This window comes from Eurosta solidaginis, chromosome 2 (genome assembly GCF_040869045.1).
Source record: "Eurosta solidaginis isolate ZX-2024a chromosome 2, ASM4086904v1, whole genome shotgun sequence".
Taxonomy (NCBI): domain Eukaryota; kingdom Metazoa; phylum Arthropoda; class Insecta; order Diptera; family Tephritidae; genus Eurosta; species Eurosta solidaginis.
The window spans coordinates 205,775,652-205,981,023 of record NC_090320.1 but is presented as its reverse complement, the minus strand read 5'-3'; the positions used below and the strand labels follow the sequence as shown (position 1 = coordinate 205,981,023).

At 38.5% G+C, this 205,372-nt stretch overlaps 1 protein-coding gene across 1 annotated transcript; it reads left to right on the top strand.

Moving 5' to 3' along the window:
• The first annotated feature begins 11,219 nt into the window (after positions 1-11,219).
• Positions 11,220-137,162, top strand: LOC137242570 (uncharacterized). The gene is made up of 3 exons (XM_067769848.1): positions 11,220-12,726; positions 30,799-30,919; positions 136,890-137,162. The coding sequence occupies exons 1-3, from the start codon at positions 12,653-12,655 to the stop codon at positions 137,091-137,093; spliced, it is 399 nt and encodes a 132-aa protein (XP_067625949.1). The 5' UTR covers positions 11,220-12,652; the 3' UTR covers positions 137,094-137,162.
• Positions 137,163-205,372: the final 68,210 nt, after the last annotated feature.

Genomic DNA, 205,372 nt, shown 5'->3' with positions numbered 1-205,372 from the left:
TTATTATACTCCAAATAGCTTTCAAAAATATTAAAATTAATACACAACTCTGCAAAGTTATGCCAATTCCAATTACTTTTAAAGCTACTTTTTGAAAAACGTAATGAATTTCTAAAACTAAACAAAATTGCATAACATTTAAAAACATTGAAGATTGTCATTGTAATTGCAATGCAAATGTAACAACAACTGTAATATAATGTATGGGAATGATAATTTAACTGTAATCTTAATGTAATATAGCATTATGAAAGAAATAGTCTAGTATTAGGTATTTGATGATAAGTATCTACATACATATGTGGGATGTATGAATGAAATTAAAGTTTTAATTAAAAAAACACTTTAAAATTATATTTTTAAAACAAAAGGTTTAGTAAACCTCTTAAGTATATGATTGTGAGTTGGGTATTTTAATTTAATATTAGGTATCATTTATAACTTATTCGCCACTATCCTATATATTCATTAGTACATAATATTTTTTTGATGAAAATATTAAAGTTTAGAAAAACGAAACGCATCAAAATATTATCTATTACTCTATTATCTTTTAAATTTTTTTTTTTAAATGTAAGAAATTAAGGGCTATTGGTACTTTGAATTCTAGCTAAATAAAGTAAAAGTAGATTATAAATCATTATTACAATCTTTAAAGAGATGATGTACACAAGAGCAACGAAATAAAGGAAAATGCACACCATGTTAAAAAAAAATATATATATATATATATATATATAAAAAAAAAAAAAAAACAAAGACAAATTTTGGTCGTAGTGTTTTTGTTTAGCTATATTTGATTAAAATAATTTGTTAAAAATAAAGGATTGGGAGCACACAAATAAATCTATTTGTACTATGGCACTATTGTGAATATTTGCACTGCATTACAGGCAGTTGCTATCATACGCTAGATGGCAGCGCAAGCTGTAAGTTTTAATTGATCGATAGAATAGCTGATTACTGCTGATATTTGATAAGATACTTTTATATTGGTTGCGCAAGATGCGCACGGCTCGTATATCTAAATATTTGTACTTAATACATTTTATATATACGTAATTAGCTCAACCATTACACATTGTCCGGCCCGAACTTTGGTTTACTTGCAAAATTTTCAAGAATTATCCGTATTTTCTGTATTGGCGGTTAATCCAACACCAGAACAATAGAAAATGGGAAAAATAATTCCACTACTAATGATTGGAAACTGTACTAACGAGTCAGCGGGTCATATCACTGGTTTCGTCGGCGGTCCCTCACTGATCCCTCATTTTAATGCGAGCAAAATGCATAGCACTACCACCGCGCTAATTGTTCAAGGCGTTCCATAACACAATTTCTAGCTTTTCAAACCCAATTCTCAACCTCACCTACTCGTGGCGAATCCTGTTTCTTTAGCAGCTGAGGCTAAGCCTGCTATTTCACTGCTAACTTGCGTCTTGCCAATCATCAGCATGACTTTCGAAAACTACATAGCACTACCACTGAACAGTGCTCGTAGCGCCAGACATGTCAAAACCTTTGATACAGTCAACCACGGAACATTACTGCAAGACTTGGAAGGGTTCTCCCTTCCTCCAAGTCTTAAAAAGGGGACCGCAAGCTATCTGCATGGTCGACAGGCATCGGTGTAATTCAGGAACCTAACATCTAAGCCCAGAAGAATGAAAGAAGGGGTACCACAGAAGCTTCCGATGATGGCTACAGGTCCCGGCTCACCTTAGCCGGCCATCATCATTATATACAACACGGACATGGTAAATGTCGACCATATTGGATATCCACGTCGATGGCATACGGCTACCGACTGTCTTACACCCAAAAGCACTGTGTGCGACGTTCGATTAGGATCTACATTTTGGCAAGAATCCCCACCGGCAAAATCCAGAACCATATTAAGTAAATAAATAAATGTAAGGCGCGATAACCTCCGAAGAGATCTTAGGCCGAGCTTCTCTTCCAATTCGCGTCGTGCTCCTTTTAACTTTTCCTACAAATTGGCTGGACGGGACCTACTTATTTTATGCCGACTCCGAATGGCATCTGCAAGGCAGATGATTTTTCACTGAGAGCTTTTCATGGCAGAAATACACTCGGAGTGCTTGCGAAACACCAACAAAGCCATATTATAAACCTCAAGTCTCCCGCCGACAGCACTTGGGGTAAAGATAAAAAAAAAAACGCTCATTTCCACTTACAAAGCAATGCCTAAAGGTTAACCCCTGGAAGAAAATACAGGCCTGCCAAGACACTGTTCGCAGAATCGCTAAGGGCTGTCTTCTTACGTCCTCAGGGCACCTCCTACAAAGTGAGACGAGAGTACTGCCCATTACGGAGATAAATGAAATGCTGAACCTGGCCATCCCAAGAGAAATCTAATTGAAGAGGCCCCTCCTCACAGGGGCTTAAGAAGTAATCGCCGCAAACATTATAAGGAAATACGGCACCTAAGAACACAACCCTATGAAGAAGAAAAACACAAACAGGTATCACTGAGGATCCCGAAAAAAGCGTCGGAACTCTATTCGAGGAATTGGCCGGCGAACGCCTTTCTTAAAGATAAATACCGTGAACTCGCAGAAGAGGAAAGCAATCTCTTTAGGGAGACGCGCCACTCTAGCGTCGGAACTCTATTCGAGGAATTGGCCGGCGAACGCCTTTCTTAAAGATAAATACCGTGAACTCGCAGAAGAGGAAAGCAATCTCTTTAGGGAGATGCGCGCCACTCTAGCGTCGGAACTCTATTCGAGGAATTGGCCGGCGAACGCCTTTCTTAAAGATAAATACCGTGAACTTGCAGAAGAGGAAAGCAATCTCTTTAGGGAGACGATACTGTATCAGGTTAAACTCTTACCTATCCAGAATCAACTCCGGCATACATAATGTATGTCCTGCTTGCAACGTATCCCCACATGACAGCAACAATATTTTTAATTGCAATGTGGAACCAACGCCTCAACACCTCTCTCACTCTGGTCCACCCCTTTTGAAACTGCAAGTTACCTTGGACTCCCGTTAGAGGATATTGATGACAATTTGTGATCGGTCGCACCTATTGGATGGGACGAAGCACTGCTACAATGACAACAAGTTCTGCGTTGAAAGTTCAATAGGTTCAAATTAAATCGTTACCGAAATGGTCGAGCTTACTCTTTAAAGCTGGTTGTTACTGGAACGTAGATCGTAACGGATCTACATTTATCCGGCAAAGGACCATCAACATACATAACACTCCCGAAAACATTCCGGGATTGTGTTTACAACAACAAGAACCACGCTATACCACATAAAGGCCCAGATAAATTACGGACTATAAACCAGCCAAAACCTCATCATAAAACGGTGCTCGCAGCACTTGACCTGTCAAAAGCTTTTGACACAGTCAAAGTACACTACTTCCCCCTTTTCTAAAAAGATGAACCGCAAATTGTTGGAATGGTCCACAAAGGTCGGTTGAATTTAGAAACGAAACTTTAGAACCTAGGAAAATTAAAATCGGGGTGCCACAGGGTGGTATGCTATCCGTACTCCTTTTTAATTTCTACATATCAAAGCTGCTTTCCTCACCAGAATTATTCCTAATTTCCCAAGCCGACGAATGCACGATAATAGCAACAGAAACTGGGCCTTCAATGGACGAAGTAGTTTCTAAACGAAACAGCTATCTCCCCAGTCTTTCTGGTTTCTTCACCGACCAAATCCCCTGTCACTCTCTTAACGACATGGAAGCAGCAGATAACGCAAACATTGGACGTTCACATCGATGGTGTTAAGCTACCAACTCTCAGTCACCCAAAAATCTTAGGGGTAACGTTCGATAACACTCTCACCCTCAAGACGCATGCATCTGAAATTGTATCTAAAGTACAAAGCTACAACGAAATGCTCAAATCGCTTTCCGGAAGCACTTGAGAAAAAGATAAAGAAACGTTGTTCACGACTTGCAAATAATTGGTCGCCTGGCCTTAAAAGTACATATTGGAAAAGGCTGCAGGTCTGACGAAATACTGTACCCAGAAATGCCACGAGATATCTTTCTGATATCATCTGCATGGTGTCTGTCACAAACCGGGACACGCTAGAAAACAACTGCTTGATCTAGCCCCGCCGCCAAGAGGAATAACGAAACATCTCCGTAAGCGCTATGATGAGATCCGACACCTGCACAAAGCGAGCGCCAGGCATGCGTTGTGTGCGAGATAAATAAACGCATTAAGTATGGGGCTGAAATCCTTACAGATTAATACGTTGTATTTGTCCCATCGAGAAAGCTTTTTTCATTATTCAAACTTTCAGATCTCTGAGTTATCGGGAAGTTCCTTAAAACTCGAAGAAAACTTTCCAAGTCAGAACGTTTTTTAGAATTTTCACGACCTAGCAAAATATTTTCTGCCGCACGTTAAATTGTCACCGTGTTCCGATAGGTGTTCCAAGTTTCAAGACTCTAGCTCTCCGGGAAATTGTATGGAAATTGGCGGAAAACCTCAAACGAAACTAATTTAAAGGAAGTAATAAAAAACTATCTTTAATTTGAGCTTTTTACAATTTCTGGTAAAAGTCTAGATACGCGTCCAAGAAATCGAGAGACGCGTTTTTTGCGTCGTTCAAAACATATTCACGAAAAACTGAAAAATTACCCCGGACCCCCCTGAAACTGGGGATATGATCCATAGTATTTTTGCGCAGAACACCTTTTCACATTGAAGGCTTTTGGTCGCGCTTAAAATAAAATTACCATACCCGTCCACCAATGGTGTGGGATCAAAATTAAATCCTTTTGTACACATTTTCTTTTCTCATATGTACAACAGAATTACAAAGGCCCCTATTATGAGCATTATTCGATCTTCGATCTTCGCTGGCTATCGAAAATCGAATTTGAAATTGGTATTATGACACCTCTCTCTGTCGAAATTTTCGTTGTGTATCTAATTTTCAAGCGAATAGAAATTTGTTGTCGACGCTGTATCGAATAGAAAAAGAATTGTTTAAAATGTAAGTGTTTTGTATTTATATTGTACTTTTTTACTACCTCGTAGTAATTTTAAACTATTTGAATTCATTTTATATAGGTCCAAGGTCGTGAGTACAAAACAACAGCTTGAAAGACTGGTTTCAATTATAGAACAAAATCCCCATATAGCAAAAGGAACTTGCACATTATAGAAATGCAACTTTGCTTGATGCAGCTCAGCCTCCTAATAATTCAATTTTATCCATCTTTCACAAATAAAATTTTCCAAGACATTCAACACCTCTGATAGTACCACAGACACACTCGGCTGGACAAGTGGCAGTGCATTTTCGTTTCCAATGCTCAGTTGGTAGGATCCCTGAGCACAAAATCGGAGAACTGTTGCCAATTTTAGAATATTATGAATAGACTTGACTCCTGTGCATTGCTGCAGCAGTTCATCTGTACTGGATAACAACTTCATGGACGCTTCTTTGGACAGTCTGAAGTTTTGAATAAATCTATAAACAAAACTTATAATTTCAACAATTTAACAAGTTATTTAGAAAGCTACACTTACGTGGTAGAATTCATTTCTCTTATGTAACCAAAGCCCTTTTTACCACATTAGTTAGACCGATACTAGAATACGGATAAATATCTTGCAACCCGCGATATCAAGTGCATGCAGATAGGCTTGAGTCAATACAGAAGCAATTTTTACTTTTTTCTCTAAGGAATTTTCATTGGGACTCTGCGTATAATTTCCACCTTATACTAGTCGGTTAAAGCTTATCAATCTTCCAACTCTCGCTAGTCGTAGAGAAATGCTAGGCGTATTATTCATGACTAAACTACTGAATGGACTGATATCTAGCCCCTTTCTTTTGAACGAAGTAAACTTCAATGTCCCATCACGAGCGTCAAGACATTACAAACCTCTTCTTTTAAAGCAGTGCAGAACTAATTTCGAATTAAATGAACCTTTTCGGTGTTGGTGTCATGATTTTAACTCTTAATTCGAATTCATTTGATATAACGAATTCACTTTTTACTATAAGGAAAACTGGCCTATCCTATCTTAACTCGTAACAAAATAAAAAAAAAATTTAAATATAAAAATAAAATCTTTATATGCTAAAAGCGTTAACTTATTTAAGAATTTACTATATGTATAATTTTCAGCTGTTATGTATATAATACTCAGCTGATGATTTTTATTCTGTAGCTGAGCAGTTTTAGATCTCAGCGCTTAACAAACCTCCGCCTATCAACAACTCGGCAAAACAAAATCCGTGCGTCATGCGGATGCGCCCCTCTTGTCGGTTGGCGGGCTTTGGAGGGTATTAATCCATTGGGTTTATTATTATTATTGTAACGAATTTACTTGCAAATCCTCTTATTTGCAATCCTCTGCTAAGTTCGAATCACTAAACTGTTGAGTAAATAACTCCAATTTTGTAATAACGCAAAATGGTCTTTATTAAAGTACTTCACAATAACACTCAAACTGTGCGACGAATCGCTTGCTTAATAACCAAACTGCTTGACAACTCAAATCAAACTCTACTATTCAAAATAATACTGCTCTTGCTCGCTAGAAAGCGTCTTAGTCGAAACTGCTTGACAACTCAAATCAAACTGAATTCCAGCGCCTCTACAATTGTCGCCTTTTATACTCTTTGAATCCAACCTTCGCATCTTCTAGGCGCTTCCAGCATCTACTAGTCCAGCAGCTCTCAAACTTCTCAGCTGTAACTACAATTGCACAATTTTATAGTTTTTCTCATTGCATACTTATAGGAGTATCTCAGATATATGCATGTGTTTGTGCATTGACTCTCCGCTGCTCAGATACGTACATGGTACATATGTGTAGACGCAACTATTGTTTCGTTTATGTAGATACATAATGATTGATCTATGGATGTGAATTCACGTTACTGCTTAGCATCGGCTTAGATACGATAGCATCGCTCAGTGCTGCTAACATTCGTTACACTGCCCTCCACCTAAGTCTGATCGTCCCCATCAGACAAATCTCTCGAGGTTTCCCAGTGGTTTCTATGCGATAGATGGTATCACTGATATTCTTCACAACTTTGTACGGGCCTTCCCAACTGCACCGAATCTAGGATGGAACACCTTTCCGCCGGTGAGGGTTGTATAACAGTACCAAATCTCCCTCCAAGAAACCTTCCGAATTATTTTCCTTGTCGTACCTGTGTTTCATCTTACTACTCATTATCCTGGATCGTTCCCTCGCACTCTGTTGCTTGGCCAATGAAGAACTACTTCGCAGAGCTTGATCTTGACAGATTGACTTTGCATCATCATTATCGTCTGGACGTTTCACAACAGTAGTGCGCGCTGGCTTGAAACCACCCTTGCATTCTTTCTGAAAATTTCTTTCAGTCGTTTTAGTGCGCCCATTAGGGTTTGTCGATGCTGGTCTTTTTCTCGCAGGTACTCTTAATTTCGCTTTATTTGGCCCATTCGATCCATCAACCTTTGCTCGATCTACTTTCCTTGACTTTCGTGGTCTCTGTCGAATCTCCTCCACCAGCACTCGCTTACTGCTGAACCCTTTCTCCAACTTGAAGTTAAGTGGTATGTCCTGGTTCTTATAGCGCATAATTTTTCTCCGCATATCGATCCTGATGTCATGGTCAACCAAGAAGTCCACTCCCAATATGACTTCATCAACGATCTCCGCCACAACGAATTTGTGTAAAACCATGACCTTCCCAATTAGGACTTCATGGTTATACTCGCCTGTGACCGTACGCAACCTTGCTCCAGGTAATGACTTTACTCTCCTGTAGACCAAATCAAATCGAATCAAGGAATGAGATGCGCCCGTATCTACAGTCAGTACATGTTCTTTGCCCTCCACATTCCCGCTGACGGGAAGCGTGCTTGATTTCGTTCCAATTTGCGACACAGATATTACAGGACATTCAATAGCCGGGGCAAGTTTTCGTTCTTTATATCCGACACGCTCTTGCTCATTTCCGCCAGCTTTGCGTTTACGGCCACCCACATTGTTGGAACTATTAGGACCAAGATCGCAATGACGTGCAATGTGACCTGGGTTGCCGCACTTGAAACATTTAATAACTCCGGCATTCTTCTGTTGAGATCCCTTCAGTGCTTCCAAAATTGTGTCTACCCACTCTGGCCTTTCTACTTCCACACGGAGTGCTTTGAAAACTGGCTTACACAGAAGCGACACTGTTTCCTGAATCAGAGCATGTGATACCGTTTCTGCGAATGTTGGCTTTGGGTTTGCGTATGTAGCTCGCTTTGTTTCGACGTCCCGTTTGCCATTTATAAAGCTCTGAATCTTTACCCTTTCAGTGTATTCCATGGGTGCGTCCGCATTCGCTAAATGTACCAGCCTTTCAACAGCCGAGGCAAACTCCTGCAAAGTCTCGTTCGCTCTTTGGTGACGGTTTTGCAACTCAATTTGGAATATCTGTTTCCTATGCTCGCTTCCATAACGTCGTTCTACAGCAGCCATCAATGCTTCATAACTGTTCCGTTCGTACTCTGGAATCGTCTGTAAGATTTCCGCTGCAGGCCCTTTCAATGCCACGAACAGTGCAGCAACTTTATCTTCCGCATTCCAGTTGTTCACTGCTGCGGTCTTCTCAAACTGTAGCTTGAAGACCTGGAAACGAACAGAACCGTCAAATGATGGTGTTTTTACCTTTGGATTGCTTGCTGAAACAGCTGGGCGGTTTAGTTGTAACTCCTGTATACGACCTCTCAAAGCTTCTATCTCAGCATCAATTTTGTCCTCGAGCTGCACAATTTTTGTACCTGTGCTTCCAGCTTTGATGTTACCCTTGCTTCCTGTGCTTCCAACTGCGAAGACATTTGCGCCACCTGCAATGATAAGCGCTCCTCTTGTGCTTCCATCTTAGATGTTATACGTGTCTCTTGCGACTCCAGTTGGGATGCCATATATGTCTTCTGCTCTTCGAGCTGTGTAGAAATTTGTGTTTCCTGTGCTTTAATCTTCGATGTTATGCGTGTCTCCTGCGATTCCAATTGTGATGTTACTTGCGACGCCATTTCTGAAATGCGTACCTCCTGTGATTCTAGTTGGGATGATATTTGCGACGACATTGATGTTACTGTCGATGTTTGAGCAGCTTTTGCAGCCAATATCATGTTCAAGTCTGTGCTCGTAACTGTCTGCGATGTTTCATTTTTCTCTTCAATTTTTGTTGTTGTCTCGTCCCCATCAGGAAAAAAGACATACTCGTCCACATCAATTCCTTCTGCTTCCATTGCCTCTCGTAGCCGTGCCTGAAGTTCGAGTTTAACGCCGCTTGTATTCATTCCACGGCTCTCCAACTCCTTCAGTTGCTGGATCTTCAATTCACTGAACTTTGCCATGTCCTTGTTGTCCTGCGGAATTTATTCAACAATTCCTCTTCTGACACCAATTGTAACGAATTTACTTGCAAATCCTCTTATTTGCAATCCTCTGCTAAGTTCGAATCACTAAACTGTTGAGTAAATAACTCCAATTTGTAATAATGCAAAATGGCCTTTATTAAAGTACTTCACAATAACACTCAAACTGTGCAACGAATCACTTGCTTAATAACCAAACTGCTTGACAACTCAAATCAAACTCTACTATTCAAAATAATACTGCTCTTGCTCGCTAGATAGCGTCTTAGTCGAAACTGCTTGACAACTCAAATCAAACTGAATTCCAGCGCCTTTACAATTGTCGCCTTTATACTCTTTGATTTCAACCTTCGCATCTTCTAGGCGCTTCCAGAATCTACTAGTCCAGCAGATCTCAAACTTCTCAGCTGTAACTACAATTGCACAATTTTATACATCTTCTAGGCGCTTCCAGAATCTACTAGTCCAGCAGCTCTCAAACTTCTCAGTTGTAACTACAATTGCACAATTTTATAGTTTTTCTCATTGCATACTTATAGGAGTATCTCAGATATATGCATGTGTTTGTGCATTGACTCCGCTGCTCGCATACGTACATGGTACATATGTGTAGACGCAATTATTGTTTCGTTTATGTAGATACATAATGATTGATCTATGGATGTGAATTCACGTCACTGCTTAGAGACGATAGCATCGCTCAGTGCTGCTAACATTCGTTACATTATTATTATTTGAAGCATCCCTCACCCGTCTTCTTCTTCTGGCTAGCTCCAGTAAGCTTTCCTCTTCATCTGACGAATCATGAAACCACAATTCCGTCGTAGTCATACTTTTATTTTTAATATTTGCATTTAATAACTAGTTCTGCTTTTGCTTATTTATTTTATTTTATTTGACAAGGTATTGGAAATGTGCTGTTGTGAAATTTTGAATTTAGCGAAATTCACAATAACGCTTGCCTTCATCGAACGCGCGTCATAATACAGAATGAAAATTCGTTCGATCAACTCTTTCGACCACAGTCGAAGATCGCATTTGTCTCATAATAGCGGCCAAAACCCGCATGAAAATTGCCAACTTTAACTGCATATATTTCCGGACAAAGGTAACATTTTTCTTTTCCGCGTCGATGGACTTCTCTCCCAACATTTTTGGACGCGCATTAACAGTCGACGTCTGTTCTAAACTTTTACTGCATTTCTCAAGCAACTTTTATTTTTAGTCCCTGGATTATAAAAAGGTACATAAATCTATAAGCAATGGCTAGAACTAAAAACTGGAACATCCCTTCATCTGGTCTCCGTATTATTCCTGCCATGTTGCAAGAATTGAACGAATCCAAAAAGTATTCGTACGCTTTGCATTACGCAGTCTGCGCTTCTCGGATCCTGTCCCGACTTATAAAGCTCGTTGCTTATTGATCAACTTAAAATCATTGCAGGACAGGAGGACAATTTTATCGTTGTCGTTCGTTTTCGATTTGTTACGTGGGGTTGTTGATTGCCCTGTGCTCTTGGAGAGGATTTTCATTAATATACCGGCTAGAGCTCTTCGTGCTTCTGAGTTTTTTCATATTGGTGTTCTCAGGGCTCTTTATGCGCGGAATGCTCCAATTACTAGAGCCTTAATTGAGTTCAATAGAATTTCTAAATTTTGTGAGATAGATTTTTCTTGTTCGAAAGATGGCTTTCTGAGTATTTTAAATACTTTTTATAAGTAAGGTAATTTATATTATTATACATTATTAACTACTTTACACTTTTATATTAGCCTATAAGATTCTTTTTTAATTGGCTTAAATAAATAAATAAATAAATAAATAAATAAAAACGCGAGTACTCTATAAATAATGTAAGGAATACTCCTTTGGGAGTATAGGACTGTTCCAAATCTAATCTGTATTCATACAAAAAATGTGCTCCAATTAACATTGAGATGTCCTAGGAGAGGAGTGGGTGATCCCACTCTCGCTTTGTTTGTGAGTATTCCATAGAGTACATACGTGACAGTACTTTCCAAAGTACTTTCACTGTAGTACTCCATGGATCACCTACAGAGGATCATATGCCAAAGTACTAAAGAGGAATTGTGTCGGAAAGAATTATCGAAGTGAATTTAATTTAAAATGAAAGTAAATGAAGAGGGGCAATACAACTTTTATATTTTATACTACAAATATTATTATGTTATTTAGCATTTGCGTGAATAAAGAAACTAATATAATATGTATACATAAAACCAGTGCACTGTTGCATTTTATCAGAGTTGCCAAAGTAAAATTTTATTATTAGTTATTTGCATGCAATATTTTACTTTTGGCAACTCTGTTCGATCGTCATCATGTCGTGATCACTGTCGTTAAAAAACGAGCAATGATCGGCTGATGGTGGTCCGCAAACGCATTGCAAAGGAGTAATGTTAGAGTACTCCAACATGAAGAAAATGGAACACGTAATCCAACAATTTTTGCAGGGATCTTCAGGCGGAATGGCATACATGCTTTGGTTCGAGTGGCTTCGCTTTGACAGCGCCTTAAAGGGCCAATTAAACTTCCTTAGGGGCCAATTAATGGTGGCTTATAACCATAAAACCATAACCAGATAAAACAGCTGGTAGAACCTACCTTATAGAAATCAATGTAATCGATTAATGGTGCCATACCATAACGCTAACGCCTTAACCATATCATAGCCAACCAATTGGTTCTTGGTTTCTCGCCATATCCATAACCTAAAAATATTTGAGTTGGTGAATTTTAATTTTTTGTAGATTTTATTCATTGTTTTGGATAAGTTATGACTAAGAGACTTATTTTTTGTAGAATATGTTTGTAATTTTTTGCGTTTTCTTCATTTTTATGAAATGTTCACGATTTTTATGTTAAGGCACCATTAATCGATCACGTTGGAGATGGTTATGGATATGGGTATGGCGCTAGGGTTAAGGAAGTTTAATTAGCCCTTAAAACTAGAACATCTTAAGGCGGAATGGCATAAATGCTTTGATTCGAGTGGCTTCGCTTTGACAGCGCCTTAAGATAACAAACATACATATACAATTATTTACGTTGAAGCGACCAAAGCGTTTATGTAAAGCCCGATTAACTACCCCTATAACAAAAGAAGTGTTGGCATGTCAACCGACGCTTTGTATGTACGTAAATACATATTTGTTATAATTTAAGTAGTAACAGTGAAATTATACTCATTTCATCATAAATAAATTAAAAAACTAATAAGAAATCCGAATACCCAAGATATCAAAATGGATGTTATTGGCGAAATTAATGAAAAATACTCCGCTTTGGAAGCAGAGATCGATAGCAGGCTAGAAAAAATGTGAGTAACTACATATGTACATAGCTTAACATTCTTTGAATAAAGATTTTAAATGAATTACAACGATTTATTGACATTCAATTAGCAATTGCCTGATAATTTTTGTTGAATGACAAAAATCGACCAGGAAATCTGCAGGTGTAAAGACTCTTTAGGCCTAAAATACGTAAACTGACTTACTTACTTAATTGGCTACTGCATTGGGTTAACTTGCGCCAATATGTAACACCAAGGGAATTTAAATCGCTTTCCACCGGGTCCTTCCAGCGGAGGGGACCGCCCTCTTAAAGCTGGTAGGGGAAACTGGGGTACATTTGACACTTTTTTTTTGAACCCATGGTTCTCGAAGCGTGATTGAACAATAAGAGAAAGAATATTTGCTTTCCACAATGCCATTTTTCAACTTAACAATTTTGGCCGAATTTCTTTCAAGGGACACCGTAGTGCATTTTAATTTAAAAATTTTTGAGAAAAGCCATTTTGTCAAATGTACCCCTGTAACGGGGCACATTTGACTTTAGGAGGGGAAGATTTGACACATATATGCATTTGAAAAATAAAAACGTTTGTGTTGTATTTTATATAAAATAAAATAGTATTTTGTAATTCAGTCTTTTTATTTTTATTGTGCAAAAACAAAATTCAAATATTTCACTTACATGTCCGAAACTAGAAAATATAAATACCAAGAACCAATATATTAAAACTTATTTTATATAATAGTTGGATAAATCCTTCTTAAAAATATATTTTGTACGACAACGTGAAGTAGAAGCAGGATTTTGAGGAATCGGCAGCTTTAGCTCTACCTCACTGCGCATAATTACAGCCAAATCTTCTATTTCTGGTTTAACAAAGACCAAACTTGAAGGTGATGTCTTTCGAAAAAAATTTATGTTAAAAGTGCAGTTGCCAAATGCTTCCATTATTTGACCCACATAGAAGACGGTCTTTTTGATGTTTTCTTGGAATTTAACTAGAACATAATCTCTCACATCCCACTTTTCATCATCAGTTATTTTATGTATTTCCATATCATCTGCCCGAGATTCAAGATAACCTTCATCGTCAGCAGCGAATCCATTAGAATCAATTGTCTCAGCGTAGCTAACATCACTCATACTTTCGTCAGATGATTCCACTTTAATCTGGCGTTTTCTTTTCGGTTGCTTTTTTTTACCTGCGCTGTTTTTTTCTGTGAAAATTTAAGAGTGCGTTTGGCATTATGAAAAGTTTTCTTCATAGTAACCTGCTCAATCCTTCGTTTTTCAGCTGAACACGTTAGGATTCGAGAAGTGGCGTTTCTTGAAGATTTCTTGGACGCATGAAGTTGCGATATAGGCCTGACAGATTCTGGTGTGGCGCATGGCGTAGAATCACTTATGTTGCCCTCTGTGTTCATTATAATATTTTGCGATGAAATAATATCGTCTAACCTTGTAGGAACAACGGGTGCGGCTTGCTCATCTGTAACAGCCTCCAGTGCAAAGGTTTCATCTTGAAAAACCTGGATATTGAGAGGATAAATTCCAGTTGCTTTGAATCCGTTCATTATGTTTTCGGGAGAGAGTGATCTTTGAAATGGTTGTTGGGTTAATGTTGCGATATCGTATATACTGATTTGTTTACCAGGATTTGTGACTAGAAAATCGTAAAGGCTTTGCGACAAAGTTGCTTAAAAGGGCCGAAAACTGATACATCCAGTGGTTGAAGACGATGGGAAGTATGTGGAGGAAAAGAAAGTAATACAATTCCGGCATCTGCGCAATAGTTAATGCTCTCTAAACTGCAATGTGATGCATGATTATCAAGTAGAATTAGAATGGGATTTTCAGTCGAACAATTCGTAAATTTTTGAATGTGTTTCAGCACATTCACAAAGACTTCTGAAATCATCCATCCGGATTTTGTATTCATTGCCAATGAACCCGGCATGCATCCACTTCTGAATCTTTCACTAAAACGTACACGAGGAAATATATAAACTGGAGGCAAACGATTTCCGCAAGCGTTAACTATGCCGACGATTGTTACCAAACTGCCACGTTCAGCGGAAGATGCTTGAGAAACCGAACGTTGTCCCTTTGCAGCATAAATCTGCAGAGATGAAATATAATATTTGCGCAAATTAGCATAATGTTTCCAAATAAACTAAAAATACTCTCAAACGTATAAATACCATAATAATGATTAATTGACGCTTAACCGCCTTAGCGATTTTGGCCGTTACGTACTTATAACTATTTTTTTATCTTAATAGGCTCCATCACCGTAGTTATGCCACTTTCGTCCAAATTATAGATATCCTTTGCTTGGAATGAATATTTTTCATATATCGAAGCAAGGTTTATGAAAAAGCTTTCCACTGCTGATTTAGTAAAGCGACGTAGTCTTGCCAAACTGATCTTTTCAGGTTTACGTAGGGAGATAGAAGGGTTTCTTTTAAGAAATCCGTAAAGCCAATCATCTCCAGCTTCTTTTGATTTCTCCCAAGTAGTGAGAACAATAATATTGACTGCTTTAGCGTAGTCATACGCAAACTTTTTTAAAGTTTGATACGATAAGCCATAAGAATAAAAAGCACATTTCTTGAAGTATTCACAAATATCGATTTCTTGTTGTTTAGTAAATGTCTGATTTGCTGTGCATTTCAATTGGTATTTGAAAGGATCTTCAGAGCTGCTGTCATTTCCAGAATCGGAGATTTCGCCTGAAGGTAATTTTTTTCTCAAACGCATGATTAGGGTTGTTCTTTTTATTCCATATTTGATTGCAGCTGAAGTTTGAGTCTCTCTCCCATTTCTGATATCTCTTATTGCGTTGCTAATATTTTTTTCGTTTATAGCACACCGATTAGTCTTCTTTTTGTAATTACGAACCATATTTCCTAAATATTAACCGAAAACTAGATACCGGTACACTCACTATATACATAATAAGAACTAAGATGGGGTACATTTGACAATAGTCAAAGAATGTCGATGGAAAGGAGCGTGTACTGACTGTAGATACGGGCGCATCTCATTCCTTAATCCGATCTGACTTGGTCAACAGGAGACTAAAACTGTTACCAGGAGCAAGGTTGCGTACGGTCACTGGCGAGTATAACCAAGTGCAGGGAGAAGTGGTATGTGAAGTCTTGATTGGGAAGGTCACAGTTCTACACAAATTCATTGTGGCGGAGATCGTTGGTGAAGTCATATTGGGAGTGGACTTCTTGGTTGACCATGACATCAAGATCGATATGCAGAAAAGGGTGATGCGTTATAAGAACCAGGATATACCACTTAACTTCAGTTTGCAGAAAGGATTCAGTAGTAATCGAGTACTGGTGGAGAAGACTCGACAAAAACCAGGGAAGTCAAAGGCAAAGGTTAATAGATCGAATGGGCCAAATAAAGCAAAATCAAAAGTACCTGCGAGAGAAACACTGGTATTGACAAAACCTAAAAGACGCAGGAAAACGAAGCAACGAATTTCCGAGAAAGAATGCGAGGGTAGTTTCAAGCCGGAGCGCACTGCTGTTGTGAAACGTGGGAACGATACTGATTATGCGAAGCCAATCCGTCAAGCGCAAGCTCTACGAAGTAGTTCATTGGACAAACAACAGAGTGCGAAGGAACGGCCCAGGGTAATGAGTAGTAAGATCAGACACTTGCATGACAAGAACTTTAATTCGGAAGGTTTCTTGGAGGGAGATTTGGTACTGCTATACAACCCTCACCGGCGAAAAGCTGTTCCATCCAAATATCGGTGCAGTTGGGAAGGCCCGTACAGAGTTGTGAAGACGATCAGTGATCTACGGCATACAAGCAATTGGGAAACCAAGAAATAGAAGAGTAGTACATTTGGCAATGCTAGCAGCGTTTAGATCGAGAGATTTGTCTGATCGGGAAGATCAGACTTAGGTGGAAGGCAGTGTGACGAATATGAGTGACACTAAGTGATACTCACATCCCTAGTCTGATGTTAAGTAAATAAAGTAACAACAACAATAAAGCAGACCGTCACTTGTATCTACATAAGCGAGTCAATCATTATGTCTACACATATGTAGGTACACGCAGCTGAAAAGCAAGGCACAACCACATGCATATATCTGAGATACTCCTGAAAGTATGCAATGAGAGAAGCTATAAAATCGTGCAATTGTAGTTACAGCTGAGAAGTTTGAGAGCTGATGGCCAACTAGTAGATTCTGGAAATGGAAGCGCCTAGAAGTTGCGAACGAGGAAATCAGAGAGTATAAAAGCAGCAAATGTAGAGGCGCTGGGATTCAGTTTCATTTGAGCTATCAATCAGTTTGGTTATTAAGCAAGCTATTCGTTGCAAAGTATAAGTGTTATTGTGAAGGACTTTAATAAATGCCATTTTTCCATTATTCAATATTGGAGTTATTTATTCAACAGTTTAGCGATACGAACGTTAGCAGAAGATTGCAAATAAGGGAAATTGCAGTAAATTCGTTACAATATGTTTGATCCCAACATCGGCAGGGACAATGTCCTAGAACGTCACGGCTTATCTGTCCGGTCAGGCGATGCAAACCTAGAAATCATCAACATCTACATCCCTTCTGCCACCTGCTGCCCCAGTGGATACCGCCTTAATATTAGCGCCTTACTCACTGGCGATAATCGCATTATCTTAGGCGATTTCAATGCCCATCACGACCTATGGCATTCAAACTTGCAGGCGGACAGCAGGGGTGAGATGTTGGCTGATCAAGTAGAAGAAACGACGTTCTGCACAATAAAAAGAGACGCCGCCACTCGTATGGTAGGAAGATGTCACCACCTGTCAATACTTATTTCCCTCGAGCGTACCGCCTACTTCATCGTCACCGAAAAACGCACTTTCATAAACTTTAAAAAGGGAAAGTGGGATGAATATAAATCCTTTACAGACAGCCGCTTTGATGCCCTCCCTATCCCGACTGATGCTCGCGATGCGTGCTTTCCGCAAGGTCATTGAATCTGCCTCGGCTCGCTTTATTCCCGCCGGAAGAATTCCCGAAATTCGGCCTCATTTTCCGGCGGAGGCCGCAAATTTGGCGAGAAAACGTTACCTTATAAGACAGCTCGATCCCGGCGACATACAAATATGGGCTATAAACCAACGCATCAGATTGCTTGTGGATGAACACAAGCGGGAGAAATGGGAGGACCATCTAAGTCGTTGTAACCTCTCTGCCAGTGTGGGTAAGCTTTGGTCCACCGCAAAGTCCCTACCGAATCCGTCCAAGCACAACGCCAAAATTTTCATCGCCTTTGGCGATAAAGTGCTGTCGGATGCGGAAAAATGCGCGAGCACTTTTTGCCGACAATATATAACGCATTCTACGGTTGACAAAGTTAGACGGAGGGCCAACAGACACGCACATAAACATAAATTCAGCGCGTCCCCAATTACCATCACCGCCAAAGAGGTTGACGATGCCAACGGTCAAGCTAAGCCATCTAAAGCAGTGGGCCCAGACGGCATAGCCAGGCCGATGCTTAAAAGCCTAGGAAAAGAGGGCTTCAAATATTTAGCACATGTCTTCAACCAGTCTCTGTCCACCTTTGTCATCCCCGATAAATGAAAAATAGCCAAGGTGGTCCCGCTACTGAAGCCTGAGAAACCAGCTAACATAGAGTCATATCGCCCGATATCCCTCCTATCGCCAGTAGCCAAGACGCTTTAAGCCATTTTGTTCCCCTACTTCAAAGCAAATTTGCAGCTAGTCTGTCATCCGCATGGCTTTAGAAAACTCCATAGCGCCACCCCCTCGCTAAATGCCATTAGCACCCAGATAAATTGCGGTTTAAATCAAAGCCTCCACCATAGAACAGTACTCGTTGCGCTAGACCTATCAAACGCTTTTGATACGGTCAACCATGGCACGTTACTGCAAGACCTGGAAGGGTCTACCCTTCCCCCAAGTCTTAAAAGGTGAAGCGCAAATTATCTGGGTGGCCCGCACACATCGGTGGAATTTAGGAACGCAACATCAAAACCAAGAAGAATTAAACAAGAATTATCAAAGCTAACTTCGCCACCATAAGGAGTTACTACCGTTTCCTACGCCGATGACTGCACAATTATGGCCACAGCCCCAGGCCCACAGATCGATGAGCTTTGTAACAAAATAAACGGCTTCCTCCCTGACCTCTCCAGTTTTTTCACCACGCGAAACCTGGCATTATCACCGACTAAATTCTCCGCGACCTTATTCACGTCCCAAATGTCAACCATTTTGAACATCCACGTCGATGACCTGTTGAAACTGCAAGTTTCCTTGGACACCCGTTAGAGCACATTGATGACAATTTGTGGTTGGTCGCACCTATTGGATATGGCGAAGCATTGCTACAACAACAAGAACAACATGGCACTACGCTACCGACTGTCCTACACCCCAAAATCTTGAGTGTGTCGTTTGATCAGGACCTACATTTTGGTGAGCATGCAGCCGCAATTGTATCGAAAATCCAGAGCCGTAATAAAATCCTCAAATCTCTTGCTGGCAGAACTTCGGCAAAAGATAGAGAAACGCTCATTACCACTTACAAAGCATTTGGCCAGCCGATTGCATGCTACGCGTCCCCGATATGGTCGCCAAGCCTAAAGACTACTCACTGGAAGAAGCTACAGGCCTGTCAAAATACTGCCCTCAGAATCGCCACGGGTTGTCTTCTTATGCCCCCAGAACACCATCTACATAATGAGAGGAGAATACTCCCCATCAGGGAGAGAAATGAAATGCTAACCAAACAGTTCCTGCTGAATACCCAGAAATCTGGCAGCCCAACAGGCATCTGATTGATGAGCCAACACCGCCAAGGGTCTTAAGGAGCCATCTCCGTAAGCATTATGACGAAATATGGCACCTGAGAATACAGCCGTGTGAAACCAAAAAACACAAGCAGGTCCTCAGTGAACTCCACAAACAGGCGTCGGACCTCTATGTGAGGAATTGCCCGGTGAATCCTGTACTCAAAGAACAATACCCAAAAACTTGCAGAAGAGGAACGCACACTCCCTAGGGAAATGAGAGTCACTCTAGCTCAACTTTGACCTGGATACTGTAACAGGTTAAACTCTTACCTATCCAGAATCAATCCCACATGATACCAACCATCTATTCAATTGTAGTGTGGAACCAACGCCTCTAACACCACTGCCATTATGGTACAAATAGCAAATTTCCTTGGACTCCCGTTAGAGTATATTGATGACAATTTGTGATCGGTCACACCTATTGGATGGGGCGAAGCACTGCTACAACAACAACAACGACAGGGGATAGTGGCGAGACGTTCGTCCACATGCGATAGTATTTTGCCAGGAAGTCTCTCTACCACAACGAATCCAACGTCGAAACTTCGCTTCTTTACATGGCCACTCCAGTGCCTAAATATCACAACTTTCGATTGCCCTTTTTCTGGAACGAATATTGCAAGTGTATGCCCTAAAATCACTGTCCAGCATACAACCAACTCAGCGGAGATAGAAGTATTACTGGCATGTTTGTATAGCGAGCTGGCGGCTACCGTGGTGTGGCAGTGGCGTGCTCCGCCTACTACACCGAAGATAGTGGGTTCAACTTCCGGTCAAAGCAACATCGATTTTAAATTAGAAAAATGCCTTTCTAGGAGGGGTCACCCCTCGGCAGTTATTTGGCAAACACTCCGAGTATATTTCTGCTATGAAAAACTCAGTGAAAATTCATCTGCCGTTCGGAGTTGGTATAAAACATGTAGGTCCCGTCCCGTCAATTTGTAAAAAAAATGAAAAGGAGCACGACGTAAATTTGAAGAGAAGCTCGGCCTTAGATCTCTTCGGAAGTTATCGTGCCTTTCATTTATTTATTTATTTGTATAGCGAGCCGCTTGATCCAATACAGACACCCGCTGCAGCCGCACCACCTGTGCCGATGGAAATATATAAACGCTTTTGCTTGGAAAGAAAATACTTCAGAATTCTTTTTTTAATTATTTTCTTGTAAGCCAAACTTAAATTGATTTTATTTGGAAGTTTGTTTTTTCTTTTCAACAATTTTTTTTTCTATGAGTTAATCGGGGATTGCCCGTATTGCTTTAAATGTATGAAAACATTTATTTGAAGCAATTTTTAATTTTATAATTTATTTAATAATTTGGGAAAAATCTAAACAACGTGACATCCGGACACATGATTCATGATCAGGACGGACAAGGCGACAGCTGTTTCGATTATACCTTGTAAATCTCTTCTCTTCTGCTAGAACTCGATACATTAAGAGGAGGAGGTGAAAAGGAAGTTTGTTTATTTCTTATTCCTAATTTTCAATCCGATTTGGCAATACACTTCCAAAATCTCAAGATATCTGCAAAAGTATCACAAGTACAAAAATTGCGATTATGAAAACAAAACTAAACATTTTCTACTTAGTGTGTTTAGATGTTTTGAATAGACATTCAAAGTATATTTTTGGACTCGGATTTTATAAAGATGATGGGAAGGAAAGCATGCGGTAATGGTTTTACTATAGGTTTGGTCTACACAGTGATTCAAAGTTAAAATTTAGGGTTTAAGACACGCTACAGTCTTCATTTGTCATCCGATTTTAATAACTTTGGTTTTAAATGAAAACATTTTGAATAGTATTGTTAAGACTAATTTTTGAATTTTTGTTTGTTTATATGTATGTATATGGGGCAACGCTATTCAGCTGAGCGTAGCAAGAAACCAGCAACACTCATTTTATACTTTTTAACATTTTAGTTTTATGAAACCCTTTCATTTTTCCGTTATTCATTCTTCTTATTTTTCACTTGGTAAATTAAACACACGTTTTTTGTAAAACTCTAAAAAGAATTTCTATTTAATCATTGGTACGAGAAATATTGGTAAGACTAAAGTGGTGACCCGGTATAGGATTAACACTCAATATAATGGGAGGAAACAACGACAATGAAAATGCTCAACCACTCCCACTGGCAAACACGCAGCCGGTAAGCAATCAAACACAACCTCAAAATGTTTTGCAAACTACGCCAATGCAAAATACTCTGCCGGAGTTTCACGTGGATGCAGCAGTAGTTCCGCGTATTAATCCACCAAGTATGACAGAAACTAATATTGAATCATATTTCTTATCCCTCGAATTCTGGTTTGCGGCTACCGGAGTTACCAACGATAACAGAAAGTACAATTTAGTTATGGCGCAGGTATCGCCAAATAAATTGACAGAGTTAAAGTCCATAATTGATGCTACACCCCAGCTAAATCGCTATGAGTACATCAAATCTAAACTCATAGCACACTTCGCGGACAGTCAACAACGAAGAGTGCAACGTGTTCTCTCTGATATGCCATTGGGCGATTAAAACCTAGCCAACTTTTCAACGAAATGCGCCGCGTAGCTGGGAGCGCACTTTGTGAAACCGTACTCGTAGACTTGTGGGCATCACGTTTGCCACCACACGCCCAAGCCGCAGTTATCGCCTTTAAAGGTGACATAGCAGATAGGGTTACAATTGCCGATGCTATTGTCGACTCTCTCAATTTTCGACAAATTAATGCGATCGGCGCTTCAAGCACATCTACGCCTCCGGCCGCTCAAAAGAACGAATCCATTGCATTGCAGGAACTACAGCAACAAATAGCCCAACTCACAAAACGATTTGAGTCCATGTCAGATCGTAGACCGAGAAGCCGCAGTCGAAGCAGACGTGATCATCAACGCAACACGCACAAGGAAGCGAACCGTGCAAACGATTTGTGTTGGTATCACCATCGATTCGGTGCAAGTGCACGGAAGTGCAAAGCACCTTGCACGTTCAACAAACGCGAGACGACGCAATGACTATACAAAACAGAGACTGCAACGCACACTCGCGACGTACAACAAGCAGTCATACATCGCCTCAAACTATACGATAATCTTTCAAATTACCAATTTTTAATAGACACTGGAGCAGATGTTTCAGTCATTCCACGGAGCTTACGTACTAGTAAACTCTAACCTTCAACGGTAAAACTTTTCGCTGCTAACGGCACGCCAATAAAAGTCTACGGTGAGGTTCTTCTTAAAATAAATTTAGGCCTACGGCGCGAGTTTCTCTGGAATTTCCTCATCGCCGACGTAACATGTGGAATAATAGGGGCCGATTTTTTAAGCCATTTCGGGCTACTAGTCGACTTAAGGCAAAAGCGCTTAGTTGACAATCTAACATCTCTGATCACACCCGGGAAGCTCGTACATAGCAATGTTTTATCCATCAAAACATTCGACGCACAGTGCGCTTACGCAAGCCTGCTCAAAGAATTCGGAAACCTAACACGGTTGGCTCAGTTAGGAAGCCCTGCAAAATCAACAGTAGTGCATCATATAGAGACCCATGGACCTCCAGTATCCGTACGAGCCAGACGTCTCTGTTCGGATAAGTTAGCAGCAGCAAAGGCAGAATTCGACAATTTGATAAAGTTAGGTATCTGTCGGCCATCAAGTAGCAGTTGGGCTAGTCCTCTCCACATGGTGAGGAAAGCAGATGGTACATGGCGTCCTTGCGGTGATTTTAGAGCTCTAAACAGCAAAACAATCCCTGACAGATACCCTATACCATACCTGCAGGATTTTACCAGCAATTTATGTGGTAAGTCTGTATTTTCTAAAGTCGTCTTGCAAAAAGCCTTTCACCAGGTCCCCGTAAACCCCCCGAGGATGTGCCAAAAACGGCGATCATCACCCCATTTGGCCTCTTCGAATTTATGTTCATGCCATTTGGGCTGCGGAATGCAGCACAAACTCTACAGAGGCTTATTCACGGAGTCCTACGTGGGCTCGACTTTGTCTTTAGGTACATGGACGACATTTGCGTAGCGTCATCGTCCCCTGCCGAACATTTATTGCACCTTCGCCAGCTTTTTGAGCGTTTAGAGAAGCACAACCTAAAAATAAATGCTACGAAATCTGTGTTCGGTAAATCAGAAATCACATTTTGGGGCATACTGTCTCCTCTGACGGCGTCAAGCCACTGCAGCAACGCGTTCAGGCAATTCAAGAGTTTAAGAGACCAACAACCGTAGCAGAGCTTAAGCGTTTCCTTGCTACAATAAACTTTTACAGACGGTTCATCCCACATGCTGTCGAGACGCAATTACCTCTGTTGGCCATGTGCCCCGGGAATGTAAAAAACGACCGTTCAAAGCTCAGATGGACGGATACAGCTATAACTGCCTTCGAAAAATGCAAAACCCAGCTTATGAATGCTGCTCTCTTAGCACACCCATCAAAATACGCAGAAATGTCCTTGTGGGTCGACGCATCGGATAATGCAGCAGGTGCTGTTTTGCATCAGGTTACAGCTAGGAATCTCGAACCACTTGGATATTTCTCGAAAAAGTTCGATAAAACACAGATCCGTTACAGCACATACGACCGAGAACTTACAGCGATGTTCTTAGCAGTGCGTCATTTTAAGTACATGCTGGAAGGGCGAACATGCCACATTTACACCGACCACAAACCACTAATTTATGCATTTCATAAGAACTCGGAGAAGACATCGAGCAGGCAAGCTCGGCAGTTAGACTACATATCCCAGATAACAACCGACATTCGACACGTCGAAGGGAAAAACAATGTAGCAGCTGACATGTTCTCAAGAATCGCAACGCTTAACGCAAGAGGCATAGACTACGACAAGTTAGCAGCTGATCAACAAACACGAAGAGCTACAGCGGCTGCGTCAAGGCAGCGCAAACTCGTCGCTACAGCTTAAGTTATTCAGCGTCCCCGGTAGTAACAAGCAAATAATCTGCGACTGTTCAACAGGTAACATCAGACCATTTATTACCAAAAAATTTCGCGCAGCCGTCTTAAAGACAACACATGGTTTATGTCACCCAGGCACACGTGCTACAGCAAAATTGGTTTCCAGCAGATTCGTTTGGCCAGGTATCCAGCGTGACAGCAAAGCCTTCGCTCGGTCATGTATGCAATGCCAAAAAGCTAAAGTTACTCGGCACACGTTCTCGCCACTCATGCGATATGAATCGGGTCATACGCGGTTTGACCACATCAACGTCGACGTTGTAGGGCCATTTCCTCTTCACAACGGCAATCGTTACGCCTTCACCATCATCGATCGCTTTTCCAGATGGCCAGAGGCAGTTCCAATTCCAGATATGACAGCTACAACTATTGCTAAAGCACACATAACTAATTGGATCGCCAGGTTCGGAGTACCTACCACTATAACTTCGGATCAAGGGCGACAATTTACATCCACGTTATTTAAGGAGCTAACTAAATCACTCGGAATAATGCATTTAAAAACAACAGCCTATCACCCGCAGGCTAACGGGATAGTGGAGAGATGGCACCGAACATTAAAAGCTTCCATCCTCTGCATCGACTCAGAACGCTGGACTGATTTCCTACCGACTATTCTACTAGGTTTACGCACCGTCTACAAAGAGGATCTAGGAGCATCACCTGCTGAATTAACCTATGGTACAGCATTGCGAATCCCATCGGAATTTTTCACACACAACAGTCAAATTAAAACGCAATCCGACTTCGTTACCGAGCTTAGAGAGGTAATGAATTCCATCAGTCCCACCGAAACAGCGTGGCATGGAAAAAAGAAAATGTTTCTCCACCCGGATCTATCAACTTGCGAGCACGTATTTATGCGGAACGATTCAGTACGTCCATCATTTTCAAAACCGTACGAAGGACCTTACAAGGTAATGTCGAAATCAGATAAATACTATAAGATCATCGTAAGAGGTAAACCAGTCTACATTTCCATCGACAGACTGAAGCCAGCGTACTTGCCCACGGAAGACGTATCGCCACAAAGCAAAAGGTGTCGAACCTTGTCGACTGGGTCAGAACCACGGCGGGTAAAATTTGTTCCATACAAACCACAATAAACGGTTCACCCAGTCTAAGGGGGGATACTGTGGCAACGCTATTCAGCTGAGCGTAGCAAGAAACCAGCAACACTCATTTAATACTTTTTAACATTTTAGTTTTATGAAACCCTTTCATTTTTCCGTTATTCATTCTTCTTATTTTTCACATGGTAAATTAAACACACGTTTTTTGTAAAACTCTAAAAAGAATTTCTATTTAATCATTGGTACGAGAAATATTGGTAAGACTAAATATATATTTGTTTTAGTGCGAAGTGCTCGAATCTGGCAAATTTTGAAACTAACTCATACTCCTGCTTATTCTTATGAATTTTATTAAACAAAAACTAGTTCAAAATAATTGTAGAGACAACTCAAAAGTGAAGATGGGCCAGATGAAGTATTTATTCTCATCTAAGAATGGAGGAATGAGAAAAGTAGACCTGGATTTCGATACGATTTTTAATCGATCTTTTTTCGAAGAATGAAGAATCGAAATTTTTTTCTAGAATTGTTCGACTTTTTTAGCGTTCGCAGTTTTGATAATCTTACAGTTATAATAGGAACAATTTAATATTGATTAATCAAAATGGGCAGAAAATATATTTATTGTAATTTTTTATAAAATTTACCTTCACTGGCTCATATTCATAGTCAAAATAAAATAGTTTGGACCGTATTTAGAACCATACACCATGACTATGCGCCATTGTGTTGGTGAATTCTATTAGCGCTCCACCACCTAGACGGTTTTGGCGTTGCATAAAAAATCACGCCAGCATCCCTGTTTCAACATAACCGACACCAAGGGAGATCAAGTATCTTACTGGAGGCCTCCCCCATCGTCGGCTTCCAAATACGGGCGCCGATAGGTATACTATCTGTGCCAGAGCGTCTTCGTGCATTCCCACAACATGACGTAACGGTCGCAATCACGGCGAAGACCATAAATCGTCGCCAGGACTTTTCTCTCGTACACTGGTCCATCCCATTGCTTTCCGACACGGTTCATGATTCCGATCCTTACATTAGAATAGGTACGATGTGAGATTTGTAGAGCATTAATGACAAGAGTTTATCTCTGTTTAATTTCTAAGCTAGCATTGCAGAGAAGGCAGAATTTACTCAAGAAATTTCTGCGTAAAAAATAGAATATCCTAAACAAAAATTGGACATGCTACTTGGTACCTGAAGTTTATTTCTCTACTACTGTTATAAATTAATTTTAAAAAGCACAAAATTAATGATATTTCAGTATGAAAAACTCTAATTAATAATCCCAATCCTATGGGAGGACCAAGTGGAGAACCAGTGGTACCCCTTGATTTGCGAGCTTGCGCCAGAAACTGTCGAACGGTGAAAACCGTGTAACAAATTAAGCAGCAATCAACTTTTTATACTCAGCTGAGCAAAGCTGACGGTAATCCGTAACGGCATAAACTAATCGAGATAGATATAGACTTCTATATATCAAAATGATCTGGGCGAAAAAAGAAATTCATTTAGCCATGTCCGTCCGTCCGTCCGTAAACACGATAACTTGAGTAAATTTTGAGGTATCTTGAGAAAATTTGGTATGTAGGTTCCTGGGCACCCATCTCAGATCGCTATTTAAAATGAACGAAATAGGACCATAACCACGCCCACTTTTTCGATATCGAAAATTTCGGAAAACCGAAAAAGTGCGATAATTAATTACCAAAGACAGCTAAAGCGATGAAACTTGGTAGGTGGGTTGACCTTAGGACATAGAATAGAAAATTAGTTAAATTTTGGCATGGCACCGCCCACTTTTAAAAGAAGGTAATTTCAAAGTTTTGCAAGCTGTAATTTGGCAGTCGTTGAAGATATCATAATGAAATTTGGCAGGAACGTTAATCCTATTACTATATGTGTGCTAAGGAAAAATTAGCAAAATCGGATTACGAACACGCCCACTTTAAAAAAAAATTTTTTTTAAACAATTGTTTTTGTTTTTATCGGCCTATTGATAAATGATTCAAGGTTCGATTCGAGCTCAAGGCCAGAACAATAATTTTTTTCTAATGATAATTATTGTTATTTTTTAATTTTTCTAAATTTGAAAAATTGTATTTTGTTTTTGGAATAGTAAGTAGAAAATTTTTCTCAGACAACCTGCTATAGCTGCGCAGATAGATCCATTTCGAAGGGTGCTAAGCCTTCATCATCAGTACGCTTTAGGCATGCTGCGCTAACCATTTAGCTATACAGCGGTGGTTTGTTTGACTGGCAAATTTCCTACTTCTATTCCTTTTTACCAACTATATTTATTCAGTGTTGCGCCATCTGGTGCAAATCACTGATAATGCTGGATTTTTTGTTTATTGTCAATTACTTTGTTTGACATTCCCAAGTGCTCATGGTTTATTAACAATTGTTTTTGTTTTTATCGGCCTATTGATAAATGATTCAAGGTTCGATTCGAGCTCAAGGCCAGAACAATAATTTTTTCCTAATGATAATTATTATTATTTTTTAATTTTTCTAAATTTGAAAAAAAGAAAATTATTGTTCTGGCCTTGAGCTCGAATCGAACCTTGAATCAATTTTTTTTTAAAGTCAAATTTTAACAAAAAAATTGAATATCTTTACAGTATGTAAGTAAATTATGTCAACATTCAACTCCAGTAATGATATGGTGCAACAAAATACAAAACTAAAAGAAATTTTCAAAATGGGTGTGCCTCCGCCCTTTTTCATTTAATTCGTCTAGAATACTTTTGATGACATAAATCGAACAAATATTACCTTTTGAAATTTCGTAGAGGCATAGATTTTATGACGTTAACTGTTTTCTGTGAAAATGGGCGAAATCGGTTAAAGCCACGCCCAGTTTTTATACACAGTCATTCGTCTGTCCTTCCGCTCGGCCGCTAACACGATAAATTTAGCAAAAATCGACATATCTTTACTAAACTTAGTTCACGTACCTATCTGAACTCACGTTATCTTGGTATAAAAAATGGCAGAAATCCGACTATGACCACGCCCACTTTTTCGATATCGAAAATTACGAAAAATGAAAAAAATTCCATAATTCTATACCAAATACGAAAAAAGAGATGAAACATGGTAATTGGATTGGTTTATTGACGCAAAAATAAGTTTAGAAAAAACTTTGTAAAATGGGTGTGACACCTACCATATTAAGTAGAAGAAAATGACAAAAGTTCTGGAGGGCCAAATCAAAAGCCCTTGGAATCTTGGCAGGAATACTGTTCCTGGTATTACATATATAAAGAAATTAGCGTTACCCGACAGATGATGTTCTGGGTCACTCTGACCCACATTTTGGTCAATATCTCGAAAACGCCTTCGCATATACAACTAAGGGGCACTCCCTTTTAAAACCTTCATTAATACCTTTAATTTGATACCCATATCGTACAAACACATTCTAGAGTCACCCCTGGTCCACCTTTATGGCGATATCTCGAAAAGGCGTCCACCTATAGAACTAAGGCCCACTACGTTTTAAATAATCATTAACACCTTTTATTTGATATCCATATCGTACAAACACATTCTAGAGTCACCCCTGGTCCACCTTTATGGCGATATCTCGAAAAGGCGTCCACCTATAGCACTAAGGCCGACTCCCATGTAAAATACTCATTAACACCTCTCATTTGATACCCATATCGTACAAACACATTCTAGAGTCACCCCTGGTCCACCTTTATGGCGATATCTCGAAAAGGCATCCACCTATAGAACTAAGGCCCACTCTCTTTTAAAATACTCATTAACACCTTTCATTTGATACCCATATCGTACAACCACATTCTAGAGTAACTCCTGGTCCACCTTTATAGCGATATCTCGAAAAGGCGTCCACCTATAGCACTAAGGCCCACTCCCTTTTAAAATACTCATTAACACCTTTCATTTGATACCCATATCGTACAAACACATTCTAGAGTCACCCCTGCTCCACCTTTATGGCGATATCTCGAAACGGCGTCCACCTATAGAACTAAGGCCCACTCCCTTTTAAAATACTCATTAACACCTTTCATTTGATACCCATATCGTACAAACACATTCTAGAGTCACCCCTGGTCTACCTTTATGGCGATATTTCGAAAAGGCGTCCACCTATAGCACTAAGGCCCACTCCCTTTTAAAATACTCATTAACACCTTTCATTTGATACCCATATCGTACAAACACATTCTAGTGTCACCTCTGGTCCACTTTTATGGCGATATCCTGAAATGGCGTCCACCTATAGAACTATGGCTCACTGCGTTTTAAAATATTCCTTAATACCATCCATTTGAAACCGATGTCATACAAACACATTCCAGGGTTACCCTAGGTTAATTTTGCTAAATGGTGATTTTCCTTATTTTGTCTCCAAAGCTCTCAGCTGAGTATGTAATGTTCGGTTACACCCGAACTTAGCCTTCCTTACTTGCTTCGATTCGATTCAATCGATTAAATCGATTTTGTTTGAGAATCGAATCGAAAAAATTGCTTTTTCAAAAAATCGAATCGAATCCAGCTCTACTGAATAGGCAATTAAAAAGTCCTCTCTCCACGAACAAAAAACGGCGTACGACTCGGAATAATGGGCGGTGTAAGAAGTGGAGATGCCACTTGCAGTACTCAATAAAATAGTTCTACTGAATATGTATGATCTTACCCGTGATGACAATGGTGTATATCGCCGAAGCTTTATGGATGGGCCTTTTCGCAGACATGACCGTATCATGAAAATGTAAGAAGACGCTCATGTTCTGAGGATATTCCTATCGGCAAACTTATTTGAAAGCATTGCGTAGGGAGTATTATTATTACTAGGTCTGGAAGCACTGCAACCTTTGTGCAGATCTATTGTGCAATGTGTTGGGAGTAACTGGTAGAGTAAGACTTTAATTGCCTTGGTGCTCCCAATTGGCGTAAGTTTTCAGGAAACAAGGTTCGCTGGCGTGACTTGTTATACAACGGCCGAAAACGTATAGGACCGTTAATCGGCAATCAATGAGAAGATGAATATAACCTCGTGGAAAATTTTAGCGAAAGCGGTTTTTTCGAAGAATTCATTTTAATTTTGACGCTAACGATGTTATTGGGAGGATAAGGTTCTGCATTTTTTGAAAAGCTCATTGAACCCGTCATACATGTTTTTGTATATCAGTCTCTTACTTTTTGCAGAAAAACCGAGGAAAAGAAACTGGAAAAATTGCAAGAACAAAGATCGAATAAAAGCTCTTCGCAAACAAATAAAGTTCTCTCCTATGAAGAATCACTGACGCGAAACACTAATTTACTAAAGGTAACTTCTTTCAGCATTTCTTTTAATATGGGGTTTATGAAATTTTTGAAATTGCTATGACATTTTGGTCTTGAGAAACTTTATAAGGCAGTTCAGAATTTTGTGCATTTGGAAACGTTGCTATAGCAAGTATGTATAAGCTACAGATCGTGGACAGCTTTTTATACTCAGCTGAGCAGAGCTCATAGAGTATATTAATTTTGTTCGCATAACGGTACCCTGTAACGGCATCAACTAATCGAGATAGATATAGACTTCTATATGTATATCAAAATGAATCTGGACGAAAAAAGAAATTCATTTAGCCATGCCCGTCCATCCGTCCGTCCGTAAACACGATAACTTGAGTAAATTTTAAGGTACCTTGATGAAATTTGGTATGTACGTTCCTGGGCACTCATCTCAGATCGCTATTTAAAATGAACGAAATCGCCTACTTTTTCGATATCGATAATTTCGAAAAACCGAATTACCAAGCACGGATAAAGCGATGAAACTTGGTAGGTGGGTTGACTTTATGACGCAGAATAAAAAAATAGTAAAATCTTGGACAATGGGCGTGGCACCGCCCACTTTTAAAAGAAGGTGATTTAATCATAATAGATCACGTTCTAACTGATAAATTAAACTATAATTATTTTCTATCCTTAGAAGATAATCCGATCTCAGATCACAGAATAATTAATTTAGACATAGCCATGAACCAACAATTTTTTAAAGAAAGTAATACTACTTGGTTTGAAGTTTTCGATTATATCGCCTTTGAAGATAGTGCTGTAATCGACGAAATTATACAAAACTCCTCTTTTAATGATTTCTATAGCTCCTTATCCAATAAAATAAATCAGTTTACAAAAAAAGTTAAAAAACCTAGGCATGATTATAGGAACCCTTGGATGAACTCCGAACTTTCAAAAATTATTAGGGAAAAAATAAATACTTCAAAATGAAAACCAAATATAGAAATAATCTGTTCTTCGAAACTGAGTACCATGCCTTGAAAATAAAAGCTCGGAAAATGACTAACTATTTCAAAAAGCGATACTATGGTAATCGCATAACAGAAAATATACATTCAGGAAGCAAAACGAGGTCTATTATGCAAGAAATAATCTATGGAAAAAAGAATGAAAATGTGACTGATATCAGTCAGATAATATATAATGTAATATCTTGGAAAAATCTGCAAACGGCCCGAATGGTATCTCCACAAAGTTTGTCAAAAAATACAAAAATCATCTAGCTTTGCCGATCTGCAATTTTATTAATGATTGTTTTAGATCAGGTCAGTATCCTGATGAGTTAAAGGTAGGGTCCGTGGTACCTGTACATAAAGCCGGAAGTAAAGAGTTATGTTCAAACTACCGGCCAATAACGAAACTCAACACCATTGATAAAATATTTGAAAGCATACTTCTTGATCGACTTACAACATTTCTAGCACAAAATAATATAATTGTAGAATGCTCCAACACCATGGCAGCGTGCATATCGTGTACAGAGTATATCTACGAAAATATTGATAAAAAGAATTATGTGGCTCTCTTGGCAATTGATTTATCAAAAGCTTTTGACTCAGTAAATATAGAGATAATGGTTCGTAAGTTAGCTGAACTAGGTTTGGAAGGCAAAGAACTGAAGATATTTGAAACCTTTTTAACCAACAGAAAACAGTTTGTACAAATAAATAATACAACGAGTTCCAGCTTCGAAATTAAAACAGGCGTACCGCAAGGATCTAAACTAGCGGCAACTCTGTTTATAATATATATTAATAATGTACTAAAATCTAAAGGGTGTTCCCCAGTTTTATGCTGATGGTGGAACCTTCATGTACTCTGCAAGTACGTTGGAAGAATTAATCACCAACATTAGGACAGATTTGGATGAGATAAAAAAATGGTTTGATTGTAATTTATTAAAAATTAATTTAGAAAAAACACATTTCATTATTTTTAAAAACTTCAAACCCATACCGAGCATTACAGATTTTCCTGGTTTCGCATTTGATTACAAAATTATCACGAGGGTTGACAAGTTGAAATACCTGGGAATATGGTTCGACACGAATTTAAATTGGCACGAACATATAACTAGATTGAAACTTAAGTTAATACCGCTAAATTTCACAATATATAGAAGTAGAAATAATATACCCAGAAAACAATTGTGGCTATTATATGATGCGTTCTTTATGTCACGTTTAACGTATTTAAACCCAATCTGGAGCAGATGTGCAGAAAATAAAATAAATTAGTTACAAATACTTCAAAACAAAATGATAAAAAATATCTTGTTACTACCCAGAATAACTCCCACTATCAGGCTTTATGAAAATAGGTTAGACGTTAGAAAGTACAGTATTCTACAGACGGTGCTCATTGTTTTCAAAGTCAAAAACAATCTGATTAAACATAGTCTTGACTTAAATTTCGCAGGAAATGTAAGCTATAACTTTAGAAATACTCTATATATAAAAACTTATTTTTTCCGTACTCAAAGAAGCACAAATTCAATACGTAGCTATGGTGCTAGAATGTTTAATAAATTGCCCGACAATGTTAAAACATGTTCCAATTATTTGCATTTCAAGAGGCAAGTTAAAAGCCTCTTGTTATTAGATTATAACTTTAGCCTGTAAAATACAAATATATGTAATTTTTTCTTATATGTTTTTTATAATAAAAAAAAAAAACAGTAAATAAGTATGTTAAAATAATTCGGCGCCAGTATATTTAAGCTGGCACACCACACTTGTTAGTATGTACTAAAATAATTTAAATGTAAACTAGTGTACTTAACGCGGTTGACAGCGTAGGAAGCAAATATGCATACATGTTAAGCTATCTTCTCATACAAAATGTAGTTTTTTCGAGAAAACATTGTATTATTTTTAAAATACGCCATCAATAAAGAAAAAAGAAAAGTTTTGAAAGCTGTAGCGGCAGTGTTTGGCAAGCGCTCCGGGTGTAATTATGCCATGAAAAGCTCTCAGTGAAAACTCATCTGCCTTGCAGATGCCGTTCGGAGTCGGCATAAAACATGTAGGTCCCGTCCGGCCAATTTGTAGGGAAAATCAAGAGGAGCACGAAGCAAATTGGAAGAGAAGCTTGGCCTTAGATCTCTTCGGAGGTTATCGCGCCTTGTATTTATTTATTTTAATGATATGGTACAAAAAAAGACAAAAATAAAAGAAAATTTCAAAATGGGCGTAGCTCCGCCCCTATTTCATTTAATTTGTCTAGAATACTTTTAATGCCATAAGTGGAACAAAAATTTACCAATCCTTGTGAAATTTTGTAAGGGCATAGTGCAAGGAACAAAAAACACAAGGAAAGCTAGACGTCGAAAAGCTTCAATCACAACAGACTGCCAATGATTTCGCAACTTGACTCTCACACCTGCTCTCTGAGAGCACAACTCATCCTGAAGGAATACAGGAGCAGTGGGAGCATATCTCCAAAGCACTTCGTACTGCCGCCGAGGAAAAAATTGGTTACCGGCGGCCACGAAAAAACAACTGGTACGATGAAGAATCTCGCGTTGCAACCGAAAGAAAAGGAGCTGCCTACAGGGCTACGTTAAAAGCGAGCGCGACGAGCGGAATGTGTGAACGCTATCGTGAGTTGAAAAGGGAAGCGAGATGCCTTTTCAGGAAGAAAAAAAGCAGAAGCAGAAAGGCGTGAGTGCGAGGAGCTTGAGCTGCTAGCCACCAGGAATAACACCCGAAAATTTTACCAAAAAATACGGCAACAGACGGAAGGTTTTAAGACCGGGGAAAACTCCTGTAGGAACGAAAACGGCGACCTTGTAACTGATGTCCAGAGAGTGCTTAGATTATGGAGGGAACACTTCTCTGCTTTCCTAAATGGAGGCAGCAATTCAGCGCGCAGAGATGAAGAACCCAATCTCGCAATCGATGATGATGGAATATATGTCCCCCCGCCCGATTATGACGAAGTTAGAATAGCAATAACCAGATTGAAAAACAACAAGGCCGTGGGTGCTGATGGATTGCCTGCGGAGCTATTCAAGTACGGCGGCGAGGAGTTGGTAAGGCGCATACAGCAGCTTCTTAGCAAAATATGGGCGGACGAGTGCATGCCCGACGGTTATAATCTAAGTGTTCTTTGCCCAGTCCACAAGAAGGGGGATACTGCAAAATGCACCAACTATCGTGGAATCAGCCTTCTTAACATCGCATATAAGGTCCTTTCAAGTGTATTGTGCGAAAGATTGAAGCCCACCGTGAACCGGCTGATTGGACCTTATCAGTGCGGCTTCAGACCTGGTAAACCTACCATCGACCAGATTTTCACAATGCGCCAAATATTGGAAAAAACCCGTGAAAAGAGAATCGACACACATCACCTCTTCGTCGACTTTAAAGCCGCCTTCGACAGCACGAAAAGGAGCTGCCTATATGCCGCTATGTCTGACGGCTATGCAAAATGACGTTGAGCAACACCATCAGCTCAGTCAGAATTGGGAAGGACCTCTCCGAGCCGTTCGAAACTAAACGAGGTTTCAGACAGGGTAACCCCCTATCGTGCGATTTCTTTAATTTGATGCTGAAATTTATACTAGCTGCAGAACTTAACCGCACTGTAACAATATACTATATAAGCGTGCAATTACTGGCATATGCTGATGACATTGATATCATCGGCCTAAACACCCGAGCTGTTAGTTCTGCTTACTCCAAACTGGAAAAAGAAGCGGTAAAGATGGGTTTGATGGTGAATGAGGACAAAACGAAGTACCTTGTGTCATCGAGCAAAGAGTCAGCGCATACGCGCCTTGGCAACCACGCTACTGTTGGCAGCCATAATTTCGAAATAGTAAAGGACTTCGTTTATTTGGGAACCAGCATCAACACGTGCAAACATCAGCATTGAAATCCAGCGAAGAATCAATCTTGCCAATAAATGCTACTTTGCACTAGGTAGGCAATTGAAAAGTAAAGTCCTCTCTCAGCGAACGAAAATCATTCTTTACAAGTCACTTATCGTCCCCGTCCTGCTATATGGGGCAGAAGCATGGACCATGACATCAGCAGATGAAGCGGCTTTGGGAGTGTTCGAGAGAAAAGTTCTTCGAAAGATTTATGGACCTCTACGCGTTGGCGATGGCGAGTACCGAAGAAGATTTAATGATGAGCTGTACGAGCTATACGCAGACATCAACATAGTCTAGCGAATTTAAACGCAGCGGCTGCGCTGGCTAGGCCATGTTATGCGAATGAAAGATGATGTTCCGGCCAACAAAGTGTTTCTATGGGAACCCGCATATGGAAGCAGAGGTAGAGGGCGGCCCCCACTCCGTTGGAAGGACCAGGTGGAAAACGATTTAAACTCCCTTGGTGTGACCAATTGGCGCCGGTTGGCGGAGCGAAGGAGCGACTGGCGCGCCTTGTTGGACGGCCATAACCGTTTAGACGGTTAAGCGCCAATTAAGTAAGTAAGCATATTGTGAAGTTCCATTTTGGAACTTCTGCAAAAAATGTTCTTGTGCGCACACTCCACTCAATGATTGAACACAGTATTTTAATTTAAGCTCGTGTTATTTTATTTAAGTTAGTTTTATAAAGAAAATATATATAGTTTTAAATTTAACTTTTGGGTTTTTTTTTTAATTAATCACTAAGTTAATTTTTAGTTTTTACAATTAAAAAGTTTTAGTTTTCCCCACGTTAGAGTCTCTTTTTTCTTGTCCAAATTTATAATGATGACCGCCTTTCTTTACGAGCCGACCTCCCCGTTTCCAACTTGTTTCAACACCTGTTGTCCATTTACAATAGCCAACAGGGTTGCACCAAGTGGGAAACAGGGTGACATGGTACAATTACCAGGTAGAAGCATTAACGAAAATGCAACCCTCCCGTGTATTTTGTTGTTTCCGATTGTACATAAACTGTCAATCATTCTTTCAGTTTCTTCTGTCAAAAGTGATGGAAGAAGAAAAATGTCACATGTAATTTTCGTAAACAAAGCCAAAAAAAAAAAAACAAAAAAGTTGGTTTGCTGATGAAGCTGGATGAAAAAGGCATTTTAAATGGAAAATAAAGGCAATTAGCTGATTTTTAAATGATATATATTTAATTTATTGTTATTTTTTATTTACATATAGCAGCTGAATCACTTCTTCAACGTTTCCAGCGCATCAACTCTTGGTAATTCTATACGACAGTATGACACTGATAATATGAGTCCATAAATATCGAGAGAGGTGCTAAAAGACGCGCATTGACCTTGACAACAATAATCAGAAGGCGGAGGTAAACTATTTACCAAAAATTCATAAACCGAATTTACCCTTACGTCCCATAGCTTCATCAATGAACGTTCCATGTTATGGTCTTTCAAAGTTCGTTGGTAAAATACTAAACAATTTAATCTCAGAAGAATACAATGTAAAAAACTCGTTTAGACTCAAAGATAAATTGGAAAACATTGAAATATGTAGCGACGACATATTAGTATCCTTCGATGTAGTCTCCCTATTCACCAACATCCCCATATACTTAGCAATAAAGATAATAATGGACAAATTCCAACAACTACAATGTAACATACCAAAAAACAAATTTTTAAAATTACTGAATTTTTGCCTGAAAGATAATAATTATTTTACGTATGATGGGAAAATTTACACCCAAAGCTTTGGTATGCCCATGGGTAACCATCTTTCACCGACAATAGCAGATATCATCATGGATGACTTACTAGACAACACTATTTTGGAATTGAAAAAACTACATAAAATAAATATACAGTTCATAGTTAAGTACGTGGATGATATATTTGCTATTGTAAAACGAGATGACTTAGACATCATACTGAGAACTCTAAATCAGTACCACAATCGGCTACAGTTTACAACAGAAAAAGAGGTAAACTCAAAAATCCCCTTCTTAGATGTGCTCATTCACAGAACTGACAATAGGATTTTACTCAACTGGTACTCTAAATCAGTAACATCAGGAAGAATCATACACTTCCTTTCTGCCCAACCTAAAAAATACAAAATAAACGCTGCAAAAAACATAATAAACAAAATATTCACATTGAGTCACAATCAGTTTTTAAATTCCAACAAGGAAAAAATTTACAAATTGCTTACTGACAACAACTACCCGAGCCAATTAGTAAAGACCCTAATAGAACAGAAATTAAAAGAGACTAACAAAAAGCAACATCATACAACAACCACACAAACACCTACCGAAACAAAACAATACCACAGCATCACCTACATACCAAAGTTCACAGAAAAAGTTCACGCAAACATAAGAGAACAAAAACGAAATATTTCTCTAGCATACAAATCCAACTGCACTCTCTCCACTATATTTACCAAGACAAAAAGCCCAGTAGAACCACACCAACAAAACAATGTAATCTACCAAGTACAATGCAAAGGTGGAGAAAACACACAATGCGACAAAATATACATAGGGACGACGAAAAGAAAATTGGGAGTTCGACTAGCAGAGCACGAAGCGGACATAAACAAAAAGAAAAGCGGCACGGCACTTGCTCAACATATTCTAACACATGGACACACCGCTGATTTACAAAATACAAAAATAATAGACACAGAGAGGAAAGAGAAAAAGCGGTACACACTAGAGAGTCTTCACATACTAAAAAATAGAGAGAAAACAGTAAATAGACGAGAAGATACTGATCAAATTGCGGCAGCATATCTATTATGCTTATGATTTGAAATTAGTTTTGACAAATATACCAAACTAGCATGGTATTATATACTCCTATGAGTTTTGTGATATTTTATTTTAATTATTATTTCATGTGAGTTTCTTTTTTCCGCATTTAATGTTTGTGTCATGATTTAACAATGTTTATGTTCCAACTTGTTTTTACAAATTTGTCTTTGTTATTGTTATTGTTTTTAAATAAAGATGTCCAGCCCCTGAGGATGCCAAGGAGCTTGGCGAAACTTCGGGTTTATAAGTGAAGTTTAATCTTGCACTGTTCAAATATCTGACCATACAAGCCTATAATAATTCTGAATTTAATAAAATCAAATTGGTCAGCAAAAATCGATCACACATTTAATTTATTGTGTTTATTTATTTACATATAGCAGCTGAATCACTTCTTCAACGTTTCCAGCGCATCAGCTCTTGGTAATTCTATACGACAGTATGACACTGATAATATGAGTCCATAAATATCGAGAGAGGTGCTAAAAGACGCGCATTGACCTTGACAACAACAATCAGAAGGCGGAGGTAAACTATTTTGTGTTGGACAAGAGATATTTGCAAAAGAAGTTGAAATTTTTCAATTGAAAATTTTCATGTGCGCGTTGTAATGTTGATGACATTTGGTACCCAAAAAAAAAATTGTGGACATAAGTGTTTTGCGCAGATATAGTTTTGGTCTCCAAACCGGTGTTGGACCCACCCAGATTAATTTTTTATAAGCGCCGCCAAAGGCCGCCCGCGCAAAAATAGTATGGATCCCACCCCGGTCTCGAAGCACTCCGGTGTCATTTTTCGGTTTTTTGGGAATATCTTTTGAACGAGCTAAAATTTTTCTTTTCCGCCTTCGGATTATTGTTATTGGATTTGGTGCTGCATGTTATCTTGCACTCAAAGAAATGGAATATGATAAGAAATTTATAGATTTTCTGTCGAAACGTTTATATGATCGCATCACTTCAAGATTATCATATGCCAAGGTATAGTGGTTCCAGAGCAAAGGTATATTGGTAGCCAGAGCAAAGGTATAGTGGTTTATTAAATTTATCATTACTTATGGCCTTAAAAGATGTGGTGTTGTCTAGTGCCTCAGCGTGTACTTCTGCATCACTGGAACCTACGTGCGATTGGAACTGATGAGGATTTGGCACATAGTTCAATAAGGTATACGAGTTTACCGTACTGTATTGTTTAGTTAATTTGAAAGTAATTTATTGTTAAATTTTTATAGATTTGGTATTGGTTGTTTTACCACCATTGAAGAGGTTGATTATATTACCGATACCTGCATCAAACATGTCGAACGTTTACGTGAAATGTCTCCATTATGGGAAATGGTGCTAGAACCAATTGATTTGAAAAATATCCAATGGTCGCAATATTAATTTTGTTTATGATATATAAATAAGGGACCGTTTTGTATTGTATGCATCTTTTAGTGTATGTATTTATATTCCAAAGCAGTTTAATGTAAAGTGAGATACAAATTTTTTGGAATTATATTGTTCCTACTTTATCTGCCTAAGGTCGTTATTTTGTAGTATTAAAATTATATTGGGAAATGCTATTGCAAAATGTTTTTTGTAGTGGACCTTATTTTCAATACATGTATGTAAAATGCTGAGTTAATAGTATGTTCATGAATAAGTAGATTTATTTTAAAATTTCATGTATTTTGTAAAGTAAAAATTAAGTAATTTAGTAACCTAATAAATATCGAAGATACATATATACATAATAACGTTTAACGTGGAAACTCGTCGTGTCGGTATTTGAGGTGCAGATTTCTTTGAAGTATATGTACTCCATGTCTTTAGATGTAATATTTTTTAATTAAAAAAAGCACGGTTGTGTTGGATACTTGTTCGGATGTAGTACTGACTTCAATTACGGTTCCGGGTTTTCCTTCTGGCTCTAGCCAGGAGGCTTTTGTAGCAATTTCGGCTTTAAGTTGGATCTGGTATCGGTACCTACTACGGTAAAAGTTCGGCTTGGAATATTTCCGTTTTCAACTCCAGTATCGGTTATACTCCAGTTTTTTTTCTTGTCATCATATGGATGATATAAATAATCCAAAAGTAAATCTATAGCATGTAAAACATAATTGTCTAGCAATATTTTCTCTTCGCAAACTGTTTGTGGCCCTGATAAGGGCAGCTTTTCGAAGGTATAATTGTTTAGCATTTAGTATTGTCCGATATTTTGGTAGATAACTGTAGGAACGACCGTTTGGGACGATGAGACAACTTCCGTTTTTTACAAACTCTTGATTAGCACTGCTAAGTCGTACATAAAATTATGTTATATTTTTTATCTTACAACATTCGGGAAACAATATTTACATCAAAGACGGTAAATATAGCGATGGAGTGGAGTTGGGCATCAAATTTACTCTCTGAGCTCCCACAATAAGGTCACAGGCCTGAAAATGGAGCGAAAAAATTAAGCCATTTTAGGGAAGCTAACGCCACAAGCTTTTTCCCAATTTTTCCTCTTCCTTGATCTTGCGGGGTAATTCTTTACTTTAGCTCACAATTGCAAAAACTCGTGCAAAATATCGGGAGGTGTCAAAAAAATTCGTTTTGGACTCAGGACGACGAATCCGAAAGCGAAAATTAAAAATTTTATTTCTGTCAAAAAATATTCCCAAAAAACTGAAAAATGGCACCGGAGCGCTCCGAAACCGCGGGTGGAATCCATAGTATTTTTGCGCAGGTAATAGTCTAGTTGAGGGGTCGACTGCTAATACGCTACCAAAAATATCGAGAGACTCGTCTTGACATCAGTATTAATAATCCGAAGGCGGAAAATAAAAATTTTAATTCGTTCAAAAGATATTAACGAAAAACCAAAAAAAGACTCGCGGGTACCTCCAAAACCGGGGGTGGGATCCATAGTAATTTTGCGCAGAACACCTTTCTGCGTTGGCGGCCCTCGGCCGCGCTTATAAAAAATGACCATGGGAGACCAAATCTATATCCACGCAAAACACTTTTAAAATAAAAAAAAAAAACGCAAAACACTTTTACCCAAGGTTTTTTTTGTGGATACACAACACCATCAAAATTACAACAGCCACATAAAAATTTTGAACTTTGTAAATATATCTGGAAAGAAATAAAATTTTCAATTTCCGTTTTCGGATTCGTGGTTCTGGGTCCAAGGCGCGTCTTTTGACACCTCTCCCGATATTTTTGGACGAGTTTTAGTAGTTGTGAGCTAAAGTAAAAAATTACCTAATAAATTTTCACATCAAAAGTAAATAAACAAAAAATGTTAACATAAACAAAGTTTGACATGTTATTACCACCTTCGAATGAAAAAACATGTAAAATGCAACTCTGATACTTTTACCTGCTTATTGTACCATGCCATGGTGCCTTCGGATTATTAATACTGATGTCAAGACGCGTCGTTTGACACCTCTTTCGATATTTTTGGTAGCACATTATCAGTACTATAGATTCCACCCGCGGTTTCGGAGCGCTCCGGTGCCATTTTTCAGTTTTTTGGGAATATTTTTGACAGAAATAAAATTTTTAATTTTCGCTTTCGCTTTCGCATTCGTCGTCCTGAGTCCAAAACGAATTTTTTTTACACCTCCCGATATTTTTGCACGAGTTTTTGCAATTGTGAGCTAAAGTAAAGAATTACCCCGCAAGATCAAGGAAGAGGAAAAATTGGGAAAAAGCTTGTGGCGTTAGCTTCCCTAATATGGCTTAAGTTTTTCGCTCCATTTTCAGGCCTGTGACCTTATTGTGGGAGCTCAGAGAGTAAATTTGATGCCCAACTCCACTCCATGGCTATATTTACCGTCTTTGATGTAAATATTGTTTCCCGAATGTTGTAAGATAAAAAATATAACATAATTTTATGTACGACTTAGCAGTGCTAATCAAGAGTTTGTAAAAAGACGGAAGTTGTCTCATCGTCCCCAACGGTCGTTCCTACAGTTATCTACCAAAATATCGGACAATACTAAATGCTAAACAATTATACCTACGAAAAGCTGCCCTTATCAGGGCCACAAACAGTTTGCGAAGAGAAAATATTGCTAGACAATTATGTTTTACATGCTATAGATTTACTTTTGGATTATTTATATCATCCATATGATGACAAGAAAAAAACTGGAGTATAACCGATACTGGAGTTGAAAACGGAAATATTCCAAGCCGAACTTTTACCGTAGCAGGTACCGATACCAGATCCAACTTAAAGCCGAAAACCCGGAACCGTAATTGAAGTCAGTACTACAACCGAACTAGTATCCAACGCAACAGTGCTTTTTTTTAATTAAAAAAGATTACATCTAAAGACATGGAGCACATATCCTTCAAAGAAATCTGCACCTCAAATACCGGCACGACGAGTTTCCAACGTTAAACGTTATTATATATATATGTATCTTCGATATTTATTAGGTTACTAAATTACTTAATTTTTACTTTACAAAATACATGAAATTTTAAAATAAATCAGTACTTATTCATGAACATACTATTAACTCAGCATTTTATATACAATCTCATTCCAAATTTTCAACATCTCTTGGAGACAGTAACGTTAGCACTCATACATACATGTATTGAAAATAAGGTCCACTACAAAAAACATTTAGCAACAGCATTTCCCAATATAATTTTAATACTACAAAATAACGAATTTAGGCAGATAAAGTAGGAACAATATAATTTCAAAAAAGTTGTATCTCACTTTACATTAAACTGCTTTGGAATATAAATACATACACTAAAAGATGCATACAATACAAAACGGTCCCTTATTTATATATCATAAACAAAATTAATGTTGCGACCATTGGATATCTTTCAAATCAATTGGTTCTAGCACCATCTCCCATAATGGAGACATTTCACGTAAACGTTCGACATGTTTGATGCAGGTATCGGTAATATAATCAACCTCTTCAATGGTGGTAAAACAACCAATACCAAATCTATAAAAATTTAACAATAAATTACTTTCAAATTAACTAAACAATTCAGTACGGTAAACTCGTATACCTTATTGAACTATGTGCCAAATACTCATCAGTTTCAATCGCACGTAAGTTCCAGTGATGCAGAAGTACACGCTGAGGCACTAGACAACGCCACAACTTTAAGGCCATAAGTAATGATAAATTTAATAAACCACTATGCCTTTGCTCTGGATCACCATTACATATACCATGTGATAATCTTGAAGTGATGCGATCATATAAACGCTTCAAATCCAATAACAATAATCCGAAGGCGGAAAAGAAAAATTTTAGCTCGTTCAAAAGATATTCCCAAAAAACCGAAAAATGACACCGGAGTGCTTCGAGACCGGGGTGGGATCCATACTATTTTTGCGCTGGCGGCCTTTGGCGGCGCTTATAAAAAATTAATCTGGGTGGGTCCAACACCGGTTTGGAGACCAAAACTATATCTGCGCAAAACACTTATGTCCACAATTTTTTTTGTGGGTACCAAATGTCATCAACATTACAACGCGCACATGAAAATTTTCAATTGAAAAATTTCAACTTCTTTTGCAAATATCTCTTGTCCAACACAAAATAGTTTACCTCCGCCTTCTGATTATTGTTGTCAAGGTCAATGCGCGTCTTTTAGCACCTCTCTCGATATTTATGGACTCATATTATCAGTGTCATACTGTCGTATAGAATTACCAAGAGCTGATGCGCTGGAAACGTTGAAGAAGTGATTCAGCTGCTATATGTAAATAAATAAACACAATAAATTAAATGTGTGATCGATTTTTGCTGACCAATTTGATTTTATTAAATTCAGAATTATTATAGGCTTGTATGGTCAGATATTTGAACAGTGCAAGATTAAACTTCACTTATAAACCCGAAGTTTCGCCAAGCTCCTTGGCATCCTCAGGGGCTGGACATCTTTATTTAAAAACAATAACAATAACAAAGACAAATTTGTAAAAACAAGTTGGAACATAAACATTGTTAAATCATGACACAAACATTAAATGCGGAAAAAAGAAACTCACATGAAATAATAATTAAAATAAAATATCACAAAACTCATAGGAGTATATAATACCATGCTAGTTTGGTATATTTGTCAAAACTAATTTCAAATCATAAGCATAATAGATATGCTGCCGCAATTTGATCAGTATCTTCTCGTCTATTTACTGTTTTCTCTCTATTTTTTAGTATGTGAAGACTCTCTAGTGTGTACCGCTTTTTCTCTTTCCTCTCTGTGTCTATTATTTTTGTATTTTGTAAATCAGCGGTGTGTCCATGTGTTAGAATATGTTGAGCAAGTGCCGTGCCGCTTTTCTTTTTGTTTATGTCCGCTTCGTGCTCTGCTAGTCGAACTCCCAATTTTCTTTTCGTCGTCCCTATGTATATTTTGTCGCATTGTGTGTTTTCTCCACCTTTGCATTGTACTTGGTAGATTACATTGTTTTGTTGGTGTGGTTCTACTGGGCTTTTTGTCTTGGTAAATATAGTGGAGAGAGTGCAGTTGGATTTGTATGCTAGAGAAATATTTCGTTTTTGTTCTCTTATGTTTGCGTGAACTTTTTCTGTGAACTTTGGTATGTAGGTGATGCTGTGGTATTGTTTTGTTTCGGTAGGTGTTTGTGTGGTTGTTGTATGATGTTGCTTTTTGTTAGTCTCTTTTAATTTCTGTTCTATTAGGGTCTTTACTAATTGGCTCGGGTAGTTGTTGTCAGTAAGCAATTTGTAAATTTTTTCCTTGTTGGAATTTAAAAACTGATTGTGACTCAATGTGAATATTTTGTTTATTATGTTTTTTGCAGCGTTTATTTTGTATTTTTTAGGTTGGGCAGAAAGGAAGTGTATGATTCTTCCTGATGTTACTGATTTAGAGTACCAGTTGAGTAAAATCCTATTGTCAGTTCTGTGAATGAGCACATCTAAGAAGGGGATTTTTGAGTTTACCTCTTTTTCTGTTGTAAACTGTAGCCGATTGTGGTACTGATTTAGAGTTCTCAGTATGATGTCTAAGTCATCTCGTTTTACAATAGCAAATATATCATCCACGTACTTAACTATGAACTGTATATTTATTTTATGTAGTTTTTTCAATTCCAAAATAGTGTTGTCTAGTAAGTCATCCATGATGATATCTGCTATTGTCGGTGAAAGATGGTTACCCATGGGCATACCAAAGCTTTGGGTGTAAATTTTCCCATCATACGTAAAATAATTATTATCTTTCAGGCAAAAATTCAGTAATTTTAAAAATTTGTTTTTTGGTATGTTACATTGTAGTTGTTGGAATTTGTCCATTATTATCTTTATTGCTAAGTATATGGGGATGTTGGTGAATAGGGAGACTACATCGAAGGATACTAATATGTCGTCGCTACATATTTCAATGTTTTCCAATTTATCTTTGAGTCTAAACGAGTTTTTTACATTGTATTCTTCTGAGATTAAATTGTTTAGTATTTTACCAACGAACTTTGAAAGACCATAACATGGAACGTTCATTGATGAAGCTATGGGACGTAAGGGTAAATTCGGTTTATGAATTTTTGGTAAACCGTATAATCGTGGTGCATTTGCTGCCGTACATGTGAGGTGATGTTTGTCTTTAAGACTAATCAGTTTATCTTTGTACAGTTCGTTGATAAGGTTGTTGTTTTGTTTCTGTAGCGTATCTGTTGGGTCGTTTCTAGCCGTTCTGTATGTGCTTTTGTCCTCAAGTAGTTTGCCCATTTTCTCTTTGTAATCTGTCTTGTACATAACAACTGTCTTGTTGCCTTTGTCTGAATCCGTGACGATGATATCTTTGTGTCTTCTTAGAAGAGCCTTTGCTTTGCTGTAGGTTTCCAGTATAAATTTGTCCGTTGGGCTATGTTTAATTTGCCGTTTGTATTGTGAGATTCTGTTGCTTAATCGGCATCTTTCCATTTCTTTAGCTCTCTCGTTCTCAAATTGCTGTATCACTTGCTCAATCTCTGCTATGATTTTTAAAGGTTTGAATGTGGTGTTTGTTGTAGGAAGTGTAAATTTTTTCCCAAGGGAGAGAAGCCATTTGACTTCTTCAGGAAAATGTATTTTCGTGTAGTTTATGAACCAGTCACTGTTCACTCTTATGCCCAAAGTTCGTAGTTGTTTCTGCTTCAGTTTCTCAAGTTTGGATGTTTGTGTTGTTTTTATTTCGTCTGCCATTCTCTGGCTTAGAATTGTTTGATTATGTTTCACCGACAATAGCAGATATCATCATGGATGACTTACTAGACAACACTATTTTGGAATTGAAAAAACTACATAAAATAAATATTAAGTTCATAGTTAAGTACGTGGATGATATATTTGCTATTGTAAAACGAGATGACTTAGACATCATACTGAGAACTCTAAATCAGTACCACAATCGGCTACAGTTTACAACAGAAAAAGAGGTAAACTCAAAAATCCCCTTCTTAGATGTGCTCATTCACAGAATTGACAATAGGATTTCACTCAACTGGTACTCTAAATCAGTAACATCAGGAAGAATCATAAACTTCCTTTCTGCCCAACCTAAAAAATACAAAATAAACGCTGCAAAAAACATAATAAACAAAATATTCACATTGAGTCACAATCAGTTTTTAAATTCCAACAAGGACAAAAATTTACAAATTGCTTACTGACAACAACTACCCGAGCCAATTAGTGAAGACCCTAATTGAACAGAAATTAAAAGAGACTAACAAAAAGCAACATCATACAACAACCACACAAACACCTACCGAAACAAAGCAATACCACAGCATCACCTACATACCAAAGTTCACAGAAAGAGTTCACGCAAACATAAGAGAACAAAAACGAAATATTTCTCTAGCATACAAATCCAACTGCGCTCTCTCCACTATATTTACCAAGACAAAAAGCCCAGTAGAACCACGCCAACAAAACAATGTAATCTACCAAGTACAATGCAAAGGTGGAGAAAACACACAATGCGACAAAATATACATAGGGACGACGAAAAGAAAATTGGAAGTTCGACTAGCAGAGCACGAAGCGGACATAAACAAAAAGAAAAGCGGCACGGCACTTGCTCAACATATTCTAACACATGGACACACCGCTGATTTACAAAATACAAAAATAATAGACACAGAGAGGAAAGAGAAAAAGCGGTACACACAAGAGAGTCTTCACATACTAAAAAATAGAGAGAAAACAGTAAATAGATGAGAAGATACTGATCAAATTGCGACAGCATATCTATTATGCTTATGATTTGTAATTAGTTTTGACAAATATACCAAACATGCATGGTATTATATACTCCTATGAGTTTTGTGATATTTTATTTTAATTATTATTTCATGTGAGTTTCTTTTTTCCGCATTTAATGTTTGTGTCATGATTTAACAATGTTTATGTTCCAACTTATTTTTACAAATTTGTCTTTGTTATTGTTATTGTTTTTAAATAAAGATGTCCAGCCCCTGAGGATGCCAAGGAGCTTGGCGAAACGTCGGGTTTATAAGTGAAGTTTAATCTTGCACTGTTCAAATATCTGACCATACAAGCCTATAATAATTCTGAATACAATAAATTAAATATATATCATTTAAAAATCAGCTAATTACCTTTATTTTCCATTTAAAATGCCTTTTTCCTCCAGCTTCATCAGGAAACCAACTTTTTTCTTTTTTTGTTTTGGCTTTGTTGACGAAAATTACATGTGACATTTTTCTTCTTCCATCACTTTTGACAGAAGAAACTGAAAGAACGATTGACAGTTTAGTACAATCGGCAACAACAAAATACACGGCAGGGTTGCATTTTCACTAATGCTTCTACCTGGTAATTGTACCATGGTACCATGCAGGGTGATACTATAAGGCTGCTGTTACACCATCCCCCTTTTCGAAAAAAAAAGTTGAAGTCGACAAGTTGATCAGGTTTGTCGGCTTCAACTTTTTTGGGTGGATTTTACATTCATCCCGAATGGAAAAAAATGAGAAGAATTTTGAACTTTTGCGGCAGGCTAACTTGGCTAATTTAACTAATTACATTTATTTGTATTTTAGCCTACATATTAACGTATATACGAAAATTAGTACTTTATATATATTTTTGTTTGTGTTTTTTTGGTAAGCTAGCTTAGTTAATTTAATTAATTACATTGAGGCCTACATATGTATATATATTAATATTAGTAGTTTATATATATTCATTTTTTGTGGATGTTTTTTTTGTTTTTTTTTTTTTTTGTAATTCAAAATTTCATTTTTGTGGGTTTGTTGTGTATTAGCTTATACGTACATTTTCTTTTTATTTGTTTTACTTACATTAAGTATTGTTTTTACAGTTTGACATTTTTTTATTTAAATTTGCTTTTACTTAAATTAAGTATGGTTTTTACAGTATGACATATTTTTATTTACATTTGCTTAAATTTAGTGTAATAAATGATTAAAAATTTGTTTGACCTTCTCAAAATGAAATTGGTTACATCCGATTTTATTTATCTAGGTACTCCCCTTATGCGGTTTTTATGTACCGTTTTGTATTTTTTGTTTTCATTATCAAATATGGTTACATTTACACCGTCTATATTGGTTACTAGGTATGGGACCTGATATATGTTTTTATGTTTCTTTTTGAATTAAAACCATATCGTTTATATTTACTATTATTGGTTGTGCATTTTTGTCGTATACATCTTTATTTCTTATTTTGTGTTTCTCTACTAATTCTTTAGCCAAGGCGTGGCATATTTGCATTCTATATCTTACTTCTTTTGAATAATTTTCGATATTATAAATTGGTTCGATTGTTTCGTTCTTTAATTCAGATAGCACAATGGCCTTTTTGCCGAAAACTAGTTCAAAAGGAGTAAGTTTATTGTCGAATACCGTATTTGGCGTTGTGTTATGCCAAAACGTAAAATATTTCAAATATGTATCCCAATCATCAAAAGAACCATTTAAGTACGCACGTAGGTACTCGGTTTCATGATGGTATGGGGTAGAAAAGTTATGATTGATATTTAGTAAGCTGGTTAAAATAACAAAAATTTCGTTTTTAAATTCAGTACCTAAATCTGATTTGATAGATTTCATGGCACCGTATATTAAAATTAAGCTTTCGAAAAGTGCTGACGCGATGGTTTTTGCACTTTTATCCGGTGTTGATATTGTAACTAAGTATTTTGCCAGATCGCAAATTATGGTAAGCGCGAACTTATTACTATATCTCGATTCTGGCAATGGGCCTATGGTATCAATTACAACAATGTCAAAAGGTTTGTTAGGAGTAGGAGTTAGAACGAGTTCTTGTTTAATTTCCTATTTTGACTTTGTTCAAAAGACATTTTTCGCATTTCCTAACATAACTAGCTATGTCCTTTTGTCATATTTTTCCAGTAAAATTTGTTTCGTAATTTGGCATATAGTTTTTTGGTTCCACAGTGAGCTCCAGTGATGGGATAATTGTGATAAATTGCTAATAATTTTGATTTTTGTTCCTGGTCAGTGATTGTTTCAATTGGATCTATTAAAATAATTTTTAAAAATTGTAAAAGCTTATTTCCTCTTTCTTTAAAATTTGTAATTGTAATGTATTTGAAATATAAATCGTCTTTTGGCCATTATATTTCCTTAATATTAAGTTTTCTGGCTTCTTTTTCTAGCCTCGAAAGTAAAGTATCGAAATTCTTTATTTCGTTAGAAAATTTAAAATCAAGTAAAATTGTTCTTTTATGCTTTATATGCGCGCATATTCTTAAAATTTTTTTGTTTTTATCATAAAATATTTCGGATCTAATACGAGGAATTTTTTTTGAAAAGTTATGAGTAAATTTATCATAAACGTTTAATGTTTGTATATTTTCACATAAGTCTATATTTTCGATAGAACTACATTTATCTTTTTTCTTACTCATAGCCCTAGTCTGAACCGCAAATATATTTTTGGACGATTCTTTTATTTCGCTAATGGTGATACGAGAAAGTGCATCAGCTCCTACATTCGATTTTCCCTTTATGTATTCTATTGTAAAATCGTATTCTGCCAACTCAAGTCTAATTCTAGAAAGTTTTGAAAATGGATCTTTCATAGTAAATAAATAGCCTAAAGGCCTGTGATCTGATTTTACAATAAAGTGATTTCCATAAACGTATGGTCTTAATTGTTTAATGGCAAAATAAATGGCTAATAATTCCAACTCAATGATGGCTTTCTTTTGTTCTGCATCGTTAAAAGATTTTGACTCATAACATATAGGTAAATCGCTGCCTTGATGTTCTTGGCTGAGTATTGCTCCACACCCCGTTTTAGATGCTTCTAACGTAATGGTAAACTGTTTGGAAAAATCTGGGTATTGTAATATCTTTGGTGATATTAGGGATGCTCCTAGTGCATCAAAAGCTTTATCACATGCTTCGTCCCAGTTAAATTCTACTCTTTTTCTATTCAGTCTATTCAGAGGTGCTGCCAGAGATGCAAAGTTTGGAATAAAGCGTCTGTAATAGTAAGCAAAAGCTACAAACCGTCTTACGGCATCTTTGTCTGTTGGCTTAGTATAGTTACGAATTGCATCTATTTTCGAATAGTCTGGTGACAGACCTTCAGCTGAGCATTTGTGTCCTAGGAATGTTACTTCTGGTCTTAGAAAAATACATTTATTTGGATTGAGTTTAAGGTTGCATGATCTACAAGTATTGAATACTTTAGACACATTTTTAATGTGATGAGATTCGCTACAACCGATGACTATAATGTCATCTACATAAAGTAAAGTTACGTTAGGTGGTATTCCTGAAAATGCGATGGTCATCACCCTAGAAAACGAATTTGGTGTAATGTTCAAACCAAATGGCAATACCTTCCATCGATACGCTCCGCGATCAGTAGAAAATGAGGTTATATCGCGTGAATCTACGTGTAGTGGTATTTGGTGAAATCCAGAAAAAAGGTCTAAAGTTGAGAAAAATTTGGCTCTGCCAAGATTGTCTAAGATATCATCTATTCGTGCTAATGGAAATTTATCTGCTATTAGCTTCTTGTTAACTGGGCGAAAATCAACGCACATTCTTACGCTGTAAAGATATTTGAATCCGGGGTAGCTACAGTCGGGTTTGCTTGCTTGCAATCAAGTCAATTTTTATTTCAAACCCTGAATATCTCATTTACAATTTAACAAAACAATATTAGATTTTAAAAGTATTTCATGAAATAGCAGAACAAGTGTAATTATGTGAAAGTATTTCACATTTCCCCCCTTCTTCCGGAAACAAAAGCTTTTAATTGCGATAAATGGCCAGTCCGAAATTTCGACTCAGTTTCCTTCTTCAATTTCACAATTACAGGTGAAACAAACCCAGTTACTGTAAACGGGCCATCATACTTAGGTGCAAGCTTGGCGGAAAAATTCTCTACTGCATTCGAAATATGATGCTGCCGAAGTAATACTTGATCTCCAATTTTTGGTTTCCATTCACGATGTCGAAAGTTATATGATTTGACTTGCGTTTCTGCTGCCTGTTCCAAATTTCTACAAACAATTTGGAATATCTCTTTAAGTCGAGTTACTTTTTCATTAATTGCTTCTATATAAGACGGAAACGGCTGTACGTTTTGATCATAAATAGAGGCTGGCAGTCGTGGCTCTCTACCTTGAACAATAAACGCAGGACTATATCCTGTGGAGTTTGGAACCGCAGTATTGATGGCCAACATAAATTCGGGAAGAAGTTCATCCCAAGTCTTATGTACACCGTGAGTAAATTGCGCAATCATTGTCTTGATTGTTCTATTAGCCCTCTCTGTTGGATTTTCTTGGGGCATATATGGAGCTGTATACCGTTGACGAACGTCTAGTTCCACTAAAAATTGCTTGAATTTATGACTAGCGAATTGAGTACCACGCTTTTATAGTATACTATAAAAGCGTGCAATTACTGGCATATGCTGATGACATTGATGTCATCGGCCTAAACACCCACGCTGTTAGTTCTGCTTACTCTAAACTGGAAAAAGAAGCGGTAAAGATGGGTTTGATGGTGAATGAGGACAAAACGAAGTACCTGCTGTCATCGAGCAAAGAGTCCGTGCATATGCGCCTTGGCAACCACGCTATTGTTGGCAGCCATAATTTCGAAATAGTAAAAGACTTCGTTTATTTGGGAACCAGCATCAACACTAGAAACAACATCAGCACTGAAATCCAGCGAAGAATCAATCTTGCCAATAAATGCTACTTTGGACTAGGTAGGCAATTGGAAAGTAAAGTCCTCTCTCGGCGAACGAAAATCATACTCTACAAGTCACTTATGGTACCCGTCCTGCTATATGGGACAGAAGCGTGGACCATGACAACAGCAGATGAAGCGGCTTTGGGAGTGTTCGAGAGAAAAGTTCTTCGAAATATTTATAGACCTCTACGCGTTGGCGATGGCGAGTACCGAAGAAGATTTAATGATGAGCTGTACGAGCTATACGCAGACATCAACATAGTCCAGCGAATTAAAACGCGGCGGCTGCGCTGGCTAGGCCATGTTATGCGAATGAAAGATGATGCTTCGGCCAAGAAAGTGTTTCAATCGGAACCCGCCTATAGAAGCAGAGGTAGAGGGCGGCCCCCACTCTGTTGGAAGGACCAGGTGGAAAACGATTTAAACTCCCTTGGTGTGACCAATTGGCGCCGGTTGGCGGAGCGAAGGAGCGACTGGCGCGCCTTGTTGGACGGCCATAACCGTTTAGACGGTTAAGCGCCAATTAAGTAAGTAAGAATTGAGTACCATTGTCGGATAAAAAAGTTTTTGGAACTCCAAATCGTGAAAGTATATGTTCTCGAAATGCCTTACACAAGTTGCTTGTGGTTGGAGAACGTAAAGGAACCAATTCTACCCATTTCGAAAATTTGTCAAAAAATACCAATAGTGTCGAATTACCATGTTTAGATCGGGGTAAGGGACCGATAAAGTCAGCACATAATACTTCCCATGGTTCTTTAGGTATCTCCGAATGCATCATTCCCGCAGGACGTTGTTGTGATATTTTATATTTTTGACATGATTCACATTGCTGAACATAACGCTTTATATCACGATGCATACCTGGCCAATAATATCGATTTTTGAGTCGAATAATTGTTTCCCTTATTCCCAAGTGACCTGCTGTAGGATTGTCGTGATTTTCCTTTAGAACTCGAATCCGATCAGGTTTATCAACGCAAAATTTCTATGGAATGCAATCGTCATCATCTGTCCGAGCAGAGAAACGTCGATAAAGTTTTCCATCTTCGATACAAAATCCCTGATTGGCTTGCCCATTTTCACGAACTTCTTTCATTTTCTTCTTCAACCAACTACACTGTTGATCATCAGATGTTAAACACAAATCTTCTATTGGTTGCCGTGACAACGCGTCAGCGACTGTATTTAGCTTACCTCGCCTATAATGCACATCAAATTGATACTGCTGTAACTCTAAGCCCCAACGTGCAACTCGGCTGGAAGGACTTTGAAAAGAGTTCAACCATTTTAATGCTAAATGGTCCATTAGAACTATAAAGCGGTATCCTTCAAGATAATGCCTCATTTACCTGATAGCCCATATAATAGCCAAGCATTCCTTCTCCGTTGCAGAAAACTTTAATTCAACGTTGCTCAAATGTCGACTGGCGTATGCAATAACTTGTTCTTGTCCATCAATGTTCTGTGTTAAAACAGCTCCTAAACCATAGTCGCTGGCATCAGTTTACAGAATGAATTTCTGAGTGAAGTCAGGACATGCCAAAACTGGTGCTTCTGTGAGTTTGTTTTTAAGGTCAAAGCCTTTTGATGTTCCTCCTTCCATTCCCACTTTGACTCTTTCCGCAATAAATGATTAAGGGGGTGAGCAATTTTAGCATAATCTGGTACAAATCTTCGATACCATGAAGTGATACCAATAAACCGATGTAATTCTCGAATATTTTCCGGTACGTTCAAGTTTGTTATAGCATCAATCTTTCAGGATCCGTATGAACTCCATCTTCACTAATCATATGACCAAGATGTTTAGTTTTCCTAGTGAAAAATAAACATTTGTCGACGTTAATTCTCAAATTAGCTGCTCGTAGCCTGCGAAATACTTCCACCAACATAGCTTTATGCTCTTCGAACGTTTTACCAGTGACAATGATATCGTCCAAGTAAGCGAAAACAAAAGGCTCAAGATCAGCACCGATGACTTTGTCCAATGCTCGCTGAAAGGTGGCCGGAGCTGAATGTAAACCAAATGGCATTACACGCCACTGAAAAAGTCCACGACCAGGTACAGTAAATGCAGTAAAGTGTTTACTATTTTCATCCATCGGTATTTACCAGTATCCATCCTTAAGATCAATGCTACTAAAGTATTTTGCATTACGCAGTCGATCAAGGATGTGCTGAATTCGTGGTAAAGGGTATGCATCTGGAATAGACTTTGCATTAAGCTGTCTATAATCGATACACATTCGCCATTGTCCGTTGTTTTTTTAACCAACACAATGGGTGCACTAAATGGGCTCTGCGAAGGTTCTATACAACACTTTTCAAGTAATTCGCCCACTTTTCCGTTAATTATACTTTGCATTGCAGGATTTATTGGAAAATATCGCTGCTTTATTGGCCGATCATCTTTCATAACAATTTTTTTGGGTTGTAACACTCGATGGTCCCTGTACTTTTTCAAACTTTATTAACTCGTATTGCAAAAAATCTTTAATCAATGCCTCTTCTGAAATATCATCTGTCAATGTACACTGTTGATATTTCATTTGCTTACTTATCGTATCAAATGAAGATAGTTGTAGTTTGGCATTACCAATGCATATGTAAGTGTCCATTCTTTTCAAAAAATCCATACCAAGGACGATGTCATCTATAACCGAATCCATAACCATCAAATGAAAATTTCGTACCATTTTATTACATTGCAAATCCGCATCTAAAACAAATTTTATTTGTTCAGTAATACCATTAGCCATCCGAATTTTTATATTGAATGGTTTAAGTTTGTGATTTAAATTAAAGCGAGTAATAAACCGTTGACTGATAAAACTTCGTGAAGATCCTGTATCAACAGTGGCATCAGTTTTAATTTGCTCAACTTGAATAATAATTGTTATTTTTTTGTTACTATATTGGAGAGTGCCTATTGCTGTATGTGGGACTCCGATTCCCCTCCATTCAATCGAAGTCTGACATGGTTTCCCGAATCTTTTCTGCAACAATCCATGGTTTTTATGTTACGACGACCACAATCCCAACAGAAATATATTTGTGGTTGCCTACAATCCTTTGCATAATGGCCTTGACCACCACAGCGATGACATACGTTCGGCAAAAAAGTTGGTTGATGTTGTAAAGTATTAACAGGTTCCTTTACGAATTCGAATTGATTAGTTTTTATAACTCGCCGATGTTGATTAATCATTATTTCTTCAAAGTCTTCAGCCAAAGATGTAAGTTGCGTTAGAGAACCAAAGTCGCTTCTCTTGATAAAGAGTTGATAATCAAGCTTACAATTGCGATAGATCCGTTCCAATTTTCTGTCCTCAGGAATGCCCGCATGTCGCATCAAATCACTTAAACTTAACATATAATCCTTAAAAAGCTCATTTGGGTTTTGACGACGAGTTCTAATTTGTTCATCTAAAGTCTCAAAATAACGTGGTGGAAGAAAGGATTTCAAGAAATCGTCCTTAAAATTTTCCCAAAATAGCCAGTTTCGCTTGCAATTACGATACCAGAGCAAACCCTTATCTTTGAGTAGTTCCGGCATCGTCTTTTCACCACCATATCCTGTGGCAGTGCATAAACTTCAATCAGTCCCTCAACTCGTTCAATAAAAGAGATATGATCCTTCGCACCATCAAACTTGATTGACCATTTGCGTACTTGGTCAATAACTGATAAATATGGAATATGTCTGTTAGCAATTAAGTTGATTTTCTCCGCTTCGACAGAGATCGCAGATGCATTTTCACGTTGTCGATGTTCCTCGTTCGATAATTCCTCTAAATGTTGTTGCTCCACTTCGATGTCTCTGGCTGGAATTGAAATTAGATCCTCTGCAATTTGTTGTTCGTGAAAAGTTCCTTCTGAATATTGTCTCTGAAATTCTTTCAATTGCCGTCGAGTTTCATCAGTATGTTCATAGTCGGTGACAAATGCCGATAAATGCTTGCGCATTTTGGCAACGCTACCACAATCTTGAATTGCAAAATTTTGTAGGATACCCACAATTTAGTCCCTATATAAATTATAAATCCAGCCAGTCCTTAGCCCCACGTTGGGCGCCATTTGTAAAGATATTTGAATCCGGGGTAGCTACAGTCGGGTTTTCTTGCTTACAATCAACTCAATTTTTATTTCAAACCCTGAATATCTCATTTACAATTTAACAAAAGAATATTAGATATTAAAAGCAGCAGTTAAGGCAATAATCTCGCATACCACAGCATCTAAATGCGTGTTAGAGTGTAAGCAGCCCCTGGAGAGAATCGGGACAGGGAGAACCATAAATCTATATTGGGTCCCAGGGCACATGGGAATAGATGGGAATGAAGCTTGGTCCGTAGACGTCCCAATTAGACTGGGCGAAATTAGGCGAATTAAGGCGAGAGGTGCACATGATCGACCAAGCAGGAAAGGCGTGGGTTCAAGCGCGGGACTGTAAAGTGTCGAAGATTATGTGCAGGTCTTACAACCTTAGACTAACAAAGTTGCTTCTATCATTAAAAACAGAGAACTGTAGACTCATGACGGGTATTCTGACTGGACACTGCCTTCTGACCACACATGCCTTTAAATTAGGCTTGGTCAGTGATAGCAGATGTGGGAAGTGCGGGCTGGAGGAGGAAACGGTCGGGCACGTTCTGTGCTCTTGCCCTGCGCTTGCCAGGCTACGACTCCAGCTATTAGGAGTTATACAGCTGTCAGATCTAGAAGTAGTAAGTGGCTTAAATCCTAGGAAGCTTTTAGTATTTGCCAAGAGGACGGAGTTATTTTATAACATAGGTCCTGGTTTTTGATAGGGTTTTTCAGTTTGGTCGTTAAAACAAACTTCTGGTAACACTACAGACTTATTCAGTCTATGTGAGGTCTTCATGGACCGGTCAATTCAACCTAACCTAACCTAGGAAATAGGATAAGAGGACTGTTGTAGTTAGAATAGCATTCTTTTATTAAATCATTTTCTAGTAATTTTGTATCCTGTTTGTTAATTTTTCCCGTTGAGAATAGGGTAGACGATAATTCTTTATATACACTGGTTCGTTCTCAGTTAACCGCAATTTCTGCTCATAAAAATTTTTTAACGTCATTTTGTCGTTGTCAAGCGCGAATATGTCAGCATATTGTATGCAGAGATATACAAGTTCAGATGATGCATCTTTGGGAATTTGATTTTTTAAAGTCGAAGTTATTTCGTTAATTCGCTTCTCATCTGACTTAGTTTTGTCGAATACATAGACGTGATAATTTGATAAGTTTTCTGCTTTAATAGAATTTTATGTACGAATTGTACATCACTTTTGGTATTGATTAATTTTATGGCTAGGTTATTGGAGTTTGTAATGGATCTTGCGGTAAATACGCCTTTTTGTTATTCTTGAGATTCAACAAAATGCGGAGTTGTTGATTTGGTGGCATAATACACATATGTCTTTCCGTTCCGTGTAGGACTGGCATAATGACTTATCCTTATTTGTCCAGAATGAGATGCTACTATTTGAATAATTTATTAAACATTTGTTATAATGAAGAAAATCTTTGCCCAGTATACCGTCTGATGGAATATTGAAATTATCGTTTACCACATGTAAGCTACATATGTTCGACTGGATTATTAGAAAAATGTAGGTCTATGTTTATTTTACCCAAAGTAGGAACTGAGTTTGATGTTACACCAGTGATATTAACTACATCGTCAGAATTAATTGGAATTTGCTTATTGAAGATTGAAATTTTAATCAGAGAAATATCAGCTTGTGTATCTAGTAAAAATGTACATAATGTGTTAGATCCGGTTATATAAATTTCAATAAAATCTGAGTAATTTAATCTAACCTATTTTGACTGTTGCTAGTGTTACGCAAATTACTATTGATTCGATTTTCGTTGGTTTGCCTTTTTTGGTTGTTATTTTTGTATCTGCCGTTATTATTGTTGTTGTACCTATTGAAATTATTGTTGTTATTGAACCTATTGAAATTACTATTGTTGTTGTATCTATTAGTGTTGTTATAGTAGTTATTTCCTCTATTGTTGTTGCGGAAATTATTTTGATTGTTAAACCTTGATCGAAAAGCTAATACCTGTCTTTCTGTGACTTGATTGTTATGTTCGACTATCATTTTTGCTACGACGTCTTTTGCGTCACTAAACGAGGTTGATGCCATAATTGCTTTGACTAAGTCTGAGCGCGTATTTAGCCTACAAACGTTTACTGACTGTTCGACTGCCATCTCGTGCGCTTTGGTCTTTGACATGCCCTCAATAATTAAAGACCGCTCTAAAGCATCAGACAATTCTTCTACGCGTTTAGCAAATTCGGTTAAATTATTGTTGGTAACTTTTAGTGAAGCTATTTTTCCTGCAACGACTTTTGAATTGTCAGGCTTTATTCGACTTCTAAGCGCATCCCTAATTTCTTGAATAGATGTTATATTTGTCGGAATCGCCTCTCTTGCTTTCCCTTCGAGCTTCGATTTAACAAATGAAATAAAATTTGGTGTAAGGTCTGGGTCTGTTAAGCCTTCTACTAGCTCAATTTTATCTATGAAGGACTCTAGCGCTAATGGGTCACCGTTATAGGTTTCCCTGAATATGGGAGCACACATCCCAACAAAATGTTTCTTTTGCTCTGTGGTAGCCATTATTGTTGATTGTAGAAAATTATTACGAATTTGGTTGGAATTAGAAAAAGTTGTTGAAAGTCCTAAAGAATTGTTTGATGTAACGACTGGGTTATCGAAACCACAGAAGTTTTCTTGTAATGAAATATTTTTAGTATGAGGTAAAGAACAACTTTGTTCACCGATACGACTATGGAGTGTTTCCGGCTTTGCTGGTTCAGGGAATTCTTCTTCTTCCTCATAATTGATTTTGTATGCGTCGAAGGATTCTCTTTCTTCCCGACCAGTATCTGATATAAAAATGTTATCTTGGGCTAAGTCGCTGTAGTTAGTTGGTACTTTAACTGTGCAGTTGAGTTTTGTAAAACATTTAATTAATTCTTCCCTACAAGGTGATAAACTTTTATTCACAGCAACTGGCCTAGGTCGGTTTTCAAAATGACCATTTACCTCTACTGGAATGTTATTATATGGCTCAATTAAAGAATTTTATATTCATCTAACTTCTCTTGCCTTGTCGGTAAAGAACGACCTGTATGTAAAACGCGTTTTTTAATTTTAAAGAAATTTTCTCTCAATTCTTTGAATTTTGTTTCGAAATTTGGCATTAGCAGAAGAAAAAGGTGTGAGAGCTTTGGATGTTTGTGTATTAACAAATTTGAATGAAAAAGTTGAAATGATTTTGTAACCTAAATTGAATTAAGAAAAAGTTGCAGATTTGAGTTATGAATTTGAATGGAAAGGAATTTTGAAATGGTTTTATCACCTAAGTTGAATTAGAGGAAGTGGCAAGTTTGTGTTATGAGTATGAAAAAAAATTTTAATGGAATAGAAATTTTAAATGATTTTATAATCTAATTCGCTTTACTTGAACTGTGTATTGAATTTTGGCATACATTTGTCAGAATTATTTGAAATTAGAATTACTTTAAAGTGGATTGAATTGCATTTCAGATGAACCATCAATTAAGTTTTGACTTTTGAAAAAAAAATTTTTTTTTTGTTTTGTACCGGGTGTGCTACCATATACGACCTACAAGGGAAGACTGATCTATTTTTTCCAATTTTCGCAAGACGATATTAATTTTAAACGGGATATGTTTATTGCAATTTAGTATTTATTACAATTACAATATTGTTTAACGTGACGGCCGCACCGTTGCACAAAAAAATCATTAAATTTTACGTGACGGCCGCACCGTTGCACTAAAAAGCATTAATTTTAGAATTTTTACGGACGCACCGTTTTCATCAAAAATATATATTCATTGTTTAACATGTCGGCCGCACCGTTTCACAGCAAAATGTTCAGTAAATGAAAAAAATGTATTAAATTTTCATTATTTAATGTGTCGGCCGCACCGTTTCACAGCAAGATGTTTTTTTTTCTGTTTTTGGTATTTTAAAGTATTTCAAAAGTATAGAATGTAGTAAGAATTTAATAAAGTTTTTAATGTAGTAAATTTTTAAAGTGTTTTAAAAGTATTAAATGTATTCAAAAGTAATTAAATTTTCACAGTGTCAATGTATATGCATATACCTACCCACTTTATAAAAATTTATAATGTTGCAAATATAGACGTTGTATATTATGTTATATTTTGTTATGCATTAATGCAAATGATTTTTTTTTGGAAAATATAAATTTTGGGGTTATATGTATGACCAATTTCACTTTTCACATTGTCTCGGGAATTTTATTTTATATTTTTTGTAAATTTTATTGGATAATTTTAATTGATGTAAAAAAAGTTCCAAAATTCAATTCAAATTTAAAAAAAATGTAAATGTTTTATATAATACTAGCCTTTACCCGCGGCCCCGTCCGCAAGGAGAAAATGAAATATGTGGGCTATTCACGTTAGCCTGCTTATAAAGTTATCTGTTTAAAATTTTTTCTAATGCATTTTATTTTTGTAATTGAGTAAAAAAAAGAACTTTATGAGCTGATAACCTGATAGGATCCCAAAATGATAACGAAATTATCCAGAAAAAGCCACGAAATGACCCCGACGCTATCGCGGACGGATCCCGAAAACCATCCAGAAACGCCCCGGAAGTGTTTCCAAAAGTTCCCGAAGTAGTCCCAAAAAAACCCGAAATGACAACGACACGATTCTAGACTTATCCAGATAACCACACAGAAATGATGCCTGAAGGGTACCAAATTGATCCCGAAATAGTCCCGAAAAAGTTCCGAAATTACCCTGACGGGCTCCCAGACGGATCTCAGAAACCATCCGGAAAATATCCAGGAAGGGTCCCTAAATTATCCCGACTAACTCCAGAAAAAGTTCCGAAATGGCTCCGAGGGGATCCACGATGGATGGCGAAAACCATACAGAAATGATTCCGGAAGGATTCCAAAATGATCCCGAAATAGTCCGGAATTGACCCAGATGGGATCCCGCACAGATCCAGAAATGATCCCGGAAGGGTGCAAAAACTATCCCGGAAAAGTAACAAAAAATCCCGAAATGGCTCCTACGGCATCCCGGACGGATCCAGAAATGATCTCGGAAGGGTCCCCAAATGATCCCAAAATGGTCCCGAAATGACCCTGATGGATCCGGCAAACCATCAAGAAATTATGCCGAAAGGGTCCCAAAATGATCCCGAAATAATACAGAAAAAGTCACGAAACGACCCCTAGAGGATCCCCAAATGATCCCGTATTAGCCCCGAAAAGGTCCCGAAATAACCCCGACGGGATCCCGGACAAATCCCGAAAACCATCCAGAAATGATGCCGGAAGGAATCCCAAATGATTCCGTAAAAGTCCCGCATTGATTCCGACGGGATCCCGAACGGATACCGAAAATCATCCAGAAGTGACGCCGGAAAGGTCCTCAAATGATCACCTAATAGTCCCGAAATGACCCTTAAGGGGTCATGGACGGATCCCATAAACCATCCAGAAATGATCCCGATATATTCCCGAAGAAGTCCCGAAATGACCCTGACGGGATCTCGAACGCACCCCTAAATGACCCTGACGGTATCCCGGACAGATCCCGAAATCCATCCAGAAATGATCTTGGGAGGGACCCCAAATGATCCCGAAAAAGTCCCGCAATGATTCCGAGGGGATCCTGAACGGATACCGATAACCATCCAGAAGTGATGCCGGAAAGTTCCTCAAATGATCACCTAATACCAAAATGACCCTGACGGCATCCCGGACTGATCCCAAAATCCATCCAGAAATGATCTTGGGAAGGTCCCAAAATTATCCCGAAATAGTCTCGGAAAAGTTCAGAAATTACCCTGACGGGTTCCCGGACGAATCCTGAAAACCATCTCTAAATGATCCCGAAAAAGTCCCGAAATGACCCTGACTGGACCCCGAAAGGATCCCGAAAACTATCCAGAAATGATGCCGGAAATGTCCTCAAATGATCACCTAATAGTTCCGAAAAGACCCTGACAGGATCCCGAACGGATCCCGACAACTATCTAGAAATGATGCCGAAAGGGCCCGCAAATGATCCCGTATTAGTCGAGAAAAAGTCCCGAAATGAACCCGACGGGATGCCGGACGAATCCCAAAAACCAGCCAGAAATGTTGCCGGAAGGGACACCAAATGATCCCGAAAAGACCCTGACGGCATCCCGGACAGATCCCGAAATCCATCCAGAAATGATCTTGGGATGGTCCCAAAATTATCCCGAAATAGTCTGGGAAAAGTCCAGGAATTACCCTGACGGATACCGGACGAATCTTGAAAACCAATCTTAAATGATGCCGAAAAAGTCCCGAAATGATCCTGATGGGACCCGGAAAGGATCCCGAAAACTAACCAGAAATGATGCCGGAAAGGTCCTCAAATGATCTCCCAATAGTTCCGAAAAGACCCTGACGGGATCTCGAACGGATCCCGACAACTATCCAGAAATGATACCAAAAGGGCCCGCAAATGATCCCGTATTAGTCGAGAAAAAGTCCCGAAATGACCCCGACGGGATGCCGGACGAATCCCAAAAACCATCCAGAAATGATTTTGGAAGGGACCCCAATGATCCCGAAAAAGTCCCGCAATTATTCCGACGGGAATCTGAACGGATACCGAAAACCATCCAGAAGTGATGCCGGAACGTTCCTCAAATGCTCACCTAATAGTCCCAAAATGACCCTGAGGGCATCCCGGACAAATCCCGAAATCCATCCAGAAATGATCTTGGGAAGGTCCCAAAATGATCCCGAAATAGTCTCGGAAAAGTCCAGAAATTACCCTGACGGGTTCCCGGACGAATCCTGGAAGCCATCCTTAAATGATCCCGAAAAAGCCCCGAAATGACCCTGACGGGATCCCGAAAGGATTCCAAAAACTATCCAGAAATGATGCCGGAAAGGTCCTCAAATGATCCCCTAATAGTTCCGAAATGACCGTGACGGGATCCCGAACGGATCCCGACAACTATCCAGAAATTATGCCGAAAGGGTCCGCAAATGATCCCGTATTAGTCGAGAAAAAGTCCCGAAATGACCGTGACGGGATCCCGGACGAATCCCAAAAACCATCCAGAAATGATGCCGGTAGGTATCCCAAATGATCCCGAAATAATCCCGAAATGACCTCGTCGGCATCCCGGACGGATACCGAAAATTATTCAGAAATGATGCCGGAAAGGTCCACAAATGATCCCCTAATAGTCCCGAAATTACCCTGATGGGATCCCGGACGGATCCCGAAAACCATCCAGAAATGATGCCGGAAGAGCCCCCAAATGATCCCGAAAAAGTCCCCAAATGACCCCGACGAGATCCCGGACGGATCCCGAAAACCATCCAGAAATGATGCTGGAAGAGCCCCAAATGATCCCGAAAAAGTCCCCAAATGACCCCGACATACTCCAGAAAAGGTTCCGAAATGGCTCCGAGGGAATCAACGACGGATCGCGAAAACCATACAGAAATGATTCCGGAAGGATCCCAAAATGATCCCGAAATAGTCCGGAAATGACCCAGATGGAATCCCGAACAGATCCAGAAATGATCCCGGAAGGGTCCAAAAACTATCCCGGAAAAGTAACAAAAAATCCCGAAATGGCTCCTACGGCATCCCGGACGGATCCAGAAATGATCTCGGAAGGGTCCCCAAATGATCCCAAAATGGTCCCGAAATGACCTTGATGGATCCGGCAAACCATCAAGAAATTATGCCGGAAGGGTCCCCAAATGATCCCGAAATAAAACAGAAAAAGTCACGAAACGACCCCTAGAGGATCCCCAAATGATCCCGTATTAGCCCCAAAAAAGTCCCAAAATGACCCTGACGGGATCCCGAAAGGATTCCGAAAACAATACAGAAATGATGCCGGAAAGGTCCTCAAATGATCCCCTAATAGTCCCGAAATGACCGTGACGGGATCCCGACCACTATCCAGAAATGATGCCGAAAGGGTCCGCAAATGATCCCGTATTAGTCGAAAAAAAGTCCCGAAAGGACCACGACGGGATCCCGGACAAATCCCAAAAACCATCCAGAAATGATGCCGGTAGGTATCCCAAATGATCCCGAAATAGTCCCGAAATGACCTCGTCGGCATCCCGGACGGATCCCGAAAATTATCCAGAAATGATGCCGGAAAGGTTCCCAAATGATCCCCTAATAGTCCCGAAATTACCCTAATGGGATCCCGGACGGATCCCGAAAACCATCCAGAAATGATGCCGAAAGGGTTCCCAAATGATCCCGTATTAGTCGCGAAAAAGTACCGAAATGACCCTGACGGGATTCCGGACGGATCCCAAAGACCATCCAGAAATGATGCCGGATGAGCCCCAAAATGATCCCGAAAAAGTCCCCAAATGACCCCGACGAGATCCCGGACGGATCCCGAAAACCATCCAGAAATGATGCCGGAAGAGCCCCCAAATGATCCCGAAAAAGTCCCCAAATGACCCCGACGATATCCCGGACGGATCCCGAAAACCATCCAGAAATGATGCCGGAAGAGCCCCCAAATGATCCCGAAAAAGTCCCCATATGACCCCGACGAGATTCCGCACGGATCCCGAAAACCATCCAGAAATGATGCCGGAAGGGTCCCCAAATGATCGCGAAATAGTCCCGAAATGATTCCGGAATAGTCCCGAAAATGTTCCAAAATAACCCCGACGGGATCCCGGACGGATCCCGTAAACTATACAGAAATGATCCCGGAAGGGTCCCAAAATGATCCCGAAATTACCCCGGCGTAATCCCGGACCGATCCCGAAAACCATCCAGAAATGATCCCGGAAGGGTCTCGATATGACCCTTACGGGATTACAAATAAGGTGAAGCTAATTATAAAACCATGTTAATAAGGCAGCAGGCGCATTGGAGCGAATAAAAAGTTAGATAGAAACATACAGGTAAAGCTAATAAAAGCGTGCTAATAAAAACAATTGATGGAGGGCGGATGGCGGGAGTAGAGGAGAGGACCACTGATCGTTCCTCCAAAATTGTCTAGATCTCGTTCTGTATGTACCAGATACCAAAAACTATTGATTTAGGAGAAAATTTAGATTGAGTTATAACAATTTATGGATTTTACACCAGAGGGGGAGATAAAGGGGGCGGGCGGAGGGTGTCACTGCTTACTTTGTAAGCCCTCGACTTATTTGACCCCTTGAGTCTGTGATATTGGTGAAGGCCAGTATACGTAAAGTTATAAAAAAAAAAAAAATAAATGTAAGGCGCGATAACCTCCGAAGAGATCTAAGGCCGAGCTTCTCTTCCAATTTTCGTCGTGCTCCTCTTGATTTTCCCTACAAATTGGCCGGACGGGACCTACATGTTTTATGCCGACTCCGAACGGCATCTGCAAAGCAGATGAGTTTTCACTGAGAGCTTTTCATGGCAGAAATACACCCGGAGTGCTTGCCAAACACTGCCGAGGGGCGACCCCGCTTGGAAAAATTTTCTTCTAATTGAAAAATCTTATTTCTAAAATTTTGATGTTGCTTTGTCCGGGAGTTGAACCCAGGGCATACGGTGTGATAGGCGGAGCACGCTACCATCACACCACGGTGGCCGCCGACGTAAAGTTATAATGTGTAAAAATTATGAAAAATAATTTCTCGAAGGGTCGTGGGACCCCCACCCCTCTTTCCATGTTCGAAAAAAATTTCGCTAGTAGACTACTGTCTGTGTCCCAAATTTCATCAAAATCCGTGTAGCCATTCTGGCGTGATTCAGTCGCAAAGACGAAAAAATATAATAATTACATTATAACTGTTCCTAGGGGGCGGGGACCACGCCCCTTTTGAAAAATATATAGCTAGTAGATCCTTCTAGACTATTGGCTATATGTGTGCAAAATTTCATCCAAATCGGTCTAGCCGTTCTTGCGTTATTGAGTCACAAAGACAAACGTCTGGACAAACATCCAAACATCCAAACATCCAAACATCTAAACATCCAAACATCCAAACATCTTAACATCCTAACTTTCCCATTTATAATATACTAGCCTTTACCCGCGGCCCCGTCCGCAAGGAAAATTTTAAATATATGGGCTATTCGCGTTAGCCTGCTTATTATCTGTTTAAAATTTTGTTTTCTGTCTAATGCATTTTATTTTTGTAATTGAGTAAAAAAAAGAACTAAATGAGCTGATAACCTGATAGGATCCCAAATGATCCCGAAATTATCCAGAAAAAGCTACGAAATGACCCCAACGCTATCGCGGACGGATCCCGAAAACCACCCAGAAATGCCCCGAAAGGGTCTCCAAAAGTTCCCCGAATAGTCCCAAAAAAACACGAAATGAGAGCGACACGATTCTAGACGTATCCAGAGAACCACACAGGAATGATCCCAGAACGTGTTCCAAAATGATCCCGAAAATATCCAGGAAGGGTCCCTAAATTATCCCGACTAACTCCAGAAAAAGTTCCGAAATGGCTCCGAGGGGATCCACGATGGATCGCGAAAACCATACAGAAATGATTCCGGAAGGATTCCAAAATGATCCCGAAATAGTCCGGGATTGACCCAGATGGGATCCCGCACAGATCCAGAAATGATCCCGGAAGGGTGCAAAAACTATCCCGTAAAAGTAACATAAAATCCCGAAATGGTTCCTACGGCATCCCGGACGGATCCAGAAATGATCTCGGAAGGGTCCCCAAATGATCCCAAAATGGTCCCGAAATGACCCTGATGGATCCGGCAAACCATCAAGAAATTATGCCGAAAGGTTCCCAAAATGATCCCGAAATAATACTGAAAAAGTCAAGAAACGACCCCTAGAGGATCCCCAAATGATCCCGTATTAGCCCCGAAAAGGTCCCGAAATAACCCCGACGGGATCCCGGACAAATCCCGAAAACCATCCAGAAATGATGCCGGAAGGAATCCCAAATGTTTCCGTAAAAGTCCCGCATTGATTCCGACGGGATCCCGAACGGATACCGAATATCATTCGGAAGTGATGCCGGAAAGGTCCTCAAATGATCACCTAATAGTCCCGAAATTACCCTTAAGGGGTCATGGACGGATCCCATAAACCATCCAGAAATGATCCCGATATAGTCCCGAAGAAGTCCCGAAATGACCCTAACGGGATCTCGAACGCACCCCTAAATGACCCTGACGGGATCCCGGACAGATCCCGAAATCCATCCAGAAATGATCTTGGGAGGGACCCCAAATGATCCCGAAAAAGTCCCGCAATGATTCCGAGGGGATCCTGATCGGATACCGAAAACCTTCCAGAAGTGATGCCGGAAAGGTCCTCAAATGATCACCTAATACCAAAATGATCCTGACGGCATCCCGGACTGATCCCAAAATCCATCCAGAAATGATCTTGGGAAGGTCCCGAAATTATCCCGAAATAGTCTCGGAAAAGTTCAGAAATTACCATGACGGGTTCCCGGACGAATCCTGAAAGCCATCTCTAAATGATCCCGAAAAAGTCCCGAAATGACCCTGACTGGACCCCGAAAGGATCCCGAAAATTATCCAGAAATGATGCCGGAAATGTCCTCAAATCATCACCTAATAGTCCCAAAATGACCCTGACGGCATCCCGGACAGATCCCGAAATCCATCCAGAAATGATCTTGGGAGGGTCCCAAAATTATCCCGAAATAGTCTGGGAAAAGTCCAGAAATTACCCTGACGGATCCCGGACGAATCCTGAAAACCAATCTTAAATGATGCCGAAAAAGTCCCGAAATGACCCTGATGGGACCCGGAAAGGATCCCGAAAACTTACCAGAAATGATGCCGGAAAGGTCCTCAAATGATCTCCCAATAGTTCCGAAAAGACCCTGACGGGATCCCGAACGGATCCCGACAACTATCCAGAAATGATACCGAAAGGGCCCGCAAATGATCCCGTATTAGTCGAGAAAAAGTCCCGAAATGACCCCGACGGGATGCCGGACGAATCCCAAAAACCATCCAGAAATGATGTCGGAAGGGACCCCAATGATCCCGAAAAAGACCCGCAATTATTCCGACGGGAATCTGAACGGATACCGAAAACCATCCAGAAGTGATGCTGGAACGGTCATGAAATGCTCACCTAATAGTCCCAAAATGACCCTGAGGGCATCCCGGACAAATCCCGAAATCCATCCAGAAATGATCTTGGGAAGGTCCCAAAATGATACCGAAATAGTATCGGAAAAGTCCAGAAATTACCCTGACGGGTTCCCGGACGAATCCTGAAAGCCATCCTTAAATGATCCCGAAAAAGCCCCGAAATGACCCTGACGGGATCCCGAAAGGATTCCAAAAACTATCCAGAAATGATGCCGGAAATGTCCTCAAATGATCACCTAATAGTTCCGAAAAGACCCTAACGGGATCCCGAACGGATCCCGACAACTATCCAGAAATTATGCCGAAAGGGTCCGCAAATGACTCCGTATTAGTCGAGAAAAAGTCCCGAAATGACCCCGACGGGATCCCGGACGAATCCCAAAAACCATCCAGAAATGATGCCGGTAGGTATCCCAAATGATCCCGAAATAATCCCGAAATGACCTCGTCGGCATCCCGGACGGATACCGAAAATTATCCAGAAATGATGCCGGAAAGGTCCACAAATGATCCCCTAATAGTCCCGAAATTACCCTGATAGGATCCCGGACGGATCCCGAAAATCATCCAGAAATGATGGCGGAAAAGCCCCCAAATGATCCCGAAAAAGTCCCCAAATGACCCCGACGATATCCCGGACGGATCCCGAAAACCATCCAGAAATGATGCCGGAAGAGCCCCAAATGTCCCGAAAAGGTCCCCAAATGACCCCGACGAGATCCCGGACGGATACCGAACACCATCCAGAAATTATGCCGGTAGGTACCCCAAATGATCCCGAAATAGTCCCGAAATGACCCCGTCCGGATCCCGGACGGATACCGAAAACTATCCAGAAATGATGTCGAAAGGGTCCCCAAATGATCCCGTATTAGTCGAGGAAAAGTCCCGAAATGACCCCGACGGGATCCCGAAAACCATCCAGAAATGATGCCGGAAGAGCCCCCAAATGATCCCGAAAAAGTCCCCAAATGACCCCGACGAGATCCCGCACGGATCCCGAAAACCATTCAGAAATGATGCCGGAAGAGCCCCAAATGATCCCGAAAAAGTCCCCAAATGACCCCGACATACTCCAGAAAAGGTTCCGAAATGGCTCCGAGGGAATCAACGACGGATCGGGAAAACCATACAGAAATGATTCCGGAAGGATCCCAAAATGATCCCGAAATAGTCCGGAAATGACCCAGATGGGATCCCGCACAGATCCAGAAATGATCCCGGAAGGGTCCAAAAACTACCCCGGAAAAGTAACAAAAAATCCCGAAATGGCTCCTACGGCATCCCGGACGGATCCAGAAATGATCTCGCAAGGGTCCCCAAATGATCCCAAAATGGTCCCGAAATGACCCTGATGGATCCGGCAAACCATCAAGAAATTATGCCGGAAGGGTCCCCAAATGATCCCGAAATAAAACAGAAAAAGTCACGAAACGACCCCTAGAGGATCCCCAAATGATCCCGTATTAGCCCCGAAAAAGTCCCAAAATGACCCTGACGGGATCCCGAAAGGATTCCGAAAACAATACAGAAATGATGCCGGAAAGGTCCTCAAATGATCCCCTAATAGTCCCGAAATGACCGTGACGGGATCCCGACAACTATCCAGAAATGATGCCGAAAGGGTCCGCAAATGATCCCGTATTAGTCGAAAAAAAGTCCCGAAAGGACCACGACGGGATCCCGGACGAATCCCAAAAACCATCCAGAAATGATGCCGGTAGGTATCCCAAATGATCCCGAAATAGTCCCGAAATGACCTCGTCGGCATCCCGGACGGATCCCGAAAATTATCCAGAAATGATGCCGGAAAGGTTCCCAAATGATCCCCTAATAGTCCCGAAATTACCCTAATGGGATCCCGGACGGATCCCGAAAACCATCCAGAAATGATGCCGAAAGGGTTCCCAAATGATCCCGTATTAGTTGTGAAAAAGTTCCGAAATGACCCCGACGGGATCCCGGACGGATCCCGAAAACCATCCAGAAATGATGCCGAAAGGGTTCCCAAATGATCCCGTATTAGCCGCGAAAAAGTCCCGAAATGACCCCGACGGGATCCCGGACGGATCCCGAAAACCATCCAGAAATGATGCCGGATGAGCCCCAAAATGATCCCGAAAAAGTCCCCAAATGACCCCGACGAGATCCCGGACGGATCCCGAAAACCATCCAGAAATGATGCCGGAAGAGCCCCCAAATGATCCCGAAAAAGTCCCCAAATGACCCCGACGATATCCCGGACGGATCCCGAAAACCATCCAGAAATGATGCCGGAAGAGCCCCCAAATGATCCCGAAAAAGTCCCCATATGACCCCGACGATATCCCGCACGGATCCCGAAAACCATCCAGAAATGATGCCGGAAGGGTCCCCAAATGATCGCGAAATAGTCCCAAAATGATTCCGGAATAGTCCCGAAAATGTTCCAAAATAATCCCGACGGGATCCCGGACGGATCCCGTAAACTATACAGAAATGATCCCGGAAGGGTCCCAAAATGATCCCGAAATAGTCCCAAAATTACCCCGGCGTAATCCCGGACCGATCCCGAAAACCATCCAGAAATTATCCCGGAAGGGTCTCGATATGACCCTTACGGGATTACAAATAAGGTGAAGCTAATTATAAAACCATGTTAATAAGGCAGCAGGCGCATTGGAGCGAATAAAAAGTTAGATAGAAACATACAGGTAAAGCTAATAAAAGCGTGCTAATAAAAACAATTGATGGAGGGCGGATGGCGGGAGTAGAGGAGAGGACCACTGATCGTTCCTCCAAAATTGTCTAGATATCGTTCGGTATGTACCAGATACCAAAAACTATTGATTTAGGAGAAAATTTAGATTGAGTTATAACAATTTATGGATTTTACACCAGAGGGGCGATAAAGGGGGGCGGGCGGAGGGTGTCACTGCTTACTTTGTAAGCCCTCGACTTATTTGACCCCTTGAGTCTGTGATATTGGTGAAGGCCAGTATACGTAAAGTTATAATGTGTAAAAATTATGAAAAATAATTTCTCGAAGGGGTCGTGGGACCGCCACCCCTCTTTCCATGTTCGAAAAAAATTTCGCTAGTAGACTACTGTCTGTGTCCCAAATTTCATCAAAATCCGTGTAGCCATTCTGGCATGATTCAGTCGCAAAGACGAAAAAATATAATAATTAAATTATATCTGTTCCTAGGGGGCGGGGACCACGCCGCTTTTGAAAAATATATAGCTAGTAGATCCTTCTAGACTATTGGCTATATGTGTGCAAAATTTCATCCAAATCGGTCCAGCCGTTCTTGCGTTATTGAGTCACAAAGACAAACGTCTGGACAAACATCCAAACATCCAAACATCCAAACATCCAAACATCTTAACATCCAAACTTTGCCATTTATAATATATATTAGATGTAATGTGTTATGCGGACGCACCGCGTTTAATCAAAAAAATTTTAGAGTTAAGTGTACATATGTATATATATTAGAATCCCTATGGAAAAGTAATGCGGCAGTTACCCACGAACGTACGTAGAAAAAACGTGTCAGCTGACACGACCTATCTTATGAGTGTGCAATGTAAACGAAAACTCACCGACGTGCAACGCCCGTACGTACGTAGCCCGGAACGTAGAAATCAAAACAATTTTGATTTTTTCCGTATGAACGTGTCAGCTGATCGCTCTCTCACTAGACAGAGTTGCCTAGTAAACTTTTGTGCGCTAATTTTTGACCGGTTGCAGTTTTATGCAAAAACACCTAATTAAAGTTTGAAAAATTGTGAAAATAATTCGAAATAATTATGTAAAAGTGCTGATTATAAATATGTAATCTATTTATACTTATTTAATATGTATTCCGGCCTTTTACAATATCAAAAATTAAATTGGAAAAAGTTGATGTTTCCATAAGCATACATGCAAAATGGTCAATGGCAACAGTGCTTATCTGTAAACAATACACACACAAATATGTTATGTACATGTACACAGACGCACACATTGATTTCTACGGGCTTGAGAGTTCGGTCAAACGTGCTTCGTACGACAAACGTCCGTACGTACGGCACACGTCGGTGGGTAACTGCCGCATAATTTATTAAATACATACATACCTATATTTTTTTTTGCCGCTACATCTGCTGCCGTTGGTGGCCGGTATTTATTGCTGCTGCTGCTGATGCCCATTGGAGCTGGTCGTGCTGCTGCTGCTGATGTTCATTGGAGCTGGTTGGGCTTTTACATGCCGTTATGGCGTGGTACAGTTTTTTGATGTTATATGTTGGATTTTTTGTAGTGTGAAAATTTGTAAAGAATTTTGTAGATTTCTGTGCCGTTATATGTATATTATACTCAGTTGAGCAGAGCTCACAGAGTATATTAAGTTTGATTGGATAACGGTTGGTTGTACATATATAAAGGAATCGAGATAGATATAGACTTCCATATATCAAAATAATCAGGATCGAAAAAAAATTTGATTGGGCCATACCCATCCGTCCGTCCGTCCGTCCGTCCGTTAACACGATAACTTGAGTAAATTTTGAGGTATCTTGATGAAATTTGGTATGTAGGTTCCTGAGCACTCATCTCAGATCGCTATTTAAAATGAACGATATCGGACTATAACCACGCCCACTTTTTCGATATCGAAAATTTCGAAAAACCGAAAAAGTGCGATAATTCATTACAGAAGACAGCTAAAGCTACGAAACTTGGTAGATGAGTTGAACTTATGACGCAGAATACAAAATTAGTAAAATTTTGGACAATGGGCGTGGCACCGCCCACTTTTAAAAGAAGGTAATTTAAAATTTTTGCAAGCTGTAATTTGGCAGTCGTTGAAGATATCATGATGAAATTTGGCAGGAACGTTACTCCTATCACTATATGTACGCTTAAAAAAATTAGCAAAATCGGAGAAGGACCACGCCCACTTTTAAAAAAAAATTTTTTTTAAAGTAAAATTTTAACAAAAAATTTAATATCTTTACAGTATATAAGTAAATTATGTCAACATTCAACTCCAATAATGATATGGTGCAACAAAATACAAAAATAAAAGAAAATTTCAAAATGGGCGTGGGTCCGCCCTTTTTCATTTAATTTGTCTAGGATACTTTTAACGCCATAAGTCGAACAAAAATTAACCAATCCTTTTGAAATTTGGTAGGGGCATAGATTTTATGACGTTAACTGTTTTCTGTGAAAATGGGCGAAATTGGTTGATGCCACGCCCAGTTTTTATACACAGTCGTCCGTCTGTCCTTCCGCATGGCCGTTAACACGATAACTTGAGCAAAAATCGACATATCTTTAATGAACTTAGTTCACGTGTTTACTTGAACTCACTTTATCTTGGTATGAAAAATGAACGAAATCCGACTATGACCACGCCCACTTTTTCGATATCGAAAATTACGAAAAATTAAAAAAATGCCATAATTCTATACCAAATACGAAAAAAGGGATGAAACATGGTAAGGTAATTGGATTGTTTTATTGACGCGAAATATAACTTTAGAGAAAACTTTATAAAATGGTTGTGACACCTACCATATTAAGTAGAAGAAAATGAAAAAGTTCTGCAGGGCGAAATAAAAAACCCTTAAAATCTTGACAGGTATTACATATATAAATAAATTAGCGGTATCCAACAGATGATGTTCTGGGTCACCCTGGTCCACATTTTGGTCGATATCTGGAAAACGCCTTCACACCACTCCCTTTTAAAACTCTCATTAACACCTTTCATTTGATACCCATATTGTACAAACAAATTCTAGGGTCACCCCTGGTCCACCTTTATGGCGATATCTCGAAAATGCGACCACCTATACAACAACCACCACTCCCTTTTAAAACCCTCATTAATACCTTTAATTTGATACCCATATCGTACAAACACATTCTAGAGTCACCCCTGGTCCACCTATATGGCGCTATTTTGGAACCGGCATCCACCTATAGAACTAAGGCCCACTCCCTTTTAAAATACTCATTAACACCATTCGTTTGATGCCCATATTGTACAAACAAATTCTAGGGTCGCCCCTGGTCCACCTTTGTGGCGATATCTCGAAACGGCGTCCACCTATGGAACTAAGGATTACTCCCTTTTAAAATACTCATTAACACCTTTCATTTGATACCCATATCGTACAAACGCATTCTAGAGTCAACCCTGATCCACCTTTATGGCTATATCCCTAAATGGCGTCCACCTATAGAACTATGGCCCACTCCCTCATAAAATACTCTTTAATGCCTTTCATTTGATACACATATCATACAAACACATTCCAGGGTTTCCCTCGGTTCATTTTCCTACATGGTTATTTTCCCTTATGTTGTCACCATAGCTCTCAACTGAGTATGTAATGTTCGGTTACACCCGAACTTAACCTTCCTTACTTGTTTTTGTGTAGATTTTTGTTTTATATATTGTAGTTTTTTGTTTTAGCAAAAATTAAAATTTTTCTGCATTCACAATTAATGGCCTTTTCTAGGTGGCCTGGTTCTCCATTCTGCATCCGGTTTGGCAAGCTGCCTCACGGTCGCCATGTGAAGTTACATTTTGGAACATCAGCAAATAATGTTCTTGTGCGCTTTGCATGCACACTCCACACAATGATTGAACACAGTATTTTAATTTAAACTCTTGTTCTTTTATTTAAGTTAGTTTTATAAAGAAAATATATATAGTTTTAAATTTAACTTTTGGTTTTTTTTTTTATTAATCACTAAGTTAATTTTTAGTTTTTACAATTAAAAATGTCAGCAAGCTGGTAACCCTACTCACGAAAAAGGCAATGAACAACAAGATGGCTGTCAGTCAGTCGATTGCGAGAACTAAAATAGAAAGCGTCCGAACTGCAGAGCCAGCGTGGAATTTATAAAATTTATACAAAAACTCTGTACAAATAAACTTTTTATTAACGTTAAATATCTTTATTGAAATTATTTCATTGGAACTCAAGAGGTCTCCTGACAGCCTCAGAAGTTGGATGAAATCCACCCATAAAAACGTAAAACTCGAAATACAGCATATAATTGAATAAGTGCAAGTGTGTGTGCAAAAACATTCAATTGTGAAAATATGTGTTTTAACGAGTAAAAATACATATTATCGAGTTTAAAAAAAAGGTGTTCGCCATTAAATTAAATTAACATATCTTTTATCTAACGCATAAAAGAAGTTGAGACTCCGCTGAATCAATTCGTGGTAAACGGGGCTCCTCTGCACTTACGTTTTAGTATTGTATTCGTCGTTAATTTAAAATTTGCGAGTCCATACGAAAAAGAATTTTCTCAACACAAAAGTTCGAGTGAAATTCGGTAACAACGCTATTCGTCTTTACTTGCTTGTGAAACATATTCTCTCTCAGCACGACCAGCCTGAAGAGAATTCACCAGCAACGTCATTCGTTTCAACTTTAATATTTTTCTCTCAGTACGAAAAGCTGAAAGAAACTCGTCAAAACGCTGTTCATTATTTTCTCGTGGAACGCATTCTTCTTCAGCATGCCTAGCCTGGAAAGAATTCACCAAGAAAATAAAACGTCATTCGCTTCGTATCGTGGAACGTATTCTTCTTTCAGCACGAATAGCCTGAAAAGAATTAACCAAAATAAAACGTCATTCGCTTCGTATTCTGGTATATCATCTCGTTTTATGTTATGTTTATTTTGTTTCATTTGCATACATGGTAAACAACTTGATGATCATTGAACGCACACGCAAGGTTTATAGGTATTGGTAGCAATAGTAATGCAACCAAAGCGACAATAACAACAAATTGTCTGTTACGTTCATTTGTACTCGCAGTACTCGCTACAAAATCGTTCAGTTGTGTTTGGTATTCGTTTTACCATTCGTATTTATATTTTAACTCAACTCTACTCGTTGAATATCACTAGCAAAACAAAACGTGAAAAATGGAAAACGTTCGTTCCGCAAACGTCGTTGAGCTAAGACAAATGTGTAAAGATGCAGGACTTCCAACTAGTGGTAACAAAAACACTTTAATAAAACGTTTAGAAACACATATCCGTACTGAAGAACATTATTTAAGTACAAGTTCCATATTGTCACAGCGTGTGGCAGATTTAAAAAAAACTATTCGTGAAATGGAAATACGGCAAAGTGATGTTGTAATGTCTAGCAATTTCGAACCGCAGTGTATCTCTTCACCACTAGATACACAAGCAGTGCCGTTGTCTACAAACGTACATACAGTGCAATCGGTTGTGCCACCATTGCAGACGGCGATCCCGCATCCGTGTCCACCACCTTCAACACAAACATTTCCAATTTCTGTTAGTAGTGCCTTCCCTAATGCGCAGGGTGCACCCGTATCGTACTCAATACCGGTTTCCGGCGGTTATGCTCAGCCGATTTTTCAACCTAGTATTAACTACACGTACCTTCCAAGTTACACTGCACGACCCGTCCAAGCCAATATTCCGTACATTTCCCAATAGCCGGTTTGGCAATCGCGCCCTATGTATAATGTTCGTGAAATAATAGAGCTATTGCCAACATTTGACCCACTTTCAAGTGTATCTTTAAATGCAACCCAATTCATACACCGCGTCGAAATGGTACGAAATGCATACGGCATCGATGATAGTATTTTACTGTGTGCGGTGCAACAGAAAATGCAGGGACCCGCTAAACAATGGATCGACTCCCTGCAAGTCGTATATACGTCGTGGTCAGAATTTTCTAATCGATTAGTGTGCGACTTCCCATGTCTACAAAGTGTCGCGGATGTGCACAAAAAAGTGTTCCAAATGAAAAGAAATACGAATGAATCACCACAAGAATTTTATTATCGTATGGTTGCGTATGGTATGAAAAGAGGCATTCCAGAAAACGATATCACTATACATATTGTGAACGGTATAAATTATGCGGACCTTAAACGAAAAATATCTAATTATTACTCGCGATGTATTGATTTGTTGCGTGATATCAATAACTACAATATATTTAACGAGGTTAAGACGAATTCACAAACAAGGCCAAAACCAATGTTCCTAACAAATGCTACGTCCGGTTCGCGAGATATTGCTACAAAATCCAACGAAAATGTAAAGTGCTACAACTGTTTGAAGTTTGGGCATTATTCAATAAAATGTCCAGAACCGCAGAAAAAAACCCGTTGTTAAAAATGTCAACGCACTAATCGCACAATCGAAACTTGCCCGGAAAAATCAAATAATACAGTAAGACTAATTAATCAATCCGTTCAACCAACGAATGAAATTATTGACGTAAACATCAAGGAGATTAAAGTGAACGGACTTTTAACAAATTCTTTCGTAGATCCTGGCAGTAGTCGTACTCTTGTAAGAGGCAGCTTTGCCAGGAAGCTTGGCAGCTGTACACCGTGTTTAATAACATTGAATGGGTTTGGTGGCGGTAAATTCGTATGTAATGAGAAAATAAACTTGATAATAGAAATTGACTGTGAGAAAATTGAAATCAACCCGTCACGATAGTAGAAGATAATTTGATAAGTGAAAATGTTTTGCTTGGGACTGATAGTTTGTGCAGAAACGGAAGTCGGTTGGTTATCGATAATGAAGGTTGTCGTATTGAAAATGTTTTAAACATTCGTGAACGTACTACTCTCGTTAATAAAGATTTTGACAAACTCGAACAATTACTCTCCTCATTCCGCGGTGTTTTCTCGGAAAAGGTTTCAGAACTCGGTAGATGTAACATCATGAAAATGAAAATCGAATTAAACTCCAATATACCGGTAAATATGAAGCCATATCGTCTGCCATTCTCAAAGCGGCCGATTGTGGCAGACATAATCAAAGACTTACTCGACAACGAAATCATACGTTTATCAGAATCCTCATATGCCTCACCAATTGTACTGGTCGAGAAGCAAAATGGTGAGCATCGCCTCTGTGTGGATTACAGGTGCCTAAACAAAATCACGAACAAAACCTCATATCCGATGACAGTTATGGATGAACATTTCGCTCAGCTAGCAGGTAATAAATATTTTTCAATATTAGACCTAAGAATGGGGTATTATCAAATAGAGCTCGAAGAACAATCAAAACATTTCACAGCATTTGTTACCAACGAAGGGCATTACGAATTCAATAGAATGCCGTTTGGTTTAGTCAACGCTCCGGCCGTGTTCCAAACGGTAATGAATAGGTTAGTATCCAAGATGAAACCTGGGGAAGTTTTGGCATATTTGGATGATGTCATAATACCAAGCCGCACCATTGATGAAGGATTACAACGTCTTAAAAAGTTCTTATGTATCTTGGGCGATAGTGGGTTGACATTGGGTATAGACAAATGTAAATTTTTAGAAACACGAATCGAATACCTCGGTCACGTGATTACCGAGAACGGTATAACCCCTGGAAATCGCAAAGTATCAGCTATTAAAAATTTCCAAGTGCCTACGAATGTCGCCTAATTAAGACGGTTCTTGGGTCTCACGGGCTTCTTCAGGCAGTTCGTTCCTGATTACTCGATAATAACTAAGCCCTTGACCACGCTTCTACGCAAATCTGAACAAAACTCGTTCTGCTGGACTGATCTTCAACAGACCTCGTTTAAACGAATCATCGAACTTTTGACAACCACTCCGGTACTGGCCCTATACGATCAAACCGCGCTGCACGAGGTACATACTGATGCCAGCAGTGTTGGTCTAGCTGGTGTGCTGATGCAGTCACACGATAACAAGACGTGGCAGCCTACAATGTACTTCAGTCGACACTGCACAGATCCGGAAAGTCGCTACCATTCATATGAATTGGAAGCCCTCGCCGTTGTTGAGGTACTAGAACGATTCCGCATTTACTTGTTGGGCAAAAAGTTTCGTTTGGTGACTGATTGCTGAGCCGTGGCCAAGGTGCGAGATAACAAGGAACTAAAGCCTTAAATCGCGCGTTGGTGGTTGAAGATATCGGAGTTCGACGTTGAAGCAGTACATCGTTCAGGAAGCAGACTTGCGCACGTAGACGCAATGAGCCGAGCGCCTGACCAGCCCCTTGAAAACGTAGATCCGGCTGGATCTATATTTGAAATAAACTCCGACGTTAATGATTGTCTTTATACGATGCAAATACAAGACCCGAAACTTCGTGAAATCATCGCCATTTTGCAAGGCCACGTAAAATCTCAGCGAGCTCCAGAGATCAAGAAATATTTTCGTATCCAAAATTATCGCCTTTATCGTCAAGAAGAAGATGGACTGAAATTTGTTGTCCCTAACTCCGTACGTTGGCGCATTGCTCAACTTTGCCACGACAAGATGGGTCACCATGCTTTGGAGAAAACCATTGATCGAATTCGCAAAACCTTTTGGTTCGCACAAATGCGGAAATACATTAAAAATTATATCGCCGCTTGCACGGAGTGCTGTTATCGTAAGGCCAAATTCGGTAAGGCTGAAGGTACTTTGCATTTCGATCCGGTAGATCCGATTCCGTTCCGCGTTATTCATATCGATCATCTCGGGCCGTTTATTCGTAGTAAGAAAGGGAATTCGTACGTCATAGCGATTTCAGACTCGTTTTCCAAATACCTCATTGTTAGACCGGTTCGTGATACAAAAACGACGCACGTAATAAATTTGTTAAATGATGTAACGAGCTATTTCGGGCTGCCTCTTAAAATTATTACGGACCGTGGAACCGCTTACACATCGAAGGCATTTCCCACGTATTGCGAGCTGAACGGTATAAAAGCACGTAAAAACAGCGGTACGTACTCCGCGAGCAAACGGGCAAGTCGAGCGGGCAAACCAGATGATTTTAAATTACTTACGAACCTCGGTTGATAACCCCAAGGAATGGGACTTGTTGCTACGAAATTTGCAATTTAAAGTCAACTCGCAACCGAATAAAACCACCGGATATAGCCCAAACGAGCTAATATTCGACTTTAACTTGCGCGATATCGTACACAATTTGTTAGTTGCCGCCGTGCATGATGGCGTCGACCAAACCGTAGAGAAGATTCCGATAGACGAAAAACGTATACAAGCTACGGAGAATATCGAACGCGAACGACAAAAATGGAAAAAATGGTTTGACGAAAAACATACAATCCCTCGAGTTTATCGCGAAGATGATTTAGTTGTCATTGAGAACGAAACCGCCGCTACCGGTGAATCGAGAAAATTAGAGTCAAAATATCGTGGTCCGTATCGTATAGCCAAAGTCTTAAACAATGACCGGTATTTAATCGAAGACATTCCGGGTATGTCAATAAAGTCGCGAAACTACTCTTCTGTTTTCGAATCTAGCAAACTGAAACCTTGGTGTAGAAACTGTCCCGAACTCGATGAGAACGAAACAAGCTATAGCGACCTAGAAGACAACGAAATCGGGGTCGATTCCATATCAGGAAAGGCCGACTGTCAGCAAGCTGTTAACCCTACTCACGAAAAAGGAAATGAACAACAAGATGGCTGTCAGTCAGTCGATTGCGAGAACTAAAATAGAAAGCGTCCGAACTGCAGAGCCAGCGTGGAATTTATAAAATTTATACAAAAACTCTGTACAAATAAACTTTTTATTAACGTTAAATATCTTTATTGAAATAATTTCATTGGAACTCAAGAGGTCTCCTGACAAAAAGATTTAGTTTTCCCCACGTTCGTGTCTCTGTGTCTCTTTTTTCTTGTCCAAATTTATAATGATGGCCGCCTTTTTTTACGAGCCGACCTCCCCGTTTCCAACTTGTTTCAACACCTGTTGTCCATTCAAAATAGACAACAGGGTTGCACCAAGTGGGAAACAGGGTGAGAATACAAGGCTGCTGTTAAAATAGCTTCTATGACGGTAACTGTTTTCTGTGAAAATGGGCGAAATCGGTTGAAGCCCCGCCCAGTTTTTATACACAGTCCACCGTCTATCCTTCCGCTCGGCCGTTACGATAACTTGAGCAAAAGTCGATATATCTTTACTAAACGTAGTTCACGTACTTATCTGAACTCATTTTATCTTGGTATAAAAAATGGTCGAAATCCGACTATGACCACGCCCACTTTTTCGATATCGAAAATTACGAAAAATTAAAAAATGCCATAATTCTAAACCAAATATGAAAAAAGAGATGAAACAGGGTAGTTGGATTGGTTTATTGACGCAAAATATAACTTTAGAAAAAGCTTTGTAAAATGGGTGTGACACCACCTACCATAGATTAACAGAAGAAAATGAAAAAATTCTGCAGGGCGAAATCAAAAGCCTATGGAATCTTGGCAGGAACACTGTTCGTGGTATTACATATATAAATAAATTAGCGGTACCCGACAGATGATGTTCTAGGTCACCCTGGTCCACATTTTGGTCGATATCTTGAAAACGCCTTTACATATACAACTAAGGGCCACTCCCTTTTAAAACCCTCATTAATAACTTTAATTTGATACCCATATCGTACAAACACATTACAGAGTCATCCCTGGTCCACCTTTATGGCGATATCTCGAAAAGGCGTCCACCTATAGAACTAAGGCCTACTCCCTTTTAAATAATCATAAACACCTTTCATTTGATACCCATATCGTACAAACACATTCTAGAGTCACCCCTGGTCAACCTTTATGGCGATATCTCGAAAATGCGTCCACCTATAGATTAAGGTCCACTCCCTTTTAAAAACCTCGTTAACACCTTTCATTTCATACCCATATCGTAAAAACGCATCCTTAAGTCACCCCTGGTCCACCTTTATGGCGATATCTGGAAAAGGCGTCCACCTATAGAACTAAGGCCCACTCCCTTTTAAAATACACATTAACACCTTTCATTTGATTCCCATATCGTACAAACACATTCTAGAGTTATCCTAGTTTAATTTTCCTACATGGAAGATTTTCCCTTATTTTGTATCCAAAGCCCTCAGCTGAGCCTTCCTTACTTGTTTTTTTTTTTTTAAACGTACTGTTATATGTACGACATATACATATACCATAAGGACGCCACCATTTCTAGATATGCATTGAGTGTGAGAATTTTATGAAATTTAGAGCTTACGATTTCTTCTCGAACACAAGCGAGATTTTCGAGACCCGAGAAATCGAGAACTCGACTTCTCGCGAGATTCTCGTGTCTCGAAGTCCTCGTAAATCTCCCGAGCTTCTCGACATTCTTACTTAATCGCTGTATGCACGGTATTTATACACTTGTTTTTTTTTACTTGTAACTTTTTTGTTGATTATATTGCTTCAATGACATTTAACTCAAAACATATTTATCTATATATATAAAAATAAGTGCACATTTTTGGTGTTACTTTTTAACTTGAGACCGGCTCCACCAAATTCAACCAAATTTCTACGGTACACTTGGGCTATCATGTAGATGGTTTATGTAAAGTTTGATTGAATTTGGTCTAGCGGTTCATGAGATATGTATATCACAGCAAGCTACGGCTATGTTTCATACCAATAGATGGTGCTTATTTGCATATTTGCGTTATTTCATGAAATGGAATAGGTGGTGCTTATTTCCATTTTGCATTATTCAATGGAATTGACGTTTCTAGAATTATAATTTGACGTTCGGCATTTCTCAAGTGAAAACCAAACGAAAAACAGAAGTCAAATTTTTTTTTTTTTTTTTTTTTCATAAAAACTGTGAAAAAAATAAATGAACTGGATTTAGGTAAATTCCGTATATTCTGTGGCTTCAATTTGGTGAGTAATGTCCCACTAAATTTATTAAGTGTGATTTTGTTGTGTCAACCATGAATACTGCATTCTGATGAAGATGTCATACATTTCGCATCGGCAAATTCATTTTTGGCTGGGATTTTGGCAACAAGAATTCACGAATACGACGAAGGGCTGATGCATTATTTCAGTCAATATTTTAGATTTCTCGAAATCAAAAGCCGACATTCCGCAAAATTCAACTGATTCTTTTCAAATGGTCGCTTCCTTACTGAAAATTTACAATATCTCTTCATTACACAACTGTCCCAACAAACAACGGTTCGGCGCAACGTGTTCAATCTTCTTTCACGACGAGAAATCACTTATTGGGAAAACGAATATACAGAATCGTTGACTGTTGCCATTCAACTTTCAAATTTACGACTTCCAAATCTGATAGCCATAAGATTTACATATACAATGTTTCTTCGAAATACGGATCAAGTCAACCTGTTTTCGAATCAATATCGCTACAACTATTTGGTAACCTAACTCATGGATTCCTCGAGTTCAACGAATATATTCACCAGCGTCCCGAAAATTGTTGTTCCTACACACTTACTAACTTTTTTCTCTGATGCCTTAAGAATAAAAAAATTAAAAAAAAAGTAGTGAAGAAATGTATTTATGATGTGTTGTACTGATTCATCTGCATCTGATTGAGTTTTTTTAAACAAGAGTATGAACAATAAACATGGCTGCCATTTTGGCAATAGGGATTTTTCAGATACAATGGAAAGAGATACACCACAACAGAACATATCTGTCACATTGTACTTTCGGTGTATATTGACATTAGGTCTTTTTGTTATGAACTATGGAGAATCAACACGTGTGTTCAATATTTATGTGCTTTGGTGCTACAAAAATTATAAGAGACAATTTTATGCCGACATTTAAGGTGATTACTTCATGTGGAATATCTAATTGTTCTGTGGATCTAAGTAACAGTTTCTACAATGTTTTTAAGGATTCTGATCCAACATCAAATTACATTGCATACACATTACCGATTCAAAGTCAGATTTATCATCAAGCGGGTGCATTGTTACCATTTCCTGACGCTAACCATCAATTTTTGCAAATATATTTTATCGGAGATGAAAATCGTGAGTTGGATGAACGTTGCACAATTGGTTTACATACAAAACGAGTGATTATTTGCGATCTCAAAAGATTTTTTCAGCAGAACAATGAATTGGTGAAATTGTTCAAACCCGCTTTCGATCGTATGCCATCTGATAATCACAAAATCATAATCAGAGCGGATGAAACGCCTTTTGGTGAGCATGCCAGAAGATTTAATGTACCGACGATTGATGAAGTGGCAATTGTAATTGTTGGCGATCAGTTTCAATCCCGCGAAATTGTATCTCATCGTAATGAATAATTGCAGCGTGTTTCGGAGCTTCATCGCAGTTACGACACATTGCAATATCCAAGTCTACATTGGAAAGGTGAAGATGGTTATCACATTAATATACCAATAATAGATCCAAGACGGCCACAGTGGTGTGATGGTAGCGTGCTCCGCCTATCACACCGTATGCCCTGGGTTCAACTCCCGGGCAAAGCAACATCAAAATTTTAGAAATAAGATTTTTCAATTAGAAGAAAATTTTTCTAAGCGGGGTCGCCCCTCGGCAGTGTCTGGCAAGCCCTCCGATTGTATTTCTGCCATGAAAAGCTCTCAGTGAAAACTCATCTGCCTTGCAGATGCCGTTCGGAGTCGGCATAAACATGTAGGTCCCGTCCGGCCAATTTGTAGGGAAAAATCAAGAGGAGCACGACGCAAATTGGAAGAGAAGCTCGGCCTTAGATCTCTTCGGAGGTTATCGCGCCTTACATTTATTATTTTTTTTATTTAATAGATCCAAGAACTGGTAAATAATACACTAATTATATTAATGAGATATTAAATAAAAACTATAATTTAAAATAGAATGAACATATTTTTTAGAGGTCGAGATGTTCAAAAGAAAGTTAGTGCGATGAATTATTATTCTTATCGATTGATGATTCGTGCACAAGAATAAAATTACATTCTGAGATGTGGTAAACTTTTTCACCAATACATTGTAGACATGTATGCATAAATTGAAACTGAACGTCTCAATTTCATCCGATTCAATCAAGCCAAATTGCGATCTGAAGAGTACATACATTTGCAAGATGAAATAGCGGCTGATGCAAATGTGAATGATATCGGACGTTTGACGATATTACCAGCTTCTTATATTGGTAGTCCACGCCACATGCACGAATATGCACAAGATGCTATGTCATATATTTGAAAATACGGCCGACCAGATCTTTTCATCACTTTTATGTGTAATCCGATGTGGAACGATATAAAAAATAATTTGTTCGACGGTCAGTCACCAACAGATCGACACGATGTTACAGCACGTGTATTTCGGCAAAAATTGAAGGCACTGATGGATTTAATTGTGAAATTAAGCGTTTTTTGGAAAGGTACAATGTTGGATGTACTCGATTGAATAGCAAAAAAGAGGTTTGCCACACGCACACATATTGATATGGCTGGTACGTAAAATAACACCAGACGAGATTGATAGCGTCATATCAGCCGAAATACCAGATTAAACCATCGATCCAGAATTATTTGATGTGGTAACAAAAAACATGATTCACAGTCCATGTGGTGATATAAATATGAATTCACCATGTATGATCGATGGGAAATGTTCAAAGCGGTATCCGAGAGCATTTTAATTTCGGATACCATAACAGGCAATGACGGATATCCATTGTATCGACGTCGATCATTTGGATAATGGTAAAACAGCGATAATAAGAGTGCGCAATCAAGACATCGAAGTTGACAATCGTTGGGTCGTGCCATATTCACCGATACTGTCAAAAGTTTTTCAGGCTCACATATATGTTGAGTACTGTAACTCAGTAAGGTCTATCAAATACATTTGTAAATATGTGAATAAAGGAAGTGATACGGCTGTTTTTAGAGTAGATGTTGAAAATAGAAATGATGAAATCACTCAATATCAAATGGGGCGATACATAAGCAGTAATGAAGCAGTTTGGCGTATCTTTTCGTTTCCTTTGCACGAAATACATCCTGTTGTTGTGCATTTGGCAGTTCATCGGGAGAATGGTCAACGAGTTTATTTCACTACTGAGAATGTACAGCAGAGAGCAGCACAACCACCAGCAACTACTTTAACTGATTTTTTTCAATTGTGTGAAATCGACACATTTGCCAGAAATTTGATATATGTTGATATACCGCAATATTACACCTAGAAAAAATTTCAACGGCGTATACAAGAAACACCAGTTGACGGTCATCCAGGTATTTTCCAAACAGATTCCTTGGGCAGGATGTATACGGTACATTCCAACAATGTTGAATGTTTCTATTTGCGAATGTTGTTGGTAAACGTTCGAGGACCAAAATCATTTCAGAATTTAAGAACAGTTCACGGTCATTTTTGTTAGACATATCGCGAATCATGTCAGCTGTTGTATTTGTAAGAAGATTACACTCATTGGGACGGGACGCAACACTTCATGATGCATCGATTTCATCTCATCCACAGCAAATACGAATGCTATTTTCGATTATAATATCAACATGCATGCCATCGAATCCAATTGAATTGTGGAATAATTATAAAGATTACATGACTGAAGATATTTTAATTCGGATGCGTCGTAGAGCAACGGATCCTGATTTGCTGATTACATTGGAAATGTACAATGAAGCTTTGATAATAATTGAAGATATGTGTCTTGCGATTGCCAACAAAGCATTGGGGCAGTTAGCTTTGATTTCATCAAATCTGCCAATGCATGATTTATTTGATCGAGAGTTGCAGCGTAAACAACAATTCGATTGTGACGATTTACGTACATTTGTTCAATCCAACATCATCAAATTGAACAATCAACAAAAGGATATACATATATGACAAAATCATGCAAGCTGTTTCTGATAACACTGGTTGATTTTATTTTTTGTATGCACCTGGCGACACCGGAAAAACATTTGTGATTTCATTGATTTTAGCAACTATTCGATCGCAACAGAAAATTGCTTTCGCACTCGCTTCTTCTGGAATTGCTGCAACTTTATTGGATGGAGGACGAACAGCTCATTCAGCTTTAAAATTGCCATTGAATACAAAAAAATAAATGTAAGGCGCGATAACCTCCGAAGAGATCTAAGGCCGAGCTTCTCTTCCAATTTACGTCGTGCTCCTTTGCTTTTCCCTACAAATTGGCCGGACGGGACCTACATGTTTATGCCGACTCCGAACGGCATCTGCAAGGCAGATGAGTTTTCACTGAGAGCTTTTCATAGCAGAAATACAACCGGAGCGCTTGCCAAACACTGCCGAGGGGCGACCCCGCTTAGAAAAATTTTCTTCTAATTGAAAAACCTTATTTCTAAAATTTTGATGTTGCTTTGCCCGGGGTGTGAACCCAGGGTATACGGTGTGGTAGGCGGAGCACGCTACCATCACACCACGGTGGCCGCCAATGAATATACAGGTGGTTAAAACTCCAACCTGTAACATATCTAAAAATTCAGCGATGGCAAAATTTTTACAACAAACAGCAGTCATTCTATGGGATGAGTGTACAATGGCAAACAAAAAATCATTGAAAGCATTAAATCGAACGATGCAAGATTTACGTGGAAACCGAAGGCTTTTTGGTGGTGCTTTAATTTTATTACATTGCCGGATATTCCACTATCAACAGATCAATGCATGTTTGAAGTCTTCCCTTTTGTGGCGATACGTGAAAAAATTAACATTACACATAAAAATGCGTGTTCAGTTGAACATTGATCAGTCTGGAGAGCAGTTCTCGAAGCAATTGTTAGAGATCGGAAATGGCAAAATTCCAATCGACAAAAGAAATGGTTTGATTACATTGCCAAACAATTTTTGTACAATTATCCAATCAAAAGAAGAATTAATTGAACGAGTGTTTCGAAATATTGTTCAAAATTACATGAATCGCGATTGGTTGAGAGAACGCGCAATACTGGCACCAAAAAATGTACATGTCAATGAAATTAATCATCACATTTTGAAAAAATTGCCAGGTGTGGTGACAACATACAAGTCAGTGGATAGCGTAATGAATCCAGATGACGCAGTGAATTATCCAGTTGAATTTTTGAATTCATTGGAACCGACTGGTATACCACCGCATTGTTTAAATTTGAAGGTTGGCTCATCAGTTATTTTATTACGGAATTTAAATGCACCAAAATTGTGTAATGGAACAAGACTGAATGTAAAAAAGTTGATGACGAATTTAATTAAAGCAACAATACTGACCGGCAAAGCGAAAGGTGAAATTGTGCTTATACCGCAAATCCCACTGATACCAACAGACATGCCATTTGAATTCAAGCGTTTGCAGTTTCCAGTGCGCCTGTCATTTGCTATGTCAGTGAACAAGGCGCAAGGACAAACGCTTCGAGTATGCGGATTTAATTTGGAGGAACCGTGCTTTTTGCACGGATAGCGATACGTTGCGTGTTCCAGAGTAGCCATTCCAAATTGTTTTTCATATCCCAGATGGAAAAACGGAAAATGTAGTGTATCCAAATGTTTTGGATTAAGAATTGAAATAAAGATTAAAAAAATTCTATGATATTTTATTCTTTTTCCAATATCTCTATTGGTGTAGCGAAGCACACCGGGGTCCCGCTAGTTATACATATAATTTTGTTCGCAATATTTTATTTTTCAACGAGACATCAAGAACACGGCTTCTCGCGATATTCTCGAATCTCGAATTTCTCGTAAGGCTCGCGAGATTCTCGAATCTCGAATTACTCTTAATAAACGCAATATTCTCGACTTTCAATTCAGTTGCTGCATTGGCAATATTCTATACATTTCGGGGAATTTTACTTGTGGTTTTGCGGACATTTTAGCTTGTGCTCCAGAAGAAATCGTAAGCTCTATATAAAACAGCAATGAATCGATTAAGTTGAATGTGAAGAAGCTTGCGAGCCTTATGAGTAATTTGAGATTCGAGAATCTCACGAGCCTTACGAGTAATTCAAGATTCGAGAATCTCGCGAGTCTTACGAGTAATTCGAGATTCGAGAATCTCGCGAGTCTTACGAGTAATTCGAGATTCTCGAATCTCGCGAGAAGGCGAGACTCCTCGAGAAATCTCTTCTCGAACATGTTCGCGAAATCGTAAGCTCTAATGAAGTTCGGCTTAAAATCAACCTCGGTTTAGATACCTAGTAGAACTAAATAGTAACTCTACCAGATAATCAATGTAAAATTATTCTTTCAGTGCAGCAACTTATTTATTCCTTCAATGGTAAGCGTAACAACAATTCTTTATGGTGTCAGCGAGTTATACCTACTCCTAAAAGTTAACAAGCAGCTGTCTTTAGTTATAATACTTCGAAAAAAACTTAATAGAAAGGAGATGGCTTACGCAATGTAAAACGTCTTAAATTAACATTGCTTCGAAATATATGTATTTCATAGAAGCAAAAGCTTGTATAAGTAGTGGATTCTTTATTTATTTATTTATTTATTTATTTGTTAGTCTACAAATTTTACAATTAATCAGACTAAATATGAATGAATGAATGGATATAAATGCGGATTACAATGTAAAATTAACAATCATACATAGTGAGCAAGATTATATTATAAAATATGTATATACATATATTATTGAATCCGTTGTCGGGATGGACTGTGATGCCGAGCAACGGAATTGATTATCAGTGCTGTCGGAATGGACGTGATTTCGAGCAGCTGATGTATATTTAACACACAATTAGTAGGGCTGCGATGTGTGGTAGGTTGGAAAGACGTGATTCCAAGCCACCCGCCCAAAGTAATTATTGATTATTAGTGCTGTCGGAATGGACGTGATTTCCAGCAGCTGATGTATATTTAACACACAATGAGTAGGGCTGTGATGTGTGGGATGTTGGAAAGGACGTGATTCCAAGCCACCCGCCCAAAGTATTTATTGATTATTAGTGCTGTCGGAATGGACGTGATTTCGATCAGCTGATGTATATTTAACACACAATGAGTAGGGCTGCAATGTGTGGGAGGTTGGAAAGGACGTGATTCCAAGCCACCCGCCCAAAGTAACTGGAGCAGGTAACATATTTAGTTTAACATATGATTTTGAAACAGTTATGAGTTCAAGGCAGTGAGTATATATTTTTTTATACTGTAAAGTGTGTCGCAAGTATCAATATTATTACAGTGATTATTGAAATCTTGACACAGACAACGAAGAGGTTCATGCATTTGAAAATTCGATCTACATGTATTTAAATATAGCGGTTGGAAATACCGAGAGGGTCTAAAAGGGACATTAAACATCACCTCGCCAAGCAGAAATGGACTGTTTATCATCCCCCTTAATAGTTTTACCATAAATAAAACGCCAAGCATCTCCCTACGGCTCTGTAGTGAAGGCAGCTGTAAAAGTTTTAACCGGCTGCAATAGGGCGGTAGGTTCCTTGATGGATCCCAGGGCAAATGATTTAAAGCAAAGAGCAAAACTTGCTTCTGGACCGATTCCAATTTATCGCTATGAACCTGATAACGCGGGTTCCAGATAATGGAAGCAAATTCCAATATAGGTCTTACTAATGATAAAAAAAGAGTTTTAGTGACATAGGGGTAATTGAATTCCTTTGACCACCTTTTTTCGAAAGCCAAAGTGCCTCTAGCCCTATTCACACACGATTCGATATGTAATTTGAAGTCCAGTTTAGGGTCCATTATAACGCCAAGATCAGTAAAGTTTGTGACTTGCTTAATCATATAATCGCCTATCATGTACTGATAGGTTTTAAAAGATAAATATCAAATAGTTGTTTTTTTGAAGACCATTCTGGCAAAAGATTTTTTGTTCGTTGTTGCACGGCAGTAATGTGATTCCATGGTCGGTAGAGAATCGAAAAATTAATTAAGATTTTGACGTGCAATGCTACAATTTTTTTGTGGTGCGTTCTGTGTAGTGTTTATTGAAATCGTTGTCTGTTTGACCCAATTTAGCACCATACGTTTGCCAATGCTAAGAGTGTTCAAAAAGAATGTTTGGCAAACTTTAAAATTTTTTTGCTGTACCCTTACATGGTATTGTAATGTTCGACCCCTTCTTGTCTGGTTTTTATCTTTACGATTTCGCATTCTTGCAGGTGTTGTTACTTGAATCAATGTATTTACGTAAGTTTGTTTCTCTTTCCAATCCATTTTCCAGAACTGTTTAAAGATTACTTGTCTTTGGTCTTCAGTGACTTCTGCACAGTGGAGGGTAGCAGACCCAGTGGCTTGTTTACACCTATATCGTTCTCCAATAACTCTTGCATTTCTAACTCTACGATGATTCCACACGCCATTATCTTTTTTTCCCAAGTAAAGTTTGCCATTTTTTACCTTTAAATAATAAATAAATTAAAATGAGCAAAGAATTTTGCTTGAGTACAAAAAACAGCACACAGCACTATATGTAGAAATCACTTCAGACTAGTCAGAATCAGTCAGAAACAGTCAGAGACAGTCATGGACTGCTAGAACGTGTTCCGGTATGCGGTTCTCTGACTGGTATTATATATGATTTTTATGTTTGACATTTGTACTAGGTTTGGTCAGTAAAAGTACCGGAACAAAACTATTGTCAAGTGGACTTAGCGCGTGCGTTTTGTCATATGTGTGCATGTCACTTTTGCACACCGCTGCTTAGATCACTTTAAAATAAGAGTCGACAAGGTTTTTTTTAACATAGTATGTATTTTCAAATTATCTACCTAACTGCGTCAGAATTTAATTTTTGGCAAAAAGTGGACTTAGCACCTATGCACGTTAAGCCGACGCCTTGGAATCTTGGTAGGAATACTGTTCGTGGTATTACATATATAAATAAATTAGCGGTACCCGACAGATGATGTTCTGGGTCACCCTGGCCCACATTTTGGTCGATATCTCGAAAACGCTTTCACATATACAACTAAGGGTCACTCCATTTTAAAACCCTTATTAATACCTTTAAGTTGATACCCATATCGCACAAACACATTATAGAGTCACCCCTGGCCCACCTTTATGGCGATATCTCGAAAAGCCGTCCACCTATAGAACAAAGGCCCACTGCCTTTTAAAATACTCATTAACACTTTTCATTTGATACCCATATCGTACAAAATCATTCTAGAGTCACCCCTGGTCCAGCTTTATAGCGATATCTCGAAAAGGCGTCCACCTATGGAACTATGGCCCACTCCATTTTAAAATACTATTTAATACCTTCCATTTGATACCCATGTCATACAAACACATTCCAGGGTTACCTAGGTTCATTTTCCTACATGGTGATTTTTCCTTATTTTGTCTCCAAAGCTCTCAGCTGAGTACACCCGAACTTAGCCTTCCTTACTTGTTTCTACTAGAGGTCATGGAAAAAATTTTGGATCAGCACATTAGGGTGGCTTACCTAAACAAACTGCCTCTTTGTAAGAATCGATTTGGCTATCAGTGAGGAAAATCGAACAAGCTATGATTGGCAATGGTATAAGCCCAATTAATATTCGCTGGTGCTATCCATGATAAAGAGAAGAAAAATCAGCCTGCAGTTGACCTTCGTCATAGATGACCTCCTTTAGCAACTGAAATCCAATGGATTTGATGCACAAGGGTATGCAGATGACTTAGTAATCTGCATGACAGGGATACATGAGTGTGCCTAGTGCCTTTTAACCGGAACAGAAAACTATCCATGTTCGCTAGGTCGCAACAAAATCCGATTTTCAATGCAAGCAAAATGTCTGGAATGCAAGTCTAGATGCTATCTTAAACGAAGCAACAAGAGCTTTCTTCCCCCGCACTCGTATCTTTGGCAAAACAGCCCGCTGATGCACTTAGTGTCTTAGTAGGAAAAACCTTCATTCTCTATTTTCATAGAGACAGAGAATATTTCTGAACTTCATAAGAAACATGACATTGCATATGAAGGTTATAAGAAAATTAATAGGAAATCCCCTTTTGCAACTATGTGAAGCAACGGCCCCTACGCTCAGAATCTTACGTAACTTTGAGGTGTCTATTGTGGACATAACTCTTTGGAAAACAGGGAGTCCACAAATTTTCGGAAAAAAGCGGCTGCATATTTTTTCAGGTCCGACAGAACTTTGTCGTCAAAAGCGATTGAAATTTCGTTGTTTTTTTCTTTGGGTCTGACAAGGACTTCACGGTTGCTGGTCGCAAGCCGTATGATCTCCGAACTGAGCTCCTTTATTTGAAGGTCTTGTTGGGTTATTTTTCGCGCAAATACATCTATGGGGGATTGGAGGGCAGGCCCGTGACGCTTTAGGGGGTGAAGAGTAAGAAGAGGATATAAACATTTTAAAGGATTCGCATGTTCGTGGAATATTGGGTGTGGTTGTCATTGAAATTCCGAAAACAAAAATCCCTAATGAAAAACCCCAATTTACCACTCCTTCACTTAAAGAAAACAATCTTAAGACGAATTAACTCCGGCTTCGGGATCGACAAAATTTCTTCTCCGCTGCGATAATTTTGTGAAGTTTGCTTCACACTATTTTTAGGACATGCAAGTAGCGCTACAAAGCAGATACTTAAAGCTGTAGAGAATCGCCAACGACTGACAGCAATAGAAATTGTCAAACTGGTGGTAGGTAATTCACCACATTACCTACTTGAAGATTAGCAAAAAACGCGGTGTTTTCATTGAAATTTCCCAAAAAGGTAATTGAAAACATTAAAAATAGTTAAATTGTGGTTTTTAGGTATATCAAAATAATATTTTTCTAGCGTTGGAATAACGAATTTCATGCACCTCCATCGGGTTGGGGGGTTAGAGTATCCCCGCGGTAGGTATGCCTGTTGTAAGAGGCGACTAAAATACCGGATTCAAGGGGTTTGTGTAGCGCAGCCCTTTAAGGTTTCCAGCGAATACATGGCTTCTCCAAACCCAATTGTCAACCTCACCTATTCGTGGCGAATCGAGGCTCTGGCGACCCCTCATGGATGTAGGTAGTGGGAGGGCGGGATGGCCTAGAAGGTCGCATGTGGTCATAACAAATCGTTCCCGAGATGGTCAGGCTTGGTACCGGAACGTACCGGATCTTTATCCAAATACGAGCCAAATCGGACCACAAATACGATTTTTTTAATATCTCGATTCTTGTGCCACCTGACGGCGATATTTTTCATATTTCGCTTTCTATTAATGTATGCAATATGTGTTGCAAATATGAGCTTAATCGGAGAACAAATGCGATTTTTTTAATATCTCGATACCTGCGCCACCTAGCGGCGATTTTTTTATAAGACACTTTCTATTCATGTATTTATTATGTGTTCCAAATATGAGCCAACTCGGACCACAAATACGATTTTTGGAAATATTTCGATCCATGCGCCACCTTTCAAACAATACAGTACCCGAAATAGTAAGAGTCAGTCGGAAAAGGCCACGATCCCCTTTACTTGACCAAGAAGAAGGAGGTCCATCTATTACTTTAGGCCCAGGTGGTTTACAGTACACTCGTGTACCTTCATGCACGTGGTATTTATTCGCTAGGTAAAGTTCGTGCAAATAGATTGCCTAATTGCAAGTTACCGTTAGATAGAGATTTGGAAGTTACAAAAGCAACTAGAGGTTATTCCACTGAGTACGTTGGCATAGCATATGACATATATTTATCAACAGTGCTTTGTAAATATACAAGATGCGTTCGGTTAGTATCTAGATACGTAGAAATCACTCCATTTTCAAGAAGCCCTGGAGTGCCAGAGACTGCGAAAATTTTAAGATACAATAGACAGGGAAAAGTATGTTGGAGTTGATTGTCCACAGATTATCAGTGAGTATAATGCGCACATGTGCGGTGTTGCCGTGATGGATGAATTAATGGGTAGATATAAGATAACATTGAAATCTCGTGATGTTATGACTCGTATTTTTTTCCTCTTGTTGATATATCAAAAAGATCCATCACGTCCAAAAGCAGAAGCGCACTTACTATCGCTGCCTGAGTTTCTTATAGATTTGGCTGCAGCTCTTTGTGCATATATCAAAAAAAGACCTGTTGGTAGGCCATCTACTGTACAAGAGGACCCAGAGCAGTCAAGTACCTTGGGGAAACGACCTCAGCATCCACTAGCAGATGTGCGTTTTGATGGGTTATACCATATGCCTAAATGGTTGTCTAAACCAGAGGGTAAAAGAAAATGCATGTGTTGCAAAATATCACAAACCCAATGTGTTTGTAGTAAATGCCAATTACATTTATGCTGCAGTGTAGCTAAGAACTGTGTCGACTTACATATATCACACTAAACAATAGCTTTCATTTATCTACTATTATTACATACATTTTTTGTATTATATTTAACAATAAATAAAAATAGTTTTCTTAAATACTTGTGTAATGTATTGAATTTTTGTATACCTATTCGCTCAGGGATGCCCTCAGGCCTCCTACATTGGACCTCATCTGGTGGCTAAACTATTATATACTAGCTATACCCGGCCTACGTTGTAAAGCCCGATATCGAATGAATGTTGCGTTATTTTTTCTGTTTTGTTTGTTGATAATTTAGTTTATTGTTCTGTAAATTGAATTCAATTTTGTACGCATATTTGCCGAAATTTTCGTTTAGAACATTTTATTATTGTATCTTATTGTAATGCATGTGGGTACACAATATTTTTGGTTTTTTCGTTCGGTGCAAAGATAAACAAATTTTTTGGCGTTCCAACTCTAGAGCAAGCAACACATAGCTAGCCTTGGGAAAAGCACAGACTCTCTAAATGTAATCCTGAAACAGTAAGCGATTGTCCTTGTGCTTTGTTGATTGTAATTGCAAATGCAGGGAAAACTGTACAGGAAATTCTAAGAGCTTAAAATTGAATGGCAAAACTGTAGGAATCATTGGGATGCGTGGAGTGAGCACATTTTCATCTTCGCTTTTACCGCTGATGGTTGTTGCTTCGATTACATTCGGCATTAATTTCTTAACGCAAAGTCTGGTTCCATTGCACAATTTTGGTGGGTCTAAATTCCGAAAAAGCATGACTGGTGAGCCAATTTTCAAAGTTAATATATGCGCAGGCATTCCAGGTGGTTCTAAAGAGTTTAGAAATTCAACTGGATAATTGAAAATTTGATTTTCATCTGTCGATCGATTTATATTTCGCCACTTCGCCAGGAATTTGGTTTTGATGCGATCATTGATTTTGTCAACATGACCTCATATAACTCCTTACTGAATTTCAATATTCTGGCATGTATACCCTCAGAGTTATGCAGTACCAAAGATTCCATTTGCATGGGAGGTGCCACGCCCCTTTTATATATCCGAATTATTTTTAGCCTAAAACCTTGCCGTTGATCGAAGGAACCTATAGCCAAAATTTGGTCATGATTGAAGTGTGGGAAATACGTTTCCATAGGTAATACACACACAGAATTTGATTTTTATATATATAGATATCGCAAATCTGACAACAGATTCGTCTTTCTCGAGCCAAAGTTACCCCAGAAAAAAATTATGGCCACGTAGGCCGCAACGGTTTCGGAGTCTGCATTTGAGGGTTTAGTAATGATACGCATTTGAAGGAAAATATATTGAATAAAACATTACAAGTACATATACTTATGTACGTTTTCGAACACCAAACTTATTATGGAATAAAAGCACAAGTTAGATATGCTATTTTTCCGCTGTTTGTCTTTTCTTAATATCCCGTTAACTATTGGAGTGATCTTCACAAAATTTGTACACAATAGGGGGACTCATGTAACCGTATAAATGCCTTATAAAGTGTGTAAACGTATAAATTTATCTAGTTTACGCACGAGCTGTCAAATTTTGTATGAAAAATCATTTACACAATTTGTATAAATTTACGCGCACATTTCATTGTGTAAACGCGGTAAACTCAAAGGAATGCAACCTTGCAGACATTACAGCCGGCATTTTCATCAGAAATCTCGAACATCAGCAAGTAAAGGCGTTTTAGTTTTGATTTTTCACTTAATCTTGGTATTTTTTAATTTGTATAACAATCAAAAAATTTTTCTTGGCAATAATACAGCTGAAAACCATCAAGTTTATCAAGAGTATTACTAGGTGCGTTCATATAACCTCGTGTGTAAATGGATATAATTTTACACCTTATAAGTTTATATGCTATCATGAGTCCCCCTAATATGAAATCGAATAAGGAGGATTCAACCATGATAATAACACAATTTTGCCAAAAATGGACTTGTGGTGTTAAGCCTTGTGACCACAGAAATATTGATCACTTGTAATCATTTCGTTCGGGCTACATATTTATTTTTGTTTAAAAAATAACACTTTTGCTATGATAAAATTAATTCGCTATGAGCACAGCTTACACAAATTACAAACAAATTTTAATAAGAAAATTCCTGAAAAAACACATTTAGGGCTGCCATGAAAAATTATAAAAAATTAATATTCAGTCAATTTGTCTTTACGATCAGCATACAAATTAGCATAAAAAATATATTGGAGAATTAAGACTCCTTAGTACACGGACATTAGCATATATGTACATACAAATATAACAAAAAATAGAACTTTTGTTTACAATTTGTAACGAAAAAGAGTATTTTTCAATAGATGTATGCATCTTAACCATTTACATATATACATATGTCAAACTGATATGAAATGAAAGTTAAATAACGCATCGAATGCCATGTACGTATTATAGCTCCGACACATAAGCAGTTTTTCATATATGTAGATGAGTTTAACACATGCCTATGCATTAGAGTAGATTTCACGTATTTTTATGGAGAATGGTAGAATGAGCGACACTGGCGCCATCTGAGCAAGTATTTTTGTTGTATAGGGAGAATGTTTACAACATTGCTTCGCGAAATTTTGTATGTGAATGGGCAAGGCGTAATATATTTCAATTGCCAAGTCTGGAAGTGAGGCATAAAGCGACACTTATTTAGGCCGTGACACATTGACATTTTTCATATAGATGCGTTTAACACAAGCTTCTGCATTCCAATAACATCGCCACAATCAACCAAGATGTTGCGTTTATAAATATGAAGGAACTTCAGACTTTGCAATTGAAGTTTATTACGCCTTGCCCATTCACATACAAAATTTCGCGAAGCACTGTTATAAACATTCTTCGCATACAACAAAAATACTTGCTAACATATTTTGTGTCGTATTCATTTGTTTTATCGCAGTTTTTAATTGTGAAAAATGTTAGAAAATTTACCAAGCAGTGGGAAAATAGTTTCACTTGTAAAGTGTGCCAACAACCTTAGCCAAAGCAAATGTCAAATTCTTCTTCGTATGATTTGCTTGGAACAAAATTGGGGAGTTGGCTACTTTTCAATATCAGATGGCGCCAGTATCGCTGATTCTACCATTCTCCATAAAAATACGTGAAATCTACTCATAATGCATAAGCATGTGTTAAACTCATCTAACTGAAAACCTGTTTATGTGTCGGAGCTATCAAAAGCAATTTTCGCGCACAGTTGACAGCGAACAACCACACGCACTACATTGTTTGGTAAAAATGTTACTTTTGTTTAAGCAATTTTGCTGATATAAGAAAGGAATCAAGTATTTTTTTACGCAAAACGAAGGTAAATATTTAAAAGTTTTATTGCAAAGAAGAAATATTCCAATCGATCCATTCGTTTTGAATTTATAGCTGTGTAAACAAAAATTTTATGATTTTTTACTACAAAAGTGGAGTTTTAGACTTTTTTAAGCAATTTTTAGAATTTTTTTCTCCGTATGAACAAACCTTGTACCTCAAGGAATATTCTGGAAAAAGAATTAGCTAAATCGGTCCAACCGTTCTCGAGATTCGCGCTCATTTCACAATTCAGCGACTTATTTTTATATTATAGACTAGCAGACCCGTCAGACGTTGTTCTGCCTTAAATTTGGCCTATCTCCATACATTTTAATAGGCTTTTTCCGCCTAACTCTTTTAAATTACTTTAAACCTCTCAGCAACAACTTTCATTTGATATCCATATTACACACACATTCCAGGGGTATCCGAGTCAAGGTTTTGCCCATATCTTGAGACCCTAGTCACCCAGCGGTATAAAAATTACTCTGTACTAAAGCATTCATCAACAGCTTCAATTTGATACCCATAATGTAAAAACACATCCTAGTGTTAACCTGATGCACGTTGTATCCTATATCTCGAGACCCTTCACACATATCAGTTTCAGTGACTGTTGATGCGTACAGACGTGTTCTCTTGTGCTACTTAAGCTTTTATAATTTCTACTTAGTTTGCTAAATTCATTCGCCTTTTTGGGGAGAAAAATGGATAACTGCTTTAAATGCAATAATCAAGGTTTACCGAATGACTCTATAATATGTGGCATTTGTTCTAACAAAGTTCATGTGAATTGCTCTAATATTATGGGTAATGCAATTAATTTGCTCAAAAACAACAAAAATATTGTGTATAAATGTGACAAGTGTGTTGCTTTATTTTCGCGCGCCAAAATATTCAAAGCTCTCAAAAGTGTTGATATGCTACAAGATTTCTTTAAAATTCTCACAGCAAGTGAGAGGCAATCTGAGCTTAAGCTCCCATTACTGATACTTAGCATAGACTTGTTATAATTATACTTCCTTATATTGTACCCGTTCATACGGATTCGGTAGGGGCTCAAAGCGCTCGTGCATGCTTGCTCTATCCAGGCTTAGTCACTCGGATTGTCGGGGTTCTTGCTCCTTACGCCCTACCATAATACTTATATATAACAACATTATTTCATGCACTTAGTTGGTCGAAACCAAAGGTGGAACTACACCTACAGCAAAATAAATAACTTTTTCACTCAGCCTTTTTCATATATCTACGGACGGACAGACTAGTGTTGCATAAAACTAAAACAAAACGGACCGACTAATGAAATTTAATAATTACGATATTGTTGAATATCATCAATGCCAAAATGACATAAGCTCTATGCAGATGCAGATGGAATACAAATGCATAAACAAATAAAACAAAACAATATTTTGTCGAATGGTGGCTAACGATGGTGTTTCGCCTCCTTGTCATTTCTCCTTCCCTACCCTACCATTGCACTGAGAGTCAACTATGCTCTCCCGTACCCAACCGAAAAAAATAAACCAACAACTACATTTGACTCACAAGACTTTCATTGATCTCTTAGACTTTATTCATATTAAATACTAACATCAACATTACTCATTCATAGAAAGCTGAGAAAATAAAACTTTAGGTACATCTATTACAATCATAACATATGATACCTAGGTAATGACTTTGTCTTTTCATAGACAAGGGATAGTAGATCAAAAAAACCAATTGTACATATGTATGTTTGTAATAACGAGCTACAATTCAAATCTGCACTACCTGCTTATATGCAGGAACAATATTGCCTTACTTACAGCATTTAATACTTTAATATTTTAAGTATTCATTGATAACTTAAATGTTTTCTCTTAAAAAAAATTGTCTTTTTTTTTTCTTTGTTTTTTTTTTGGTTTTTACATGATAAAATTTTATTTTACATGGATGCAAATTTCCTTAAGCGGAATTAATAGGGGGGCCAAAAAACTGCACATAAGTAACCTCAAAGAGCAAATTCATTCAGTTTTGTTTTTTTTTTTTTTTTTGTTTTCGAGTCTAACTTGATAGTTCATGTATATGATACTTAAATAAATAAATATTGATTAAGAATTTTAACTTACATTTTGATGAGCTCCTCCAGCGATGTTTGCGCAAACAGCAACCAGGTATAGCTTTACATGTTTTTGTTTGTTTTTTTTTTCTTATTTAATGTAAAGGGGGTTTTTTTTTTGTATGACTATGTATTAACTTTAAAATACGTATGACTGCTCAAATTTTTGGTGCTCGCTCTATACAACTTTATTTAGATGTTTTCTCCTCTTTTTTTCTATTCCCTTCAATAAAATTCATTTATCATTTAAAACTAAAACGAATTATCGATGTAAACGATATTTAATAGAATGTTAATGAAATTCTAAAACAACTTTTGCATATTTAAAGTTGGAACATTCCATACGGAAAAATTTAGAGTTTCTCGAACATATTGAAACCAAGTTTTGATAGTAGCGCTAAAATCAATTAAAATTTCTTACTGTATATTTTTTAATTTTTGTTCATGTTATATTAGACATTGTTTATTCTTTAATGAAAGCTTAGCTGGGCAATTCATAGGAGCATAGGGCATGTGGCTTCCTTCGCTCACGAAATGAAACCGGTTGCCTTTAACAATTTGGCAAAATTTGTACTGCTGCTACGAGAATTTTTCGTAGTTTCAGAATTTTCTCGGGATCACACTTTTTATCCAACTTGTGATGCAGATGCTGCTCGCAATAGTTGAAGTTCCCTTATGGATTATCAAATGCTCGATGCACGTGTGCAGTCTTAGGATCATCAGCTCAGAATTTTATTTACAGTCGAATAATTTTAAAGACCGTGAAAATATATGTATTGCGACAAAGCAATAACTTTACTAAAAACTCTTACTTTTAACAAATGTACGCACTACGCAAGATTTTTATAAAAACTTGAGATTTTAAAAATTATATAGTTGATCGTGAGCCTAGCTCCAAAAAAATACTTCTGCTCCCAGCGGATACTCAATCGAAAAAAAAGGCAGAGGAAATTCACTCGACGTAGTTTGACAGCTTCATAAGCACTCTCTCGCCCATTTTCTTCAACCAGTGTTGGGTAGTGGTGACAATATATTCTTATAGATATAAAAAAAATTCTAAGCTATGTGACAGACTACAACCGTAATTAGCTTCAGGCTTTATGAACAACGGGAAATAAAAGGATTACCCATCACAGGGCAGGTTTGAAAATGTAGTACACCTATCGGTTTTCAAACCTGAATAATGGCGTAGAAAAAAAATTATACCTTTTGGATATCTTTAGCGTGATATGTTCCCAAGAGTTTTCCGTTCATATCTTCAAGTATGTAACACGAATTCCCAACTTTGTCTCGAGTTCGCGCTTTAGCAAACGTTTTAGCCAATTTGCTACTGTACTGTTTTGCCGCATCACTTAGCGTAAAATTCCTCCTTAAAACCTCTTGTCCAATTTGATAGCTAACAGGTCTCGATCGCAAGTTGTATCGTCGTGAGCTTTCTTCGTAGGCTTTTTGAATATTTTTCCGAACAGAATCTCTTACCTTTTCTACTATATCCTGTCGGTTGAGGGGACTCTCCACTCGCCCATCTCTTATCATTCCCAAATTACGAAGAAGCTTATAATCTTGACCATGTAACAGCATGAGCTGACCAAATACAGCAAAATAAGGGGTCTGCTTTATGGTTTGGTGAAAAGAATTCCTAAGGGCGCAGTTTATACTGCTCAAGTGCACGTTCCATTCCCTCTGATCGGTCTTTATATAGGCGCGTAGGGCCGCATTAATAGATCGGTTTACTCGCTCTGAGCTATTACTCTGGGGCGAATATAGGGCTGTGTATATATGTTTGACCCCAAATTTCTCCAGGAAACTTTCGAAATCACGAGATTTAAATTGACTGCCGTTGTCACTAACAACAAATTCGGGTACGCCAAAGGTATCAAAAACATGCTGTTTTAAAAAGTTAACTATTGGAGAAGTTGTGAATTTCTTCAATGGACATAAAAATGTAAATTTTGACATTTGGTCAAGTACAATTAATATGCCGATGTGACCTTGTTTTGATCGCGTAAACGGTCCAATGATATCAATATAAAGTCTCTGGAAAATTCTTTCGGTAGGAGTGAGATTACCCATGGGAGGTCTTAAAACTTTTGTCGAGTGTTTGGTCGTTTTGCAAGTTTCACATCGTGATACGTATTCTACAACTGAGCCATAAAGGCCAGGCCAGTAAAAATATCTTCGTACTCTTTCAACGGTTTTGGAAATTACACCGTGAGCAGCTGTATCAGCGTCATGGCAATTACCTATAACTTGGCTTCGCAATGCTTTTGGAACCAAAAGCTTCCATGCTGACTCTTGTTGCTCTTCGTTACCGCTATAGAATTCCGTACGATGATAAATATACTTTCCGGATATGCTAAAATCTGGAAGTGATTCGCCCTTACGAGAAAGTTTTTCTCTTAGATCCCCGTACTCCGCGCTATCGAATTCTGGCGAAAGCAGGTCGATATGAGGCACATTCTCGTAAGTTACTTTTAATTCCTCATTACTGTTATCAACGCGAGAAAGAGCGTCTGGTACCACATTGGCTGATCCCTTTCAATGCTCGATAGTAAACGTAAACACCTGCAGCTTCAATGCCCAGCGCGCTAAACGCCCACTTAGATCTGTTTGTCGCATCAGCCACTGTATGCTTGCATGGTCCGTTATAATTCTAAACTCCTGTCCTTCAATATAAGGTCGAAACTTTTTCACAGCCAACACTGCTGCAAGGCACTCTTGCTCGGTTACGGAGTAGTTCCGCTGTGCCTTGTTAAGTTTTTGGCTCATGTACGCAATAGGGATCTCATCTCCGTTTTCATTTTCTTGAGCAAGCACTGCACCTACTCCGCTCTGGCTCGCATCACATTGCACAATGGAAGGCCTACTAAAATCTGGGTTAGCTAAGATAGGAGCTGATGTTAAACGCTGCTTCAGCAAATCAAAGGCGTTTTGTGTATTCTCATTCCATTCAAACTTATTCCCTTTCTTTAGCAAATCAGTTAAAGGGTTTGTAATGGCAGCAAAATTTGCTATAAAACGCCTATACCATCCCGCCATTCCTAAAAATCTCCGTAGTTGTTTGACAGTTTTGGGAGGTGGATATTCACTGATCGCAGAAACCTTATCTGGATCTGTTTGAAGGTTGCCGTAACCAACAACATATCCAAGATATCGAACTTGTTTTAAGCAAAATTTACTTTTTGCGATATTGATAGTAAGTCCAGCTTTCTGTATCAGCAACGCTACTTCTTGTAAGAGGTTAATGTGGGAGTCAAAGTCCTCGGAAACCAGGAGGAGGTCATCTAAGTAAACGAAGACGCGTTCTTTGAGATGGTAAGGAATAACCTTATCCATTAACCGGCACATAGTTTGAGGAGCATTACATAAGCCGAATGGCATTACTTTAAACTGATACAGCGGCCTATTTGGTATAGTAAATGCCGTTTTCTCTCGAGAGGTCATTTCCAGTGGGATCTGCCAGAAGGCGTCCTTCAAATCCAAACTGGAAATGAACTCTGCGCGAGGTAATCTGCTCAATATGCGGTAATGGATAGGCATCCTTCACCGTCAAAGAGTTAACTTTGCGACTGTCTAGACATAATCGTACTTTACCTGGCTTCCTAACCAACACAACAGGGGAAGACCAGGAACTATTCGACTCCTCTATAACTCCTAAAGAAATCATGCGGTCAATATCTTCGCCCATCAGCTTTTCCACAGCTGGCGATATAGGATAATGACGTTGTTTGATCGGTTTAGAGTCACCAACATCTATCAAGTGTTGAACGAGCTTTGTTTTGCCTAAGCCTTTTTCCTCGAATGAAGGAAAGCATCGAACAGCTGCGTTAAGCTTCTCCTTTTGAAGAGTTGATAATAAGTGGACATTTTTTTCATCTTCATGAAGGTTGATTTCGCTAAGTATATCGGGTGCAATTTGAAATTTCTTCCAGAAATTTACCCCTAAATACACATCTTGACTAAGACTGGGAACGATGTAAAAGTCAATTGGATAAGATTTGTCTTGGTACTGAACATCTAGAGTTGCTAAACCTATTACTGTTTGTTTAGTGCCATCTGCTGTGCATAGGTTTGAGTCGAGTTTTTTCATCTTTAGTTTTCTTTCCATAACCTCCGATGCCCATTTTGAGCCTAGACAACTAATTGAGGCACCTGAGTCAAGCAAACCTAAAACACTTTTGCCTAAAATTTTTACGGTGGCATATGGTCGGATGTCACCTGGTTTACATATAGTTGTAGCAGACAAACGTACATTTTTCTCCTTTACGTTGGACCAATAGTCTCTAGCTCTTGTTGTCGAACGTGGTTTTGAGAATATCCCCGCCCGCTTAGCTGCGTACTCTTGCAACCGCACGTGCAAAGGACGAAACGGATATTTTGGCAAATCTGGTGAATTAATCCTGTTTGTCCTAGTCAAAATTTGTAATGGAGTTGTTATTTTGATGTTGGGTTGGGATGTCTGCCGGTGTTGTTGAAGACACCCCTCTGCCTGTTTTCCGAACCCTTGCAATTGGGGCAATTCGGTAAAAAGAACGCGAGTAACCCACAACCATAGCAAAACACACGACGAGGTTTCACACATTGTTTATAGTTGTGGCCAGTTTCGTCGCAATTCCAGCATTTCTTTTCTATGGCATCTATTCCTAAGGCTTCGTCAGACTCCCGAGTTACTATACAGTCTTTCTGGTGTTCGTTTCCCACTTCCGCTAACTGTCGCTTTTGTGGCATAACTGGTCTAGGTAAGGTAGTTTTGACGGTTTCAAAAAAGTTTTCCCGACGCCTACAAGCTCTTCTAAGAGCAGAAATGGAAGTTATATCCAAATGGAGTAATTCCAGTCGAATATCTGGAAGTATATTGCGAATAAGTGTTTCGACTAACTCCTGCTCAGACATAGGTGATCGGAGGCTATCACACAATGTCATGACAACTTCAAAAAATTGCTCAAATGTTTCTCCGTTTTTCTGTTTTCTGTTACGGATTCTTTCTTTAAGGTCATAATCTGTGCGCACGTCTTTAAAATTGCCTTTCAAGGCATCGCACAAATCGAACCAATCAAGCACTCGAACTGAGTGGTGGTATCTCCAATACCAGTTCTTCGCTTTTCCTTCGAACAGAATGTGCGCATTCTGGCAAAGTGCACTAAAGTTCCCTCGCAAAGACGTTATTGTCAATGCATTTACCCTATAAATAAATTCATCAACTGAAACGTTGTCTATCGATCCGTCGAAAGTCAGCTTCCAGTTGACAATAATTTTTGAAATTGCTTCTTGGGATAAGCAACGTACATTTCCCGTAGTATTGGGATCAGGATTGATGTTGTTGTTGGGTGTGTTAAGATTTCTGACTATGCCTTGGTTGTGTATGGCCTGAGCAGCCGGAACCTGTCTGTCACTAATATCATGTAAGTCTGGTAAAATCGGTTGCACATTTCTATTTGGTCTACTACTACGTTCGTTATGTTGACTCGCTATGGTAAGGTTTTGGAAATGTGACGCAAGTGATTGGGATACAACTTGGCTAACTATGTCTGTAATTTCACGCGTCATATTTAGTCGCTGTTGCTGCGTTGTATCTTCAACTATTTGTTGAATTCTCTGTATATCAAAATTTTGTTCACGGTGTTCCCCTCGATTTTGCCTATGCACTCGCCCTCGACGTGCGTTTCCAGGAGATCGATTTCCACCGTGATTGGATACATTCAGTAAATTAGTGTTTGCAGTTCTTGAACGCGTTGCAGGGCCAGTATTGGAATTGGAGTTTCCTCGGAACTGCACCTTGAGCACCTTGAAATTCTGTATTATCAATACCGGAAGCTAAATCCTGTTCATTAAAACTTCTTAACGATTGGGTATCAATTATTCCTCGACATAATGGATATGAGTCATGGTCAGTAAGCCAAATCGTTAGACATGACCGATGAAAACCGTGCATACATGGGGTAGACACAAAATTAAAATTCGTTGTTTCATCATTACAAATAGAGCAGATGTTACCGGGAGTGGCGAGATTAGCCAAATGCTCTTCGCTATGCCGTACTGACATCTTGTTCAATTAACGACTAATACGTTTTTAAAAATTTAGTTCCAGTTAGATGTTGTTTTTTTTGTAATTTTTCGTGTGGTTAATCGAAAATAAGTACTTTCAAGTCTTGTGAGTTTAGGTAATCGTTGGTTCATATAAAGAGAGTTTATTTTATACATTTATTGTTTATGCATTTCGAAATGGTCACATGATAGCTGGAGCAAAAAAAAATAGGTGGTTATGCTATTTTACCAATAAGCATTTCCTTGAAACGCGTTCAACTTGATAAAAAGGGCATAAACCAATTTTACAAATATTTCAATTTAACTACTGGTAAGTTATACCAAGCCTAGTATAAAACTTAATTCCAAGCAGTCAAAGAGATGAAGATATTCATAAATTACTCATGCATGACTTATGCTAGTTGGTTAGGTGGACGACCTATCGCATCCAAACTAATTCCGACACTAGTAAGATCAAGCATTTTGAAATAAGTACGGCCTGAGAAAACGTATTTAAAACACCTTATTCTTCCAGGGCCCCACGCGTTGGGCGCCATTTATTGTTATAATTATACTTCCTTATATTGTACCCGTTCATACGGATTCGGTAGGGGCTCAAAGCGCTCGTGCATGCTTGCTCTATCCAGGCTTAGTCACTCGGATTGTCGGGGTTCTTGCTCCTTACGCCCTACCATAATACTTATATATAACAACATTATTTCATGCACTTAGTTGGTCGAAACCAAAGGTGGAACTACACCTACAGCAAAATAAATAACTTTTTCACTCAGCCTTTTTCATATATCTACGGACGGACAGACTAGTGTTGCATAAAACTAAAACAAAACGGACCGACTAATGAAATTTAATAATTACGATATTGTTGAATATCATCAATGCCAAAATGACATAAGCTCTATGCAGATGCAGATGGAATACAAATGCATAAACAAATAAAACAAAACAATATTTTGTCGAATGGTGGCTAACGATGGTGTTTCGCCTCCTTGTCATTTCTCCTTCCCTACCCTACCATTGCACTGAGAGTCAACTATGCTCTCCCGTACCCAACCGAAAAAAATAAACCAACAACTACATTTGACTCACAAGACTTTCATTGATCTCTTAGACTTTATTCATATTAAATACTAACATCAACATTACTCATTCATAGAAAGCTGAGAAAATAAAACTTTAGGTACATCTATTACAATCATAACATATGATACCTAGGTAATGACTTTGTCTTTTCATAGACAAGGGATAGTAGATCAAAAAAACCAATTGTACATATGTATGTTTGTAATAACGAGCTACAATTCAAATCTGCACTACCTGCTTATATGCAGGAACAATATTGCCTTACTTACAGCATTTAATACTTTAATATTTTAAGTATTCATTGATAACTTAAATGTTTTCTCTTAAAAAAAATTGTCTTTTTTTTTTCTTTGTTTTTTTTTTTGGTTTTTACATGATAAAATTTTATTTTACATGGATGCAAATTTCCTTAAGCGGAATTAATAGGGGGGCCAAAAAACTGCACATAAGTAACCTCAAAGAGCAAATTCATTCAGTTTTGTTTTTTTTTTTTTTTTTGTTTTCGAGTCTAACTTGATAGTTCATGTATATGATACTTAAATAAATAAATATTGATTAAGAATTTTAACTTACATTTTGATGAGCTCCTCCAGCGATGTTTGCGCAAACAGCAACCAGGTATAGCTTTACATGTTTTTGTTTGTTTTTTTTTCTTATTTAATGTAAAGGGGTTTTTTTTTTTGTATGACTATGTATTAACTTTAAAATACGTATGACTGCTCAAATTTTTGGTGCTCGCTCTATACAACTTTATTTAGATGTTTTCTCCTCTTTTTTTCTATTCCCTTCAATAAAATTCATTTATCATTTAAAACTAAAACGAATTATCGATGTAAACGATATTTAATAGAATGTTAATGAAATTCTAAAACAACTTTTGCATATTTAAAGTTGGAACATTCCATACGGAAAAATTTAGAGTTTCTCGAACATATTGAAACCAAGTTTTGATAGTAGCGCTAAAATCAATTAAAATTTCTTACTGTATATTTTTAATATTTTTGTTCATGTTATATTAGATATTGTTTATTCCTTAATGAAAGCTTAGCTGGGCAATTCATAGGAGCATAGAGCATGTGGCTTCCTTCACTCACGAAATGAACCGGTTGCCTTTAACAATTTGGCAAAATTTGTACTGCTGCTACGAGAATTTTTCGTAGTTTCAGAATTTTCACGGGATCACACTTTTTATCCAACTTGTGATGCAGATGCTGCTCGCAATAGTTGAAGTTCCCTTATGGATTATCACATGCTCGATGCACGTGTGCAGTCTTAGGATCATCAGCTCAGAATTTTATTTACAGTCGAATAATTTTAAAGACCGTGAAAATATATGTATTGCGACAAAGCAATAACTTTACTAAAAACTCTTACTTTTAACAAATGTACGCACTACGCAAGATTTTTATAAAAACTTGAGATTTTAAAAATTATATAGTTGATCGTGAGCCTAGCTCCAAAAAAATACTTCTGCTCCCAGCGGATACTCAATCGAAAAAAAAGGCAGAGGAAATTCACTCGACGTAGTTTGACAGCTTCATAAGCACTCTCTCGCCCATTTTCTTCAACCAGTGTTGGGTAGTGGTGACAATATATTCTTATAGATATAAAAAAAATTCTAAGCTATGTGACAGACTACAACCGTAATTAGCTTCAGGCTTTATGAACAACGGGAAATAAAAGGATTACCCATCACAGACTTGACTTGACTTGGCGTAAACTTGGCAACTTAGCCACGATTATACTCCACTTGGCGCATACAACCTGGCATCATAATCAGCGTTGAAATTTACTTTTAAATAAATGTCAATTTGTATGACAAAATGTCAAAATGAAATGGAAACAAACAAATGGCATCTCAAAATGTAAACGTCACTTAGAACTTACATAGAAAATCAAAATTCAACAGACTTCTAAGTCAAGTTAAGTTTTGAGTAATCAGTAACATGCAATGTTAATTTAACAGAACTGTAAGTGACAGTTCGTAAGCCAAGTCAAGTCTATGCTAAGTATCAGTAATGGAGCCTTTACTGTCGATTCCAACAATGCAATCCGTACGCGCTCACAAACTAAGGTTGGCGCACCTAAGTCAATGCAAAAACAATCATCTCCTCTGCCATCGCCTGCTGCTCAGCTTGTGCATTCTGCTGACAGCGCTGAGAGAAGTTCACTATCTACTCTACCTGTGGGTGTCAATTATAATATTAATTGTATGACTGAAGATTGCCACTCATATCTTCGTACTCTATTTCTGGCTCTGTCCACAGTTCTAGTTACAAAATCAAAGACATTGGGGTTGTTTTTGACTCGAATTTCACATTTATTGATCACTTGAATTACATTATACCTAAAGCATATTCTTCTCTAGCTTTCATTAGACGGAATAGTTCTGAATTTAAGGATCCTTATACTAAAAAATTGCTGTTTAGTACATTTGTAAGGTCCAAATTGGAATATGCTTCTATAATCTGGAATCCGTTTTATGATGTGCATTCCAATAGACTTGAACGTATACAAAAAAAGTTTCTAAAATTTGCATTATCCAGTATTAGGTTTAATATGCCTATTACATCTTATGTTCTTCGGTGCAGACTGATCAGTCTGCATACTCTTGCCAGTAGGCGATTGATATCTGGCTTAGTTTTTATTCGTGATGTTCTCAATGGGACTATTGATTGTCCGTTTTTATTGCGTTGTATTAAACTCAATGTTCCAGCCAGAAACTTACGACATCATGATTTATTTGCTATTGACCTCTGCAAAACCAGGTATGCTCAAAATGAACCAATTATCAGACTGCTATCGGAATTTAATTTGTTATGTAGAGAAATAAATTTAGATATATTTGTAAATCGCAATGAATTTAAAGAAAAACTTTGTACGTACTATTTTCAATATAATTAATAATCTATGTACGTTTTAGTCTGTAAGGTTTCTAAACCATAGACTTAATAAATAAATCTAAATCTAAATCTAAATAGGTATGAAAACTACCCTGTACTAAAGAACTCATCAACAGCTTTCATTTGTTATCCATATTGTATAAACACTTTCTAGGGGTACCCGGGTCCACGTTTTGGCCTCAATTTCGAGACCCTAGTCACCAATAGGTATGAAAACTACCCTGTACTAAAGCACTCATCAACAGCTTTCATTCGTTATCCATATTCTATAAACACATTCTAGGGGTACCCGCGCCCACGTTTTCGCTTATATCTCGAGACCCTAGTTACCCGCGGGTACGAAAAATACCCCGTATCAAAGTACTCATAAACAGCTTACATTGGATACCCATATTGTACAAACATATCCCAGGATTAGCCAGGTCCACGTTTTGATCTCAAGACCCTATCCAGAACGGGAAAAAATTTTAGCCTATGTCTGTCTCCTGGTTCTAAGCTACCCCTCCACCAATTTTCAGCCAAATATGTTCATCCGTTACTTCCTCTTCAATCACTCTTTATCTATTAAAAAAAGCGCATCAAAATCCGTTGAGTATTTTTAAAGATTTAAGCATTCAAAGGGACATAGGGACAGAAAAAGTGACTTTGTTTTATACTATGTAGTGATGTACATCCATATATACCTATAAAACTACGCCCGAAGTTAAATAACGCAGCGAATGCTATATATGTACGTATGTATGTGTCGCATCAAGCCTCACTCAAAAGTAATTAACGCGGACAGTTCACAGCGAACAAACACACATACGAATTTTTTGATAAAAATGTTACTTTTGTTTAAACAATTTGGCTGATGTAAGAAAGAAATCAAGTATTTTTTTGATGCAGATCGAAGGTAAATATTTCAAAGTTTTACTGAAAAGTAGAATTTTTTAAAACCATCCATCCGTTTATGAGTTAAAGCTGTGTAAACAAAAATTTTATGATTTTTTACTACATTTTGGCAATGCCACGCCCTTATAATATATACCTTCAAATTATATTAACTGTACCATCTCACGTAGCTAAGCTTTCAAATGCAGAAAACCGTTTTAAAATCAGAGCATTCTGTGTGAAGTTATGTGCATACATGTCATTTAGTAACTTTATTTTATAAGATTTATAGATATTAAGATGGTAAGTTTGCCAGGATTTTAAAATACTTATTCAGCAATTTTCTTTTGTTCTCATGATCTATTCATACATGTGGGAACTTTAAAGTGTAAGATGTTTGTAGGTATGCGTAACAAATTTATTGCACATAACCAAAAATTAAATCGCAATCACAAATAAGTATTTATTAATAGATAATGCAAAAATGAATATTGTCATTACGATTGCTGAGTGGAACACCACCCTATGTCAGCTGCCATTTAGATTACGCCCTACCTGAGCATAAATTCAATATGCTTTGACGACTTAGCAGTCGATTTATAACAGCACATTAAAAATTCTTCACTTTGTTTACAAACTTTAGAACTTTATCATTAGTTATATTTGTATATACACCTGGATATACGGGGCTTGCACAAACGGGTCCAAATGATACCACCGCACAAAGTTGTCCTCCCACAACGCCTGGTGCTCCAGAATCACCATAACATGCATCACTCCCATCAAGTCCAGCACAAATCATTGTTTCTGTTAAAGGTGCTTTTCCCGCCGCATAAATAGCCGCACAATCTGGCGTCGCTACTATGTGCACGACAGCAGTTCTGAGTTCATCTACATGATCCTCACATTCTTCACTTATTGCGCCCCATCCACTAATTTGCATTTGTGTGTTTGGTGTTAATTCAGTACTGCAAAGTGGAATTATGCTTACTTGAAGACCCCGGATGAAGGGTGCACTCACTTTAATAGCACCTATATCCATATGTTTTGTTTTGGCTCTATAAGCAGCTGGAATATATGTCTTCTCCACTGTGCGACATTGTCCACTTTCTAGTACTCTATTGGTAACACCAGCTTTAACCATGAGTAATCTTTCTTTTTTGTATTTCAGGCAGTGTGCAGCTGTAAGCACTATTTCCATACTGATTAATGAACCACCGCATTCATGAATTTCTTCATAATATATTGATACGATATAGGGGCTAACCTCTATCCTCGACGATTTGCCATTAACAATGCGAAATCGCGAGTTCGTAAAGCTCAAAAAGCAGCTAAGCCCAGCAAAAAGTAGCTTGAAATAATGGCTTAAATTCATTCTAGTTTGACTTCTACCACCGTTTGTTAGGTATAAATTGAAGGAAGGAACCTCGTGTTGGCTTTATATAAATAAAAACCAAAATAAAAAAATTAAGATAATTAAGATATTCCAGCGAAATGAAATTAGCGCGACTTTGGCAAAATATTTTCTTATTCAATTTCAAAAGAAAGTTTTCTTGTTATTGCTTGTTTTATTTATGTATTGCATAATTGAAATGTGCTATTAACACCGTGACTCTTTTTTTAAACGGTTTTGTTTTGCTTGACTATCTGTACCGAAGAGAATTTTGTTATTAAAATTTAAGTAATTTCCCAATAAGCTAGAAGCTTGAAACTTGGAATATGGTTCAGAGCCCCATGACAATGCAATAATATGAAAAAAAACTCCGATAAGTGGTGCATGAGTCGAAATATTTAAAAAAATCGTATTTGTGGTCCGATTTGGCTCATAATTGGAACACGTAATACACACATGAATAGAAAGCAACATTTGAAAAAATCGCCGCTAGGTGGCGCAGGTATCGAGATATTAAATAAAATCGTATTAGTGCTCCAATGTGGCTCATATTTGGAACACATATTACATTCAGAAATAGAAATCGTTTCCCGCTAGATGCCGCAAGGACCGAGATGTTCAAAAAACTCGTATCTGTGGTCCGATTAGGCTCATTTTTCGAGCAAATATTACATACAGTACGGTAGAAGTAACATCAAAATACTTTGGAGTTCGAGGAGGGACAAGCATACGTGGCACTGAGTCGAGATTTTAAGGAAAACACCGCGTTTTTCAATCTTCAAGTAGGTAATGTGGTGAACTACTTACAACCAGTTTGACAATTTCTCTTACTGTCCGTCGTTGATTATTCTCTATATATAGATTTACCTCTCTGGGAAACACCCTGTTTAATTTACTCTCTAACTATGTACCTCAATTCTTGTAGTTACAATCTACCAATTAAATATGTGTATATGTATTAGAGATATACGCCGCCGCCGACTTTCGTCGTTTTTCGCACGCCGCCGCCGAATGTCAAAAATATCGGCGCCATTTATTGTTCATTTGGAAAATTGGTCAGATATGGTCGAATGGGTATCAACGGATGCGCATCACTGCTAGTTATAAAACTCCAATTGCGAAATTTAACACTTTCTAACTAAGTTATTTGGGAAAACAGGATCTTTCAATGCCAGTTTAATAAGGATTTTGCATCACCGAATTCACTAAGCTATTAAAACAAAACACTAAAAGAAAAGTTATGTAATAAATTTAAATGCTCACTTCGCATATTTTTTTTTTTTTTCAAAAAATTAATAAAGAACAATGCCTTTAAATAAAGTTACCCGAAAAAGGTGCCGATTTTTTTCAGAAATTCTATATCCCGATTGGCTGAAGGAATAAGCGAAATCAGTGATGGAAAACCCTTTATTAGGCACCCCGGGTTTAAATACTCCTTTAAAATGATTCTCAGCTCATACTTAAGTTGAAGATATATGTACGTATAAGAAGGGTTCTAAAAATCACTTGCTCTTATATTCAAATATCTGATTTTTATTTGCGAAACTATAAAATAGCTTCTGAAATGTTTATTTTGATTTTCGCACTTCATCATTCAACACCCGAGTCTCCCGGTTTGACATTTCCTAAAGTTGGCGGACCTATCCCCAACTAGTTTCTTGGAGTGAATCACATTGGATATATCCTATCAACCGTTTTTAGATATCGTCTACACGTTAATGCTCCTGTTACAAATATGAATACGTAGGCACATATTTTAACCAGGTTAGGCTTTATCCTTCGCAAGAACACTCAAAGTGGTAAAGCGAAAGCTATCCCAATACAGTTGAACAAATTACCGGGTGTTCTACTCCCCTAACGTAGGGGATAGTCGTCATGTTCCACAACCTGGCTCAGATTATCTAGAAATGGAGCACCCAGAAAGCGCTCCGCTTAGTGCTGGGCAGTTGCAGATGAGGTGAACCACCGTTTCCTCCTTATCATCCTCTTTACAACTCCTACAGCATCGAAGATAAGGCGCTGCTAAACTTTCTGCATGCCTAACCAGTTAGTGCCCCCACAAGTGTGGAAACCTTCTTAGGTTATACACCTGACGGGATCTTTTAGGATCCTATTTAGGCCAGGTTTTTTCCGATGTTCGACACTCCGGTGTTTGTAGCCATCTTTCGTCGGCTTGACGGTGGATGTGCTCTTTTAGCATAAGCTTGCATGTGGACAGGGGCATACCTAAGCGTTCTTGGCCAGGAAGATCCTGCCGGTTTGTACCCTGCCTAGCGAAATGCAGTTTCCCTCGATGTCCCTCTGTCCAGGGACCCATGTGAGGTGCACATGGTTCTGTTGAGCCATCTCTTGAAGAGATCGGCGACAGTTTAGTGCTAGTTCAGAATTGAACGAGTAGGCCAAGAGATTTTATGGCAGCTTGGATGTCGTTGAAAATAAAAATTTCTTTGCCTACGGTGTGTGTCCCTATCCTAGCTGCGGCTTCCATTATTGCTGCACCTTCTGCCTGGACACACTACATGCACACTATACACTGCAGTAATCGGGTAGTCTGAAGGAGAGCTGGGGGTCAAAGTCCCTTGAGTATACTCCACCTCCAACTCTACCGTTTAGCTTGGAGCCGTCCGTGTATATGGAAATGCTGCTGTCAATAGCAAGGCACCTATCCAACTACGTCCAGTCATCCCTACTGGGCATTTTTATCTTAAAGTTGGTTTCCGCAACTGTTGTGGTCGCACAGCGATCCGTGCTAGGAGGAAGAAATCTGTATTTCTTTAGTATAATTGAGTGTCCTGTAGTCTTGTTGTTCCAACACGACAACTCCCTTAGACGCAGGGCTGACGTTGCAGCCACTCGATAACCAGCTAGATCCAATGGAAGCATGTCCAGAATGATCTGAAGAGCATCGCTAGGCATTATTCTTAGAGACCCGCTAATGCTTATCATGCTGGATCTGTGGACTTTACCCAAAAAGTTTATGTTTGACGCCTTGCTCAAGGCTGGCCACCATACAACTATTCCATTCAGCAGTATGGGTCGGATAATCGCGGTATAAATCCATCTGCATATGTTGGAGGTGAGTCCCCATTTTTTGCCAATGGCTCATTTACACGTATATAATGCAACATACGCTTTCTTTTGTCGCTGAATTGCCCTTCCAGTTCAGCCTTTTGTCTAAAACTACGCCTAGAAATTTGGCCTTATCTGCCAGGCTTACGCTCACCCCCTTTAGTTCTGGTAGGTTTAACGATGGTATTTTTTATCGTTTGATATATAAGACAAGCTCAACTTTATTGGAATTGACGCTGAGTCCACATCGGGAGGCCCCTAGGGAAACCTCTCGCAATGCTTTCTGCATCAAGTCGCATAAAGTTTGAGGGAACTTGCCTCTGTAAGCAATCGCTAGGTCATCAACATATGCCACAACCTTCCCGCTCCCCCAAGTAGTATCTCTTAATAGCGAGTTTACCGTTAGGTTCTATAGTAGAGGGGAAAGGACACCACCCTTGGGTGTGCCCCTTGCGACAAATCGTGATATATCAACCTTCCCCAGTGAGGAAAGTACTTTCCTTCCCTTGAGCAGTTGATCAATCAGTCCCACTAGGGGTCTATTTACGTCCAGACCCATTAAAGCATGTAAACGGCATTTGGATTTATATTGTTGATTGCTCATTCAAAGTCTAGGAAGGCCACAAGGGAATAATTCTTTTCGAGCAAGGATGTTTCGATAGTAGAGACTAAGCTGTGTAGCGCAGTCTCCGCAGATTTCCCTTTGATGTGAGCGTGTTGATAGCCCGAAATGAGGTTCCTATCAATGCTGGTAGTGAGAAGATCGCTAATTATACTCTCAAGGGTCTTGAGTACGAAGGAAAAAAGACTGATAGGTCTGTAGTCCGAATAGTTACTCCCTAACGTTTCAAGATGTTTCTCTGGTGTAGCTCTGCAGTATAGCGTGACAAAAACATCCGTTAGAAAGGCTTCGGAGCTACACCTAGAGCTTCTAGGAAAGTGACATCGACGAATGTATGACTTCGAAGTCGCAGTCCTATAGCTTCTGTGCTGGCATATGGTATAAGGGCCAGGATGCGTGGTAGCGACTGATGGTCGGGATTGCTACTGTTCGCACGTCGGGAATTGTAGCTCTTAGAAGCGGCAAACAAAAAAATGAAGGCGCCCATTGGCGCGATCAACAATAAGCCAGCATTTATGTTAATCTTCAAAAGTGTGCCACAAGAGTCATGACTTAGTAGATAATTGATAGCAACCATATGTCGCCTTTGTACGTGACCAGCATGGAGCCACAAATGATTTAAAGAAATCGTGCCGACGACGAGTATTAGAGTTAGCCCATAACATCTGCTTCGGTGAAACTACGCTACAATAGTGTGAGCATTTTTAAGTATTTCTCCCTCCCTCCGCAAGGAGCTACTTCTGAAATTTTTTGAACAATCCGCGAGATTTTGAGGCAAAAACCCCGGATCTTTCCGAAATCGCCGAAACGTCTATAAATTAAATACATATAAACAAAACCTTCCCATTTTTTATTATACCTTTCATGAAAATGAAATGGTATATTAAATTTGGCACGAATCTCACAATTGTAAGTAAAAAACAAGTAAGGAAGGCTAAGTTCGGGTGTAACCGAACATAACATACTCAGTTGAGAGCTATGGAGACAAAATAAGGAAAATCAATCTGGGGTAACCCTGGAATGTGGTTGTATAACATGTGTATCAAATGAAAGGTATTAAAGAGTATTTTAAGAGAGAATAGGCCATAGTTCTATGGATGAACGCCATTTAGGGATATCGCCATAAAGGTAGACCAGGGCTGACTCTAGAATTTGTTTGTACGATATGGGTATCAAATGAAAGGTGTTACTGAGCATTTTAAGAGGGAGTGGGCCTTAGGTCTATCGGTGGACGCCTTTTCGAGATGTCCCCATTAAGGTGGACCAGGGGTGATTCTATAATGTGTTTGTACGATATGGGTATCAAATGAAAGCTGTTAATGAGTATTTTGAAAAGGAGTGATCCTTAGTTCCATAGGTGGACGCCGTTTCGAGATATCGCCATAAAGGTGGACCAGGGGTGTCTCTAGAATGTGTTTGTACGATATGGGAATCAAATGAAAGGTGTTACTGAGCATTTTAAGAGGGAGTGGGCATTAGGTCTATAGGTGGACGCCTTTTCGAGATATCGCCATTAGGGTGGGCCAGGGGTGACTCTAGAATGTTTGTACGGTATGGGTATCAAACGAAAGGTGTTACTGAGCATTTTAAGAGGGAGTGGGCATGAGGTCTATAGGTGGACGCCTTTTCGAGATATCGGCATTAGGGTGGGCCAGGGGTGACTCTAGAATGTGTTTGTACGATATGTGCATCAAACGAAAGGTGTTACTGAGCATTTTAAGAGGGAGTGGGCATTAGGTCTATAGGTGGACGCCCTTTCGAGATATAGCCATTAGGGTGGGCCAGGGGTGACTCTAGAATGTTTGTACGATATGGGTATCAAACGAAAGGTGTTACTGAGCATTTTAAGAGGGAGTGGGCATTAGGTCTATAGGTGGACGCCTTTTCGAGATATCGCCATTAGGGTGGGCCAGGGGTGACTCTAGAATGTGTTTGTACGATATGGGTATCAAATGAAAGGTGGTAAGGAGTATTTTAAAAGGGAGTAATCCTTAGTTCTATAGGTGGACGCCTTTTCGAGATATCGCCATAAAGGTGGACCAAGGGTGACTCTAGAATGTTTGTACGATATGGGTATCAAACGAAAGGTGTTACTGAGCATTTTAAGAGGGAGTGGGCATTAGGTCTATAGGTGGACGCCTTTTCGAGATATCGCCATTAGGGTGGGTCAGGGTGACTCTAGAATGTGTTTGTACGATATGGGTATCAAATGAAAGGTCGTAATGAGTATTTTAAAAGGGAGTAATCCTTAGTTCTATAGGTGGACGCCTTTTCGAGATGTCGCCATAAAGCTGGACCAAGGGTGACTCTAGAATGTATGTACGGTATGGGTATCAAACGAAAGGTGTTACTGAGCATTTTAAGAGGGAGTGGGCATTAGGTCTATAGGTGGACGCCTTTTCGAGATATCGCCATTAGGGTGGGCCAGGGTGACTCTAGAATGTGTTTGTACGATATGGGTATCAAATGAAAGGTGGTAATGAGTATTTTAAAAGGGAGTAATCCTTAGTTCTATAGGTGGACGCCTTTTCGAGATATCGCCATTAGGGTGGGCCAGGTGTGACTCTAGAATGTTTGTACGATATGGGTATCAAACGAAAGGTGTTACTGAGCATTTTAAGAGGGAGTGGGCATTAGGTCTATAGGTGGACGCCTTTTCGAGATATCGCGATTAGGGTGGGACAGGGGTGACTCTAGAATGTTTGTACGATATGGGTATCAAACGAAAGGTGTTACTGAGCATTTTAAGAGGGAGTGTACATTAGGTCTATAGGTGGACGCCTTTTCGAGATATCGCCATTAGGGTGGGCCAGGGGTGACTCTAGAATGTTTGTAGGATATGGGTATCAAACGAAAGGTGTTACTGAGCATTTTAAGAGGGAGTGGACATTAGGTCTATAGGTGGACGCCTTTTCGAGATATCGCCATTAGGGTGGGCCAGGGTGACTCTAGAATGTGTTTGTACGATATGGGTATCAAATGAAAGGTGGTAATGAGTATTTTAAAAGGGAGTAATCCTTAGTTCTATAGGTGGATGCCTTTTCGAAATATCGCCATTAGGGTGGGCCAGGTGTGACTCTAGAATGTTTGTACGATATGGGTATCAAACGAAAGCTGTTACTGAGCATTTTAAGAGGGAGTGGGCATTAGGTGTATAGGTGGACGCCTTTTCGAGATATTGCCATTAGGGTGGGCCAGGGGTGACTCTAGAATGTTTGTACGATATGGGTATCAAACGAAAGGTGTTACTGAGCATTTTAAGAGGGAGTGGACACTAGGTCTATAGGTGGACGCCTTTTCGAGATATCGCCATTAGGGTGGGCCAGGGGTTACTCTAGAATGTTTGTACGATATGGGTATCAAACGAAAGGTGTTACTAGCATTTTAAGAGAGAGGGGGCATTAGTTCTATAGGTGGACGCCTTTTCGAGATATTGCCATTAGGGTGGGCCAGGGGTGACTCTAGAATGTTTGTACGATATGGGTATCAAACGAAAGGTGTTACTGAGCATTTTAAGAGGGAGTGGACACTAGGTCTATAGGTGGACGCCTTTTCGAGATATCGCCATTAGGGTGGGCCAGGGGTTACTCTAGAATGTTTGTACGATATGGGTATCAAACGAAAGGTGTTACTAGCATTTTAAGAGAGAGGGGGCATTAGTTCTATAGGTGGACGCCTTTTCGAGATATCGCCATTAGGGTGGGACAGGGGTGACTCTGGTATGTTTTTGTACGATATGGATATCAAATTAAAGGTATTAATGAGGGTTTTAAAAGCGAGTGGCCCTTAGATGTATATGTGAAGGCGTTCTCGTGATATCCACCAAAATGTGGACCAGGTGATCCAGAAAATCATCTGTCGGGTACTGCTAATTTATTTATATATGCAATACCACTAACAGTATTCCTGCCAAGATTCCAAGGGCTGTTGATTTCGCCTTGTAGAACTTTTTCATTTTCTTCTACTTAATATGGTAGGTGTCACACCCATTTTACAAAGATTTTTCCAAAGTTATATTTTGCGTCAACAAACCAATCCAGTTACCATGTTTCATCCCTTTTTTCGTATTTGGTATAGAATTATGGCATTTTTTTCATTTTTCGTAATTTTCGATATCGATAAAGTGGGCGTGGTTATGGCCAGATTTCGCCCATTTTTTATACCAAGAAAAAGTGAGCTCAGGTAAGTACGTGGGCTAAGTTTAGTAAAGATATATCGGATTTTGCTCAAGTTATTGTGTTAATGGCCGAGCGGAAGGACAGACGGTGGACTGTGTATAAAAACTGGGCGTGGCTTCCACCGATTTCGCCCATTTTCACAGAGAACAGTTACCGTCATAGAATCTATGCTCCTACCAAATTTGAGAAGGATTGGTAAATTTTTGTTCGACTTATGGAAATAAAAGTATTCTAGACAAACTAAATGAAAATGGGCGGAGCCACGCCCATTTTGAAATTTTCTTTTATTTTTGTATTTTGTTGCATCATATCATTACTGGAGTTGAATTTTGACTTAATTTACTTATATACAGTAAAGATATTAAATTTTTTGTTAAAATTTGAATTAAAAAAATTTTTTTTTTTAAAAAGCGGGCGTGTTCTTAATCCAATTTTGCTAATTTTTATTTAGCACATATAGAGTAATAGTAGTAACGTTCCTGCCAAATTTCATCATGATATCTTCAACGACTGCCAAATTACAGCTTGCAAAACTTTTAAATTACCTTCTTGTAAAAGTGGGCGGGGCCACGCCCATTGTCCAAAATCTTACTAATTTTCTATTCTGCGTCATAGCGTCAACCCATCTACCAAGTTTCGTCGCTTTATCTGTCTTTTGTAATGAGTTATCGCACTTTTTCGGTTTTTCGAAATTTTCGATATCGAAAAAGTGGGCGTGGTTATAGTCCGATATCGTTCATTTTAAATAGCGATCTGCTCAGGAACCTACATACCAAATTTCATCAAGATACCTCAAAATTTACTCAAGTTATCGTGTTAACGGACGGACGGACGGACGGACGGACGGACGGACATGGCTCAATCAAATTTTTTTTCGATCCTGATTATTTTGATATATGGAAGTCTATATCTATCTCGATTCCTTTATATATGTACAACCAACCGTTATCCAATCAAACTTAATATACTCTGTGAGCTCTGCTCAACTGAGTATAATAAATAAATGTAAGGTGCGATAACCTCCGAAGAGATCTAAGGCCGAGCTCTCTTCCAATTTGCGTCGTGCTCCTCTTGATTTTCCCTACAAATTGGCCGGACGGGACCTACATGTTTTATGCCGACTCCGAACGGCATCTGCAAGGCAGATGAGTTTTCGCTGAGAGCTTTTCATGGCAGAAATACACTCGGAGCGCTTGCCAAACACTGCCGAGGGGCGACCCCGCTTAGAAAAATTTGCTTCTAATTGAAAAGCCTTATTTATAAAATTTTGATTTTGCTTTGCCCGGGGTGCGAACCCAGGGCATACGGTGTGGTAGGCGGAGGACGCTACCATCACACTACGGTGGCCGCCACAATTGTAAGTCCTTGAAGGAAAATAGATGTCCGTCTGTCTGTTTGTATGCAAACTAGTCCCTCAATTTTTGAGATATCTTGATAAAATTTGGTGAGCGGGTGTATTTAGGTGTCCTATTAGACATTTGTCGGAACCGACCGGATTAGACCACTATAGCATGTATCCTACATACAACCGATTTTTCAAAAAAAAAGAGGATTTTTTTCATATCTTCCTCAATTTATCAGATTGAAACTTCAAACTTCACCATATGCTTTCATATATTGCACATATTGTTGTGTGAAAAAATGGATGAGATCGGTCGTATATATAGTATATATCACCCAGAACCGATTGTTCAGATAAGAAACTTTTCGTAATTACTGCCCCATTTTAAGAGCTAGAGGCTTCAAGTTTCAACGAATGCTTACGTATATACCATATATTGTTGTCTGAGAAAGTCATAGAGATCGGTGGTATATATTATATATATATATATATATTATATATAAACTGTCATTTTTGCCCCTTTTTTACGGCTACAACCTTCGAATTTTATCAAATACTTACGTTTACGTCATATATTGTTGAAACACGTGATTCGTAGTCAAAGTTTTTACATGCAGACCACAAAAAACGTGAAACTTTGCATCCTCACACAAAGTACCTACCTATTTTTATAATCAGTTGCGCAGAGCTCACAGAGTATATTAACTTTGATTGGATAACGGTTGGTTGTACAGGTATAAAGGAATCGAAATAGATATAGACTTCTGTCAGCCGACATGGCAACTCTAACTAAGTAAAAGACGATTTGATGAGAGAAATGAAATGAGCGAGACGAAGCAGTCTGTCTCGAACCTTCAGAACGAAACGTCGTATTTAACAAAATCATAATTCACTTAAATTACATTAAAGTGTATATTCATTATTTCTAATAATAATACTTTCTTCATTTAACATTAAATAAACTAGCGTGCGTCTAATTAATTATTCGGAACTCTGACAAATGTAAGTAGATATGCCATCGTGATAATATCAGAAGTGTGCGAAACCTATGCCACATAAGGATTGTCGCGTTAATAATAATTCGAGCATATTATAACAAATGTGAAAAATCTTTGCAACAATAAAAAGAAGTGTTGTGTTAATGATAAAATGCATTGAAAAACGAAAGCGTGCATAGTAAATAGTCATATATGTACATATGTACGAGGAAAAAAGTCCAACCGTGTCGAAAAACGTACAACGAAGTAGAAAAATTGCGTCGAAATTGTGAAATTGCAAAACACGAAAAAAATAAAAGAAACGGTAGTATACATACACACATAAATGTACATGCGTCTATATGTACATACGAACGTGCAACGCGTCGAGTTTGCAACGAACGGTCGGTTAAATTGAAAATTCTACGACTTTAGAGTTTCATCATAAAAACGAAAGGGATAGCGAAAATATTCCTATACTAAAACATATATGTGTTTATGTTGTATGCAAGAGCGTCGTTTCAACCATTTTAAAACATCGCAAAACTTCTCAACTCGTAAAAGCTGAACTCGCATTTTCAATTTCTAATTAGACAAAAACATGAACTTTCGTAGTATGACAGTTAATGATCTGCGCAACAGATGTCGCGAGCGCGGAATTGCAAAGACGGGAAAAAAACACACTTTAATCGAACGACTCGAAGAATATGAAAATGTAAACAAAACCGCGAACGCGAACGCAAATGATACATTTATGAGTGCAAATGAAACGATGCTAATGCAAAGAATAAATGAATTAGAAAAAACAATTACCGATTTGCAAGTGAGTGTAACGCAACGTGAGTGTGAAATGCCAACGCAAAGCAAAAGCACTCAAGTAGTATCTGAATTTCGTCCGTCGGTTGGTTCGTCACCACAGTCCGAACAAATTACAAGTTGCATAAATTCGTTTGTTTCGGTACCGCTTACGTGCGTGCCGCCAACTAGTGTATCATATACACACGCACATTCATCGCGAATGAGTACAAATATTCAACCACCGTATATATCAATAGCAAATGACGTGCACCCGTATATGCAAGTCAACGAGCATTCTTATTGGAATAGTGAGAATATTCACAATCTAAATTATATGCCACCCATGTCTGTTTATAATGGGCATGCTCAGTTGTGTTATGACGAAAATTTCACGCAAACGCGATTTTATAATGAACCGAATATAAGAAGCAATATGCAGTCGAATAGTGTTCATGCTCATATGCAACAAAATCATCCATTTTCAAATGTAAATATACGACAAAATCCGTATAGTAATGTGAATGAAGTGATAGCACTTCTACCCGAATTCGACCCGTCAAATGAAACATCACTAAGTGCAAATCAATTTATAAGAAGAATCGAAATGCTACGTACTGCATATCAGTGGAGTGACCAAGTGTTATTATTCGCCGTACAGCAAAAATTAAAAGGGCATGCGAAATATTGGGTTGATTGTCAAAATATTTTTAAATCGTGGTCGGAATTCGTCGCGAAATTTTGTATTGATTTTGCAACCGTTGAAAACGTCGCGGATATACACATAAAATTGGGACGAACGCGTCGCCAACGTAACGAATCTCCGCAAGACTATTATTACAAAATGTTGTCGATGGGTACAAAAGGAGGAATTCCTGAATTTGCTATCGCGCGGTACATAATAAACGGCATTAACTACCATGATCTCCGTAAAAAGATCTCGAACGATTACGAAAATTGCAATAAGTTGCTGCGCGATATTCAAAATTATTCGGTGTACAATAACATAAAATACGAACCGCTGAACTATAAACAGAAAATCGACGAATATACGGCTACGTCCAAAAGCCAAACGAAAAATGTTGGTGAACGTGAAATACCAGCAAACGCTAAAGTAGGTGAACGCGAAACACCTAAATCGGTTAAATGCTATAATTGTTTAAAAACGGGACATATTTCAATAAATTGTTCAGAACCACAACGTGTCGAAAGATGTGAGACTTGTAAACGTACAGGTCATAAAGCAATAAACTGTAAACAAGCGAAAGCAAAACCTAAACCAAATACGACGGTGAATAAAATAAATGATGTAATTCAAGATACAAACTTGACAAAAGTAATCAAAGTAAACGATTTCGAAACAAAAGCTATCATCGACTCTGGTAGTACGTGTTCGCTAATCCGTCATTCTATAGCCGAAAAAGTGTTATAAAAATTAGCAAAATCGGAGAACGACCACGCCCACTGTAAAAAAAAACATTTTTTTAAAGTGAAATTCTTACAAAAAATTTAATATCTTTACAGTATATAAGTAAATTATGTCAATATTCAACTCCAGTAATGATATGGTGCAACAAAATACAAAAACAAAAGAAAGTTTCAAAATGGGCGTGGCTCCGCCCTTTTTCATTGGATTTGTCTAGGATACATTTAATGCCATAAGTCGAACAAATATTTACCAATCCTTGAGAAATTTGGTAGGCGCTTAGATTCTAGGACGGTAACTGTTTTCTGTGAAAAGGGGCGAAATCGGTTGAAGCCACGCCCAGTTTTTATACACAGTAGATCGTCTGTCCTTCCGCTCGGCCGTTAACACGAAAACTTGAGCAAAAATCGATATATCTTTACTAAACTTAGTTCACATAATTACCTGAACACACTTTGTATTGGTATAAAAAATGGCCGAAATCCGACTATGACCACGCCCACTTCTTTGATTTCGAAAATTACGAAAAATGAAAAAAATGCCATAATTCTGTACCAAATACGAAAAAAGGGATGAAACATGGTAATTTCATTGGTTTATTGACGCAAAATATAACTTTAGAAAAAAACTTTGTAAAATGGGTGTGACACCTACCATTATTAAGTAGAAGAAAATGAAAAAGTTCTGCAGGGCGAAATCGAAAGCCCTTGGAATCATGGCAGGAATACTATTCGTGGTATTACATATATAAATAAATTAGCGGTAACCGACAGATGATGTTCTGGGTCACCCTGGTCCACATTTTGGTCGAAATCTCGAAAACGCTTTCACATATACAACTACCACCACTCCCTTTTAAAATTGTTATTAATACCTTTAATTTGACACCCATATTGTACAAACACATTATAGAGTCACCCCTGGTCCACCTTTATGGCGATATATCGAAAAGGCGTCCACCTATAGAACTAAGGCCCACTCCCTTTTAAAATAGTCATTATCACCTTTCGTTTGATACACATAATGTACAAACGCATTCTAGAGTCAACCCTGGTCCACCTTTATAACGATATCCCGAAAAGGCGTCCACCTATAGAACTAAGGTTCACTCCCTTTTAAAATACTCATTAACACCTTTCATTTGATACCCATATCGTACAAACAAATTCTAGAGTCACCCCTGGTCCACCTTTATATCGATATTTCGAAAAGGCGTCCACCCATAGAACTAAGGCCCACTCCCTTTTAAAATACTCATTAACACCTTTCGTTTGATACCCATATTGTATAAACGCATTCTAGAGTCATCCCTGGTCCACATTTATGGCGATATCTCGAAAAGGCGTCCACCTATAAACTAAGACCCACTCCCTTTTAAAATACTCATTAACACCTTTCATTTGATACCCATATCGTACAAACAAATTCTAGAGTCACCCCACGTTTATATCGATATTTCGAAAAGGCGTCCACCCATAGAACCTTTTAAAATACTCATTAACACCTTTCGTTTGATACCCATATTGTATAAACGCATTTTAGAGTCATCCCTGGTCCACCTCTATGGCGATTACTCGAAAAGGCGTCCACCTATAGAACTAAGGCCCACTCCCTTTTAAAATACTCATTTGATACCCATATCGTATAAACAAATTCTAGAGTCACCCCTGGTCCACCTTTATACCGATATTTCGAAAAGGCGTCCACCCATAGGACTAAGGCCCACTCCCTTTTAAAATACTCATTAACACCTTTCATTTGATACCCATATCGTACAAACAAATTCTAGAGTCACCACTGGTCCACCTTTATATCGAACTTACAGTTCTCGAAAGGGGAACTGTTAAAAAATTAAAGTTGCGGTGAACTCACTGTTCACCGACCAAAGGAAATACACAAATTTAGTTAAGTTGATACTGAGCTTGATTTATTGTGCACTCGTTGCACTCACTAATACGACTGATCTAAAACATATTCTTTTGTTACCAACTAACTTTTAAGTCTAACTTACTTATGCCTACGTTGCATATCCCACCACCAACCGACATTTCACAATCGATGAGTTGCGCGTATAGGCCAATACTGCTTATGCTGCACTTCTCACGCCTTATTGGTTGTATTGTGTTACCGATCGCTTGCGCGTGTACTGAGTCAGCGAAAGAGCTATTTGGGGCAATGAAGAAGTCACATGCACGGCAACGTGAGTAAAGGGTGCGCCATTAGTTAGTATTGGGATTACGCGTGTGATAACTTCGATATTTCGAAAAGGCGTCCACCCATAGAACTAAGGCCCTCTCCCTTTTAAAATACTCATTAACACCTTTCGTTTGATACCCATATTGTATAAACGCATTCTAGGGTCATCCCTGGTCCACCTTTATGGCGATATCTCGAAAAGGCGTCCACCTATAAAACTAAGGCCCACTCCCTTTTAAAATACTCATTAACACCTTTCATTTGATATCCATATCGTACAAACAATTTCTAGAGTCACCCCTGGTCCACCTTTATGGCAATATCTCGAAAAGGCATCCACCCATAGAACTAAGGCCCACACCCTTTTAAAACACTCATTAACACCTTTCGTTTGATACCCATATTGTATAAACGCATTTTGGAGTCATCCCCTGTACACCTCTATGGTGATATCTCGAAAAGGCGTCCACCTATAGAACTAAGGCCCACGCCCTTTTAAAATACTCATTAGCACCTTTCATTTGATACCCATATCGTACAAATATATTCTAGAGTCACCCCAGGCCATCTTTATGGCGATATCTCCAAAAAGCGATCACCTATAGAACGAAGACCCACTCCCTTTTAAAAATACTCATTAACACCTTTCATTTGATACCCATATCGTACAAACAAAGTCTAAGTTGCGATACCTCGAAAAGGCTTCCACCTATAGAACTAAGGCCCACTCCCTTTTAAAATACTCATTAACACCTTTCTAGAGTCACCCCTGGTCCACCTTTGTAGCGATATCTCGAAAAGGCGACCACCAATACAACTACCACCACTCCCTTTAAAAACGCTTATTAATACCTTTAATTTTATACCCATATCGTACAAACACATTCTAGAGTCACCCCTGGTCCACCTTTATCGCGATATTTCGAAACGCCTTCCACCTATAGAACTAAGGCCCACTCCCTTTTAAAATACTCATTAGCACCTTTCTTTTGATACCCATATCGTGCAAACAAATTCTAGAGTCAACCCTGATCCACCTTTATGGCGATATCCCTAAATATCGTCCACCTATAGAACTATGGCCCACTTCCTCATAAAATACTCTTTACCCTTTCATTTGATAGACATGTCATACAAACACATTCCAGGGTTTCCCTCGGTTCATTTTCTTACATGGTTATTTTCCCTTATGTTGTCACCATAGCTCTCAACTGAGTATGTAATGTTCGGTTATACCCGAACTTAACCTTCCTTACTTGTTTTTTTTTTAATTTTCGCGTTACAAGCCTCCCAGATACTCATCCGCAACTTTATGATATTGTTCCAGATCGTCAAGCATACCATTGACGTCAGCAGTATGTTTCCATATTTATTAGTTGTGGACAATGTGATACTCTTCAATTTAAAGGTTTACGCCGATAACTTTGTCGGCGCGCCGAAAACAAGTTATCTATAGGTATGCAAACTTGTGTACACCATAATGACTTCACGTGGGTGACCAATGGAAGTGGCCTCGAAGGACTTTTAGTTCGGGTTTATAAAAACATGCGAATACACACTTTCATAGTGATTGCGTTAATTCATTAAAAATAAAAAGGTAAAAATGTTTGATTATTTTAGATAGAAACATAAAATGTAGAATAATACAAATTTTAGTTTAACAAAAAAAGGAAAACTCCTTTTCCTTTCCCACGGCATGGGAAACGGATTATAGTGGCTTAGGAATGTTCATACAAACGCATGTATGAAGGCAAAACATGTGATGGTTTCCTAAGGAGTCTTCTTGATCTGCTTTTTATTTAAGTTTTTCTTGTTTTAAGCGCTAAAAAGTATTAGTAATTGTGAATGCAAGATTTAAAAAAACAAATACGATTGTTAAAAGAAAAAAGAAAAAAGGACTTTAACAAAATAAATTATCTTCTACTAACTAATTCCGTAGACATTTTTTTCTTTCGTAGAACTACAGAAATCCATAAAATTAAATAAACAAAAAGTGTATGAATATACATAAAAGTAAAGATAAAAATATGCAAAACAAGTAAAGGTGTCTAAGTTCGGGTGTGTAACCGAACATTATATACTCAGCGTGAGCTTCAATTGTACATTTCATTTCAGATAATTACTTTTCTATATAACACGTGGGACCGCCCGTTAAAAAAAAAATGTCTCCCCATTTCCTCTTACAATAAAACTTGATAAATGAAATATCATTGATTCAAAACTATTTTTTGCTAAGTTATAGCTTATTATTCTAGTCTACAACCCTTTTAAATATCCTTTATATATAAAAGTGGGCGTGGTCTTTAACCGATCCCGTCCATTTTTGCTAGAAATATTTCCTGCTATAAGGAAAATATGTGTATCTTACTACCATATGTTAATTTTTCTACGAGTACGGCTCTTGAAACATTTTCAAAAATTTAAATGTTTTGCTTTTTCTTGTTATAATTTCACTTGGGGAATGAAACACCATTGATATAAAGCTCTTTTTTGGAAAGGTATAGCTTATTTTATTCGTCCACTACCCTTTTAAAAATCTTTTATATAAAAGTGGGCATTCCTTATAGTAAAGGCAACCTCTGCTGAATTTTGTTACGATAGATTCAACGATTTTTTATTTATGATTAATAATATTTGTAAAAAAATTTTATCACGGGTGGGCGGTGCCACGCCCATTTTAAAAAATATTTCCAAATTTTTATCAAGAGTCTCAATATCAGTCCACATGTCAAATTTCAACATTCAACACCAGGTTTTTTGCGTTTTCCAAAATGTTATATATATAATAAAATTAAAGAAAAAAAAACTTTTTTAAAAATAAGCTTTTATTTTTTGGTTAATAAAATTAACTAAAAAGTAAACAATAAATTGACTCTAAAGAAATATAACACTTTATAAGTTCATTGTAAGCTTAAACGATAATTAGGCTTTTTCGTCTGCGACAAAAAAATTCTATATTGTACATAATTATATATTTTTAACATTAAAACTTTACACCTAAATTATTAAATCTTACAGTTTATATCACAGTCCTAATTGTTCTAATAAAAAACGTGTTAAATTTTGATGGTATAATTAAGGACATTTAGGATCTCCTTTTCTTGCTATCGCAATGTAACACGCTTTTATTAGAACAATTAGGACTGTGATATAAACTGTAAGATTTAATAATTTAGGTGTAAAGTTTTAATGTTAAAAATATATAATTATGTACAATATAGAATTTTTTTGTCGCAGACGAAAAAGCCTAATTATCGTTTAAGCTTACAATGAACTTATAAAGTGTTATATTTCTTTAGAGTCAATTTATTGTTTACTTTTTAGTTAATTTTATTAACCAAAAAATAAAAGCTTATTTTTAAAAAAGTTTTTTTTTCTTTAATTTTATTTTTTACTTTTTAGTTCGTTTTATTAACAAGTAATAGAAGCTTGTTCTTATAAAAGCTTTAAATATAAGTATAGGGGGTGAAACAAAAACACATATATCAGTTACATCTGCGTATAATGCGTATTGGAGTTTATTAGTACACATTTCATGCGCAGCAACTTCAGAGGTGTATTTAAAGTTTAAAGCATTGTAAATATAAGTATTGAAGTCATGAGCCTGGGCATTCGCGCAATTTTAGTGATGTAAATTGCATGGCGCCAGCGCCAATGCGGTGCCAGCTCAATGGTAGCTCATTGACGAAATTACTCCAAGCGAATTTTTGACGCTTCTTAGTAGTGAGTGCGTAGTATATTTTACTTGCGCTATTGAGTGAAACGACTTTTGTGTGTCAGGCACGAGTTTGGTGTTATTGGCGCTACTGGCAGTGATGACACTGAGCTGTTGACGGTAGCGCTGGTAGTTCAGATTTTGAATCAGAGAAAGAATTGATGACCCGTGTGAATTATTATGGCTTTGGCCGTGTAAATTATTATGGTGTATTTGTATATTTTAGATTTAATGCACAATTAATATTTGTGTGTTTGAGCGGTCAAATAATAACAGTAGTATTGCTAAAGTGCTGCTTAGTTGATGGAATGTCGCTAATTTCTTAGCGATGATCAGCAGATTGTCAATATTTCGTTCAACGGACGCGCGAAATTGCCACATCTTCTCAAATTTTCCAAAGATTTTCCATTCTTGATTTAACTTAAGCTGTTATGCCAATATTTTTCAGCCAGCTTTTTTCAAATAGGTAATTTTTCCAAAAGCAATATAAATTACAGAAAAGATTACAGGGTTAAACAGCCTTAAAAATTCAGCTATGTTGGTTATACACAGAAATACAACAGAGGGTTGTGTCCCCGCTTTTCACAAGCGATGAGATTCACCACGCGTGACACGTGATTCACCACGTCCAAATATCACAATCCACGGATAGGTACCGGCGTGTTTGTATGGGACTTAGGCTGTTATGCCAAAGTAAATACAAATCTTTACCGATAACTGTGTTATCGATTAATTTATCGAATTCTAACAAAGTAATATTGCATTGTCATCGGAGTTATACATGTGTGCAAAATTTCAGCTCAATCGGACACCGGGAAGTGTATCAAATTTAACTTGCAAGATTCCATTACAGACAACAAAAGTGAAAGTAAATAAAAGCTTATAAAAAAGTATGCGTGGTTATCATCACATTTCGCTCATCTTCAACACCAATCTATTATGGGTCCAGATAAGCTCGTGTACCAAATTTGGAGAAGATATCTCAAGTTATTTACTCAAGTTATCGGGTTAACGGACGGACGGACATGGCTCAATCAAATTTTTTGTCGATACTGATGATTTATATATATTGAAGTCTATATCTATCCCGATTCCTTTATACCTGTACAACCAACCGTTATCCAATCAAAGTTAATATACTCTGTGCACAAAGCATGCTGAGTATAAAAATAGTGGGTTAAAAAATATAAAAAAAGTTAAACACAAGGGTTAGCTAAATCGGACATTGGTCGGTCGCCCTTCCCAAGTTTTCCTGCAGTTTGGAGTTTTTTCCTTAAGTGGTGGCAAAGAGGATAAAATAATTAATTACGAAAAGCTTCTTATCTGAACAATCGGATGCGGGGTATATCCTATATATACGACGGATCTCATCCATTTTTTCAGACAACAATATTTGGAATATACGAAAGCATATGGTGAAAAAAATCGTGTTTTCTTAAAAATCGGTTGTATGGGGGATATATCCTATATTGGTCCGATCCGGCCGGTTCCGATAAATGTCTAATCGGACACATAAATATACCCACTCACCAAATTTTATCAAGATATCTCGAAAATTGAGGAACTAGTTTGCATACAAACAGACAGACGGACATGGCTAAATCAACTCAGCTGTTCATCCTGATCATTTCGGTATACTTATTGGTGGGTCCATCTATCTTTAAAGACTTACAGTTTTGAGATTCGTGACAAAGTTAATATACCATTTCATTTTCATGAAAGGTATAAAAAGTTTAATATCAAAACCTATATATTTGATTCTAAACGGTATTTTGCTGAGTCGGGTTACATTTATGACTATTTTTTGCTTTGCAAAATAACAAGCAACAATTATTTTGATTTAAGGAAATGTATCATTTTATTATTTTTGTTAGAGTCGGGTCGTTTCGTTCTGAACTTGTTAAATTAACCGGGTTTTTCAACTGAAAAAGTGAACTACATAGATCTTCGATTTCGGTTATATTTATTATTTTAGTTCGTTTTATCTAATGTTATTCTTTTTCTCTTCTCGTTCGCGAACATTGTAAATTCATACATACATACGTAGAAATTCACAGCGAGCACGTTCGTGGTTGTGAGCAGCAGTGAACAAATTTGCTTGAAAATAAAATAATTAAAAAAAATTTTTTAAGTTAAACGGCTTTATTGAAAACAATACTTACACTTTATTTAATTGTCTGATCAACGCCCTAGATTGATAAGGAGTGTGATAACTAGTACCTAGGACATACCTAATTATTTTCTAGCTTTTCGTATTATTATTATTTCATGTAAGTATTGTTTTCAATAAAACCGTTTAACTTAAACATTTTTTTTTAAATTATTTTATTTTCAAGTTTTTAATCTTTAATTAATTGCCTATTATTTCTCATTCTATTTAGTTCATTTAGTGACTCATTATTACAAGGACTCTTTCCTGACAATTTGTTACGACCTACGTCCTCAATACATAATCCTTCCAAAGACTTTACTCGACTCTGCGCCACGTATGCTTGTCCCTCCTCCAACTCCAAAATATTTTGATGTCACTTCTACTGGACTGTATGCAATATTTGTTCCAAATAAGAGTCAAATCGGGCATCATAGGTCGCTTTCTATTCATGTATGTATTATGTGTTCCAAATATGGACCAAATCAAATCGGACCACAAATAGGATTTTTGTGAATATCTTGATCCTTGCGCCACCTAGCGGCGATTTTTTTTGATAGGTCGCTTTCTATTCTTGTATGTATTATGTGTTCCAAGCATGAGCCAAGTCGGACCACAAATATGATTTTTGTGAATATCTCGATCCTTGCGCCACCTAGCGGCGACTTTTTTTTTTCATAAGTCGCTTTTTATTCTTGCATGTATTATGTGTTCCAAATATGAGCCAAATCGGACCACAAATACGATTTTTGTGAATATCTCGATCCATGCGCCACCTAACGGCGATCTTTTTTCACAGGTCGATTTATATTCTTGCATGTATTATGTGTTCCAAATATGAGCCAAGTCGGACCACAAATATGATTTTTGTGAATATCTCAATCCTTGCGCCCCCTAGCTGCGATTTTTTTTCATAAGTCGCTTTTTATTCTTGCATGTATTATGTGTTCCAAATATGAGCCAAATCGGACCACAAATGCGAATTTTGCGAATATCTCGATCCTTGCGCGACCTAGCGGCGATTTTTTTTCACAGGTCGATTTCTATTCTTCCATGTATTATGTGTTCCAAATATGAGCCAAATCGAACCACAAATGAGAATTTTGCGAATATCTCGATCCTTGCGCTACCTAGCGGCGATTTTTTTCTTATTATTGCATTGTCATCGGGTTCTGAACTATATTCCAAGTTTCAAGCTTGTAGCTTATCGGGAAGTTACTTAAATTTCAATTACAAGATTCGTTCACAACGGCCGTGAATGCGGCCGTGCAGCCTGTCAACTCAAGCTAAATAAAACCGTTTAAAAAAGGAACTGATGAACAAAAAGAACAACTTCTTCGTTCATCAGAAAAAGAACGAAAGAGCAGAATCTCTGAAAGGAACGAAAAAGCACAACTCTAATTTTTGTACTTTAAAATTTTATGAGGTGGGTTTTGTCGAAGACTGAGGTAACACTCAGTCAATCCAGGGTCGAGTAGAGGACCCACAAACCCCCATTTTATAAGAACACAGTATTCATGTGCTAATCACGAATACACACACACACGGCTTGAAGGGTTGAGAGCGGAGCAGCTTTCCGTACCAAAAAAGTGGTTGGAGCGAGATGGCTTGACGTAACAGTGCGCGACGGACGGAGTAGGTGAAGAGGAACGAGGTCGGACGTTTTCCTTGGCAGGTAGCTGTTAGGGGATCAGCCAATAGCAGCAGCGGCGAATCGGCACAGCAACAGCCGAACGGCGAGGTGGTAGCAACGGAAACAATCGGGCGACGGAGGGCGTACCAGTGGCGTAGCCAGGGAGAAGTGGCGGTTCGAATGTGGGGAGTTATTACCTTTTTTAGGAGGATAACCAGTGGCGACTTCTTGCAGGCGTATATTGTCCGTTATGGCGGCTTCCTGCAGGCGGACGCTATCTCAATGGCGGCGGCGAGAGAGCCCTGCGAGGAAAGAATAATAGTTAGTGCAGGCTCGCTAACTGCACACCACCGCCTCCATGCCTGCGCGAAGGCAGGAACTTCATTGGCCGATACGTGAGCTGAGTGGAAGCGCACCTTGGCGGCACAGCGGTAGCCCATTAGCTGACGAATCGTATTTTTTTATCGCGTATTATTGTTGTCGCGTAAGCGAAAAAGGGTTACAGTGGGGGTCGTACTATTGTAACGCTACGTTACAATTTCAAACAATTCATTTAACCTTCACCACAGAAGCAATGTTAAACTACATAAGGCGGCAGTATTTCTGTATGTAATTACACAAAGTTTTTGCAGTATTTGAACGGTATATGCTTCACTTTTAAAATTTTAAAAAGCGATACAAATTAGTGCAAGCAAAAAAGTTCTTTTGGGAACTATTAAGTTTAGCATATCCAATTTAAATTCGAATTCGAAAAGAATTGAACCTTCTTTTTAAAGTTTGATTCAGCATAGCAGTTGATTTCATATGGGGACCGACTCACTATATACAGTATATAGAGCTGATAGCCATAGCAGCTAGTGCTCTCCGTTGTTAGTCTTAAAATTCATTTTAAGCTTAAATATATAATAATAATACTAATAATACATAGTATATATGTACATATTTTAATTGTCTTTCCATTATATTTTTTCAGTCGTTGGAAATAGCTAAAGCTCGTTTACGTTCACGTTCCACTTTCTCACCAGTTGAACAAATACTTGAAAAAGCAATAGCAAATTATAAAAGGGACTTGGAAATGGCACAGCAATCGCCGTCACGCTCTGAGAATGTACACATTTATGAGGCGCCAACAAGTCAAGATACTCACAGAAGAGATGATGGGGACCAAAAGAAGTGAAATGCAAAATAGCATATTTGAGATTGCTATATGATTTTTGATATAATATAAAATAAATCTTATAAGTAAATGACCGTAAAAAATTTGGAAACTTGAAAAAAAAACTGAGTTAGTTTTGCGTTTTCATGCGAGAAGAAATGACAAGTCCATCTCAGGTCACTGCAGAAAGAGATGAAGTTAGAGTTAGAAAAATAACATGAAGTTCAAGTAAGATCAATTCGACAAATTTGGTTTAAGAGTTTATTGCAGAGAAACCCTAAACGGACGTCCTGGAGCCTATTTGGCAAGATAGTCAGTGATAGGCTCCATAGAAGTAGGACGGCTATTCAATCTACAGACAGTCTTGACGACCGAGTCCGGTCTCTGGAGAAAAGTTTTCAGGTGGCCTTTAAAGTCGCTTGTCCAATTTCGAGGAGCAAAAAGACCTTCCCACCGTGGTGGGACAAAAATCTCAGCGACCTGAGGTCAAAGCTGAGGAGGGTCTTCAACGACTGTCACTTCAGGAACGATTTCCAGGAGTACAAGACGGCTCTGAGGGAGTATAAGAAAGCCATGCGGGCAGCAAAATCAAGTTCCTGGCGAGAACACTGCGAGTCGATTGAGTCCACGAAGGACTCAGCCAGGCTGGGAAAGATTCTTGCCAAGAGTTATTCAAACAAGACATTTGTCAAGCGCGCCGATGAAACATGGGCAGGATCGGCGGCTGAGACTCTAAACATTCTTGTAGATGCTCACTTCCCGAATGGATCGGGGGAGGGAGTACGCGATACAAAGACGGCACATCAGGAAGTACCTGTTGGCCTCATAAATAGCCTTTTAGCGGAGAAGAAAATTGCCTGGGCAATAGATAGCTTCTCTCCATATAAATCACCGGGCGTGGATGGTATTCTACCTATTATGCTGCAGAAGACTCAGAAGTCTTTGGTTAAGGAACTAAAAGAGATCTTCGAGGCACGCATTCGTCTCAACCACATTCCGGTCTCGTGGACGAAAACAAGGGTGGTTTTCATCCCTAAGGCCGGCAGAAGGGGGCATGAAGTAGCCAAAGACTTCCGGCCAATAAGTCTCACGTCCTTTGTTCCGAAAACATTCGAAAGGCTACTAGATATACATATACGGGAGCTTCTAGGCGAGGCTCCACTTTCCACGGCACAGCACGCGTACCTGAGAGGGAAATCCACAGAAACCGCGCTACATGAGGTAGTTCGAACGGTAGTTCATCACAAGCAGTTCACTCTGACTGCGTTTGTTGATCTGTAAAGCGCGTTTAACAATGTAAGAGCCGAAGCGATTAAGGCTGCCCTCGGTAGGGCTTCGCAACCGCGAAATAACAGCAGAGCTAGGCGGAGCTAGTGTTTGCAAGCAGGTAAGCAGAGGCGCACCACAGGGGGGAAGGGGGTGCTTTCACATCTGCTTTGTTTGATCACCATAAATGAAATCCTAGGAAAACTTAACGCAGGGGGTTAAGATCGTGGCGTATGCCGACGACGTGGCGATCTTGGTCTCTGGTCCTTTCCGCTCCGTAATGAGCGAAATCATGGAAAGGGCCTTGGCTAAACTCAGCAGGTGGGCACAGGGATGTGGCCTTAGGTTAAATCCCGACAAGACGGACCTGCTTCTCTTCACAAGGAAGTACAAGCCACCTGCCTTCAGACTACCATTCTTAAACGGTCAGCAACTAAACCTGTCATCGATTACCAAGTATCTTGGACTAACAATTGACTGCAAGTTTAATTGGAAAGTATGCATCGATATGTTACGGAAGCCCTGCATCGCCTTCTATGCCTGCAAATCAATGTTTGGTAAGAAATGGAGACTCAAGCCAAGCATGGTACTTTGGCTGTACGAGGCGGTGGTGCGACCGGTGCTTACCTATGGTTCCATAGTCTGGTGGGAAGCTCTAAGAAAGAGCCACAATCTCACCAGCCTGCAAAAAGTCCAGCGCACTGCGAGCGTTGGTGCCATTCGGGCCGGACGCACTTGCCCCACAGCTTCTTTAGATCCTATTTTGCACCTGATCCCGATCGACTTGCATATACTTTGTACATCGTCACAAACCGCACTGAGACTCAGCGAGTCTGGGTGTTGGAAGGATACTTAGCAAGGACATAGTAGTATCCTAAAGAAACTTCCGGATGGCACATGTAGTACCGAAACAGATTACTACCCTCGCAAACTGAAGTTTGAGTACGGTTGTAATACCGCCATTCCAAGCAGGAACGAGAGGAAGAGAAACCCGGGCATAAGGGTCGAAGACATCCAAATCTACACTGACGGCTCCAAGATGGAATCGGGAGTGGGGGCCGGAGTCTTCTCTGAGTCTCTAGATTTGTCTGCATCATTCAGCCTCCCACCGCACTGCAGCGTGTTTCAAGCAGAAATCCTCGCGATTTGGCAAGCCTGCAAATCAATGGAGGGATTGAATGTAGCTGGTAAAGTTTGCATCCTGTCAGATAGCCAAGCAGCGATAAAAGCGCTGTCCTCGCTACACATTAACTCAAAATTAGTGTGGGCTTGTAAGCGACTCATATCCCAGTTATCCACCTATCTAGAACTACGCGTTATATGGGTCCCGGGTCATAGGGGGATAGCGGGTAACGATAAGGCCGACGAGCTAGCACGCAGGAGCTCAGCGGAGATGAACGAGGAAATAATCCGTGTCGAAGTAGGCATACCCTTTAGAGATATACGCCGCCGATAAACGCCGCCGCCGTTTTTCGCACGCCGCCGCCGAATGTAAAAAATATCGGCGCGGCGGCGCGGCGTCCGGCGCGTTACTATATTTTCTACTCGTTTAAGGCTGTTTAGGTCATTTATTGTTCATGTCGAAAATTGGTCGGATATGGTCGAAAGTGGTATCAACGGATGCGCATCACTGCCAGTTATAAGAAACTAATTGCGAAATTTAACTCTTTATAACTATTCAAAAGTTATTTAAAATAACAGGCGCTTTCGATGTCAGCTTAACACGGACTTTGCATCACCCAATTCAGCAAGTTATTAAAACAAAACACTAAAAGACAAGTTATATAATAAATTTATATGCTCACTTTGCATTTTTGAAAAAATTAATAATGAACAATTAATTCAAATAAAATCACCCAAGGCGAACATGTTTTTAAATTGTCCTCAAGAATAAGCGAAATCAGCGATGCAAAATCCTTTGGTAGGTTCTAGAGGCATAAACACTCCTTTGAAATTATTCTTACCTCATACTTAAGTTGAGGATATATTTACTTATGAGAAGGGTTTGAAAAATCACAAAGTCTTGCATTCAAACATCTGTTGTTTATTTGCGAAACTATACAATAGCGTCTGAAATGTTAATTTTGATTTTCACACTTCATCCTTCAACACCCAAGTCTCCCGGTTTGACATTTCCTAAAGTTGGCGGCCCTATCCAAAACTAGTCCCTTGGAGTGAATCACATTGATTATAGCCTATCAACCAAGTTTAAATATCACCTACACGTTACGGCTCCTTTTACAAATGTGAATACGTAGGCACATATATCTACCAGGTGAGGCTTTGTCCTTCGCAAGAACACTCAAAGTGGTGAAGCAAAAGCTTTCCCAAGACAGTGGAACTAATGACCGTGTGTGATACTACCCTAACGTAGTGGACAGTCGAATTTGTCTGAAAACTGAAGCTACGCGGTCATCCATAATGAGCTCCTATATCGTAAGGCCGGAGAACAGTAGTTAACAACTTTCAACTTAAAATCCGTCGACTTTCATTCTAAATTTAATTTAACGAAGACTATTGAAATCAATGTTGTGAACACAAACGTCTGCAATCTTTGGTCTACATTTTAAAAATTTTATCCAGGGTCCTTGTAAAATTTTAATTATGTAGATGCGCCGAGGATTATACGATTTTCACCCATGTCACAATGACATCCACTTAGACTGCTTATGATTTCGAGGGCGGCATCCTTGGCCAAATAGTCACTCCCTAACGTTTCAAGGTGTTTCTCTGGTGTACCTCTGCAGCATAGCGCGACAAAAGCATCCGTTGGAAAGTCTTCGGAGCTACACCTAGAGCTTCTAGGAAAGTGACGTCGACGAAGACATGAGTTCGAAGCCGCAGTCCTATAGCTTTTGTACTGGCATATGGTGTGAGGCTCAGGAGGCGTGGTAGCGACTGGTGGTGGGATTCCTACTGTTCGCACATCGGGAATTGTAGCTCTTAAAAACAGCCGAAAAAACTGGAGGCGCTTTGTGTCACGAGAGACATGAGTATTAATAGACCATTAATAGCAACCCTAAGTCGCCTTTATACATGACCGCCAAGGAGCGACAAATGATATAAAGAAATTGTGTTCGCGACGATTATTAGGAGTTAACCCTAGGTGAAACTACGCTTTGCACGAAATATACAGGCAAAAGTGTGAATATTTTATGTATCTCTATTTCTTTTCAGCAGACGCAGCAGTACCAATTCCAAAGACCGGGGTTAGGTTCGAAGCCTCTCTGGAGCAGGCGAACGAGGGACAATCCCTTCGCAAGGAGCTACTCCTGAAAATGTTTGAACGGTCTGCGAGATTTTGATGCAAAACCCCCGGATCTTTCCGAAATGGCCAACACGTTGATTTCCTTAAATACATATAAACAAAACCTTTCCTAAATTTTATTTTTTTAAATAGAAAAATTAAGCTTTTAAAATAAGAACACCGGCGTACGCCGGCGCGCCGCCTACGCCGCCGCCGCCGGTATATAATAGAGCCTCGCCACCGCCGCCGATAAAGTGATCGGCGTAAACCTCTAATACCCTTAGCAGTAGCCAAGGGGAATATCCAAAGCTTCTACTTGAAGAAAGCACAACAAAGTGGAATAACATCACCACCTGTGCAATATCAAAATCCATTTGGACAAACTATGATGGAAAGAGGACGAGAAGTCTTCTGAACAAATCCGAGGCTAACACACGCACACTGATAGCAGTCTTCACCGGTCATTGGGCAGTAGGTACGCATGCGGAAAAGTTGGGCATTCCGTATAACGACTACTGCAGAAGCTGCAAAGATCCAAATGCCAGGGAGACAGGAGTAGAACACTTTATGTATAAATGCCCGCCTCTAGCTAGAGCCCGGCTAAGGTTCCTTGGAACCCCGTTTATAAAAGACCTCAGAGGGTTTTGTGATAGCAATCCCGAATACTCTTAATTTTATCAAAAACGCTGGCTGGTTGTAATACATTGACCGTAACATTCCGTAGGTATTTAGACGAGTTACATGGCATCAAAACGGCTTTAAATAGCTACTTGGGCGACCAGGGTCGCAGCGATTTCACCTACCTTATTGCAGTAAGCAGCGACCAACTACTAAGCCGTTTTATGGTTGGTTGCTTTGCCTCAATGTTAAAAGCCCAGAAAGTGGATATCTCCACTGAGCTTGACGAAGTAGAAGGAGGAAAATATGAGCTCCCTTGATGTCCCATTTTGTAGTCAACGCAGTCTCGTCTAGCCAGGGTGACGATAACTAAGTACAAAAGTAAGTGTATACAACAGGAGAAATTCATCCATTTTTATTATAAGAAACCGGGGAGAACTCCTTCACAACGCTCTGGCCATTTATTCAATTAGTGACATATGTACTTCTCCTTAGACCACAGATATATTAATTTTTGTATATCACAATGAGGCCGTAATTTGAACTGTCCGATCTGTAAGAACTGAGAGACAAGCTTCTACTGTTATCTGATATTTATTCGAAACGTTTAGCTAAGAAGGTCGTGTGTCAACTTACTCCCAAAAGTTTATTGACGAGTTTATAGGATCCAGGAGATCTACTTTCAGGTGAAATGGCCGATCATCGAAGATCTAAGAAAAGCGCAATGTCACGAACAATAGCTAGGTGGCAAGAACAGTGGGAAGAATTGAAAAAAGGCGCTGGACCTTCATGCTAGTTCGGAATATAGCGGAATGGTACGATCGAAAACACTAAATTACCACCTCACACAGATATTGAGCGGGCACGGCAGCTTCAAGGAATATCTACATAAGCGTGGGATATTGGAGGATCCTTTCTGTCCGCACTGTCCCTCCGAATGGGAAAGCGCAGAACATTTAATGTTTCACTGTCCTCGTTTTCACGGCGGAAGACTCTCTGTACACAGAGAGAAGCCTTCCATTAGGTTTTTAGTTCCCCGAATGTGCAGACAAATAGATTGTTGGACTGCTGTGAGCAAAATGGCTTTTATAGTTATGACGCAATTGATGCATGCTGAAAGGGAGCGCAGAGAAATTCGCATACGAAGTAGTGGCGACTAAATCGCCTTTCTCCCATGACGTTATGCCTAACGGCGGTCCCATGGGGTGCGGATATATGAACAGGATTAGCCTGGTTTCATTGGGCCACTTGAGGGTAGTGCGCTACTCCAATAAAAAAAGAAAAAAAAGGATCATTGAAAAATGATAAAGGAGATGGTCAAAAAACATCGTGGGCTCCTTTCAAAACTAGTCCACTTACAAATTTAACAAGTAAGGAAGGCTAAGATCGGGTGTAACCGAACATTACATACTCAGCTGAGAGCTTTGGAGACAAAATAAGGGAAAATCACCATTTAGCAAAATGAACCTAGGGTAACCCTGGAATGTGTTTGTATGACATGTGTATCAAATGAAAGGTGTTAATGGTTATTTAAAACGTAGTGGGCCTTAGTTCTATAGGTGGACGCCTTTTCGAGATATCGCAATAAGGGTGGACAAGGGGTGATTCTAGAATGTGTTTGTACGATATGGGTATCAAATTAAAAGTATTAATGAGGGATTTAAAAGGGAGTAGCCTTAGTTGTATATGTGAAGGCGTTTTCCAGATATCGACCAAAATGTGGACCAGGGTGACCCAGAACATCTTCTGTCGGGTACCGCTAATTTATTTATATATATTGTAACGAATTTACTTGCAAATCCTCTTATTTGCAATCCTCTGCTAAGTTCGAATCACTAAACTGTTGAATAAATAACTCCAATATTGAATAATGGAAAAATGGCCTTTATTCAAGTACTTCACAATAACACTTGTACTTTGCAACGAATAGCTTACTTAATAACCAACTGATTGACAGCTCAAATGAAACTTTACTATTCAAAATAATACTGCTATAGCTCGCTAGATAGCGCTTAATCCAAATCTCAAATCAAACTGAATTACTTCTTACTCGCCTGCCACGCTTTTATAGTTTACGCTGCATACTTCTAGGCTCTTCCATTTCCAGAACTTACCAACTATATTCGTGTGTGTATAGTTCTCATATAGTTCCTACTTGTTTACAATTGTCTATTTTTTTAGCGCTTCTCAGATGTACATATGTGAGTTTGTAGTTTACAGTCTCCCGCACACACATAAGCGTATAAGTAAATTCATCTGTGTGTGACATCTCATCTCTCGCTGCCTTGTATGTAAATGTAGCTCGTCGGAATGTGTACATATGTGTAGTCGCAATTATTGATTCGTTTATGTAGATACATAATGATTGAATTATTGATGTGAATTCACGTCACTGCTTAGCATCGGCCTGGAGATGGCAGCACTCCTTAGTTTTGCTAATATTCGTAACAATATCATACCACGAACAGTATTCCTGCCAAGATTCCAAGGGCTTTTGATTTCGCCCTGCAGAACTTTTTCATTTTCTCCTACTTAATATGGTAGGTGTCACACCCGTTTTACAAAGTTTTTTCTAAGTTATAAGTAAATAAACCAATCCAATTACCATGTTTCATATCTTTTTTCATATTTGGTACAGAATTCTGGCATTTTTCGTAATTTTCCATATCGGAAAAGTGGGCGTGGCCATAGTCGGATTTCGGCCATATTTTATACCAAGATAAAGTGAGTTCAGATAAGTACGTGAACTAAGTTTTGTAAAGATAAATCGATTTTTGCTCAAGTTATCGTGTTAACGGCCGAACAGAAGGACAGACGGTAGACTGTGTATAAAAACTGGGCATGGCTTCAACCGATTTCGCCCATTTTCACAAAAAGCAGTCATCGTCGTAGAATCTATGCCTCTACCAAATTTCACAAGGATTGGTAAATTTTTGTTCGGCTTATGGCATTAAAAGTATTCTAGACGAATTAAATGAAAAAGGGCGGAATTACGCCCATTTTGAAATTTTCTTTTATCTTTGTATTTTGTTGCACCATATCATTACTGGAGTCGAATGTTGACAAATTTACTTTTATACTGTAAAGATATTAAATTTTTTGTCAAAATTTGACTTAAAAAAAAAATTTTTTTAAAAGTGGGCGTGTTCGTCATCCGATTTCGCTAATTTTTATTTAGCAGATACATATATAGTAATAGGAGTAACGTGCCTACCGAATTTCATCATGATATCTTCAACGACTGCCAAATTACAGCTTGCAAAACTTTTAAATTACCTTCTTTTAAAAGTGGGCGGTGCCACGCCCATTGTCTAAAATTTTTCTAATTTTCTATTTTGCATCATAAGGTCAACGCATCTACCAAGTTTCATCGCTGTCTCCGTCTTTGGTAAAGAATTATCGCACTTTTTCGGTTTTTCGAAATTTTCGATATCGAAAAAGTGGGCGTGGTTGTAGTCCGATTTCGTTCATTTTAAATAGTGATCTGAGATGAGCGCCCAATGAGTACCTCAAAATTTACTCAAGTTATCGTGTTTACAGACGGACGTACAAACGGACGGACGGACGGACATGGCTAAATGAATTTCTTTTTTCACCCAGATCAGTTTAATAGATAGAAGTCTATATCTATCTCGATTAGTTTATGCCGTTACGGATTACCGTTATGCGAACAAAGTTGATATACTCTGTGAGCTCTGCTCAGCTGAGTTTAAAAAAGCTATGTGTGAGACGAATCGAGCCACTTTAGTCGATTTTGTAGTGAGATTGAATCAACACCTGCCGGCTCCCACTCACTAGAACTCTAACATCACTCAGCAATGTCCAAAAATCGGAAAGAAGTGGGACCGATACCAAAACCTGCTTTTTTATACACACTACTTAGCATTCATGTCCACCACCTGCGGCCCAATTGGTGAAAGAAAAACATAAACGAAGAGAAAGGCTAGACTGGGGCTTATTCACGATTAAACCAGGATTGGGCTGAATTGCAACACCTCGCCGAATTTTTTAAGTTATGGTCAAAAGTTTGTATGTTTTGTTCAATGGCTTTTTTCTTTTTTGGAAATGGTATTGTTTTGTATTACAGAGCACCAGGTAACCTAATTCAATTGTGAGGACAGCTGGACCGCAAAATTTTCCATAAACGAAACGACGTAAGGCTCAATGGGCACCAGTTAGAGGCAATACTGTGTTTTTAAACGGTTTTTTATTACGAAGCCAGGGAAAGCCTTTCAATTCGAACTCAACAAATCAAGGCCACTCAGAAAATTTGTTTCTCACAAAGAAATCTCTCAAAGATTATATGGACAGATCGATTGACCCTTCGTAACAGAAGCGCACATCTCCCCCTTGTGATCAAGTTTCGTCACCTATCCCATTTTCATATTAACTGACGCCAATTTCATGCACCAAGGGATATTACTTTTCTTCCTCTTTTAGCGATACAATCCAAAAAGTAACACAATTAATCCAATCCAAAAAAGCTCTATTATTGCACCTTGCAAGACAAATTTTGTCGTATTTTTGTCGTTAAAAAAATTCGCCTCATCAGTTGAAGCTTCCAATTTTGAATTAATAAAGTCCAAGGAAAGTCATTGGCTGCAGCAGGAGGTATCATCTCATGTAGCCTGATACATTGCTGGCGAAATATTTGATATTTATACTCCAAATAAGATCACAAGGAAATAAGCAAACTGCGTCGACTAGTTGTATTGGAATAACGGGTGCGATGAGAACGTCTGCTGCTGATGCACTTAGTGCCATAGCGGGAATACCACCCTTCCTAATCTAATAGAGAAAGAGGAAATCCCGTATTTCAACTATATGATGCAATGATCCCTACGCTCAGAATCTCACGGAATCTTCAGGTGTCATTTGTCGAGAAAACTCTTTTCGAAACAGGGAATCCATATACTGGCCCTGATTCAGAGTTTTAGTTCAAGAATCAAGAAATCGCTGCCAATGGGATGCTACTTCACTATTTTTCAGAAATCGCTGTAATAGAAGTTTGCGGTAGATACATAATTTTTACGGAGGCAACTACATATATGACGTGGGATACACACTCAGGAAACTGAAGACGTAAATTATTTGTAAATTTAACGTGATTGTCACATTAAGACTGAGTCCAGTAAGGTCTACTGGAAGGTATACTGGAATCAACGATTTGGATATGTTTGTTAAGGGCTGGCGACTGTGACATTCGGAAATCTCAGTACACGGCTCGACACACCGTCGAAAAGACTTTCCGGTTAATGTCCCATTCCTCTCCGTCCCGTTAAAACCTTGGCAGCCCTTGGGGTACGTTCAAAGTCCGTCATCATTAAGTTGGTGTTGCAGGTTCGGTTGAGATCCTCCCGATTATTACTGATCTGGCTCTGAACACAGTCTTCATGAGGGACTGCGTCAACCTTCACGTGGCCTCCCTGCTTTCGCATAGACAACCACGCGATCTACATAGGTAACTGCACACTCGGACCAAGATAGCGGCCTGAAGTGGGGACCCAATTAAACGGATGATGAGCAACAACAATATTAAAATAAAAAACCAAACACAGGAGAAAGAAATGGCGTTCAATCCATTCGTAGGAAGGAAGCTACCTCGCTCTCCAGAAAGGCGTGGCCCATCGGCTGGGGCCTTAACAATACGTCGCAAGTGGAAACGAAACACAAAGGAGCGGAGGCCGAAAGCAAGAAAGGAGCGTCGTCGCCGGCTGCTACACCGAAGCTATGCAAAAAGTGCTCCGACAGCAAGGCTCAAACAGGCACACCAACATTAAGTGAGCTAATTAAGCAGGCGTCAGCTGCGTTAAATCAGCAAAACTCCCTGGAGAAAAAACGATGACTAAGCTAAGCAAGGCGATTGAGGACTTGATGCAGTTATTCATAGGGCGTAATAATATACACACAGAAATCGAGCGCTTGGCCTCCGTAATAAAATGCAAATGGAGTGCAAGCGAAAGTGCCAAGGATAGAAGTCCATCACACCCAGGAAAGCGACCGAGAAACAATTCGTACTCGACCAAGGAGAACAACGTGGTCAAACCCACTACTACACCAAAAGATGTCATGCCAGGGCACGTGGGTAGTAACAAACGACGGCAAGACTGCAAGAGAAGACGAAGTGGAAAGAGAACACTTCAGCCCAAAAGAAGGGAGAGTGGCAGTTAGCTAAAAAGACGAGCAAAAAAAAGTACTTAAGGTTAGGCCGGACGCAATCATCTTTTCCAAGGCGGGAGATGCGACGTACGCCGACATATTGCGTAAAGTGACAAGTTGCGACGAATTAAAATCCCTGGGTGGTGACGTCAAAACGATTAGAAGAACGGCGAAAGGAGAGCTGTTGCTAGAGCTGAAAAAATCGCAAGATGGGAAAACAAGCGCCTATCAAGCAGAAATTGAAGCGGTACTTAAGGACTCTGCTAAAGTTATAACAAAGTCCCAAATGGTTACATTACAGTGCAGAGATATCGATGAGAATATTACGCGAGAGGAGATTTGCGGTACCCTCCACCAGCAATGCAACATCAAACTTCCAGATGTGACTGCCATAAAAAGCATACGCACAGGGTATAGTGGGACGAAGTCGGCACTTATAAGCCTTACAGCTGATTATGTCAAGGCTGTTCTTAGTACACAAAGAGTCCGGGTAGGATGGGCTTCCTGCCGAATTAGAGAGGTCAAGCAACAGAAACGCTGTTATAGGTGCTGGTGCTACGGGCATATAGCTCAGAAATGTAAGGAGACCGTAGATAGTTAGCGTTATGTGGGTACAAGATTCGGCAGGCAGTTTTAAATGCCCACAACGAGAGGGCAGCAAAATGACTGTCACATGATGGTATTGCAGCTCAATTTAAACCATTGCGAGGCAGCTCAAGATATATTATCCCAAACAGTCTATGAAGGAGGATATGACATAGTGGTACTTTCTGAACAATGCAAATATCACCAGGAGCTGGGATGGCACTCAGATTCGGCAGGGAAAGCCGCAATTTGGGCACCAGAGAAATTTATTCCACAGGAAAATATGACGCCAATGGTAGCAGGATTCATGTGGGCAAACATGAACGGTATATACGTCTTCAGTTGCTATGTCCCTCCATGACCATGGCCGAGTTCCAAGACATGATATACGGGATTACCATGGAAGCACGAAGTAAACACCCGTTTTTAGTGTGTGGAGACTTCAATGCATGGTCATATGTCTGAGGAAGTAGACGAACCAACGAAAGCCTTACTTTTTTGAGGCTAGAACTCCTGAATGAACCAGAGATATACACCTTCGATACAGGTACCAGACGATTTATTATAGATCTCACTTTTGCTAGCAGCAAAATCGCAAGACGAGCAAAATTGTCCGTAAGCAACGTCTACACACACAGCGACCATAAAGCTATTAGCGTAGAGCTGCTCGAAACTCCACGAACGGTAGCAGCATAACATCGACAAAATAGGAAATGGAAACAGCACATTATCGATCCACAAATATTTGATATTATCTGGAAGGATGCCATAGTACCAGGATCGCATGCGGAAGACCAGTCGGTTCAAATCACTAAGTCTATGGCACTATGTATGGCATGTGATGCTACCATGCCCAGAAGTCGCGGAAAAGCCCAGCGCACTCCGGTATATTGGTGGAATGACGAAATTGCGGAAGAGCGTAGAAAATGTCACAAAGCACGAAGAATAGCGCAGAGGGAACTATGTTGCACAAAGAGAGGCACTTAAAAATGCCATAAAAAAGAGCAAGAAGTTGTGCTTTAGGGAACTGCTGGATAATGTCGACCTTGATCCTTGGGGATCAGCCTACAGAACTTGATGACCAAAGTTAAAAGACCGATATCACAGCAACCTACGTGCCCGAACTAATGAATACTATTGTTGAAACACTTTTCCCAGCGCAAAAGCGCTGGACTTATCCCAGCGAGGATCTCGAAAGTACGGAAATTCCGCAAATTATAGAGCATGAGGTCCTGGACGCTGCAAAAAGAATTTCTGATAACAAACCCCCAGGACCCGATGGAGTACCAAACATATCCCTTAAAGCCGCGATCACAACTAGGGCTAAATTATTTACTAAATCTTTTTAATGCCTGTATGCAAGAAGGCGTGTTCCCTCGCCCGTGGAAACGATAAAGACTTGTCCTATTGCTGAAACGTGATAAACAACCGGAGCAACCATCCTCATATAGGTCAATTTGTATGCTGGTCCCTGGGAAAGATTTTCGAGAGTATAATTAGCGAGGGCCTACAGCTGACTCTAGAAAGCCCAGGTGTATTATCGAATAATCAATATGGATTTCGCAAATCAAGATCCACCGTAGATGCAATACAAACAGTCGTCAATATAGCTGAGAAGCTATCCCTGGAGGCCAAAATAAAAGTAAGTTCTGTGCACTGATTACGTTGGACATCAAGAATGCTTTTAACACTGCGAACTGGATGCAGATAATGGCAGCGCTGCGAAACTGCGGCACACAAGCTTACTTACGCAGAATAATATGTAGCTATCTTAAAGACAGAGTACTTGTTTTTGATACAGATCAAGGAGCAAAAGAGTACAAAATCACTGGAGGCGTCCCACAGGGATCTGTTCTCGGTCCAATGCTTTGGAATGTAACGTATGATGGGGTACTAAAGATTGATCTACCAGAAAACACGCAAATTGTGGGATATGCTGATGATATTGCAGTGGTAGTAGTGCCCAAGAAACTGGACCTGCTTCAAGCATTATGTAATGACGCCGTAGGAAGAGTGAAGGAATGGCTGGCCAATATTATTTATAAGTATTTATGGAAGCGGAGGATGGAGGAAGATCCTCTTTGTCCAATGTGTACCACGGAGTTTGAAAACGCAGAACCCGTCATGTTCCACTGCCCCCGTTTTCACGAGGAAAGGCTTGCCTTAAATAGAGTTTTTGGGGATGAACCTACCACGAGAAATTTGTGCAACAGGAAAGAGTGCTGCACTTCAGTGAGTAAAATGGCATTTATAATCATGACACGCCTAATGGATGCTGGGAGGGAGCGCAGTGAAATCCGCAGGCGAAGCAGTGGCGATTAAATCGACACTTAGAGCAAATAGCGGGAGCCTGGACGCAGGGACAACAGTAGGCTCTTAAAAATGAGAAATATGGAAGGGCACCCTGAAGTAATGCGAAAGTGGTATCGGGGTGGGCGACGGTTCCAAAACGGGGCTGTTTTGTAGTCTACGGACACACGGTTGCTGCGACGGTAGCAATTATGGTGCATTAGGCATTTTTCAGCCCTACCTAAAAAAAAAAAATAGGGGTATCCTCTCTGTCTACAATCCATAGAAAACGTAGAAACTTTTTTATTTAACTGTAAAAAGTTTTTTACACGCAACAACCATATCCATTTGAGAAAAATGTTCCATGATATCTATGTATATCTATACGTAGGCCGACTCTCTCTGTTTAGGAAGCGTAGAAAACGTAGAAAATATTTTACGTGCTCCAAAAGACAAATAAAAAATTTATATTTCATGCATTCTAAATATTTACAGAACAACTGTATTTAGTTGCTGCGTATTACTTAATTAGCGCTTAACCGTTTAAACGGTTATGTCCCTCCGTCCAACAAAGCGCGCCAGTCACTGTTTCGCTCTGCCAACTGGCGCCAATTGGTAGCGTATAGAAATCTTTCGACAATAAAATGGAAAACTGTCTACGATTTCTATGGTTTCTAGACAGAGAGAATATACCTAATTTATTTGTAAATTGTGGTGGTAGCGTTCTCCGCCTACTACACCGAAGGTCCTGTTCTCAAGTCCCGGGCAAAGCAACATCGAAAATATAGAAGAAAATGTTTTTCTAAGCGGGGTAGCCTCTCGGCAGACTCTCCGAGAGTATTTTTGCCATGAAAAACTTCTCAGTGAAAATATATCTGCCTTGCAGATACCGTTCGGAGTCGGCGTAAAACATGCAGGTCACATCCGGCCAATTTGTAAGAAAAATTAAAAAAGAACATGAAGCAAATTTGAAGAGAACCTCGGCTTAAAATCGCTTCATTATCGCGCCTTGCATTTCTTTATTTATTAAATGAATTCCGGAACTTTTTATGGAACCTTACATCTTTTAGATAATGCAACGTTCTTCAAAGTTCCGCCAAAAACGTTCGAAATTCCCCCACATTTGGGGAATTACCAACATAATGACAACGCTGGTCTCTTGTAGTAACATAATAATAAAATAATAAAAAAAATTTTAAAATTAAACGGTTTTATTGAAAACAATACCTATATTAAGTAATAATAATACTAATAGCTAGAAAATATTTAGGTGGGTCCTAGGTACTAGTCATCGCAGTCCTCATCAATCTAGGGCGTTGATCAGACAAATAAATAAAAGCGTGGGTCGCGTCAAATTTCTATTGATAGTCAACAGCTCATATCTTTGCAAATGATATTTTGATACACTTATGTATAAGCCCAAATGAACCTTAATCACGTTATGCTACGCCTCACGTTTTTAGAAATTTCAAGCGCTCAACCTTTTTATTTATTTGTCTGATCAACGCCCTTGATTGATGAGGAGTGCGATGACTAGTACCTAGGACCTACCTAATTATTTCCTGGATTTTAGTATTATTATAACTTAATGTAAATGTTGTTTTCAATAAAACCGTTTAACTAAATTTTTTTTTTAGTTATTTTATTTTCAAGTTTTTAGTCTTTATTTAATTGCCTATTATTTCTCATTCTATTTAGTTCATTTAGTGACTCATTATTACAAGGACTCCTTCCTGACAATTTCTTACAATCTAAGTCCTCAATACATAATCCTTCCAAAGACTTTACTCGGCTCAGCGTCACGTGTGCTTGTCCCTCCTCGAACTCCAAAGTATTTTGATGTCACTTCTACCGGACTGTATGTAATATTTGTTCGAAATATGAATACGACAGTTCTTGAATATCTCGATCCCTGCGGCACCTAGCGGGAGTTTTCTTTCTCAAATCGATTTCTATTCCCGTAAATTACATACGTTCCAAATATGAGTCAGATCGAACCACAAATACGATTTCTTTTTAATACATCGAGAGAAACTCATGGAAAAGTTTCTGTACGGACATAGAGTGCTCCAGCGAAACAACACAGTTGAAAAAAGTCCTAGGAAATGGAAACATAGTCCAGGGACTAATAAAGAAAGAGAACGGGGAATGGTCACCTAATAGTGAGGAATCCCTTGAGGTGCTTCTCGATACACATTTCCCATCGGGAGACGGTTTAGAAGAGCCAGCAGACATCACTCACACTTCGACCACAGAGCTAGTAGTGCCGGGCTTGGAGACCGATACCAAGATCGAGTGGGCAGTGAAGACGTTTTCTAAGTTTAAATCGCCGGGCCCAAATGGTATATTCCCCGCCATGCTACAAGTCTCAAGTAGGGCGGTCGGTGAAAGGCTTAAAATAACATTCGATGGGTGTATAAGACTGAATCATGTACCGCACTCTTGGAGAACTGCTCGTGTAGCTTTTCTACCAAAGGCGTGGAAGATCGGTCACGTATCCCAAAGACTATAGACCCATAAGGTTAACATAATTTCTGCTCAAAACCTTTGAAAGGCTGATAGATGTGTACATAAAGTCCAACGTGGATGAAAATCTGCTCTCCACAACACAGCATGCGTACACCAAAGGCAAGTCGGTAGACACCGCATTGCATAGAGTGGTAATAAGCATAGAGAAATCCCTGGAATATAAGGAGTATGCTCTAGGAGTCTTCTTGGACATTGTCGGTGCTTTCTATAATGTTGCAAAATGGGCGATTTTGGATGGTCTTAATTACATTAAAGTACATCCTGCCTTAATCAGATGGATCGGCTGCATGTTAAATTGCAGGAAGATTGCATCACAAGGGGGATTGTACGGAGCCACGAAAGTGGACAGGGGCACGCCGCAGGGAAGAGTGATATCACCTCTACTGTGGACGCTGGTCATCAACCAACTGCTCAGGCAATTCGATGAGGGACCCGTAAGACTTACGGCTTACGCAGATGACGTTGCAATTGTCATAAGTGGAAAGTGCCTTCCAACGATTAGTTCTTTGATGGATCGGGCGCTTCGGGATATTCATACCTGGGCATCAAATGTCGGGTTGAAAGTTAATTCGGAGAAACGGATATGGTCTTGTGTACAAAGAGGTACAAGGTCCCAAATTGGACCAGGCCTAAGTTAGGAGGGGTGACCTTTCAGGAGAAACCTTGCACAAAATATCTAGGAATCATCCTAGACAGTAAGCTGTCATGGAAGCTCAACGTGGAGGAGAGGGTCAAGAAGGCCTCAACGGCACTCTATGCATGTAAAAGAATGCTGGGGTGTACGTGGGACCTATCGCCCTCTCTTTCTCATTGGGTTTTTACAGCGATTGTAAGCCCTATTCTATACTATGGAGTTCTTGTTTGGTAGAAAGCCACACAAAAAACAACATACCTCGACAAATTAGAGGGGGTATGCAGACTATCGATGCTTAGCATTACGGGAGCCCTGAAAACAACCCCGACGGCTGCACTGTATGCCATTCTGCACATCCCACCTGTAGACCTGGTAGCAAAGAACAAAGTGTTAACGACCGCAACCAGGATCGGTGCTTCGGGGCAGCTTGAGCGCCGACCATATGGCCATAGTAGTATAGCGTCATCAATTACAAGACGAACAGACTACATGATTCCCTATCTGCGCTTCGAGGGAGATCTTAAGGCCACAATAGAGGTGGACGGTTGGCGCAAGGGTGCGCAAATGGCGGACGAGGCGATACATGTGTACACCGATGGTTCCAAAGTAGTGGAAGGAGTAGGGTCTGCGGTATACTGCGCTGATCCGGAAATAAGCAGATCCTACAGGCTGCCGGTTTACTATAGCGTTTTCCAAGCGGAAATATTAGCCGTAACCAAAGCAGTAGAAACCCTAGAAGAGAATAGCTTAAGCTGCAACCGTGTTAACTTATATATTGACAGTCAAGCAGCAATTAAGGCAATAATCTCGCATAGCACAGGATCTAAATGCGTGTTAGAGTGTAAGCAGCCTCTGGAGAGAATCGAGACAGGGAGGAGCATACATCTATATTGGGTCCCAGGGCATATGGGAATAGATGGGAATGAAAAAGCGGACGAACTAGCTAAAAAGGGCGCATCCCTTGAAGCTTGCTCCGTAGATGTCCCAATTAGATTGGGCGAGATTAAGCGAAGGCGAGAGTTGCACATGATCGACCAAGCGGGAAAGGCGTGGGTTCAAGCGCGGGGCTGTAAAGTGTCGAAGATTATGTGTAGGTCTTACAACCTTAGACTAACACACTTGCTTCTATCATTAAAAAGAGAGGACTGTAGACTCATGACGGGTATTCTGACTGGACACTGCCTTCTGGCGTCACATGCCTTGAAATTAGGCTTGGTCAGTGATAGCAGATGTAGGAAGTGCGGGTTGGAGGAGGAAACGATCGAGCACGTTCTGTGCTCATGCCCTGCACTTGCCAGGCTAAGACTCCAGCTATTAGGAGTGATACAACTGTCAGATCTAGAAGCAGCAAGTGGCTGAAATCCTAGGAAGCTTCTAGTATTTGCCAAGAGGACCGAGTTATTTTATAACATAGGTACTGGTTTTTGATAGGGTTTTCCAGTTTGTTCGTTAAAACAAACTTCTAGTAACACTACGGACTCAATCAGTCTATGTGAGGTCCTCATGGACCGGCCAGTTCAACTTACCTACCTAATACCTCGATCCTTGCAACACCTGGCGGCGATTTTTTCATATGTCGCTTTCTATTCATGTAATTATGTAATATGTGTTCCAAATATGAGCCAAATCGGACCACAAATGCGATTTTTTGAGATATTTCGATCCATGCGCCGTCTATCAGAGTTTTTTTCTTTATATTGCATTGTCATCGGGTTCTTAACTATATTCCAAGTTTCAAGCTTGTAGCTTATCAGGAAGTTACTTAAAATCCAATTACAAAATTCTGTTCGCTATAGAGAGTCATACTAAATAAAACCGTTTAAAAATCAACACCTTTCCTAGGGTATCTACCTATTCAGCGAAATGGGTGATGCAAAATTCAATGGTAGGTTGAGTTTACATGGAAAGCCCCACGAAAACAAAACTTAAATTTAAGCACGCTTGATACAAAAAATTGTTGGTTAAAAAAAATTCTTAGATTAGTTTACACAGCTTGCCTTAAAATAAATACCTATTGCGTCAATATACTAAAAACTATAAACACAATACGTTTGATAATTAGGGTACAAAAGCAACAAAAGTGTGTACACTTTATTAAGCGATATTTGTATTGAGTCAGAGTTTATGCTTAAAGCTGAAATTGTCTCAAAATGCCATTTGATTAAACTCGCAATGAATGCTTTCAATATTACGGCGTCGAATTTGAGCTCAAGGACACAATTATTTTTTTTTGTAATTTGTATTATTGTTATGATATATTTTTTCTTAATTGTATACAATTTTTTAAATAGAAGAACATTTTTTTATACAACTGCCATACCTAAATGAATCAATATTCTCTTCAGTACAACATGCTTACTCCAAAAGATAATCAGTGTTGTTGTTGTTGTTGTTGTATTAACAGTGCTTCGCCCCAGGGGTTACACTGAAATGACAGCCCTTGGTCAGTGAAAAAAACCCCGAGTCGCTCCGATACGAAGAACCGGCTGCCGTGGAGAGCTAGTAAGTCAATACAGCATTGGCCATTAATATAGAGAAACCTTGGAACATCAGAATTATGCCCCAGGTATTTTCATGAACACTGACGGGGCTTTCAACAACTTAGCTTCACGCAAAAACATCCGATTTTTTCGGGAGCCACTATCGAGCATATCGGTGGTATTGACTATCGTTGGTTTTTTTTTTATATCCTTCTTAAGTCAACCGAAAATATCGGTAGTCTCAACCATGATATAAATAAGAGAGTAGTTACACAAAGTTGTGGTGTTTCGAAATGGGACCTTCTTTCAGGATGAAAACACAACGACAATCTAAGACAATTACTATATGCTTTGGCACGATTTATGTATTACATATCTATTGAGAATAAGGTAAAACATGTAATTTTACTTAGAAACAAGTAAGGAAGGCTAAGTTCGGGAGTAACCGAACATTCCATATTCAGTTGAGAGCTATGGAGACAAAATAAGGGAAAATCACCATGTATGAAAATGAACCTAGGGTAACCCTGGAATGTGTTTGTATGACATATGTATCAAATGAAAGGTATTAAAGAGTATTTAAAGAGGGAGTGGGCCATAGTTCTATAGGTGGACGCCATTTAGGGATATGGCCATAAAGGTGGACCAGAGCTGACTCTAGAACTTTTTGTACGATATGAGTATCAAATGAAAGGTGTTAATGAGTATTTTAAAAGGGCGTGGGCCTTAGTTCTGTAGGTGGACGCTTTTTCGAGATATCGCCATAAAGGTGGACCAGGGGCGACTCTAGAATTTGATTGTACGATATGAGTATGAAATGAAAGGTGTTAATGAGTATTTTAAAAAGGGCCTTAGTTCTATAGGTGGACGCCTTTTCGAGATATCGCCATAAAGGTGGACCTGGGGTGACTCTAGAATGCGTTTGTACGATATGGGTATCAAATGAAAGGTGTAAATGAGTATTTTAAAAGGGAGTGGGTTTTAGTTCTATAGGTGGACCGGGGGTGACTCTAGAATGTGTTTTTACTATATGGGTATCAAATTAAAGGAATAAAGGGTTTTAAAAGGCAGTGGTGGTAGTTGAATATGTTAAGGCGTTTTCGAGATATGGACCAAAATGTGGACCAAGGTGACCCAGAACATCATCTGTCGGGTACCGCTAATTTATTTGTATATGTAATAAATACAACGAGTACTATTCCTGCCAAGATTCCAAAGGCATTTGATTTCGTCCTGCTGAAATTTTTCATTTTCTTCTACTTAATATGGTAGGTGTCACACCCATTTTACAAAGTTTTTTCTTAAGTTATATTTTACGTCAATAAACCAATCAAATTACCATGTTTCATCCCTTTTTTCGTATTTGGTATAGAATTATGGCATTTTTTTCATTTTTCGTAATTTCCGATATCGAAAAAGTGGGCGTCGTCATAGTCGGATTTCGGTAATTTTTTATACCAATACAAAGTGAGTTCAGATAAGTACGTGATTTTTTCTCAAGTTATCGTGTTAACGGCCGAGCGCAAGGACAGACGGTCGATTGTGTATAAAAACTGGGCGTGGCTTCAACCGATTTCGCCCTTTGTCACAGAAAACAGTTATCGCTCTAGAATCTAGGCCCCTACCAAATTTCAAAAGGATTGGTTTTTGTTCGACTTATGGCATTAAAAGTATCCTAGACAAATGAAATGAAAAAGGGCGGAGCCACGCCCATTTTGAAATTTTCTTTTATTTTTGTATTTTGTTGCACCATATCATTACTGGAGTTGAATGTTGACATAATTTACTGATATACTGTAAAGATATTAAATTTTTTGTTAAAATTTTACTTAAAAAAAATTGTTTTTTAAAAGTGGGCGTGGTCGTTCTTCGATTTTGCAAATTTTTATTAAGCACACATATAGTAATAGTAGTAACGTTCTTGCCAAATTTCATTATGATATCTTCAACGACTGCCAAATTACAGCTTGCAAAACTTTTAAATTACCTTCTTTTAAAAGTGGGCGGTGCCACGCCCATTTTCCAAAATTTTACTAATTTTCTATTCTTCGTCATAAGTTCAACTCACCTACCAAATTTCATCGCTTTATCCGTCTTTGGGCGTGGTTATAGTCCGATATTGTTCATTTTAAATAGCGATCTGAGATGAGTGCCCATGAACCTACATACCAAATTTCATCAAGATACCTCAAAATTTACCCAAGTTATAGTGTTAAAGGACGGACGGACGGACATGGCTCAATCAAATTTTTTTCGATACTGATGATTTTGATATATGGAAGGCTATATCTATCTCGATTCCTTTATACCTGTACAACCAACCGTTATCCAATCAAAGTTAATATACTCTGTGAGCTCTGACTGAGTATAAAAAATTAATAAAATAATGGAACCTCCACGCATATAACTCATATCATTTATGCCGTTTACTTTCGTTTATGCAGTTACGACGTACCGTTAGACAATAACATTTATATACCCGAACCCTCTTAAAACAAATTTAGAAGCGTACCTTTTGCAACTTTTTACCAATTTTAATGTTTGTCTATATCTATATATAATGGTGTGAAGATGATAGAGCGCGACAACATCGCGAGCTGGCGGTGGCTGGAGGAAGTGGTTCCAAACCTCCAAAGGCAAGACACGAACGCGTGGTTTGAGGTGGTGGATAAAGCGCAAATCCCCACGGTACCAAAAGTTAAGGTATGGATACCATGCGTGATGAAGTCGGAGGATACACTGCGACTTCTGCAGAATCAGAATCCGAACATACCGACACAGGATTGGAAGGTACTTACTGTATCTCGGCCTACCGAGGATGGTCAGTTCTATATCTTCCAAATGAACAAGCAGGCGGAGGATATTTTGTACACTCAGCTTGGCAAAATGTCTTTTGGCACTGGCAAAATTTACATGCGACTCAGGAAAAGAAGTCCCGAGGATAAAAACCCTAACACGCTAGAGGTGGGCGAAGTCGAAAAGGACCTCAAAAGCCTAAGAGAAAAAAGACAGGTGGAGGTCCCCGACGTCACCACGAACGTGCTAAAAGAGGACCAACCGCTAAATGGTGCTGTGAATCGCACAGAGGAACACCCGGCACAGTCACGAGAGGCTGAAGGGGACCTCCAACACAGTAAAGGGCGTCGAGCGAACTCCTCCTAACCCTTGAGGAGCGTTCGTTTGACGTGGCGCTGATCCAGGAGCCGTGGCTCTCATCGGGAGGAAAGGTTTCTGGACTTAGCGCGCGCGGGTTTGGCATTTACTACGCGCAAACGGAAGGACGGGTGCGAGCTGTAGCAATGGTAAGGAAACAGCTGCATTCATATATGCTGCCTAATTACACCACTGAGGATCTCGTAGCGGTGTCTGTTGAGCAAAAGAATAAGCAAAATTTTATCGTGGCGTCCTGCTACATGGCCCATGCTGCGGAGGTTCCACCGATGGAGTGCAAAAGGCTAGTACAGGAGGAAGGGCGCAAAGGGCGGCTGGTAATAGGCGCAGATGCAAATGCGCACCACAATGCGTGGGGCGGAGCAGATACGAACGAGAGAGGCGAATCTCTGTTTTGTTACATCCTGCAAACCAATTTGCAGATAGCCAACAGGGGAAATGTCCCTACATACATTGGTCCAACATCCAGCAATGTTCTGGATATTACATTGAGCTCCGAGCGTGATATATCAAGGTATGATTGGATGGTTCTTGATAGACCATCCTTCTCCGACCATGCGTATATCAGCTTCAGCGTCCCCCTAAAGAGGGTAGAGAAGGGAGGAACCTTAAGAAACCCTAGGTCAACGAACTGGACTAATTTCCAGAAACATGTAGAAACAAAACTGGGACAACGCAAAGAGGTTGCTAATGTAGAGGAACTGGAGGAGTCGAATGAATTCCTAACAAGGACGCTTATGATTGCGTATAACAAAGCTTGCCCTCTAAGAAGATCCAGGGGAAAAGCAAAGCCGCCATGGTAGAGCAATGAGCTGAGTCTTCTAAGAAGACAGGTAAAAGAAATGTTTAATCTCGCAAAGACCGCGGAAAGCGAAGCGTGTCGGGACGAGTACAGGGATCTACTGAGGATCTACAAGCGTGAAATTACCAGGGCGAAGAGAAACTCATAGAACAGTTTTTGTACGGACATAGAGTGCTCCATCGAAACAGCACGGTTGAAAAAAGTCCTAGCAAAGGGAAACATAGTCCAGGGACTAATAAAGAAAGAGAACGGGGAATGGTCACGTAATAGTGAGGAATCCCTTGAGGTGCCAAGATCGTGCAGTGAAGACGTTTTCTAAGTTTAAATCGCCGGGCCCGGTATATTCCCGGCCATGCTACAAGTCTCAAGTAGGGCGGTCGTGGAAAGGCTTAAAATAATATTCGATGGGTGCATAAGACTGAATCATGTACCGCACTCTTGGAGAACTGTTCGTGTAGCTTTTCTACCAAAGGCGGGGAAGATCGGTCACGTGTATCCCAAAGACTATAGACCCATTAGCTTAACATCATTTCTGCTCAAAACCTTTGAGAGGCTGATAGATGTGTACATAAAGTCCAACGTGGATGAAAAGCTGCTCTCCACAACACAGCATGCGTACACCAAAGGCAAGTCGGTAGACACCGCATTGCATAGGGGTGGTAATAAGCATAGAGAAATCCCTGGAATATAAGGAGTATGCTCTAGGAGTCTTCTTGGACATTGCTGGGGCTTTCAATAATGTTGCAAAATGGGCGATTTTGGATGGATCGGCTGCATGTTAAATTGCAGGAAGATTTCATCACAAGGGGGATTGTACGGAGCCACGAAAGTGGACAGGGGCACGCCGCAGGGAAGAGTGCTATCACCTCTACTGTGGACGCTGGTCATCAACCAACTGCTCAGGCAATTCGATGAGGGACCCGTAAGACTTACGGCTAACGCAGATGACGTTGCAATTGTCATAAGTGGAAAGTGCCTTCCAACGATTAGTTCTTTGATGGATCGGGCGCTTCGGGATATTCATACCTGGACATCTAATGTCGGGTTGAAAGTTAATGCGGAGAAGACGGATATAGTCTTGTGTACAAAGAGGTACAAGGTCCCAAATTGGACCAGGCCTAAGTTAGTAGGGGTGACCTTTCAGGAGAAACCTTGCACAAAATATCTAGGAATCATCCTAGACGGTAAGCTGTCATGGAAGCTCAACGTGGAGGAGAGGGTCAAGAAGGCCTCAACGGCACTCTATGCATGTAAAAGAATGCTGGGGTGTACGTGAGACCTATCGCCCTCTCTTTCTCATTGGGTTTTTACAGCGATTGTAAGTCCTGTTCTATACTATGGAGTTCTTGTTTGGTATAAAGCCACACAAAAAACAACACACCTCGAAAAATTAGAGGGAGTATGCAGACTATCGATGCTTAGCATTACGAGAGCCCTAAAAACAACCCCGAGGGCTGCACTGTATGCCATTCTGCACATCCCACCTGTAGACCTGGTAGCAAAGAACAAAGTGTTAACGACCGCAACCAGGCTCGGTGCTTCGGGGCAGCTTGAGCGCCGACCATATGGCCAGAGTAGTATAGCGTCATCAAACACGAGACGAACAGACTACATGATTCCCTATCTGCGCTTCGAGGGAGATCTTAAGGCCACAATAGAGGTGGATGGTTGGCGCAAGGGTGCGCAAATGGCGGACGAAGCGATACATGTGTACACCGATGGTTCCAAAGTAGTGGAAGGAGTAGGGTGTGCGGTATACTGCGCTGATCCGGAAATAAGCAGATCCTACAGGCTGCCGGATTACTGTAGCGTTTTCCAAGCGGAAATATTAGCCGTAACCAAAGCAGTAGAAACCTTAGAAGAGAATAGCTTAAGCTGCAACCGTGTTAACTTTTATATTGACAGTCAAGCAACAATTAAGGCAATAATCTCGCATAGCACAGGATCTAAATGGGTGTTAGAGTGTAAGCAGTCTCTGGAGAGAATCGGGACAGGGAGGAGCATACATCTATATTGGGTCCCAGGGCATATGGGAATAGATGGGAATGAAAAAGCGGACGAACTAGCTAAAAAGGTCGCATCCCTTGAAGCTTGCTCCGTAGATGTCCCAATTAGATTGGGCGATATTAAGCGAAGGCGAGAGGTGCACATGATCGAACAAGCGGGAAAAGCGTGGGTTCAAGCGCGGGGCTGTAAAGTGTCGAAGATTATGTGTAGGTCTTACAACCTTAGACTAACACAGTTGCTCCTATCATTAAAAAGAGAGGACTGTAGACTCATGGCGGGTATTCTGACTGGACACTGCCTTCTGGCGTCACATGCCTTTAAATTAGGCTTGGTCAGTGATAGCTGATGTAGGAAGTGCGGGTTGGAGGAGGAAACGATCGAGCACGTTCTGTGCTCGTGCCCTGCACTTGCCAGGCTAAGACTCCAGCGATTAGGAGTGATACAGCTGTCACATCTAGAAGCAGCAAGTGGCTTAAGTCCCAGGAAGCTTTGCCAAGAGGACGGAGTTATTTTATAACATAGGTCCTGGTTTTTGATAGGGTTTTTCAGTTTGGTCGTTAAAACAAACTTCTGGTAACACTACGGACTCAATCAGTCTATGTGAGGTCCTCATGGACCGGCCAGTTCAACCTACCTACCTATATCCATTCAATTCAATTCAATTTTTAACAATATCGTGTTATGGAATTTTACGACATTATTGTTGCTTTTGAAAGGGATATAATTTGAAATAAAGTTTCTTCAATAAAGTGATTTCGCAATGATTTAATGAGGTGTGGGATATCAGTAAACACAAAAACTTATTTTGAACTGTCAGAAGGATGTTAGGAAAACAAATTCACCAATCTCGATCTATGTACATCGTTCTTGATAAGCTGTGGTTTTCAGGAGAAAGATCACTGATCTCTTTAACAACCATACAGCCGATTGCATCATGTATAATTACATTAAAAGTTTTTGTAGTGATTTTCGTATCAAAATTATAAAATATTGGGTGTTTCCAATTTAATTTCAGTGACCGCAACATAGCTACCTAAATCATTCGCGGAAATTGCGTCATATTTCGGATCAAATGTCCATTCTTCTCGGACTTTCATCTCGCCAAAGGACAAAACACTTGTATTCTAGACTGGCATTTCGTATTAACATATTTCAAATGCAGGTAGCTCATTTTTTTTCTTTTTTATTTAAAGTAACAATGAAAAAAGTTGACTTGTATGCGTTCATATAAAATCCATCAAAATCAGAAAAAAAATCTTGGCATTTTCAGTCTGGTAGCGAGAGTTTTATGAAATTGTCATTGTCACCCGCATATGTAAGTCAAGTGTCTACTTAACACGCTACTACTGTAAAAAAAAACAATTTTTTCAAAATGAAATATAATTCTGGGATACTTCAGTACTTAACGGGATATTTCCGTAATTTATAAAGCTACAATGCTAAACTCATTGCGGATAAGACATGTGTGATTACTTCTGCATAAACGTGAAAATTACAAATAGAATGGATCACCTGATTTTTATTTGACTGTCGCTTTCTCATTCTGTATTTCTTTCTATCACCCGCTGCACTTAGGTAGATTTTAGACATTTATGCGGCCATAATTGAATTTCTGAAAGTTGCCACAATTACAAAAAAAAAACCACTCCCACAGCTTAAGAATAGACAGGGGAATAACAATTCTACCCCTTGCCATCCATCGCATATCTGGCGTTAGCTGTCAAGTAATCGGAATTTTGCTATTTCTGAAACGCGTGTTATGGTTTTTTTTTAACCTATAAGAAATCGCATGTTTTAACCATATATGTAATACTTCTATATCACTACTACTGAACTGTGCAGCCTGTCAAACATTACAGTACAGATATACAACGAAAGAAGGAGACAGAATCTCAAGGCTGTCGTTAAATTTTTGTAAAAAAGGGGCAAAATATATGTATATTTCAACAAGCCGTCTTGCTTTTATCAATATTGTACATTATGCTATTTCGTTCTCCAAATGAAAAAGTAAGCTTTTGTTTTCCATTAGTATTATAAAATGTTTATTGTTTTAAGAACTCCGCAGAATAGCATTACAGATTATGATATTATTTTAACACCAAGTAGCCAGCCCAGTACTCATATTTTGTTTACTTCATCAAAAATTTACTTCATTAAAAAACTCAAAATAAGTCAAATTTTTAAAACTTTTATATATCGTTTGTTCAAGCTAATTCACTTTAAATTATTTTTAAAAACGTTTAAGGCAATGCTTGTTGGGATGTATGTATAAGTACATATATTTTTATACATGTACATATATTTGAATTTTTTTCATTTCAAAAATATGAATTCTTCGCCTTGTTTTTTTTACTATTTATGTAAATAATCTACTTTGTATGGCTGCAGCCCATTGGTTGGGTAAAAGGGATAGCGACCCGTTGTTACCCCCTTAATATTTTTTACACAAGCTACTACAATTCACTAACACTAACAAAGCCCGCGTATGCGCAGAACATACATTTGCACAGTTTCAGCAAATAATGATTGACAGAAAATTTGCACATTAGGAAGATAGGAAGGTATTGATATAGAAGTATTATATATATGGTTTTAACGTGAATGCATGGCGCAACGATACAAGGTGGCAGCATGGAACAGCTGATTATAAACTTTTTTTTATTTTATTTGATACATCAACTTCCGGCGCAGTACGATTTTGACATTTGGCCATCGAATTTACAAAAACAAAGTACATGCAATTTTTATTTATGTTTGTAGGTATGTCACCATGCTGCCACCTTGTATCATTCTGCTATGCGTGAATGTTTTAAGTTTTAAGACAATTGAATTGAGTAATTGTGATGGATTCTGATATTTCAGGTAAAAACTTTGTGATTTTTAAAAGTTATAAATTGATAAAGAACCTATTTTATTTAGGATGTTAAAAAAAAAGCTCCAATAACCACAAACTTAACTAAAAATTGGCCCAAATTAATATATATTTTTTTATTTTTGGTGTTCAAAACCAGTTTTGTTATGTTTCCAAGTGCGTCCAAGTGAAAATTAATTTTGAACATTGTACTTGGGGGTTGGATAGAGGGTTTGATACACCCTTGTTGCTGTACAACATGAAAAATAGCCTCACTGCGCAGGTATTTTTAGTGTTACACAGTGGAATAAATAATCTAATATAACCGATTAGTTATACAAATTATTATAATTTTTCATAAAAACTATGAAAAATGTACCATAGATAAGGATAGAACTAAGTTATTACACTTCTTGCTGTACAACAAGAAAAATAGCCTCACTGCGCAGAAATTTTTTAGTGTTACACAGTGTAATATCTATTTTTTTAATATAACCGATTAATTACACAAATTATTATAATTTTTCATTTATTAAACAGTTTTAAGAAGATATAGGCAATAAAATATTTTTGGCCGCCTAAAACTTGAAAATCTACCAATGTGCGCTGAAGATAGCCGGCCCTATGCGCCGCCGTATTGTACACCCTGTCAAAACGTTTAAAAGTAGCCATATAGAACATCCTGTCAGGCAGTTGGCAGATAAGATAGCACACTTGTTTTATCCATAATGGCTAAAAATTTGTATGAGAAACTTTAGAAGGTTGACTTAAAAACTATATTTAACTATCTTGAAAAAAAAAGCGCGTGGCCTACTAAGGCTGCTCAAATCTTTTAAAAACATTGCATCGACTTCAAACACGGTTGAAGATGTTGTGATTTTATTTATAATCGTCTTTTCTTTTCAAAATAGGCTGTTTACCGCGCCCATTTTCTATTTAAAAATGAAAAATACAAATTCGAAAACTATGTCGAGTATCTACCGCCTTTTCCCATTTATTTGGCTATGAAAAAAAGTACAAAAATTGCTCATAAAAATACATTAGCACAGCCATTTCAGATATTAATTAGGACGATCGACTTCGCTGTTTCCCGAAATGTATATTCAGCTCAAAGTTTAAACATTAAAAGATCCATAACGCCACATCACTGTCAACCGATCGAAAAACACCGCACAGAGTATAGGGAAAATTTAAAATGTTAGCCATTCGACGAAAGACGGAAGCTTTCATGCCCGGGTAAAATTTCTGTCAGAATGAAATGGGCAACCTGGTAACCAATGTTCAGAGAGAGCTTAGATTCTAGAGTGAAGTCGTCAACGTCATCTTAAACAGAGGCTTCTTGAAAGCACCCAGCGAATGTCATAAAATTCCACGCGCGGTTCACAATAATTCCTTCTGGAGCATTTCACGGGACAAATCGAATAAAGTTTTTTTATTTTTAGACCTTAACTTAAGAAAAACTATAACATTTTCAGACAAATTATTAAGTTCATTAGCATTGTGTGGTACATATCTAAATAAAAATAGAAACCTGCTCTAGAAATATTTGAATATGTGTGTGAAAAATTGCAAAAAAGCAACCGTTTGTACGGGACACCAGTCAGTCAGGGGAAACTTTAGCGAACCTATAAATATTAAAAATAATAATTAACATTTAGTTAAAATAACAAAAAAAATTTAAATATGTTTATTCGAAAATTAAATTTTGGTTAAAAAAAAATAAATTGTTTTTACGGGACACGTGTGATTTCCCCTAATACTATATAGCGTACCTTCCTCGGCCTACCACAACGAAAGTCCTGGCTTCAGGTCCCGAGAAAATAATTTCAAAAATTTAGAAACAAGTTTTCTCAATTAGACCACTTTTTCTAAGCGGGTTCGGCGCTCGGCAGTGATTTCGAGTGTATTTCTGTCAAAACAAGATTATCGGTGAAAATTCATCTGCCTTCGTAAATGTCGTTCGGAGTCGTGGATCCGCCACTGCATCAACCAATTGCTTAGGCGGTTCGACAGAATACCAGCCAAACCTAGAAGACTTTTCTGTCATCATAAGTAGCAGAAGTCTGCCAGCAATGTGATTGATTAGGCATGGCATGAAGTATGTGCCGGGGCAACTGGAGCGAACATACTACATGTTTCCATGCTTGAACTTCGAAAGAGATCTTGGGGCCACTAAATAGTCCAGGGATTGGCGCAAGAGTGCGGAAAATGCAGAAACTATTATACATGTGTATACCGATGGTTCCAAATCAACGAAAGGTGTCGGGTCTGCTGTTTACTGCGTCAGTCTAAAAATAAGTGGACCAATTCAGTGTCTTTCAGGTGGAAATTGTAGCCGTGAAGAAAATACCTGAAATCCGGAGGAAGCATTCCTTAAGCTGCGGTCGGAAGGCGGCAGTTAAGACAATAATCTTACACAGTGCTTAGCGAAGAATTGCAGAGACTTTGCTCAGGCTGGGCCACACGGATAGAAGGTAACGGATTAGTTTGCATAAGAGGGTGCAGCACTCGATTATCAACGGCGTACGTCTTTATCCGCTTGGGAAAAATCAAAAGGAGACAGGAGTTGCATATGATCCATCAAGCAAGAAGGGCGTGTGTAGGAGCTGGGGGCTGTAAAATTTTCATGTGCAAATCCTAAGAAGTTAGTATACAAATGTGTTCATATCTTTAAAGAGAGAATACTTACTGGACACTACCTTCTGGCGTCACATGCTTATAAGTAAGGCCTCGTCAGTAATAAGAAAATAAACGTTTGAGCAGGTTCTGTGTTAGTGTTCTGTGCTCGCGAGGTCACGACTCCAACCACTAGAAACGGCAGATAAGCTACCTAAGCAGCATTTAATCCAGGTCCTATAAAATTTCTAGTTTTTGCCAAGAGTTATGTAGTATGTAGCATGGCCTTCATGCACACACATTCAGCTTATACGAGGTCTTTATTGGCCGACCAGTTCAACTTAACTTGAGTGCATTGGTGATAATAGGTGGGATGGTTTACAGATTTTACGGCCTCGCATGCACCCCATTGTGACGTAATCGTTCTGCAGCCTAACATTGTTTCCAACATTGTTTAAACAACTTTTTTTGTTGAAAAAGTGAAAAATTCCATATTCAACGAAATATCAAATTAGAAGGGACTGTGATTACCCTAAGTATGTTTAAGGACACATTTTAACGTGAATTGTTTCATTTCCCAAAGGAAGTGTATGAATGTTATAGCATTTTCAGGTCACATGAAACTTTTTTCAGTTTAAAGGAAACTTTTTTCATATTAAATGAAACATGTTGAGCTTTAGCTGGCTCGAGGTCAATAAAAATACGTTGAATAAAACCACAGGTTTTTTAACTAATTTATTCCAATATATTTCGGTTATTCCGCGATAACCGTTCTCAAGGATCTGTGTATAAATGTGATATAAACAATTTTCTTAATACCAAAAACAAAGTCAAAACATAAACAATATTTGTATATACATACATTTCTTTGCACGTCTTTATAACTTGACGCGGAGCTTAACACTGTCTATTTGATCGTTAAGTGTTAAGCTCCGCGTCAAGTTATAAAGACGTGCCAAGAAATGTATGTATATACAAATATTGTTTATGTTTTGACTTTGTTTTTACTTACTTACTTAATTGGCGCTTAACCGTCTAAACGGTTATGGCCGTCCAACAAGGCGCGCCAGTCGCTCCTTCGCTCCGCCAACCGGCGCCAATTGGTCACACCAAGGGAGTTTAAATCGTTTTCCACCTGGTCCTTCCAACGGAGTGGGGGCCGCCCTCTACCTCTGCTTCCATATGCGGGTTCCCATAGAAACACTTTGTTGGCCGGAGCATCATCTTTCATTCGCATAACATGGCCTAGCCAGCGCAGCCGCTGCGTTTAAATTCGCTAGACTATGTTGATGTCTGCGTATAGCTCGTACAGCTCATCATTAAATCTTCTTCGGTACTCGCCATCGCCAACGCGTAGAGGTCCATAAATCTTTCGAAGAACTTTTCTCTCGAACACTCCCAAAGCCGCTTCTTTGACTTTGTTTTTGGTATTAAGAAAATTGTTTATATCACATTTATACACAGATCCTTGAGAACGGTTATCGCGGAATAACCGAAACATATTGGAATAAATTAGTTAAAAAACCTGTGGTTTTATTCAACGTATTTTTATTGGACTCGAGCCAGCTAAAGTTCAACATATTTACACATAAAAAAGTCGCTAAAAACATTCAGTTTTAAATGAAACTTTTTTCAAGTCAAATGAAACTTTTTTCAAGTCAAATGAAACCATACTACTAAAGTAATTGTCAATATATTTATATCGTACTTTATAACGCTAAGTATTTACAAATTTTTCTTTAAGACAATTATTTCTAATTAGCCACATTGAAGGCAAAATTTTTGCTTAAATTTTCTTTGTGAATTTAAGCTGCAGTTAAGGCCGGCTTAGTTTAGTCTTGCCTTTTGATCGTTTCAATTTTTAATAGATAAAGTAGCAGGGTTTTATGCTAGGCAACTTATATACTACAGTTTTACCACCCACTTAAAATAAGCACCTATATTTTTTACATGTATCTACTCCTCTTATATATAAAGCACATTCTTCTTCTAATAACGTAGGAATAAAGCAACGTAGAGAACAAATAGAAGGAACCAAATAGCATGATGTGAGCGTATTTCCTATGCACTGTCCGGCACCAACTAACACATCGGTTGAATCTTCTGTATTATGCTTTTCCCTTTGACCAACGTCTTACCAAACAACATGGAACGATAGCAAGGTATTGAGAGAAACATTACTTTTACCAAATATATAGTAGAGCATGTGGACTGTGGAGAGATATTTTTTAACTATGCTGAAAAACATAACGGTAAAAAGTGATCTTTTCTACTCTATGGCGTAGTTACATTGCACTTCACTTGTTTGGGCCTTTGAAAACATATAGATGTATTTGTTTTTATTCCATTATTTTTCATTGTATATTGTATTTAAATGTAATACTTATAATATATATATTAGAATGGTTCGGTTTATTAACCGATATCGCACCATCGATTTTTCGATAGGATTTGGGGTCAGGAAAAGAAGTTTCACTACGCATACCCAAACAAATAATTTTCGAGCCTGCGAAATTTAATTTTTTTTTTTTTACTTTTTTGACTTTGATTTTTAAGGGTTTTTTCATGACCTACTAAAAACAATTTCAAACGTCCGACCCAAAAGCGTCCGCTAAAAAATATGGTTGGCCACCGTGGTGTGATGGTAGCGTGCTCCGCCTACCACACCGTATGCCCCAGGTTCACACCCCGGGCAAAGCAACATCAAAATTTTAGAAATAAGGTTTTTCAATTAGAAGAAAATTTTTCTAAGCGGGGTCGCCCCTCGGCAGTGTTTGGCAAGCGCTCCGGGTGTATTTCTGCCATGAAAAGCTCTCAGTGAAAAGTCATCTGCATTGCAGATGCCGTTCGGAGTCGGCATAAAGCATGTAGGTCCCGTCCGGCCAATTTTTAGGGAAAATCAAGAGGAGCACGACGCAAATTGGAAGATAAGCTCGGCCTTAGATCTCTTCGGAGGTTATCGCGCCTTACATTTATTTATTTAAGTATTACATATAAATACAATATACAATGAAAAATAATGGAATAAAAACAAATATATATGTTTTCAAAGGCCCAAACGCGTGAAGTGCAATGTAACTACGCCATAGAGTAGAAAATATCACTTTTTACCGTTAAGTTTTTCAGCATAGTTAAAAAGGATCTCTCCACAGTCCACATGCTCTACTATATAGTTGGTAAAAGTAATGTTTCTCTCAATACCTTGCTATCGTTCCATGTTGTTTGGTAAGACGTTGGTCAAAGGGAAAAGCATAATACAGAGGATTCAACCGATGGCTTAGTTGGTGTCAGACAGTGAATAAGGAATACGCTCACATCATGCTCTTTGGTTCCTCCTGTTTGTTCTCTACGTTGCTTTATTCCTACGTTATTAACGAAGTATATGTAGAAGAAGAATGTGCTTTATATATAAAAGGAGTAGATGCAAGTAAAAAATATAGGTGCTTATTTTAAGTGGGTGGTAAAACTGTAGTATATAAGTTGCCTAGCATATAACCCTGCTACTTTATCTATTAAAAATTGAAACGATCAAAAGGCAAGACTAAACTAAGCCGACCTTAACTGCAGCTTAAATTCACAAAGAAAATTTAAGCAAAAATTTTGCCTTCAATGTGGCTAATTAGAAGTAATTGTCTTAAAGAAAAATTTGATAAATTCTTTGCGTTATAAGGTACGATATAAATATATTGACAATTACTTTAGTAGTATGGTTTCATTTGACTTGAAAAAAGTTTCATTTGACTTGAAAAAGTTTCATTTGAAATGAAAAAAGTTTCATTTGACCTGAAAATGCTATAGCATAGTCTTTGGAAGTGTGCAATATTTTTATAGGAACTGTATGGATTACTAAAGGATGTATCAGCGTGGTGTGTGGTCTTGGTATGTTGTATAATCAAGAATGAGAACGTAAGTGTACTCAAACTGTTACTAAGCTCTTGAAAGTGCGCCTATAGGTTAGGTTAGGTTGAACTGGCTGGTCCATGAGGACCTCACATAGACTGATTGAGTCCGTAGTGTTACCAGAAGTTTGTTTTAACGACCAAACTGAAAAACCATATAAAAACCAGGACCCATGTTATAAAATAACTCCGTCCTCTTGGCAAATACTAGAAGCTCCCTAGGACTTAAGCCACTGGCTGCTTCTAGATCTGACAGCTGTATCACTCCTAATAGCTGGAGTCTTAGCCTGGCAAGTGCAGGGCAAGAGCATAGAACCTGCTCGATCGTTTCCTCCTCCAACCCGCCCTTCCTACATCTGCTATCACTGACCAAGCCTAATTTAAAGGCATGTGACGCCAGAAGGCAGTGTCCAGTCAGAATACCCGTCATGAGTCTACAGTCCTCTCTTTTTAATGATAGAAGCAATTTTGTTAGTCTAAGGTTGTAAGACCTACACATAATCTTCGGGTTCAAGCGCGTGGCTGTAAAGTGTCGAAGTGCGCCTATAAGTATTCCCTACAGTTAGGATTAAAAACATATAGAATTTGTATATACCTAATAGTGTATAAATGAATAGCAACAAACATGCAATACTTAGATACCAATTGCAGCGGGGCATTCATATGACTGAGTGGATCTGCCTTTAAACCAGTATAAAGTATGAATGTTGGAGATTTCGAGTACAATACTCAGCTCCCGAGAGGCTAGGGAATGAAGAAGTGATTTTCAGAAACATGCCCTAGTAACCACCGCCGTTTGTAAACTTTATAATTTTTCTCTAATGTCAATAAAACAAAATGAAATAAAATAAAATGAGCTGAAATTAAATTATATTACAACTAATAAAGTTAAATTTAATTTAATTTAATAGAATTTAAATCGACTAGCTCCATTTGTTTTCGAAAAGTTTTGGATTTATCATAGAATTATAGATATGTTATCAGTATGTTATCAATACAGGAGCAATGGGAGCATAACTCCAAAGCACTTCGAACTCCTGCCGAGGAAAAAATTGGTTATCGGCGGCCACGGAAAAACAACTGGTACGATGAAGAATGCCGCGTTGCAACCGAAATGAAAGGCGCTGCCTTAAGGGCTACCTTAAAAGCGAGCGCAACAAGAGGAGTGCGTGAACGCTACCGCGAGTGAAAAAGGGAAACGAGACGCCTTTTCAGGAAGAAAAAAGCAGATACAGAAAGGCGTGAGTGCGAGGAGCTTCAGCTGCTAGCCACCAGGAATAACGCCCGAAAATTTTACCAAAAAATACGGCGACAGACGGAAGGTTTTAAGACCGGGGCAAACTCCTGTGGGAACTAAAACGGCGACCTTGTAACTGATGTCCAGGGAGTGCTTAGATTATGGAGGGAATACTTCTCTGCTCTCCTAAATGGAGACAACGATTTACCGCACAGAGATGACGAACCCGATCCCGCAATCGATGATGATGGAATAAATGTCCCCCCACCTGATTATGACGAAGTCAGAATAGCAATAACTAGATTGAAAAACAAGAAGGCCGCGGGCGTTGATGGATTGCCTGCGGAGCTATTGAAATACGGCGGCGAGGAGTTGGTAACGCGCATGCACCAGCTTCTTCGCAAAATATGGGCGGACGAGTGCATGCCCGACGATTGGAATTTAAGTGTTCTTTGTCTCGTCCACAATAAGGGGGATACTGCAAACTGCACGAATTACCGCGGAATTAGCCTTCTTAATATCGCATATAAGATCCTGTCAAGTGTATTGTGCGAAAGATTAACGCCCACCGTGAATCAACTGATTGGACCTTATCAGTGCGGTTTCAGACCTGGTAAATCTACCATGGACCAGATTTTCACAATGCGCCAAATCTTGGAAAAACCCGCGAAAAAAGAATCGACACACATCACCTCTTCGTCGATTTTAAAACCGCCTTCGACAGCACGAAAAGGAGCTGCCTATATGCCGCTATGTCTGAATTTGGTTTCCCCGCAAAACTAATACGGCTGTGCAAAATGACGTTGAGCAACACCATGAGCTCAGTCAGAATTGGGAAGGACCTTTCCGAGCCGTACGAAACTAAACGAGGTTTCAGACGAGGTGACCCCCTATCGTACGATTTCTTTAATTTGATGCTGGAGAACATTATAATAGCTGTAGAACTTAACCGCACTGGAACAATATTCTATAAAAGCGTGCAATTACTGGCATATGCTGATAACATTGCTACCAGCGGCCTAAACACCCGCGCTGTTAGTTCTGCTGACTCCAAACTGGAAAAAGAAGCGGTAAAAATGGCTTTGATGGTGAATGAGGACAAAACGAAGTACCTGCTGTCATCGAGCAAAGAGTCAGTGCATACGCGCATTGGCAACCACGCTACTGTTGGCAGCCATAATTTCGAAATAGTAAAATACTTCGTTTATTTGGGAACCAGCATCCATACTAGCAACAACATCAGCTCTGAAATCCAGCGAAGAATCACTCTTGCCAATAAATCCTACTTTGGATTATGTAGGCAATTGAAAAGTAAAGTCCTCTCTTGGCAAACGAAAATCATACTCTACAAGTCACTTAACGTACCCGTCCTGCTGTATGGTGCAGAAGCATGGACCATGGCAACAGCAGATGAAGCGGCTCTGGGAGTGTTCGAGAGAAAAGTTCTTCGAAAGATTTATGGACCTCTACGCGTTGGCGATGGCAGTACCGAAGAAGATTTAATGATGAGCTGTACGAGCTATACGCAGACATCAACATAGTCCAGCGAATTAAAACGCAGCGGCTGCGCTGGCTTGGCCATGTTATGCGAATGAAAGATGACGCTCCTGCCAAGAATGTGTTTCTATCGGAACCCGCCTATGGAAGCAGAGGTACAGGGCGGCCCCCACTCAGTTGGAAGCACCAGGTGGAAAACCATTTAACTCGTTTGGTGTGACCAATTGGCACCGGTTGGCAGAGAGAAGGAGCGACTGGCACGCCTTGTTGGACGGCCATAACCGTTTAAACGGTTAATCGCCAGTTAAGTAAGTAAGTATCAGTATGTTATCGGATTGTTACCAATTTTGGAAAGCTGTCGAGTTTTATCAAAATTTTTTTGATTGCTTACCGAAAAGCTGCTGCCGTGGTGTGATGGTAGCATGCTCCGCCTACGACACCGAAGATCCTGGGTTCACGTTCCAGGCAAAACAACATCTAAATATAGAAACAAGTTTTTTCAATTAGAAACAAATTTTTCTAACCGGGCTCATCCATCGCCTCTGTTTGGCAAACACTCCGAGTGTATTTCTGCCATGGAAACCTTTAAGTGAAAACTCACCTGCCTTGCAGATTCCGTTCGGAGTCGGCATTAAACAATAGGTCCCGTCCCGCCAATTTTTAGGAAAAACCAAAAGGAGCACGTCGCAAGAGAAGAGAAGCTCGGCGTAAAATCTCTTGGGAGGTTATAGCGCCTTATATTTAATAATTTTTTTATTACCGAAAATCTATAGATAGGTTATCAAAATATGGAAATTTGTTTTCAGGAACTTATAGATTTGTTATCGGAGTGTTGCCCACTTGTTATTGGCGTGTCATCCACTTGCTATCGAAATATTATCGTTTCTTATAAAATATTTATCGTTTTTTATCAAATATTTATCGATTTTTTATCGAAAAGTTGTCGATTTCTTATCTTAGTGTTATCAATATTTTTGTTGTATTATTATCGATTTAATAACACCTTACATTTATTTATTTTTTTATTACCGAAAAGCTATCGATATCAAAAATATAGCAATTTGTTTTCAGGAACATATAGATTTGTTATCGGAGTGTTGCCCACTTGTTATTGGCGTGTAATCGATTTGCCATCGAAAAATTATCGTTTTCTTATCAAATATTATCGCTTTTTATCAAATATTTAACGATTTGTTATCGAAAAGTTATCAATTTCTTATCGGAGTGTTATCAATTTTTATTGTATTGTTATCGATTTAATAACGACGACTCCCCGGTTTGTTATGAAACAGATACCGATAAAATTTTTAAATAAAATCAATGACGTGCAACCCATTGATAACAAGCAGCTAAAAAAAATCGATAGAAAGCTGATAATAAATTGAAAACTCGACGATAAAAATTCGCTATCAATAAAAAACCGATAATAAAACAATAACTTGTCGGTATCGGTTGTTACCAATAAACGTTTCCCAAACAGCTCGAAACTTTTCGTTTCACACCTTTGTCGTGCCTTAAATTCAACCTATGGGCAAGCTCTGGTTTACTCAACTGTATGTTTACACATCGAACTTCACGAGTATTTGATTCTCACGCCTATTTTTTATACTCAGTTGAGCAGAGCTCACACAGTATATTGAGTTTGATTGGATAACGGTTGGTTGTACATATATAAAGGAATCGAGATAGATATAGACTTCCATATATCAAAATAATCAGGATCGAAAAAAAATTTGATTGGGCTATGTCCGTCCGTCCGTCTGTCCGTTAACACGATAACTTGAGTAAATTTTGAGGTATCTTGATGAAATTTGGTATGTAGGTTCCTGAGCACTCATCTCAGATCGCTATTTAAAATGAACGATATCGGACTATAACCACGCCCACTTTTTCGATATCGAAAATTTCGAAAAACCGAAAAAGTGCGATAATTCATTACAGAAGACAGCTAAAGCGACGAAACTTGGTAGATGAGTTGAACTTATGACGCAGAATAGAAAATTAGTAAAATTTTGGACAATGGGCGTGGCACCGCCCACTTTTAAAAGAAGGTAATTTAAAATTTTTGCAAGCTGTAATTTGGCAGTCGTTGAACATATCATGATGAAATTTGGCAGGAACGTTACTCCTATCACTATATGTACGCTTAATAAAAATTAGCAAAATCGGAGAAGGACCACGCCCACTTTTTAAAAAAAAAAATTTTTAAAGTAAAATTTTAACAAAAAATTTAATATCTTTACAGTATATAAGTAAATTATGTCAACATTCAACTCCAATAATGATATGGTGCAACAAAATACAAAAATAAAAGAAAATTTCAAAATGGGCGTGGGTCCGCCCTTTTTCATTTAATTTGTCTAGGATACTTTTAACGCCATAAGTCGAACAAAAATTAACCAATCCTTTTGAAATTTGGTAGGGGCATAGATTTTATGACGTTAACTGTTTTCTGTGAAAATGGGCGAAATCGGTTGATGCCACGCCCAGTTTTTATACACAGTCGTCCGTCTGTCCTTCCGCATGGCCGTTAACCCGATAACTTGAGCAAAAATCGACATATCTTTAATGAACTTAGTTTACTTGAACTCACTTTATCTTGGTATGAAAAATGAACGAAATCCGACTATGACCACGTCCACTTTTTCGATATCGAAAATTACGAAAAATTAAAAAAATGCCATATTTCTATACCAAATACGAAAAAAGGGATGAAACATGGTAAGGTAATTGATTGTTTTATTGACGCGAAATATAACTTTAGAAAAAACTTTATAAAATGGTTGTGACACCTACCATATTAAGTAGAAGAAAATGAAAAAGTTCTGCAGGGCGAAATAAAAAACCCTTAAAATCTTGACAGGTATTACATATATAAATAAATTAGCGGTATCCAACAGATGATGTTCTGGGTCACCCTGGTCCACATTTTGGTCGATATCTGTAAAACGCTTTCACACCACTCCCTTTTAAAACTCTCATTAACACCTTTCATTTGATACCCATATTGTACAAACAAATTCTAGAGTCACCCCTGGTCCACCTATATGGCGATATTTCGAAACGGCATCCACCTATAGAACTAAGGCCCACTCCCTTTTAAAATACTCATTAACACCTTTCATTTGATACCCATATCGTACAAACGCATTCTAGAGTCAACCCTGATCCACATTTATGGCTATATCCCTAAATGGCATCCACCTATAGAACTATGGCCCACTCCCTCATAAAATACTCTTTAATGCCTTTCATTTGATAGACATGTCATACAAACACATTCCAGGGTTTCCCTCGGTTCATTTTCCTACATGGTTATTTTCCCTTATGTTGTCACCATAGCTCTCAACTGAGTATGTAATGTTCGGTTACACCCGAACTTAACCTTCCTTACTTGTTTTATATTCTTTTTGTTCTATTTCCTTTACTTGATTTTTAACAAAACAAAAACAAAAATGTAAACCACAAGCTATTCCGATGACAATAAACATAATGCAGCTCTAATGGAAAATATTTGTTGAAAATGTTACTTTAGAACGAAAAATACGACAATATTTTTGCACTGTATATTAAATAAAAGCGTGTCAAGTATAAGAAAAAGATAAAGTTAATAGACATTAAGGAAGTACAATAAACCTAAATTTCTTAATAATGGAATTTTTCAGATTTTACCTACGAACCGGCAAATGTATTGTGTTAATAGCTGCGTTTTTTTTACACGTACATACATCTACATTTGCGGGTAAGAAAACGCTGATCCTCACTTAGATAATGTTTAGGAGAAAATACCTTAAACACATTTGAGCCAAAAGGACCCTATTTTACACAAAAAATCAGACAAAGCTTTGGAGCCTAAACATTAATGCATCTTCTCTTTTGGCTCACATGCTACAGCAAAGATCAAAGACCAATGAAGTACTCTTTCCTGTTTTGTGGAGCCTGATTATAGACTCCACTATGGCTTACCTAACTTAAAGGCCCACCACAGTTTGCAGCGTATGTTTATCATTCGGTGAGGGTGGAATATGAGGATTATTGCGACGAATGGTACCCATGAATGGCTGGCTGATGCAGTCGTGAATGTAAAGGCGTCATAACTCGAAACGCGATGGACGATGTCTTGCGTCATCTACCATATCTAAGCCGAGCTTCTTAAACATAACATTTATCTGCGGGTATACGGATAAAAATGACTTGAAAATCATGCATGGTACTTGTACGTCGGTGTGGGCATGGAAGGGGTATTTGATTCTACAGTCGTAAGATTCTGTCTATGCGATGTAAGATCTCCCAGCGGATATAGGCTGATCGATTTCCATCTGGCCAGAAAAAAAAAGGCATTTTAATATCAGTTTGCAGTATGTATGGCTGTCTCTGTACGTGGGCCAAATATCGGCTACCTTGTGACAACCAAGATACGCCTCTATATAGTCAAGAAAGTGTGCGAAGTAGGTAATTGAAGGAAAATTTGCAGTGGAGAAGCCGCTCAAGAAACAGACAGCTACTAATTCCTCCATTCATTTATACACCTGCTCACTAAAAGCAATATCGATCTGACATTATAAACAATCAATGGGAGCACACTAGGCATCGTTAGGTTGAACTGGCCGGTCAATAAAGAACTCACATATAATGAATGTGTCGATAGTGTTACCGCCCTATTAAACAATATTAGAAGATTTCTAGGACTCAGATTTATTACTGATTCTAGATCTACCGCCACTAGTAGCTGGAGCCTTGATCTCGTGAGTCTGGAATTCAGAGGATTGCGTAGCGAAACTCTTTCAAGTAGAGGCCAGTGCAGCCCAACCAAATTGTCGACGTCACCTACCCGTGACGAATGCTCTTTCTTTAACAAGCGAGGCTTTAGCGAACCCAAGCTAGGCATGGAATTTAAGGGTGCGGGTTGGGATGACCGAGAATATTCAATGTGGTCATATTAAAACGTTCCCGAGTTGCTCGAGGCTTATACTTTATGGTACTTGTTAACGGAACGTACCAGATCTATATCGCAGCAAAAGACCATTAACATGGATAACACTCTCCAAAACCATCGGGGAGTGTCTTCATCACTACAACAACAACAACTCGTGAGCGCAGGACAGGCACACGCTTTTTTATCAACCTATCCGGGACCAAAGTATAAATGTACGCTTCGGTTTGAGTGTAGTCTCTTTAAAGCTTCCTTGCACTCCACGAACTTCTTGATGAAGTGCTGTGTAAAATTATTATCTTTATGTTTGCCTGCTATTAATATATTTATGAAGTGAATGCAGTTTCAGTTTCCTCCAGGATTTCTGCTGCTTTCGTCACGGCTACAGCTTCCGACTGAAATATACTGCAGTGATCTGGCAGCCTCTTGAATCGGCTTAATTCTCGATCGAGACAGTATATAGCTGCCCCTAAATCTCCCTTGAAATTGGAACCATCAGTATATGCGTATATAGTATATTCTTCAAATTCCGCTACCTGGTGCCAATCCCTAATCTTTATTGTGACTACAATATACCTTTGAAACTCAGGCAGTGGTCCTTGTAGTCTGCTCACCCTATATAAAATGACGCAAGTTGGTTGGTTGTTGTTGTAGGATACTCGCCGAAGGTATTGGGGATTGTTATCGATGTTGATGGTCCTACGCAGGATGCAGATCCGGTACGTTCCGGTACGAAGCTCGACCATCTCGGGAACGATTTGTTATGACCACATTCGACCTTCGAGGCCGTACTACCCTCCCACCCCCTAGATCCATGAGGAGTTCGGGGTCGCCAGAGCCTCGGTTGTTAATGTAACAGGATTCGCCACGGATAGGTGAGGTTGACAATTGGGTTTGGAGAAGCTACACATATATTGCGCTGGCAACCTGAAAGGGTTGCACTACACAACCCCTGGAATCTAATTGATATTTTAGTCGCCTCTTACGACAGGCATACCTACCGCGGGTATATTCTAACCTGGTCCTAGACGATTGTTAACGGATCTCCAGAATGGTACGCAATGCTGCTGTCGGGGTATTTTTATACTTAGCTGAGCAGAGATCACAGATTATATTAATTTTGTTCGCATAACGGTACACTATAACGGCATAAACTAATCGAGATATATATAGACTTCTATATATCAAAATTATCGGAGCGAAAAAAGAAATTCATTTAGCCATGTCCGTCCGTCCGTCCGTAAACACGATAACTTAAGTAAATTTTGAGGTATCTTGATGAAATTGGTATGTAAGTTCCTGGGCATTCATCTAAGATCGCTATTTAAAATGAACGAAATCGGACTATAACCACGCCCACTTTTTCGATATCGAAAATTTCGAAAACCGGAAAAAGTGCGATAGTTCATTAACAACGACGAATAAAGCGATGAAACTTGGTAGGCGGGTTGAACTTATGACGCAGAATAGAAAATTAGCAAAATTTTTGACAATGGGCGTGACAACGCCCACTTTTAAAAGAAAGAATTTGAAAGTTTTGCAAGCTGTAATTTCGCAGTCGTTGAAGGTATCGTAATGAAATTTGACAGGAACCTTACAACTATTACTATATATGTGCTAAATCAAAATTAGCAAACTCGGATGAAGACACACCCACTTTTTAAAAAAAAAATTTTTTAAAAGTGAAATTTTAACAAAAAATCTTATATCTTTACAGTATATAAGTAAATTATGTCAATATTCAACTCCAGTAATGATATTGTGCAACAAAATACAAAAATTAAAAGAAAATTTCAAAATGGGCGTGGCTCCGGCCGTTTTCATTTAATTTGTATAGAATTACTTTTAATGCCATAAGTCGAACAAAAATTTACTAATCCTTGTGAAATTTGGTAAGGGCGACATCGGTTGAAGCCACGCCCGTTTGTCTTTCCGCTCGGCCGTTAACACGATAACTTGAGCAAAAATAGATATATCTTTACTAAACTTAGTTCACGTACTTATCTGAACTCACTTTATCTTGGTATTAAAATTGGGCGAATTTCGAAAAATGAAAAAAATGCCATAATTCTGTACCAAATACGAAAAAAGGGATGAAACATGGTGAGTGGATTGGTTTTTTGACGCAAAATATAACTTTAGAAAAAACTTTGTAAAATGTGTGTGACACCTACCTTAAGTAGAAGAAAATGAAAAGGTTCTGAAGGGCGAAATAAAAAGCCCTTGGGATCATGGCAGGAATACTGTTCGTGGTATTACATATATAAATAAATTAGCGATACCCGACAGATGATGTTCTCGGTCACCCTGGTCCACATTTTGGTCGATATCTAGAAAACGCCTTTACATATACAACGGACCCTCCTTAATACCTTTAATTTGATACCCAGATCATACAAACACATTCTAGAGTCACGCCCCCCCGTTCACCCACACCGAAAAGGTGTCCACCTATTCAACTATGGCCCACTCCCTTTTAAAATATTCTTTAATAACTTCCATTTGATACCCATGTCATACAAACACATTCCAGGGGTATCCTAGGTTCATTTTCCTAATTGGTGATTTTCCCTTATCTTGCCTCCAAAGCTCTCAGCGGGGTATGTAATGTTCGGTTACACCCGAACTTAGCTTTCCTTATTTGTTTTAAGCTCCCGGTATGCTTATCATTTATAATCGACATGCACCATATTGTGGCGAATATTAGCATCACTTTGCTGTTAGTAAATAATAGCAACAACAAAACACAGAAAGCGGCAACAGTTATGTACTAGGCAATGAAAAGATATCCCACACACGCACATGTAGTCATCAGCCGAAGTAGTACTCACACATACACACGCATATAGCTATAAGAAAAGCATAAACTACAAATATACATGTATATACCCTGCAGTCAAAAGCGAAAGTAGTCAGAAAACATTCTAGTTCATTGACTAGAATTTTGTCGTGTTATTCATACTAGTTAGTATTTGAAAAATTTATTCGACTAGAATTTCGTCTGTCGGACTCGAGAAAATACGCGAGTGTTTTCTGTAGCCAATTTGCAATGCATACTTCAGTTGGCAATGCCAGATATCGTCCAAGTCAACGGGCACATAAACATAAGCTTGACGAGTCGCACCTCACCTTAACCTCAACATAGGTTAAAGAATCCATTAAAAGGCAACGCCTTCCATATCAATAACCCAGACGGAAAACCTATGCCGATGCCAAAACGCCTTGGCCGTGAGGTCATCATCAGCCTAGCACATGTTTTCTACTTGTCGTTAAAGCCTTTGCCATTCCAGAATAACGGAGAATGGCAAGGATAAACCCACTATCAAAGACCCGAAACCCAGCCACTATTTACCGATATTATCCCTTTAGTTAGTAACGAAAATGTTTAAAGCCGTTATGATTTTCTAATTTAAACGAAATTCTTCGGTTATCCAGCTCTCAGCATGACTTCCGTAAAGTGCATATCATTGCCACCATTCTGAACGCCATTAACACTCATCATAGGACGGTGCTAGTGCAGCTTGGCCTGTTTTGACACAGTCAATCACAACTGGCTCGTTCCTTCTCCGTCCGATAGATCGATAATTTATGGAGGATTGCACTGTGACCATTGGTCTATTGTGTCCTCACCTCCTTCACATCACCTCATCCAAGCCGGCTTTCTTCATGCGCCCTATCAGTTCTTGACTTGAGGGATTTAATATGGGAATGTTCTGGCCATGGTTAGAGATGGGAAAGGGGTAAATACCCAAATGGTAAATACCCGGTAAATTGGTTATATATGGTAAAAATGGGTAAATACCCAAATATTTACCCAAAAGAAGGGTAAAATAATACAGTGCTACAAAAAAAAAAATATCTCAAGAACTTTTTAAGCGACCTAGTGTCCGTTGTAGGTCTTGATGAGTAGATCAAGATGCGGTGTTTCAAAATTTTCTAACACTCTGAAATTTTCAAGTTATTGTTGAAAAACTGTTTTTCTTGTACCTCGCGCATTCAAAAATTCGTCACTCCGTCATTTTTCCATCAATTTTTGATTGCTTAACAGTTTGGGAAAGCTGAAAGATAGGGCTTTAAAAATGTATATATTTGTCTACACTTTTTATAGCAAATTTTTGAGATTTTTTAAAAGTTATCTCAAATTTTCTCGTTTTTTTTTTAATTTTTCATAGTTTGACGGCTTTTTAATGTATCATTTCTGTAATGAATTATTTTTTTTCTTAAAGAGGTTGAGAGAACATTCTATTTCGAGTAAAAAAAGTACTGGTTGATCAAATTCGTTTACGAATTGTTGAAATGACAACACTTTTTGTGAACAAGAAAATTTTGCTCTCATCGTAGAATCGATATCGCGCCATGTCAGGATTGAATGTATGATTTCAGTATATCGCTGCCATCGTATTGAACATACTTATCGTTTCTTTTATTCCACCCATTATTTTTTGTTATAACAAAATTTCAATTATTCACTTTAATTATTTAAACAATTTCGATATTTTTTATTTATCTACATATATCATATCTCGAGTAATTTTATTTCGCTCCTATGTTGGAGAGAAAAAATAAAGAAATAAACAGTTAACAATTTTTGTTGTTATATCGGCCTACTGATTTGTAAGATCTCGGGTTCGAAACAAGTCCAATTTTCACATTCATTCTGCAACAGATGTCGCAGTGTTGTGAATATCAATTGGCAAGAACCTGAATAGAAGTAGGAATAATGAAGACAAACAAAAAACCGCTGTGATGGCTGAATGGTTATAGCAGCGGCGCCTAAACGTTGCCGATGAAGGAATTTAGCAGTTCCCGAAATGGATCTATACAACGAGCTTTGGCAGTTGTCAACATTTTTTCTTTCTTCTATTCTAATTTAAAAATTTTTTCAATTAAGAAAAAATTTATCATAACAATAATAATGATAAAAAATTATTGTTATGCCTTGAGCTCGATTCGAACCCGCGACCTTACAAATCAGTAGGCCGATATAACAACAAAAATTGTTAATACATCCCAGAGCACGGGGAAAAAGTGTCAATAAAATATGACACTATGGCAGCATTGCCATCAAACAAGTCCAATTTTCACATTCATTCTGCAACAGATGTCGCAGTGTTGTGAATATCAATTGGAAAGAACCTGAATAGAAGTAGGAATAATGAAGACAAACAAAAAACCGCTGTGATGGCTGAATGGTTATAGCAGCGGCGCCTAAACGTTGCCGATGAAGGAATTTAGCAGTTCCCGAAATGGATCTATACAACGAGCTTTGGCAGTTGTCAAAATTTTTTCTTTCTTCTATTCTAATTTAAAAATTTTTTCAATTAAGGAAATAAATAGTTGCAAATATATTTACATAAAATTTTGTTTTATATTATGTACTTAATACAAAAAAAAACTTCGAATTTCGATAGCTGTTAAAAATGTTTGCTAGATCTTCTACGTTTATGAGCCACATCGTCAGTATCGCGTTTTAGAGACCAGCAATAATTTGCCAGCATTCTGATCTGACTTTTTCCGACAAAGCGTTTTTCGATCTCTAATAGTTCCTGATGGAACCGTTCTCCCTGTTCGTCACTGAATTGTCCAAGATTTTCAGGGAAGAAATCCAAATGTGAATGCAGAAAATGGACTTTGTGTCGTTGATTTCTAGGCCGTGAGAGTTTTCTTCATCATCAGCTTCTAATGAATTTTGCAGTTCGGAAATTGCATCACGAATGGTCGATATTTTTCCCTTGATTGGATGAGATACAGTTAACACATTAGCATATTGTATACGGTCACGGGTTTTGTAGTGATAACCAACAGTATTTGTTTTGCAGAACTAGCAATCTTCTGGCTTATGGAAAAGTTGACGATGCCATATCATTGGAGTTGAGAATGGTAAAGGTTGTTTGTTGCATTTCCCAGTTTTCCATTTTTTGAGTGCGCTGCAGCACTTCACACAAGCATACTCTGGTTCATACCAAACATTTTTATCACACATTTTTAAAAAAGTACCTTGTAGCAACACGTACAACCACTGACTGATTTGATTCCACCAAAATGACAGTATCCTAACTTTCGTCTTGTCATTTATCTTACAGAGGCAAAGAGGCAAATGTCTCGGAGAGCAATTAAATTACTGTGTATCTCATTTCCACAAACAAGAAAAACCGTTGTCAAAACCGTGGTCATATCAATTTTTCCTAACACATGATTTGATGATAAAAGTAAATAATTTTGTTTATCTTTGTTTCATAATTAAATCATAAAAAAAGGTTAAACGGAGCATAGAGAATGCTCAAAATAACGGCGACGATATACTGAAATCATACATTCAATCCTGACATGGCGCGATATCGATTCTACGATGAGAGCAGAATTTTCTTGTTCACAAAAAGTGTTGTCATTTCAACAATTATCTACCGAATTTGATCAACCACTACTTTTTTTACTCGAAATAGAACGTTCTCTCAACATATTCAAGAAAAATAATAATTCATTAAAGGAAATGATACATTAAAAAGCCGTCAAACTTTGAAAAATTAAAATAAAACGAGAAAAAATTAGATAACTTTTAAAAAATCTCAAAAATTTGCTATAAAAAGTGTAGACAAATATATATATTTTTAAAGCCCTATCCTTTAGCTTTCCAAAACTGTTAAGCAATCAAAAATTGATGGAAAAATGACGGAGTAACGAATTTTTGAATGCGCGAGGTACAAGAAAAACAGTTTTTCAACAATAACTTGAAAATTTCGGGGTGTTAAAAAATTTTGAAACACGTCATCTTGATCTACTCATCAAGACCTACAACGGACACTAGGTCGCTATTAAAGTTCAAAATCAGTGTAGCACAGTGTAATCATTCGAAATATGTGGGAAACAAACACACAAATACAATCCAAAATGTACCCAATTTGTCCTATATTGGTGGGTAGTTAACCATTACGCTATCGGTTGAATTATTTTTAATCTGTAATGCAGCGTTTTTCAAAAATATTTAGCCAATAGTACATGCCGTTGCAAAAATTTAAGTTTACCCAGTAAACATTTTAAGTCAAAAAAGAGTAAAAAAAATATCTACAGTCGGTATGAGCTCATTTGGGAGGCCGAAACCAATGTATTTCCCTTCTTGCAATGGTCGTCCTAGATGAGCCTATTAACCTATACCATTTGAGCCAAAATAAGAGTCCGACATGAATCTTAAAAGGAACTCTTTTCGGTGTCATAATAAACTCTTATTATATGACACCTATTTGGCCTATTTATTAGGCATCGTCAGAGCTTATTGAGGCATATATAGTTCGACACACCAGGACAGTGTGGCAGCTTTGCGGTCACATTAAAAATGTCGAGAAGCGTCCATGAGCGGAAAAACGTCGATGAAGAAATAATAGCAAGGGTAACAATTGTGTACATATGTAATTAATTTTTTATTAATATAAAAAATTTTCGCAACAAATTATCAATATGTGTTCAAAACTTACATACATATATAAATAGTTGAAAATGATAAGTTTTCTAATTTCTGCATTTCCCATTTATTTTGGATTCATTTCGTTCTTAAATTATGAGCATGTTTGAGCGGTATCTTTGTTTGCATAAATATGTGCACCCTATAAACATTCTCGAAGCGCCTACAGTTCTGGAGTTCAATATGGGTCCGAAATATATGAAAAATATCAGCCTGAAAAACAATTTGATAAAATTATGAACAAACGAAAAAAGGAAGGAGGCCTGTATGAGACTCATGTTAGAGGCAAAATATGAGCGTGCTAGAAGTCATATAGCATTCGCTTCAGGTTCCTAAATGAGTACATAACGAGGTGCAAACGATTCAAAGTTTGGACTCCTTTCAGACTAATTGTGGAAAATTTTTTAATTTCAAATTACGTATAGATTTAATTGCTGAATTCTAATTCCAAGCAGCCTCGATTCAAATGATTTTTAAATACCCAAAAAAAGGTAGAAAAAGGAATATTCCAGGTATTTTCTTGGTATTTACCCATACAAATGGTAAATACTCGGTAAAATCCCAACTCTAGCCATGGTGAGCCCATAAACTTAGCCATGCGTCTTCATATTGCGTCACATTCCAGTATGATATGGTGAGCCCTCTCAGCTGATCGATCACAAAATCGGAATGTGTTATTCCGTTACTTTTAAGTTTTTATATATGTACGTATTTTTATTAAAATTTATTACAAAGTATAATTTATTAAAGTGATAAATTTTAAAGTGAAATATGTATATTAGGGTGGGTCAAATTTATTGTTGAAAGGGCACATCCAGTTTCGGAATCTATGGGTCATACTGAGTAATATTGTCCATGGGACCATAGGTCTGAAATGAATGTCGAGCCTCCCTAATTTTGTTAGAAAATGTTATACCCCAATCCGAATAGCGGCTCTCACAAATAAAATACATGAAAATAAATGTCAAATTCGGATTCGGATGGGGATATACAATTTTCTAGCAAAATTAGGGAGGCTCGAGGTTCATTTCATACCTATGGTCCCCATGGACAATATTACTCAGTATGACCCATAGATCCAGAAACTGGATGTGCACCTGAAGTTTATTCCCCATAAGTTATCAATTTTCAAGTAATCTTTCAACCCGACTAGGACTAGGATATTAACTAGTAGGATATGCTGATGCAAATGTCGACTACACCTTTTCCAGTTTAAGTTCAGAAATTTACAATTCATATTCAGAAAATTACAATTCAAGGTCAGAAATTTCCATTTCATATTCAGAATTTCCAATTTAAATTCAGAAATTTACAATTAAAGTTCAGAAAATTACAATTCAATTTAAGTTCAGAAAATTACAATTCAATTTAAGTTCAGAAAATTACAATTCGAGTGCAGAAAATTAAAATTCAAGTTCAGAAAATTACAATTCAAATTCAGAATTTTCAATTTAAGTTCAGAAAATTACAATTCAAGTTAAGAAAATTCCAATTCATATTCAGAATTTCCAATTTGAATTCTGAAAATTACAATTCAAGTTCAGCAATTTACAATTCATATTCAGAATTTCCAATTCAAGTTCAGAAATTTACAATTCAATTTAAGTTCAGAAAATTACAATTCAAGTGCAGAAAATTAAAATTCAAGTTCAGAAAATTACAACTCAAATTCAGAATTTTCAATTTAAGTTCAGAAAATTACAATTCAAGTTCAGAAAATTAAAATTCAAGTTCAAAAATGTCCAATTCATATTCAGAATTTCCAATTTAAATTCAGAAAATTACAATTCAAGTTCAGGAATTTACAATTCATATTCAGAATTTCCAATTCAAGTTCAGAAAATTACAATTCAAGTTCAGAAATTTACAATTCAAGTTCAGAAATTTCCAATTCATTTACAATTCAAGTTCAGAAAATTACAATTCAACTTCAAAAAATTTTACTTAATGCTTTGAAAATTTTTTTCACACATGTTCGTAAAAACAATTGAGTCAAAATTCCTATGATTTTACTTCATTCTGTAAATGTAAATACACGTGCGCGGCCAAGGTAAAAAAAATGTTGAAATTCATACAAAGTATAATATATAAAAAGCGAAGCGTAATGAAATTGAAAGACAATTGTGCGATATGCCTGACAATAATGGCTTATAATTAATTTTAAAGGACCATGCTAATGTACATATGCATGCGTAACTTATGTCCATTCTTTTTGTTATTACCCAATAAACATTTTTGTTGGAAATTGGTTTGAGGTCAAATGGAAATCCAACTCGTTTTCCAAATTCCAATGTTTTATATCCATTGTACCTCCATTGGAGATCCAACTCATTCTCAAACAAAACGGCACATTTTTTATACGTCAATAGTCTTAGTTCTCCACTTGAGAAATTCTTTGATATAAATTTGAACTTCAACATCAATCTCCAATTGGATTCAAATGAAAAAGAAAACTTCAAGAATTTAATTTCCCATCCCAATTGAATAAAAATAACAGCCTTGTATATAAATTTGGTTTCAGTTTAATAGAATAAACATAAATTAAAATAAATGTTTGTAAATAGTAATTCATTTTACATATTTAAAAATAAATTAAAAGTAATTGTAGTTCATTAATTAGATCCTTACAAAATTTTAAAAATTCTTTGCACCAAAGCTGAGATATTTTTTTTTTTTTCAAATTTCAATGCACTTTTCAAGTGTCAAATATACTGTTTACACAACTTCGTCAAAGAACATAACTTAAAATAGCCATAAATTTACGAAAAGATTCGTAATTAAGATCGTAATATCTTAAATTGAAGGGTAAGAGTAGTATTAAATGATTTGATTGGAGAAAGAAATCGCCAAAAAATTGTGTATCCTGTAAAAGGCCTCAAAAGTAGGGAAAAACGCCGTTTTTCGCGTACATAACTACAATTATCTCAGAATTTCTCCGGTTGACCCCCACTTTTTTTACATTTTTCCGTTTCTCGGTGCTTTGAGCACGAAGAGAAATATCTCAGCTTTGGTAGAAAGAATATTTAAAATTTTGTAAGAATCGAATTAATGAATTACAATTAGCTCAATTTTTTTATGATTATCTTAAAATCATTAAATTAATTCAATAAATCAATATCTTATTTTTATTTAACTTCAGTAGCATTCTCTTTCTTTCTGTATTGCATTTTTCCACCAGGCGAATGTTGGCTTGATGAAAGAAGGACATATTAGTCCTTTCAAAGTCCTCATCGGAAGGGTTGGCAAATTTTTGATTGTAAGCCTCTGAAATAAAAAGGATTTCAATTATAAACAAGTAAGGAAGGCTAAGTTCGGGTGTAACCGAACATTACATACTCAGTTGAGAGCTATGGTGACAACATAAGGGAAAATAACCATTTAGGAAAATGAACCGAGGGAACCCTGGAATGTGTATCAAATGAAAGGCATTAAAGAGTATTTTATGAGGGAGTGGGCCATAGTTCTATAGGTGGACGCCATTTAGGGATATAGCCATAAAGGTGGATCAGCGTTGACTCTAGAATACGTTTGTACGATATGGGTATCAAATGAAAGGTGTTAATGAGTATTTTAAAAGGGAGTAATCCTTAGTTCCATAGGTGGACGCCGTTACGAGATATCGCCACAAGGGTGGACCAGGGGTGACCCTAGAATTTGTATGTACAATATGGGCATCAAACGAATGGTGTTAATGAGTATTTTAAAAGGGAGTGGGTCTTAGTTCTATAGGTGGATGCCGTTTCGAAATATCGCCATAAAGGTGGACCAGGGGTGACTCTAGAATGTGTTTGTACGATATGGGTATCAAATTAAAGGTATTAATGAGGGTTTTAAAAGGGAGTGGTGGATGTTGTATAGGTGGTCGCCTTTTCGAGATATCGCCATAAAGGTTGACCAGGGGTGACTCTAGAACGCGTTTGTACGATATGGGTATCAAATGAAAGGTGTTAATGAGTATTTTAAAAGGGAGTAATCCTTAGTTCCATAGGTGGACGCCGTTTCGAGATATCGCCATAAAGGTGGACCAGGGGTGACCCTAGAATTTGTTTGTACAATATGGGTATCAAAAGATAGGTGTTAATGAGCATTTTAAAAGGGAGTAATCCTTAGTTCCATAGGTGGACGCCGTTTCGATATATCGCCATAAAGGTGGACCAGGGGTGACCCTAGCATTTGGTTGTACAATATGGGCATCAAACGAAAGGTGTTAATGAGTATTTTAAAAGGGAGTGGGCCTTAGTTCTATAGGTGGACGCCGTTTCGAAATATCGCCATAAAGGTGGACCAGGGGTGACTCTAGAATGTGTTTGTACGATATGGGTATCAAATTAAAGGTATTAATGAGGGTTTTAAAAGGGAGTAGTGGTTGTTGTATAGGTGGTCGCATTTTCGAGATATCGCAATAAAGGTGGACCAGGGGTGACTCTAGACTTTGTTTGTACGATATGGGTATCAAGCGAAAGGTGTTAATGAGTCATTTTAAAAGGGATAGGGCCTTCGTTCTATAGGTGTTCGCCTTTTCGAGATATCGCCATAAAGGTGGACCAGGGGTGACTTTAGAATATGTTTGTACGATATGGGTATCAAATGAAAGGTATTCATGAGAGTTTTAGAAGGGAGTGGTGTGAAGGCGTTTTCCAGATATCGACCAAAATGTGGACCAGGGTGACCCAGAACATCATCTGTTGGGTACCGCTAATTTATTTATATATGTAAGATTTTAAGGGTTTTTTATTTCGCCCTGCAGACATTTTTCATTTTCTTCTACTTAATATGGTAGGTGTCACAACCATTTTATACAGTTTTTCTAAAGTTATATTTCGCGTCAATAAAACAATCCAATTACCTTACCATGTTTCATCCCTTTTTTCGTATTTGGTATAGAATTATGGCATTTTTTCATTTTTCGTAATTTTCGATATCGAAAAAGTGGGCGTGGTCATAGTCGGCTTTCGTTCATTCGTTCATTCTGAAATTTTCTTTTATTTTTGTATTTTTTTGCACCATATCATTACTGGAGTTGAATGTTGATATAATTTACTTATATACTGTAAAGATATTAAATTTTTTGTTAAAATTTTACTTTAAAAAAAATTTTTTTTAAAGTGGGCGTGGTCCTTCTCCGATTTTGCTAATTTTTATTAAGCGTACATATAGTAATAGGAGTAACATTCCTGCCAAATTTCATCATGATATCTTCAACGACTGCCAAATTACAGCTTGCAAAAATTTTAAATTACCTTCTTTTAAAAGTGGGCGGTGCCACGCCCATTGTCCAAAATTTTACTAATTTTCTATTCTGCGTAATAAGTTCAACTCATCTACCAAGTTTCGTCGCTTTATTTGTCTTTTGTAATGAATTATAGCACTTTTTCGGTTTTTCGAAATTTTCGATATCGAAAAAGTGGACGTGGTTATAGTCCGATATCGTTCATTTTAAATAGCGATCTGAGATGAGTGCTCAGGAACCTATATACCAAATTTCATCAAGATACCTCAAAATTTACTCAAGTTATCGTGTTAACGGACGGACGGACGGACGGACGGACGGACGGACGGACATGGCTCAATCAAATTTTTTTTCGATCCTGATTATTTTGATATATGGAAGTCTATATCTATCTCGATTCCTTTATATATGTACAACCAACCGTTATCCAATCAAACTTAATATACTCTGTGAGCTCTGCTCAACTGAGTATAATTAAAATAATAATGGACATGTAATAGTTACTCTTCAGGTTTCCGTTGTACTGAGCACTCTAATAGCTTTCTTTTTGGGCATACCCTTCCAAGTGCCTGGCAGCTTCATCGCTCACCACTTTTCACCACACCATTTTTATGAAGCGTATGGAATTGCTACAAACTATAGTTTGGAGTTCAACAACCTAGAGAAAAAAGCGAGTACGAAGTATACAGTAGAATAGAATATATAAATAAAATAGTTTATATATTTACCCAATATATTTAAAAGGCTATTGGCAGCTGCATTTGTAATATTGAATTATACTGCCCATTTAGCTAACTCATAATTTAAGTTGGGCAAATCATCAGCAATCTCTTCTGAATCGCTTTCCGAGGAAGTTTCTTCACTTGAAAAGTTTTCCAAAGGAGGATTGTATGTAGCAGTTGACGTGGAAGCCTCCATTCGCAAACTTTAAATTGTTGGCGAGCGCTCCGACAGCAAAGCCACCACCTGCCCCACATCACTTTAAATTTTCTTGCTTCTATGCATTTTAATAGTTGCACATATATATATTAAATAAATTAAATACTTACAATATTAAAATTGGGTACTTCCCCGAAATAAATAAATTAATTTACTTTTTTCACTACTTTCAGTTTCACTGCTATCCAATCTTTCGACAGATGATTGGCCAGCATTGCCACACACATAAATGAATAAACGCGTTACCATCTGAAAAAATGTTAAGTAGTACCTCAAATTGACCTCCAAGAGCACTCAATTTGAAAACAAACATTGGAATAACGATTTGATCTCCAATTGTTGTAAAAGTTGGATTTCCTTTTGAGAACTACATATTTCTCAAAGGTTGGAAAAAAGTTGTACTTGTGCATATTGGGTATGTACTATGCAATGTTACAACGTTTCTATGTAATACAATTACTACTTATTATAACTATGAAATAAATAATTACAAATTAATAAAATTGAAGAAGTTTTGTAAGCGTGCTCGTTTTTAAAGTTATTGCATTTAAATTTTCCAACTTGCTTAGGATTGACCCCAATGATTATACTCGGTGTTGCAAAATATTCGGAGTTTGGGAATGTAGCGAGGTTTTTCTGATATACATATGGAAAAGTTTTTTGTTTACATATTTCATTTGGAACAGCCACATGCCCTTTGAAGAGGAAGCTATGTATTTATGTACGAATTAATAAAATTAACATATGTATATGTTTAAACAATTTTGCATGCACAGATTTCCATTGGATGAAATAACAAGTAAGGAAGGTTAAGTTCGGGTGTAACCGAACATTACATACTCAGTTGAGAGCTATGGTGACAACATAACGGAAAATAACCATGTAGGAAAATGAACCGAGGGAAACCCTGGAATGTGTTTGTATAGCATGTGTATCAAATGAAGAGTATTTTATGAGGGAGGGGGCCATAGTTCTATAGGTGGACGCCATTTAGGGATATAGCCATAAAGGTGGATCAGGGTTGACTCTAGAATGCGTTTGTACGATATGGGTATCAAATGAAAGGTGCTAAAGAGTATTTTAAAAGGGAGGAATCCTTAGTTCCATAGGTGGACGCCGTTTCGAGATATCGCCACAAAGGTGGACCAGGGGTGACCCTAGAATTTGTTTGTACAATATGGGCATTAAACGAATGGTGTTAATGAGTATTTTAAAAGGGAGTGGGCCTTAGTTCTATAGGTGGATGCCGTTTCGAAATATCGCCATAAAGGTGGACCAGGGGTGACTCTAGAATGTGTTTGTACGATATGGGTATCAAATTAAAGGTATTAATGAGGGTTTTAAAAGGGAGTGGTGGTTGTTGTATAGGTGGTCGCCTTTTCGAGATATGGCCATAAAGGTGGACGAGGGGTGACTATAGAATGCGTTGGTACGATATGGGTACCAAATGAAAGGTGTTAATGAGTATTTTAAAAGGGAGTAATCCTTAGTTCCATAGGTGGACGCCGTTTCGAGATATCGCCATAAAGGTGGACCAGGGGTGACCCTAGAATTTGTTTGTACAATATGGGCATCAAACGAAAGGTGTTAATGAGTATTTTAAAAGGGAGTGGGCCTTAGTTCTATAGGTGGACGGCGTTTCGAAATATCGCCATAAAGGTGGACCAGGGGTGACTCTAGAATGTGTTTGTACGATATGGGTATCAATAGGCCAATTTTAAAAAATTAAATCGTGATCTATCTCGAATAGTGTGGCCAACATTTAATGCTGATGTGGAGCAAAGCGTTTCTCACTTTTACAATACCATTTACTGTCTTTTTGAAAAATACGTACCTAAGCGGATTTGTGTACATTCCGATACAAGCCAAGTATGGTTCACTAAAGAGCTGAAAATTTTAAAGAATAAAAAGTCTCGATCTTTCAAGTTGTTCAAAAAGACGGGTTTACATAACCATTACTTACAGTACTCGATTCTACGCTACAAGTATTTTCAATTGAACAAAAAGTGTTACAAAGCTTATCTTTGTAAAATGAAAAGAAATATAACTTGCAACCCGAAGGCATTTTACGGATTCGTAAACTCTAAACGCAGGGTGAAAGGGTTTCCATCATCCATGAAATTCCAAGATAATATTTCCAGCGATGATCAAGAGATCGCCGACTTCTTTGCGGAATTTTTCAAATCAAATTACTCTATTGAGACCAACGTTCCACCTAATGAATACCCATACCATATTGATTCATGTTATTCAATCAGAGCTCCATTTATATCTTCAGAAGATGTATTATCTTATTTAAAAACTTTAAAAGTATCATATTCATACGGCCCCGACAGGATCCCGACACACTTTCTTAAAAAATGTGCCGCAAACATCTATCAGCCGCTAACAGATTTATTTAATTTATCTTTAATTTATGGCGTTTTCCCAACAATATGGAAGGAATCTTTTCTTATTCCGCTTCATAAAAATGGAAGCAGGTCTTCAATAGAAAACTACCGGGGCATAGCAAAGTTATCCGCTATCCCAAAGTTATTTGAGGCTATTGTTACCCACCACCTAACATTCCCTATTTCCCCCATAATTGCAAGCTCGCAGCATGGGTTCTGTAAGGGCAAATCACCTATCACCAATTTACTAGAATTTACCACCCACGTTTCTAATGGATTTAGAAAAGGCCTTCACACTGATGTAATTTACACCGATTTCAGTAAAGCTTTCGACAAAGTATCACACCCATTACTTATTCATAAGCTCAGTCAACTCGGTTTTCAACCCCGTCTTATATGTTGGATTTCTTCGTATCTTGGTTATCGTACGCAAAGAGTAATCTTTAAAAATACACTTTCTGGGGTCATCAATGTTTCTTCTGGTGTTCCTCAGGGCAGCCATCTTGGTCCGATTCTGTTCTTGTTGTTCATAAACGATATATCTGGTACAATTAAATACTCAAAAATCTTGATGTACGCAGACGATGTAAAACTTTTCAAATCATGTGCCTCGGTTGAGGAACATTCCTTGCTTCAAATGGATTTAAATCACTTGGTTACCTGGTGCAATGTAAATTATATGCCGCTCAATCTCAAAAAATGTAAATTCATGTGTTTTTCTCGGAGAGTTTCGCCACCAGCTTCATATACAATTAACAACTATAGTCTAGAAACTGTAAATAATTTTATTGACTTGGGAGTCATGATGGATTCCAAACTTATTTTCAATCTTCATATTAATGCTACAGTGAATAAAGGCAAAGGTGTTTTTGCATTTGTTAAACGGTGGTCAAAAGAATTTAACGACCCTTACATAACTAAAGCACTTTTTACAACATTAGTTAGGCCAATATTAGAATACGGCTCGATAATTTGGAATCCGCGTTATCAAGTCCATGCAGACAGTCTCGAATCAATACAAAAACAATTTTTACTATTTGCCTTAAGAAATTTCCAATGGGACTCTTTAACTAATCTTCCACCTTATACTAATCGATTAAAGCTTATCAATCTTCCAACTCTTGCTAGTCGAAGGGAAATGCTTGGTGTGATATTTATGACAAAACTTTTAAATGGATCAATTTCGAGCCCATTCCTTCTGAATGAAGTGAACTTTTGCGTTCCCTCTCGGACATCGAGACACTTCAAACCTCTTCTGCTGAAACAATGTAGAACGAATTTCGAACAAAATGAACCTTTTCGGCGTTTATGCCAAGATTATAACTCTCACTCAAACACATTTGATAGCTCGGACTCCCTTTTTTCTATAAAAAAGATTGTTCTCACCTCTCTAAATTAATGTATAATACGTTTGCTTCTGTTCTCTTTAAGTATTACGCTTGGCTGATGAAATTTCTTCTGTAGCTGAGCAGTCTCAGATCGTGACGCTTGACAAACCGCTGCCCATCAAAGACTCGGCAAAATAAAAAAAAAAAAAAAAAAAAAGTTATTATATATATATATAAATCGATCGCGTGAACAGGATTAGCCTGGTTTCATTGGGCCACTTGAGGGCAGCGCGCTGCCACAACGTCCATTAAAAAAAAAAAAAAAAAAAAAAAAAAAAAATTAAAAGTATTAATGAGGGTTTTAAGAGGGAGTGGTGGTTGTTGTATAGGTGGTCGCATTTTCGAGATATCGCCATAAAGGTGGACCAGGGGTGACCCTAGAATTTGTTTGTACAATATGGCTATCAAAAGAAAGGTGTTAATGAGTATTTTTAAAAGGGAGTGGGCCTTCGTTCTATAGATGTTCGCCTTTTCGAGATATCACCATAAAGGTGGACCAGGGGTGACTTTAGAATATGTTTGTACAATATGGGTATCAAATGAAAGGTGTTAATGAGTATTTTAAAAGAGCGTGGGGCTTAGTTCTATAGGTGGACGCCTTTTCGAGATATCGCCATAAAGGTGGACCAGGGGTGACTCTAGAATGAGTTTGTACGATATGGGTATCAAATTAAAGGTATTAATGAGAGTTTTAAAAGGGAGTGGTGGTAGTTGTATATGTGTAAGCGTTTTCCAGATATCGACCAAAATGTGGACCAGGGTGACCCAGAACATCATCTGTTGGATACCGCTAATTTATTTATATATGTAATACCTGCCAAGATTTTAAGGGTTTTTTATTTCGCCCTGCAAAACTTTTTCATTTTCTTCTACTTTTCTAAAGTTATATTTCGCGTCAATAAAAAAATCCAATTACCTTACCATGTTTCATCCCTTTTTTCGTATTTGGTATAAAATTATGGCATTTTTTTTCATTTTTCATAATTTTCGATATCGAAAAAATGAGCGTGGTCATAGTCGGATTTCGTTCATTTTTCATACCAAGATAAAGTGAGTTCAAGTAAGCACGTGAACTAAGTTCATTAAAGATATGTCGATTTTTGCTCAAGTTATCGTGTTAACGGCCATGCGGAAGGACAGACGGACGACTGTGTATAAAAAATGGGCGTGGCATTAACCGATTTCGCCCATTTTCACAGAAAACAGTTAACGTCATAAAATCTATGCCCCTACCAAATTTCAAAAGGATTGGTTAATTTTTGTTCGACTTATGGCGTTAAAAGTATCCTAGACAAATTAAATGAAAAAGGGCGGAGCCACGCCCATTTTGAAATTTTCTTTTATTTTTGTATTTTGCTGCACCATATCATTATTGGAGTTGAATGTTGACATAATTTACTTATATACTGTAAAAATATTAAATTTTTTGTTAAAATTTTACTTAAAAAAAATTTTTTTTAAAAGTGGGCGTGGTCCTTCTCCGATTTTGCTAATTTTTATTAAGCGTACATATAGTAATAGGAGTAACGTTCCTGCCAAACTTCATCATGATATCTTCAACGACTGCCATATTACAGCTTGCAAAATTTTTAAATTACCTTCTTTTAAAAGTGGGCGGTGCCACGCCCGTTGTCCAAAATTTTACTAATTTTCTATTCTGCGTCATAAGTTCAACTCATCTACCAATCAAACTTAATATACTCTGTGAGCTCTGCTCAACTGAGTATAAAAATACCTGAACAATTTTCTGTACTTGAATTGTAATTTTCTGAACTTGAATTGGAAATTCTGAATATGAATTGTAAATTTCTGAACTTGAATTTTAATTTTCTGAACTTGAATTGTAATTTTCTGAATATGAATTGGAAATTTCTGAACTTGAATTGTAAATTTCTGAACTTGAATTGTAATTTTCTGAACTTGAATTGGAAATTCTGAATGTGAATTGTAAATTTCTGAACTTGAATTTTAATTTTTTGAACTTGAATTGTAATTTTCTGAATATGAATTGGAAATTTCTGAACTTGAATTGTAAATTTCTGAACTTGAATTGTAATTTTCTGAACTTGAATTGGAAATTCTGAATATGAATTGTAAATTCCTGAACTTGAATTTTAATTTTCTGAACTTAAATTGGAAATTCTGAACTTGAATTGTAATTTTCTGACCTTGAATTGTAATTTTCTGAACTTGAAATGGAAATTTCTGAACTTCAATTGTAATTTTCTGAACTTAAATTGGAAATTCTGTATTTGAATTGTAATTTTCTGAACTTGAATTGTATTTTTCTGAACTAGAATTGGAAATTCTGAACTTGAATTGTAATTTTCTGAATGTGAATTGTAAATTTCTGAACTTGAATTTTAATTTTCTGAACTTGAATTGTAATTTTCTGAATATGAATTGGAAATTTCTGAACTTGAATTGTAAATTTCTGAACTTGAATTGTAATTTTCTGAACTTGAATTGGAAATTCTGAATGTGAATTGTAAATTTCTGAACTTGAATTTTAATTTTCTGAACTTGAATTGTAATTTTCTGAATATGAATTGTAAATTTCTGAACTTGAATTGTAAATTTCTGAATTAAATTGGAAATTCTGAACTTGAATTGTAATTTTCTGAATATGACTTGCAAATTTCTGAACTTAAACTGGAAAAGGTGTAGAATGTCAACTGGTATTACAATGATGCATAGACTGAGTAGCATGCCAACTGGTATGTTGATGTTGAATACGCTAATTAGTATGTCAATTGGTATGATATTGGTGTATATAATAACTAGTATGCCATCAGCATTGACTAGTGTGTTATTCGATATGACCCTGATGGGTATGCTGACTAGTATGGCATCTGGTATGCATCTGGTGCTGGAGTTGGTGGTCAAAAATACTTCCAGTAGAGATATCAACGTGAAGCTTTGGTCGCGGCATTACAAATATGTGAAAATTATTTTTTCATAAAATTGGTGCGGGTGATACCTTCATACCGACCCACAACCAGCCACTTTCACCACATGCATGCATACAAAAAGATAGATGTGGGGGGAAAAGTGGTAAGATGTGTCTATCGCAAATAGAATGTTTAATAGGATTAAATAAAGAAATTAAAATTATTAAAAGATATTGCATACATAACAATAACAAAATAACAAACACACACAAAAGTGTCGTCTACTGGATAAAATAATGTCGTATGTTGCATGTGAGCGCATATAACATACGACAATAATTTATCAGGGTGACGCTATAAGAAACCTGTCGCAACACATAGTTAGTGGCAGCTGATATTAACACTTTAGAATCCAAAACCTTTGGCTAATATAAGATATAAGTCCCAACGTGAGGATCGGTGAGGAACCCAACTAAACCTTTAGCTGAAATTGAAATATTTGTGCAAATAAACACGAATAAAAGCACTGGTGAAATTTTAAATAACAAAAAAAAAAACGCAACAAGCTAAAAAACTGTAAAATTATTCAAAATGAAGTAAATACCTTTAACTTCAATATTAATTTTTATTTATTTCAATACAAGGATATTTTATGTATTTTTAAATAGCTTAAACTTGCACTTTATTTTTAACTTGCTCACACTGCAAAAACCAACTAATACCATAACTTCACTTTTGAAGCTATTCTTAAAGAGTACAGTTCGAATACAACAAATACAAGAATACCTTTTAAAAGGCTGTTCTAATAGGAGATACTAACGACACATTTGGTGACAAAATTTTCACTTTGATTTTTTTTATTTTTGGCCTATGAAACTGACCACTGTGCGATGTTGGTGTATATAATGACAAGCCCCCACACGGCATGAAATATTTCAGAAAATCTTACATTTATTGCGGGAATATTAAGTTTACAATATTGTGTTTGACATGTTTCTGACATATTTAGGAAATACTTTTACTGAAATGCTTTATCTTTACTCATATCCCGTTTACTTATACCGAGTTTAAACTCTAGTTAAAGTTGACCAATGTTTAACTCTATCACTTCAGCCGTTTAAGCTGAGATGAGCAGGAGATCAGCAACAAAATTATATGTTATTGAACAAAGTGGCAAGGTTAAACCCTGGTCAACTTTAACTGGAGTTTAAACGCGCACTGGAAAACTGGGCATTAACGTACATTTGTGTGGACGCAAAATGAGATCTTTATGAAATATGCCTTAACATTTAGTAAATTGACATATTTGATAAACTACATGCATGAAGAGGAGAATGGTTTGATTTTTTTTTAATATGTTATAACACAAGTGAGTTTATCATAGCCGACATACTCATCTCTTTTTAACGATACATAATCAATCTATTGTGTTCGTCCCTTTTTTTTAAAGATATTGACGTTTGAGATACATGCAACTATTGAAAGGAAAAGTGCTTCATTGTGCGAGACCGACAGTCGAAATAAATTAATGTCAGATTGTTTTTATCAATGCCGCTTTAACCACTTCGAGACTAAAAGCCCAGTCACATAAGCAGTTTTTCATATACATAGATGCGTTTTACTCAATCTTATGCATTATTAGTAGATTTCACGTATATTTATGTGGAACGGAAGATTGAGCGACACTGGTGCCATCTGACATGAAAAAGTAGCCAACTTGCAAACGTTTATTGCAAGCAAAGCATAAGAAGAAGAATTTGACATTTGCTTTGGCTAAGGGTGCTGGGACACTTTGTAAGTAAAATTATTTTTCCCACTCGTTGGTAACTTTTCTAATATTTTTCGCAATAAAAAACTGCAATATAACAAATGAATACGACACAAAATATGATCAAGTATCAAGGAAGAATGTTTCTAACAATGCTTCGCGAAATTTTGAATGTGAATGGGCAAGCCAAAATAAACTTCAATTGCCAAGTCTGAAGTTCCTTCATATTTATAAACGATTGTGACGATGTTACTGGAATGCATATGCTTGTTTTAAATGCATCTATGTACATATATGAAAAATTTCATTGTGCCGCGGCCTTAATAGGCAATGCAATGTTTAAGGCGACATTTGAGAGATAGTCGAACGTTCTCATATACATACATATATCTGAATGTATTCTGTCAGTACTGCTACTCAGAACTTTCACAGGAGGAAACCTGGGATTTCGTATGTCCCAATTTTGCGCCGATTACAGGTGACATCAGTCTGTTGCCGGCAGCCGAAGTCTGGCTGTTATCGATATATTTTGCTAACTGCTTTTTTTTGCTCTATTAAAGTTTGACTCCATATTTGATTTTGTATTATTATTTTTCTCCTATTGATTTCCCTTCTTTTTTTAGCACCAAATACTCATGAAACCAACAATGCAACTCGACCCATGTGCACGCATTTACAGCCTCGTATTACGAAACGTATCGAACAAACTGTGTTTTAATTTGTCAGATAGCCAAGTATTAGTATACGAGGGCAGTATAATAAGTCTGCGACTATAGAATAATGATAATTGTTATATGAATAGGTTTTCTATTTTTCCTGTGACTTCGTTTGCTCGAAGAAAATAAAACATGAATATTTCAAATGCCGCTTTGGAATCGCTTCGAAATCGTTCTCGTATATGATCGACTTATTAAATATTTTTGGTTCCACATCATTCAACTTTAGTGCGATTGAGAATGGTCTGGGAGTGCCTGATTTCGCTTGCGATTGCATCAAACTATTTTATGATTAATTTTTGCTGGGCCCGTGCCATAGTGTTATCCTGTGCAACTGTCAAGCTAGATCTCTTAGCCCACATCGGTCATTTGAACCGGATGCAGTGGCTGTAGGGATTTCGAGATTTCGCCGGCCACCTGTGGTCTGTTCATGCATAATTGGCCACGAGTCAGCTCAGCAAGCGTTGGGCGTACTCCAACTCTTGCAGGGTAGCAAGATCCTTCTGGCCGGAAGTGGATGGCAGAGGGTCTGCCAAACTGATTAGGTTCACTAAGGCTCATCTACAAATGGTCATTGGGTTTTTTACAGGGCACTCTTCAATGGGAATCCATGCGGCACGTCTCAATATACTGAAAACTCCATCCTGCTGCAGCTGTATGCAGGATGATGAGGTAGAAACTTCGAGTCACTTTATGCTTTATTGCCCAGTACATATCCCATGTAGTACTCAGTAGGTTAGAACGAGTTTTAAGGCATAAAAACTGCTTTTCGTTGGCTAATTGTGTGACCTAGGTCGCAGCCTATTCCGAAATTACTACTGGATAGTTCTGAAATGATCCTTAAATAGTTCTGAAATGTTCAGAAGATAGTCCTGATATGTTAATGAAAACAGTCTTAAATGATCCTGCTATAGCACCAACATGATCTCTAAACTGTTAGGAAATCTTTTTTAAATAACCATATACTATTTTGAAGCTGTCTGGAAATTGCCCTTAAATAGACCAAAAAATATGCCGTTAACAATTATCCGTAAATAGTCCTAAAATTATCCCGAAACTATCGGAAGCTATCCCGAAAAGTAGATGAAGTGATCCAAAAGTAAATAAAAAACGAAATTATCTCGAAAATTACTCCGGAGTTATCTTGAATGGACCCGAAACGATGCCAAATGGGAATGAGGGGATGATGTCGATTAATAAGACAAGTGATAAAATCTGAAAAAATATAATGTACTTATCTAACAGTCCTGTTAGAGTGGTTCGATAAGGTATATATGTACTTTTGTATACTAATATTTTCGTACCGGTATTTTACTGATAACGGCTTCTGAGACAATTGACAAGTTGAAATATTGCCTCTTTGACTCTCGCATAAGTTATAGTACACGTTCTAAATGTTCCAAATACAAATACATACATACAATTTAACTTGGTAACAAACCTCCGTCAATAATATCAATCGAATTCGTGGCATATGGTCTTTTTTTTTTTGTATGAATGCATGAGGCCCGTGTTCTAGCAGCACCTGTACCTACATACGCTTCACCTTGTGCTTCCCCCTCTCTAGTTACCTGCCTCTTACCAATTTGTTTCATTGTTTTTTCCTCTGACTTCATGTCTCTGTATGACATGAGTGTTAGAAGAGATATGGTACGGTATAAGTATTGGTAGATAATAAATACTTAGTAATGTGTGCCTACGAACTGTCATCTATTGTACTATTCGTATTTATATCTTAAGAAAAATATATTAATTTCTAGTGAGATCGAGCATATTATACCCAGTATTGGGCTTGATGGTGCTTAGAATGTACCCGCGGCAAAGAACGCCTGTCTTTTCACCCAGCGGGTTAGGGGGTCAGAATATACCCGCGGTAGGTATGCCTGTCGTGAGAGGCGACTAAAATACCAGATTCAAGGGGTTGTGTAGCGCAACCCTTTCAGGTTGCCAGCGCAATATATAGCTTCTCCAAACTCAATTGTCAACCTCACCTATCCGTGGCGAATCCTGTTTCATTAACAGCCGAGGCTTTGGCGACCCCAAACTCCTCATGGAACTGGGGGTGGGGAGGGAGAGGTGGCCTGAAGGTTTAATGTGGCCATATAAATCGTTCTCGAGATGTTTGGGCTAGTACCCTAATGGTGCTGTGTCACGGGAGCGTACCGGATCTGTATCCGGCAAAGGACCATGGCATCGATAACACTCCCCAAAGACTTCGCTACAACAACAACATCAACGCCTGTCCCAAGGCCTGAATAAAATCGGGCTGCCACTTAAATACAGCCACCAATGAATAACCTAATTAACAAGCCTTGAATGAGAACTTTTTGTTTTTTGATGGCCACTACGTCAAGCGTTTGATTTGTGAAATCAAAAGGTGACATATCCGTCATACATAAAGCACGATGAACGCGACAGGGCAGAAATACAATGGGGCCTTGCGACGTCTACCTTCGTTGCCCAAAAGAGGGAAAGGATAATCCTGTGCCAAAATGTTGATTTTGTATTTTTTTGTCGCCTCTTACGACAGGCATACCTGCCGCGGATATATTCTAAGCCCCCTAACCTGCTGGGGGTTCGGCTGTGAACGAGCGCTTCGGCGCGAACTGATTAAGACGAGGTATTTCAGTATAGCACTTACTTGCCACTATATTCCAATAGATTATTCAGCCGACGAGGATAAGGACTCCTTTTAGGAGAAT

Coding starts and splice junctions, on each gene's coding strand:
- LOC137242570 (XM_067769848.1), top strand. CDS start 12,653: ATGGATGTTATTGGCGAAATTAATGAAAAATACTCCGCTTTGGAAGCA. Junction 12,727..30,798: donor GATAGCAGGCTAGAAAAAAT/GTGAGTAACTAC, acceptor TACTTTTTGCAG/AAAAACCGAGGAAAAGAAAC. Junction 30,920..136,889: donor GAAACACTAATTTACTAAAG/GTAACTTCTTTC, acceptor ATATTTTTTCAG/TCGTTGGAAATAGCTAAAGC.